The 288,358-nt window shown below is 38.1% G+C and overlaps 1 protein-coding gene, 2 long non-coding RNA genes and 1 other non-coding gene across 4 annotated transcripts; 1 reads left to right on the top strand and 3 right to left on the bottom strand.

Annotated features, from left to right (window-relative positions):
• Positions 1 to 6,138: 6,138 nt before the first annotated feature.
• On the bottom strand, positions 6,139 to 12,976 carry LOC128315421 (uncharacterized). The gene is made up of 3 exons (XR_008298166.1): positions 12,614 to 12,976; positions 7,243 to 7,454; positions 6,139 to 6,526 (listed from the first exon to the last, which is right to left on the bottom strand). It is a non-coding gene; the product is annotated as an uncharacterized LOC128315421 (long non-coding RNA).
• A 42,272-nt stretch (positions 12,977 to 55,248) lies between these two features.
• On the bottom strand, positions 55,249 to 178,040 carry LOC128315569 (uncharacterized). Its single transcript, XR_008298444.1, has 7 exons — positions 177,691 to 178,040; positions 104,633 to 104,690; positions 77,196 to 77,346; positions 74,094 to 74,230; positions 71,329 to 71,479; positions 63,939 to 64,392; positions 55,249 to 57,459 (listed from the first exon to the last, which is right to left on the bottom strand). It is a non-coding gene; the product is annotated as an uncharacterized LOC128315569 (long non-coding RNA).
• Positions 178,041 to 182,009: 3,969 nt separating this feature from the next.
• MCHR2 (melanin concentrating hormone receptor 2) lies at positions 182,010 to 230,870 on the top strand. Its single transcript, XM_015072572.3, has 6 exons — positions 182,010 to 182,104; positions 205,208 to 205,415; positions 214,490 to 214,699; positions 222,017 to 222,211; positions 224,597 to 224,716; positions 230,481 to 230,870. The coding sequence occupies exons 2-6, from the start codon at positions 205,234 to 205,236 to the stop codon at positions 230,794 to 230,796; spliced, it is 1,023 nt and encodes a 340-aa protein (XP_014928058.1). The 5' UTR covers positions 182,010 to 182,104; positions 205,208 to 205,233; the 3' UTR covers positions 230,797 to 230,870.
• LOC113599015 (U4 spliceosomal RNA) lies at positions 195,998 to 196,135 on the bottom strand. Its single transcript, XR_003419760.2, has one exon. It is a non-coding gene; the product is annotated as a U4 spliceosomal RNA (small nuclear RNA).
• Positions 230,871 to 288,358: the final 57,488 nt, after the last annotated feature.

Below are 288,358 nucleotides of genomic sequence, written 5' to 3' on the forward strand. Positions count from 1 at the left end.
ACTCAGGGTGCCTGGATGGCTCAGTCGGGTAAGCTTTCAACCTCGGCTCAGGTCATGATTTCACAGTTGGGGAGTTCGAGCCCTGGGTCAGGCTCTGTGCTAACAGCTCAGAGCCTGGAGTCTGCTTCGGATTCTGTGTCTCCCTCTCTCTCTGCCCCGCCCCTGCTCACACTCTGTCTCTGTCGCTCTCTCAAAAATGAACATTAGATTTTTTTCAAATTTCAATACTCAATTTTCACTGAAACTCTCTTAGGAGGTCACCTAATCACTCTCATGTTTGAGTCTATAAGTTCTAAGAAAGTTGTCTGAAGATACCCACACATGGAAAGTGCTGGGGTTTGCTTCCTTGGCCCATGTTTCCTGGTGTGCACCTGCTTCAGCTCTTTACTAGAGAAGTTCGCAAGTAGATAGAAATGTGCCTCATATTCTCTTTTTTCCCCCAAATTTTCGTGGTGTAATTGACAAATAACATTGTAAAATATTTAAAGTCCACATCAGGGTGATTTGATGTACAAATACATCGTGAAAGGATTTGCACCATCTCAATAATACATCCATCATCTCACATATTTATCTTTCTTCCTTTCTTTCTTTTTTCTTTCTTTTTGTTTTTGTCTTTGTTTGGTGAGAACATTAATGTTTTACTCTCAGCAAATTTCAATTATATAATACAGTGTTGTCAATCATGTTTTTTTTTCCTTTGACCTTTTGTCATTTAATACTCAAAACCTTTAAGTAATAGTCCCCCAGTACAGGTATGTAACCCTGTGTAGCTATCATGTTTTCGGTTTTTTTAAAGTAATCTTTACACCCAACATGAGGCTCAAATTCACCACCCTGAGATCCAGAGTCACCTGCTCTCCCGACTGAGCCAGCCAGGTGCCCTTATTGCCATTATGTTTTACATCAGGTCTTCAGAACTTAGTCATCTTACAGCTGGAAGTTTATATACCCTTTTACCAACTTCTCCCTATTTCCTTAACCACCCCCAGCCCTTGGCAACCACTTTTCTGTCTTCTGATTCTATGAGTTTAACTTTTTTTCTTTTAATTCCACATGTAAGTGATACGATGCAGTATACGTCTTTCTCTGTCTGGCTTATTACACTTCACATATTGCTTTTAAGTTCCATCCATGTTGTTGCAAATGGTAGGATTTCCTTCTTTCTCATGGCTGAAAAATATTCCTCTGTGTGTGTTGGGGGGGTGTATGAAAAGTCTTAAAAAATATGTTCGGCAGAGATTCACAAGAATCCCAGAAAAAATTCACAATTATCGCACAAAAATTCATCATAAATTCCAGAAATTGCATTACTACCCATATTTTTATTTCTTTAATATTGATTCAAATAGTTTTCAAATGTCTCTATAATTGCAAACATCCACTAAAACATTTTCATCACAAAACTGATAAAAAAAATTCTTCTGTCACTCTTGGTAAAAGCTCCCAGAGTTTTTCCTCTACAAAAGTCAGAGAAAATGGCTGGCATTGTTTGATCCATTTTCAGAATGAGTGTGCAGGTCTTGGTAAAAATAATTGAAACATTCAAACATGGCCCTTTGATTTCTTCTGATAATGAAATGCTAGCATCTTTTGTCATTTGTCCTGCCACTCTTCTTTAAAATTGGATTCTTTTTTCTATGAAATAGTTAACGGCTTATTTCATAATTTCTGCGGACCAATCAAGGAGTGATTGTAAAGCTTGATGTTTTTATTGTTCATTGTTCAAAGTGAATGTCAGCTCTTTGTAAACATTTCTTTGCATCTGATTAACCTCATTATAACTTTATGACTGAAAAAGATCTCTCAGAAAAGAAAAATTTATATAATCATCGCTATTTATTTCATATTTACTGTTTGGTTAGAGGACTATGTAGCACCCTAGGGGTTGCGGAGACAAATTATGCCCAAAGTGAGGTCAAAGCATTTCAACCTGTTTAGAACTTTTGCATGTAAGTTGAGCTTGCATGTATAACTGAGTCTGTGTATGTTAAAGGATAGCTCAAAAACTGGGAACTCTCTAGGCCAACTTCCACGTAGGAAATAATGCTTATGAAAAGCTAAGTGACAAAAATATGCTCATTTAAAGCTTTCACATAGGGGTGTCTGGTCGGCTCAGTCTTAAGCGTCCAGCTCTTGATTTCAGCTCAGGTCATGGTCTTGCCATTCATGAGTTCAAGCCCCATGTTGGGCTCTGTGCTGACAGCACAGAGCCTGCTTAGTATTCTCTCTCTCCCCCTCTCTCTCTGTCCCTCCCCCCCAATCACACTCTTTCACTCTCTCTCTCAAAATATATAAATAAACTTAAAAAAATAAAGCTTTCACATATATCATTGAAAGTCAATGGCAGCCACACTAATTGTTTGGAACTTAAACAAACAACAGATTTGAGGGAGAAGTGTTTTATCACGGATACTGTTAAGAATTGTCCATTTGAGGTGATAATGAAAAGTGGACTAATTTTTCATCAGTGTTATTATTTTAAAAAAATGCTTTACAATACACCCCCACCACATGCGCCTTTACTGCTGGTGTCCAGGGCTCACCCTTTCTCCTCCCGCCCCCCATACTGAGTATGAGAAAAGAATGAGTGACTCCATCACAGCGCAGGTTTTTCCCACCATACTCTTGACGTGTGAAAGGGCTTAAGGTCTCTTGGCCCAATTGGCAGGAAGATTATGGGGATTTTAATATAGTGAGATGCACATTGTTTCCCAAATTATTGGGACATAATTGGTATCAAGATCTCCACTTTCTCAATTCTTTTTTTTTCTTGTTGGACCTTACACGATTGGGTAGTAAGGCCAGCTACCCCCTTTACCTATGGTTCTCACCATCACGTCTCTTTCCCAGCACAGCACAGATGCTCTTCCTACTTCATTATACTTTGTCACAGGACCTCCTCTCTTCAGTTCTTAACTTTTGCAGTTCGCTCGAATGTATTGTATATTGCTCCATTTGACTGTGGTAGTCTATATTTATCATTTACGTTGGCTTCTTAGTAAATTAAAAAAATCCAAACACATCCAAGTTTTATCAAACAAATTCAAATTTCTCACTCTACTTTTCAGAGAAGCCTGCCCAGAACCCTGGCTAGAATTATCTCCTTCTGGACTGAGATCTGAAACTTTTTTCTGACATCTCTAATGTAGGTCTTACCACAAATATTGTAATGATTTCTTATATATAAATTTTTATTTTCCCCTTAGTATGTGAACTCTAGGGGAAGAAACAATTTTTTTCTCTTTCCAATATCTTGTACAGCTTGAGACATAGCCAGTGATTAATAAATTATTTTGAAAGTAATGAATAAATGAAGATTTTAGTTGGTGTTGTCTAAGAATAACTCACTGCAATCTTCTTGTTCTGTAGATTTTTTCCCCAAATATATTCCCCTTCTTTTCCTCAAAAAATCATACATTGACTTATATATAATTAATGCTGTTATATTTCCCTGGCAATAATTTTTGTCCGATCATGTAAACATTCCACACCTTTCCCTTCACTTGGGTCAGAATCGTCAAGTCCCAGACAATCAGACCTTGGTTGTCAGAGGTGTTGTGTAGAGAACCCAACACAATACTAACTGATACAAGCTATTTCATGCTTTTGAAACCAAATAATAGCAACTGGTGGCTTACGTAAGAATCAGGGAGAGGCTAATGAACCAGAACACAGAAGACCATATTGTTGGTTTACCTAAGAAAACATATTCTTTCTCAACATACATAAGACAAAATGCATTTGAATGCAAAATCGTATTTTTTAATGAATATTCTTTATTAAGAAGCTTTGCTTGTTTCATTAGCAGAGATTTTGGATTTCTCTGGTAATACACTTCAGGAGAAAGTGCCGAGCTAGATAATTCTTCATGATATACTTGAGTGATTATCATCATTGAACAATTTCCTGCAAAAACAACTGTGAACATAATACTCAGTTCAGTGTTAGGAAATAGAAATAATATAAGATGTAGCCTTCCCATGAGGCTAATAATCTTTTGAGGGGAGATGTGGCACATGTAGGAAATGATTTGAAAACAATGCAGGGGGATAGAGTAGTATTAAATCATGTAATACAAGCACTTAGTACTAGCTTGGACTACAGAGTATTGGAAGAAGATTCTCTAAGGATCTGTGAAGTTTCTGCCTGTCTCGCAAGCAGAGGCACTGACTGCCTTAGTTCTAAATTATCTTTTCAAAAATTTTTTTATAGTGAACAGACTTGGAAGATAAAGATAGGGTCTTCCTAGAGGCAAAGAACACACTTGCTTACAGCCATTATTGAAAAGCAAAAAAAGATTTGGGTCCCTAAACACAGGATTTCTCTCATGTAATACAATCCACTGTATGTTTAGGCACCAATTTCTTTCTCCGTGGAACTTGGGAAGAAGAAAATTTAATGCAACTATAATGATACTCAGGATTCTTGGCTTTGTCATGAGTAATACAGTCCTTTATCTCTGAACCCTGAGTCTCATGTCCTCTGCCAGCATCTATGAAATTATAGCAGGCTAATTTGTAAGCTTGCAAGTAGGGTAATGTCTTGGGACTTTAATAGCTCTTGACAGAGAATAGGAATAAAGCTTTATGGAATAAATACGATTAAAGATGTACCTGAAAAATGAGCATGGTTTGGTAGTGAAAGAAAGTTATTCCCAAACAGTGCACTATGTAAAATGGGCTCAGACTTTGGAGGTTCTTAAACTAAGTGAAGTGGTTGGATTTGTTCTTACATACTGTATATTTTTGAAGAGGGTGATAAGATGAAAGAAATATTTTAGTAACATTAGTCTGTGTGTTAGAAAGGAGGAGAGAGAATCTAAAATCATGGAGGTCCATTAGGAATTGTAGCAATCTTCTAAGAATAAGAGTATAGGGAGTGAACATGATAAAATCGATATCGTAAGAGAAAGAATATGAGAGAAGACAAAAAAAAAAAAAGAGTAATGGGAGACTGTAGCTTTTCATTCCAGGTTAAGCCTTTCAGTGACTAATGGTGAGATGAGTTTTAAAATCAGATAATACTAGCAGTGTGATCTTAATCTAATTAGTTAACCTTTCTGAATCTTAGTCATGAACAGAATCTATCCCACACCAGTTATTTGTACGGATTAACAAAAATAATGTAGGTGAAAGTGAAGAGTCTTCATTCTGCAGCAGTCTTAATTACATAATATAATGCAAATAAAGGGTAGGATAGGAAATAGGATATTTTTGTAAAAGTTGCTGATTTTAAACTAGGTGCTTTTATCAAGTCATTCCTAGATAAAGGGTTTGATTATTTCAAGGTAAGGAAAATAAGGAATAAATTGATATTTAAGAAAATTTTACTAACAGTCATATAACCAATTAAAATATAACAGAAGAAAAGTCTTTATTGGAGGGGGGCGGCACAGACAATTGCTTTGGATGACCTTGACTAAGGTTATCAGTTGCAAATCACAAAGATTTTCAGTTGCAAATCACAAAGATTTTTTTTTCTCCAGTTACTCAGGAAGAAAAGGGGAAAGAATGGAAAAACCATTGGACCACTATGTGTCAAGGTGACCCTAAACTGGTGCTTTGCCAAGTTCTCCCAGAGATGGCTATGATGATTTCATGGGATTTCTAGACTGTTCCTTTTATTCTTTACATCTCATTTTTATGCCTATTTCCATTTCTCACCATGTCCACCACATAGCCATTGGAAAAGGAGAGAGCATCAAGTACACATCAAGCTGTTTTGTTACTACTTAGCAACCTTAACAAAAGCTTTGCTTGTTAAGAGTCAGAATGAGATCAGGCAAAAGGCCCCTGGGTTTCAAAATCCTATCCATCCATCAGGCAAAAGGCCCCTGGGTTTCAAAATCCTATCCATAGGATCCATCCATCCTATCCATCCCTAACCACCCAGTTCTTTATACCAAGCACCATGACCAGGTACTGTGCTCTTTGGCATAGGAACTCCCTGTAGCTTCCACTTTAATTTTGCATCTCTGTTTTCACAGACTTAGGTCAGGTCATGTGTTCAATATGCTCATAGTAGATATCACTGAAAAACAGTTGACTAGTGATTACTGAACAGAGATGCAAGAGAATATGAAAAAGTTGAAATATTGCATGTTAAACACTTGCAAAAATTAGTTATTTCTCATTCTGAGAAAAATTGATATTGGCTTTCAAATTCTAGAAAGAATGAATAATGGGATAGATTTATGGAAATTTAACTTATACCCTTGGACTTGTCAAATAACTAGGAGGCAGCCCCCACTAGATCGTGCAGCCTGGGAGTACTGGGGAGTATGTTCCCTAATCCCAGCACATGTTCTCACTCACCTCTGCTGGATTTCTCTTCATAGTACTTACCACTTTCCAAAATATCATTCACTTATTTGTTATATTGTCTGTATCTTTCAGTGGAATCTAAGCTCCACGAGGGTAAGCATGAGCCAGGGCACAAGCTTTTGTTTTTGTCTCCTTTGTTCTTCACTTTACCTCTAGCACTCCCTGGCCCAGAGTATGCCAAGGAAACAGTTGTGGAACAACTGCAAATATGGAGACCAAAACATGGAGAAAACCAAAGGATACAAATTATGGGTGCTATCAGTGTTTCCTCAAGTTAGCAAAATTCTTATGTTTCTTAGGAAGAAAAAGATGCAAAGAAGGATGAAATGGGTAACTGAGTTAGAGTTATAGCAGAGTTGAGAATGTGCTATCAGGACTGGTCTCTAACATCTGTGACTTCTGCTTTCTGGCTTTCCTCTGTTCTAAGAGGAAGGCCCTCTTAGAACAAATTGTGAGAACTCAGTAAGTGTCAGCAAGACAGTTTTGCTGCAGCTCCACTTGGATACATCCCACTGTCCAATCTCCACCACTAGTGCCCCTCCTGCCAGGCTTGAGCACATTCCCAGGCACATTCAGTGCAGAGGATTCTGGAAAGCTAAAAATTCCCTGTGCTTGTTTTTAAAGGGGAGTCTCTCTTGTTCTCTTTCTCTCTTGCTGTTGATGTTACATTTCTTTACCTGTTACTTAGGACCTGTCTCCCTTATTGTTATTTGACCAGTGATTATTTCTTCTTTGGCTCTTATAAGACACAGTTAATCTTCCACTAAAACTTGATTATATCTCCTTAACATATCTTGCACAGGACTCTCCAAGATATGACTCTTTCCTATGGCCTCAGTTCTGACCTCTTACTACTATATCATGTTCTGGATCTAGGACCTCAAACTGCATAATTCAGCCAGAAAATGTATTTTACCTTGTTTTGGAGACTTTTAAGAATCGGGAAGTTTCATAGAAAGCTGTGGCTTTCCAGTGACTTCTGCAAAACCCAAGCTGGCCATACTTTGTCTCCTTTATCACAGACAACAATCAGCTGAAGTTCTGTCATTGCTGTGACACAGAGTGGACATGTTCATTTCACCGGCTTCCCTTCTTTTCTGCCCCAGCTGGTGCTGATTATCCAGTTTACTGTTAAGACCAAAAGACATTGCAAAATGAGAGGGCCAAGGATGTGCCAGGCCACATTCCCAATGATCTTATTACTAATATTTACCCATTTTGAAAGACTTAGATTAAAAAACTTCTACTCTATGACATTGCCCTGCTCTTCTCCATGCAAAAATGTATTCACTCATTTGAAACATTTATTGAGGATCTACTAGATGGCAGTGAGGATTCAGCAGTGAAAAGTTTGGAGAAGTGTACAGACTAGGGATATGAATTTGGCAGTCATCAGCATCAGAGGGTATTTAAGCCACAGGATGGGGTACTGTCACGAAGAGACAGAGTAGGCATTGAGGGAAAACGGGAAAAGGCTTCCCAATGCTTTTCTCATGTAATTTTCATGATATGTGGCAATTATTCATTTTTCTTTTTCCAATAATTACAAAAGTTCTCAAATATGTATTTCAAAATAATTCAAACCTATGGAAAGGTTGCCAACTGATACAATGGATAGCCATATGCCCTTCCCCTACATTTGTGGATGGTTAGTGCTTCATCGTATTTGCTTTCTCTGTCCCTCCACCCCCATCTCTCTCTCTCTCTCTCTCAATCATCTGAGAATTATTTGTGAACAGCACTGTGTTTCACTCCTAGATATTTCAACACATCTCCTAATGAGAAGGACATTTCTTTTACAACCAAGATCACAAAATTTAATATTGACACTATTATCTAATATGCTTGTCCCTATTCAAATACTCTCCCATTGTGTAATAATTTCATTTATAGTTTTGTTGATTGGTTGGTTGGTTGGTTTTAGTATCTGATCAACAATCACTTGTTGTATTTGGTTGTTATATATTTGTATATATATATACATATTGTTATATGTTATATATGTTATAACATATATATATGTTATATATATATATATTTTTTGTCTTTAATTTCAAACAATTTCCTGGAATTTTGGTGAGGGGGGATGAGGATGGATAGAGAGGAATCTTTTGTGTTGACATGTTTTTGATTTTTTTTTTTTTGAATCCTGGACAGTTGTTTTCAGAATGCCTGTCGATTTGATTCTATCTAAACTTAATTTTTTTTATGATTAAATGTTTACTTATTTTTGAGAGAGAAAGAAAGAGCAAAAGTAGGGGAGGGTTAGAAAGAGGGGGACAGAGGATCTGAAACAGGCTCTTTGCTGACAACAGCGAGCCTGATGTGGGGCTCAAACTCACAAACCACGAGATCATGACCTGAGCTGAAGTTGGACACTTAAGTGACTAAGCCTCCCAGGTGCCTCTCTTTATGATTAATTTAGGTTAAACATTTTTGGCAAGAATATTACATAGATGATATTATATGTGCCTTATTGAATCACATGGTGTCAGTTTTTCCTATTATTGTTAAATTTTGTAATCTAGTAAGATAATGTTTCTCAATTCCATTTGCCTGTATACTGCTCCTAACAAGGTTTCATCCACTAATTCTAGCATCTGAGGATGACCCTAACTGAATAAATTATTTTTATAGTGCTAGCAAAATGATGACTTTCTATTTCTATCATTCCTTCTATATTTATTAGCTGACTTGTAATAAAGCAAGCATTTCCTTTTCTCCCTCGTTCTCTCTCTCTCTCTCAAATACAAAAAAAGCTTTTAAAGTATCAGTTGGGATTCATAAACTTTTAAGAAACATTTCATGTCTTTCTCCCATTCCTGTCATTCTTCGCTTTGATTCTCAGAAGTAATTATTTACAAGCTGTCTCCCATTTAACTGTGAGCCTTTTGAATGTGAGTAATAGAATCATGTCTCATGGATCTTTTCCCCTAACACACATGGAAACCTATAGATGTTTATCAAATGAATGAATGAATGTAACTACCAAATCATCTATCAAATTTGTTCATAGTCTTTAGCAATTAAAGCAACGAGATATATATATTATTTATTAATTTGACAAATATTAAAACATGTATCCATATTTTATATTAACATGTGTTAGGGTTTTAAAAGGGTATTCATCATATGCTACTGGAGGATAATTTAGTAACATGTATTATAAGTATTTAATGAATAGTGGATAAGATTACAATGGAAATGATTAGAGTTAAAACACCTTCAAATTTATGAAGAATAGATAAAAAACACATTTCCTTCAACTCAACAATTCTATTTCTAGTGGTTGGTACCAGAGACACATTTTTGAAACATCAAACCAATGTTTTATGTGGCAATCCCCTTTTTAGAGTAGACCTATGCAATGGATCAGTGGAATTCATTGCCTTGTGGAAGTGGGGTGGGAGCTGCCAAGATCAAGGGAATCATTGCTTGACTGTATATTTCACAACAGAGGTTGTTGAATCCATTCTTAATTAAAAGGCTAAAACAAGTACTTTTGATTTTCAAAAGCCAGACTTTAGTGACAAATGGGAAAAGTTTGTATGTTTCAAATGAGTCAGAGCCTGAAAGACTGACCACAGAATAGATAATAAAGCAGGGAAAAATCTGGACTATTATGCAAGCCTTTCCTGGGGCACGAGAGGAGAAGCCAGAGAGAAGGGGATGGAAGTCTTGGAGTCAAATGCCAATGTCCATTTGAACATCACGGAGAGGAGGTGGTTTGAATGGGAAGCCAACGCATGTGCTCTGTTTTTCATTTGCTATCCTTTCAGGAGACTTGCAGAATGCCCTGTGCCAAGAGGAGAGTAGAAATGGCAACACGGCTAGCTTAAAACAGAGAAGGGTTAGGTCTCCATGGGCTGCCCGTAGCTGTCAATAAGCCAGAGGTCGTCGTGGGCCCAAGGAAGAATTCTGGGCACAACTGAGAATTAAAATTGTGCATCTTCCAGGGTATCATGATGGTAGCAGGCAAAGGGAGGACCCAAAAGTGGACTGACTCAGAGGGTGACCACCAGGGTGTGGAGAGTGGGATGTGGACAAGCTCCCAGACCTAGCATTTGTCCTAAAATAATTTTTAAATGATACTTTTAAATGTTTAATGGACTGCAAATACTTTTAACATGTATAGTAAAATTTTTGGCCTTAAAACTTTTTTATATACATTATTTAAAAAATATAGGGACAGTTAGTGTTAGGTCTCACATTTAATCCCTTACCAAAAACATATATGATTATTAGATTCTAAAGGTTGAGTCATGAAACATTGGCAATTATGTTCTTTATATTTAAAAAAGATTCAACTGACTTGTATATTTTATACCCCTGTATTTGTTTCTTTGTCCAGATTCACTTAAGGGCCAAACTATAAGATGTTCCTCCCATTTGTAACTGGTCACAAAAGACCTGTTAGGCCCATCTACTATGAAATCCCATGCTTAGTGAAGTTAATACTTTCTACTTTGTTTCATTTAGTTTAAAGGAAAGAGCAAGTTAATTTTTACTACATAGCTGTTTGGGAAAATTTAATTCTGCTCCGTCAGAAATTTCCTATTCTTATTGCGCCGGTCTGAGATCACAGCCAGGTCTGTAGGGAGTTTTGTGGTTGTTTGGGGGTGGGGAATGGATCAATCATAGCAGCTGTTGGCATTTAACAGGAAGTTTCCATTCCATGCCCTACTCATCAAATTATAAATGAGTGGATGAGATGCGATTGGCTAGAAAGCCACACCTGCATCAAAACTTAGAGAATTGCTGGTGTGCACAGTTCTCAAATGACTATATTTTCTCCTTTGGGAATGCTGTGAACAATTTGAGAAAGTTCAGTTGTGAAATATTTTCATCATGCTAATGAATGGCTTTTGCGTTTGCTGCTTTGTTTTTTCTTTATTTGATTGTTAAAGTAGATGTGCCTTCAAGTTTTGTTTACCCTTACAATAGATATTTTTGCTTTAAAGAAACAAAGTTTATAAAAATCTTACAAGATATTTTGATATCAAATGGCTCTTACAAATGACTAGCTAATTCTCAGCTAATCAGGACATGTGGGTTAAATTTCTCCTCCTTAATACCTATTGGTTTAATATTGTAAGAGACCTCTTAGGATACCTCAGCATATTTGTGTTACTTATTATATTGACTTTCCAAATAGCAATAAAGTCATGGAGGAAATACTAATTCAAGATTTAGGTTCCCTTCCCCAATTATCCCAAACTTTTTGAAGAATAGCTTATATGTAGACATTTATACATAGGCATAAATAGCAGTTAATAGGACAAAATTTTCCTAGTAAAATGATTTATTTAAAAATGCCCTTTCTGGAAAAGATGCTCATCATCATCTTCAGGAAAATGCAAATCAAAACCACAATGAGATCACCTCATACCTCTCAGAATGGCTAAAATAAAAAAGACACAAGGAAAAAAACCAAAAAAACAAGTGTTGGCAAGGATGTGGAGAAAAAAGAGCCCTTGTGTACTGCTGGTGAGAATGCAAACTGGTGCAGGCACTCTGGAAAACAGTATGGAGGTTCCTCAAAAATTTAAAAATAGAACTACTCTGTGATTCAGTAATCATACGACTATGTATTTACCCAAAGAATTGGAAAATGCTAATTTGAAAGGATATATACACCCTTATGTTTGCTGTAGCAGTATTTACAATAGCCAGACTATGGAAGCAGTCCAAGTATCCATCGATAGATGAATGGATAAAGAAGATGTGGTATATATATACTATATATACATACATACATATATATATGTATGTATGTATGTATATATATGTATGTATGTATATATAGTATATATATACTATATACCATATATAGTAGAATATTATTCAGCCATAAAAAGAATGAAATCTTGCTATTTGCAACAGTGTGGATGGACTAGAGAATATTATGCTAAGTGAAATAAGTCAGAGAAAGAAAAATACCAAATGATTTCACTCCTATGTGGAATTTAAGAAACAAAATATAAGCAGTGGGGGGAAAAAAAAAGAGAGAGACACAAACCAGGAAACAGACTCTTAACTCCAGAGAACAAACTGAGGGTTGCCAGAGGGGAAGTGAGTGGGGGATGGGTGAAATAGATGATGGGGATGAAGAGCACACTTGTCTTGATGAGCACTGAGTAATATACAAAATTGTTGAATCACTGTATTGTATACCTGAAAATAATATAACACTGTATGTTAACTATACTGGAATTAAAATAAACACTTACTGAAAAACAAAACAAAAAAATGCCCCTTCTGTTAGAGTAGTTGACATAATGACTTACTCTTCTGAGGAGATAACTTCACCAGGCTTTCTTGGTTAGAGTACCTCCTGGCATTACCTGCTAGCATACTTTTTTCAGTGATATTGATGTGCAGTGCTTGCTTAAGTTGAAATTCTCATCTCACATAACACATTTTGCAGGAATCATGTTTCCATATACCAATCCATAGACTGATGCATATAACCTTGATCCTGAAAAACTAAAGTGTGTTATCTTTGTGTCAGAACAAAGCACTGAGAACCAATACAATTCATTTCTATTTTTCTCTTGTTTTTTTTTTTTAATTCTGTATGAGTATCAGCTGGTTTGTGTCTAGAATTAGTCCCTTATACGTTTTCTAAAAGTTGCTAATGTGTGACCATTCCTCAGTTTGACAGTTGGCTCCACTGTGGCATTAGCACACAATGGTACATGAGTCACACTAGCAAACTCTAGTTTCAAATCAATTCATGATATAAACACACAGATTTTGATGAATGTGTTTTCTTTTACACTAGTGTGAAGTAAGAGCTGAAAACCAAACCACCTGCCATGACCTGCTGGGCCCTGCATAATCTTGCCTGGACCCATGCTCTGACCTCATTCTGCACCCCTCTCTGCCTCACTATTCTCCAGCTACACCAATTTACCTTCAGTTTTCCACACACAGCAAGTGCATTGCCACCTGCCTTCCCCAGGCTGCAGCACTAGGGCTCAGAGATGCCTTCCCTGTGTACCTACCCTGTCCACCTTCCTTTCCCTGCCCAATGCCTTCCCTATGGAAAGATGACAGGTCTCTTCTCTCACTGATCTCCATCCACACTTAGATTTGTTTCCTACACTGCACATAGCACTATTGAAATTAATTTAATGTAAGTGTTTCTGATCTGCCTCTCTTTGTTAGAAAATCAGCTTTAGAGGAGAGGTCATGTTCATTCATCCTATTCAATGGCATGAGCAAGGGCTTGGCACATAGTAGATTCTACATAAATAATGTATAAACAATGAGTGAATGAATGAATGAATGAATAATACTCTGATATAACCCTTGCAGAAAACTGTATAAATTTCTTAGGCAAATTATTTGATATAAAAAAATAGAATAAAAAAAGTTTTAATGCTGGGGACTCTATGAAACTGAAGGCTCTCAGCTTCTGCATGTTCTCTGGTCAAGAAAATTTCACTGCTGGGTAGGGAAAGGCCCTGTCCCCACCTCAGCATAATGCCCAACAGAAAGGAAAGGTCTCTAGGACCATTCCTAGAGAGATGGATTAAAATTATCAATGACCAAAGGGCAATGTCACAAGATGAACAGGATGTTGATGAAGAGGTGATGGCCAGGAAAGCCACACCATAAGTCCCCGAAGCATCTAAGGGACAGAGTTACTCACAAGAAAGGCAGGCATGGGAGGTCTAAAGCCTTAGTGATTTCACTTGTGGGACTGACAAGCATGGAAATTATTACAAGTTTTGAAAATCATTATTGTGCCATTTCTTAATTTTATTCCCCATCTTGGTATATTCTGGCAAACTCCACTGCATATTTTCAGAAGACAACTGCCCCACCCCCGCCCCCGCGACACAGCTTCAAAGCACAAATATCTCCAGGGTTGCTACAATTACACTCCTCTCTGTTTGAATTCAGTACTCCACTTTTAAATATATATTCTCCTCTCATCATTTAAAAACATTTCAAAAATAAACTGACCATTTTTATGGGTGTGATTGGTCCTCCCTTTGTGTCTCTGAAAGAATTAAATTTGGGCAGCAAAAGTAACACTGTTTCACAAAGTTTTTCTTTGCACTTACAATTAGAAAGTTTTCAGAGTCTGTGGATTATGAAGATTTTTTGCCACTACTAATTTCTATTTGAGGGGTTAAATGTATTTGTATTGGGGAATAATAAAGCTAATAATAAACAAAGTTCTTGCCCCCCCCCCAAATAATGGGCAAAAGAATGAAGAATGTTTTCTCTGTTTGTCTTTCTCTTTGTTATAGACAAAATGACTTACAGATGGTAACACAAAGTGAAAGACACTTGCATTTCCTCGTTCAATTTAACTTAAAACAAATCAAGAATCATTAATTAAAAAGATACAATTTAGCAAGATTAAGATTTAAACACTTAGCAGTCTGTGAAAACAAGTGTGCTAATTTCCATGACCATATAACATAATTTGGTGATTGAAACTGACCTTATTTGGTGGGCAGTCCAACATCAGACAACAGATCAGGGAAGAATCCAATTACAGAACAAAGACAAATGAGAAAAATCTAGATGCTGTTGGAATAATCCAAATTATCACTTTTCTTTGGTTTAGAGGATACTAATGGGTAGCATTGCATGAAATGAAAAGTTTGATGAAAGTGGCGATTATGCACTGTTCTAAATGTTTTATTTCTTGAATTAGTGGGTCATGTAAAAGAGAATGAAAGAGAAGGGTTGATGGTGGCAGTGGAGGACCAGTCATCATGGAAATGAATGATTCCAACAAAGGGGCTAGGGAAGATCCCTCACCTGTGTTGATGAAGGTAAGAGCTGTTATTTGAGCCAAGCATTCCTTCCTCAGACTCCATTTCCATTTTATTTCCAAAATGCTAGAGGAAACAGCACAGGCGGCCGTGGCTCCAGTAGGGCACAAATCCGGCTTGCCAGAACCCAGGATAGTTGAAGCAGCAAATCCTTCTGAAGCTCTGATATTTGTATCATTAATTAATCACTCTTCTAAGGTCAGTGGAGCAGCCGACCAACTGCATGATCAGTTCCAAGTTTAAGGGACTCTCCTGTAGGCTACCATCTTAGATCTACAAGCTATATTACGTATTTTTAAACAATAGCATAATCATAGTGTATCACAGCTGGATAATTCTGAGATGTGTGATATGTTAAATGTATTCAATTATGACTTTAAACCTATTAAGGTATCAAATTGTTTTACATCAAAATCTATTGTTTTAAAATACATTTTTGAAATCCAGATAATGGCATGCTTGTTTCAAATAATGTTTCCTATCATATTTCTACAAAAGGTCTTTGGACAGTAGCTTAGAGCTTTTTGCAGTGAGGTTTGAATTACCCATAAAAATCCTATGCAGTTGACATGAAGCTACTGGTGAGGAAAAGTTGCTATGGAGTGGGTAGCAAAAATAATGTTTTAACTTTCTATTTTTATACAAATAATTCTTTGAACTTACAATTAGAAGAAGGTCTAATAATCAGACTAGTAGTAAAATTTTTATGTGAACTGTCCAAGTAAGTCCATTCCTAATATGCATACATTTCAGTGTTGGCATTTACACAGAAAGAATAGATGTAAACAATGAGGAACATTCTTCATGTACTCAGTTTTAGACCTGTTTTGCCACATTAACTCTGGCTTTCTTCTCTTTTTAAGGAAAATAAAAGGAACCTGAAGGCATAGAAACAAATATAGAAGGGGAGAAAACCTTTCTTTAACTAAAAGGAATAAATAACTTTCTAGATGACAATGATGACATTGTTTTGCTTTTTTTTTTATTTTGTTTTTGTTTCTGTCTGAAAAGATAACTTAATATCTGTCTTCAAGTCACATTTCTGTAAAGGTTTGCATTGAAAGAGGCATTATATGCAAGGAAAGTTTGGTCAAGGAACACAGAGGACCATTGAGGCCTCTCTACTCTGTCAGTACAATGGAAGACTGACTCAGAGCCCAATGTCCTCATAAAGGTGCTTGTCAACTCGAGTAGGGCTCACTCACACAGGGTCACCTTTGGTGCTTAGTCCTGCCTCCACTGCATTCTTTTTTTTTATGTTTACTTATTTTTGAGAGAGAGAGAGAGAGAGAGAGAGAGAGAGCAAGCATGACTGGGGGTGGGACAGAGAGAGAGGGGGACACAGGACTTGAAGTGGATTCTAGGCTCTGCGCTGTCAACACAGAGCCCAACGCGGGTCTTGAATTCACAAACCACTCAGGACGAACCTTGAGATCATGACCTGAGATCATGAGTCTGACTGAGCCACCCAGGTGCCTCCTACCTCCACTGCATTCTCATTGATCCACCACGTGCTGTTTTTCTATACTTTCCACCCTGGTGTTACATTGGCCCAAACACAGAATGCAGTTCGTTTCCTTGTTTCCACACACGTGCACGTGCACACACCGCATATACCATCTACTGACAAAAGACCCTTTTGGAATTAGCAGACTTTATTGAAGATTTGGGGCAGAAAGAGAGTGGCTTATATAACAGAAACTCAAACAACTTCACCTTAACATTTAGATGTCATAAACCCTTTGCCGTGCCCTGCGTATTTGCTCGCTTTTCTCTTATTTATACTCTCCCCTCTTCTCCTATTTTTCTGTCTTTCCATTGCTCCAAATTTCAAATGCAGAGCAGTTTAATCCTTTTGTTGTTTGTCTTCTGCCAGCTCTTGCTGACATGGTTATACTTTTCAATTCAATCAGTTTATAAAATAGTGTTTTCCAAAGCACTCACGTCCTTCAAAGGAATTCTAACACTATTTTAAGGGATTGTTTTCCCAGTCTGCTATAGTTAGAAATAAGATGAATATATTCACATGTTAAGATAATTAAGTGTAAAACAGACTGCCAAATGAGAAAATATATAGAAGATCCTTGAAATAGAAATTCACTAATTTGTTCATTCACCCAAGAAAATTTATGTGCTGGGTTATTCTAAAAATTGAAGAGATAGCAGGGAAAAGGAAAGCAAAGAAAGACCTTGCTGTCATGGAGAGAAGACAAGCAATAAATCTACAAATAAACTAATACAGAGAATATGTCAGATAGCAACACATGTTATGAAACAAATGAAGGTGTGTACCAGAGAGTAATGGGGATATGTGGGTGGATATATGTGTGATATTTTATATGGGGTTCAGCAAAGCTCTGAAGGAAGTGAAGATGTAAGCCATGCCAACATCTGGCAGAAGATTCTGGGAAATGGAAATCGCAAATGCAAAGATCTAGAAGCAGGAGCATAATGGTTTTGTGTTCAAAGAATAGCAAGAAATTCAGAGTGACCAAAGCAGAGTAAGTGACAGATAAAATCAAAGTGTCCAATAGCCCCTTGTCACATAGAGCCTTGTAGAGAAAGATTTTAGATTTTATTCCACATGAGATAGAAGCCATTGAAAGATTTTGAGCAGAGAAATGTCATGATATTAATTTTGTTTTGGTGTGGCTGCTGTGTGGGGACTAGATTGAAGGGGGTGGATAGGTGCAAGAGTGCAGAAACAGGGAGACAAGTTAAAAGATCACTGCAATAATGTGGCAAGAGATAAGACCAGCTTGGGCCAAGTCAACTGTGAGGAAAGCATGAGAAGTGATCAAAACATAAGGCTGGGATTTTTCACTACATCGACTAGAAGGATCGAGTTGTTATACTGCAAGAAAAGCAGGTTTGGGGAAGAAGATGAAGAGTTCAGTTTGGGACACGTTAAATTTCAGAAGTCTGGAACACCAGTCAAAAGCTGTCAAGTGGGCAACTGTATACACACTTCCAGAACTAAACAGGGAGGCTGGAACTGGATATATAGACTTGGGAATCATCACCATTTAAATGTTATTTAAAGGCACAGAAGACTAGATGAGATCACCCAAAGTGTGGTTCTAAGGATTGAGCCCACAAGAGACTCAAAAGATGTGGCCAGTATTGAACACAATCACCCATCATTCCACCAAATGAGACAGAGAAAAATATTCTTTAAGAACATTTTCCAGCAGTAATTCTTTAATTTACCCTATTTTACAAGTGAAGAAATTTATGGTTGGGAATCTGGGAATATTTTTCTAAAAAAGATGCCGAGAAAAGGACCTATCTGAAAAAAAAAAAGGTTGAATTTATGAGAGAGGGTATAATTGGTAATGTAAATTTCTGAGGGGTTAGAAAAGATCAAATCCAAAGTGCAAGTACAGGGACTGGCTTTAGGATCAGAAGAGCTCCTCTACTGTTAGATTTAAATGCTAGAATAATAGTCCATTGGATAGATACACCATCCTTCCCCTATTGTTAAATGAACCTTCCTTCCCCACTTCTTATGTTGTGATAAGTGCTACAGTAGAGCTGGGCATAAAATCAATTAAAATTAATTAGAATGTATCCATTAGGATATTGCTGTAACAAATTCGAGAACAACAGCAACTTAAGCCAACTGGTTTATTGTCTCTTACTTAATAGTCTGAGCATCGACAGCCTGGGGCTGCTATGGCAGCTCCACAGGGTTTAAGACTGGAGCTCTTTCCATCCCACTGCTTGCCAGTCTCACATGTTGCTTCTCTTTTTGTGGTTTGAGATGGCCATTTCATCTCTATAATGACTAAAGTCCAGAGAGCAAGAGGTGAGGGGCTGGGGGAGGGGAGGACATGAGCCACCTTTAAACAACCAGAAAGTGGCTCCAAGCATTGGGATCACGTATCATTGGTCAGAACTTTGTTCCACAGGCACAGTATGGAGGCCAGAGATGTAACCTCCAGCTGAGTGGCTTATGAGCACAGCTCCATTCGGCATGGTGCTACTGAAGAAGGAAGGATCCATGCCAGCCTGGGTGAAAGAAAAGGTCCAAGAAGTTATTGGCAAGACTGAGGTCTGAGCTGAAAACTTACTTTGAGAAAACAGCCTTGGATTTAAATAGTATTTTATTAATGACAAGTGATTTAATGGCAAGTGATTATTCAATACTATACCCATAGCAGCCCTGTTAGGTAAGCAGGGCAAATGCAATGATTCCTGTATTACAAATCAGGAAACAGAGACGGGTTAAATGATTTGATGAAGGTCATATGTTTAATACATGATCCTAAAATAAACCTATGTTTTCTGACTTCTCAAATCCAATGTTATTGCAGAGAACACAGCAAAATCTGACTAGTATCCAAATGGAATGGTGCTTAAGCAGAATTATGTCTTATTTCCAGATATTTTCTGCTTGGGAATTTTAGTTGCTTCAGCAATGTGGCATCCAAAATAAGTCTCTTAAGCATAAGTGGACTGAATGATAGAAATAAAAATAAATTTCTATCTTTTGAGTTTAATTCATACTGAGAAAACATCCAGTCTTTTCCAAATGGTTTGCCTTGGGAGGGGAAGAAGGAGATCGGGGCAGCTGAGAGGTCCCGGTGATGAGTCATGGCTCCCTGCCCTGGCTGACTGCTTCTGTTCAGTGTGAGTCACTTTGCACAGATGACTCTTGCTGCCAACCGCTGTCCTCTAGGGAGGCTGTGGCTGTGGGTACCAATGTGTGAGCATCGCTTTCACACCTTCCATAAGCAGAGACTCAGTGGCAGCTGCTATGTGCAATATAACATTGGCTCTGACTGCTTTCGTAAACTCTTTATTTCAGTAGTGTCTTGGGTCCTGAAAACCTTGCAGGCAAAAGTTTTTTTTAAGGAGCTATCATTTATCCTCTTTTTTGAGGTGGGGTTTCAGTGTGCAGAGTTTCTACCTTCTTGTGGGGTCCTCACTTCATATGACACATCAGTGCATGGGTGGCCTTCTGTAGCCCACACTTAGCATTTTTTATGAGTATTATTGCTTCCAAAATAAAAGACAAACTTTTACCCAGTTTCACAATTTTTTTTGGCAATAATCAAAAAGAATGAAACCCAAATCTATCCTGGGATGTGTATGCTTCAGCTTCCTTTAGAAGAATATACAATAATAGCCTTACTCCTGGACCCCAAATTCTCCATGTGCTTTTTTTCATCTTCTGCTTAAGATTTTACAATTTAGAAAGTCCTTTCTTTGTGATATGATATATATCAGAGAATATTTATTCAAATGGATAGAGAGATCCATGAAAATGGATTCAAAACACGGTAAAATGTGGCCAATGCTATGATTAATTCATGATTGAGAAGTGATGGAGAAGATAAGGAAAAACAGAATGTAAGTCTGAGTTAACAGTCAGAATATCTTTTCGTCTGACACCTTATGGAGTTGAGAGAGAGCGTACCTCAAGAGTGGACTTTCCTTTTACTCAGTATAATTTTTGCATTATGGTAACATCTGCCAAACTCTCTTCTCCCCTATGCTTTTCTTTTCTTAATATAGGGATATGGTATATTTTCACAGAGGGAAGGACAGAGCTACCAGTGTATGGGTGCCCCCTCCCCATCGTCTCCAATACAAAGAATCTTAAAGAAAATCCCATGCGCATCCCCTAACTTTTGTTCTAACCAAGGGATATGATGGGAAGGGACACAGTTGTAATCTAGGAGAGGCATGGGTTTCCTGTCAAAAGAACTTGAAATCAAATGAAGGCTTTCCATCTGCTGCAAAATGCTCCTCATTTCCTTGTGGGTATGTTTTTCTTCCCCTTCACTTTGGTGTCACACTCTAGGGACTGCTGTGGTCATTATTACCGTCATCATCATTGCGGGACATGCAAGACTTCACAGATCCCTTGATCTTTATACCTTGTCCCCAAGGGAGGATATGGTTTTCCTCCTTTCTGTCATTGGCCAGCTCTCCTCCTCAGGTAATAAATAAGGTCACAAAGCTGGTCAGCAGCTGCTCTCTCTCTATTTGTCACAACTAGTTGGGTTCTTTCTTCTGTCCCATTTGGCTGGAGACCTTCGCTCACCCCTCACTTCCTTTCTTATCAGACTTCACTGCTTCAAAATTCTCTTGGCCAATACAGAAATTCTCCCAGATTCTACAGTGTTTTATTATTTTTGACTCAAAGCTCAGAAAAAGTAGGTGATTTTTAGATTAAATTTGCTAAAGATAATGATAATGAAAGTATTTTTCAGAAAAATGAAAAACATTTTCAGAAACTTCATTCATTTTTCATCATCTGTTTCCTAGTGATTTTTAATAAATCATAAGGCCTAAATTTTCAAAGCAATCAACCACTTACGTCTTACATCCAGAAATAGTAGTATTTAGTTTGATTACCAAATCCAACATGTAGGTCTGCTGAGTTAGCACTTATTGGAATTTTAAAAATTACCAATTCATGATTTTGTGTTATTATCCAAAGACAGTTTTCAAGAGTTCTCCTTAGAAAGAAAATACCATATGATTTCACTTATATGTGGAATCTAAAAAAACAAAACAAATGAACAAACAACCGAAGAAACAGACGCATAAATACAGAGAACAAACCAGAGGTTGCCAGAGGGGAAGGACATGGGGTGGGGGATGGGTGAAATAGGTGAAGGGGATTAGAAGGTACAAAGTAAATAAGTCACAGAGATGAAAAGTGCAGCATGGGAAATATACTCAAAAAAAATAATTTTCTTTAGTTACTAGATCGATAGCTTGTAACTTTCTACGGATTTATGTATATGTCCCTAATACTTATAAATGGAAATATTTTTTTCTTCATTTAATATAGGAACAGAGTGTTAATCACATAAGGCTATTTTAACTCTGTTGCAATCTCATATTTTATTCACCCCTATATTTTCCTTCAATTCAACTCACCATCTTAAATGTTGGCCTCTCAGAAGTATTTTTCAATGATTTATATATTTGACATATATATTTACATATATAGCTGGTCTGAAGAAGGCAGGTAATTGATGTTCTTTGCAGCCTGTGTCTGATGCTATCTCAGGTACATACAGTCTTCTCATGGCTGTTGTTTCTTGTCACCTAGGACTCAGCTCAGACATTACCTGCTCGGGGAGGCCTTCCCTCTGCATCCAATCCAGCTAAAGGAGTCTCTGGTCCCCTGCCTCCTTGTGCTCTTTGTTATTCTGATTTATTTTCTTCATGATCCTAATTTCTTTCTGATAGTATCTTGCTTCTTGTTATTTATGGGAAGCTCTCAGCTACAGTGAGCTATATTATCCATTTAATTATCTGTTTTGTCATCATTATGTCCTCAGTGCCTATAATGGTGCCTGACACCAAGAGGGTGTGCAATAAAGAAGTATTGAAAGAATATGTATTCTAAGTTGCTGTTAGGACCAAGGTCACAGAAAAAAATATATAGAACTGTCACAAAATTAGAAGAGAGGGAACCTCTCCCAGGCTAATGATATTGGATAATTCTTTACAAGCCACACTATTGTGCACCACAAGGGCAAAATCATTTCCTGTCCTATCTGTAGTCACCACTTTTACAGGAAAATGGGACACTAATTAAAATTGTTATGCCTGAAAAGAAGTGGAGAAAAATCACTTTTAAAATAACAATTTTTTAGTTTATTTATTTTTTATTTTTGAGAAAGAGCACAAGCAGGAGAGCAGTAGTGAGAAGGAGAGACAGAATCCCCAGCAGGCTCCATGCTATCAGTGCAGAGCCTGATGTGAGGCTTGAACTCATGAACTGTGAGATCGTGACCTGAGCTGAGATCAAGAGTCCGATGCTTAACCGACTGAGCCACCCAGGCGTTCCCAAATAACAATTTCTACAAAGAGGAGAGGGGCATCTGTATGACTCAGTCAGTTGAGTGTCCACCTCTTGATTTCAGCTCAGGTTATGATCCCAGGGTCATGAGATCAAGCCCCTCATCAGGCTCTGCACTGAGTGCGAGCCTATTTGGGATTCTCTGTCTCTCCCTCTGGCCCTCTCCCACACTCACACGCTATCTCTCTCTCAAATCAATCAATCAATAGAGAAGAAAATGAGGAGGAGATGGTATTGCTGAAGTGGTTAAAGAGTTGACATAAGTATTTTAAGAAGACTATAAATGATTTTTTTAAGTAAAGATTATTTTTATCCTTTTAACTTTCACTGGGGGAAATTTCATTTTGAAGCAGATTCTCACAAATCATAATTTAAATTCTACACACACAAGGACCTTTCTGTTTCCTTTGTCAGGTCCCATTAACCCTTTGGAGGGCTGGGGAGACCTTCACACTTGGTCGTGGCTCTCCTTTCTCCTTTCCCAATGGCACTGCCCTCTTCCTGGGACAGAGATGGCCATGCTGAGCAGGCAAGTACCACCTGGAAAGAGAACACACACTGAGTAGCGCTAGGTCCAAGTATAAAGGAAGTTGGAGAAGACTAGGACCCAGTCTGAAGGAGGGCTAGAAGACAGAGAAAGCCAGCAGGAGACTATACCTCATTTTTGTTCTTAACCTTTTACTCAAGGGTAATATTGTCAGAGAAAGTCCTAAGTCAGGTGTATAAGAAGATGAACTTTTACAGACAGAGCACCCCTATACCATGCCTGGAAACAGAGCATGCATGACCAGTGTCCCGGAAGTTCTCCTTATGGCCCCTTCCTGTCACTAACCTTCCTCACCAAGGGTAACCACTCTCCTGTTTTGCTTAGTTTTATACTTTAAATAAATGGAATTATGCAGGATGTATTATGTGGTGTCTGGCTTCTTTCATTCTCTATCACGTTTATGAGATTCATTCACATTTGTCATGTATTATGTTTGTTCCTTCTTGCTGCTGTGCAGTGTTCCGTTGATGAACACAGCACATCTCATTCATTCTGCTGCTGACAGGCAATTGAATAGTTTCCTTCCTTGGAGAAGGGGGTGGGGGGCTACTCTGAATAGTCTGTTATAAACATTCTAGTACATCTCTTTTGATGAAAGTATGCACATACACACATACATTCCTGCTGGAGATAGAGCTAAGAGCAGGATTTCTGGGTCATAGGGTGTGCATATGTTCAGATTTAGCAGATGAGCCAGTTTCCAGAGTGGTTATAAGTATTTACACTCACACCAGTAATACACGAGCATTTTAGTTCCTCTACCTCCTCCCAATATTTGGCATTTTCTGTTTGTTTTCATTTTTAACCATTGTGGTGGATATTCAATGAATGTGTTTTAATTTCTATTTCCTTGAGGTTACCTTGTTTTTAATTGCTCCAGTCACAAAGGTTTGGTATTATGTCCTATACTGAACCCAAAAGTGAGCTACCCAGGAGATTATACACAGGATGAGACAGGCCAAATTCATTCCAAGACAGAAAGGTTAAAGGTTCTTGGACTCAGAACCAAAAAGAAAAAATAAAAGAGGGCAGCAAGGTTACTTCTGAATCAACTTCACTTTTCCCCAGCAGTTCATCAGACAAGGTAGAACCCATCTTTTCAGATAAAGTAACTCTCTATTCTATCTAAGAAAAAGAAGAGTCGACTAAAAAAATCTTCAGTCTTCACTAGAGAAATGGCTACATAAATACTAGACTATAAAATTCAGAAGAATAGTTTCATGATGGACAGATAGGCGACAGACTTTGTCCTCATGCTTATGACCATTCTAAAGTACCCAGAAATTTACAAATTAATGTCCTTGATAAGCCTCAGAAATCACACGTCTCATTAACATCTCTCCAGGAGTAAAGCGAAGAGATATTTAATCACCACTTCTTGTTTGTTCCTGCCTTTCTCTTTGGCTAATGTGTCAAATTATGAGCGGAACTCATTTGAGGAAGCCAGATGGAAATACAGAACATTGTAGCCGAAATTCTGAGGCTACCCAAAGAATCACAACATTTGGTTTCTGCTTCTTAGAGACAAGCAGTGGGGCTGGATTTTGTGTCTTTGTAAGGGTCCTGCCTCAGAAGTCACGGGCTGGTCAAAAGTCTTTTCACTTTAAAAATCCATTAAAGTGCTGCAATTATACAAGTTTTTTCTATGGGAGAAGCTGGGTAAAGCATACACAGGGCCTCTCTATTTTGGCAACTTCTTGTGAGCAACAGATATTTCAAAATGAAATTTAAACATCCTAAACGTCCGTCTTCTAAGACAGAGAATCCATAAAAATGAATCTCTTTAGATTTCCAACAGATATAAAAGTGTTCTGCAATTTTAACAGCAATCACGTGCATTCCTTTAGTGTAGACATAGCAGAGAAACTCCCATCCAAAATGCCTCTTAAAAGATTTTTACACAAGTTGGAAGCATTGGTGCACTAAGCTGTGATATACTGGAGCACGATGTCGCAAGTGCTCTGTTTTAATGATGGATATATGATAGTGATTTTCACCGCTTTATTTCTCCAACATGAAATTGCCACTTAGCTTTCATAAAAATTTTAATGAAAAAAATAAGAACATAATCAAATAGTCTGCAAACAAATCAGCAAACTAGTTGGATATAATGGCTTGCGGTAGGTCAACTATGTTAGCCTCACATAAGAAAGATAAATAGAATTATTTCTAAACTCCCATGAGATGCTGATTGAACAGGAAAATACAACCAAATTATTCATCCACCTCCTTTAGCTTCTAAATTATTGCCAATTTTAGTCCTTCTGACTTAACTTTAAAAATAAATGACCAGATTTTTAAGTGTGAAATAGGAAGCAATTAAACACTTAACAACTTTAATTGCTTCAATTAAAACTGAGAATAAAATAATGAAGATTATGCATTTAGATTTCCCTGTGACCATAATATGAGAGTTTTCTTTTTATAAGCTGTAAAGGAAAACAGAAAACTTTTGAGAAATTAATTATGCTTTACTGATTTTTAACACATGAATTTTTCTTCAGGAATAATCTGCTATGTCTCTTTGTAGAGCTTGCTTTCCTGGAGACTCCCACACATCTTTTTTTTTTTTTTTTCCCCAACAGATACTTGTTTTCAGTGAGGAAAGGCAAAAAGCAAATAAACAAAGAACGAATGATTAAGTAAATGCCTCAGTGTAGATAAGCACCTCATAAAAAGTGATAAATATACCAGACATCAGGATGATTTAGTGGAAATGTTATGCATATTGTAAAACATATGTGAATTTATCCATAGGATAAAATAGAGTGAATGAAAGCTAAATATTCCCACCAGGTAAATAATACATGTGAAGTTGGATAATGCAAACAAATTCTAAATATGCATAAAACATAACCAACTAAACACATATTTACTTAAGAGGTCCCATAGAAATGTATGCTATTCACTAATATTCATATAATATTAGTATGGAACATATTAAAGGGCATTTGGTCACACATACCAAACATGCAAAGACTATGATGAGTGTTATATATCAGCTAATGTTAGCTTTTCACAAAGGAATGTGAGACCCCAAGAGAGGTAATTAGACATCATGGTAGAAGGAGGTGACTGGAGCATTATCTTACAAAGGAAGTAATACTTGTGGCAATATGATAAAGTTATGAACACACTTGCTCTCAGAGTCAAACAGTAGAAGCCTCAATCAATACAGTGACCTTGAAGCACTGATGGAAGCAAATTATTTTTAGGTAAGACTGAAAGAACCACGATGTGCATTAAATGTCACTTTCGTTAGAGGAAACTTGCATTTCTTTCCTTTGAATGCTGCATATGTAACTAAATTTAAGGCTCACTTACTCTTTTATTCATTCATTCACACATTTGCTCATTCACTCAACAGTAGTGAACAAAATGACAGAAATCCCTGTACTGTGAGGACAGTAAACAAGTGGATAGTAAGTCCTACAACATAGTATGTCAGATGGGGAAAATAAAGCAGGAGGGAAAGTGGAAAGGGGATGGTTTGCAATTAAAATAAGGTCAAGGAAGTTGCAATTTGTGAGGCAAATGGAAGAAGAGAGAGGGAGCCTGGCAGCTATCTCAGGGAGTAATGTTCTAGGTAGAGGGAACAGCAAGTGCCAAGAGCTTGTGATGGGAGAAACCTGATGTGTGTGAGGAACGGCACTGGGGGTGGGGGGCAGTGGGGCTGGAGTAGACTGAGAAGCAGAGATACGGAGGACAGAAGAGTAATGCTTATGTGGTATAGTGCATTTGAAAGGCTTCAGCTTTCACCCTAAGATGGAAGAATATGTTCTCTCATAGAAAGCAGCATGTGGGCTGGTGGCGAGGGACAACTTAGCTGGAGAGAAAAATTAGGGGGGGGGGGCAGTGGAGACCATGGCTGGTTAATCTGGTTTTATTCTGTTTGAAAGCTTATCAGTTATCCCTAAATCTACCTTCATGGGGATGAGTGAAATCATAAACCAGGGGTCCAATTAGGAGATGCAAGTTCCATTCCCAACCAGGACACTGATACCTCTCTGCCACTTCCCTATAGCCACAGGATTCTTTGGTTCCTCCTTCATTTTTGTACAGTAGAATATTGTGGGCAGGTGGACTTTCTTTCCCCCACGGATTTTTAGTGGCCTCCCACGTAGAAACATTAACAGACAGCAAGCAAATATATCACGCTTGCCATATTTCTTCACCCAGACACACGGGCAGATTTTATGTTGATGAAATAGAACTTAAAGATATTATTTCATTAAAGTTGAATTGCTGTGCACTTTCGCTCCCTCTGCTGGTCGTGAGGAATGTGAATAACCACAACTCTTAAATTGCTCTGCTAGAACAGTTCAAGAGCCACCTGCCAGATGTGGTGTTGCCATGGTTTAAGCTAGAGGAGAAAGAAAATCGAGCAAGTAGTGCGTATTTAGGCAAACAAGCCCACGAAGGAAATATTCATTCTCTGACCTGCTCATGATAGAGCTGTGGAATCATGTGGAGCCTCAGGGCCCCAGGAACTTAGGGGCAGAGTCAGGGCTTGGAGAAATGCATTCAGTGCTCCTCATAAGTAAGAAAACCTCATGGGTAGTGCAACTGTGCTGTTAACAAAGAGTTAATGTAGCTTTATTTGGAGGGCCCCTTTCTTGTGAGCTGATCATAATTTCAAGGTAATAACTGGTGGGAAGGAGTTTCTCTTGATGTTCAGTTTTTAATATGTTAGTAGGGCAATAAAATTCTAGGTTAAGGTCATCTCAATTATTCTCTTAACTCATTTAATGACCACTTGGATTGGACCTTAAAAATATAGTTCCATAAAAATAAGCAGAGTCCTAGAGTTTTTCTTGGGTTTTAATGCGTTTGCTCTGTGAGACCAGAAGGAAGTCATCACCACCAGCAAAGCATTTATTGTCAAGTCTTGTGTGTGCCTGGTGTGACCTGAGGACATGTGCCAAGTTAAATAAAAGAAGCTTTGACATCATTTGGGAAGAAATTAACTTGTATCCTTATTTTTTTAATAGGTCAAACATTCCCTACTCCCTCCCATCCAATGACTTACACCAACAATAAAAGCAGATCCATTGAACACACATCACGCTTCCTGGGAAAGCAACAAAGACAAGACTTGCATCAGTCAGGGTCTTTGCGCAGTGTTTGTGGCTCTTTTTATCTCTACAGGAGGCAGAGGACTGGAGGAGCTCCCGCTTCCATCCTCCATCCTGCAGGTGACCTGCGGGTCGTGTTGATGCAAGTGGTGAAGGAGAAGAAAATGCCTGACCCTCATTTCTTGGTAGCACTGCTGGCTTCAGGAGTGATGGCATTGTTCTCATCAGTCACATGGTATGTTTTGCCTTCTTCCTTGTATGACAGATATATATATATATATATATATATATATATATATATACATATATATATATATGCTTTTCTTATCCAATTTCTTGGTTATAAACTCACCATCTGAGTGACGGTTATAAACTCACTTAGGTCTGATACAATGTCTTATTCCATACAGCCCCTAGTATGCACTAGTTTCCCAGAAGAGAGGTTGAATAGCTAAAAAGTTATTTACTCAGGTGTAAATAAATGTCTGTTGAATGAGAGAATTAATAAAGTTATTCATGTGAGACTTTTCCAAAGTATACCAGAAGTTATGGATTGCCTTTAATCAATAATAATGATACTATTATTAATAGCTACATGCGTTAAGCATTTGTAATATGTCATGGACTGTGCTCAACTTTACAAATACTCTCGCACTTATCCATATAGTTGGATGAAGTAGGTCACAGTTATTTATCTCCATTTCACAGGTGGGAAAAATGAGGCTTAAAGAGATTAAATTACTTGCTCAGGGCTAGTCAGCTAAGGACTGTGCCACAACCCATTTACATCTTCCTTGATTATTGTCTTATGAAATGACTTGGCCCTATGGGGCAGTGCTATCAGGAAAATGGGGTCTCGTTCTACTAACCTGAAACTGCTTTAAACCCCATTCCAAAACAGAACAATCAAGGATCATAGTAGCAACTAGAGTATGAATATCTTTGGATTTATAGGGATCCAAATATCTGGAATGCCTTCTAAGGGACTTTTATCACATGTTCACTCATTTAATAAAAATATCTTGCTGTAAAGTGCTGCAGATACAGAGATGGTAGCGACACCTCAACTCTAATGATTCAATAATTAGAATTAAAATCCAGTGTGCTAAGGGCTTAATTCGATGTGTGTAAGAGGCACCACGACAGCTTAGAGCAGGCAGCACAAAACTCTCCCTGAGGCTGGTCTAGACAGCCTTCTCAGGGAAGAGGACATTGGAGAGGTGTTTCAAAGGGCAGCTGAGAAGGAAGGAGGGGAGGAGAGGGAGGCACACTGACAGAGGGCCAGCGTGGGGAAAGGCAAACATGTGTCCATAAAATAGAAGTTGTCTCCCCTAAACTCCCCATTCAGTTCACACTTTTAGCCATCCTTGGTGAATGCAGTGCAGTATGTATTTTGTAAGGATACTCAAGAACCCCAGGTGCAGAGTGCTTTCACGGATAAGAAGGCTTTTTTCCTTTTTTTCATTGAAAAACCCATAAAACTACATATAAAATGTCTTGCTAAAGGCAAAATAAGGAATTGTTGAATGTTGGTGGATTGATTGAGACTGGTTACCAAAGTTGGCTAGAATACTTTGTAGACGGGTCAGTATGAGAGCCCTTCCTGTCCCAGTGGTCTCAAAAGAACCAGGTGAGAACAGGTAAATGGCACTGAACGAATGCATCCTCCCATGCCAATCTCAATACAAGAACAACCACCACATATATGTCTTTGAAAGAGTTATCAGGATGTTATGAAATAGCAAATGCTAACATTTATTTTTTGGCTACTGTGAAGCAGTAAATGCAAACTAAAATCCCTATGGCCTCTCTCTCAGTTTCTTGAGAACAGCCTCTATACTGATTTAAACCTTTGGAGTTGGCAGAATAGGAAAAGTACAGTTTTTAAAGATAATTAGCTATGATTTTAATGTTTCCTTTCTCTGTCACCTGTAATTAAAAATGCATATTTATTATTCTTTTGTATTTAAAGGTATGCTAAAAGCTGACATAGATTAGATAGATAGATAGATGATAGATAGATAGATAGATATCTCCTTGGACTAATGTTTGAAGTTTCTTTGTAAAGCCTGTGAAATCTGACTGCCCTATTTCCACATTATTTAAATACCCTTTCCCGCCCATAACTTTAATTGCCCATTAATATTATTTTTAAACATACCTTTTTTCATATTAGAGATGAATACTGCCTTAAATGGAAATGCATGCATAACCTGTTATGATCTCTACATGAGATCATATCCATGTGAGCCAGACCTTAGTTCAGCATGTGTTAGGGTGATGTATATCAATTTCACCATGCTCTGGTCAAAACATTTCCTGGACATCGTTCTCACTTCAGATGATAATTAGCAAAGCATCAGATTGTTTATTCCCTTATAAATTATTAAACATCAGTGAATCAGGAAACTATTTCTCAAATTGTATTTATAGGTATTTATTTTCTGAAAGGCTCTAACCATAAGATTTTCTATGTGATAATTATTAGTATAATTTCTTTGCGGAAAGACTATTTGCTGCACATTTAACACTAAGTAGTGTAAATAATGTGTAGATTGTAGGCTGTATGGATTTTTAGTAAACGTTAAGTCTAATTTCCCTTAACAAGTCTAGTTGAAAAAAGCACGTTTCAATTGATAAAAGAATATGCCACTTTCATTCTTCTCTGGCAAGTCAAAGGGCTTGTCCATTTTCTTGACATTGTATTTACTTAAAAGAGTTTATCTAAAGGGAAAGAGCAAGGTTGCAGGCAGCTTAGAACAATGTTGTAATTGTCACTAATTAAGTGCCCTCAGCTGTGTCTATACTGGGCCACTGTTTACTTGCCTTACACATGCTCAGCTGTAGGTAGCCACACTAAAAATTCCTCCACTTATTACTTTCCTTTCCGTTTTCATCTCTATGTGGTGAAATATTGACAAATATGTCACATTTGACTTTCACACTTTGTTTTCTGAGTAGGTAAATTGATGATGCAACTAGTCTCCCTTACTTTGAATTATCTGTATAAAATATGGGTTGCAGTTGGAGGACACTGGCAGTTGCTCATGGACTTGACTGATGAAATGTTTCTGAGGAGCAGAAATGTAGCAAAATTGTCCTTACAGTATGCGGACATGTTCTCAAAAATCCTCTTTATAGCCATGGCAAGCAATTCCCAAAGCCGGCTGGAAATTGAGCCAGCATCCAACCACCAACAAAGTTAACTGTGACTTACAGACCTAATCCCTTACTGGGATCTATTTAGCATCATATTTTAACCACTGAAGCTTTCAGCCTTAGAGACCTGTAGGAGTTAATTTTTGCCACCTTGAACAATTCTTAAGCTTTTTTTTTTTTTTTTTTGGCCTTAGCTGCCATGTCTGTACAAAAAAATAAGGAGAGACTAGACCACTATCCTCAAATTTTAATGCACAGGTGAATCTTCTGGGTACCATATTAATTCACATTTGGATTTGGGAAGCCTACAGTGAAGGTGGAGAGTCCACACTGTTCCCAGATGCTGATCCATGAATGCCAAGGAGCTAGCTGATTTCTAGTGAGTTCCTCAACTCTGACATTCTCTCATAGGATCTTTGCTTGTGAGATATGCTTTATCCCAGATTAAGTGATAAATGCACATTTCACTGATTCTTTGGGGGGGGGGATATCATGTTATACATCATCTTATATTGTCAGTGAACAAGATCATGAAAGAGCAACTAAATTTAACTTTGGACTGTTTTCTGAAGTCTTTAAATTCATAAATGTACAATAATTGTAACTGTAGAAATGGAATACCAAAACTGTGTGCTCATGATTGTATCACTAAATACTAAATGGCAGAAAAGTAGACAGCATCTTCATTATCATTACCATTTCAGAACTTCCCAGGGCCGTATGAGGTACCTATCAGTGTTAGCTATTTCACTTCCTTCATTGTCGATACAAACGCATTTTGAGAATAGAATGAGCTTTTGAATATTTATTTCTGAAATGTTTCATGGATTTCATTTTGATGCATTGATTTTCTTCAAGATACCCAGAACTCTGGACATCTTAAATTTTTCTGCAGTTTTGCCTCTGGCCACATTTCTCCCATACACCACAATACCACTCCACTCAAGCTCCCCAAAATCAAATTAGGTGGAATTTTATTGAAGAGAACTCTCCTTCTGGAGTCTTTTTATCGGATTCAATTGAACAGGTAGGTTTCTAAGAAGAGCAGAAATACACTCACAAAATTTAAAAGCCTCTATACTTCTTGTTTCTTGGGATGTTATTTTAGCATCTGCACTCAATTTCAAAATCAGCTTGCCTATTTCATATTCGTAACAATTTTATAAACCTTGAACAACATTTATCCGTCTTGCTCTCTTGGTTTTATTGTACCAATTGCTAAGTGATGGTATGGAGAATTTTAATAGAAATATTCATTTCATATTTTTCTTTAAGAGATTAAATGCAGCAGGGGCAAATATTTTTTAAAAAGTGTTTCCACTGTTGTTCAAAGCATAATATGAAAGGCTAGAATAAGGGTTTATGCAGATAATGCATTCATGACTGAACTATTTGTATATTAAATATGGTCATGGGATATAAATTAACTTAAGCTCTTGAAATTTATAGATGAATTCAAAAATGTAAATCTTCTCAGAAAAAAGCTATTTATCTCATCCGTTTGTATGGTAATTGATGGTTCATAATGAAATAATCTGATGCACAGAGTCCAGCTAAATTAGTCTGCCCATAATGCACTATCTTGAAGTGACTTCACATTCTCATTAGAGCCTTTCTAATTTCTAAAGCAAAATTAATGCAATTAGTGATCAAATCAATACATATTGATCATGAGTTTCTTCAATATGGCATGAAAATATCAGGTCAAAAATAAAGAGCTTTTTTAAATCGTGGAATTAATATAAGAAATTTAACTTATGAAAAAAAAACCAGCTTTGTGCTATTTTCCACAGTAGCTATTGTTTATGAGAAAGTAGCAATATTACTTTTACCATTGTTTGGGTGGAATTCAACATAATGTGCTATGCCCCCAACCCTTCCCCCCAACACATCAATACTGTATTCATTGTCCATATGGATTTTTCTCCCCATAAATATCCAAAAGCAAATTTTTTCCTCATGGTGCAGAATTTCAGATGACTAATTACTCAAAAGCATTTCTTTCTTTTCACATGCAAATGTAAGCAAGATTCCAAGGAGAAGTACACCCCCCACAACCCCTCGACCCAGTAAATGTACCCAGTGTTGGAGTGGGCTGCAGTTAAATGTATGCAGGAAGGAACTTGAGGCCCAGAATAAAAAATCAAAACACATTTGTGGAAATCAAAAGACTGTTGCTTTTCTACATACTAATCAGCTTATTTCAGTGTGAAATAAAATACTTCCAAGGAAAGAAAAAAAAAATCCTCAGTCCCTGGAGTCCCTTCCATGCCCACCCAAATGGATTCTGAGATGAGTTCAACTGGTGTCTACGGAGCTTGTGAGGGCAAATTAGGGGTGGACTATCTCAGCTGTTCAACTTCTGGTTCTAAAAGTCACCAGATTGTGTAGATTGTGGAGGAAATTTCTGAGTAAACTCAGAGAAAAGGATCATCGTGTTGGGTCACGTCTACCTTTGAGATTTTCCAAAGGCTAAGCTGGAGAGACCTGATCCAAGGCTGTAAGACTATGGACAATAGCCATGGCCACAAGCCACTTTTCCTAGGTCTTATTTCATGACGGTATTTTGAGAAGTTTTGTGACTTGTGAATAAATTCCCTTTTTTGTCTGTGATAAAATTAAATTGCTTTGTTTTAAGACAGGTAATTAATTTGAAGTTTCTCCTGCAAGTTTCACACCATATGAACATGAATAAAGCTTTTCATGGCATGTAAATTTATAAACTGTGATTATGGAAATGAATGGCAGTGACAGGTGTACATTTTATTTTGTTTGCAGACTAGTCCCATTTACTTGAAAGTGATTTCACAGATTTTGGGTAAAGTTCAGACACGTTTTCACTGGTATGAAACTCTGGTGCTTCTGATGAAGCAACCTGGCAGAATTGATTTAATATCCTCACCAATGTCACAGTTCTTGAAATTAGAGAGTGTTTTGGTGAAAATAACGGATTTGTATTTGCCAAATCATTTTTTAATTATCCTGAGGGTAACAGTATATATGTTTATAGTGTTTCTAGAATAGTATTTTAGAACAATATTTCCCTAAATGCGTTCTATGGTCACTAGCCCTGTGTGATGCTTTGGTGAAAAAAAAAATGATTCTATGGATAAATATGAAATTTGGAAATGCTTCATGACTTCAACAGTTTTCAGGAATTTACAGTGCACATTAGCATAACAAAAGCTCTGAGAAGCCCTGCAGTAAAGAAACCTATTTAATGTTTATTTAGCTCAGCCTTTCCAAATTAACTTGGCACTCAGGTTTTTAGTATTTCTTCTTCTAAAATCTACCAATGTCCCTTTGGATCTACTTTGGGATACTTTGATTTTGATTTGGTAAGTGGCAGGGACGTTATAAAATCTGAATTCTGGGAATATGCTGAATGACAATAGCCACTTCACATTTGATTTTGGCCATCAGGAGACAGCTGGCAAATCCAGTTCATGAAAATACTTCTCTCCCCAATATTAATGTCTTGTTCCTCAACCCGAGATAGTTCAATCAAATCAGCACTTTAAAAATCCACTAAGACTGGGGCGCCTGGGTGGCTCAGTCGGTTAAGCGGTTAAGCGTCCGACTTCAACTCAGGTCTTTTCCTCCTGGGGGCGAATCCCTCCCTCGGTAGAGGGAGATCAAAGACCAAGCAGAAGCTGAGCACACTGTCGGAGTCGCCCCCCCCCCCCTTCTCCCTAGCTCATCTTCCCAAACACCTACCCTGGCATGGCTCTCCTTGTAAGTGCATCTTCCTCACAGGTCGGAGGTGACATTCACCTTAGAGATGGTCTCTGCAGTGCAGAGCAAGCACCGCCCTCCCCTCACAGTCCTTCAGTGCAGGATAGTCAGTGTCTCTGCCTATTATGACGTCTGGGATGATCAGAGCACCAGCCAAACCCACCAGCCAGCTGAAGCTGCTCTGGAGATGCCTGGTGGCTACTCTATACCAGAAGCCCCCATGAATTCCCCAGGATTGGACCTTGGTTTCTGGTCAAGCTCTGGAAACCTGTGTCCTGTTGCTGTGGGCTCTGATCTTGCAATGGCCTTGGCAGGAGCTAAGGGTGGTACTAATTTGATTTGATTTGATATTTAAAATTACTCCTTGTGGACACGCCATGCACACTTATGCCCAAGGTTACAAGAATGCTTGCAGTAAGACAGGGGGATATATAACAGTTAAACGGGGGGACATATAACGAGATTTTCAGAGGAAATGGAAACCAAAACTCATTATCTTTTTGAAAAAGATTTCTCTAAAGACTCCAGTCTGAATTAAATGCTCCCTTATTTACATTTCCCAACTATTTTGCACATTCCTATGATTCCTGCCACCCTATAGTGTTTGCCTATCCGTCATTGTCCAGGCATGCGAACAACTGAAGAAGATACCACCCTGTCTTATTTGCTTATTTTTAAATTTGTATAATCCAGCGGAGACCCTAGACGCTAGCTGTGGAGTAGGGAGCTTGGGCTCTTATTCCAGCTTAGCGAAGTGGTTAAAAGCACAGACCCTAGAGTTCTGGTCTCAATCTCTCTCTGCTTGGGTTTCCCCATCTTAAAAATGTAGATGATGATAGTACCTGCTATTCTGAGTACTATTCCGAGTAATAATGGTTATTGTGAGTAATAATGAGTTTGTATTTATAAGGCACTGCAAATAATGTCATATGGCTATCAATTTAATTGTAGTCATACCAAATTGCTACTGAAGCCTCTGGTTCTTTACAGGTACAAGTGAGATATATTGGAAGTGACCAGCACAGAACCTGAAACATGCTACAAGCCCGGTGGATACTTTCCGGGCCACACTTAACAACCATTGTGTCTGCTCATGAAAGTTTTAGATGGGGCAAGAATGACAGTACCTACACTAAAGATGTGCCCTTCAGCAACTTCTTGGGCCTCTTGCTTCCCAGCCCTCTTTCCTGCACATCTGTAGTTGGTCATGCAGTTGGCTACGTCAGTTAAGTTAAACCACCAGGTTGTTGTGGTCATTTCTCGTGAAAGGAGAGATCAGAAAATGTATGTGTGTTGGGTGGGAGTACTCATGTTAAAAGAGTAGGAAATGCTCAACCATGTCTTCCCTGAACCCTTTCTCTCATAAGCCGTGACACTCTGTAACGTAGGTAAGACAAGAAATTACAGTGGGGTCTTCAGAAGGGAGATGCGAAGGAGGCCCATTTTTAATGGCATTGAAATAAGAGGTGAGCCTAAACCCATCATTGCTTATTTATGGCTGTAGTTATTTCTCTCTGGTACATCCCAGAGGGTTACTTTCTGTTGTTAATTGGAACTTCTAAGCCGTTTTTATTTACAAAGTGTTTTACAGTCATTGGTATTGATGACTTATAATTCCCCCATGAGTTAGGTGTCAGGATGAGGCATTGACACAGGCTCCACTCTCAGGAAGCTGAGACGTGAGGGTGGATAAATCTGCCGGCCCCCTCCCACACGGCAGCCATGGGGTCCTGGTTTGCTTTGTTGTGGCTTGTCGGAGGCGTATTACCTTCTCCATGTGCTCTGATAGCAGCTACGATCGGATTCCCGGATAAAGGGTCTTTACAGGAGGGTCGGAGAGAAATAGCAACATGGCACGCTTATTTTGATTTTTAAAGAAGTAAGACAAATAACTGCCCGTTTATTGTTAAATTTGTAGTGCCAGTCATGACAAGCATAAGGATAGTAACACTTTTGCCAGCAGGGTGCTTATCTGTTTTACTAGTTCAGAAGGACTTGATTGATGTGAAAGGCCAAGGTCTCAGTGAAGATAATTTAGCCATTTCCATACAGTTTATGCTTGTGTTAGTTGTATCCTGCAGGGGAGTCCCAGGGGGTGGTTTCCCTGACCTCCCCTCTAAAAGGTAACACATAGGAGATTCCTGAAGGAACCATCGTCTAACAAGACTAATGATGGCTTCCATGCCTATTATCATTCAGAGACATAGAAAGAGGCTTTAGAAATGCAGTTTCACATTCCTCCCTTGATGTTCCACATGATCTATTAAGGCGTTATGTGGCAGATAAATTAATCATTAAAAACTTACTGTTAAGTCTTTACAAATAATAACCAGGTGTACCTTGATTATCTTTGATCTCAATATATATTTTTTCTGTCACTAAACAGATGATACATGGCAGTTGGTTTTACTGACAACTTTTCTGAGCGACTCAAAGAAAGAAGGCTATTTTCCTCCAGCGCTTTTTTTTTGCCCCCCTCCCCCCCTTTTAAGTTAGAAGGGCTAAAAAGAAGTTTTTCACTCAGTAATAGCTCATGACAGCCAGGATCACTTTTTCATATTGCTTTTCTGGGATGTTAGTATGAAGCCTCTCCCCTGTTTATTATTCCAGCCACCCTCCCATTTGATTTATTTCTCCCACTCACTGCTACTTAGTATTTAAAAGTTCTGACCAAGGGACATGCTCCACATCTTGTGCGCATTAGGTATTCCGTGATACACTGGATTCCACTTAATGCCATCACTTTGGATTGACGTGGATTTTTTTAATATAATGTGTTTTTCGTCACATTAACCACTTCCAGAGCTAGCATTTTCTACATTCCAAAAAAGAAAAAAAAATGATAATATGAAATAATACAAATGCAATAATCAAGGTGTATATATATATATATATTTATATGACTTAATGATTGAATCATTCTTAAATGATTTAATATGCTTCTGGGGAAGCTCATGTTAATAGAAATTGTTTGAGTAACTGATAAATTCAGGAATAGCACCGGGAATGTGGTGACAGAGATGAGTGGTAACAGGAGAGGAAAAGGTGTCCTTCTGTAGGCAGTAGGTTTTGTAAAGCTTAAGGCAGGAAGTTTGTTGAAATTCTTGTTCACACCACAGATTGCTACAATCTACTCCATTAAATAACGCATGCTTTTTATTTACAAAGTATTTTTATTGCCTCAGTTTAAATATCTTAAAAAGGTATTTTTATTACCTCAATTTAGAGACATAAAAATTTTAATTTGGCATTTCAAAAATTCCTTCAAAAATCTCTTCTTTGGAGATGTGTGATCTCCTTTTGTATTTTTTTCAAAACCTTCTGTAAGGACTGCTTTATGGTTACATATCAAAAGATGGGGACTACTTGGGAGGGGGAACTAAAATTCTTTTTCTGATCTGTTAAATACAATATATGTGAAAAGGGTATCTTCATTTCCTCTGAATTCTGGGAAATTGATAATGATATGCATTTTTACTTTTTAAAAGTTTATGTAGAACATGATTAATAGGAAGCAAAAATAACCAGATCTTCATAAAGATGTTGATTACAACAAGAACTTACTAGGGATATTGATATAGTTTAATGTTTTCTTTAAAATAAAAATGCTTTTGAAGGGACTAATGGCTATTATTAACTATGATAATAGCTAAAATTTATCAAATATCTATGTGTCAAGACTGTTCTAAGTGCTTCACATTTGCTACATCATTTTATTATCATGACATCATAATCTAGTAATTATTGTTTTTCCCTGTTTACGAAGCAAAGAGAGATGAAATAAATTTCTTAAAAACATGTGACTCTTAAAGAGTAGGGCAATGATAGATGAGAAAATATATGTTCTCTTCTGAACACGATATAAGGCCTTGATGATGTAAGTTTTTCTTTTTCTTTTCTTGGTAAGACTGACAATCTATCCAGTACCATTTTGGCATCTTGTATTGATAAAACCGAGGTCCAGAGAAGTTAATTGATTTGCCTAAGGTCACACAGCAAATTCGTGGTAAACAGGGAAAGCTCTTCAGCACCCTACCATGCTATCTGAATTGGGTTTGTTTGGCAGCCTGCACTAAGACCAAAATGGTACCAGTGGTGAATGGATCCCACTCTCCAAGATAAGGGAGGAAGGGTATTTGGTTAAATAATATCAATCCCCTCTTCAATGAAAAACAAGACACCTTGGGAGTAGAGTAGAGCATAAGTCAGGATGGATCCAAGGTTCATTTATGGGCAAATGATATTTTTCTTGGATATGATCCTAACTTCCTACAACTAACTATATCCCCATTTTGTTTTGCACTATCCAGTGACTTGAATTCAGATTCATAATGCTTATGCTGACTGAAATCCAGTCTCAACATAAGAATATCTACACTAAAGTCTTAGTGATTTAATAATCCCTTTCTGGGGAATTAAAGAGACCAGCTAAAAAGATCACTGCATGTGGATCTTTTACTAATTTAACAGAAAAGAGTTTTTTTTCAAGTATTCTTAAGTTCAGATAATATAAACAATGAGCTTTTCCATTTGTGAATATGTCTGACCCTAAAATAGTAATGAAAATTAGGGGGGGAACATTTACAATATGTATACTGTAATATGTATTTACTTTAAGACTATCTATCTTTGAGATGCTCAATCATGGTCAGATTTTAAAAATAAAATCACCCCTTAGATTATTATCCAATATGGTAGCATTAAAATCCCGGAAGATAAAATAGAAGCATGGGGAAGTTGTTTTCTATAGAAAAAACCAAGGTAAAGGTGGAAATTTCCTGATTCTCATTTGCATGAACCTTTATGCCGATTCCTTTAGTTATAGTTGCATGGATGCGAATAGGCACCAGGGATACATACTCTTGGACTTCAAACTAAAATAATTACTTTGAGTTCTTAGATTTCTGGACTGCTCTGACTAAACACTAATTTTCTAGGTTCTTTTTCCTGTAAATGAGTGAACATTCATATGGAGAATACAGACTCACAAGCAAAAATCTTATATGACTTCCTTTCTTCCCTAACCCAGTGAAGAAGAAAAACCCTAAGAAGGAAGCATTTTCTCCTTACTACAGACATAAAGTTGTCAGATTTAGTAAAGAAAAGTACAGGACACTCAGTTATATTTGAGTTTAAGATAAAGAATGTATAATTTTTTAGAATTTATTTATTTATTTATTTATTTTAGTGTGAGTGCATCCCATTGAAGTATTTGGATGTACAGTATTTTATCCAGCAGCTCTAAGGAGGAACTCTCAGCCCACTCCTGGTTGAACATGGGTGTGGACATTGACCAGCAACCTGTGGGTCCCTGTGGAAATGGTTGCCTCATCGGGGCTATGGAAGAAAAGCACTTTGGTCAACAGATCTTGGTCCCTGCAATTGCAGAGGCACTGTCCCAGTGTTTGTCCTGTTATCTTAGGCTGCACCTGGAGAGATGGTCATTTTATCGTCTCCATGTATTTAGACAAATTCATGTGGGGGAAGTGGCCAAGCATGCAGGAACTGGGCCACGAGGCAAAATTAATCAATTCTTTTACACTATTCTGATGGAGGCCATTTTAAGCACGGCATTGATGTCTATATTCAAACGGCTGCATGGTAATCCGGTTGCATTCGTTGGATTATATTCAAGGTCTACAGGCTTCATCTAATTTAGGGCATAATCTGCTGACCAAAGAAATAAATTTTATGACAAAGAAGTATTTGTTGTGGGCCTCCTGCACAGTCTTCCAAAGGGGATTTTTCCAGGTACCCTTCCCAACCAAGCCAAAATCGTTTGTCCTTCTCAGTCTTGGCTTTCTTACTGCACTTATATGCAGTATAGGAAGTGAAGTGGTTTGAGATATAAGACTTAGCCGAATATTATAACCAGAGCTGAGAAGTGATGACTTATCCAGCAAGTACTCAAATGAAAATCGATGTGGATTTTTTAAAAGAGGTAAAGCCGTTGTCCCAGCAATGATTTTATTCCCACCACTGGCTATTTATGATTTTTTTTAAAAAAGTAAATTAGAAGATGCAAAACATTTATAAGGAATTTAAACGTGTAGTGTAAAAAAAAAAAAAACCCTCAAACCATCATCCTATTAAAAAAAAAATCTGATGAGTTATTTTAGCCAAGGACAGTAAATTAACACAAATTGACCAGTGGTTTGAACAATAAGAATGATAACATTTTGACAAATCAATACAATAAAAGGCATGCCAGGAGCATTAAACAAAAGAGAAAAGCCAAAGAACTCTACGGAAAGGCATGTTTTCCAGCATAGCTGTTTCAATTGCTCAATGTTCTTTTCCTGCAGCATATGAAGGACGCCTAGTGCCCCCTAGCTGAAGAATCTATGTAGTTCCCCGCCCTTCCCCCACTTAAGGGACAGCTGACATTCTGGGTGCCTCTGCCCCTGCACTCCTTTAGCCCTTGGAAGAGAGCGGCTCTCCCTGCAGGAAAGCACAGAGCTGATGTAGGCTCTCTCTGCCTTGCCTTTTATAAGTTGTAGCAAGCAAAACTAACATCTTGTCTCTCTCTTTTTTAATGATTTCTCTCCAACACTTAATCCAAAAAGAACATGTTCAGAGTGTTAAAGTGGTCCAGAGCCTCTAATGTTGCAGTAATGAGGTATGAGGAGCATGCATTGCCCCCTGGAAATCAAGTGCATTGTGAGTCAGGGCTTCCAAAAGCAGCCCAGTGTGTACCTGCAGGTTTCTATATCAGTGGCTGCTATTAATTTGTTAGAAATTAAGACAAGCGTGTCTATGGGAAAAGCTTTTTAAAAAAATCTTGCAAGAAAATAGACCAAGATGGATGTTTTTGGCTGAGAGACTACAGTTGGTTTTTTGGACTGGTATTTGCTATAATTTAAAAGTATTCTAAAATGAACACTTATAACTTTATAGGTTAAAAAAATAGAGTAAACTTAAACAAAATGAGAGTAATTGGGGGTTGTGTATTCAAGTTTGTCTTTCATTAGGTTTCAGGAGTTCTATATAAGCCTGATACCTTTGTGAGCTTTCATGGTAGAATCAACTCAGTGTATCAACCATGCAGGAGCAGTTTCTATACTTCAAAGACCTAAAGCAGGAGAATATTACAGAGACCTCTTGTACCCCTACAGCCCTAGATACAGAATGTAATGGATGTGCCTCTTGAATTAAGAGAGTAGTTTTTAGCTCTAAACCACCTGGGCTGAGCTAGCTTTGTAGCAAATCATGTGGCAGCTGGAGAACCAATGTGGAAGTCGCTTTTGAACATACAGAGATGGATCCCTTAAATGAAATGCAAAATTACGGGTAGTAATGCGTTGTCCAAATACACTCCATTCTCCTTTCCTTCTTGAGTGTTGCAGAATCTCTGTATTGAAGTCAGGGACTCTATGTATCATGACTATTTTCCCCCAGAAGTGCCTGGCACATAGTAGACATTCAGTGAACTTCTCTTGAATGAATGAACTGTGAATCAAAACTGAATCAAAATTACATCGTCAGATCTGATCAGAATCCAATTAGGAACAAGCACAGGTTAAGACATCTAGCACAAATCCAGAACAAGTGTAGGCACTCAGTAAGTGCTAGATAAATGTCCTCCCTCTAGACCTCAGGTTTGTCTTGCTGTCTACAAATTTGTGCTCTTTCTGCAAGATGGTAGTTACCAAATGGCAACATTGTGACTTTGAAGATGTTAACAAGTGGTTAAAGAAATAAATACAAAAGCTCTGGGGCCAAATAAGTTTGGAAAATGCTGCTTACCTTATTTTGCCCTTAGAAAAGTACATCAGTTAAGCAACTTGTTTAACAATTTTAAAAAATACTTTTATCTTTATGAGTTATATATGCATATAGTTCCACAGTGTTTGTTATAGAAAATAGAAACCTCTCATCCCAGCTTTACATTTCCCACTTTCCAGAGGCACTTTTGATTCTGTTGATATTACTTTCAATATCTCTAAATAGCCCTACACAACTATTTATACTCCTCTATGTTTTGATATATTGGTTTTAGGTATTATCTATTGACTGTGACAATGAAAATGTTAAGAAAAGGGCTCAGGCAGTGCTATAGCATCGAACAGTGCAGGCTGAAATTCAAGGGTGGAAGGACTAACAGGATACATACCCACCCCAGTCTCTTGGCATCATGTGGAGAGGGGTGCTTGGGCAAGCATGGCCTGACAAAAGGATGCGCTCTGAAGAGGGACACTTCTATTGCTCCGGCTGCTTTCTTTGTATGGGGGGTTTGGGTGAGGGAGTGTGACAGTGACATTTTATACAGATGAGGGTGGTGTTGCCAGTAGATATCAATACCTTGCAGCTTTATGCCCGTTGCCTACGGCAGTCACATTGGTCCCAGTTGACTCACTGCCAGGTAACCAGAGAAAACTTCTGGGTTCAACAGCAGACAATCCAGTATTGTCTTTTACTCCACCCTCCTGGTAGTTATTTCACACTTCGGTTAGATCAGTATTTGGTGTGTTCATTATTATGGCCATTTGAAATGCTATTCATGGTTGAGCTATATAGTCCCCTTCGATAAATTTCTCCTCCTGTACAACTTCTAGTTTTCTCTGGAGTTATTTTACTGTTTTATGTTGCAAAGTTTTCTATGTACCTATGACTAATTTACCCCCAAACTCTAAGTTGTATAACCTTCTTCTCAATATGTTCAAACACAATCAACATTCCCTTGGGTTTGTCTTCTTGAAGACATCTCTCCCAGAGCCTTCAGATCTTCTCTAGTCTGGATGGCTTGCCCTCAGTGCCTGTCTCACACTTGTGGCTGGCTTAGTTCCTCACCCTCATAGTGGTCACTGTTGGTGTCCTTGCTCAGACCCCCTTAAAGGGCTGGGGTGCCCATCCTGCAGTTGCTGTGTATGCTAATGCTTCACAGATGACTTTTCTCCAGCAAATTACCCGAAGTCAAATGGGAGCCACTTCAATCGATAGGTTATACCTTTCCCATAGTCAATGCTGGATTGACGCAGGAGTACAGATGTCTGGCCTCCTTGCCTTTAGGTGCAATTTATGCAGCTGAGCTCCCCATGGGATTGGGCTGAGCTGTACTTCAGCTGAGTCCACATCCTTGTTTGCCTCCTTCCCCTGCCCTATCCTGCTTCCCTCTCCCTTTATCCTGAGAGCTCTTTCTCAATAGATCTCCCTCGATAAAGAACATGGATTCCTGTTTCAGGCTCCACCCTAGGAAACCTGACCTAAGACAACTATCATCCTGAGGAGCCCTTTCACATTTCTCTTGACTTGAATTTCTCACAGTTCTCCCTCATCTTCTGAAATTGTGTCTTCCTCCCTCTTAGTTTATTTCCTTGGCTTAAGGCATCCTTTTGTAATTTTCTGAGAAAGGTTGCATGAGAGTTAAGTTTTAGCTCTTGAATGACTTAAAATATTGTAGGCTACTCTTACACATGATCAATAGTTTAGCTTGGTATAGAATTTTATATTGGAAATCATTTTCTGGCAGAATTTTAGAGGCGGGGTTCCATCCCTTCTAGTTTCCAGTGTTGTTAAGAAGTCTGGTGACTTTTTGATTCCTGAACCTTCTTTCTGTTACCTTTTTTCCCCCCTCACTGGATTCTCTAAAGATCTGTTCCTTTCCCTAGTGTTCTGCAGTTTCTTAGTGATATGAGTTGATGAAGATCTATTCTTTGTTCATTATTCTGAGAGTGCAATGAAATCTTTCAGTCTGGCAACTCATGTGCTTTGGTTTGGGGAAATTTTCTTGAATTATTTCTCAGAAGGTTTCACACTTAAGTTTTTTCTCTTTTCTTTTTCTGTTTGCAATTTCTATTATTTATATGTTGGAACTCATGAACTGATTCTTTTTTAAAAAAAAATCTTTTTATCTTATTTATCATCTCTTTGCCCTTTGCTCTGTTTTCTGGGAATTTTTTTTTTCAATTTTATCCTCCAGCTCACATTGACTTTTTATTTCTGTAATCATATTTTTTAATCTCAAAAGCCATAATGGTCTCTGTTCCATTTTTAAAACATCCTTTTCTTGCTTTTGAACTCAAGATATTTATCTTATCTATCTGGAGTACATGATAAGTTTTGGATTTTTTTTCTGCATAGTTTCTTTTTTCTCCAAATTTCTTTCGTACTATCATTATTATTGTAGTTGTTGCCTCTGTATTTTATGATAGCTCAAAGATCTCTCAAATTTCTGTGGTGTTGGCTGACCTCTTAACTTTGGATGTAAAGCTGTTTGGTACCTCCATGTGCTTGGGCAGGGCTCTTCAACTGTGTGCTTCCCTGTAGGGTTACTGGGCTGTGCCATGTCATTGGAGAAACATCTTACATTATTATATTGCTTAATATATATGTTCAGCTACATGTAACATAAAATTTTTAAAAAGAGTAGCGCAAACAAGGAAAAAGCTTATTTATATCTAATACAGGTTTGGGATTAGCACAGCACTCCAGAGTGTCCCGGACCCAGACATCCTCTACCTTGTTGATCTACTATTTTGTGGATGTTACACTGATTGATACAAGAAGTCTCAGTACCATGTCTACATTCTAATCAATAAGAAAATGGAAAAAGGAGGGGGCGCCTGGGTGGCGCAGTCGGTTAAGCCAGGCTTCAGCCAGGTCATGATCTCGCGGTCCATGAGTTCGAGCCCCGCGTCAGGCTCTGGGCTGATGGCTCAGAGCCTGGAGCCTGTTTCCGATTCTGTGTCTCCCTCTCTCTCTGCCCCTCCCCCGTTCATGCTCTGTCTCTCTCTGTCCCAAAAATAAATAATAAACGTTGAAAAAAAAATTTTTTAAATAAAAAAAAAAAAGAAAATGGAAAAAGGGAAGAAAGTATATATATCCTATTCCTGTAAGTTATACATATAACATCTGCTTATATCTCAATTGGCCAGAAATATTGGCCCACATCTCATGGCAAAGTAGGTTGGCCTTTTATGATATACACATAGCCATATGACCAATTAAAAATTATACTACTATAGAAGAAGAGAATAATGGATATTAGGATACAACTAGAAGATGATGGCATAGTCAGTATATTTAAGGCATTTCTCTTGGGCAGGTCAAATCTCCCAGGAAAGATTCTTCCAGAATCCTGACTAGATTGCTATAACTCTGGCTGTCAGAGTTCTAGGAATTGAATGAGACAAAAACAAGCAAACAAACAAACAAAACAAAAAACATAGAAGTAGCAATAGTGATAGTAATGGGGTCTGGGTCTCATTATTTAGTGTGTAAACCTGTATTTAACATAGATAATTCTGGTTTTCTAGTCCAAAGACCAGTGCTCCAGAAATAATCTAGCTTTTGGTTGGGGGTGGGGGTGGGTTGGTTGGGTTGTTGAACAGTCAGCCACTTTTCTGCATGGAGTGGTAAGGAGGTCTGAGAATCCAATTTTCAACAAATCTTGGTTTTCAGTCCCATCTTCACTTCCAGTTTCAGAAGTGTTGCCTCCAACTGCTGAGTACAGGAGAAATTAGGTTGCTTCTCAGCTTTCCTCACTCTTGACTTAGAATTCAGTTTTCTCAAGTCTCCCAAGTCATTAACCACTCACTCATCTGCTTTATAGCTTCAAAATTTTGTTCTTTGTTGATTTCTCACCCATTCTCTTTATCTGAGAGGTTTGTGTTTTAAAAAAATCCCTTATATTTAAAACAATCTCTTAACTTCTGAGATTCAACCCATTATCATTAACTTAAAACCTGAATTGTTCTTGAAAACCATTCATTTTGAAACCTCACTTCTTTTATTCTTGGAGCATCTATTAACATTTCCTAAGGAAGGTACAATTTGGTGTGATGATGATGGTGATGATGATGATTATAGCCAACACATACTGAGTTCTTACTGGTATATAGGTAATGTACTAAGTACTTCACCTTTTATTTCCGGGACTGACATGAAAAGCAATTATACAGGTAGTACTACCCTTAGACCTAGGCATGCAGGCTCCTGCACCAGACCCCAAGATCAAGGGGTTCTGTGCTTTGGGAGTGACTTCTTTGACAATTTTTAAGACTTTATCTGGGCCTTAGGACCAACCAGGGCTGGCACTGCCACCCAAGCAAGGTATAGCAAACTCTACTTAAGACCCGTGTGAGTTCTGGCTCCAGTTTCTCCCATTTAAGGCATTCTCTGGCCCTCTATCCCTTGTGTTAGGTTGACCAGATGCCCTAAGGTACTCTATAACTCACACCCGTAGAATCATCCCAGGGCATGGTGGCCAGCCTGGTTCCAGTAGGCTGTCCTGGTGAGCTGATCCAGCTGACTGGAGCAGCATTCTTTCACAGACTCATGTAAGATTAGATCAGGAGAATGTGGCTGACATGCTAATCTGTGGGAATTCTCACTCAGCCACAGAATAAAGAATCTGGATGTGCAGTGCTTACACAGTAAACAAATAATGCATGTTCCTTTTCTTTACCATTATTAAATCTTCACTGATACATCACGATACCTCACATGAGCCTGTGAAGATTCTTCATCCTGTGTCCAACTGTGTAACAGTTACCCCAAACCAGTACTTCAAATCCAACTCTTACCAAGTATATGAGGAAATGTAAATGATAGTTCATTTTATGGCTATTTTAAACTTACTATGGCTATTTCAAACTTAAAATATGGCTATTTTAAACTTCATAGTGTAAAAGTAGAATGATACATCTTCCAACCAGGTTTCCTCTTGAATTCTTTAGACTGTAATCATTGCACTCCTAAATTGTTATGTCTCTCAACTTTGCACCTCTGCCTTTCCATGCTGCCACCAATGGAGAAGATAAGGCAAGAAATCTATGGGCAAAGTGAGAAAAATGGTCTCTATACATACCTATAAGCTCGACTGGTGATTTCTGCTGGTTCTGATCGTTGGGTGCCCTGTGCCACCAATCAGTATATATTCTGAACATCAATCCTTGTTACTTCATGTAACTTTGTTTTATTGTTCTTATTGCACTAACATAACTGAAGGAACAATGGAAGAAATATTTTGCTTAAATTCTCAAGCTAAGAAGTTAATGGCAGAACAGGGATGTTAGCCTAGAGCTGTCTGACTCTAGAACTTGGTTTCCAGGCTACACTCTATGATCAAAAAACATAGATGCAGGGTTTACACATATTTTCCCCCAGAAGAATCCATTGCACTTTTTTATATTCTCCACTCCAATTAAAGTCATTATAATAAAGTATAATACTTTAAAATGATAACTCCATTTATCTGAAATCTCTGAAAGAGCGAATAAGATAGCTTTAAAATAAAATGGTAAAAGGCTCAGAATGTGGTGCAGTGAAAATTCTTGGGCTTTTGATTCACACCAAAGTGAATCCCAATTCCAGAAAATTCCTTCGACTTTCCAAGAGTCATTTTTCTCATCTTTGAAAGATGAATATTAAATAACTGTCTCAGTAATTAATATTGGGGATTAATAAGATTGCATGGATAAACCATAGCAACTGTGCATGTAGGCATTCAGTGAATGTATTTTGTCTTCCCCAACTCCCAAACACACACAGTCAAGGATATGGGTGATTCTGGTTTACAGACCTATCTAAAAAAACCAACCTCTGACTGTCAACATATCCCCTTGAGTCCTATCAAGGATATATAAAATGAAAGTGTCAGGGAAATAATACACCTCTGTCATAGTTTCATATCTTTTACTTAATTTTGCCAAATGCTTTGATCCAATGACACACCTGAGTTTCTAGAAAATTTGTTGAGTATAACCTATGGCTGAGTCACTGTTTTTCAATGTTTAGATCTTGGAACAAGGAAGAAAAAAAATTTCACAGAACACTTGTTAAAGACAGCTTTGAAACTGTAAGAAAAGGAAAAGCAGAAAAGAATGGAATTTTAGAGTATATATAATTTTGGAGGTTTATTTTGGAGACATTTGGAGCATGGAAGACACAATGAGGGCAAACGTTATTTTTATGGTAAAATTGCTTTCGGTGAGTTTGCAAAAGCAAAGTTGGAGAGTGTTTTGAGATCCAAGTGCCCAGATTTATAGACAGCAGCTGGCTAGTATTATCCTCATATTTCCAAGCACAATAGACATATAGAAACAAACTAGTTTATGAATTTAACCTTGAGAGAAAACCAATCAGAAATTCTGCTGCTACCCACTGGCATGTGATTTACCCTTTGCCCTTTCCTGCCACCCCTGCCCACTCGTAGAACATACTATCCTGGTCACCAGGCCTATGAGAAAGGTTTTTCACATTGATGCTCCACTGGCTTAACCCATCACATGTGAAGGTCAATTCCTCATGGAGCTCTCTGCTCTCCACAGGCCTGGCCATGTGTGCAGAGAAAGAGTGATCACTCTGCAGATCCTATGTGGGGAAGTACTTTTGCTGAATATTTACTATATGAAAAATAATATTTTATTGTTTGATGGTAAGAAGACTCTCTTGGGGCTTCTAGCAGAGCTATGTTACGTGAATTTGTAGCCTTTTTGCAGGGGAAAGTAGCATCTTTATTTTTAAAATAATATTCCCAATTTATTTTACTTCTTAAAATCTAAGTCTTCATACCCAGTCATGGCCACCCTGCTTTACCCACAGAAGTAAAAACATTCATACTCATGGTGATTATGTTCCAACTATAATTTAGTGAATAAGAAAATATTCTGGGAGAGAGAAATGTATCACTCTATAAGCACTGTAGAAATAGAAATTTTCTTTTAGTTTGTGGTTCTAACAAACACATTCTGAATAGGAAATAACTTCTACAAAGGCAACTCAAGAGGCCTAAAATTAGGACCATCCTTTGAGTTAAGTAGAATATAGTATCCAAAGGTTAGAATATAATGAGACTACACATTTTCCTATCTGTCCTTTCATAAGGGAAACAGAGAATTGAAAATTAAACTCTTACTAATAGGATTCTGGATATTGTCTTTGTATATTTTGAAAATATAAGAGAAATGAAATTACAACTCAAAGCAGCTTTTAAAGTTGTGATGGAATCATGCTTACTTGAAATGTCCATGCGCAGGCTCAATAGACTGCCCATAACATTATCTAGCAAAAATAAGAGTCGGAGAGAAAACTGTTTATTGTGTGGAGTTGCTAAATACATATATACTTCAAAACAGGGCAACAGATGTGGAACAGCTGCTCATTACCCATAAGGAAGGGGGAGTCTGTCTTCTTTGAAATTATTTATAAGCTGCTTCATGTTCAGGTCTAACATTTTTTTCTTTGGGGTAAATAGAATTAAGCATTCATGATCAGAATTTTAAAGTATATGTTGATTTGCAACAACAACACTCACATATATCACATAATCAAAATGCTTCACACTTTAATTATAGCAATATTCATGAGGGTCCTGTTACATCTAGTAATTATAGTAAACACCTATCAAATGCTTACTATGTGCCAGGCACCACTCTAAGTAATTCAACTCATTTGATCCTCACAACTACCTTCAGAGGCAGGTGCTATTCTCATCTTCATTTTACAAAGCTCAGAGAGGTTATTAACTTGCCTAAGATCACATAGCTAGTAAACGGTGTTTGCTGCCTGGATTCAAACACTAGCATTCTGATTCCAGAATCTATACTTGGCTCAACCATCACATTATATATTGCTGTTCATAAAACAAAATATAGACTATTTCAGGCATGTATGCTATGTAGTGTGTGACAGTCATCACCTTAAAAGAGAAACTTTCTGACCAAGAGGATTATCAGTCAGAATAGGCTTGGCTAAGATGCAGAAACAAAAGTGACACAATAACATGACATGCCCAAGGTCGGTCAGCAAGAAGCCCTGCTTCCCCAGTTACCTAGGGACCTAGACCTCAGTTTTCTCTGGCAGGGGAAGACAGGACATGGCAGTGGCACCACAGTTCCTAAATGTCTCCGCTCAGAAGTCTCATATTTCAGAAGTAGAAGGAGGAGGAGGAGAAGGAGGAGGAAGAGGAGAAGAAGGAGAAGAAGAAGTCGTCTCACATTTCACTTTCACTTACATTTCATTGGATGAAACTAGTTGCTTGGCTGCACCTACCTGCAAAGCTGTTGGGAAATGTAATTAGCCAGCAGAAAAATATTAGAAAACAGCCACTGACCAAAGAAGAATAAGAAGATTGTAAGAAGCATGTAGCTACTCTGACTGTTCAGCTATTGTAAATGTTACAGAAATTTAGGAGACACGGTATGTCCATATTTCCACAAAGCATTTGACAATAGTGTCAAGAGGACAAGACAAAGAAATGATGACCGGAAGGTCTTGTGGTTAAAGGACAAGGATGGCCCCTAAGGACACAAGACACAGGGCAGCCCCTTGCAGAGGCCTCAGCCTGATCACTGGTTCTAAGTCCAGAAGCAACAGATGGCTGGAACACCTGAATGTTCAGGTGTCTCTCTGACAACCGTGATATTTAAATCAGATTGCTAAATTAATTGATTTATAGTAACAGTAAAGGTGGAGAAATCTTCTTATTTTGGCAGATACATTTGGTATTCTGGCTGATTTGTAAATTCTGAATGATATATAAATTCTGTATATGCATCGTATAAAATCAGAGAATATATGAAAAGAGCAAGTAGAGAGAATAGATTGTTTTCATTACCATTGGCTTAAAACTAGGAGAGCCCTGAGCTATGCCCGACTACCAAGGCAGGTCCACATATAAGAACTGGTGAGAATGGCATCTTGGATACAGCCAAGCCTACTTTGGGTCAGTCTGCCATTGCTTCAGCTGTCAAGTGGAGGGAAGGGCACACCAGATCAGGGATTCATGAAGGAACAAGAGGATGTGGCTCCCGGTCCTTCTCTGGTCCTCTCAGAGACACACCCTGCTGTCTGAGCAGATTATGAGAAGTAAGTGTGGATTCTGCCAGCTTGGAGGATCCCAGAACTTGAAGTTCACTGCCTTCGCGCAGTCCAGGGCTCGGGAAAGGGAGTAGCGGCGGGGACATAGCCGTGCCACGAGGACCTCACATCTGAATTCCAGACTCATCGTTTCTTTTCTTTTTAATTTTGGTAAAATATACTAACATAAAGTCTATCACCTTAATCACTTTTAAATGTGCAGTTTGGTGACATTAAGTACATTCACATTATTAAGCAACCATCACCACTATCCATCTCCAGGACTTTTTCATCATCCCAAACTGGAACTCCGCACCCATGAAACCATAATTTCTTAATTTATTTTTATGAAAGTATAATTGACATGCAATTATGACCCTATTCATTTCAGATGTACATCATAGCAATTTACTATTTTTATACATTACAAAATGAGCCCCATGAGAAGTCTAGTTACCGTCTGTCACGATGCAAAGTTATTACAGTATTATTGACTGTATTCCCTATGCTCTACTTTATATTCCCGTGACTTATTTTCACCAAAGTTACAAAAACCTAGGTACCCCTGTGTTTTATTTCTTGTCTGTCTGCCGTCTGCTACAAGGCTGTACTTATTTACACGTGGCTATACCTACCTGGAGGACTGAACACTCGTCTCCTGGTTAGGGTTGTAGGCACACAGAACAAATTTCTCTGCTCCCTGACTCTGTTCCCCAGAACATGAACATCTGCTCCCTGCATGACCACATTCTTTCTTCCAAGTTAGTATTTATTTATAACAAATTTGGACAGTAAATACATTCATTTTTAGTCCATTTCTGCTATAACAAAATACCAGAGACTTGGTAGCTTATAAACAATAGAAATCTGTTTTTCACCTTTCGAGAGATTGGCAGGTCCAAGGTCAAGATATCAGCAGATTTGGTGACTTGCAAGGGCCTGTTTTCTGGCTTATAAACAGCACCTATTGCTGTGTCCTCACAGGGTAGAAAGGGGGGCAAGGAAGCCTTCTTGGGCCTCTTTCATATGGTCACTAATCTCTTCATAAGGGCTCTGTCCTTATGACCTAATCACTGCCCAAGGGGCCTAAGTTCCTAAGACCACATCACATGGGGTATTAGTTTTCAACATATGAATTTAGCCAGGGAGGAATACAAACATTTAAACTATAGCACGTTCTTCATAGAGGCGTATGCCTTATTTATCACAGTAAGGGTTTCTCAAGCTATCTCGGGTATTTATTCATAGATTACTACTACAGAAGAACAATCTTATTCTTATATGTATTTGTTTTCTAATTTAATTTTGAAAAATATCTTAACTGGATGATAGGAAAATACTCTGTTCCTCCTTCCATTTATTATCTACAGATCCTAGGTCAATTAGACAATCCAGATCTGGTCAAACAGCACTACAGATGCTGATGGAGAGGGGGAAACCAGCCTGGACAACACCCTCTGGAGGCATGTTTTAGGTAAGACTCAGTTCTTGGCCCTGTTCAACTAAGAAGTTTATCCCTTAACTGGATAAAACTATAAGATCAATATGGATCAAATTGTTGAATAACTTCAAGCAAGGAAAGAAATGTAAGATTTCAGAATCAGAATCTAAAAAGGGCTAGTGAGATGAAATGATGACCTCTAACACTGAGACTGGATGGTGGTGGTAAATTCAAGGCTCTGAACCTGGATCCCAAGCTTCAACTACTCAAGGGCAGGGCAGGGGTCATGGGGTTTGTAAATGCTCACTCATCTGACTTTGCTCTTTTATACTTCCCCGGCTTCCTTGTACTTAGGTTTGCTAGTGACTGATTCTGACAGTGGAATGTGAGTGGAAGTGACATATGTCACTTCTAAAATAAAGAAGCTAACGATCAGGTGTGCCTTTCCCCACATTCCCTTCCTCCCTTCTGCAGCAGGATGATGCCAGGAGACCAAGAAATGACAAGTTGGAGGAGCCACTAGATGAAAGCAGCATATTTCCTTAGTCACCTCTTTGAAGTGAACAGCTCAAGTCTCCCTGGAATAGGATGTGAGGAAGAATATACCTTGATTCTGTTAAGCTATTGAGATCTTGGGGTGGTTTGTTTACATGTGAAACACAGTTAAGGATTTTAGTTGGCAGTAACTTTATATGAATCAACTAGAAGGATGCTTCCTATTCTTAACTTCTCAGTAGCACTTGACCACCAGCCCCTCCCTCTTAATGGAGATACTGATTTCCTCTGGAAATTTCAGCACTTTCTAGGTTTTGTTCCTACCTTGCTAGCTGCTCCTTTCTCTTTCTTTGCCTTTTCTTCTCAAAGGCTATTAATTATGGTGAGTTTCTCTAGGTTCAGTGTTCTGTCCTTCCCTCTTTTTTTATTTGATGTTCTTCCATATGGATTCAATTACCATCTATATGCAGAGGACTCACAAATTCATTTCACCATCTGAGGACACTCTTCTGAACTCCGGACACACATAATCAAACTTTGTCCTTGATATTTCTTCATGGACTGTTCAATGACTCTTCTTACAAAACTGTACTCATAATCTTTCCTCCCAAGTCTGGCCCTCTTCCAGTGTTTCCCACCTCAGTGAATAGCACACCACTTCTCCAATCACACCAGACAAAAGCTGTACATCCATGAATCCCTCACCTTTATCTAACCCTTCCCTTCCCCATTTTATACGATCCATTATCAAGTTCTACCAATTTTCCTTCTAAATACGTCTCAATTATCCTCTTGCTAGCTACACCAAGCCACCTTGCCACTATCTGTTACCCAAGTTCCTGCAACAGACTTTTCACTGACCCACGTGCATATACTCTGGTGTCTTCTCAATCCACTCTTCATGGTAATCTTTTAAAAATTAAAATTTCATCTCCCTCCTGTTTAAAACTCCTCACGGTTTCCCATTTGTTGTATTAGGCTGAAGGCAGAACAGGGCCTGGCACCCCCTACTTTCTGGCTGACCTCACTTCCTACAGCCTTCCTCTTTCTTTGCTCCATTTGTGTTGGACTTCTTTCCATACCTCATACCTTCACAAGGGTTTTTCCTACCCATTCCCACTGCATATGCTTGTCTCCAAGACAATCTTCTGTCTTCTCATCACCCTCTTAGCTCTATCCTTCTTTCAGCATCCTGCTCAAGAGAAGTCTCTTTGAGCTCCCTGATTATCTCAAATCCTCTAACTACAGGTTTTCATAAGACTGTATACCTTTTCTTAGGACTTATTACAGAGGCAATATTACATTTATTTGTCAGATCATTTGTTCTTCTCTGTATCCTTCACTAGATTATAAGCTCTATGAAAGTAGTGGCCATGGTTTTTTTTGCTCATTTTTATCTCCAGCACCTAATACAGTGCCAAATATAGATTATACTCTCAGTATTTGCCAAAGGAAGAATGGAAGGAAAGAAGGTAGAAAGGAAAGATGCAAAAAAAAGAATAAATGAAAGAAAAAAGAAAGAAGACAGTTGCTTTCTTCTCTGTAGTTGCCAATTTGCACCTGGAGAATTGGGTTAGGTTGTGAGTACCATAGCTTGAGACAAAAACAAACTAGAATATATTCAGAAGAGAGAAACCAAAAAAGTAAGGGAAGGCCAAGTTGGGAATCAGCACCAGATAGGTAATTGGAGGTGTTTGTTTTTTTTTTTACAATTTCTTATAATCAAGGGATTCTATTTTAAAGAAAAATATGATGTACTATTTTATGATGTGAAACAATTTACATCATTTCTCTTTTGCAAATAAAGGAATTTAAAAGAAAAACACCTTCAGGTTTATAAATAACCTTCAAAATCTATTACTGGGCAAAAATACATGCAAAAATTCTGCAATGTCTCCATGCACACATATTGATTGACACTTTTGTCCCCTTTTCCAGCTTCCTATTTCTATACTAATATAATGGAATTATCTGCTTCAATAAATCTCGTGAGTATTCTCCTGTGAACATCTACAGTTTAATTCAGGAGGGATAGTTTATAATAATTATCAAAACCATTGTTTTATGTTAGGTAGAATTATTGCCTGATTGCTTCTGAGTTTGATTTTTTGACTTTTAATAATATTGCATATTAATATGAAAGTTATAGTCATGTAGTCCTGAATTTTTTTAAAAAATATATAAATACACATGCACACGGTAGCAAAGTTAAAATTCATAACCAGGTTAGCTACCAACTTGGACACTGATAAAAGTGACCAACCAGATTATAGAACCATCTGTGATAGTCATTTATTGGGAATTTCCAAGTTCCTAAAAGTTGTTGATATTTATCACAAAATATATTATATGCAAAACATATTTTGCAGTTTTTTCACTTGTATTTCTTTTTTTATAATTCAGAATTCCACAACGCCAAATATATCCTTTTCACCACTTCAAAGCCTTTGAACTGCATACCAGAGGACCTTTTTTTATTTGTTTGTTTCACCACCAGTGAAAATAGAGGAAGAATCAAATGACTTGATTCTGGATTAAGGAAGGATCTTATCTGAATCAAAGGAAGGATATATACTCTGCAGCACTTAGCTCACAGCAGAATATCAAACTGGATCACCTCAGTCAGTCACCAAGGGCTTCATCAGTGACTATGTTAAGGGAGCAGGAACAAGACTGCATTCCACATGGCCAATCACATTGGCAGGAGAGCGGGGCACCCACCGTATGTGGGGAAGAGGTCTGGATTCAAGCATTGCTCACAAGAACATGGTTGAGGAACCACTCAAAAATCACATGGGACTGGCCTCCAGCTTCAGATCTCCAAATAGGTAAAGGTCAAGGATAAGGCAAGTGGAAGAACTGGATTTCAGCCACTGGCAAAATCTTATGGGATTGTTTTAGAACAGAGTCCAGATCAGCTGCACTCCTGAATGGATCAGAGTCAGAAGGAGCCAGCACCATAGAGTCAAGAGCAAAATTGCTTAAAATAAGCCTTAAGTAAATGGAAGGAATTTAGAATCTCCCCAGGTAGTGGGCAGAGAAGAATGTGAAAATAAAATGATCGCATTGAGCTATGAAAGTCATATGTGAATCAGAAAGTTAATGATTAAAAAAAAAACACTTTTGTGTCAGTTACATTCATGTATCTTATGAAAGTATTCTAAAGAAATGAACCTTGACAATAAAAAATTGTATGGCTAACAGACTCAGATCCTCTCTTCATCATTCTTGCACAAATCTGGCCATTGGCAGCATCTATGGAATGAAGAACAAGGAATGAAGATTTAAGGTTGCAAAAAAAAAAATTCTGAAATCCCTTTTAAGAAATATTTTTTAAATGTACTTGGCCATCTTATCAGAATAAATACATTTATAAACATTGTTACCAGGTAGCAAGAGGTGATCCTGTCCAATGTTTGCAGAGATTTTAGGGTTGGCAAATATAGTGTAAAATTTGCAAAGATACTGGGCTAGGAGTATGTTTACATTGGATAAGTGAAAAAGCCCAGCTAATGCAGTGAGTTCATTAATGTCGACAGTCAATTTGAAAAATATAGGCCCCAAAGTTCACTCTGCTTATCAAAACTTTTGGGTCAAAATTATTAGGAAAAAATATTTCAACTCACACCTCTCTTGGGTTTTAAGGGAAGGGGTGTTAAGTTTATGAAATATCAAATATTTGTTACTTGAAAAGATTAAAAGAAATTCCACTTAAAAATACTCGCTGGCAACATATTCTATGATTGTTTTAAAAAATCCATTAATGAGGTGTGTGTGTTGGTTAGGGGGTGTTTAACAGCCTTAGACCTTGTAAGCTTGAAGTAGTCACATATTACTTGCAGTAATTCTTGGAAGTAACACATGTAATTCAACCCTGAATCTAAACCTCTAATCATTTAGTTTTGACAACTTCTGTTTAGCGTGTTCTGCCAACAGCATATTAATTAGATGTGACCCAATGGTTCCAGGTCATTGCAGGAAAGCAAACAAAGCTTCAGAGATTACATGCTAAAACCCAAGCATCTTCTTGGCTGCTTTGTGAAATGAAGGGAGTGAAAATCTAAAGTAATTCTCATAAAGACCAGCAACATGAGGACAAAGAAGAGACCAGGGACGCATGGATTACTACGATTATATGTCTCTATGAATTGTTTACGTTGCCTGCATAAACCTATTCAGAGTGGTCTTCACACACTCCCCACACAATCTGCTGAGTTTCTAAGGAAAACATAGAAGACTAAATAAACAACTTTGATTCTGCAAAACAGTTGGTATAGAAAGAACACTTACTGTGGCGGTCATTGAGTAATGTATAAAATTGTCAAATCAACATGTTATACACCTGAAATTAATATGATGTTGTATGTTAATGATATCTCAATTTTAGAAAATCCAACCATTTATCTGGGCATATCTAAGTGTTCTAAATATGAAACAGTATTAGTTTGCTAGGCTGTCGTAACAAAGCACCACAGATTGGGTTGCTCAACCAACAGCGATTTATTATTTTTTTTAAGTTCACTGCTAAGTAATGGAAGCGAGTGTGGAAAACATGTGTGCACCACAACAAGGAATGTAACTTAGTCACTCAGAGGAAAATTATTATATCGTCTGTCCCAGTCATATTGGTATTTCATTGGTATTTCATTGGTATTTCAAAGTAGTTATTCCCCTAAAAGATTAATATCAAAATGATACTTCTCATCTTTATTATTATTATTATGGCAATAAGGGTCACTGGTGAAAATCAGTATTGATCAACAACATTGATTTGAATTAAACTTCTTGCAGCAAAAATCTTGGCAGTAGAAAAAAAGGGAAGTGATAGCAACAGGATTTCTATGATTGTAACGTTAATGATTAAAAATAAAAACACTAATGGAAAATAAATATCTATAGTATATTTTGGTTTTTTGTTCCTAGATCGTTACAGCAAGAGGTATCCTGACCTTTTAAGCAATTTTCCTGTCAGAAACACTAATTTCTTTCTATATTCAGTGCTGGGCAAGGATATAGATGCTTTTGCTTTTCCCAGCATGTGGTATTGACTTTGGAGCAAAACTTAAATGGAACCCAGATGTTTCTGCCTTTAGCCCCAACTCTTGCCTCCAGGCCTGCGGTCTCCGGGTTTCCTTAGGCCAACCCTGATTCATAACTCAGCACCTTTTGGAATTCCTGGAAAAGAATCTACCCACTCAAAAGTATTATTGAGATATATACACTTTATTGAAACCTCTGAGGGAATGGTTTGCTTTTCAAACTCCGTAACAAGCAACTTAAAAATTAATACAAAATCTTCTTCTAAGCTCTTAGACACCCTCCCCCGCTTCTACCCATCCTGGCTGAATTTTCTGCCCTCCTTCTGGAAACTCTGACAATTTCAGATTACTCCCCCATCTCCTGTGCAGTGCCATTCAACTCTCCCCACATCTTCCACGCCAAACATGGTACACTTAAACGCAGCATGGCATTTAGGCAAAGGGCCCTCCAGGTAACAAGACACACTTGCTTTATACGGCAATTTATTGACCCATTAGGATCTCATCTTTCATACTAAGAAGTTCATCCAAGTGGTTTTTTTTCCCCTATAAATATGAAATGTTCTCCCTAAGAAAAATTCTGTAGAATAAAAATTTCTCCATTTTTCTTAATAAAAGTCACTTTCCCTGATTCAGAAATTCCAATAGCCTATAACTACACCGTAAGAAATAACAAGGAATGTGACAATCCACAAACATATCTATCAACTCCCTAGAGATCTGTCTCCTAGAATAAATTCTAAAAAATTCTAATTTCAAAGTATAAATTTCCACATATGTTTTGGTCTATCTAGAAGATCTGGTGTTAAACAGATATCCTTGTTTTGAAAATGACCTTTGATCACCCAACATTATTTCCCCATTCTACTCCCCAAGATTACATATATTTTTTAGAAGAAAAGCCTCAGAAAATTGCATATCTCATAAGTTCATATCCATAGGATCCAAAATTTTTAAAGAAGCAGATTCATCTAGTAAAATAACTTACTCAAAGATCTTCTTTTCTTGTAATAAACCATAGCAAAGAGAATTTGGACTTGCAAATGTGTGTGTTATGGCATAACTAAGATATAATTAACAAAATGAAATAAGCATTAGAATATGCATCTAAGATGGGCCTTGGTGGAGTGATGAGGAGTGAGGGTAAGGGTAGCATGGAGTGGGTGGAAATTACACCTGTTTGATTTTCCACTTGCGTGCTGTGACACCATGTGAACTTAGTGTCAGAGCTTCAGGTCTGACTCTGGCTCCCTCTATAACATTAGTGAATTATGTCATCTTTTGAGTTCCAATTTTCTCATCTGTCAAAGAGGGCTAACAAATCCTACCTCATAGCATTATTGTGGACATTAATTATATGAGTATTTTACACATGGGAAGACATTAAGGCAATGCAATTGGAATTTCATAGATGCAGAAAATGAGCCTCTTCTTCCTATGCTCAACTCGGGGTGCCTCTTTGTGAGCCCCCCAGATCATCTGTGCTTAACACTCAACAAGCTTCCAAGGAGATTGTTTTGATCCAATATTTTGTCTAAAATTTGCTAGGTTAGCTCTGGGGCCACATTCTGACTTTCACGGGCCCAGGCACTTTTGCCCTTGTGGGCTCCTTCCTCCATAAAAGCATATTCAAAATTATGTTTTCTGAATGTGTTGGCATAAAGATGAACACAACCTGGGCTTCATCTATTTTTATATACTTATTATTATAATACTCGTTTTTCTTCTGGTTTTTTTTAAAGGAGTGAAAACATTTTTGTGGGCCTCTAAAAGTATCTTGGGCCCTGGGCACTCTACCTACTGAGCCTACTGGATAAGTCAGCCCCAGTTAGCTTCTTGCTCCTCTTGGAGGCTCCAACTTTTCATTTGTGGTACTTTTTCTCAAGTTTTTAAGGAAAAGTCTCAATCCCCTCTCTTCTCTTACTCTTTGTTGTACACATTAATTTTCTCTAATCTCTCTTCATAGACTCAAACCTCTTATCCTTTTATCATCTGGTTGATTTCCTTGGGTGCCTTTGAATTCTAGCCAAGGTATTGATGCTTCTCTTTGGTTAAGTGTAAAACTGTATATGATATCCTATGCCACCTGATGTAGGCCATATTGAACAAAATGATTTATTTCCTCTTCAGACATGTGAAACTCTACTTTTTGAACTTTTCTAAGTGCATTTGGGCTTTTTAATTTTTATTTGTTTTTAGTAGCTGTCAAGGCATATTTAATTTCTTCTGACCTCTTACCCTCAGATTTTACTGCTTCCCAAATGTCATTGTTTCATTTGTTCCTTTTTATACTTCATACACAGAATATTCTCAAATCAAAACTAATAATAAATCAAACACTTAGCCATGGAGATTCGGCATACCATCACCTGTCTCCAAAGTGTAGCCATTAAAAGAAAGGGGCAACCCCAGCGACCCAGATTTTAAGAGTGTTTACAACAGAATGGCACATGAAATATGACACAATTCACCTTTCTTTGCTACATGGTGATCACTTAAAACATTCACTTTACACTTATCTAAAAGTCATTTATACTAGTTTTTGCTTTACATTAACTTAAGTAGTTTAAATTTTTATTTTATTTCTGGTTTCAAAATTCTAGATGCTCAAAAAAATGGTTTCTCTGTTTTCTCTGCAGTTTTACTAATGAGTATTGAATTAACATAATTCATTTTTAATTATACTGTGCTGTATTCTAAGAAAAGAGTTAAGGTCTATAAAGATGCTTGCAATATGGTATCACAAAATAAATTTGAAATAAATTAAGAAACAATCAAAGAAAATAAAAGTAAGGAAATACGTTAGAAAAAGAAATAAGGAAAATAGAAAAGGAAATAAGTCAGAAATGTATGAAAATATATGCTTTGAGTGCACACACTCTTGCTGGAAACTGGCCACAGATTTGACTTGAAGCACAGCTTTTGAATACTAGGGTAAGGCAAACAATGTATGCCTCATTTCTTCCACCCAAAAACTGATAAAAAATATTTACTAGATACTTACTTGGGATGAATAAAAATAGTATCAAATAATTTTTATTTGATCACATGGCTATGAATCCTTTAAAGGGAAGACAAAATGTTATATCATAAAGTTTACCTCTGTTCCATCCCCCTTAAGCTTCCCATCTGCCGCTTCTGATTTCTCAGTAACACAAGGAAAATTGTCAATTATCTACAGCCAGAAATTCTCATCTGCTTTTTAAAAATCATCAGGGCTGTCAAGCTGTGCACTGCCAAACTAAGGGATGCTCTTCACAGGCTATATGTTAGAAATTAGAAAACAAAAGTATAAAGAATATACAAAAGAGTATAAGATGCATCTTAATTACACAGAGACAATATCTGTTAACACTTTGTTCATCTTTTATTTTTTTAAGGACAGCTTCCTACAAGGGGAATTCTTGCATCAAAAGATACACTTATTTATGGGGCACCTGGGTATGGGTAGCTCAGTCAGTTAAGCATCTGACTGTTGATTTTGGCTCAGGTCATGATCACATGATGGTAAGACCCAGCCCCACATCAGGCTCTGTGCTGAGTGTGGAGCCTGCTTGGGCTTCTCTCCCTCTCACTCTCTCTCTGCCCCTTCCCTGCTCCCCTGATCGTGCGTGTTTTCTCTCTCCTTCTCTGTCTCTCTCTCTCTCTCTCTCTCTCAAAATAAATAAATAAACATTTTAAAAAAAGATGTGCTTGTTTTTAAAACAAAATTTGTCAAATTAGCCCTCAATCTGTAGTATATGAGGAAGGTCATTTCAGTATATCCTTGCTAAATTTGTGGTTCAAGTGTTTCCTTTATAACATGAAGATAATATTATCTAAAAATAACCCTATTAGCTCATAGGGTTACTGTAAATAATAAATGAGTTAGCAATACATAAAATACTTAGAACAATATTATGCACATTTTTTCCATTATTCACAAATTTCATATAAAATTGGTTTCTCATTTTTTTCATAGTTATTAGGGATATATGGAATACATTTTCATATATTTATTGGACATTTTTTCTTTAATTAATTGTCTATTCAGATCTTTAGCACCACTTTCTAATGGTTGCTTGATTATTTTATGCTTTCTTTGTATATTGAGGATATTAACTGTGTACCTGACATAAATGTTTCAAATATTTCTCTCAGTTCCTGGTTTTTTACCTTCAGTTTTATGTTTCTTTACAAATATGTTCTTTACAAATTTTCCTCTTTTTATATAGAATTTAGGACCTATCTTAATCCAGTATGACCTCATCTTAATTTGACTGTATCTGCCAAGACTTTATTTCCAAATACAGTCACATTCACAGGTTTCTGTCAACATGAATTTTGGCAGAACAGTATTCAACCCATTACATGAAGTAATTTTGTAGCCCAAGATCACAAAAATATTCACCTATATTTTGTATGTATGTATTTTTACATTATTCTTTAATCTATCTGAATTTCCATTGTTTTCTGATGTAATTAATGTTAATCATTTAGGCTGGGTACATTATCTTGAAACTTTTTTCAAGTGGTAATGGAAAGGTAAAATATCAAATGTACCATTTAAATAAAAACTTAGAAGTTTCACACACACACACACACACACACACACACACACACAGCGAGAGAGACAGAGACAGAGACAGAGAAATAAGAAAAAATTAAGAGGACAATTTGATGACCCAGAACAAGCCAAAGAAATACCAGGCTTACCCATTGCAAAATAAATGTTCATCACTCTTGGAAATCTTAGTATTCATCCTAAATCTTAGATTTACATAGTTTTATGAGGATGAACTCACACCATGATTTATCAGGGGGTGCTCAGCTGAACAGAAGACATTTGTAGTACAAGATGCCCTTCAGTATTTTTTGTCTTCTATGACGTCACATGTTTGCTTTCATGTCACACTTTCCCTCAGATCTGGCTTTCAGATGCATGAATGTTCCACCTAGTGCACTGGCTTCATTCATTTCCATGTTGTCCCTCCTCATCCTGGAGCGGATGTCCTGGCAGAACTCTGCTTGTTCCCCATATACTTTCCTGTAAGTCACATTGGATTCTTCAGTGATCTTCAATTATACCAGCGTTTAATGGGATCCTCCTTGGATTGTCTTGCTGTCTGTGTTATGTTACAGTTTGCAATGCTTTGTGCTTTGGTTCTCCCTAACAGTAAAGAATATATATATTTTAGTCTCTGAGACTAAAATCCTCTCTATCCTGCCTGAAATGTCTGTGAGTAGACTGGTATGCTAATTTATCACACACCGGTTATTTTTTTCTGGAAAACTGTATACTTCTACTGAAGATTTTAGGTGGTTGTATATCCTATTAAAAAGATTGTATTCAAGGGGTGCCTAAGTGGCTCAGTCGGTTAACCGTCCGACCTAGGCTCAGGTCATGATCATGGGTTGGAGCCCCCCATCAGGCTCTGTGATGACAGCTCAGACACTGGAACTTGCTTTGGATTCTGTGTCTCCCTCTCTCTCTGCCCCTCCCCTGCTCACACTTTGTCTCCCTCTCTCTCTCTCTCTCTCTCTCTCTCTCTCTGTCTCTCTCAACCGCTCTCAAAAATACATAAACATTTAAAAAAAAAAGATTGTATTGAAGAAATTGCATCCACTGCAGTAATTTCTGGGTTGTATAGCTTCCAATTAACATAAGATTTAAGCTGTTCTTCAAATTGATGCATACATTGAATATTAATCTACCTAACAGCAAAATTGGAAGAAATTATTTTTCAGTCAGTTACTAAATACACCCTAGTGAAAATACTCCTTTTGGATCTAGACTTCTGGGTTCTGGGAAGAAATAGAAGCTAAATCAATAGGCTAATATTAAGTTACATAAATATTAAAACAATACAAGAAAAACCATTTTGGGCAGAATGAATCACCTTATCAATAACTTTTATCTTATAAAGCTTAGTTTAGAAAGTAAATGGCTAAGTACTATTAGGACACATGGACATTATTAGAACTCTTTGGGTATTCATTATTTCATATATGAATATATCTAAACATTGTTATATTTAGACACAAAATTTGCAGATGTATGCCAGGCCCCATTCTCAACTGCTTCTGCAAGACCACCAGCAAAATTGTTTCTACATATAGATATCACCATAAGCTCTCTGGGCTCCCCTGGGTTTTTCTACATCATTGTCATCATCAATACCCAGTCATTGGAGATCAACTAGGTGCTTTCCTTGGAAACAAGCTTTTACTCTACCACAGTTATGGATGCTGACAGAGGACTTTGGTTCTGGGAGAGACAATCTATCCTAAATAGAATATTTAGTCTAGAGATTTTAACAAATTTCTAAAGGTTTTGTTCTGTAACCAGATTGCTGTGAAGGCCTGGTTATCATTATGACCCATCCATTCTATTTATCCAACAAATAATTATTTAATGTCTACAATGTGCCAGGCCCTGTTCCAAGTACTAATGCACTAAACAGAAAATAATTCCCTGCTCCTATAGAATGTACTATATGGTAGATCCTCTTTAACCAAAACTGCAAGTTTCATAATCTCTTAAGACGAATGTTCCAAAAAGGATGTTGGAACACCAGAAATAAACAGACTTTTTATTGAGATCTGATAAGAATAACATTTTTTGATACAAGAATAGATAGAAGATCTTAATCGTGTAGGTATGAGTTGTGAGAAGGAAGAGGGCCCATATCAGTATTTTAATAACAGTGGAAAAAACTATATGAGGTCAGGTGTTACTGTCACCGGGGTGAAATGGCTGTATAGAATATATGTTGGGTCAAAGAAGGGTGTTGGCCAGTTGGGCCCCCTCTATAGTCATTGGAGGAGTATGTTCATTAATGGGGCGGGGGAGGTTCCAAGCAGCAATGCATTGGAACTAATCCAATTAGCTGGTTGGGGTTACACATTTTTGGAATTCTAGGTTATGGGTGAGAACAGCACCAACCCAAATGCTGTGCTCATTTGGTCCTTCATTGAATCTTTTTGTCCAACAGTGGAATGCTCAATGACAGGAGAAAGCCTCTTCATAAACAATAATGATTTGTGTCTGATGTCAGCTGCGAAGCCATCTAGAAACAATCCCTTACCATCGCCCTGCTCCACTGAACAGCTGCCATTTCCCTGGCCTAGCTTGTACCCTTGTAGATCTGGGCAACACGAACAATGGTCCTGCACCTGCTGCCAGGCCTGCCAGAATGACGGTGGTGCCATCGTTCAAGCCAGGAGGAACATGACCATAAAACACAGACACGCGCCCTTGCTAGCTCAGCTGTTCTCCTCCCTGGTGCTCTCTCCTGCCAGACCAACAACGGGTCCAGTTTGCCTCACAACTGTGGCATGGACACAGAGGCATCACGGGAAGCAGACCTTCTGGAGAGACAAAAAATAAATCCGGTCAAGTCCAATTTAGCTTCATTAACTTCCCATGGGAGAAAAAATGTAACTTGAGTGTTAGGGTCACACGTGAGACTCCCTATTCCAACTGCCGGTTCTCTTTGTTTTCTTCTTATACTTTCATCTGTCGTTTCCCTTTGTCAGCAGGATTGGGCTGAGATATAGTCTTATTTACTGGATCCAGGGAAGGGAGATAGGGCTTTCACGATTGCTATCTCCTCCTTGACTTTCTCTTCCCTGGTGATTTTCTTGACATCCAGGCTGCAATCACCACTCCTCCTGTGATGACTCCACCAAACTATAACTTCAGTTTAGATCCTGGACATTTGGTGCTGGAAGCAACCATTGAAATTATCCTAACTCCCAAATTTTATAGATGAGAAAACTGGGGGGCACCTGGGGGGCTCAGTCAGTGAAGCAGCTGACTTTTGATATCAGCTCAGGTCATGATCTCACAGTCCTGAGATTGAGCCCCGTGTCAGGGGCTCCGTGCTGGGCATGGAGCCTGCTTAAGATTCTCTCTCTCTCTCTCTCTCTCTCTCTCTCTCTCTCTCTCTGTCCCTCCCCTGCTCGTGCACAAAAATAAATAAATAAACACTTAAAAATTGTTTTAAACATGAGAAAACTGAAGCTCTGACATGTTAAGTGACCTTCCAAGCTTACAAAAAGAAGGGGCTAGTAAAAACAAGATTACCTCCTGGACCCCTGACTCCCAATTTAGTGCTCTCTCCATCCTACCCTGTTGTCTGTGGTGTCTCTCACAACAGCTCATCCCCTCCCCTTATTTTTATTTCTGTTGCCACTTCTGTGTTCCAAGTGGTCATTAATTTTTACATGCCTCTGTAATAGTTTTCTGGCTGATATCCTACCTGCATTCTCAAATCCGTTCTAAGATAAACAGTGCAGATTACATCTTTAGAATCTTTAAAAGAGCTGGGTTTTTTTGTGATTATTCTAACTCAAAAACCTTTAATGGTTTCTTATTGCCTCAAATTAGGTCTAAAGTGGATTCAACCCACTGTATCTGCCTACCTCCAGTTCCCTGTTCTTGCAATGATGCTCATGCTTTTCTATTTACTGCTCCTTCTAGTTGGAAAGACCACCCCACATCTCTGCCTGTCAGTATCTCCCCAGCCTTCAAAACTCAAATCGACTGTCACCAACTCCATCTATTATTCCTCACATTGACTGTGCTTTCCCATGACACTTAATTTTCTCTCTCACATGGCATCCAATTCCACAGTGTAGTTACTGGTGTATGTATTTTATCCCTTCAGGTAGACTTCAGATTTTTCCATGCCTGAGATTCTCTCCTATACAGTTGTATACTTGCCTCCCCCCACCCCTGACAGCACTTAATACACTTAAATATGGTGGATGCTCAATTGAATGTTATACTATTTGAATAAAATCTGACAACAGTATAGTTTCTTAGCTTAGAAAGTTCATTTTGACTTTGTAATCTGCATTCATAGCTGCACTGTATCTTGGAATTAGGAACCAAAGCTTAAGAAAGAGGGATTTTTTTTCCTTTGTGTCTTATTTTTAAAAATTTTTCAGCAGGCAGTATCTTTTTAAAAAATGTTTCATTGGGGTGCTTGGCTGGCTCACTCAGTTGAGTGTCCAACTCCACCTCAAGTCATGATCTCACGGTTCATGAGTTCGGGCCCCACGTCGGGCTTGCTGCTGTCAGTGCAAAGCTTGCTTTGGATCTTCTGTCTCCCCCTCTCTCTGCCCCTCCCCTGCTTGCATTATCTCTCTCAAAAATAAATAAATATTAAAAGATAAAAAATAAATAAGTAAAAATGTTTTAATTGCAGTAAAATACACAATAAAACAAAATAACATAAATGTACTATCTTGACCATTTTTAAGCGTAGTATTAAATACATTTGTATTATTGTGTTACCGTCATCACCATCAATCTCCAGAACCTTCATTTTGCAAAACTGAAACTCTACCCGTTAAACAGTAACTCTCCAGTCCCCTCTTCCTTCAGGCCATGAAAACAACCATCCCACTTGCTGTCTCGGTGACTTTGTCTACTCTAGGTACTTCATGTAAATGAAATCATACATTATTTGTCTTTTTGTGATTGGCTAATTTCACTTAGCATAACGTTTTCAAGTTTCATTCGTCTTGTAGCATGTGTCAGAATTCCTTCCTTTTTAAGGCTGAATAATATTGATTTTTTAATTTTATATTTTTAAGTAGGCTCCATGCCCAGTGTGGAGCCCAATGTAGGGACTGAACTCATGACCCTGAGGATCAAGACCTGAGCTGAGACCAAGAGTCAGACGCTTAACCAACTGAACCACCCAGGGTCCCCGAGGCTGAATAATATTCTATTGTGGGTTTACGTCACATATTATTTATCCATCCATCCATGGATGGACACTTGGATTGCTTCTATCTCTGGGCCATTATGAGTAGTGCTGCTATGAACATAGGTTTACAAATATCTCTTTATGACCCTGCTTGCAATTCTTTTGAATATATACCTGGAAGTGGAAATTCTAGGTCATATGCCGTTTTTTATTCTATTTTTAATTTTTTGAGTGACTGCCATACTATTTTCCACAGCACTTGCACCATTTTACATCTGAAAGTGAGATTCCTTTTTTTTTTTAATCTTCCAAAAGTCTAAGATGTAATAGAACACCTGAAGTAAAAGATAATAGAAACTGCAGCTCTACGATCCAAGCTGCTTCAGTCAGATGAATCACAGCTGGGTGTTCGGAAGCCAATTCCATGTGAAGAATATGACACAGAACCCTGGAGTTCCTGAGCCTGACTGCGCATCAGTATCCTCCCACCAGATATCCTGAGCTAGAACCTCTGGGAACCTGCAAACACATAGAACTCCTCCAGTGGTCATATGGCCTGGGTGTATGTGGAGAGTTTTCTCATGGACTATGAATATGCCCACAAACTTGTTTTGCTGATGGTATTGGGGCTGGCAGAGAGGAATAATGAGTTAGTATTTATTTTAAAATATCTACTTGTTTAAACAGATTCATAGTCATAGTCACACCTGGGAACAGGACCCCTTCATGTGCTTAACTCCAGAGTGATGGGGCAGATGGACTCTGGGGCCACATCCTGCAGGGAAGAATTGAATGGAATAATAGATGGGTGTCCAAGAAATCAGTGACTGTGGAGTTGATTGGTTCTCCGTGTGATGGACAGAGGTTGGTAGAAGAAGGAAGGCAACAGAGAATCCAAGAGTAGGCAGAACTTGGAAACCAGGTAGTTGGGAAACAAGTTGGATCAGGGGAATTCATCAGTAGGGAGCAGGGGTAAGATAAAATAGAGGGTAAAGAAGAAAAATCCTAATTCTAGAGGGAATGAAGTTTTTGGAAGTTCACAAATTAAGAAATCAGGCATAAAATAATAACAAGGCTAACATTAAAGGTGACATCCTTCTTTCCATAACTTTTTCATTTGGTCCCCTTTCATCTATGCAGCGACAATCAATGCAGACCTTCTTGGTGCTTGGCATTATTACTCTGGGCCCAGAGTGCTCTCCCGGAATCCTCCGATTCTTGTTACTCAAGGTAAGGAATGGTTCAGTGGCCTCACCATAGAATATTGTTCCTAACACCCTATAAACTGGCTGATTCACTTACTTTAAGTAGTGTGTTTTCCAAACAGTCCTAGTCTGTAAATAAAAAATGGGCACTCTTTCAGCAGACATTTCAATAGTACCATTAAAAAAGGGCATTTGGGGCACCTGTTGAGGCTCAGTCAGTGAAGCAGCCGACTTCAGCTCAGGTCATGATCTCATGGTATGTGAGTTCGAGCCCCGTGTCGGGCTCTGTGCTGACAGCTCTGTGCTGACAGCTCAGAGCCTGGAGCCTGTTTCGGATTCTGTGTCTCCCTCTCTCTCTCTGCCCCTCCCCCACTCATGCTCTGTCTCTTTCTCTCAAAAAATAAAATAAACATTAAAAATTTTTTAAAAATATAAAAATAAAAAGGGCATTTGGTCTTCAGCATTATTTTGATTTCTAATTTTGCTGACACACCCTTGATTAATTTAGGGAACCATTGCCTAATCAGTAGATATCTTCCCCCGATGTTGTTTTGTCTTAAAAAAAAAAAAAAAAAACCTCTCTCCCCTGTGCCCTGCTTTATGCACTTTCATTGCTTATTAACGTGTGAATAGGAGTAGGAAAAATAACAAAACTAAAATTAGCCGTGTTTCCTACTTTTAGCAGCAGTGATGTGATTTACTAGAGGAGGAAATTGGAACTGTGAACTAAAATTAAACTCTTGAATTATCTGAAGATTTCACTCATTCTTGTTATTCCTAACCCCAGGAAAGAACTCTGTGTTTACCACGAGGCAGGAAGCTTCATGCAAGAACACAGTTCAATTCCAAACACTTCCTGCCAATTCTGAACAAGCATAAATTGTGTTTATATCTCAAACATTTAGGTTAGCAATCTTAATTTAAAATATGCTTCCTATAATTTCATCACTTATGTATTTGTTAATTAAACTGGTAATGTTATAAAAGTCAAATTGAGTTTCGATTTAGTTTTGCAATTATATTTTTCACCACCCAAAACAGTTTTATAGCCAAGTATAAATACAGAGCATTCTTTGAATAGATAATCATCATTACCTAAATTAAGCAAGTGTTTGGGGGTTCCTTCAATCTTCTAATGGCACATTATTTCTGACTTTAACTGACAAGAGGCTGACTTACCTGCCCCATGGTAAGTGAATCACCAATAACTTTAATTGCATCCAATATTCCCTCTGAAACTATGCTCTTTTTTTCTTCTTCTTGATTTGTACTATCTTCGTGACAACTTGGTTGTTAAATAGGTGTTTAGGGTTATCACCTCTGAGAGTTTCTGTGGAAGACATTCAATGCATTGGAAGTAGAGACAGAAATACTTATTCTGCTCTAATCTTTGTTATCTTAAGCAAAAATTTAATATAAAAATTCAACAGAGATGCTTTGTAATGGCAAAATCCAATGTATTATGACTGATCCATCTTTTTATTTCTAGTCCATCATTTGTCAAAGTTGTAAGCATCTCTAACCCACAGGATGCTCCACAAAAAGTGGCTCTGAGGTAGAAGACTCTGGAAAATGTTGAGCTGCATTCTCATCTTTGGAGAGGTCCAGACCAATTAGTGTATTACAGATTGAGTAACCTGTGTAAATTTATTCGAGTCTTTCCTACGGTTATTCAGAAAATCTCTTTCTCCTCCATGGAAATAATAGTCCAAAAAACACTGCTTTTTTTTCATGCTTAAAGCACATTTACTAGTGTCTGTGTCATGACCCTATGGTAAGCCCACAGCACAAAAAGAAACTGCTTTCTGATCAACAAGTCTTGTGTTACCTTTAAAACACAATGGGGATTCCCCATTACATGGCATATCCTTCTGTTCAGAAAGTTGGCTAGATGATGCCTAGCAAATAATGTCAGGTGGTTAAAATTGGGTTGCTGAGGAAAAGTACAGCAATCGAAATATTCCTTGGGTTTATAGCATCTTCAATAAATTATAAATCAATGTATACATGCTTGAAATTACTATTAGCTTCTTGCAGAAAGAACAAGTATTCATAGGGATGTTAGCATTGATATGTCTTCCTTCAGTGAGATGAACCATTAAGTTCTAGTTCTTGTTATAGACCATCATTCTTGCCAACACATTTTTAATTCTTATAACTAAAGAAGTGACAGTTGTCTCCTTCTCTGTTTTGACTTTTCCTTAAACTTATACTACTTTTCAACAAAAATTTGCTGTTTTCCTCTTACACAAATGAGTTCTTACTTTACATGGGACTTACTTTACATGGGATATTTGCAGGAGCCTTTCAGCTGTTTGAGGACATAGCACAGGATGGACATTGGCATCCATGCACTTCTGTCCCAGTTTTGCAAACAAACCCATTTAGCCTCTTGCCAAATTTTCACACTGTGGACGCTGATGCAATGGACCTCAAAGTATCCAGGCTTGGGGAACAGATTAACGTTGAATGTAAAAGACGGAAGTCACCTCAGAAATCATTCAGATCAGGAGCTCTCAGTGCTGGGCAGCTTGAACACAAACAAACCAGCAAACAAACAAACAATGCTTAAGGGCCCAGCACATGAAAGATTTAGATTTAATTGATCTTGGGTGGAGTCTCAAGTCTGGGATTAATTTTTTTTTAATCTCCATTGGGGAGGGGAGATAAAAGTTCAGAGCAATTGAGGGCAATTAATCATCGCAAATTTCATTTTATGAGTGAGGGATTTCTTGAGCAGTTAAGTGATTTGCTTGCTTACTGCTGCAAAATTAATTAGCTCATTTGAATCAGGACACATTCAATCCAGATCTTCTGACTCTTCACCAGTACACTTCTGTCATATGGAGCTACCTCTCCTCACCACTCTCCTTAGCTGTGTGACCTTGGCAAGTCATACAACTCCTCTGTTACCTTGTCAATCGTACCTGACAAGAACCACCGCAGGATCAACTAATCAATGGAAAACATGCCTGTGCAAATTTAGATAGCGTCGCTAATTCATTATAAATGATCCAAACCACATTGTTCATTTGTGCTGATTAGTGCAATGCTTCCCAACAGCTTTCACTTGGAAAAGCGTTTTCCTCAATTCGTATTTGAAATATCTTGGCATGTTATTCACTCCCAGATTCCGTGTCTTTCTGGAATCTACTAAGAGTTTTTCACACTTCTGTGCCACCATCGAACCCACCCTGAGACACAATCCCTTTTTAATAGTTTTTCAAAGGGAAACAAAAAAAGGAATCCTTAAATAAGTGTTCTACCCCCGTGTCCTGGGCTATGACAGTGCTTTGCGATACCACAAAATAAGAAGCAAGAACAAGTGAAGAGAAAATACTTTCTCCACACTTTCCCGTGGGGACCCAGCCAGCAGCCTGGCCCCTGGGAAGTGGCCCCCGTGCTTTCCTCACCTGCGGCATTCCTGCCCCCATGAGCTCAGCATGGCCCGTTCTCCACACTCCCAGCTGCTATCTCCACGCCAGCAGAGCGTCCATTCTCAGTGGGTCAGCTCTACACCCAGAGGAAGACTACAGCAGAGGACAGAGGAAGGCCACACACGGGGTTGTGTGCGGGACCGCCAGTGTGTCTCTGCAGAGCGTATGAACTGGGTTGCCTTGATGCTGGAACTCCACCTAGTTCTTGGAGTACCCTTTAGAGTCTCGACATTGTAGGCCACTGGGGATAGTTGGGTTGTCTGACCGGTGACTACCAGTCTAAGCTCTCAGCTACTACCCTGAGAAAATGCAAAAAGTACCACTGACAAATGCCTAACTGACCCCTGGATACACAGACCCAGAAAGTGCCATTATTTCTAGGCCATCAGGATTTAACTTGATGTTCCACTGGGAATTACAGGGCTTCCTGCGTGATCCTCATTACCGTGAATAACTGAATGTTGGAAGTATGTCAGAGAGTTTCTATGGACAATGTTTTCCACCTACCTTAAAGTGATGGCGGTTTGTAGGAAAATCATTTCATGGAAGGTTCCTGGAACGTGCTGATCTAAGCAGCTAACATCCGTCTCTCTAAATCAAGTCATGCCATGGTTTCAGCTTAATTACCGGAATAGGTGTTCAAGCTAAAATCACTAAATACCAGAAAGTAAGTATTATCGTAAAACAGATTGCAGTTCCAGTAAAGGTGCTGTCTATGAACAGCACCAGTCTATGAAATGTGCTGGTTACAGGTGTTCCATCAGCCCCAATCCCAAATGATATAGATTATAGAACAAAAGGGGAGGGTGCCCACAGTAGCCAGGACAGATGCTCCTAGTAAGGCACCACAAGTCAAAATCAAATCTAAATGTTCACAAATGATATGTTGTGACCAGGCGGAATAACATCAGACAGACTCGGGTTTTATAACTGCTGTAGGTGACAGTCTTCTCCAGGAAAAAAAGGGGGAGCTCCATTTTTAATTCAATGCCTATTTTTAAAATTTGTTTTATGTTTATTTAGTTTTGAGAGAGAGAGAGAGAGAGAGAGAGAGCAGGGGAGGGGCAGAGAGAGAGGGAGACACAGAATCCAAAGCAGGCTCCAGGCTCTGAGCTGTCAGCACAGAGCCTGACACAGGGCTCAAACCCATAAACCCTGAGATCATGATCTGAGCCAAAGTCTGACTGAGCCACCCAGGTGGCCCAATTCAATGCCTGTTTGAAAACCTTCATCTACATCTATATGACTTGCATACAGCAGGCGCCCAGTGATGTGAGCTAAATGAATCTTGTAGATAGGAAGAGGAGAGAACATGTTCCAAAGAGCTTTCCATCAGCCTTGCTGCTCAGCATTGTCTGCCTGCAACTCACAGAGGAGGACCAGCGGAGGGGCGGGTAGGAGGGAAGGCAGGTGGTTGTTTTGCTATGAGAATTTGAATCAAGTTTCCTAAACTTCTCTCCAGTATCTTTATGCAAAACTGGTATCCCTTTCTGGGAGTCTGATCTTTTCACCATTTATTTCCTAATTTCTTTTCCCATATAGGGGGACATAATGATCTCTTTGAACCTAAGGATGTGTTAGGCCTTTTACCCTCAGGCTGTAAACCCCCTGAGAGGGTAGCTGTATTTCTTTCCTAGCATAATAGGTGTTCAACAGATAATTGTGCATTCATGTTAGATGTATGTCTTATGCAACGGCTTCACCAATGAGGCCACTGTCAGCCAAGAGATTTTTCAGTTCATGCCTTTATATTCTGGACACTTTCCCATCGATACAGATGTGCTTCATTTCTCTCTTAATTTATCCTCCTGCCCTCCCTCCCAGTGTCCTCCTCAACCTCACCCCCTTCTATAGCTTAAGGTCTCACTGATTTGGGGAGAATTAACTCCTACTTCATTGATATGACTAGAGCTAGTGATAAAGATGCACACAGCTTACCTTGAAAATTTGTTTCAGCTTCTAAAAAGTATAACGCTCGTGCCTTCCTCCTGAGTTATTTTATTACAATTAAGTTTTTCATAAATGAAAGGAAAATTGGATTGATCCAAATTGGATTGATCCAAATTCTTAGTTCAAGACATGGTCATTATGGGCTCACGCATAGTTTCATCTTAAAACCTTTTGTTTATCTATTTGATAACGTGGTGAACCTTCAAGAACACACTGCCTGACACAAACCCTGGAATGTTGCCAATAACTTAGGTCAGCCAGTGTGTTCCAGTTACCGCCTCCAGTGCACAGGAGCCACTGTCCTGAAGTTTGTCTTTATCTATCATCCCTAGGCTTTTGCAAATGTGGTTTTCATCACATATATGTCTAGATGATATATTGTTTAGTTTAGTTGCTTTTTGAACTTTTTGGAAAGGATATCCTGTTGTCTGAGGTACTCTCGCACTTGCCTTTGTCACTCAACACTACCTTCCAATGATTCATCCATGAATCTCCTTTTACAACAAAATAGATTTATCTTTAAATGCAAAAAAAAAAAACCCACAAAAGCAAAACCCAAAAACCCACAAAAAACAAAACAGCAAAAAAAAAAAAAACCCCAAATCACCACCTAAAATGCTTATATATTCTCTTGCTATAAATAGTAGGTCCCTGAAATTTAGGTTATGTTAAAGCATAAGACCAACTTCTGTAGAATAATATCTAGAGTAAAATGTGAGACTTTGTCTCATTTATTCTCAGTAACTTCAAGTAAGGCTAATACAAGAATAACTGACCCATTAATGTTCATCTATGTGTCATGCTGTTGCTATTTTCTACTACTTTTTTTTAAACATTTATTTATTTTTGAGAGACAGAGCAAGACAGAGCATAAGCAGGGGAGGGGCAGAGAGAGCAGGGGACACAGAATCCCAAGCAGGCTCCAGACTCTGAGTTGTCAGTACAGAGCCCAACACAGGGCTTGAACTCACGGGCTGCAAGATCATGACCAGAGCTGAAGTCAGACGCTTAACCGACTGAGCCACCGAGGGACTCCTCTAATACTTTCTATCAATTTGTTACACGAGGTAGGATACAAAAAATAATTTTACTTTAGGGGTGCTTGGGTGGCTCAGTCATTTAAGTGTCTGACTCTTGATTTCCGCTCAGGTCATGACCTTACCATTGATGGGTTCAAGCCTTGAATCAGGCTCTGCAAGAGACACAGTGCAGAGCCTGCTTAGGATTCTCTTTCTCCCTCTCTGCTCCTCCCCAACTCATGGTGTCTCTCTCTCCTTCAAAATAAATAAACAAAAGTTAAAAATTATATATATATATATTTTTACCTTAATATATACAAAAACTTTCTGTGCATCTTTTTAATATGATGCTCAACAATTTGATTCAAAGGATTTCTCCTGTTAGCCTCATGTCTAGTCTTTCTAGATTATGAAAATACATCTCAGAAAGGTATTTCTGTTGCCATTTCTTGCCCAAACAGTAGCAAACACCCCTCAAACTTTTCTAGATAAGTTTTCTAGGCTCCATACTATTATAACGCAGAATTAAACTCCCTGGACTCTTTTGGGATTGCTCATTGGAACTTAGTCGTTGAATCTTCTGAGACTTGGCCATTAATAATCTAAGCTGATTCTGTCACTCAGTAGTTGCCCAACTCACCACAGAGCGGCAGCAGCAAATCAATCTGGCCCCAGACGTCCACTCTGCAGGCCTGGAGGAAGCTGGACAACTCCTCATTCTCCACTGGAGGACTCAGACCCTCACACACCAGATCTCTCCTGCCAGGCTATCTGCACAGCAGCATGGAATTCTGATTTAAAAACAAAAAGAAAATTAAGCCTCAGGAGCTGGTGTTGAGGTTCTGGCTGCATGAAAGATGAGTCTGAGATATCAGAAATAAAAATACAGGATGAATGGCTGAAAAAAATCCAGAGTCTAGTTCTTGCCTTGGTAATAGTACAGAGGAAATCTCTAAAATGTTAACCAGAGGCTGTGATTCTAACAAAAGAGGAAAGGTTTCTTCATTTCCTGTGGCCTCAAAGAATAGCTGTAGTTAAGGAGCCAATTTTGAAATGAATTACTTTGATTATATGATTGCAGTCTTTTTGTGTGTTTGGCCAAGACCCTGCTGTGTTCAGCATTCTAGTGGGTGCTGGAGAGGACCCAAAAGGAAGAAAAGAAACTAACATTTATTACATGCCCAGCACTGTGTGAGAGACACTTCTCCTTTACAGCTGGGGAAACTGGTGGTCAGACAGGTTACCTAACTGCCATGCTGTATAATAGTTTCAGCACTAGGTCTGAGTGCAAAGCCCATGTTCTTTCCATAATAGCATTTCCTACTCTTAAGTAATTTTAGAATCTAATTGAGGAGAAGGGTGCAGGTGGGCACATGCGCGCGCGCGCACACACACACACACACACACACACACACACACACACCCTATAGTATGTTTATTGATGGCCAGGAGACTGGATTGGACGAGAATTGTCACTGGAATGAAAGAAGAGAGGTAGAATCCATACGGAGAAATGCTGGTCCAGGGTTCAAGCTCAAGCTAATAACCATCAGGCAACAGAAGAGAGGCTTGAGTAGGACGGCTTTGTTAAAGACGGATCTTAGAAAAGCTAATCTGATTATAGCAGTCCAGATTTGATAGCAGTGATCATACGACAGAAGAGAAAGTGTCCCATAGGAGGGTCCCATTTTTTTAGAACATGGTACATGGTAAATAAAGGTTTATTAAATGAAAAATGGAGATGTTGTGAATGAGGATGCGACAAAACTCAATATATATATATATATATATATAGAGAGAGAGAGAGAGAGAGAGAGAGAAAGAGAGAGAGAGAGAGAGTCAAAGACAGTTCAAAGACAGAAATTGTTCCTTTTATTTCTTTCATATCTTCAGTGTCTATGGCCATCTGGGCACAGAGGGGGTACTTAATAAATACTTTTCTAATCCACTAAATGTCTTTGGAGCATAATCTAAAAAGACTTATTTTCGCTTACGCAACATCAACTCACCACATGGAAACTCTTTATCCTTTCTGCTCTCATCCACACCCTGCTGGTTGGAAGACTTACAGTTAGTTAGAGCTCTAAGAGAGTGGGATTTTCTAAAATGGTGGAGGGAACACATTAGAGCCACTATGGTGCTACATTGAAATAGTAAGAGATGCTTTGTAGAAGCCTTAGGGAAGTGTTAATAAAAAACAAAACAAAACAAAACAAAACAACAACAAAACCCCAACCCTCTCTCTCACATGGTCACTACTTCCATTTTTACCTTATGTATTATCTGAAGCCTCACCTCTTCTTCCTTGTAGATATAACTTGTTTGCCCAGAAGCGTCCTTTTCTTTGTGGAACCTAATTTCACCTTTCCGGGTGGTTCTGGTGGGGCTGTCAACAACATCTCCTCATTGCTGAAAGGTGCACTTGACCTGTGAGGGTCAGTCAGACTAGCCACTCTCCCAGCAGAGTAATTTAGCAGCATGAAGCAGGGCCAATTACAGTCTTTCATGAGTCTTGTCTCCAGGCCACCCAGCCACAGAGGATCTCTTCTGGAATCACACATTGTAAGAATAGGCTTATAGATGCCCTCAACTATCTTCCCCACCATATGAAAAGACTGCCTTCAGAATGAAGCCATCAACAGAGAAGGCCAAGTTGAGATACAGGAAGAGAGATAGATCCTGGCATCATCTGAGTTCCTGCCTCATTCTGTGCTCACGGTAGTACCACGCCCGGACTTCCCAGTTACATGGTCCAGAACTTCCCTTTCTGCTTGCTCTATATAGAGCTTGAGTTCTGTTGCACGTAAAATAAATCCCTGATGAAAACCCTTCCTCCTTTCGCCACCCCTTCCTATCTGATTATTATTACCCGTCTCTCCTGGTTTCTTTCGCACCTCTGCTAGAAGCTCTTCTGTCAGAAAAACTTCTCTAAGGGTAGAGTTAAATTTCCTATTTTAGGACGCAGAAGCATGTAGAATAATGCACAGTGTGGTAGGTGCTGCTCAATGCAGATACTCTTCTTCGCCTAGATCTGATATATTCCATTTCGTCTTAGAGTGGATTCTCCATCATGCGCTTCAGGGAAGATCTGCTTTCATACCTGGGGCTGAGCAATCAGGGGCTCCTTTCCTTTATGGAATGCCCAACCTTTAGTTCTGATTTAATTTTATTTTTTTAAGTTACTTTTCTCCATTTCCTTTGCTTCCCCTTTCTAGAACTCATTTTAAAGACTTTGGGATCTCCTCGAGGTTCCCCTAATTCTACTGCATTTTATTCCCTGTCACTAGCTTTTTGTTCCACTTTCTGGGGGGAGATTTGAACTCTATATTTTATGTCTTCTTCTGAGCCTTTCATTTCTGCCATCACAATTTTAATTTCTAAGAATTCTTTTCTGACCTTGAAAGTTGTTTTTATGACATTTGGGGAATCATACATTGCATAAATTATATTTTGCTGAGGATATCAATGATAGATTTTAGGGAAAACTTTTATTTCCTCATGATTGTTTCTTTTGTTCTGTATCATTTATGTTGAAGGCTTTTCCACAGGTTCTGAGGATCTGGGGTATTTGCTCACATTTAAGGAGGAGGCCCATGGTGCTTGGGCAGAGCTTGTCAAGGGTGGACCCCCTGCAGTGAGACAGGCTCTTATGTCCCCCAAGGATGAGTTTCCAAACACCAACAGGAAGGCGTCTGCTGGGCTGAGCCTATGGGAGCTGAGTGCGAAGAAGAGCTAGGGGTGTAAGTGATCAGTTACGGGTTTGGTACCCTAACCTTCCGCTTTACCCTCTTTTCATAATAAACCTCCAATCTCTTGCTTGTGTGGAAAGGGGCTGAAATCCAGGTTATGTGTGGAAGAAGATGAATATGGGGACCTAAATACTTCTTCAGCTGAACTTCACTAGCCTTCTGTTATTAGCTCACAGAAACCTCTCACGCCTGAGCCTTTGCGGGGAGTCTGTGGTGTGAGTCAGGTGGACCGTCCACTTTCCCTACTCCTGGTTTTGGTTCTGACTCTAAAGATTCTGCTAAGTCTTCCATCTGCTTTCCATTTTCTAAGATTTTGTTGTTGTTTCACCTCCTCTATTTTCTTAGGCTTCAGGTTTATGCAGTTTTAAGACATCCCTTTTGCCAAAATCCAGTCAAATATTTTCGAGACCGAGAAGGTAGTTCTATATGCCATTTTTACCTGAAAGTCTTCTTTCGTTATTTTCATGGTATGGAGATCTTGCAAAGAAAATACATCATTTAAGTTACACATATCATAGATTTAACCCAGACTGGACAACATCTCAGAAGGCAGTGTCTCCTCAGGCTTCACACTCATTTTGAAACAGGACCCAGCGCCAACCCACATTCCTGACAAGCCAGCTGGATCCCATGAAGCCTTAGTGATCAAGATCACTGTTTTCCTACTTTCAACTGAAGACGACACATTGTAGCGAGTGATGCGATAAAAAACAAAAAATGAAAGTTTTCATATGCTGTATGAAGAAAAAATAATACTAATTAGAGATAAGATAGAGATTATGGTATGGGACTTAGAGAATAGGCAGATGTGTTTTGACAGTGATTGCACGATGGAGTAAATGAAAGCTCAAAGCCTCAGCCACCACAGGGCTCAGAATGCCTCTGTAGGGACACATAGGGACCCTGGAATATAACAGCTGAGGAGCTGAGCAAGCACGTGGCAAGGCACACTTCATACTACGGCACACTGAAACCCACGGCTGTCACTGCCTCACTTATTCTAGCTTTTTTATACTAATTGTACATTCTAATTATTCATAGTTGATATTTAGGAATATAATTGATTTTGGTGTAAGTTTATATGCAACTACCTTGCTAAATCATGTACTCTATTTGTTTACTTAATTGTAGATAATTTTGAACTTTCTACATATACATGCATGTTATCTGCAAATAATTCATTTCTTCTTTTACTATCTTTATACCTTTTTTTTTTTGTCTTGCCCCATTGCACTACTAAGGACCTCCATTCCAGTGCTAAAGTAGTGATAGCTGATATCGTTTTGTTCCCAACCTCAGGGGAAAAATTTTCAATATTTCAGCATTAAATATGATGTTTGCTACACATTATCATAGATAATCTTTTATCAAATTAAAGAGCTTCTCTACTATTCTTACTTTGGTACATTTTTGCTTTTTGTTTTGTTTTGTTTTGTCTGTTGGTCATAAGTGGTTGTTGGATTTTATCAAATGCTTTTTGTTGCATCTATTAAAATTATAACATAATGTTTCCCTTTTAGTCTGTTAGTATGGTGAATTATTAAGATCAATTTTTTAAATATTAAAGCAAACTTGCATTCCTGGAATAAGCTGAACTTAGTCTTGATATATTATCTCTATCCAGTAGGGATTAAATTTACTAATATAGTGTTGGGATTGCTCATGAATCTCTCACGAAGTCTATAATTTTTCTTTATTTTAATATACTAATTCAATTTTAGTATAAAGGTTACACAGGCCTCATAAACAAGTCGAGAATAAGGAAGTGTTTCCATTATTCTTTCTCTGGATGACTTTGTATAAAATTAGTATTATTTCCTCTTTAATTATCTGCAAGAATTAATTGTTGAAGCTACTGGAATTAAATATTTCTTTGTGGAAAGACTTCTAATTATACAGCCAATTTAGTTAATAACAGATACTCATCTTCTCTAATTTTTAGTGTCAGTCAGTATTGGTAATTTTTTGTGGGGGATTTTGTCTTTTTCATCTAATTGCTTTAATGTATTGACATAACATTTTTCATAATATTTCTATACATATTTTATGTCGGTAGGTTCTGTAGTGTCCCCTCTCTCATTCTTGATATTGGTAAATTGTTGCTTGTCTTTTTTTTCTTGATCAGTTTTACTATATGCCACATAATTGTATTAGTTTTTTCAAATAATCAACTTTTGGCTTTTTTGCTTTCATTAATATACATCTGTTTCCTATTTCAGGACTTTTCATTCTTATCCTGATTTATTTCTTCTTATTGTTTTGCAAACTTTTGCTTAAGTTTGAGTGTCTTATATTTTAATTATTTTGATCAAAATTACTCCTAACTTCTGATGTGATTCCTTTGATCAATGGGCTGTTTTTGAGAAGCATATTGCTTAATTTTAGAAGAGTTGATGAATATTCTAGTCATCTTTTTTATCTTGATTTCTAGTTTAATTCCTGGTTAATAAATTCTGTGGTGAGAGGAACTACTCTAAACTCAAAGCTTTGAAATTTGGTAAGACTTGCTTTATGGCCCAGCAGATCTTCAAATCTTGTCCAAGTTCCTTTTGAGTATTTTGTTGCTTTGTGTAGTGTTCTGTATATGTTAATTAAATGCAGTTATTAATCATGCTGTTAAGATATCATATATTTTAATTTTTTGGCTTTTTTTAATCAGCACTGAGAGATGTATTAAAATATCCCAATATTATAGTGGATTTGGTTACTTATTCTTGTAGTGCTAAGTTTTGATTTACACATTTTGAATTTATGTTATCATATGCTTACAAATTTAAAATTGTTGTATTTTCCTAATGAATGACCATCTATCTTTAAGAAATATCTCTCTTTATTTCTAATAATACTACTTTCTCAATCTACCTTTCGTTATAATTAATTTATAAAGTACTTATAAAGTACTTTATAAAGTACTTTTAAAGTACTTATAAAGTAAGTAATTTATAGTTGGGTTTTGCTTTTTAAAAAACCCAGCCTATCACTATATTTTTTCTTGAAGTTATTTTATAAACCAAGACAGTATAATCACATACTCTCTGTTGTCTCTAAAAATGCATATAGTATGAATCCAACAAAATTACTAAGTTCAACTCTCAAATGGCAATAAAACTCCGTTTATTCTCTTCTTTCTTTTGTGTAATTATTGTAATGTGTTTTGTGTTTAGGTATAGTATATTTATAGCATTAGATTTTTAGGTATTAGAGGTAAAATCTGTTTATTTCTTACTTATTTTTAAAATCTTTTTTATATTTTGTATTTCTCTTCAGCTTTCATCCTTTGTGCTAACTGCTCTGCTGCTATTTCTAGTTTAGTGTTTGCTTTTGGAATTATCTTATCCTTTATTTCAAATTATTTCTTGAATTCTGTCACTTCATTACTAAATTTTTTGTTTTTAAATGTGTTTGTAATATTTAACTTTAATGATTTATCTCTTATTTTAATGTCAATTTAATATTCATGAACTTTTATAAAGAAGCAAACTTCAAGATAGATTTCAGAGTTTCTTTTCATGTTCTTGTGTCATGTTAAAAAAACAACAACAACAACAACAACGAAACCTGGCAGCTCTTTTTTTTGAGGTTTTCTAGCTCGGTTTTCCTCCCCCATTTTAATCTGAACCTTCTCTTTCCTTCTTCTCTATTGTCTCTGTCCTCAGCTTTTATTCAGATCTAATTTTTTTCTCCTCACTGTGGGGTTCTGTCATGAATGGAATCATGACTAGTCCATTTTAGGAGTTCGCAAGGACCGGCCTGCTCTGTCCCTCCAGTCCTTATCACCAGACTGTTTGCACTGCTGTTGAATTGGGCAAAATCTCTCCTGGCTGCACTTGTCATGAATATGAATGAATGTGGTTTATGTGGGGACGCTCTGGTCCTCAGGTCTGACAGATGTTTGGTACTTCCCTATGCTTCTTCCCACATGGAAGCTAGTAGCTGCTAGGTCTTGTGGCTATTAGTAATCTGTTCCTATATTCTTGTATTTTAAAGTTAATAGGGATATTCTGTCACCCTTTGTGTTGTTTGTGGATTTTTTATGTTGCTGTCTAGTTGTCTATCTCTTTTTATGTGGTATTTGGGAAGATCCAAAAATTATGTTGCCACCTCTGCCCCAGTCATCTCAGATTTCCTCCAAATAAGTTAGTAGTTCAAATGTAGTTTTTCTCTCTAAAGTCCTTACGAATTACATAGAAAGTTCCCATGACTTGGAAACTTATAAACATTTTTATAATATCTACATTTATTACAGGAGAAGCTTTATTGCCTTGGGAAAAATTATAAAATGAATCCACAGTAGTTTATACTTGATTCACAACCCACAAATCATAAATTACTACCTAAAATGTGTTTTTAAATAAAATTTTTATTGATCTTTGGGATAAGGGAAATGACATAAAACCCAACAATGTCAGCAACGTTGTTGCTGGCAATTAATATTTTCTCAGAGTTTATATGTCCTACACACGTTCTGATTGGATTTATATGGATTGATTTATTTAATCCTCACACCAATCTTATAGGACAGGACTTATTGTTATTTTCATATTATGGATGATAAAACTGAGGCACAAGGAGGTTAAATAGTTAGCAATAATCACACAGTCACACAGCGGTAAGTAGGTACCTGCCCACTACTCTACTGTCTTCAAACACGTACTATCAGAAAGAAATATCTTCCAAAAATGGTTTAGAGGGCAAATTTTATTCTTCAGGTACTGTCATTGGAGTAAAATATGCATTTAAAAAATCAATATGGGATTTATAGAACAGAGTTGAATGTAATCCTGAGTAATTCTGCATGTATCTTGAGTCAAGCTAGAATGCTCTCCTAGGCACACAACTTCCTCTCTTCTTGGCTTTTTCTACACTTAGAACAACAGAAAATGGCATCAAGAGTAGGTAGGGAGTCATGGCAACCTTAATTCAGTCGCTTGATCCTGAGAAACAACATGTTTTCTGCCCGGTTTTCAGAAATGTATAAAGAGGAGTTAGGCAAGCAGCAGGGAAATCGATGTTCTCACCTCACCTGAAACTCTGGGCTGTGCCTGCATAACAGCAGACCACCAAGATTTCAGGTGAACAAGTTCCTCCTTGACTCATACAAATGGGTCTTGACTTTCAATAACAAGGGGTTAATTTAGACAGACATCAGAAACCAACGCAGGCCCCAGTCACAGAGAGAGCCAGGAAAGACGGGAACCAGCAGCTTCTCCTGCAGAAGGCTGTGGTCTGCATTCCACTCATCTGTTAGCTTTCCTGGTATGTTTTACACATCTTAATTTGTCCCTGTCTCCAAACAACCCATAAAGCAGATAAGAGCATTTTAAATATATATTTCCTTAAGCTTTTTAATAAGAAAGCATACATGACTTCTCTGCCCCTAAAAGACTTTCAAAGTCTGTAGGCTTTGAAGATACAGAGAGACAGCAAGGTAGAGGCAATTAGGAGAGAATGGGAAGACTCTTCCCCACTCTCCTCCACACAACTTCCCTTAGACCTCTCAGCCTTTATCTACAGATATTACGGAAATATGCAAGACAGAGTTCCTGAAAGGGGCCCTGGAGAGGAGTTGGTTCTGAGTGATGGCATCAGAAAAGGAAGGAGGGGGTAGCACTGTGAGTGAAATACCCACCCAGGTTCGTGTATGGTGGAAATGTATGCATTTCATTCATAGATTATGTCTTCTAATGAACTGCCACTCTAGGAATTTTGCTTCTTTTTGTGCATCTTTCTAATACCCTAATTTTTGGAAGGAATGGAGAATACGTTGGCAGAAAGTCAGAAGATGGAGTAAAACAACTTTTTATTTTTCCTCTTAAATTGCCCATCAGTCCATACTAAAGCCATCATAGCTCAATGTCAAGGATTTTCTCCTTTTCTGTCTCCCTCTCCTTTAATCACCTCCCAGACAGTCCAGGCTACATTTTCACCTCTCTACCTCTACCCCAAGGTATTAGATTTCACTAATGTTTTACTGCCTGGATTCTCATGGAGCTAGGGAGTGAAGGTGGGAGGGTTTTAAATTCTTCAGGTACTTCGAAGCAACATTTACAAGGTAAACATACCCCTATCTCTTATAATATGACCACTTCTCTCAGCATAATGCTAAGGCATTATTGTTACATGGTACCTTTATTCCACTGTGTCAAATATCTCTTCTAATGCTCTAGATTGACATGGGCAGCACTCAGAGAGATAGATGAGCCAGCTCTTCCCCCTGCCCCGCTATGAAGAGGGTTCAGGAGGAGGAAAGCCCTTCCTATCTGATGCAGCCTTTGAAATCCAGCACAGGTGTTTTGCTAAGGCTCACCAGCCAGGAAATAATTTCCACAAAAGCTAGAAAACGCAGGTTGCAAAGTTCGTCCAGGTTGCTCATGCAAAGACATGGAATACACTAGTTAAGCAAAACAGGCCATCTAGTCAAATGGCAGAAAAACTGATTCGGGGCGGTGATTGACAGTGCTAATAGCCAATGATGGAAGCCCCCTGGACAATTCCTTTTCCCCCCGGGTTTTCACCTTTTCTGCTAAAGGTTTTCCTGCTTTTCACCGTGGACCATTTTTATGAATCCCTATGCAGTACCAGGTGCTTGGTACATGTTAACATGCTTATCTGTGGAATGTCATCTTTGTAAATTTGAAGGCTGCTTATAATTAAGGGTAGTTACACCAAGGATGGAATATATAAAGAAGCACAAGTAGTAACAGAACACTCTTTAAAAGATTAGCTCCTGAATATCCTATGTTTTTTCTCAGACATATAATTGCATTATCTATGCTTTCTTCAGGAGACCTAAGTGTGTCCTAAAGTAACTACTGTATCTGAGGCTGGAAATAGTAGCCACATCATCCTCTTTCTCCCCTCTCTGCTGGGTCCCAGGAGGCTGAGGCAATACCAGTAATGGAGACACTGGGATATGGGCAAGATACACATTTAACAAGTCCCATGAAGGAAAGCGTGTTTGCTGTGTCACTATGCTCTTCAAAGTCAACTGGGATGATGGCAAAGGGCAACTGTCTTACGACCCTTTACTTTAGTGCAGAAAAACATCCTCCGTGGTCAGAGTTACTCACTTTATACAGGGAAATCATCAAAACACTTCTAAATATCATAATTCACCACTATAGAGACTGTGTTATTAGAGAAAATAAAATTCTTAAGGTAGAATAAGAGGTCAGAGTTAACATGTCATAACAATGCACATATTGCAGTGACCTGAACTTGCTGTTTAAAATGAAAATTGAGTATAAGCTTTTTCTGTTACATTAACAATCATGTAATCCTCTAAAGGTGGCTTTCACACCATGAAAGATTTAACATTTTCTAGTACATATTAGGAATATTCTTAAACTGAATCTTTTCTTTTATGAGTAGAATGACACCTACTCTTTCTTAAAGCTGCTCCTTTGGAGACCATTGAGCATACTGGACATGTATTGGTTGACCACTGGTATAGAAAAACCATTCAATTGGCTAAGCACTTTTCAATAAGCATTTCTTGACCACCTACTTTGTGCTGAGCACAGTGAGTGAGACAAAATGAGTCAAAGATCCAGAATATGCCTTTCCAAAGAATATACACTCATTGGGAAAACAGCAAGTGTTAAAAAAAAAATAGAAAGTCAGACAAGGCAGAATATGGAGTAGACATAATAAATACCATGGGAGAGATTGCAATGAGGAGACCAGGAATGTTAGGGGAGGCCAGGAGTTTGGCAAGAAGGTAGAGAAACCATTCTGAGCAAAATGCCAGAGGGCAAAAGAGCATGGTAGTTGTAGGGCACAGTGAAGAACCTCGATAAATAAGGTTATTCTCATAAGGAAGGGTCAGATGATAAGAAAATTTCAATTCCAGAAAAATGGATTTTTCAGTTGATCCCATAAACAATGGAGTCAGAGTAGTGAAAATGAACCATGCAAGTGGGTGGCAGTGTAGAGAGAAGAGACTCAAAGATTAAGCATGAGCAAACATGAACATTTAGAGCAGGGCTTTTGCAGTAATATACCCATTACGTGAGTAGACGTCATGGTGAAGTCCATGGGGCTAAACAGAAAAAATAAAACTGGGAATATGAGGGAAGGGCTGATGGATGACAGGGTTGAAAGAAAATCAAGTGCTAAAGATCAGTCCATAGGACAGGGCCTGACAGAGTTAAACAAGGGTTTTCCAATGCAAGGTGTTTGAAAATGTGGCTAAGAAGTAAGTCTCAGATTCTGAGCCGGGCGACTGAGACTTTGAGAGAGAATAAATAAGAGACAGTAGTGGCCCAAACACCCTCATGTTGGCTCAGCTGAGACCACACGAAATTGAAATTATGATTACCCAAGGTCAGTTCACTTAATTCAGCAAATCAGGTTTTTAAAAAATCCATCTGACTAGTTTAAGGATACATAGGAGAGACAGCTCGCTTTCCCATACTCGCCTTCTTACCCCCTTGTTTTGGGTATTGTGGAGAACTCGAATCACGAATGAAGAAGGACAAAGCCTTATTGGGGACTGTGGAATATGCTAACCTTTCCTACATTCTCTTCTTTTACAGAAAAGATTGCTGATGGAGCGGACCATATACTTTCAATGAATAAATATTCTCCATAGGATCATTTGCAAAGGCCAATAAGAAAGAGGACTTGTCATGGAACAACGTGTGGCTTTTCCTAAGCACAAGAAGCTGTTCCTGCCAGGGCATTTCTGCTCACCCCTCACTAGCCTTCTGAATAGCTGTCACTCTCTCTCTTTTCCTGCTCCTACTTTTAAACCATTTCTTTACTGTTATTACCTCGGCTCAAAGCTCCCATAATAGCTTTTTCCTTAAGCACAAGGACATGGAAATCAGAGCGACGATCACAACCGAACAGCTCTGCTGGCGTGAAGGATGGGAAATGCTGGCCTGTGATGACAAACGGGCAGACACACAGTATTATGTCAGAATGGGAGACCCAGGCCACAGCCTCATTCTCGCAATCCGATGCTCTTGTTTTATTTTCAAGCCTGTAAGCTCACAATATTTCCTTGAAGGGGACTGTTCTCGTATGAAAGTCAAAACAAGCAATATTTAGTCTGAGGCTATCAATCATTAATAATTGAATACTGCTTGCACAGCTCCAGGTTGCTGGTGCCATAGAGGTGTTATTCCTCGATGCACTATTTGTATGTGGTCACTGGATCTTCTAATTAAAAACTTCAATAGGGGAGGATTTGAAAAGTATGAAGGTGCTGCCACCTTGAGGATTCTTCCTGCCTGGTTGGAGATCTACCTTTAAAGCAAGGGTAGATTCGGGGTGATATCATTTTATTCTATGAAGAAATTGAATGAACTTGGAATTCCCCAGTTGGGGATGTTGCGGAACCTGGGGACAAGCATCCCGAGGGCCGGCTACACTCTTCAGCCGTACGTTTCAGCACTAGGTGCCACAGGCACCCGTCAGAGGCAGTCTTTTGAATTTTCCTTGCTGATGACGGCTCAGACTCACACAAATCTTATCATACAACCTGCTCTTTTTCTCCCACCTCCACCTCCCACTTCTCCCATGAGAAGTATAAAATGGCTAGAGAAAAAAAATGATAGGATTCTATTTCACTGAGGCTGAAAATGACATAAAACGAGCAGATAATTTAAAATACAGATTTAATCACAGAGAAAGAACTACAAACCCCCCACCGATCCAACTCTCCTAAATGCTGTCAACTCTTTCTGCATTAGTGCTTCAACTACAATAATAGTGCCCTAAAAATGCCCTGCTCAGAAAACAGAGGCATTAGAGATGGATGGGATCCCATTCCCTAAATTTATAATAAGGGGCAGGATGGTTGCCAAATTCATTATCATCTACAAATGAAAAGGCAATGAAGTGTATTATCAAAGGTATTCTTTACCAACTAGCCCCCATTTGATGAGATTTAGTTCTATGTACATTAGACTGATGTATTTTTGAAAAATCAACCTAAATAGGAGGCTGTTAATTTGGGGGAAATTTTTTGTATTTCTTGGCTTTCAGAAGCCCTGCTCATTAAACCTTTAGTATGTTCCCCATGAATTCTTCAGAACATGTTTACCAAGATGCCTGCCTTCCGCTTGCTGAGAAAAAGAAGACTTGAACTTCTATTGAACCTGAGGCTTCAGTACAACTATGGGGCAGAAGTGGTTCCATTTCCCCATTAAAAAGCTTTCATTTGCAAGCCACAGATGAAATTTCATCTGCTTTGCATCAGCGTAGTTTTAACTTGAGAGAACTTGGCACCGCAAACCTCACCCCCATTACTGGTGTTCCCCTTCTGATGGGAAATAATACATTTACGGCTTAGTCTTTGTTTATTTTGTTTGTGTGCAAAATAAATAAATTAATTAAACACAGTGGTGCCCTCACAATTTTTCACCCCTCATTCAAAGCTTGGTCTGGGCTGCTCTCAACTGAGCATCTCTAGAGTAACAGCCACATGTGGTTTTTGGTCTTTGCGTACTTTGCCAAGCAACCTGGAACTCTGTTGGCACCTACAAGCGCCCTCCTGGAGGGCTGAAAATCCACTTCCACAGAAAACACTGATTTTTATATATGAAAATAAAATGGCCCATTTTAAGTTTTTTCTTAGAAAATGTAATCACAGGACAAATAAGCTTTCTCTTTCTCCATGTTCTTTTAACAAAGGTGCGACCCAGGGGGTACTTACTAGACCCGAAATGCAGTTTAATTTGAGGGGCCCAGAATCATCTTAATGGGACACTGATAGTCATGTACAGAGCTTCTTGGGGATCACTGCAGGACACATCTATGCAATAAGTTTTTTGAGAACAGGAGCTGGTCTCTCGCATTTGGAGACTATGTATTTATTGAATAAGGATATAGAAGAATGAGAGAGAAAAAAGAGAAAAGAAAGAGCGCTACTTGCTGGAGAGTGGTTGAGTGCTACCACAATTACCATTGCTCAGAGAGCGCCAGGCACCGAGGGGGGGCCGGGCCCTGAATGCCTGTCTTCATCCCTTGCCCAGAGCAACAGATTCAAGAATTAACCATTTCCAGTTCTCTATGTATACAATGCAGAAGTAATGGTAAAAGTGAATGCATAAGCAACTGGAATAAGCCCCCATTTCATTCCTGCCTTCCTCTTTTGGCTAGGTTTCATCTTCCTGAACCAAGTTCTTGTAACTTAGCTATCCTTAACCATTAGCATTTGCAACTTACCTTAGCTATTACCATTAAAATAAGTGTCTGAGTCAACGTTTATTCTTCCAGGACAGAGAAATGGTTTGGCCATAGAGTATTGAGCCGAACTGAATAGATTTTATCATATAACAGAAAGAGAGCAAATCTTTGCAAAGAGTATACTATAGACATTTTCCACTCAAGTGAAATTTAAAAAGCAAAATGTTCAACTTGTTTTGCAAAGCTAAAAATAAAAGAAGGGAAAAACGCCATCATTGAACTCCTTGACAGATTAAGTCACACTACATCACGGATAGTGTGACTCACATTCCAAACTGTTATCATATCCCACTATTAGAAGCACTTCTTAAAATATCTTAACATTTAACTCAGTGATAAAATCAATTACATGTTATTCATTCTATCTCTTTTCTTCATCTGAAAACAGAAACAAAATGTGACTTAGAATGTAACCACCAATGCGGAGAGCCAGAATTATGAGAATTTCAAGATAAGCAATTCACTTAATCCTATGAATCTATGTCACTGTGTTTATATTATAATAATATAATAATGGTAACTGGAACCAGGTCTTGTGTGAGAAGCTTCGGGTCCACCACCTCATTTAGTCCTCAGGAATTCTGAGGAAGTCACTCTTACAATTTCATTTTCTTCTGACACTCAACGAGACCATACAACTTCTCCCAAGTGATACAACAGTAAATGGCCAATCAAAATTCAGACAGCCAGAGTCCAGCACCAGAAACCACCCTGTGAGCCTCCACGCAGTAAAGATCACCCAGTTATAATCACTCACCTACTTTATTTCCATTTCAAGATTCTTATTTACAATGACTATTAACCTTAGCTCACAGGGTCCTTTGAGTGGTGACTTTTGGCATCTACCATGCCTAAATTCGTTTAGGGAAGTTCTAAAAGAATTTGCTCGTTTTTTTTCTTTTTCTAAGTTACTGGGAATGGAGAAACAGAGCAATTTAAACTACCAAATCTATAAAACATCAAAAGAATTTTATTTTAAATGAGCCAAGTCTGCATAATATAGTTTTCTTTAAGTGTTTATTTATTTGGGGGGGGGGGGAGCCAGGGCAGAGAGAGAGGGAGAGAGAGAATCCCAAGCAGGTTCCGAGCTGTCAGTGCAGAGCTGGACTGGGGCTCAAACTCACGAACAGTGAGATCATGACCTGAGCTGAAACCAAGAGTTAGATGCTTAACCGACTGAGCCACCCAGGTGCCCCTGCAGTATAAATTTTTGGGTCTAAAAGAGGAAGACTGAGTGAAAGAACCAGCAGTTGAACAATGAATTCATTCTGCACTCTGTTAAGCTTCCAAAAAAAGGAAAAAAGCTTAAGGATAAAACTAGTAAACTTTGTTGTAGTTTTATAATATTGGCAAGAGGGAACAGCCTTCTGGCTTTAGAACTGATGCTAGTTAGGAAGAGATCCCTAGAACATTGTTATAATGGTAATGGCAGTATGTCTCTTACAACTTTGTCATACGAAGAACAAAGGGAACTACATAAACCCCATGTCCTCAACTTACTCGTGTGGATCATCACAGCCTCAGTCTACCCACGAATTTGTAGCACATGTTGTAATTAATGAGCAGCGTTGTAGTGTGCCTCTTACAGATTTATCATTCATTGTAGATGTTAACTACCACAACAAGTAAAGAAAGAGGGTTGAAAGAGTTCCAAAAAATTGTTCACGGTTCACATAGCGGACAGGCATGTGTAAGGTCAATTTACAACAGAGGGCAGAGGTTGCCATGAGAGCCATTCCCTTCATTTTATTTAAAAAAAAAATAGGCACGGCAGACTTAGGAAGTCATTTTAATGACCTTATTAAAAGCTTTATTTGGTAAGTAGTGGTATACAATATATTTTAGTTTTTCTGTAACTAAAATAAATAAATAAAAATTCTTAGAAGTTTTGTGATGGCATAATAAAAGCAAACATAAGAGGCTTTGTTCACCTCAAAATGATCCATCTAATGCTTTTTACTCACCCCCTCCCCCCAGTATTGAAGTGAATGTTTGCAGGGCGCCCTCAGACACAAACAGATTTTCCACTAGGAAAAAAAGGATCTTGATGCTCTTCAAAAGTAAGATAACATTTAAATTTTTTTTAATGTTTATTTTTGAGAGAGACAGAGACAGAGCTTGAGCGGGGGAGGGGCAGAGAGCGAGGGAGACACAGAATCAGAAGCAGGCTCCAGGCTCTGAGCTGTCAGCACAGAGCCCGATGTGGGGGCTCGAACCCATGGACCATGAGATCATGACCTGAGCCGAAGTCGGACGCCCAGCTGACTGAGCCACCCAGGCACCCCCAAAAGTAAGATAACATTTAAATGCAGATTGCCCACATTGCTTTCTTTTCATATATAGAAAAACAAATGTGTGTGTGTGTGTGTGTGTGTGTGTGTGTGTGTGTTTCCACAAAACACTAACTCCATTCCTATATTTCCTGCAGAACCCTGGAGAAATATCAACCCTTCCTTGCTTTCTCAATATTCCTTGTCTTCAAGTGGCTTCCAGTACTTTTCATATTCCCCTCAAACCCTGGGAGAGTTTGACAACAGTTTCACCGACTAGAATTTTAAATATCAAATTTGTGAAGATCATGATATTATTTATAGACTATGTATAAAATGTATCTGAAACATTTTCCTACCTTTAAAATTAGATGAATGCGGTCTAATTTTAAATTATATTTGGCCAAGGGTGCTTTTGTTGCTTGGGATTTTATTTATGATCTAGGCTGTGGCCATTGTTTGAATAAGATGCCTTGCCTGTGAAGAGCTTGGCCTGATGAAAGGGATAAATCACCTCTTATTCATGATGCTGCATACAACATGACATAAGCCACCTTGCTGCTTATTCTGGGCACTTCATTATTCCCATTGCTGTCAGACTCCTTGGTAATCCTGTTTTAGAAACCTGAACAAACTTGAAGAGTCACAGAGCACTGAGACACTCCTTCCCTGAAAGGTAGTTGAATAAGCCACCTCTTCTCTCAGACAAGTATAAGGAACTTGGCTTATTCATACACTTGGCCATCTTTAACCATTTTTAGACAAGCAAGCCCACCCTCCCTTTGCAGGGTTTTGAGGGTGAATTTTCTTGCGTGTTTGCACTGGCTCCTTCATCGATGTATTTTCCTTTCTAACAAAATACCATCACCTTGTGTCAGCTTCTTTACCCATGGCCTGACTCTTCCGTAAGAAATGATTCCCGGGGTGGTCAAAGGGGTGATCTGTCTCACGCATCATCATGAAGAACTCTTCGATCTGGAACCTATCTTTGAAATCCTTCTTCCAAAATAATTGTTTTTTTTTTTTTTTAGAAAATAGCCAACAGTAACTTTCACTACTATGTTTTACTGAAAGGAAGTCTCCTGGCCTACACAATAAAAACAGAGAAACAACTCCCTCCCTGCCAAAGACACAGTTAAGTAACATCCAGGAGAGGCAGTGGCCTAAGGTGGAAAGAGCTCCTGAGTAGCACACGGGCTGCCTACTAGACTGGGTGACCTTGAGTAAACACTGAACTACTCTGAGCCTCTAGAAAATGAGGATCTATGTGAGGTGATCCCTAAAACTGTCTCCAGTCTTATATATAAATATAATAGCTTTATAAATACGACAGATGGCACAAGCTTTGATGTTTGACTGTCTCCTGTGCACACATACCTGTCCTTATTTCACATATTTATTCCATAACAACTCTTCTATTTTACTTCTTGTCTGATAACTAAACCATGCAGGTAAATCCAATTAGGGACCAGCTTTCTCTCTGGGCACCAGCAGAGCAACCAGCTGCTGATCATTAGTGCCCCTCCACATCTAGGTAGTTCTACTAAAACTAATTAGAGGGATTATATCAGGACTTTTAACAAAAAGATGTTGTCTTTGAATAACTCCAAAGTGGTATGGACAAAATGATAAGCGGCTTTCTTAGACACTGAGTGAAACACTGAACAAATTACAGTCTCCGTAAGTGAGCCAGCTGTTGGCAGCCGCAATTTCTCCCCCCATATCCTTCCCTGCTAATGAGTTAACCCATTTCAACACGCTTCTTCTGTCTTCTTGGGTGCCTTCTTCACGAGGCTCTCATGAGTTGTAGTAGAGGAGGCTGGGTGACACCGTCTGTTCACGGTGGTATGAATGCTGAGGGCACAGACATTTCTCAGTTTGCAAATTGCATGGTTATTGTTTGAGCTATTTGTGGAAAATTCTTATAACTTTGTTCCTCTGCCTCTTCCGTCTGCCCTGTTTACATGCAGCTGTCTTCTGTGTTCTCTCCTCCTCTGGACTCTGGCTTTTTGAGACAGCCTTCCCCGCACTCTGCCCTGTCCTGCCCTGCCCTGCAGCAGACAGTGGCTGCTTCAGCTCTCTTCCTGCCCTTTTCTCCAATATGGGCGGGCAATCATCTATAAAACGAGAAGCTAAACTAGGTAATTAATAAAACCCAACCAGCCTACTTACATAGGTAACCATTTGGGGTTGTCCACACAGATTCAGAAGTTCTTGGAACTTACTGAGGAGTTGAGGTTCCTTACCACTCAAATGATGATTTGGTGGGAAGGACAAACTCTGGGGGCATGCCAACATAGGAAAAAAGATGCCTCTTGGGAGCTGAAAGGAGTTTGTCTGTAATTCATTTTTCTTCATTATAAAGCATTCCCAGACAATATGAAAGTCCATAGAGTCTTCCTTACCAGTTCATGTAGATAATAATTGTAAGTAATGTTTTTTGAGCACTTACTATGTGCCTGACACTATACTGAGTGCTTTATTCATCCTCACAGCCAGCCTTTAAGGAAAGTACCATCATTATACTCATTTCACAGATGGTAAAAATGTGGGTCAGAGAGGTTAAGTCATTTGCCCAAGGTCACATAGTAGTAAACAGCAGAGCTGGGCTTCCAAATTAGGCAACCTGACTCCATGACATACACCCTCAAACTCTTTGCATTCTACTGCTTCTTCATATGAGTTTTGGATGCACAACAATTTGGTTGGAATCATGTGTGCATGTCATGGGGGGCGGGGGTTGAAATGGTATAATTCTATCGAGTAGCAAGTGATTACCTGTATTCTCTTTCCCCCTTTCAAAACAACTGCTTGCCAAAAGCACATCTTATTTGTTTAATTTATTGGTTCCTATAAATCTAAAGTTGGCAGAACTGCTCTTCCAAAATTATCCATCCAGATTTGGGTTGGGAAACAAAGATTTTCATCTGGTTTGGGATGGGTACAGGCACTTTAAGAGGGTGCCATGTGAATCACAAGAAATACAAAAATATAATAGAAAGAGACTTGATCTTTTCTTATAGGAAAGAAAACTGAGGCCCAGGAAAAATTAGGGACCTGTCTGGGTTCAGAAAGTTTGTTAGTGATAGAGCCTAAATGTCCATCAACTGATGAATGGATAAAGATGTGGTTTATCTATACAATGGAATACTACTTGGCAATGAGAAGGAATGAAATCATGCCATTTGCAGCAACGTGGATGGAACTGGAGGGTATTATGCTGAGTGAAATAAGTCAGTCAGAGAAAGATTTCATGTTTTCACTCATATGTGGATCTTGAGAAACTTAACAGAAGACCATGGGGGGAAGGGAAGGGAGAAAAATAGTTACAAACAGAGAGGAAGGGAGGCAAACCATAAGAGACTCTTAAATACAGAGAACAAACTGAGGGTTGGTGGGGGGGTGAGGGAGAGGGGAAAATGGGTGATGGGCACTGAGGAGGGCACTTGTTGGGATGAGCACTGGGTGTTTTATGTAAGCAATGAATCACAGGAATCTACCCCAAAAACCAAGAGCACACTTTACATGCTGTGTGTTAGCCAATTTGACAATTAATTATATTCAAAAAAATAATAAAACACTTTGAACTTAAAGAAAAAGAATAGAATTAGAATCACTGATTTTCTCCTTTAAAATTCTTTCTAGAAATGGATGATGCTTCTTACCTGGTAGAATCTGAAAATATCTAAAACAGCTACAATAAATGCCATAGCCCTGCCACTGTCAAAGGACTTATATTTTTGATAACATGGTATATCCTTTCCTTTCTTTCTAGCATCAGTGTCCAAAGGAAAAGAATATGGGAAACCAGCAACCATAGCTACTGTACCTCTTTTGTCACCGCGACACTGAGAAAGCAGTCCCTCACACTCATTTCTGGACCAGAGAGGCTACGGCAGATACTAGAGTAAGGGAACATGATGAAGAAAGCAGAGCCAGATTCACCACCTGTGAGCTGGCAGTTGTATCACCTAATCCAGTCATATTCATGGCGCATTTCCCTTAGAAGTGCTCTTAAATCTTACCAGGCCTTTTATCAGTCAACCTTGCTGGAGTTGAATCAGGAGAAAAAGGCATATAAAAAAATATACTCCCTCTGTCCCCAAATCCTAAGTCTCAGATATGCAAATAACCTATTATTAGACCTCCCTCCATGCCCTCTTCCCAAAGATAGGCATGAAATCCTTTCCAAACTATTTGTCTATGAAAAAGAATTTATTCAATAAATTTAATAATTTACTCATTTCCTCAGCTTGGGTGCCCCATGCAGCTTGTCTGTGATGTTACTGGCTATGTTACTGGATCTGCTCTGCTTCTCTCTGACCTTTCAGTTCAACCTCTGCCCCCCAATGATTGTAGTGTACCTGTCGCCATAGCCCATTTCTCATGAGGGAGAATCTGGCCAATCAGTGAATTGATAGGTCATGGAGATGTGTCCATCTCTGGTCCAAGAACCATAGTGGCCAGAAAAGCAGCAAGCCTGCTTTAAATTCAGTAAATTTCAACGAAAAGTATTAAGATATCAAACTGAAATGAAGAAAAAGACATGAGTAGTATTATAACGCTCTTAATAATATAGTTCAACCCTGTATGCTGGAATAAGATCAATCCCAATATATATAAAACCAGATAGTCTATTCAAAGTACAGCATCACTTTATGTAAAGAGAAGTATTCTAGAAACTCTCCAATTTTTACCTCATGGGATTTTACTGTGCTTAAATACAAAAAGGAAGGACAAGAAGCATTTACTCAGTCTGGAGTTCAGAGACAGAAAAGGACCATGTGGCTTTCAAGGTATAGAGATGGCAGTTCCATTGCTTCCTGAGGACTGGTGTTCCCCAGCTCCCATCTTGACAGTTATATTCTCTTCCTTTGAGTTCCTTAAGCTATTCCTGTAGTCTTTAAATTATTCCCCTTTTGCTTAAGTCAAGTAGGCTTGTGGAGTTTTGTTTCTTTTTAACCAAATTCTAACTGGCAAGTCTACATGATCACCCCTATTCAAAAGTTTTTTTTAAATTTTTTTTTAATGTTTATTTATTTTTGAGACAGAGAAAGACAGAGCATGAATGGGGGAGGGTCAGAGAGAGAGGGAGACACAGAATCCGAAACAGGCTCCAGGCTCTGAGCTGTCAGCACAGAGCCCGACGCGGGGCTCGAACTCACGGACTGCGAGATCATGACCTGAGCCGAAGTCGGACACTTAACCGACTGAGCCACCCAGGCGCCCCTCAGAAGTTTTATTTGTTTGTTTAATCATTCTTTCACTATAATGGTGAAACATGGGAGTCTCAATTGGAAAGAGACAAAGTTAAATGCGTCCACAATTTGAAAGGTCTTTATTTAGAATGTTTCTACACCAAATCTATGTCCATGTGTGAAATCAGATTAATTAGCAATATGGTTAGTGTGAATTCTGCTACCATCACAGAAGTCATTTGTTGAGCAGGAAATACATGTAATTTCAGGCTTCAGATTAAACTAGTTATCATCTGGCAAAGCTGAATCTCCACAGCCAAACTCAGAGAGCTCAGGTTCAGTAAATAGAAGCCTAGCACCTGATATTTCCAAATCAGAATGTATACTATACTTTTAATATCAGGCATCATAAATATAAAAAGCAAAGACACACACACACACACACACACACACACACACACACACACACACACAATTTAAGAGTAAGCAGCACCACATAGTGGTAAGATAGGGAATAGCCACTGTGGGAGAGATGCACGAGCATTTGTTCCCTTGGAGACAGAGGACTGGTTCTTTGTTATTTTTCCAGAGCCTAGATGTGATCAGTGCAGTGTTATTTTCTGTGAGAAACCATTTTTATGATGTTTTCACTTCTTGACCTCTGGACAAAAACAATTGTTGGCTAAATTTCAAACTCACAGATGAAATGCTAACAATGAAAAAATAGTTGTCATATTTTGCCATGTGTGTTTGTGTTTTATTACAACCAAATGCATTTCAAAAAACAAAGATTGAAAAAATGTTATTGCCCGAGGACTTTCCTTTTATGCTTTGGGACAGAGAACATTTTACTGCTAAATTTAATCTACTGAAAATCAAATTTAATAACTGAAAAATTAACAGAAATGTAACCATGGGCATTATAGTGATCACATTAAATAAATGAAAGTAAAATACACCTCTAATATTGTAAATTTGGCTAAAATTTGGCTTATAATTTATTCTGTGTATGAAGTATAAAACAATGATCTAAAAAACATTCCTACCTCTTTCAGTCTAAAGATATTGCTTCTTCAGTCCTTTGAAGTATAAAGACCATAATTTCTAGAATGTATTCTGTGTCACAATGAGATGTTCATCTTTCCTCAACAATGCTTGATCTCTTAATACCTTCACTGACACCCTCAGTGGACAGCCTTCCTAGGCATTTCTCCATAAGTGAAGAGTTTTCAAGAGAACTTCAGCAGAATCACCGGTGTCTAAAGAGTCATTTTCTCATTATTTAACTTTTAAAGCCTTTTTGCTATTGAAGGAAACATGATTAGCATCAGAGCTGCAAAATAATCTGTAGTTGAGAAGAATGCATGGTCAGGACCAGCAAAGCTCTGATAGCATCTCTGAATGGTTAAGAGAGCATAAAAGTAAAGACAGTCCTTAGCACAGTTGAGTGACATACTGAGTGATGCCAGCCCAGTGTTTTCAATACTTTTACACTCTTCATATCCCAGAACACAGAGAATGAAAGGTCCTGTATTGTCCACATTTCCATATTTTCTCTACATTTTTTGATGCTCTGGAGCCTCACCAGCCATGGGGAGATGGCCCCTGGGGGCAATCACTTGCCTGTAAGAACCCCTTTCATATGCGAACCAACCAATCCAGAACCCTTACTCCCCAATTACCTCTTGAACTGAAATTTCAAATACCAAGCCACCACCCACCCTACTGCCCCCAGTCACCTCAGGACTAGGCAAAAGACAGTTCAGAACAACCCATGCACCCCTGAGCCTGCTGGAATTATTCACACTAGCCAATCCTAAACCTGCTTACCTTGCTTTGTGCATTCTTTCCCACAGAAAATACAATAAAGGCTTTTGCCCATTCTTCCCCTTGCTTTCCCTCTACTTACTGACAGACTCCAGTGCTTCCCATGTGGACCTGCGTGGCATGCCTAGCCTCCTGCTTCTAAAGATCTGTGAGTATAAAATTTCCTTCCTTCACCATAGTCCTTTCCATGTCTATGTGTCCTACCATAAAACAAATTAAAACAGCTTCTGGGTACATTTTAAAGCAGGTTCCTGACAATGTAGTGCTCTTTCATCTCCATCATTTTCATTTCCTGATACCTCTCTAGTCTCCCAAATTATGTGAAAGTATGTTTTGTCCAGGACTGTGTGTGGATTTGCCCAAGAGATGTATAACGAGAGGATGATTACTCTCTTTGTTACTTTGTTTGTGGATCTTATTTATGCCATTGAGAAAGTTCTCCCATAAAACTTAGCCCAAACAGGGATTCTGAAACCATGCTTTCTGGGGCTTTATGACCCAAATTTAATTTCTTACTTTGAAATTTGATTATGGCTCTGGTCTCTGTATTAGTTCCAACCATTTTTTATTGCACTGGCTTTTAACTGATTTTAAAGTGCTAAAACAAATATAAAACTGATTAAATAACCAAGGCATTAATTTGGTGGTAATCAATAGTCGTCACATTTACGTATTTGCCTCACGTGGCTTGATGCATTTGGCATATTGTGACATATTATATTTTGACTAAATAATTAACTTCCAGTCTGCCTGAGACATCGTTTCACTCTCCTCAGACCTCGTGCCCAATTGACTCTGCTGCCCAATTTCCTCTCTTGGATTCGGAGTGCCCTAAGGCTCAGCCTGTTTCATTTGTGTAACTAAACACTGTTCTCCTAGGGTTACATTTAATTAAAACAGCGGTATTTAAGAGAAATATTTCACTTCTTAGGTCTAGACCATCCTTTGCTAGTATAATTACTTCATAAAAATCACACTGTGGCAAGATAGGGAAAAGACAGATGCAATTATGGAATCACTCTCTGAAAGCTGGAGAATAAAACCATCAGGAAGCAGCTGTCATTTTTTTTGCCTTGTTTCTACTTAATAAACTTATACCCCAAATATATCAACAAAATACCATCCACAGTAGGTGCCCAGGTCTTTCTTGCTGAAAGAAAACAGCTTCTGAATCTTATATGTGTGTAGGTGTGTTGTACGTGTGTATGCATGTGTGTGTATGTGTACTCACGTGTGGCTGAATGAATGTGTGTGTGCGTGTGTGTATGTCGAGGGCACTATCATTAATTAAGCTCCTCCTACACACAAGGCACTTTGCTTAACCACCACACATTTTTTCTCTTATTTAATTCTTACAATTCTAATAAATATTATGATTCTTACAATCACAGCCCTGTGCAATGAATTTTCAACTTTAAATGTTCTCAGTAATATAAAGATTAACAAGAATGGATGTTTCTGTTTAAATAGAGAGAACTTAACTGCTGAAGTGAAAAATGTCTTAGAAATTCTACTTACTTTATAAGGAAGTTAACGTTTCTGTGCCAGGCCCTACGTTAAGAATTTTATATATGTTTTCTCATTTGAGCCTTTCAACAATTAATGAGATGGGGTTTATTATTCACTTTTTATTGTTGAGGAAAATCAGGCTTCCGACAGGTAAAATGATTTTTTACGTTTAGTTAATTCTATTCTCCTGCATTGTTTGTCAAGGATGGTGAGGTAGACATCTTCGTCAAGATGGTGAGATATTTTAAGATCTTAACTGAGGTTACCTTTTGTGAATTTTCTTGATTTGCCTGTGGGACTCATGGCTTCAGTGGAGTGAGCAGACACTGCTTTCCAGAGCTCACAGAGAAGCCCTATGCCATGGCCAACATGGCGCCTGAGCAGGAAAAAGCAATCATCCAGGCCAAGACTTCCCAAACTCACTATGGTGAAGGACCAGTTACTTTTTTAATAAAAATAAAATAATATAAATAAAATAATAAAAATGAACTTTCAGGTATATGAGATAGAAAATCCAAAGATATCAAAAATACAAGCCCCAAGTTTTAATTATTAAATTCAGATTTCTACAAAAGTTTCTGAATGTTTACTCTCAATTCCTGTTTGATCTCATTGATAACTAGCAACAGTAATTTAAATAGTGTTATTTACTAGTATCATGTCCCTTTATAGCCCTGGTCCAGGCCATAGGCCTTAGTGTAGCCATTCAGAGTTCTACTCACCTTAGTTTGGGGTGGGGACCAGTCAGGGATTCCTGGTCTGTAGAAGGCAAAGAAGAAGTATGTAAAGAAATGATAGACTAAAGAACCCTGTGATTGGGTCAAGAAGGACACAGAGCATGGATTATACAATTGGAAGCCAAAGTAGGACCAAGCATCCATGGAAGACAAAGTGGAGGCAAAAATCAATCCCTAAGACTTGGTGAGGTGAGTCACACCTCAGGGAAGACTTCTGAGGGCAGGAGATCACCACGGACAAGAAATGCACTCTTCTGGGAAAGCAAGCTGGTGCAGCCACTCTGGAAAACAGTATGGAGTTTCCTCAAAAAACTAAAAATAGAACTACCCTACGACCCAGCAATTGCACTACTAGGCAATTTATCCAAGGGATACAGGTGTGCTGTTTCGAAGGGACACATGCGCCCCATGTTTATAGCAGCACTATCAACAATAGCCAAAGTATGGAAAGAGCCCAAATATCCATCGGTGGATGAATGGATAAAGAAGAAGTGGTATATATATATACAATGGAGTATTACTCGGCAATCAAAAAGAATGAAATCTTGCCATTTGCAACTACGTGGATGGAACTGGAGGGTATTATGCTAAGTGAAATTGGTCAGTCAGAGAAAGACAAAAATCATATGACTTCACTCATATGAGGACTTTATGACACAAAGCAGATGAACATAAGGGAAGGGGAATAAAAATAATATAAAAACAGGGAGGGGGACAAAAACAGAAGAGACTCATAAATATAGAGAACAAAATGAAGGTTACTGGAGGGGTTGTGGGAAGGGGGATAGGCTAAATGGGCAAGGGGCATTAAGGAATCTACTCCTGAAATCATTGTTTCACTATATGCTAACTAATTTGGATATAAATTTTAAAAAATAAAAAATAAACTTAAAAAAATTTAAAAAAAGAAACTCACTCTTCAAATGCACCACCATTCCCCTCAGATAAGCCTCCATAAGCCCAGAGTCTCTCAAAAAGAAAGGAAGATGGGGGTAAAGAATCTTGAATGGCTGAGTAGTAAATTTCCCAAAAGACTGAGTTTAAAACCAGAGGTGACTAAGTTATCGGACATTGGCAAGATTCAGTTTTCTGCTATTGAAGAGAAAGAGGGTATTGTGCAGTAAAACAAATGTAATTCCAGAAATTTTTTAATTATATTTTTGAAACTTGAGTATGTATTTTGTAAAAAATCATATCTCCTACATAGAATTATTTACATTTTTAACAGAAGACACTGTTCTGATCTAGAAAAGTGAATTTTTTTTTAGAATTCATTTATTTATTTTGAGGGAGAGAAACAGCATGAGTGGGGGAGGGGCAGAGAGAGAGGGAGAGAGGGGGAGAGAGCGAATCCCAAGCAGGCTCTGCACTACCAATGTGGAGCCCAATGTGGGGCTCAAACCCATAGGCCAGAGATCATGACCTGAGCCAAGTTGGATACTTAACTAACTGAGCCACCCAGGCTCCCCTAGAAAAGTGAATTTTTAACAGAAGAATGTCTAGTAACAATCATAAGTCACCAGGAGAGACATTTTTTTTTAAACAGGGAATTTTAATCTCTTAAATCACAATGTCACAGAGAGTCACTTACCCATATGTTGAGGCCTTTTGAGAAGTTCTGTTATGCCCCACAGAAATCATTGGCAGATCTGTAATAATAGATGACATTGTAGGGCTTTGCATTTTAGGAATCATTTAGTATTTCATTTGTTTAACTGAGAATTAAGTGTGATACACAGTTAAATATCTGAGTGGTAAATAATCCATCTAGATGAGAATGGGAATTGCTCTCTCAGTCAGGTGTTTTGCTAGTATGCAGACTATGGCATCAACATATTGACCTTCACTGTCTTATCACAGTGTTCGCAGCTATGTCCTCTAGGCATGGCTCCTCACCCATCCTGCATGGCAACAATAGTGAGTATCCAAACTTTTTAGCCACCAGCTTTTCGTTTTTTCATATAAAACTGAATATAGAATTTATAAAACAGAGACAAGAGGAATGAAAACACATCCACCAGTAAACTCCTCCTCATGTCAGTCCCTGAGGCTATGCAGAACTCTGGGTCTCTGAAGAACAAACCAGTTCAGGGGCTCCACCTATACAGATGGCTGCCTCCTCTCCCTAGAACAATAAACTATGGGCTTCACCCAGCTGTGGACTTTCCTCATATTTAAAGTGGTCAACAGTCAGGAGACGCTTTGGTGGGAAAAGCGTTGGCTGTTTAACAACAGCTGATGAAGAGAATGTCTTACCTCTGAAGACATGGCCTGTGTGATGTTGCAGATTGGGGCTCAACATAAAGCCACTGTTATGTGGCCATATCATTGGACTGGAATGAAAGATGCGGTTGGTTTTATTCATTATGGTTTGATAATAAGGCAATGCCTTAAGGCAAAAACCTAGAAAGTCCTGCGTTCCCATCTTTACTTGTTGACACTGACTTAGCTAAATGACATCAACAACATGTTTTTAGTCCCATATTTTCAATGAATATATCCAGATTTACTATTTTGATTTCTTGTGATGACATCTTGTGACAACATCTGAAACAAGTTTTGAAAAGTAATGATATGAATATTTTATGCTGTCTTCCACTTCCTGTACTTTAATCTCCATATTGAGGGTACAGTTTCTTCCATGAATCATCCTCCTAGCTTTCTGTTTGGTTTTATAACGACATATGGTAGCTATTATCACAATCAATAGCAAAAATAACCAAAAATGTTCAATTTTAAACATGACCACTTTCTCAAACCATTGATTTTAAAAGATATTTTTAAGACAACGTATTTCTACTTTGTTTAAAGTCATGAAAATAAGCCATTGTTAAATTCATTCTTTAACTTCACATTATTTTAAATATAGATTACTTGAACACTTACTTTATATGACGCCCTGTTTTGAGATAACCAAAGTGAATGAGCCATGATTGACCTGAGCTATCCACAGTTTAGTAGCACTGTCAGAGATTTAGAAAAGAGTGGGGTGCACATTCTCTTCCTAACAGAACCTTGAGTCTCTCAGGCATGCATTTTGGTTATAATTGACCTCAGCTCTATTCCAAGGACAGTCTCTGATTGGCTTAAACCGTTCAGCATAATCCCATTCTCCTGACCTAGTCCCAGAATGAAAGACACAATCTAATTTGATCCAATCAGAGTGAAGCCCTCCTTGGAGCTTTTTGCAGGGATAGGGAAAGAGAAGCTTTCTCTTCCTGGGTACTACAGTGATGGCAAGTGTGACAGAGTGTATTATCACCATGAGAGAAGTGGCTGGAGGGCACAACCTAAAACAGAGCTGAGAGAACTTAGAGAAACAGAATCAGAACCATGATCAAACCAATTGTATAGGTTTTTATTGCATGGGCAACAGACTATCTGGGTTTTCTGTCACTTTCTACAAAGGCACTCCAACTAAAACAATGTCAGTAAGTGTCAACCTCAGGGAAGGTGAGAAGTTACTAAAACTATAGTCAGAAGTTTCCAAAATAATCTTACTCCTTTAGATGACATCTAAAATGAGCTGATATTTGTCAACAATTCTAAGTGATAAATTTTCCTTTAAAAAAGCAGGAACAAATATTCCAATACATCTCTCCGAAACAATGCCATCTGTAAGGAGTTAACTTTAGGATCAATGATGCTCTTAGATACCATCTTATCTTTAGCTAAATGTTTTATTTAAGTTCTTCCTTAACTTTTGAAATAGTTTAATATAGTTCTGGAGTTTGAAATCATGTGAATCAACTAGAAAACTTGTGAAAAGAAAACAAATCACAGCATATTTACAGTGACCCCTGTTATGACCATCACCCCCATCAACTAGGACATCCCAGCTCTAGCAGTCTATGATTTTAAGTATCTGTTAGGCAGCTACTCTGGACTTGACATTGTGTGAAGCTATGTGAATTCCAAACATTTTGGTGAAATCTGCAGAATACTAAACATCTCAGCCATGACCCACATGCAGTTTACTAAAAATAACTGGTTGTTTTCTTTTGGTAAAATTAAAAGTTGAGTTTAAGATATAATTTTTGTTTAATCCGAATCCATTGGTATGAAAAAATTTTAATTAAAAAAAACAACTGCTTTTCTACTTTAAAATATTCACCCATGAAACACAGACTTTATCACTTTATTTCTTTTCTGTTTTTCCTTGAAATTTTAACTTTATTTACAAATTCTCTCCTATAAACAAAGATGCCATTCTATCCCTTTAAACTAGTGTAACTGATTTTTTCCAGAAAACCATTTACATAGTTTTAATCTTCCTGCACATCACGCTCTTAAAGAGAATGGGCCAGAGACATTGTATAACCACTAGGTGGCACTATAGTTTGAAATAACACTCAAATAAAAGACAAGATATTTATGAGAAATGGTAAAACAGAAGAAAGAAAACCAAAAGAGTATAATAAATCCATATTTAAGAAGAGATTAAACACCGAAGTCCTTTAGTGTTTATTAGAGAAAATGAATTAACCTTATTCAGTTAATAAATTAACTCAATAAATTAACTTATATAATCTGTCTAATCAAAAATCTAAGCTTTTTCCTCCAGTTGAAATAAGGCCACTGGAAGGCAATAACTAATTAAACAAGTCATAATTATTCAAAAATATTTTTGTTTTTCCATATGAAGTCTAAATTTAGGTTCTAGCTTATCTACCAAAATTTACAAATAATTTTTTTCTCAGGAAACAAAAACAAAGTATCTACTGGCATTCCTTGGTGAAAGAATAAGATGTTACTAAGAGGTTAAGTATATGGTTTATTTCTTTCTTCTATTTAGAGCACAGGCACACAGGTAGTTTATATCCAGTAAACACAGTAAATTATAACTTGAATAAATTTAGGATATTGCCAGAAGTATGAAGTTACTTTTATATACTTTATTATATAATATTTATAAATATATAAATATATATGCAGTATTTTATTGATCATGCATAGTCTTTGTTAACCAGCTTGTTGGAGGGGTGGTGGGCTGAATGGATGATGAGTACTAAGGGCACTTGGTGGGAGTAGCACTGGGTGTTATATGTAAGTGATGAATCAATAATTCTACTCCTGAAACCAATATTACACTATATGTTAACTAACTTGAATTTAAATAAAATCTTGGAATAAAAAACCCTGGAAGAGCACACAGGAGTTATTGGCCCCCTGAGTGAGTAGTCCATTGGACTCTACCTTGTCTTGGACCTTGAGCCATCCAGAGATCTTGGATAGTTTTCAAACTCATGTCTTCTGTCCTTCAGACCAGTCTACTTATATGATATCAAGCAGTGGAGAACTCCTTCTCCAAGTCAAAAAGTAAAGCCTAAGAGTGAAACAAAATTGATTTTTAAAAATTTAATCTGAATATTTGATTTCATGGATCAAAGGCAGAGTTAAAATGTAAGCTTGTTTTTGCCCCATTTAAGAGGGAAAAAAAAGTGCTCCCTATTTTAACAGGTCACTTTGTCCTTTCTAAATGTTCTCTGCCAGGCCCCATTCTCTCTTATGGAAAACAGTTCTGTTAAGTCACTAGGAAGAGATATGTTCAAAGTAATTAAGTAGGTTCTGTTAGGGATTTCTCTAATAGTGCTTGTCTTTGCTCACAACATATTTCTATTGTGGCTGGATAAGCTTAGACTACATCCACTATCTAAGGCAGAAATATCATTATCATAGCATAAAGAGGCTAAAATAACTAAGCATGAGATTTTTAAAATTTGGACTAATAACATATTACTTTATTTTATTAATTTAAGAAATGAAAATATTATATCTTTGGAGCCAGAAACTTGAGTTATAAACAATGATAAAGAATACAGGATAGGGGTGCCTGGGTGGCTCAGTCGGTTAAGTGGCTGACCTCGGCTCATGTCATGATCTCACGGTCGTGAGTTCGAGCCCCGCGTCGGGCTCTGTGCTGACAGCTCAGAGCCTGGAGCCTGTTTCAGATTCTGTGTCTCCCTCTCTCTGACCCTCCCCTGTTCATGCTCTGTCTCTCTCTGTCTCAAAAATAAATAAACGTTAAAAAAAAATTTTTTTAAAAAGAATACAGGATATCCAGAGTAGCCAAAAATCACAAATTTATATTGAACTCTCTTATTTTTAAGGAACAATATTAAGGATCATGTAACATACAAATTTATAAAAGAGAGTCCCAGTCTTTTAAGGAGCTTATAATTTTGGAGAGAAAATCTATAAGCACTCATAAAGTTAATTAACAATTAAAAATATAAATAACAGTTTAAGACAGAGATACATAAGAAATTAAAGGTAATACCTAAGACTTCTTACATGAATAGTACAAATACAAAAGTGTAAAAGTAGTTCAGAGATGAATATATTTATTAGTTGGGGTATAGACTAAGCTACTGCAGGAGAGAGAGAGAGAGAGAGGCCTAAAACTTTAGAGGCTCAAACAACACAGGCATTTAGAGGAAAGGTGGATAGGGGAGATATATAACTTGTCTCCACCGGATCACCTGGGAACCCCAAAACCCCTTCTACTTAGTTCTTTCACTGCCTTTCAGGGTATCATATTTGTTAGAGTGATGGTAACATCTAGGGTAGATAAAGCAAGTATCTCAATGCCACCACACGATCATTTCTCACCTCCATAAAGTCTGGAGGGTGGCCAGAGTGGGAGGACACCTGCTTCATGCAGACATTTAAAGACCTAGGTTGACTGAGGCTCTTCCATCTTTGGCCGCATGGACCTGGGCATGGATATCCAGCAGTGATTGCTTCTGAAAACTAGAAGGCTCCAAAGGGTTTTTATTTTGTATTTTTGCCATTTTTTGGTTTCTTTGACAATAGAAACCTCTCAAAACCTTAGTAAGCTTCTAACCTATTTATTCTCTTCAGTTCTAGGCAGAATTCTAAGCTAGACCTCTAACTTCTCATCCTACCATGTACATGCCTTATATACTATATATAGTATATAATGCCACCTTGAGTTTGGGCAGACCTGCGAATATGATAGGACATCACTTCCACGATTAGGTTATCAATCAAATGACTGAGTTAATGAAAGGGGAGAGAGGATCTGGATGGGCCTGACCTAATCAGGTGAGCCTTTAAAAGGAAGTGAGCCATTTCTGAAGTCAGAGATGCACGTGAGGGAGATTCTCTGTTGCTGGCTTTGAAGATAGAGGGGGCTACATTTCAAGAATCTGATAGCATCCCTTGAAGCTGAAAGCAACTCCCAGCTGGCACGCAGTAAGGAAATTGTGACCTTAGTTCTATAATTTGAAGAAATTGAACTCTGCCAACAACCCATAATTTTGGAAATGGACCTTGAACCTCAGATAAGGCCACAGCTCCAGTCAGTACCTTAAATTCAGCCCTGTGAGACTTGAGCAGAAGATTCAACTATACTATGCCCAGACTTCTGACCTACGGAACGATGACATAATGTTTTTTAAGTTGCTCAATTTGTGGTAATTTGTTAGGCAGCACTAGAGAGCTAATATAATTCCAAAGTTGCTTTGTAATTCTCAAGCCCAATTTCTTTCTTTCTTTCTTCCTTACACTCACTCTTTACTCCTCAACTTAAAGTATCTTCCTTGAGGTCACCAGACTTGGGAAAAAGGGCCACAAATGGCCTTTTGTTACTTAAAAACTTACTTCTTCCCTTTGAAGCTGTCTGAGTCAGTTCACAGTACCACAGACTGGGTATCAACAACATACATTGGTTTCTCACAGTCCTGGAAGGTGGAAATCTCAGATCATGGTGCCAGTATGGTCAGATTCTAGTGAAAGCTTGCTTCCTGGTTTGCAGCTCACTGTCTTCCATTGTCTCCTCACATGGCAGAGAACAGAGACAGGAAGGAAGCTCTTTCCTGTCTCTTTAAATACAGGCACTATTCCCATTCCTAAGGGCTCTACCCTCACAACCCAATTACCTCCAAAAGGCCTCACTTCCAAATACTTTCACACTGGGGATTAATTCAGCATACAAACTAGGGGAGGGGGATGGGAGGGATGGGCACAAATATTCAGTCCATAACAGGGGCCTGTAGGCAGTGGGTATTTCCAATCCCTCTAAATCCTAAATTTCTGGACTGACTCTAGTCCCCATCCTTTCTCTTGCAAACCTACTAATTCTTACTTATGTTATTCTCTTTCTTATTAAACCTTGCTAAATGAAACCAGTTACAACCACACACACTACTAACATTCTGTTTTCCAACTATATTTGAAAAACTGAGTAAAAAGGATAATTTTCCAAGAAAAACATATATTATATAAATTTGTCCATAAAAAGGACAACTTGTACAAACAAATAGAACAAAATGACAGGTTTGAAAAAACAACCTTGAAAACATTGGCTCAGATAGGGTTTTTTGGTCCAATTTCAATAAAACCCATAGGAGCAATTACTCTCATCCTATTTATATTCTTCTAGAGCAGAGAGGAAAAGAAAACTTCATTTTTCAAAATAAGCTATTATAATTTTGAATCCCAAACTTGACAAAGATAGAATATAGATAGAATTTGGACCAATCTCATTTTTTAATAGGATGTATAATCCAAAAAACCTGGCAAAATATATATACATTTTAATATATATGTAAAAATCCTAAAATATTAGCAAAGAATCCTGAAATATAACAAAAGAATAAAACTCCATCACCACAGGAAGGATATTAAAGTACTGTGAGCATTGTTGAATATTAGCATTGGTTAGCAAGATGAAAATACATACTATTATACAAATAGACCAAAAAAAGAAAAATCAGATCTTGATAGACTTTTACAAAGACGTTTCGCGAAATTTAACATTTATTTCTGATTAAAGTTCTCAATAAGTTTGGAATATAACATACATCCTTAATATGGGAGAGGTTTATAAACCTATTTCCAACCAACAACCAATGTCATGCTTAGTGTTAAGATAGTAGGAGAGGGGAGCCAGGGTGGCTCAGTCAGTTGAGCATCTGACTTCGGCTCAGGTCATGACCTCACAATTTGTGATTTCAAGCCCCACATAGGGCCCTGTGCTGACAGTGTGGGGCCTGGAGCCTGCTTTGCATTCTGTCTCTCTCTCTCTGCCCTTCCCCTGCTCATGCTCTCTCTTTCTCTCTCTCTCAAAAATAAATAAACATTAAAAAAAATTATTTTTAAAACAGTGAGGAGAGAATCAGGACTATTTATTATCACTATTACTGTCTAACAAAGTCCTATAAGTTCAAAGCAATGTCATTTTAGCCAAAAAACTATAAATATGATTGTAATTTGCAAGTATACCTGAAAATGCCAAGTAATCAATTAAAAAATATTAAACATAAATTTAATTTATAAAAACATTATGGTTAAGGCAACAGATTAAAAAAATAAACATACAAAATATTCTAAATATCAATTATAATCAGTCAAAATATAATAGGTAAAAGGCTTATTCATAATAACAACACAAAAGTAAATACCCAAAATGTACTTAAGAAATGCAGAAAATACATGGGAAAAAAGCCTACAATGATTTTTAAAAAATCAATCAAGAAAAGCTGAAGTGTTATTGACCAAAACAGGACATTTAACACACATTGATAATCACCTGGAAGCATTTGGAAGCTCCTTACCTCATAATTTAAAATGTAATGTCTTTCAAGCTAAACTAAAAATTAACTATAAAACATAAGATTATAAAACTAAAATGAAGGATCAGTGAGTATTTTTAATTTTGGTGTGAATATGAACTTGTAAACTTGAATTCAAAGGCAGATTCCTCAATGGAAAAAAAATTGGTAGTTTTTATCATATAAATTTAAAAACCATCAACCATCATTTTCAAAAGAGAGGAGGTAGTGATCAAAAGGCAAGGCCTCTCCCATAGACAGAAGCATATCAGAATCTTCATGTATATGAATTCTAAAACTACTCTAGCTTTGGTTTTTATTTTTTAACTGTCATTCATTGAGTGTTTAATATGTGCCAGGCAATGACCATACAAGGTAGACATCACTATTCTCCTTTTAAAGATGCAGACTGACATTTAGAGATGTTTTTATCATCGGTATTATTAGTACCAAGGTAACATTATTAACAGCTTGCATATTCTGAAAACAGTGCTGAGTACTTTATAAGGATTCTCACTTAAGTCTCATAATGATTCTATGTGATAGGAATTATTAGTATTCCAATATTCAGATAAGAAATCTCAGTTCAAAGAGGTTAAAGAATTTGACCAGGCTTGTAAGTGGCAGCCTGGAATTGAGCCCACATCTGCCTTCACACACCCCTCCCCCACAAGCCAGAGCTCAGAGCATTAGTTATGCTATTTAAATTGTGTTGAAATTCTCAAGCAGTCTTAAAGATGGTTTTCATGTTTTTCAGAAGCAGATGTTTGTTTGAAGATGTCAAGAAACAGTGACTTAAAACTTCTATGAATTCAATAAGTATCAATGAATAATGTTAAGATATAACAAAAAATTAGGAAAAATTATTTGTAACATGTAATAAGCATTTATTGAATGCCTATTATGGGTTGGACACCATTTTAGGCACTGAATATTTAGAGAAGGAATCAATAGGTCCCTAAATTTCCTTCTCTAAAGGGACTTTAAGGTCCCTTAAAAGTAAGGTTAATGTTCTTACAAATCGTTAAAGAAAAAATGAGCAGCCATCCAATATAAAAAGGAATAAGGATGGAAATAGGCAAGAATGAAATGGATTCTTAGGAAAATACACTCACATTCTTATTAGTAACAAAAGAAATGAAACTTCAACAATAAGTTTCCAGTTTTGATCTATCAGAAGAACAAAGATTAAACAAGAATGATTTCATGTAGTGTTGTGGTTGGTGTGTGGAAGGACATACTCTACCAGTCAGAGCACAAATGGGCCCAGAATTGATGTGAAGCTAGCCGTGGGTACAGGACTGTTACCAACTCCAAAAGTTGGATGTAAACAGCCAACAATAAAGAATAAAATAATGCAATGGAATTTACATATAATGGAACATATCCAGTGATTAGACATGATGATTTGATCACTACTTACCAAAAGGAAAGATTGTTAAGAAATGAAGAATATCATTATGTGAAGAAGTTCTACAGAAAAATATATAAAATGAACTCATTTTTTATGAATCAATGTATCTACATCCTGTGACAACATTAGGATATTTTTTAAATTTTTGCCTACCTAGGATTTAATCATAATAGTATAATTTCTATGCTCTTCAGGCTGTACCTACACCACACTAAAGTTGAATAAGTCTAAGTTGAATAAGTTGAGGAGAAGGTCAGAGACTCACTCAGCTGTTGGGATCTTAGGGACAAAAAGCCTAAAGTTAGAATCTCCCTGCTCCTGTTCTATTCTGCCTTTGCACATTGGCTAACTTTTAGCAAACCTGTTACATACAGAGAGATAAAATATACTAGAATTACAGAGCATATTTCAAAGCACTGTCCTCTAGAAAATAGCACAAACCACCATTATTCAGCATTTGTTAGTCTCTAAAAATAGAGTATTACTATCCATGTCTCAAATAGGCATTAAAGATGCAGAAGCTCTGAGTCATGCTTGGCAGGTTAAATATCTTATTTGCCCCTAGAACTTGGACCACATCTTTATATTTCATCAGGTAAGCCAAATATGGCATCAGGGGAACAGCTAATTCCCTCTGCTGTCCTAGGTCACTGTTGATATTAAATGACCCTTTCATCACTACTCAAGTGCTAAGGAACTGACTGAGGCAACTACAACTTTGTTTATTTTGGGAATGATATAATTTGATAAGCTCAGGACTTGCCGAATTGGGGCTACTGGTCTAAACGTTTCTTCAACTGGCAAACCAGTTGACGGTGCCCCCCACTAAATCAATTTTTTTAATCAAGACAACTGCCAGTGGTATTGGCATCACATAGATATAGTCTCAAATATTTTATTAACAAAGGATCCTTTGAACCTAACAAGAAGGGCATTTCTATTAGAGAAATAATACATCACCTATGTTTAATTTCTAGCTGGAGATTGCCATCTAAGCCAGAGTATTGTGTTTATGAAGAGTAGAAAGCCTTTAATTGCGGGAATGCAGGGTTTCCTCATCAAGAAAAGATACGTTTTTTTTTTTATCATAGTACTCAATTCTGCAAAAAGATGTCGAAAGCTGTAGAAATGAGTGTGCTAAAGCTTCACAAGCTGTTGACTAGCTAGCTAACTTCTCGAAAGCACCAAAATTTAAATTTCATGGCAAGGTTTAACTCCATATGTCAAATTATTATCTAAAGCTTTTACTTAGTGTCTTACAGTTCAGAGGGAACTTAATGTAGTTCTCTTGAGATCATTCACAAAACAACTCTTGCAGCTCAGGAAGGTTAAGTGCCCTGTCCTGAAATATTCAGGTAGTAAGCAGCAAGGTTCAATTCAAACCCAGGTCTTCTGAGTCTATATTTGGTCAGTCATCTTTATATGCCCTACGTTTTCTTTGGGTTAGCTTTGACCCGATCACAGCTTTGAGTAAAATGCCCCATAAATCTTCCATGCCCATCACAACACTAGGCATTAAGGCAAAGAGCATGAATGACAAATAGCTGACATTTATGCTGGCTCTCCCCACTCTGACGCTGCACTCTTTCCTGCTATTCCTGGATGTGGCCTCAGAATCCTTCACAACACAACCCTCCATGCATCCACTATAAATTAATCAGATTTGGAATGCCAGAGGAAACCTATTTTTGTCATCCCTGCAATAATGTTCTGCCATGTTCTATCCTCTTAATTCTTAACAATTATAAATTCATAAAAAATACTTCTGTGCATCTGGAATGAAAAAATTCTCCACAATTTTAATCACAGATGATTATTTCTCAACTTTTGAATTTCCCCCCTCCTCTCATTCCACAAGTCTATTTTCCCGAAGTCCTGTTTTTGTTATAGCACCTCTTTGTTTAAAAATCCTCATTGCTTCTCCAATGTCTACTGGAGTTCAAACTCCTTTCCCCAGCACCCAAGTCTCACTGTCACTATTGCACAACATGAACATCGTTCCCAGACAATTGAGACCACTCATTTTTGAATACACACTCTCCTTAACACCACCTTCTTCTCTTGATGAGCTCTATCATTTCTGATTTCATTATCTTACTCCAACTTTATTCATCAAAATCCCTACTGGTTTTTTAAGTTGACCAACTGCTATATAATTTCTTATTTTGGTTCTTCCACTTATAAGCAGGTTACTTAACTTTTTTGTGCCTCTAATTCACCATCTATAAAGTGGGAACAATAGTAGCTCATGGGGTTGTTATGAGATTATTCCATGCAAAGATCTCAGAACAATGACTGGCACATAGTTATGGGCTATGCCATTCTTGTTATCAGTATCATCGTTATTATTTAAGAGTGATTGTTTCTCATTATACTCTAAGCCCATTAGGTATTATCTTCTGATAAGATATCGCATACTGCCTTGATGCATTAGTATTTGTATATATGCCCTATAGGCATACTAAGTTCCAGTAGAGAAGTAACCATGATGTTAAGACATTTTTATTTCACAAAACCAGTAATACAGGGCCTTAAACACTGTAAGTAATAGAGATCTAATGAATCCCATGTTTTCACAAAAGAATGCTATGCATAGTCATGATTTAATAAGTATCATATTTTCAAATTCTGTTGACTTCTTCCACCATACATACAATAAGAAGTAAATTATTTGCTAGAATCTCAGAGCAGACAATGAACTTGAAAAGGATTACAATTCACTCTCTGACTTCTGGTTTAGGGGAATCTAAGCTATTCAAAACAAATGACTACTTCTCCACAGTTAATTGATCTCAAAGGACAAAAATACTTCAATCACCCCATTTGGCTTATTCCAGTGTTTATTTAGCTAAATGTGTTTCCTCAAGTCTAGCCAAGTTCTCTTGACACAGTGAATATCTCCCCAAGATATTATCTTCTCTGTCTTTAATCCAAGTAAAGCAAGATTATTAGTTTCTTCTCAAAGGATCTATTTTTCTTGTCTTTAAAATCAACTTGAATCCTCTTTCAAGATTCATTCTTATTCCTGCACTGAAAGAAAATACAGAAACCAGTGCCAAAATCAAGGATGAATGACTTTCCGGATACATTAAAATATTATCTTGTATTTTTCACAAAAGCTACATTCTTGCTCTGTGCTCACTGTGATTAATAAGACCCTTGGAACTTGGCTGCATTTGTGTGGATTTTGTCCATCCCAGAGCTGTCTGACTTAGTTTTAGTCCCTAAGTGAACTGTTTTGCAATGGGGTCTATAAACCACTCTCAAATGTATCAAGGAAACTCTAGGAGGTGTTATTTGCCCCAGCTAATTTAGTGTCATGAACAGACGTGATGAAATCTCAATTTCTTCATCCAGGTCAGAGTTATCCAATAAAATCAGCCCTTGAGGGGCTCCCGAGGAGCAATTCCTAATGGGTGATCTTTCAGCCTGTTATTTTATGCACTAGCAGTGGTTTGGTCTAGATTTAATCTTTTTAGCTTGTAGACAAGACTATCAGAAGGCAAGTAAGTGGTAGTGGTGAGGGGAAATCTAAATCCTTATTAAAATCAGTCAGGATATGCCAATTATTCCTCCTTTGTCTGAATGCAGCCCACGTCTAATATAGCACGAACACAATATTTTATAACATGACTCACTGCGCAAAGAACCATGCCTCTAATACTTTGTGTTCATTTACATCATTGGAGCAGACAATTGGATCATTTTTAACAATTCAAGAGATTTTTCTATTATTTTTAAGGTTGTACCAGTCTAGAAAACTATTTTAAGAATGCTCCTATACATTATAGCAAAGACTAAGAAGTTTACAAAATAGTGGATGAATTTGTGGTTGAAAGCCTAAAGTGATAAATGATAACCACAAAAATCCCACATGTGAGGAAATACTCTGTTCTTTTTGGAAAAGGAAAGGCACTAGGGAAGATTAGATCTAAAGTTTTCCCAAAGGCTTATGCCCTGAAAATTGGAAAAAGACCAAACTCTGGAAACTGTTAAGATTTTTTTTAAGGGATTAGGTCTGAAAGCAGACTGAGGCATAACTACTCTAAACTGAGAGATGGATTGTGCCCAATTGATATCAGATGTCCCAAGTTAAACACCAAGTAATCTTTCCATTTACTTTTCATGATAGTGACAGGCAAATCAGAATCTATTTTTGATGCTCTTTCATGGCAGATACTAGAGAATCTGTCCTGCCTTTGTACATTTGGTGTTTATGACAGGTCATATTTTCTTTGAAATCCATAGGGATTGAATATATACTAACCCAGGAAGTGGCATAAATGATCCAATAGAGATGTTACTCATCCCTAAATGGTATCCATAGCTTTGAAAATCTACAAAAGGGAGTAAAATAACAGCAGCAACAACCATAATCATAAAATACTAATCCTTCAATGTAGCGCATTTTCACTTGGAATGAAAATGTGTTGTTTTGCTTATTTTTGTAATAATAAAATTAAATAATAAAAATAAAGCATTACAGATATTCACTGTCTACTAAAAATACTAAGAAAATGAAGAAAATTACAAAAACATAGAGTAAAAATCACTGACAGCCTTTCATTCAGATAACTACTTTTAATTTGTCTGTAAGCATCCTTCCATCTCTATGCATACATTAGCACATGTAAAATTGTATTTCCAAGTTTACATATACAGGATCATATTGTGCAATATATTTTCATTTAACAAGATAGTATGCATATTTTCATGTTGTTAAATACATTTTTACATGGTTGCATAGAATAGTATTGGATGTACGTATGTTTAGGTTATTTGATATTTAAGCTATCTTCAATTTTTTGCTATTAAAATTAAGACTTGAACAAGCAATCTTTAGTGTATATATTGGCAGATTTGTACCACTGTGTCTTCATGAAAAAGGACTGTCTTTACATTTTAATACATATTGCCCTCCAGAAGAGTTTTGTTTATTACTCTCAAAGCAATGTATGATCAAATTCATTTACTTTTCTAACATGAAGCTTACTGTTGCAAGCACTAAGTTCTATTAATTTTTTCATCTTTGCTAAATTGATGGGTGAAAATGATATCTAAATGCTGTTTATATTAATTTCTTGAAGTCATAGTGAAGCTTAAAATAGTAACTTGAATTCTTAATTCTTTTGTCAATTGTCAATTTATTATGGTTTTGGTCATCTATTTTTCTATTATTGATTTCAAAAAGCACATTTTTACAATATGTATTAGGGATTGTCAATTTTGCCTGCCTTGCTTAGTTGTTCAAATACTTTTGTGAATTGTTATTTGCCTTTCAGCTTGGTATACAGTATTTTTTAATTGTATAAAATTTGTAGTCCATATAGTCAAAATTGTATGCAGTCAGTTCCACACTTCTGATTTTCACATCATGGCATGCTTAAAAAAGTACTCAGCCCTAATAATTTTATGTCTTACTTTTCACATTTAAATTTTGTGATCCATCAGGGACTGATTTCCAAATGAGGGGAAAAACAAGATTTTTAAAATTTAAATGGCTAAACAACTGTCCCAATATTCTTCAGTTACAAAAAAATATTCTTTCGCTCATTTATTGAAAACCTTCTCATTATACACAAAATTGACATAGATACATGGTCATCTTTTTGCAGTCTCCCTGCAGCTCAGTTGGCATGTCTCTTCCTATGGAAGCACCACCAGCTTTAATTACTACAGCTCTACGGTATGTTTTGATACCTGATGAAGAAAGAACTCTTCATGATATTTAGAAAACATTTCTAGTTCTTCTTCTTATGTATTCTTCCAGATGAACTATAGAAACATGTAATCAAGTTCCAAAAATTTTCCCGGATTTTTAATTGAGTAAATAGATGAATTTAAGTAGAATTAGGTAGAATTTAAGATGTTAAGTAGTGGTTTGTGATGTGTCAAGTTGGGTAGACCAAACTACCATTACAAGAATTCATTTTCCTGTATGTTTCCCATTTGCGTGTATCCTGAGAGAGATTCTTGGGTGAGATTTGGGCGGTGGAGGTGAAATAGCGGCTATTTTGCAACTCACACTTTATCAGTGATTTGCTGACTCACTTGGTTGGCATAAGGCAGCTCTGGACCTGCAACTGTTCTACCTTCTCTTAGATCCTTCTTCAGCTTCTCTGACTCCTAGGCCAAGACCAAGGTCCCTAGCTTCTGAAGCAGACCACACCAACAAGATCTGAAACGGATAGCACTAGGGTGAGGAAAGCAAGGCAACTAACGAGGGTGCCAGACTCTCAGATTTGTGCAAGTACCACTTTATGACTGCACACACCTGAGCATGCACACTTCCTTAATTCTGCACTCTAGGATCCCCTTACCTCACCCTAGTTCTAACACTATGTGATGCAACAAGAACTGTCCCAGGCTTTTGTTGGTCCCCTTGGGCTCCTGATTTTGTTTGTGGGTTCCAGCTTGTTCTTGCTCTGTCCCCCCTTATATTCACGCTCTGGCATCAGACATAAAGACAACTGCTAGGTGAACTAGTTTCCGTAACTGTACAAAGTCAAATCCCTATAGCAAATCCTACACACACACACACACACACACACACACACACACACACACACACACACCAGGAAAATACTTGAACTAATTATGGCAGGCAAAGTTGAACAACCCTAAAATACAAAAATGTTCTTAAGAGTCAATAATAAAAAAATAGAGAAATAGACCGAGGACATAAGAAAACAACAATTCATGAAAATCCAAATTAATATTTTAAACTTCACTATTCATCAAAGAAATCAATATAAGCACAATTAAACATCATTTTTCACCCATCACATTGGCAATGATGATGTGTAGGTATTCTCCCCAGCTCCATCCCATTGTCCCCTCCTTCAATAATCCAAACCCTATGATAACTTACGTTTTATAAATGAACACTACTCACGATTCCATGTTGCTACAGTCATCTGCAGAACTCCAATGACTGAAGATTTTATCCCCTGGCTCACCATTTTCTCTGCTACTAATGCTGTCATCATTCTTAATGTCTCACAAATTATCTGTCCAACACCCTGGACTCTCAGTTCACAGAAATCTTCCCTCTCAAGGATTTTGCCCTTCATGTCACCCCAGCTACTCTTTCTCACTCTCACACCCTCTCCTAGACTATCCCCATGCACTGCACCACATCAGAAATCTTGATGTCAATCACTTCACTGTCACTAAGCAAGTGGTCAATTCAATGTTTAACAATTATAGAAGCAAGGGTTTAGAAACTTAAGTAATGACCTCACAATACTAGTATTTTGCCTACTACTGGTTTTCATGCATCTTAGCTCCCCAATTATAGTCTCTAAGGCCATTCTCTCTCCAAAGGAACCAGGAAAATGTGCTGATCCCATGACTTTGGTGAGGAATAAATCCAGATAGTTAGGTCTACAATATATTGTTTCCAGAAATCACTTTTTAAAGTGCTTAAACTACAAAGGAGTTGCTCTCGAAGACTGTTACCACAATTTAATACCAAAATAGGGTAAGTATTTGAAGAAATTTAAATCTGTGAAATGTCATTAATCTATAGTGAAATTCATAAAGGGAAAAGTTAATATGATATATTTTTAACCAGTTACAATATAAAGAAAGGTAGCAAGATTAGAATATGGCCACTTTTAAAATTCCATTTTTAAAAATTTGGGCTTTTGTATATATAGATGTTGTTTTTTCTATACTTACATGCTTATCTATGAAATGCATTATTAAATCTGAAATCGATGGTCATTTTGACTCACAAAAATGGCAATTTCTAGGGCACTTAGGTGGCTCAGGTCATAATCCCAGGGTCATGGGATTGAGCCCCACATCGGGCTCCATGCTGAAAGTGGAGCCTTCTTAAGATTCTTCCTCTCCCTCTGCCCCTTCCCTCTCTCTAAAATAATTTTTTTAATGTTTTAAAAACTGGCAGTTTCATGTGTTCAGCCAGTACATACACATTTATATGTATCTGTGTAAGAAACAAAGGATGTAAACAGATAAGTGTAAATGCCACAAATACTAGAGACTAGTCAAAGAATTGTAAAGAATGATTTTCTTTAGGGCTCACTCAAAAATAATGGATTAGCCCAATATCCAGAAAAGAGAGCTCCTAGCACACAATTACCTCCTCATCCTTTGGATGACCCTAATATTTACAATTAAATAACAAGAGTGCCCAAGAAAGTGAAGAGAGGAGACGTATCTGACAAATCCTTGCTGAGAATGAAGAGAGAAGCATCATCAGATGTCAACAGATCTGGTTTCAGTGTTCCATGTAAGTAGTAACTGTAAAAGGCTTTGATCTGAGGTAACAATCAGATCCTCATAGGAGAATGACTTACCATAATGCCTTGGTGATATTGCAACTCCTCATGTAAGTTACCGAGGCAAAGCTTAACTGCAGTTTGACCAATCTTGGCAGAATGTCCCACAATTTTTCACACAGCAAGGGGAAATAAATGTGATGAGGAGCCACCAGGAGACAGTGCCTCATCACTATCACGTGAGAGACTGCCAGTAGGCTGTTTCCCATCCATCTCCACAGCTCCAGCTGAGCGCAGGACTTTGATCTTGACCCTCCCTTAGGGTACAGCTGCAGGCTTCTGTGTAGGACTATAAAACTGCTTGGCTGTGTTTTAAAGTTGGCTCCTCTACAACAGAGCATGCATGTAATCTGGACTCTCATTTGGTGCCATCTTGTGGTTCTAGGGAAACAGGAAGCTGACACTATGCTGCTTGCTTTTGCTGTCTGAATCCATCTGGATTCATTGCTTGCTTTCTTTTTTTTTTAATGTTTATTTATTTTTGAGAGAGAGAGTACAAGTGAGGGAGGGCCAGTGAGAGGGGGACAGAGGATCCAAAGAGCGGTCTGTACTGACAGCAGAGAGCCTGATGCAGGGCTCAAATTCACAAACCATGAGATCATGACCTGAGCTAAAGTTGGACACTTAACCGACTGAGCCACTCAGGCACCCCTCATTGTCTTCTTGCCAGCTGAAGCTATGGGAGGTATATGGCAAGCCAAGCTAACAGGTACAGTAGTAATACTTGTGGCCCATTAGCCACAGTGCTGCTGCTTTGGGAACACCCAACTGCTTGGCAGTCTTCTGGCCCAACTAAGAACCAGTTGTTCAGTAGTTCAGAAACAAACATCTCAGCTGGTCTGAAACATTATCCTTTTTGTTTTGAATCTGACATGATTAATGACACCTTGAGAAGTAAAGAAATAAGTACAAAGAAAGAAAAGAAGCAAACCTATCATTTTACTACTTTGAAATACCATAAATGAAATAACAAATGTTTATCATTGTAATAATTTGTGTTGATGTTTAAGGTAGAAGAAGCACTTAAGAAACTGATATGTTAAATCATGATATTCTTTGTAATGTTTAGAGATTTGTGTGTGTTTGAAATTAACATCTAAATGTTTAAAAGGAATTTATTTATAACTAATACATTTTTGCTTTATTAATAATGTATTAGTTGTACTAGTAGGGTTTAAATTTTTAAAACTTAACAGATTTATAAATTATTACATTGAAAATTGGAATAATCATAATTAGTAGCAAGTGTTCTTTCCTAATACAAAGAAGCCCAGACATTATAGATTCCAGTTACGTCATTCCCCTCTCCATCCAGCCTCCTTACTCTAAGGCACAGTGCAATTCTGTGACTCTGACAGCATTTGGAGTCCATTGACCTCAATAATTTGCACTTCCCATTACCTCCTTGGTGTTCTCATATCTCTCGTTCCTGGATTAGAGTCTGTAGTCCATCACCAGGATTACTCCTTTGCAAACACACTCCATTTTCATATTCTCTTTCTACACATACTCAACTGGCAAAAACATAGGTACAAGGTTCACCCAAGTATTCCCTTACTTCATGCCTTACTACAAGTGGCTGACTGGTCATACTTTAAGTATATGACTAAAACTCTAACATGGGCCTTCAGCATTGCTTAGCAATTCTAGAAAATTCACTCTCAATCCAAGAGGAAAACTTTATACTTCCTCTCTATTTCAAATCTCCAGTTTTTGGAGTTTTTTTTTCCATTTCAACTGATGACCTTGCTTTTCTGTTCACTGGGAAACCAGAAGAAAATTATCTCATCTTCCTGCCAGCAATCTTACTAACATACCCATTTATATTGCCATAAACTCTGCCTTCCTCCTATTGTTGGGGATGGCCACTACCTCCATTTATGAATTTAATTGAACACTCTCTTACCTGTTTGACTTTTTTCCTACAATTACCTGCTATTTTCTCCTCCAATTACCTGATGCTCTTTGCAGCAGTATAAAAATGCACTAATTTTCATAGTTAAAAAAAATCCTTACTGACTATAAATCTTCCTCCAAGCTCCATTTTTCAGCAAAACTCTTCTCAAGAGTTTTCTATATTAGCTATCTTTCTTTCCTAACACTCATTCTCTCCATTTATTTAGTCCAAATCACTTCACTCGAAGGGTTTGTGTCAAGGCCACCAAGGATGATCTTGCTGAATCTAATGGTTAATTTTTACTCTTCATATTCCTCCAGCCTCTTGGCTTATCTCCTTCTTGACTTTTGTTGCTTAGCTCTAAGGCTGCCATACTCTTCCTGTGTTCCTATTGACTATCGCTCCTTCTCAGTTGTCTTTGCAAGCCTCTTGGTTTAGTTCGAAGTCTCCTTCTCTTCTCCATGTCTTGCTCCCTAAAATACCTCCTCTAGCTCCATATTTTTATTTTTTTAATGCTTATTTGTTTATTTTGAGAGAGAGAGAAAGAGCAGGGGAGGGGCAGACAGAGAGGAGGAGAGAATCCCAAGCAGGTTCTGCACTGTCAGCACAGAGCCTGATGTAGGACACTATCTTACAAACCACAAAAAAATGACCCAAGCTTAAATCAAGAGTCAGACACTTAACTGACTGAGTCACTCAGGCATCCCTAGGTCCATATTTTTAAATACCACATAGGTTCTGAGGAGTCTCAAATTTCTGTCTCCATCCTGACTTCTTCCTTGAGTTCCAGACTCCTATATACTGCCTTTCTCAGTTGACTTGGATGCTCCGTAGGTATATTTGTCAGGATTTCCCAGAGGAACACAGTCAATAGGATGTGTATATACACAGAAACACATTTATCTTAAGGAACTAGCCCATGCATTTATGACGTCTAGCAAGTCCAAAATCTACAGAGTGGGACAACATGCTGAATACCCAGGAAGAAGTCCATCTTGTATTTTTAGCTCAAAGGCCATCTGCTTAGAATTCCCTCTTGCTTGGAGGAGGTCAGTCTTTTGTTATATACAGGCCTTCAACTGATTAGCTGAGGCCCACCCACTTTGTAAAGGGCAGTCTCCACCAAGTTCACTAATTTAAATGTTAAATTCATCCAAAAACACTCTCACAGAAACATCCAGAATAATGTTTGGCTGCATATCTGTGTATTGTGGCCCAGCTAAGTTGACACATAAAATTAATGATCACAAAAGACTTCTTCAATTAAACATGCCCTCAAATGTGCTTCTCTCCAAGGCTTCCCCATGTCAGTGAATGGTACCTGCATTCACCCAATTGGTCAGATCAAAACTTTATATTCATCTTTTATTTATCTTTTTTACTTTACTTCCTATCAACTACTTTAACTCATTTGTAGACTCTATGTTCAATTTGTCCTGAATCTGTCCATTCATACCTAGCACCTACACCTAGTATAAGCCACTATCATCTCTTGCATGGAGGACAATAATAACCTCCTATTGTCTCCCTACCCTCATTACTGCTTCTATTTTCTCCACAGAAAAGCCAGAGCAATCTTTTTTTAAAAAATACATCCCATCATGTGCCTCTCCCACTCAAAGCCCTGTAAGAACTCTTCAGTATACTTGGTATAAACCCTAGAGTCCTAACCTGGCTCGAGACTCTGCACTCTTGTTCTCATAGCTCTCTCCCCTTCACCTTCTACCACTAACCTCCTCAATGACTCTTCTCCAATCTTGCTGTCTCTCAAATACTTCAAGCTTCTCTCTCAGGGCCTTACCCTTGCTGTCTCCTCTGCTTGGAATTCTCTTTCCCTACACCACCTTTCCATGGCTGGTTCTGCTTCTGATAGGATCACTTCGGTTGCTATGTTGAGAATAGACTAAAAGGGCAAGGTATAAAACAGACTGACCAATGGGGAAGTTTCTGCAGGAATCCAGTGGAGAGATGATGGGGGCTTTAGAGTTAATGAAAACAGTGGGAGGTAAATAGATCCCCAGTATATTGCAAAGATGTGACCTGCAAGATTTCCTGTAAGATTGGAAATGGAATGTGGCAGAAAGGGAAGATTCAGGGATGACTCCACAGTTTTCAAACTGAGACTGTAGAAGAATGGAGGTGTGATCAACCAAGACAGAGAAGACCGTAGGGGTGCCAGAGACATCCAAATGGAAATGGCGAATAAGAAGTTGGATATGAGACTGGAATTCAGAGGAGAGGTCTGGCCTGGAAATAGAATTGATCTGTTTACATATGACAATCAAAGCTTTGAAACTAGATGTGGCCACACAAGACGAATGTAGATAGAAAGGAGAGAAGGTTCAAGGCCTGTGCTTTGAGTTATGCCAACACCAAAAGATCAGGAAGATGAGAACAAACAAGTAAAAGAGGCTAAGAAGAAGCAGCAAGAAAGAAATTTAAAAATCAGGTGTTCTAGAAGACGCTTGAAGAAAGCATTATAAGAAAAATCAGGACTGGTAGAAGATTTCTTTAAAAAGACAAATAGTAAGACTTGACAATTAGACTCCGCAATATGTTGATCAGTGGGATGTCAACAAGTACATGTTTGGTGGGGTAGAGAGGACAAAATCCTTCAGATGTTCAAGAAATTATGGGAGCAAAGGAATTGGAAACAATGAGTATGGGCAACTATTTTAAGGAATCTTATTATGAAAGAAAGAAGAGATATGAGCTGGTAGCTGGAAGGACCAAGGGTGAGCTGGATTTTTTAAAAGATAACCAAAATAACTGGAATGTCCAACAGGGAGTAGGAAATTAGTTTCTGCAGAAGGAAAAAAAGGAGAACTGTCAGAAGTGGTGAGCAAGGATGGAACTCAGTGCTCAGATAGAAGAACAGTCATTGGGTCCCTAAGGCAGACGGCAGCATATCCATACTGACGCTGGTGAGAGACAAGTGTGCAGGCACAGACACGCCTCACCTGTGGAAGCTCTAGGTAAGTCCCTGTATAATGTGCCCTGAGCTCAGACAAAGGTGTCACTTAATGGCACCCTCAAATGCTGACATCTGATGTGTTGATCAGGAATCTTAAGATAAGGAATAGACCTTGGGGAGCACAGCGTTCACAGTGTTGAAGATTTCTGGTGTATCTGGGGCAGGTGGTTTTAAGCCTCAGCTTCAGCAAGATTTGAAATATGGAATTTTTTACCCACAGGAGCTTGCCGAAGCTCAAAGTGGCTTTTCAACAGGCAAGTGGCCAGTTTCAATCTTTAGCTCATAATTTTCCTATGAATTTGTGTTTAAATTGGGGTAGCATTTATTCATTAAACTTATCCAGACGCCTTCAGTAAGCAGAATCTGCACTGTGCCCTGTTGGCCCTATTAGGAGACCCGACGTTCTGTCTGTGAAGCGGCCTAACAAGGAGCTGCATACCCTGACCAGCTGTTGATCTCCACCAGGTGAATGGATATAGGTCACCCAGGGTCTTTATGGCTAAGTCCAAAGTGTTAAGAGGAATGAATCTGGGAAACATTGTTGGTAGAGGGCACATTTATATTCTCTTTCCCTGACATTTCCTTCCATGTAGAGGGACATAATCCTCTTGACTCCTCTGTTTCCACACCCCCACAGAGGGATGGAATGCTTTATCTGATTGGTGAATGTACAGGGAAAAAGTTGGGCATGCAAAGTCCAGTTGCTTCCCCTTCCATTTCTCATTTAATCCAGGTTGCCCACAGAGCCCATGTAATGGAGGTGGCTCTAGGACATGCGGTAATATTACAGATAGAGGTCCTTCCCTCGGCAGTTTTGTTCTGCCTGTGACTAGGAGCACAAATCTGCTAAATTCTGGGATTCACATTTGGAAAGCCCAGTATCCCACAGATATGAGCAACCTACTCAAATACCAACTTTACCAGTAATAAAGGTGACAGTTTGATCTTCCATAAGCTCTACTCCTTGTCTCTCTTTTAAATAGCTCCAAATTCAGGTGGAGAAGAGGGTACCGTTTACTGGACCCCTTTAAATTCCAGCAATTTCACTCATAAAGGCCCAATACAAAGGCTATGGCTACTCTGATTAGAAAGATTTAGGTTTAAATACACTTAAAAGTATGAGTTGGGTCTATTTTCATTACTTTTACATTTATTCTGAAATATTTGCATATGTAAAAATCTATTTGAGTATTACTGCCAAGTGCTTAAAATTAGTCCACAAAAAAATGGACTACAGACAGAGTAAAATTAACATAGGTTGTAGAAAAACACAAAATGCCTTAGGCTTACCATTTTATTACTAGTACTAAGTGTGAATATATTTCCTTCTGCATATTTTAAATTATTTTGAGTACCACCAATCTCTAGGATCTATTTACATGGATGATTATACATTAAAATTAACCTGCGATATAAACCAGATTGAATTTTTTTAATCTTCTAGGCAAAGAATGACATTGTTTGGCATCTCACACAAGTCAACAGAAAATAGAAAAGCAGCTGTTTAATGAGGTTTTTGCTAATTTTTTAAATAATGAGATGCCAAAGTGGTACCCACACACCAAAAAAGCTCGACTCTAATTAAGGTGATATCAGATATCAGTGTCAATGGCATTTCTTAAATATAGCTTCTTCATATGGGCCCTTCCCAGTCTGTCACAACTTAGTGGCTTTACTAATGAAAAATCATGCATGAGCAAAATGTTATTTACAAATGCAAATGTGCCTCCAAAACTAAGTTTTTAAAAATAAATCTTACAACTTTTCTGAAACAAGTTAGCCATTTGACTCGTGTTCATTAGGTTCTGGTACTTAAAAATATAGCTCCACTTAACATAACTTGTATTCAATTTTAGTAGCTTTTATTTTGTTCGTCACCCACACAAAAATTTCTTATGTCATATATAGAAATTTCCATTACATATTTCACATTCATAATTAGACATTATGTATTTAGGTATTGTGAGCTCTCACATCAAAAAAGACAATGGAATAATATAAATACAGTATCTTTCCCGACTATCCTAGGCAATCACTAAATTGAATATTTTGGGTACTAAATTTAGAGACTTGATAGTTTAATAATATCTGTCATTTGGGGATATCAATTCATCATTTGGGTAGCCTAAAACATCAAAGTAATTAGCCAACCAATCAAAAACATGTATTCTTTTTAATAAAGAAGATCTCTGGCTGAATTCAAATAATAATAATATTCTAATCTTTGAATTAAATATCAAATCACATTCAGCAGTAATAATAGTTACCACTTATTGTGTCAGGCACATATCATATGCTATACATATCTTATCTCATATAACTTAATCCCTAAAACAATACTAGGGTACATAGCAATAGTCTAGTTTAACAAATGTGAAAACCGAATCTCAGAGAGGTTAAGTAACTGTAAGTAAGATCACACAGCTTGTAGGCAGTAGAACTGGGATTTAAACTTAGGGATGTCTACCTGCAATGCTGCCCTTTGTCTTTATAGAATAAAGTATTTCAAGTGAGGATCCATTTGTGCAAAGTCATCATTTGTGAACTGGTTGATCTGGCATGGGGTTGAGTTCATGGCAATGGTTTAGAGCAAGGCAAGCCATTCAGGCTCAGGGTGAATTCTAAAATCTTTTCCTTCATTAATGTTAAAAGCTAAGTAGTTGAACTAACTTATCAAAGTATCCCTAATGACAGGGTGAATTTGATACGGAACTATAATCCCTAGTCAACTCAGGTCTGTACAGATATGCTAAACTTCTGAAGTATTTGTTTAATATTGATACTTACGTCGACAGAGGAAAATTAAGGGCAATAAGATAATTAATACCTCCCAACCAAAGGTCCTTCTCATAGGATTTCTTAAAGTTAAAAAAGATTATGGAATCTTCTGCCAACATATAACTCAATTTTTGTATACATGTATTTCCCAACCCAGCCTCGGCTACAGTTTGAAGCCCCAAATAACTACTGAATAAGAATCACAAATAAATGAAATGTGTTTGTAACAGAAATATATTACTAAAAGTAAAATAATAATGATGATGGTAATAGGCCTGAGTATTATGGCACAAGTATTTAGACATGAATAAAAATTAACAGCTGATTTTCTGAGAAATCTCAGAAAGATACAAGAGTTTGAGTCAGTGAACAGTACTATTTGTCACATTAATGTTCACAACATCACTCTCCATTTGGTTGTCCACCTAGCCTAAGAGTTGAGTGGTTCGGATTACAAGTCCCCGAGTTCTAAAGATACTAAGCATGCTAAACTTTCATCACAGACACATATAATCCACTCCATTAGGGAGAGTAATGCATGCTGATAGCAGCAGTAAATGTCAACAATCTGCACTCAAGAACTCAATCAGGAGATTTCAGTGAATCCAATTTCTCAGAATACTTCAGTCTTAAATATGTTCATATCCTTTGACCCAGGAGCTACACTTCTAGAAAATTATCCCACAATAATAACCACCCATATATACTAAGATATATGTACAGAGATATTCAGTGTCATAGTGAAAAGCAAGGAAGAGGGAAAGTTAAACCTCTATCAATAAAAGAATGATTAAATAAATTATTATTATTATGGAGTCATCAAAAAGAATAAGCTAAAATTTTTTGTACTGACATTAAAAGCTCTTCAAAACACACTGTTAGGTAAAAATAAACAAGGTAAAGGATAACATCTAAAGTATGATATCATTTCTTTAAAAACAAATGTGTTAGTATATGTGCATGTAAATGCATAGGAAAGGAACAGGGAAAAACTATACCAAATATTTGGCATTAGGTACTTCTTGGGAAGGGAGAGAAACTGGGAAGAAAAGTTAGCAAAAGGAAGTATTCTCATTTTTTCTAAATATCCTATGTTGTTTGAATATTTTATAATAAGAATCAATTCCTGTAGTATTCATGTAATAAAAAGATAAAGAATTTGGGGCACCTGTGTGGCTCAGTCATTTAAGCATCTGAATTCAGCTCAGGTCATGATCTCACAGTTTGTGAGTTGGAGCCCCATGTCAGACTGTGTGCTGACATCTCAGAGCCTGGAGCCTGCTTCGGATTCTGTGTCTCCCTCCCTCTCTGCCCCTCCCCCACTTTCTCTCTCTCTCTCTCTCCAAGATAAATAAAAAGACTTAAAATATTTTTTTAAAAAATAAAGAATCCAGTTATAATACTAAAACATTGCTTTTAATATATTAGACTCATTAAAGGATATTATTTGTGGGGTCCCTGGGTGGCTCAGTTGGTTAAGTGTCTGACTTTAGCTCAGGTGATGATCTCACAGTTCCTGAGTTCAAGCCCCATGTCGGGCTCTGTACTGACCACTCAGAGCCTGGAGCCTGCGTCAGATTCTGTGTCCCTGTCTCTCTCTGCTCCTCCCCAGCTCGCACTCTGTCTCTCTCTCTCTCAAAAAAAAAAAAAAAAAAAAATTTAAAAAAAAAATGTTTTTAAGGATATTTATTTCTGTGTGGTGGGTGTATATATGAAATAGTTTTTAACTAATTTGACTCTCTGATCCAAGATACATTTAGGGAAGTTATAAATTGTACCCAAATCTGAGTAATTTGAAAACTTTTTGTTGAAATCATGTGGGGATTTAAAAAGTGCATATAATTCATGTAACAAACCAAGCTAAACCACAACAGGGCTATCAAAGTGCAAATGCACTGCTAAGTTTAGAATTTCAGACCTAAAATATTCTTGGGAACATTTGCTTCCTCATGATTCAATCTTGGTTTTAAATAATAGCATTTACAGTTTTCCCACGTCTAAGTTGTTGAATAGAGGACAGTTACATGGAATGATCAAGACTGGTTAAGTCGGAAGGAAGCCTGAGGCCTTGATTTGTATTTTAAAATTAAACACAAAGACCCCTCTATCAGTATTCATTGTGTTATACTCCATCATACGTGCATGGCATTGCATAGTATGGTGCTTGAACTTATCATTTCAGCACCTGCAGTGTGGAAGGAGCAGATAAGAATTTTCTCCTTTATTAAACTTCTGTTAAAATGTCTAATTCAAATAAGAAACACTTTGCATCTACATGTCATAGTTACTTAATGAAGAAGGCACAGGAATGGAAGGACTGCTGGATCTAAACATATTAAGAAATTAATTAACCTTCAAATGTTGTGATCATGGACATCGATGACTATTAAGTAGCAATAAAAATGCAATCAAAGACTCATAAATCAGGAAGCTTATCACAAAACTCCTGAAGTACTCAGAACTCCCTGTCTTTTTAAACTTCTAAGGGCCGTTGCTATTCATTCACTGATTTTTTTTTTTATTTCTAATCAAAATCTTCCCTACATTAATCCTACTTCCTTTTATTTGGTCTATTGTTAATATGTAGAACTCAATTTCCTTGTCACAAAATCTCCTCAAACGTTTCACTAAGGCATGAATGAAAATGTTTTTTTTTCTTATGATACCTGAGCTTCACTGAGTAAAGCCAGTGCAATCTCATCATGACCTATAATTACTTCGATAATAACAGCAAATATCTGCTTTCACCCTTGTAAGAGATTCTTTAACTGGATGGAAGCCCCAGTTGTGTTGAATATTTCTACCCTTACGCCTCACATGAAGGTTATGAGCTCTATTTGTTTCAATTCTTTTGGCTGGATAAAAAGGAGCGATGAACATATTGAGTACCTACCTCTGCAGGTTAGGCACCGTGCTAGGTGTTTTCACAAGGTTTCCTGTTTAATTTGCCCAACAAACTACTGAAATGGATATTACTTTCTTCACACTCAGTTGTGTGAATTGTTGCATATTACACAGCCAGTAAAAGGCAGAGCCTGGATTTCATGCCTGTGTGACTCCATAATACCAGTAAAATCCAACTCTTGAAATATGAAATTCCAGGTCTAGCTAACACTCATTGCCAAGTTGATATTTCTCAAACACCTGTCCAATCTCCTTTGGACTTTCTGGCATTACACACCTCTCTGCTCTCAGATATCTGTAACCCTTCCCTCAAATGAAAGGAAAATTGATCCCACCAACAGGAACACTGGGAAAAACATCACCTGCAATTGGATTACAAAAACATTCAAAGAAAAACAACATTGAATCACAATATAGAAATGACTCATTCAAATATTTTGCTGCATACCATCTCTACAAGTCATAGGATTCTTTTAGACAATGAACATAGGTTGCAGGAGATTTCACTGGTAGGGCTAACGAATTCAGTGAACTGTAAATGACAGAAGTGACAGACAACACTTTCAGGAAAAGAACACTTACTGTAGAGGGCTCAGTCAGTTAAGTATCTGACTTTGGCTCAGGTCATGATTTCCCAGCTTGTGAGCTCTAGTCCCGCACTGGGCGAGCTCGAGACCTGCTTCGAGTGAAAACAAGAGCCCTGCTTCTCTCTCTCTCTGCCCCTGGTGGGATTCTCTCTCTCTCCTTCTCGCTCCCTCAGTTGCAATCTCTCTCTCTCTCTCTCTCTCTCTCTCTCTCTCTCTCTCAAGAAAAAAAAAAAGATCAGCCATTGTAGAAAGAGTGTTTTATAAGTGCAGATGTTTGATCTTAATTTAAACAGTTCATACCATCAGCAGAAACAACTCTGATTCCAACATTATTGGGCTGCATAAAATAATAACCAGTTCCTCCAACCTGGGTGGTAGGTAACTAAAAGGGTTCCTGAGGGGGCAAAGTATACATTTAGGATAACAGAGGATGGGAAAGATTATGCTGCCATAAGGCATTGGATGGACAAAAGGAAATACTAAGTCTATAGATAAGGATAATAGATAAGGTCAGTGATGCCCTGAATTATTTGAGGAACTGGGCAAAGAATAAATTAAGGACTTAATAACTTACTTTTGAAGCTGGTATATAGTAATATAACATAGCATTTATTAAGGGAAAGTAACATGAGAATCCAGCTTTCAGAGATCTTGATAAAGGAGAGAATGGAGACAAAGGAAAAGTATACTTGGCCAGAAGCCTTTTATAGGCTAGTCTGTGGCTCTGGGAAAAATTAATTTTTATCGGTTTTCTGTTCTGTTCCTGAATAGAGGATGCAATTGCACAAGTATTGCAAGAATTAATAATAGCTACATATTTAAAGAATTAACATTACCAAAATGCTTGTGAATTTCAGATATTTATAAGGTAATACCAAATGTTACTATAAGGGCTTTTTGTTTTAATATAAAAAGTAATGTACATTGATCATTAGAAATTTAAGCAACACAAAAGTATGTAATATAAAAAGTGAGAGATCCCTCTGGGTTCCCTCCCAGGACTCATATGCTTAGTTTCAAGAGGTAACCACTGTTAATTCTTTGATAAGTATCAATACCATGAAATTATAGTTCTGCAACTAGTTTTTTTTTCCTATTTGATTTTTTCCTTCCATGTGAGCACATGCAAATTCTCATTCCTTTTACAGTTATGTAATATTCTGTAATATACACAATAAGTGGATGTTAGTGTATACATACCAATTACATACCATTTTTTTTCATACCAAGTATTTTTTAACTTCTTGAACATTTAGAAAGTCTACAGTTTGGGCATTTTAAATACTACTGTGATGAACAATCATGTATACATGGATCTCTGTTATGTCATTAAAAGAAAAATAAACCATTAAGTCTAATTTTGACCATTTTTCTTTGGTGCTATTATTAGGGCTAAATTCTCTTATTTTGTAGCTCCATTTAATAAATTTAATTGCTTAGGGGTGCCTGGGTGGCTCAGATGGATGAGCGTCCGACTTCAGTTCAGGTCATGATCACAGACTTGTGGGTTCGAGCCCTGTGTTGGGCTCTGCACTGATAGCTCAGAGCCTGGAGCCTGCTTCAGATTCTGTGTCTCCCTCTCTCTCTGCTCACATTCTCTCTCTCTAAGATGAATAAATATTTTTAAAAATTTTTAATAAAATAAATTTAATTGTTCATAAGCTTAATCAACTTTAGGACAACTATTTAGAAAACTGATTAAATGTCAAGCAAGAGAAGCTTTCAGTGTGTGTGCATGTTAAATATGAAAATCAATCAAACAAAACAAACAAACAAAAAACAAACAACAACAACAGTACGAGAAGGCCGGGGTCTGGGTGGCTCTGTCAGTTGAGCTCTGGACTCAGAATGTTGGCTCAGGTCATGATCCCAGGGTTGTGGGACTGAACCCCATGTCGGGCTCCACACTGAGCATGGAACTCGCTTAAGATTGTCTCTCTTTCCCTCTGCCCCTCTACTCTGCTTGCACTCTCTCTCCAAAAAAATTTTTTAAAAAGGAAAGAAAAAAAGAAAATAAATCTTCACATGGGAAATGTTGGAGAATGAACCAAGTAGATCTATGGCAATAGACTAAGGACTGTGTTTGAGAGTCATCATCATATATACCAAAGTCTTCAGCCTCAATTAATTACTGGGGGTAACAGAAGAACTGATTAGTGCTTTTTCACTCATGTCTGGGGTAGAGGGAAATGTAGAGATAGATTTTGGTGATTCTTTCCTAATGCTCCCAAATTTATTTAATTATGTGCTTCTCAAAAACAAAAAAGCACATTAATGTAATATTTTAGGCTCATACTCTGAGATACTCGGTTTTTTAAAGAGTTGGATTAATGCTCTTTTTAAAGTGAAAGACCATGAACAAATTTGCTTGTGTATATCAATGTCTGAAAAATGCCCTTTAAGAGTCCTAGCACATTAGAACTGGGGAAAAAAAAAACTATATAGGTTGCTTAGTCAATTGGTAAGAGAAAATGAAGCCCAGAAAGGCTAAATGAATTCTCCAGGTAACAGCCAGTGAGCAGCAGAGATAACACCAGAATCCAGGCACAGATACCCAAACCAGTGTCTTTTTCATTATACCATTTACATGACAAGCATAATTGATAAATATGAATCAATTAAACTGTTTCTCTGCACCTATACAGTCAGACTTGAAGGGAAAATTGATAAATCTTTGTGTGATTAATGATGACACACTCAAACTCTGCTGTGAGGCCTGAATTATCCTGACTTGTAACTGACTGAAGAGGCTGCCTTACCGGCCCTGCACTCTGCATGGGCTCCCCTGCCCGACTGGAAATGCAGCTGGAACACAGCAATGCTTCATAACCACTGTCTGGGATCAAGCAGAATAACAGCTGTCCAAACAACAATTAACCATTTATTAACAAGCAGGCTATATGGACAAGGATTTGACAAGAAATCAAGCTTGAGCCATTTGTGACCTTCTCACTAACAGAGCAGCTCTGCTCTGTTAGATGTTCTATCCATATAACACAAGATTTGGTAATACCAAGGGAAATCTACCATAACTTTACTTTAAAATAGTGAAAACTGGGGCGCCTGGGTGGCTCAATCAGTTAAGCGTCTAACTTCGGCTCAGGTCTCACACTGCTCATGGGTTCAAGCCCCACGTTGGGCTCTGTGCTGACAGCTCAGAGCCTGGAGCCTGCTTTGTTTTCTGTGTCTCCCTCTCTCTCTGCCCCTCCCCCACTTATACTCTGACTTTATCTGCCTCTCAAAAATAAATAAACTTTATTGTATTTTTATTTTTTAATGTTTATTTATTTTTGAGAGAGAGAGAGAGAGACGGAGCACAAGCAGGAGAGGGGCAGAGAGAGAGGGACACAAAATCTGAAGCAGGCTCCAGGCTCCAAGCTGTCAACACAGAGCCAGAAACAGGCCTCAAACCCAGGAACAGTGAGATCATGAACTGAGCCTAAGTCAGATGCTTAAACTGACTGAGCCACCCAGGCATCCCCAAAATAAATAAACTTAAAAAAAATAAAATATATCAGATAAAATAGTGAAAATAGATTATATAACTAAGCCAATAATACTGTAGACCACCATGATATCTCTGGGAACCCTTGTTTAGTTCCTGGGTCTTCCTCTTCAACCTGAGATCGCAGATCTTCACATTACTGCAGCGTCCACTCTAACACACAAATGATAATCAAAGACGGGGCCCCAGGGTACTCAGTGCTTCTTCCTAACTGCATCAGACTCCATCCTCTAATATTGAACGTATCTACTAGAAGTCCTGGAAATGATAGAGGAGAGAGAAAGGGAGGAACAAAGTACATAAAATCCTCTTTCTGGGAAATGACAGTACAATTTCTGCTTAGCTGGAGAAATCTTGCTCATCCTTCAATGTGGAATTCAAATGTCACCTCCTCAGTGACAATTCTCTGACTCCCCAGGGGTTATCATTCACCTTTAAAACTATGATTGTGATTGTATGTGTATGCCTACTAGGGTCTTATTGCATTTTTATAAAAAGCCATGGGAATCTATATCTCCCATAATTGTGAATTTTTAAAGAGATAAAATTTTATTCATCATTGTTTGCCAAAAGCCTATCACACTGTAGGTAATCAGCCAATGTATGCTAAATTTCTACAATGACCTTTGTGTCATCTGATGTGGTCAGAAAGTACAGTTAACTACTCTGATGAAAAGAAAAATGTATGCACTCTACGTAAATGGTCAATTTGAATAGAAGAATATATAATAAAATGTACTTACCACCTGAATTGCACTAACATTTCATTGTTCTTTGATAATTCACACAGCATTTACTGTGCCTCAGGGTCATCATTAAAAATGTCAGTTGCTGCTGAGTAGAATATGTGCAGACATGCGAGTTAATTCAAATCTCTGGTTGATAGAGTACCAGATACACCACCTGTCTCTTTATTTGTTCTGCCCTCTACAAGGCATCGCTTAAGTATCCACTTTGACACCTGTTAGGGTTACTCACGAGTTGTTTATCTGTGTGCTACTTCAATCCTTATTTCTAAGAATCAGGACTGGATGCCTGCAGCTTCTTATTTCTCTTTCTCACTCTACATGCTCTCCCTCTAGTACACACACGTGCGCGCGCGCACACACACACACACACACACACACACACATCTCATCATATTTTAATATCCATATTTGGCTCTGTAGTCACTCATCACATAAAATGAAAGTGAAATGAGCCAAGCAAGCATCCCCCAATAGTACTCAGCTTATGTAGTTTAAGAAATCTAATGTTTTATTCAAGCACTGTCTCTCTGGTAATTCTCCTCAGAAGATGTTAATGTATATCCAATTACTAAGGCCAACTACACATACAGTAGACCAATAACCTAATTCGGGGCTCAGTAAAGTATAGCAATAGTACAGGATTCAAAATCTCAGATTTTTCTCATTCTCGATTTGACTTCCAAGGAAAGAAGAAAATTTAGTAATTATAATGCACAATTATAATAAAAAATTGGGAAATATAGGTCTTCTGACTTCAAAAAAAAGAGTGCTACTCTGCCAGATAGTAACTACCAAGGATAACATTACATAAACAGCTCTGACTGTTCAAAAAAAGAAATGATCTGCTCTTGGGGCACCTGAATGGTTCAGTCAGTTGAACTTCCAACCCTTGATTTCAGCTTAGGTCATGATCCCAGGGTCATGGGATAGAGCCCCACGTGGGGCTCCTTGCTGAGCATGGGGCCTGCTTAAGATTCTCTCTCTCTCCCTCTGCCCCTCTTCCCTGCTCATGCTCTATCTCTAAAATTTTAAAAAAGAAGAAGATGATCTGCTCTTGACATGCCAAAATTAGAGATTATTTGGGCCCCAAAGCAACAAGAATCCACCTTATAAATTTATAACTGGGTGATAATTATATATTATTATATATTTTTAATATATATAATAATAATATATATTAATTATTGATTTAGCAGAAGTCTACAAATCCAGAAATGTTATTCCTCTTAAAATGCATACATGTAGCAAATGTGAGTATTTTCACAGGATACACAAAAATCAGAACCGCCAAATTTGGCAAATAAAAATAAAGACAGTTAAATTTGAGATAAACAACAAATAATCTTTAGTATAAGTATGTCCCATGCAATATTCTATCTGGAAACACCAATATGAATCTACTAAAAAAGTCAGTTACCCAGTGAGTTTTGTGGCAGAAAAGGAAAAAGGAAAAAGAAAAATCTGGCTTTACTCAAATCCATCACTCATTCCCCAAAACAGGGATGGAGATAAAACAGAAGTAAATCTATTCAGAAGTTTGTACTTTTTAAGGTCTAGAGAGGTTCAATCATTTAGTAATGTATTTCCTTTCCCCAGTCACAGCATTATAAGCCTAAATGTGGCTCCTAAACAGCTATTGTGCAATCATTTGATACCCTGAAGTCCTCCAAAGACTGAATCTCCCAAACTCAGCCCCGTGATCCCTCATGCAAACATGCTGGGCTGCTTGTCACCTCTTCCAAGCATCAGGGGTCCCTGGATACAGGTGATAAATGAATTAAAAAGCATGTGAATTATGTTGTGTATAATAAATTGACACTCCCAGAGTGCCTGGGTGGCTCAGTTGGTTAAGCATTCAACTTTGGCTCAGGTCATGATCCCATGGTTTGTGGGTTCGAGTCCATGCTGACAGCTGGCAGCCTGGAGCCTGCTTCAAAATCTGTGTCTCCCCTCTCTCTCTCTCTCTGCCCCTCCCCCACTAATGTTCTGCCTCTCTCTCTCTCTCTCTCTCTCTCCCTCCCTTCCTCCCTCTCAGAAATGGATAATAAAACATTTAAAAATAAATTTAAAATAAAATAAATTGACAATCCCTTATGGAATAACTTTATAATTAAAAATTAATAGTTTCTTTCAGGCGCTGACTAGCATGGGACATTTTCTTGATATATTTAGACCTCCACAAGATGCATTCAAATGTCCAGACTCTCCCAGGCACGCCTGAGTGGCTCATCCACTAAGAGCTGCTAGTTCACAGACAGGTCATTTTCCCACTTTGTTCTTCTAATGACACAGAACACCAGGGAAGAGTCATTCACCTAAAAAGGATACTTCAGCAGTGACTTGAGCTCACTTATGGGGACTTTGCAGCCATAAGACCACCATGGTCTCCACCTGTGGCATTGCACTGGACATGAACAACTTGAGGCCAGTGATCTACCATATATCATTGAACTAAAGATGCTATCAATTGTAAGACACATCAATACTTATATCCCACTGAGAAAGAAACAAATGTTGATACTAAACTGTGATGCTTTCTTAAGATTGGGGATTTTAGACTTATTGAAAAAACCCTTATGCACTTTTCAAGCATAGATTTTTACAAGCAGCTATGGTTTTCATGCATACATAAGAAGAAAAATAAGTAACATAATTTGATAAAGGTACTCCTAAAATATTTTTATAGTTAGCATTTCAATCATCTGAACAGATTCATCTCTAACATTGTAGGGCCCAGGAAGATGAAGGGCCAAATGCCATATTTCTAAATAGTTTGAAGTTATAAATTAAACTATACCCACAGCCTGGACCCTGTTTCCACCTATGCTCTCGAGGGATTGCTCTCATTACACAGAAGCTGAAGGAGCATTTCCTGTCCCAGATCAGCTTTGCCTATTGCAAACCAGAGGAGCTGCTAAGCAAGGCAGGGCAGAAGTGCAGGGCAGGGTGGTGCCTGGACTTATCAGAACTGGGTCAAGTCCCCAGGAAGTGGAAAGAACAACTACCCCTTACCCATCTCATTTTTCTGACTCAGAATTCCAAGTAGCTCTAGTCCCATGCCACAAACTATGCCACACTGTAAAGGGGAGGAAGCACACGCTGTCCTGGGAGCCTGCTCTACCATGGTGTGGAGGGCCAGCTGGAACCAAAGCAGCTGCTCTTTCCCTGGCTTCCCACAGGAAGTCCAGAAACCTTTTTAACTGCCTCCTCCTCATTTCCTCTACAAAGTTTGGGGGGCACCAACCATAATTCCCAAATGTTTAACTTTCCAAAAACTTACAGAATGTAAAAAAAAAAAAAAATAAAGCATGTCTGTGTTATAATGTGTGCAAACTATAAGTCCTCAAAAGGGCAGGACCTACAGCAGGGCCCCTCTAGCTGGATTGATGAGCAGTACTTCTGAACTGTCTTTTTACCCAGAGTCAGAGGTGTGCTGTTTTCCAGTGAATATTATTCTTTGTGCTATTAAAAGTATTAGTGATGAGAGTTTCTTTAAAAGTCTTATGAGGATTTGGGGGCACCTGTGTGGCTCAGTCGGTTAAGTGCCTGATTCTTGATTTCAGCTCAGGTCATAATCTCATGATTCGTGAGTTCGAGCCTCACATCAGGCTCTGTGCTGACAGCACGGAGCCTGTGTGGGATTCTCTCTCTCCCTCTCTTTCCTCTTTTTGCCCCTCCCCTGCATGCATGTGCGCATGCTGTCTCAAAATAAATAAGCTTTAAAAAAGCTTTACCAAAATTTTTTTCTAAGTCACTAATCACTAAGAAATGTTTTCAGATTATTAAGCAAAAGATAAAATGTTGGCACATGATTTTTAGTATGTTTTCTCCTTTTGAAGTTGGTAGGTAAATACACTGTTATGATTAAATCTTAATATTTCTGTTTGTATTCATCAAATAAATATCTAGAAAGTTCCCACAAGACAAACATACATCTTTTTTTAAGTTTATGTATTTATTTTGAGAGAGATAGAGAGCACACACAAAGGAAGGGGAGAGAGAGAGAGAATCCCAAGCAGGTTCTGCACTGTCAGCACAGAGCTTGATGTGGGACTTGATCTCAAGAACTGTGAGATCATGACCTGAGCTGAAACCAAGAGTTGGAAGGCTTTACCAACTGAGCCACCTAAGCACCCTGAGAAAAACATATTTGTTAATGCTTAAAAAATTATACTTGTGAATCTTTCCTTCTCATATATTTTTCAACTTACAGTCTTGAGAAAAAAAATCAAATAAAATGTGTTCACTGTATAATTTTCCAACCCTCACTTGTACTTTTTATGCTTTAGAATAACAACTGCTAACAGTAAAGAAAGGTTGTTGTTTTAAGGATAATAAATTGTTATCTAACAATATAAGGAGTTAAATTTAAGAACAGCTTACTGTTTGTTGATGGTAAAATTGTCCAGATTCACTTTTCAAAGTCTCCTTTACTTTGAAAGTAAAGTTTTTTACTTCTACCTTCCCTAGGGAAGGTATGTATAGGGTACAGGGAAAAATTGTCCTTTCAAAATAAAAATAGTCTTGCTTAAAGTGTCATTTTGTTGTTGTTGTTTTTAGCTCCAACCTATTGGTAGAGATATAACTATCCATTAAGAGAACTAGATTCAAAGAGTTCTCTTGAGTGCTATACAGTCAGTAAGTCACAATTACTTTCTAGATAAAAATGAACGATAATGAAAGCCACAAAGGATATGATGGACTGAATCCAAGTTATGGTATAATACCCATTCCTATTTAAAAAGAAAATACCAGGAGGGTGCCTGGGTGGCTCAGTCAGTTAATCTTCCAACTCTTGATTTTGGCTCAGGTCATGATCTCACAGTTCATGAGCTCAAGCCACATGAGCTGGGCTCCACACTGACGGCGAAGAGCCTGCCTGGGATTCTCTCTTCTTCTCTCTGACCCTCCCCTGCTATGCAAGTATGTACTCTCTCACTCTCTCTCAAAATAAATAAACTTAAAAAAAAATAAAAGAGAGTTTGGGAAATACAGCCTTTTTTTAGCTGACCACATTCTTCAAAGTTATGTTACAAAGGGAAAGAGGAAAATGGGTAATAGGAAACAATTACTTATCCTTGTGGAGTGGGATCAGTTATTTTACTTCCCAGTGGAGGTAGCCTTCCTATGATAATTAGAAATCTAAGATCGATTAGATATGTCATGTGTCCCCTCAAACTCAGATAGCTCCTGGGCTTTTAAGTCCTAAAATCCCCAATGGGGCAAGATGGTCATTGAATAAATAAATATATTTTGCTTTAAAATATATTTTATTTAAAAATAAAATCCCTTTAGATTTTATTTGGGGAATATGTGAATGTGTTTATATGTGTAATGGAAGATGAGCTTAGCTTACACTAAGTACAGAAGCATTATTTCGCAGTGACAATAGTTAAATATTGAAATAGGATTTCTCAGAGAATCTATAAGAGGTCACTCTTTTTTTTTTTTCAACGTTTATTTATTTTTGGGACAGAGAGAGACAGAGCATGAACGGGGGAGGGGCAGAGAGAGAGGGAGACACAGAATCGGAAACAGGCTCCAGGCTCTGAGCCATCCGCCCAGAGCCTGACGCGGGGCTCGAACTCACGGACCGCGAGATCGTGACCTGGCTGAAGTCGGACGCTTAACCGACTGCGCCACCCAGGCGCCCCCTCTTTTTTTTTTTAAGTTGATTTATTTATTGAGAGAGAGCATGAACAAGAAGGGGAGGGGCACAGGGAGAGAGAGAGAATCCCAAGCAGTCTCCATACTCAGTGGGGCTCGATCTCATGACTATGAGATCATGACCTCAGCTAAAATCAAGAGTCTGAGGCATAATTGACTAAGCCACCCAGATGCCCCATAAGAGGCCAATTTTGAGAGATGGTTAAACATAGTATAGATATTCATCATGCCGAAAGGATTGGGAGGGGAGTAGAGGAGTAACTGGGGTATGGACATGACGTGTCAAAGTTCTTAACTTTATGATTTTATATGTAGATTCCAAGTGAATCACTGACATTTAAACTTTTGGGGCGCCTGGGTGGCGCAGTCGGTTAAGCCTCTGACTTCAGCCAGGTCACGATCTCGCGGTCCGTGGGTTCGAGCCCCGGGTCGGGCTCTGGGCTGATGGCTCAGAGCCTGGAGCCTGTTTCCGATTCTGTGTCTCCCTCTCTCTCTGCCCCTCCCCCGTTCATGCTCTGTCTCTCTCTGTCCCAAAAATAAATAAAAAACGTTGAAAAAAAAATTAAAAAAATAAACTTTTTACAATATTGGATAATCTATGTTGAAGAGCTGATGCAAAGACATTTACTGTAACTAATCATGGTATTTAAAAACCCAGGCTCTTTGATTTAGATCTGCTAAAACTTGGGAGGATTCTGCTCTAACTTAATTGAGATACTAGACTCTCAATATAAATCTATATGTTTAATATGCCTAATATAAAATGTCCTTATTTTAAAGGTTTTAAATAGTTGTATTTCAACCTTGGTTTTAATTTCCTACCAACCGCTCCTTTCTCCAACCATACTCTGATGGTGACTGACATTGCAAAGGTCTAGCCACCTGTGAACAGTTTTAAATATCACTTTCTTGAATTAATTATGCATAAAGCTCAAAATAGGTTTGGAAGGCACCCACTGAAGCAGACTTAAATCAGAAAGGAATGTGGTAAGCACAAAAACCATTTATTTTTTTTGTATGATAGACAATTATCAGCATTTTATAACCAATAATAAATTGAGGCAAGCACAATTAAAATTACATATTTTGCGCCAAATATATTGGCTCATGAAATTTAATGTATAAATGTCATGTCAACTGAAAAAAATGACACATTTTATACTCAGGAAGAGAGTTCGTAGGCAGTATCTTTTTTTTTTCTTACTAACACATTACTCTAGTTGGTCCTAACTCTAGGGCCCTTTGAGAAAATGCAAATTAAACAAAAGGTATGGTCTTAGCCTTCAGATGATCTATTTGCTGATGTAGGAAATATAAATATTAAGGAAATACAAATATATAAACCATAAGTACTTAATTGCATTCATATTTTAAGGAAATGCATTCATATTTTAAGGAAATCTAAAAACAATACAAATTTTGGAAGACTATATCCATTTGGATTTGTATTTTTGTATGTTATTTTTATAATGTTATCATGAACTTACTTGATTTAATTGGATTTCATCTTAGTAAATATACCTTTATTACTTGAAATCATTCCACTCTTAGTTTGTAATTATACTTTTTTACCTCATTAGACAGAATCTTATTTCCTCCCGGTATTCATATTCATTCAATATAATTTTTAACCTTACTGTGTGCAAGGCACTATTCTAAGGACAAACAGTAATTAGGTCTTACTTTCTATCCTGTCCCATATAAAGGTCTATTCAATTGTTGAATCATCAAGCATCTTCAAACCCCAGGTAATTTTTAAGTGATTCATTTTCTCACTCCTTTCCATTCTTCATTCTTTTTTAAGACTTCAAGTTTTGCCTTTAAAAAAATGACCTCCAATTCTTTTCTTCATCCCTGATGTCTTACATGAATTTTATTCTCATGTTATCAAACACATATGGAACACTTCCATTTAGATACTCTCTTCTAAGCTGATCCTCTTCCAGAACATCCTCGACATCCTATGGATCCATCCTTAACTATCACTCTTCCTCTGCCCTCAGGCATAGCCCTTCCACCAGACTTTATGAACTACTCAGTAGGAACCCTCTGGTTTACTAAGAGAGTCTTTTTCTGCACAGCTGATGAGCCATACTCATATTATCTCCTTTGTTCCTTTATTCCTTTTGCTCTTCAAATGTTTATTGGGCACAAGTTGTGCGTCAGGCACTCTTCCAAGTGCTTGGGTAAAAACAAAAACAAAAAGCAACACTGTCTGCATAGAGCCACATTCTAGTGAGGTTCTGATATTCTCCTGGTTGGATTAGTAATAATAATAGCTAACACTTATGGAATGTGTGGTTATGTTCCAGACACTGTGTTTATATAGAATTCAACAAATACTTATCAAATGCTTAGGATATTCCAGAAATATCCTAAGTGCTTTGGATATAACAGTGAACAAAATATATCCTACTGATGGGAGAGAGACACTAAACAATTACCATAATAAATTAGCAAATTATACAGGCACCTGGGTGGCTCAGTCGGTTAGGCTTCCAACTTCAGCTCAGGTCATGATCTCACAGTTCGTGAGTTCAAGCCCCATGTCAGGCTCTGTGCTGACAGCATGGAGCCTAGAGCCCACTTCAAGTTCTGTGTCTTTCCTTCTCTCTCTGCCTCTCCCTGGCTCCTGCTCACACTCTATGTCTCTCCCTCTCTCTCTCTCAAAAATAAATAAACGTTTTTAAAAATTATCAAATTACAGGGACACCTGGGTGGCCCAGCTGGTAAAGCGTCCAACTTCGGCTCAGGTCATGATCTCACAGTTTGTGAATTTGAGCCCTGCATCAAGCTCTGTGCTGACAGCTCAGAGCCTGGAGCCTGCTTCGGATTCTGTGTCTCCCTCTCTCTGCCCCTTCCCCAGCTCACACTCTGTTTCTCTCTCTCTCTCTCTCTCAAAAATAAATAAATATTAAATTTTTTAAAATAATAATAATAAATTAAAAAATTATCGAATTATAGAATATGTTAGAAGATGACCACTATGGAAACAAAAAGAATAGGACAGGATAAGCAAGAACAGGAGCCTTTGCAATTTTAAGTATGGTAATCAAGATAATTTACATTGAAAAAGTAACATTTAAGCAAATGCATCAAGAAAATGAGGAAGTTAACCCTATTGATATCTGGGGGAAGAACATATAAGGAAGAGAGAACAGCCCATAAAACTATTCTAAGAAGATAGCATGCCTGGCATGTTCTAGAACAGCAAAGGGGCTGAAGTGTCTGCTGTAGAATGTGCAAAGTGTAGAAAGAGTAGAGGAGGTCATAGGAATAAGGGGGACCTCTTTAGCCAGTGTAAGGATTTCAACTTGGACTCCAAGTGAAATAGGTAACTTTGGAAGGTTTTTAACAAAACTAGGATATGTTAGGATTTTAAAAGATCATTCCAACTGCAGAGTTGGGAATTGAGCATAAGGGGACAAGGATAAAAGGAGGGAGATCAGTGAGACAAGTATTTTAAAAATCCAGGAAGAGATGATAGCACCATTGTACAGCAGGAGAAGTTTTACTGGAAGAAGAAATAGAACCTTAGAAAGCAGAAGTGACTTGTCCTCCAGGCCACCTCCAGACACTGAGCTCTTTAACTACTATGTCTGCTGCCTTCCACTGAGACCCCCTTGAGCTCAAAAAGGATCTAATGAAGTCAGTAGGAATGGTGCCTTAAAAACAGCAGATCATTTGCTGGGATACTACTTGACGACGAACAAGAATGAAATCTTGCCATTTGCAATAAGGTGAATGGAACCAGAGGGTATTAAGCTAAGCGAAGGAAGTCAGTCAGAGAAAGACAAATATATGATTTCACTCATACGTGGAATTTAAGAAACACAACAGGTGAACATAGGGGAAGGGAAGGAAAAATAATATTGAAAAAAAAAGAGGCAAACCATAAGAGACTCTTAAACAGAGAGAACAAACTGAGGGTTACGGGAGGGGAGGTGGCAGGGGATGGGCTAAAGGGGTGATTGACATTAAGGAGGGCACTTTGGGGGATGAGCACTGAGTGTTGTGTGTAAGAGATGAATCACTAGGTTCTACTCCTAAAACCAAGACTACACTGTAGGCTAACTAACTTGAATTTAAATTTTAAAAAATGGCGGATCATCTCATGAGGTAAGACTTCAAATTGTTAAAGGGAAAACTGCCTTTATAGCCAAACTACAAGTCTTGCCCATCCTTCAAAGCCCATTATCAAGTTCCAAGAGCTACTCTGATTCTTATTTGAAATACTGTTACATTGTGTTTGATACCATATTTTCTCTTTCATATCTCTGTATAAGATTTTATAATTCCTCAATGCTATTATGAATCCTTGAGGGCAGGAAACAGGATCACATCTGTATCCCCAACATTGCCTGTAATAAAATAGGAATATTAATATTTTAAAATATTAATTGATTTTCTTTTCTTAAATTTTGTTAATGTTTATTTGCTTTTGAGAGAGAGAGAGAAAGAGAGAGAGCAGGGCAGAGGCAGAGAGAGAGGGAGACACAGAATCCAAAGCAGACTCCGGGCTCTGAGCTGTTAGCACAGAGCCCAACACGGGGCTCGAATCCATGGACCATGAGATCATGACCTGGGCCGAAGTCGGACACTTAACCGCGGGAGCAACCCAAGTGCCCCGTCAGCATTTCATTTTGAAAGTGTTCTGCAAATAATGCAAATGTAAATTTATTTTAAAATGCTCTTATGGAAGGGAAAGGAGTAGATAAAATGTCTGTACTTTATATATAAACCCTGACAATAATAACACATGATAGTTGAGGAATTTATTATTGCTTAATTATTCTTATTACTGCTTGTTCATATAGCGCACTACTGATTACTTAGTCATTCCACTCAAATTATTTAATTTGATCATTGTATTGCCCATAATTTTATTCTCACATTGATAATTTTTGAAAAGACCAAAATTACCAAATAGTGCTAGATGAAAGATGCATAATGTATCAAGGGAAATATCATTCCAAAGTTAAATTTAAATTCTGTGCACTACATCTTTAGGATTTCTATTTTATAAGAACTACTAAAAAGGTGGGGAAAATGATTAAGAGTATATTCTAGTGATTTGAAAGTATTGTTCATAAATATTTCTAATGTCCTCAAATATGTCCCCACATAGATCCACACAGACTCCTTCCACAGGTAAATTGAGCATATACTGAAATCTGACATCTCCATCCTCTTTCAGCCTTGCCATTTGGTGTGGGTTTTAAATGCCATGTACTTGCATATCCTTTTTTTCTCAACCATACAAAGACCATTAATCATGCTCATCGGTATGCAACATTGTACAGAGTCATATTAACTCCTATGCATGCCTATAGCTCCCATCCCTCTCCGATAGGATTACCACATCTAGGTTCTCAACACTTTAGATTTTCACCATGCATTCCTTCTGTGGAATTATAAATACCTTAACACAGCTTCCTCTTTATTATCTGTGCTAATGGCACACCAGGGTAAGTGAGAGTCACAGAAAACTTGTAACCCCTATTTAGCCTTTGATCCTCCCCTTTACCGCCCTTTACATGAGTTGCTAATGAACAGTGAAGTTGACAGATTGAAATGTCACCTCTTTCTGCCCTCTGATATAAGTGTTAATGAAAATGAATATGACAAGAGGCTGATAGGACATTAGGCAAAGAAAAGTAAGGGCCTGCCTGACCTATATGACAGTCAACTCTTCTTCATAATTGAGTTTATTTTAGTTATTTCTTTTACAAATTATCCTGTGAGTTGGGGCTGCATATTATACTCTTCTTATTTCTGATTTTGTGACCAACTAAGTCACTGAGTCCTTCCAAGTCACGGATTTTCTATCTATTCGGGTTGGTCAACTAAAATATTCATGGCAATTTCATAACTCAAAATGATAGGGCATAGCTTTCCATTTCCAATTTGCTCTCTTTCAATTTCTCATTAATGAACCCATAAAAAGGCAGAAAAGAATCACAAGTCATAACAGAAAATCATGACTCAAAGCCACCTTATTGCCAGGAAATGACAGGATTTTCTACCAACTACATCATCAATGGAGTGGACTTCAGAATCCCATGTGGTATCTCATGCATATTTTGCTGCCACAAATGGAACATATCTACCAAGCTGAAAAAAAGAAAAGGGAAAGTTTATACCCTCATAATTTTCTACTCCCTCACAGAGACCCAGAGGCCAAAGCAGCAGGAAACTCAGCAGCTATCCTTCAGAACAGGATACTGTTGAAAACAACTCCCCCTCCCAGTGCCTATTTTTCTACTTCTCTTTAGAAACTGTAATTTCTAGAAACCAACACACTTAGAAATGAGAGGTAAAGAGAGGTAGCAATGATACATCACCATGTGATAGATCCAGCATTTGACTTGTTAGAGTCATAACAACAGCAAACAGAAACAGGAAGAGACTGGCAACAGCATATACTAAGAAGGAAAACTATAATGCCCTGCTCAGGGAAAAATACCACTAAATTCAAAGAGTCACCCTAAAGAAATGCCCACTAGAGGGCGGGAATTTGAAGACAAGCTTTATAACATCAACCTGTCTTCCAATTGAAGATCTGAGGGTATTTTTACCAATGCCCAAATAGTCACGGAGCCAGGAGAAATGCAATCCGTTCACCTGGCCTATTGGCAAACATCAAGATTAGAGAGACCTCATATTATTCAGAGCGGGTAAATGGAAAGAAAAAAAAACATGGAACCCTGAAAATGCGGAGTAGCATTGGAAGAGAATGGAAGAGAAATGGAAGATCACCCTGAAAGTTTAGAGTAGAAGTATACTTTTCAAAATAAATAAACACAGTAACTAGAAGTTTTTTTTAAATTATTAATTAGGAATTATCAATAAAGTATAAAATGTTATGATTTCTCTGGGGCAGGATAAGAAAGTCATGAAAAAAAAAACATATAGACAAAATAGCAATCCAGTAAGTTAAAAAGAAAATATGGTGAAATTAAAAGAGATCTGAGTGAGATAAAGAAGGATAAAAAGGAAAGGAAAATGCAAATGAGAAAGAAGATGGCACTAAGAAGACCAGACAACAGAGATCCAGTCCCCAAGTGATAGATACTCCTAAGGAAGAATTTAGCATGGCTGAAAACAACATAACAACGAGGACATGATTAAGGAAAGAATCTCTGAAACTGGAAAGCAAATAGCTAAACATGTCAATTGAAATGATCCTCTTTTTCCCTGAAAAGTTACTGAGATTAGATTCATGTTTATGTATGTGTATTACTTTATTTTTAGATAAAGTATTCCAATATACAGAAAAACCAAGCTACTTTCATGTTTTCTTCATTTTCTATTTTTAAAAGATGTTATGAAATGTTTATTTATATCTTTCAAATTTCACCAAAAGCTACTTATGTCTTTAAATGAAAGTTTTCTTTGAAAATTATATATTCTAATAATAAGTCCATCGCCCAGAGGTGTGAACCTATTGTCTTGTCTATACAAAGGTGTGTTCATGGCAATAGCTAAATTGTTTGGCATATTAGATAGTGGGAATTGAGTTTCTGGGGCATACTGAGTGGGAGAAGTGAAGAAACTAATGGCATGGAGACATGAATGATGTAAAGGGAGATAGAATTGAGGGTCCAGGGAAACAGGAAGCCAGAGAGAGTCAGCTAGTGACAGATTCCCAGGATCTTTAAGAATAGGGTGTCAGTTATTGTACTCACCCAAAATAAGTACAGATATTTATCAAAAACATGAATAAGAATATTTATAGTGTTTTATCCATAATAGCCTCAAACTGGAAACCACCCATATGCTCACCAGCAATAGAATAGATAAACGGAATGTGTTTTGTTCACATGAGGGAATACTACAAATACTCAAATGCAAATACAAAGATGATAGTAAACTATAACTTCAAGCAACAACATGGATGAATCTTACAAGTATAATTTTGAGCACAAGAAGTCAATATAAAAGCATGCTTTACTGTGTGATTCCTTTTAGATACAGATTAAAATAAGGAAAACTAATTTTGGTGTTCAAAGTCAGGACAGTGATTGGTCTTGGGGGATTTTGACTAGAAGAGGACATAGTGAGGGAATTTTGGAATGCTGGTAGCATGCTAGGTCCTGATCTGGGTTCCAGTCACAACTGTGTTCAGTGTGTGAAAATTTGTTGAGCTTTACAACTGTGGCTTACGCATTTTTTTCCTGAACATGTGTTATATAATAAAAAAGGAAAAGTAAAAGGGACAGTTGTGTTGTGGGGGATCCTTTTGCTGCCTCAAGAACTCTAGTTTAAGTGTACTACACCTGAACCACACTGAGAGGAAATCAAGGCTCTATGTTCTCCACACATCTATCAGATGGTCTATTCCTGCTTTTTCCCCTTTATGGTATCTATTTCCTCCTACATTCTCTGAAATATGGCTTCTAGCTCAGCTGCTCTACCAAGAAGACTGGTATTGAATTTTATACAAAATCTAATCATCTTCCCTCTATCCTTTTTTTTTCATCCAATAGAGAAATATATGTTGAGAAGCAACCAGGCATAGGCCAGCATTCTAAGGTCAGGGATATGGAAGTGAATAAAAACAGACCCAAATCCCAGGCCCTGTGATGCCTATACTTTCCATCTGGGGATAAATCTGGCAAATGATCATTCTCTCTGAATCAACCATTATCATATATCATATTGGTACCTTACTATTTCTCTCGTTTTCACTGTAGACACTTACTCCCAACTGCTAACTTTAAGGTATTACCAGTCCTTTGCTTTTCTCTGATATTCTCCCTTGGAGAGTTCACTTTTACACAAAGCTCTAACACCAGCCTGTTTATTAGTGTTTCTAGTTCCATCTCTCCAGCCCTGAACATGTACCCGCCTAGAGCCCATTTCTATTTGCATGATAACTCCATTGGAACACCCACTTCTCACTCCCATAGTACATGTGCCCAATTGAACTCCCCTTCTCATTCTCCTCAAATTCCTCAGGTTTCTCAGTAAAAGATACCATTTTCCATGTCATTTAAATGCAAAGTTTGGAGCCAATTTTTACTTTTTCTTCATTTACTACACTTGACTTGTTCTTAAATCCAATTTTTTAAATCAAATATGTCTAAAAAGTTCAGTAATCCAACGCTCTATCTCTACATGACTACAATAAATAGGTTCTGTTTTCCAATTTCTTTCCAGCTCCCAGGGTACTCTGTGTACCATGGTCTGGATAACTTCCCATGACCCTACTTTCATAGTCAGATACCAATGTCCACATAAGTGGGGGTCCAGGACCTGGTCCCAGGTGGAAAGGAGCATCCTGGGTGAAGGACACTGTCAAAGGTTAGGTGGGACAAAAAAATAAAGACGTTGCATAAGAAGATGGAAATGTGGGCATCAGAAGAAAGCAGGTAATTATATTCCTGATTCTTCATTTTAATACATGTCTTATATTTTCTAGCTAAGAGCTAACCAAATTCAATACCTAATGAATTTGTAGAACATGAAAACTTGTATGTACAAAGGGAATAAAGAAACCTGTTTAGTGGAAACACTAATAATATGTTCTTCTATGTTTCTGTTTGAGTTTTGGCTCTTACAAAACAGAAACATAGAAACAATTTTCCAATTCTGAACTTTTACAGAGGATGTCACAAAATTCACCTATAGAAAAGATTCATCACAAGAAAGTGTGGGGAATAAACACTGCTCCTGGACAGGAGCGGCCCACAAAGCAAACGGGCTCTGAAATGAGGCAGCATGCTGGAGAGCAATTACTAAGGAAATGGATGTTCCTGTCATTGCAAGAAAGAAAGGAAATGCTAATGTTTTTCCTCTGAACTAACATTTTCTTTCCAAGATCACAAAGTTGTGCCTAGTTAGCATAGTTGGTTTTATCACATATTTTATATATATATATATATATATATTTTTTTTTTTTTTTTTTTAAATAGGAAGATCATGTGCTTTTTAGAAAGTAAAAGTCAACATAAAGAATTGGGTGAAAAATTCTCCATTCTTTAATAAAATTTGTGGCACATAATTTTTAAATCTGTTTTTAAAACTCAAAGGCATTTCTAGATATGAGATATATAATTGGTGGTGGCCTTTCTTTACCCAGTGAGATCATTGATATTTTTAAAGAAATACTGAAATTCCTGCATTTTGAGGTGGTATAGGCTTATTGGTCTATTTATTAGGCTTCTTTTTCCTAATATTGACAGCTCTCCCCACTTAACTATAGTTTTGTTTTTTATTGTGTAAAATACATATAGCATAAAATATATCATTTTAACCATTTTTAAGTGTCAAGTTCAGTGACATTAAGTGCATTTGCATTGTTCTGCAGCTATCACCACCATCCATCTCCAGAACTTTTTCATTTCCTCCAACCAAAACTCTATCTCCATTAAACACTAACTCCCCATTCCTCCTTCCCCCAGCCCCTGGCAACCACAATTTTGCTTCCTGCCTCTATGAATTTGACTATGCTAGGTACTTCAAAGTGGAATCATACTATATTGCTCTTTTTGTGACTGGGTTATTCACTTAGCATAATGTCTTCAAGGTTCATTGGTGTTGTAGTATATATCAAAATGTCCTTCCTTTTTAAGGCCAAATAATATTCCATTATGTGGATATACCACATTTTGTTTATCCATTCATGCAATAATGTACCCTTGGGTTGTTTCCACCTTTTGGCTACTGTGAATAACGCCGATGGATGTACAATGTGTAATAATGCCAGATGTACAAATAAATATTCACCTTTCTGCTTCCACTTCTTTCCAGAAATGAAATTCCTAGATCATATCATAGTTTATGTTTATTCTTTGATGAATAACTATACAGATTTCCACAGCAGCTGTACTATTTTACATTCCCACCAACGATTCAAAAGCATTCCAATTTCTCTACATCTTTGCCAACACTTGTCATTTTATGGTTTGGTTTTAATAGCCATCATAATTGGCATGAATTGCTTAATCTTATATTTGTTTTGAACAAGAGGAAGAATGCTATGCCAGAGCTAGATTAAGGGGTGGTCTTCAAGGGAAGCTAAAACATTGGGGGAATAAATTAAAAAGGTGACACCACATAACCTAATTTCTTCATGCCCCTACTTAATGTAAAACAGACCAGTTGTAAATTGGCTAGCATCTTGAGTTAAGAGCAGGGGGAAGTGGCACTAAAATTTCTCTGCTGAAATTGGGCAAGACATAGGCTACACACAAAGCTACGACACCAACTTTAGGACTCTCAATACTCAGTGTGACATTGGTTGAAGTCAATAGCTGCAGTTAATTAAAATTATGAAACCAAATAATATATTATATAAAACTATTTACTGGAAATTTATTGTAATTTATTGTATACACTAAATTTTAAAACTTTCACTACCCTTTGGTGGAAGTTTTCTGGTTTTCACACACACACACACACAAACTGCACAGATCCAGAGCTACAGAAATATAGAAAAAAAATTACATACATGAAAGCCAGAGAAAATAAGTTTTAGACACAAATGGGATTTGAAAATGACTTTATAACTGAGACCACAGAAGACATTATGTCAGAGTTCAGAAAGATGGCACACTTAAACTGGTAGAGCTTAATAGATGGGGTGTCTACAAAGTTGTGAGCAGGGTCCAGCAGAGCCAACAAGGGGATGGTGCCTTTCAGTGAGCCCTCAGCATTCCTAGACCTACAAGGGCAATGGAAGAGAGTAGTTTCCAGGGAGAGATGAAGCCCATCCAGCAGCAATCCAGCAGGGAGGGACCTAGGGAAATATACACCCCAAATCTTTCCTCTTGGCCTCCCATCACCAGCTGATATTTCCAATTGTCTGAATCTATTGGGAAGCCAGAGGACAAAGGAGCCCATGAATGCAGGCCAACAGCCTCGTGGAGCAAAGAGCAAGGTGAAGAGTGGTGTGTGGAAATGGAAGAGGAAATGTAGCATATCCAGCAGAGTAGCCTTTATGTTCAGAAACTGTGTGATTAACACCATCCAGTTATGAGTAACTGAAATACTGAGAAGAAATACTACTCAAAATATATATCTTAAAATATACATTTAAGGGACATATTTACATAAAGTGACTATATGTGAAATATGTTTTATATTCACTGACCTACTGAATCTTACATTTTAAACATAAAGAGATACATAACTTTAACTAATTAAAATCAATTTTTCCTTCCTTCAGTAAACCAATGCAAAGCCAACCAACACTAAAAAAAGATATCATTTAGAAGGAGTGCCAATTGTAATTCGGCCTCCAGTTCACATCTGCCAAAATCTAGTTCTGATTGGGACCTAAAATAACTGGATGGCCTTCCCAGTGTGCATTGTTTTGACACCTTTGATGGGGTGAGGTGAAAATTTCTTTTTTTTTTAATTTCTTTTTTTACATTTACTTATTTTTGAGAGACAGCGAGAGACAGAGTACAAGTCGGGGAGGGACAGAGATAGAAGGAGACACAGAATCCAAAGCAGGCTCCAGGCTCTGAGCTGTCAGCACAGAGCCCAATGTGGGGCTCCAACTCATGAACTGTGAGATCATGACCTGAGCTGAAGTCGGACGCTTAACCGACTGAGCCACCCCGGCGCCCCTTGAATATTTCTTATAAATGTTTGTGATCAGTAATTCCATTTTGATTGATAGGCCACAAAGATTTTTAAATTTTTTTTTAATTTTTTTTCAACGTTTATTTATTTTTGGGACAGAGAGAGACAGAGCATGAACGGGGGAGGGGCAGAGAGAGAGGGAGACACAGAATCGGAAACAGGCTCCAGGCTCTGAGCCATCCGCCCAGAGCCTGACGCGGGGCTCGAACTCACGGACCGCGAGATCGTGACCTGGCTGAAGTCGGACGCTTAACCGACTGCGCCACCCAGGCGCCCCAAGATTTTTAAATTATTAATAATTATTAAACTATTTAGTATATTTTCATCTTAGACAAATTTTCATCTCTAGGCATTTAATTTGGGTCTTTTTTTATATCTTGTATGTTGTACTTAACATTTTAAACACATGGAATATAAATACTTAAGTGCTTAATGTGTTTGTTGGCTAATTCTAACATCTGTGTCAAGTCTGGTTTGGTTTATATTGATTATTCACCTCAAACTGTGTTATATATTAAAAAATGTATACCACTACTTCTCTGCATGCTGATAATTTTTAGTTGGATGCCAGCAATTGTGAATTTTACCTTGTTGGGTGCTGAACATTCTTATAGTCCTATAAGTATTCCTGAGTTTTTTCTGGGATGTGACTCATTTACTTGGAAACAGCTCTACCCATTCAGACCTTGCTTTTCCTCTTCGTTAAGGAAGACCAGAACAGCTTTTAATTTAGCTCCAGTTTTGCCCCCTAGTGAGGAAAAAACCTTCCTGAGTACTTTACCCAATATCCTCTGATTTTTGAAGTTTTTTACTCTGGCTGGTGGGAAAAGGAATTATTCGTGGCCCTGTGTAACCTCCAAGGGTTATGTCCTTGATTCCTTTCAGGTGTTTCTTTCCCCAGCCTTGAGTGGTTTCTTCATAGGTGTGTGCTGATCAGTCCTCAGCAGATGGCTAGAAAGGGCCCTCTGCAGCTCTCCAGTACCCTGCAAACACTAGTCACCTTGGCCTCCCCGGAGTCCCAGCTCCATCTCCTTGACTCAGAGATGCTGCCAGGTTCCACTTGGGTCCCCCTGGCCCAGACGGTGGCCTGGAAACTGTCTCCTGGAGGAGACAGGGGAAATCATGCCCCGGTTGTTTCCTGTCTCCTTGTGATTACTGTTCATTATTCGATGTCCATTGTCTTCAAAACTATTGTTTCATACTTTTTCCCAGCTTTTTAGTTGTTTTAGGTGTGACAGTAAATCTAGCCGCTGTTACCTCATCTTGGTCAGAGGTGGAAGTCCTTGCTACTGTTAAACACTCATTTAAAGCAGTTTTATTTTTGGTTTAAAAGTTTGTCAAAAAAATAATTATCAGGGTGACTGGGTGTCTCAACTGGTTAAGCATCTGACTCTTGATTTTGGCTCAGGTCATGATCTCACAGTTTGTGACATTGAGCCCCGTGTCAGGCTCTGTGCTGACAGCATGGAGCCTGCTTGGGATTCTGTCTCCCTCTCTCTCTCCACCCCTCCCCAATGCACCCTCACTCTCTCTCTCTCTCAAAATAAATAAATTAATTTAAAAAAATTATTTAAAAAAACTATCAACAGTCTTTCAAGTTTCATATATTCAAAATATAATACAATTAATGTTCCCACTTGTATTTAAAATACAGAAAACAAGTACCAGTAACCATTATTATTTAATTTCATTTTTATATAAATATCAAATGTGACTTGATAAGTACAAGAAAATTATACTTACCCATTCCCAATATTTTTAAATGTTCCATTAAATTGTATTTCAAACCCAGTGGAAATAATAAGGGCGATGTGTCAGAATTTTGAAACCGGTGTCTCTGGGTCCTGGGAACCCAGTGGAAATTATAAGGGCGATGTGTCAGAATTCTGAAACTGGTGTCTCCGGGTGCTGGTGCTTTGAGCACAACCTTCACCATAGCAATGCCACTTTCATTTATCTCGCAGGTAAGATACCATTGGTTTTGGATGCCTGCTTCCACCACAAGTAAAAATTAGAACTCTCATAGTCTCTTTCAAGACTGTTAGAGCTGCTTGCTACAACTGTAAGCAAAGAACAGCTTCAAAACAATGTCAGTTCACCAGCAATTGAAACATCCCATGTATCTTCTCTTCCCTAAGATTCCAGTGTGTTCTTGGACTTAGAAAATTCATATGTGTTCTGTCCCTGGTAAATTCCACCTGTGTTTAATGATAATATGATATTCAAGAATAAAAGATGTTTATGCAAACACTGGTTCTTACCGGTACTTAACTACCTGTTCTTTTCAGTAAACATAGGATGCGCTGTATGGATATCAGAACTGCATCTATAGGTAGCATCTATAACCAAAATGCTACAAGAGTTTCCTCCTCACTGGAGCAAACCAGGCACTCTGGACACATGACATATGTTCTGCTTCCACACTCCATCTGTCCCCCCTACTCCCAGAGCCTCTCCAAGGACTTCCCAGTCTCCAGAGATCTGAGCTGGCACATCCCCTCTCCCTGCTGAATGGGCTCATGCCTGTTTGTCCCCTTCCTATCCTCCTCTTCCCTCCCTTCAATACTATTGTCGAATAGAGGATTTTCAAAATCCTAGCCCAATACCTCACTCACCAACCTCTCCACAGGGCACTACCCACTACTGGAGTCAATTACTGTCCATGAGCAGTTAATCCCTCCAGAAGGTTTCAGTTTTCCATGATATATGCAGATTTTCCCTTCAGAAAGGAGCTCACCCGAATTCCATCCCACATTGGAAATAAATTCAGAAGCATGCAAGGGAGACCAGAACTCCAGGGTTGGGGAAGCACTGCTTTTTGCAACCCAGTTCATCAAACCAGGTCTCTTAAGGACAGAAGTTAGTCAGTGCTCAGTGATATCTGCTGCACTATGCTTTTTTTTCAAATAACACGGAGAACATTTTTTTAACTAATTTCTTTTAACATTTTTTAACTTAACTCTATGATAACTAATCATATATCCATCCTATTTTTTTACAGTAGGGCATTTTTTTTTGCAGTCATCAGAATTAATATTCTTCTTCTCTAATCTAGTCATGATAACAATTCCAATTTTAAATTGATCCTATCTGGCTTCTATTTGCCATGTTCACTGTTAACGTCTCATTAAACTTTTCACAAAAGATGCAAGAGCCTCCCATGTGTCTTGGTTTCCCACGGACATTTATGGCATGGCACACACCTCACCGCAGCTGGACTCGCCTCCCAGTTGATAAATGGTTCATGAGTGGAGCCAAGATGGTTTCCAGTCAGCCTGGCCTCAGAGTTTCCACGCCCACATCCTACCTGTGTAGTAGATACGCTGCCCTTGCTGTTTCTGTGTATGCAATTGGTATCTGCTAACTAAACTGAAAGGAGATACAGAAGTTTCTGTCATAAAGTAATATGCAGAATTAGACAATATGCAGAAATTTATCAAAGCAATAGGTAGAAATGTGTAACATGTATAACATGCTGGTTTTTTAGGATGCTAGAAAATAATGCTTTAATACTTAAGGAAGGGGAGTGGGTAACTTTGAGAATATTTCTATTTTTTAATGTTTTATTTATTTATTTTGAGAGAGAGAGAGAGAGGGAGTTTGAGTAGGAAAGGGGCAGAGAGAGTGGGAGAGAGATAGAATCCCAAGCAGGCTCCACACTGCCAGCACAGAGCCTGACATGGGGCTGGATGCCATGGACCGTGAGATCACGACCTGAGCCAAGATCAAGATTTGGATGCTTAACCAACTGAGCCACCCAGGTGCTCTGAGAATATTTCTATTATGATGATGTATAAACTCAAGACACTTTCTGGAAAAAATATGACAAGGTACCTTAATGAATATTGAGCTTTTTACTATGTGCTTTTCTGAAACTGTGATTCATCTATAAAGCATTATTCTGTGAATATAAATTTTTATCCTCAGCATATATGAAGACTCTTCAAATGTACCCAACTCTGCTCAAATGGTTTAAATGTAGTTTTTTAATATGCAAGTAGCTCTGCCTAAATGATTTCTATGTGATAAATGTTTCAGATCTCAAAAAGCCATTAGTAAAAATAACTTGTCGACATTGTGATTGATACTAACAGTCTCTTCCATAAATAATTAAATTATATTATTAAAGCTAAAACCACATATCTGATTGTTATGGGTTATATTGGCAAAGCTGCCCATAGTGCCTAGAATACAATAGGTGGCCTGTAACTTCAGCACAGCCCCTCCAGACCACAGACAGATAGTGTGACCACAGAGTGGCTGGGGGCCATGTGGACACTCTCCGACCTCCACAGTTGATATTTGGCTCTGATTCTGATCCATCCCCTTAGCTCCTCCATTCCCACAGCGGCTCTTTCTCTGTCACCAGCCACTGGTATTACCAGGATGCCCTTCTTAAGTCTACAGTATATTGGAGTCAATGCATGTTTCTGATACAAATAGGTTTTAAGAAACAGTAACATAATTAATTCAGATTATCTAGGGCAGCAATGGCCCTTTGGGGCCACTCTTTTCCCATTTCATATTATTTTAGCTCAGCACAGAGGAACCCCACTCCACAGCCCTGTAGGACCAAAGGAGTTCTCCCTCCATCCCTCTCATCCACTCCCTCACTGCCCTCCCCTTTCCTTACCTGCCTCATGTCTTCCCGAAGAAATCACACTATTCGTTGTGCCCCAGACCTGAATTGTAACGTCATCAATGAAGAATTTCCAACAGAAACATTCATTTGCCATCATATAAAATGGTGTGAACATTTCTGGATGTTTTTCCACAGTGCTGACTGCCATCTTGGGTTTCTACTCTTTATTCAAGGGCGCCTTCTAACAGAGTAATAGGTGAGTAGATCAGGAAGACCTTTGAGAACACATTAGGACACAACCAGCCCTTCACAAAAAAGATTCAGGACCTCTTTGCTTGACTGAAAAATAATTATGGATTTTTAAAAATTCTCCTAAGTTTCAGAATCCTCATTATATGGATGCATATTTCACAAATTCTCTTGGTTGGATATTTTTTGGTTATAAAAATAAGTACCCAGGATATTTTAAATCATCTTTTTAATGATATATTAACTTTTTCCCCCCACACCAAAATGAGGTAGGAATCTACTCTTCCTGAAAATTAAAATGTAAAAGAATGATATTGTCATATTAATAAAAATCCCATTGATAAGCCCTCAGACATCCCACAGCATTTTATGGTATCCAGGTCCAATTTAGATGTATTTGTGCAATGTGACCTGAGACAAGATTGAACTGGCACCAGACATTTATGAATGGTTTGAAGTCTCAAAGGTTATTCCTAAGACTTTTTGTTCAAAAAAATACAAGCATCCACTAATCCCACCTGTTGGGCAGAGCTGACACACCTCTGCTCTGGTAGGAAACTTTCTTCATATCTGTGAAATTTCATAAATGGGAAGTTTTAAGTCTAGGAGATTCCTTAATAAAGAGAAAGTATTCTATATTGCCTACTGCCATCATCAAATCTGAGATCATCAGAGAAATCCAATCATCAGTATTCTGTGGACTAACCTGACTTTTAAAACCTCAATATGAATAGAAACAGAGTTTCAGACTGAATGTCCTTTCACATTTGGTCTTTTTTGAAAAGTAACCACTGACACCACCACCTTGTTTCTGAATTTACTCCCAAACAGAGCCCCAAATGAAGTTAGGAGTCACAGAAAGAGTTGAAGGATTTTCAGCTATCTTTTGTTTCACAGATGTGTAAACTGAGGTTCAGGGAAACAAGGCTCTGGTGCCAGTCATCCAGGACGTGGGTTGTGGGACTCTCAGCCCAGGCCTCCTACAGTGGTGAGGTCCTTTTCCAATCATGTTAGAGTAACAGGGAGAGTTGAGAAATTCAAAGTGCTTTTTCTAGCTTGTTACCTACAACTTTGATTAATCTAAATAATAGTACTAAAGTCTGGTACACAAAGGCTTTCACTTCAGTTATTTTAGAAATCAAAATAAATGGTAGGAGTATTAAAAGGAAGATCCAGACTAAGAGGTATTTTTCAGCTCCATTCTAAAGGCAAGATCTGAGCATTTGAGATTCTAGATTCCCAATCTACTTTCTTCTGCGTGGCATTAGGAAATAACATTTCCCAATGACATTTCATCTGACGATTACAAGCCCTCCTCTCCCAGGTTTCTCAACTACAAGTTATGGTATAAATCCTCTGTGGTATAAGAGAGCTGAACTAAAGACTACTGCATTAAACCTGTTCCCATTAATTTCTGGTCTGCCTCAACTCCATGTGTGAGTAACAACAAAAAGAAAGTCCAGGAGGTTGAAAGAGAGATACAGCTAAACAGTCACATTATTTGGCTTTCCTTTATTGTCATGGTTTATGGAAAATGTAGCTGTCTTAAATCTTATATGTGCCTCTTTTTACAACTAAAGTGTTCCTTCACTTAATAGTCCACTTTCCTATGCTTCCTGGTTCTTTATTCTTTGTCTCCTTTTACGACAACATACCCCAGAGGAGAACGGTCAAGAATGTCCTAGAGGAAAATGGTCAAGAATTCCCTAGAGTTGAAGTGAGATCAGCCACAAGCCATTCTGAATCCTCCATCACAGGCTCAAGAAAGAGAAGAGAAACTACCCAAAAAGATGGAAGGAGGAGGGAGTGTAAGAAGCTCTTATGTATATTTGGTGTGATGGGTCCAATGGGTGGCACCTTCTGACTTTCTCAAGGCAGATGACAGAGTCTAAGTGGTGCCCATCTAGTAGGCTGAGCAAAGCATCAAGGCAGTAGCTGTACTGTAAGCTTTCTGAAGCAGTAGCTGTGCTAAGACAAGCTTGTAGCAGTCTCATGGCTCCTAATAGTCGGATGATTTGGCAGTTAGGGTCCAAATTCTAGCCAGTGGCTGGGCAAAGAAGACACTTCCAGTCCAGGAGTGAGAACCAACCAGATATAAGGCAGAATCAGACTTGGGTCTGGGCCTTAGAAAATCCCAGGGACACCATTCAGATTATATTCTATGCATCTGAGCTCACACAAGCCACACTCAACCTAATGAAGAATAAAAGACCAAGAAGCTGGACAAGAAGAGAAGACCATGACATGGTCTGATTTCTGTTTGAAAATATCACTCTGTTTAGAGTATAAAGAATGTAGCTATTAGGAATCTTTGTAAGAGACCCAAAAATAGCTTAGAGAGCATGGGTTAGTTCATGTTGCTGAAAAGTTCAGAAGAAGAAAGGGCTTTAGGCATGGATTTTTCTCCATTTCTCTGAGATTCTGATAGCTCTGCTTCCTACTGTGGTAGCTTCATCCTCGGGCTGACTGTGCAAGCTGGCCACCAGTCTGCATGCTACCTCATGCTATCTCCTCCACATCCGGGAGGAAAGAACAGGATGCCTTTATCAACTATTTGACAAATGCCCTAAGTTTTATACGAATTGGACCATTTTGAACCAGTCTTTTGGCCAGATAGATGTCAGGGGCTGATTGGATTTGTCCTAGACGGTCCAAACATGAAAAGAGGTGGCTAGATTATCTTTTTTTGAACGTTTATTTTTGAGAGAGAGAGACAGCAAGCAGGGGACGGGCAGAGAGAGAGGGACACAGAAGATCTGAAGTGGGGTCTGTGCTGACAGTAGAGAGCCCAACGTGGGGGCTTGAACTCATAAGCTCTGAGATCATAACCTGAGCTGAAGTCTGACACTGAACCCACTGAGCCACCCAGATGCCTGGAAGTGAATAGATTCTGAAGATGGAGTCAAGAGGACTCATAGCTAGATTAGGACTGGGGGGTGGGGGGTCGTGCAGTAAATGTTTAAGTATGAAAAACAGGTTAGAAAGCACTGCTCCAACTTCTGCTCCTAGTTTGTCTCCAGGCAAAGATGATCAGAAGAGTTGGATCCTGAATGAATTCATTACAGTTGCATGTGCCAGGCTTTGTGTTAGGACTTACATATATTGCCTCATTAATTCAAAGATAAGTATTATCCCCATTCTCAAAATGAAGAAATCCAGGTTATGTGGGCTGGAGATTTGGAGTGAAGGACACTACAATTTCTGAAAGGCCACTATGTGCTGCTTCACACCTTCTGTGTTACATAATGGTCATAACAATGCTAAGATTGTCACATGAATAAGAAAAATGAGACTCTGAAGTATTCAGTACTGGGGACATGGTCATATACCAAATTAGGGGAAGAGTCAGGACTCTAGGCCTGGTTTTTGTTGTCTGGATTCCTAGTCTTTGCGCCACACCATGATGTCTTTCTGGGCAGGGATGCCCACCACAGACTCAGGTGGGGAAATGCTAAGCTGAGCTTTGGCGGATGGAGAGAGAGGGAGAAGGTGCCTCTCAGACGCCATCAGCATAATCTTCTTTCCTGACTTTAAAGAAAGGTCCCAAGACTTTCTTGAGAGATCTTCCCATTCCCACAAATATACTATCATCCTTCATCACCCCACCACTCCTTTCTGCTCACCCCGACTCTCCACAGCAGTCTCTGCTTGAATATGGACACTCCTGATTACCATAATCTCCATGCCTGCACAGGGTCATGTACATATGGGAGGGGGGAGTGTAAAAGTATTAATATATGTTGTAGCTTTTCCATATACATTCCTTCTCCCAATGGATCTTTCAGCAATTCTGAGAGATAAACAGAGTGATCTTTTTATTCTTTCTCTGCTTATGAAGAAACTAAATCTCAGAGAGGTGAAGGGACTGATCCAATGCTATTTGGTGCCAAAAATGATACATATTTTCTAAATGCAGGTAAATGTATGCTACTAGGGAGACTTCCATGCAAACAAAGAAATTGGGTTATTTTTATTTTTTCCATCCTCTAACAACAGCGGAATGGGTTAGGTAGTTGTTTCATGAGCAATATTATAGAGAAGGGTGAGCATATAAGTGGCATTATAATTATCATAAAAACCCTCTAAAGACCCCCAGCTTTCCCATCTGCAGATGACACTGGAGAAGGCAGCACTTGGAGGTGGATGGCTCTGAATGCTAATGTAGTTATTGTTTTCTCCCGTGTACATCCCAGGACCCACTGCCCTGTGCGGAGGTGCTGGGGAGGCTGTGTGAGCCACACACTCCCGCTGTCTTTCAAGGGCAGATTTAAGGCCATGTTATTCTCCACAGGGCTGGCACTGCTCTCTTCTCACCCTGCAGGGCCCCACACTGTCATCTGTCAAGAGCATCCTCCAAATTTCAATGCAGATGAAATTCACCCAGACCATGTGTGACAGCAATTTGAAAATAGCAATACGCATGGAACAAATTTGAGTTCATTCGGGGAAAAGGCACTTATGGAGCACCTACCATCTTCTACACAAGATGCTGAAAGATGATTGATTTAAGGCCACAGATAATGATGCACTTAAAATAAAATTTAATATCCCCAAAAGACAGTACGTGTATATGTGTGTGCGTGCGTGCGTGTGTCTATGTGTGTGTGTATATATATATTTATGTGCGTGCGTGTGTCTATGTGTGTGTGTGTATATATATATTTATGTGTGTGTGTGTGTGTATTTCAAAATGTGTTAAATGGAAACATTTCCATCAGTGTGCTTCCCTTATTTACACTATTAGAAAATAATGCCTCCAAAGCAGGATCCACCTTTGCTATATTCTCTTTATTTTTTCTTGGCACCCAGTGCAGTAAAACCAAATAAATGCTATTCACTGATTCAGTACGAGTCAGTCTGTTCAAATGAAAGGAGAATTGATTTGGATGGATGCCTATGCCTCTCTCTTTCCTGCCTTCTTCCCCCCCCCCAAAAAAAATGCAGTGACCAAGAGTGACCAAAAGATGATATCATGCAGGAAAACTGAATGAAATTTAAAATACTTCTTTATCCCCATATTTGACTATTTATTCAGACAAATCATAATTAGCACGTGGTGACGTGCCATTTTATGCCAAATGTGCTCACAGTATAATGTTTGCTGCAAAGTGCTTTATATGTATAACTTGTAAAAAATTTCTTTTCAAATCTATTGTGCTTCAGAAATTACTTACTGGGAATTTTACCTGATATTTTTGAAAAGAATAAATTATCAACAAATTATAAATGATTACTTCTCCAGTGAAATAACTGAGTTTTTTTTTCCTTGACTATATGGGTAGGAGACCTGTCCTGTATGTTAGATGAAATCTCTTCACTTTGTGACTGGCATTTATGCCTAAAAGCCCAGTTCTCTAAAATATCCTCTAATAAAATGGACCTTAGCCACATGTTCTTAATTCACTTTACAACATTTTAAAAACTTAACAGTAGACAAATCCAGAATATAGAACATTCTCTAAGACTCTTAAAAAGTCAATAATGTAAAACATGAACAAAAGAAGGCAGTGGACTGTTCTAGATTAAAAGAGGTAAAAGGGACACAGACAAATGCAATTCATGAAGTATTATTAGATACAAGACTGGGGGGGGGAGGCCATACAATAAGACATTTTGGAAACAATTGGGAAATGTAAGTGTATTTTCCACAATAGGGTATTATTAATTTTCTTAGGTGGAAAAACATGTGTGTTCATTATATTAGACTTTCAACTTTTTTATAGATTTTAAAAACTTCAAAATAAAAAAAAATGAAGACAGAGAGATTCCAGGAGGGAGTATATGTGAAAAAGGAGGTGCTCCACCCAGTTGTCTGGGTCTCTACCAGGAGCACCGGAACAGGGTTTACCCAGGTATTAAATGTCCATATACTGCAAACAGGAAAAGTGTTGATGTCAAGCTTTGCTACCGCTTACCTTTCATTATTGGCAACACCACTGAATATTTCACAGGCCAAAAATGCTCATTCATTCATTTACCCACTCAACAAGCATGTACTATATATCCCCATGTTGCCTGCTCGAGATACAAGAATGAACAAGGAGCCAGTGTCTGCCTGCGGGCTGCTCAGAAAGATCTGTGTGTTGAGTGACCATAGAATTTACTCACAGTTGGGCCGCCTGGGTGGCCCAGTCAGTTAAGCGTCCGACTTCGGCTCAGGTCATGATCTCACAGTTCATGAGTTCAAGCCCTGCGTCAGGCTCTGCGCTGACAGCTCAGAGCCTGGATCCTGCTTCAGCTTCTGTGTGTGTGTCTCTCTCTCTGCCACTCCCTGACTCGTGCTTGCCCCTGTCTCTCAAGGGTGAATAAACATTAAAAAAAAATTTTTTTTTGAAGAATTTACTCAGTGAATTCTGTAAATTCTATAATTAAATAAAAAACTTTGTTACATTTACTATCTGAATGCTTTGAAAATGAAATAAACAGAACAGCTATTTGGAGTATATACTCATGTGTTTCATCATTTGCTTAGGTACCTCTGTCTTAATATGTCCCTAGTATTTCCCTGAAGAATGTATTTTTTATTTATTTTTTTTAAGTTTCTGTATTTTTTGAGAGAGAGAGAGCAAGCAGGGGAGGTACACAGAAAGAGGGACAGAGGAGCTGAAGCAGGCTCCTTAGTGACAGGAGGGTGCCCAATGTGGGGCTCGAACTCATGAACTACGAGATCATGACCTGAGCTGAGGTTGGATACTTCACCAACTGAGCCACCCATGCACCCCAAGAATGTATTTTTATTTATTTATTTTCAATGTTTATTTGTTTTTGAGAAACAGAGAGAGAGACAGAGCATGAGTGGGGGAAGGGCAGAGAGAGAGGGAGACAGAATCTGAAGTAGGCTCCAGGCTCTGAGCTGTCAACACAGAACCTGATGTGGGGCTCAAACTCAAGAACCACAAGATCATGACCTGAGCCAAAGTCGTATGCTTAACTGACTGAGCCACCCAGGCCCCCCTCTTTTACTTATTTTTATTTTTTCAATGTTTATTTAAGAATGTATTTTTAATATGATATTATTCTTAGCTTATTCATCAATTGTAATCTTCAGAAGTTTACTTTGGTTGTTAACACATTTGAAATTGTTGACACCTGAAACTGACACACGTTTATAATTTTCTCTAATAAAATACTCTCTCCATAAGTCCTGAGGTATACCTGGTAAATTCAGAGCTAATCATAGAGAATATTCCCAATTCCTATTTTTCTGCTCAAAATACACAAATAGTTTACTCCAAATATTGTAACAGGTACTGATTTTGCCTCCATTCAGAGTATATCCCAGGGTTCCTGGATGGCTCAGTTGGTTAAGCGTCTAACTCTTGATATCATTTCAGGTCATGATCTCATGGTTCATGAGTTCAAGCCCTACATCAGGCTCCGCACTGACAGCATGGACCCTGCTTGTGATTCTCTCTCTCCCTCTCTCTGCCCCTCCCCCTCTTGCATGTACGCTCTCTCTCTCTCAAGATAATAAACATATTTTTTTTAAACATTTTTTTTCAACGTTTTTTATTTATTTTTGGGACAGAGAGAGACAGAGCATGAACGGGGGAGGGGCAGAGAGAGAGGGAGACACAGAATCGGAAACAGGCTCCAGGCTCCGAGCCATCAGCCCAGAGCCTGACGCGGGGCTCGAACTCACGGACCGCGAGATCGTGACCTGGCTGAAGTCGGACGCTTAACCGACTGCGCCACCCAGGCGCCCCGATAATAAACATATTTTTAAAAAGAGTACATTTCATTGATAATTTCTGCAAGAGAAAAAACTTGTCAAAAAAGCTTCTATTTATTATTCTTTTGAATATTTTGCCAAATATACAAACATTGCAAAATCTAAGCTTTCTCAATATCTTTCAGTTCCATTTGATGATATAAACGTATCCAATTAAAAATAGGAGTTCCATCCATATATTCTTTCCTTAAGTCAAGATATTAAAAGCTGAACTATAAATTTCAAAATTTTGCACCTGTACATACTATTTGAGTTCTCTATAGTTTCTTCAGTTCCTCTGTGGTTTAGTAGAATTGAATTTCAATGCCTTCCATGTTATAGATTTTTTAAATGAACTTTCTCTTTTAGAATAATTTTAGATTTATAGAAAATTGCAAAAGTAGTGAAGTAGCTCCTATATACCCTTCACCCAATTTCCCCTATCACTAACATCTTGCATAACTATAGTGTATATTTTGTCACAACTAAGAAATTACATTGTCCTGTTACTGTCTTAGTTTGGACTGCTGTTAACATATGAACACAGACTGGGTACCTTAACATCAAACATTAATTTCTCATAGTTCTGGAGGCTAGAAGTCTGATTTCAGGGTGCCAGTATAATTGGGTTCTGGTGAGAACTCACTTCCCTTTGTATCCTCACATGGCAGAAAGAGCTGGCTAGTCTTCTGGCCTCTTCTAATAAGGACACTAATCCCATTCATAAGGGCTCCACTTTCATAACCTGATTACTACCCAAAGTCTCACCTCCAAATGCCATCATGTTGCAATTAGGGTTTCAACATATGGACTTTGCGGAAACAAACATTTATTCCATAACAATATGAAATAAACTCCATCTTTTATTCAGATTTCATTAGTTTTTCCCTAATGCCCTTTCTCTGTCCAGGATCTTATGTAGATTACTACATTACATTTAATCATTATGTCTCCTTAGTTGTTGCTGGTCTATAAGTGTCTCAGCCTATCTTTGGTTTTGATGACCTTGACCATTTTGAGTAGTCACAAGATATTTCATAAAATGTTCCTCAGTTTGGGTTCACTGATGTTTTTCTTATGATTACACTGGGATTATGGGTTTTAGGGAAGAATATCAAAGACAATGCCTTTTTCAACACATATATCAGAGGGCATGTGATATCAACATGACTTATCACTACTGGTGTTAATACTGATCACTTGCTTAAGGTGGTGTTTACCAGATTTCTCTGCTATAAAGTTACTAATTTTTTTTTTCCTTTCCATATATTATTCTTTGGATATGAGTCACTAGATGCAGTCCACACTCAAGGAGGACAGAATTGGGGGCACATGTCTGGCTCAGTCAGTAGATTATGCAGCTCTTGATCTCAAGATTGTGAGTTGAAGCCCCATGTTAGGCATAGAGATTACTTAAAAAAAAAAAAAAAAAAGGAAGATGGAATCAAGCTCTATTTCCTAGGAAGGAGCCTGGTACTTACATACATTATTTGGAATTCCTCTGTAAGAAATATTTTGTCTCTTTTTCTTCATTTGTTTATGCTCAAAAAAAAATATGTGTGTATATAAAATCAGCTATAAATCTGTATCATCAAACTACTTGTGAATATAGTATCCAAAAAGTCAGCTCTAGAACCATTTATTGAGCTGCAGTTATTCAAAAGAAAGCCTGCATCCAGTTCACAGATTTTTGCTTCTAAATAAGATTCTCCAAAAAATCAGTATATAGACAAATATATAGAAAATATACACTTTTAGTGTAAATAAGACTTTTAAGAAGCATGACTATAAAAGCAAAAAGACAGGGCATTAGCTTGAGGGGATCAAAGCAAAGTTTTAAGTTGTGGTTTAAAAACAGGAAATGAGGGGTACCTGGGTGGCTCAGTAGGTTAAACGGCTGATTCTTGATTTTGGCTCAAGTCATGATCTCACGATTTGTGAGTGTGAGCCCTGAGTCAGGCTCTACGCTGACAGTGTGGAACCTGATTGGTATTCTGTCTCTCCCTCTCTGTCTGCCCCTCCCCCACTCACATTCTCTCTTTTTTTTTTCCTCTCTCTCTCTCAAAATAAATAAGTAAACTTAAAAAAATAAAAATATGAAATGGGAAATAACATTTAAATTTTGATTAGAAACAGTAAATAGAGGGGTGCCTGAGTAGCTTAGTCGGCTAAGTGTCCAACTCTTGATTTTGGCTCAGGTCATGATCTCACAGTCATGATCAAGCCCCAAATCAGGCTCTGCACTGACAGCATGAAGCCTGCTTGAGATCCTCTCTCTCCCTTTCAATCTGCCCCTCCCTCACATGCACACACTCTCTCTTTTTCTCTTCTTTTTAATCAACATTAAAGAAAAAAAGGATCTTAATCCAGTCCCCATGAAGATAGAAGGACTTGAGGCCCAGGACATGTGGAAGGATGAGGCATAGGGAAGGGAAAGGAAGAGATTACATTATGATAGGAGGTAAAAAAGGTCAGCAGCAAGTAGTTATACTGACTGGAGCAGGAAGTTGAAGGAGTTACTTCCTGATCTTTTTTATTTTCTCTGTAAATCAGGAGATAGTTTTAGGGAACAGTTTAAAAAGCTACCAAGGAGAATAGGAGAGCCAACTAAGGGTGTGAAAAAAGACCACCAGACAGTGTGAGAGCCCAAGTGAAGAGAAAAGCCATTGTTTCTGTGTAATGGTCATAATCAGTGTATTCTGCTTATCTCAGGAAGCTCTCAACCTGTAAACATGGAGGATGTAGAGAATTGGGTTGATCCAGGCATGGGGTTCCTCCAGGTAGGTCCTATATTAGTAAAAGTTAAGCTGGGGCGCCTGGGTGGCTCAGTCGGTTAAGCCTCCGACTTCGGCTCAGGTCATGATCTCGCAGTCCGTGAGTTCGAGCCCCACGTCGGGCTCTGTGCTGACCGCTCAGAGCCTGGAGCCTGTTTCGGATTCTGTGTCTCCCTCTCTCTCTGACCCTCCCCCATTCATGCTCTGTCTCTCTCTGTCTCAAAAATAAATAAACGTTAAAAAAAATTTTTTTTAAGTTAAGCAGCTATGACAAAAAGACCTCAACTCACAGTGGCTTAAATAAAATAGAAGTTTATTTCTCTCTCACTTCATAGTCACAAGATGAAAAGTCCAAGTTGACCAGAAGACTTGGATCCAGGAATTTATTCATGGACCTGATTTTCTACATCACACCCCCATCTGTGTAGTCAAAGTTGGTTAGCTGGTTCATCTGTGTTCTACCTCATGGGGAAGAGAGAAGGGGAAGTCTAGAGCAAGGTATTTTCTTTTTCTTTTTTCTTTTTTTAAATTTTTTTAACATTTATTCATTATTGAGAGACAAAGAGAGAGACAGATCGTGAGCATGGGAGGGGCAGAAAGAGGAGGAGACACAGAATCTGAAGCAGGCTCCAGGCCCTGAGCTGTCAGCACAGAGCCTGATGCAGGGCTGGAACTCACAAACTGTGAGATCATGACCTAAGCCGAAGTCAGATGCTTAACTGACTGAGCCACCCAAGCGCCCCAAGGTATTTTCTTTTTAAAAGAGAGGTAGAATTGAAGAAATCACTTGCAGTCATGTTCATTGGTGACAACTTAGTCCTATAGTCACCCCAAGCTAAGGATGCTGGAAAATATAGAAAGGATAGGAATTGGCACGGGGGTGGTGGTGTGGATCTGCAACCTTCAGGGGTATCAAAAAGGACAATGGCTAATGGAGGGAAGGGTTGCTTGCTGGACCCTGGTGCCTGGATTGGATCAAGGAGTAATGAGAAGAACTCAAGAGACTGTGATCTGGATAGAACACAGCCTTTGTAGTAACAGTGAAAAGGAGACAGTAGGTGTTTGTGATCAGAGAGTAGTTTCACATCTCAGAGGTGGAGAAGTTCAGGGTTACAACTTGTTCTGGGATATGGCCCAGAAAGTGTGTGACTAATGTGGCATGGATGTAAGATGACCCTAGGACACTGCAGATATGTTCATTTTTCACCTTTCCAGGGGGGGTCACCTAACTATAGGCCTATCCTAATAATGTCATAAACTAGAGTAGGAAACTTATTAAGATGTTCACTACAGCCTTGTTTTCAATTAGCAAAGTTTACCCTAACCCATTAGATTGACTGGACACCTCTTATAGGTCCTAAACTTTGAATGGATAAAAAAGAAGTTAGGGGTAGCACATTGGTGTGTACCCTGACCTATTAGGTTGGCACTTAGTTGGCACTGCCACCACGTGCCCAGTTGTGAGAACTACACTTGGTGTTAGAATCATCCGTGAGGTATTTGTCTTTCCAAGACCCAGCTTTCAAGTTGTGGAGGTCTACCAACTCTCTAGGGAAATTCTTGTGTGACAGCTTTCCAGTGAAATGAGAAATATGTCAACCCATCAAGTGAGAATTGCATTAAAGGGGTAGCCTGATACAGGATCTATTCCAGCACGTTTACAATTTTCTGTTTGACGATTTGGGAAAAGGCTATTTTCAGAAAACTTGTACATGTGTGAAAAAACTCTAAAATATTGAAAAACAGAAAAAGTAAGAATGCTGATACCATCTTTATAGACAGAGCTGCATCTTCAGATGCTTGCAGATTTCTCAGTGCGGATGGGCACTGCAAGATGGCAGACGACATGGGTATTCACAAGTGTCATGAACACAGCCTGCTCTTCCACCTTTCACCTTCTCCTGTAGAATGAAGCTATTTGTACTCAATAATAAGGACACTGTGTACCTTTGAAGTGGCCATTTGGAAGACAAAGATGAAGCAAGTCAGAACTGAGAAGCACACAGTAAACCAGTGGACCCTCTCCAATCGCTCCTTGATTTAATTGTGGCTTTTGGAAGAACTAGGGCACAAGTGGAGACAGGAAGCTAAATAACTACCTTCATTTATTCAACAGATTCAACAATTAATTATTGAGGACAGGTAAGTGTTTGCTGAGTTCTGAATGATGGAGATAATCAACAAAAGAGGACCAAGTCCTCGTCCTCGCAGAGTTTATACTCCAGTGGGCTGAGCTAGGTATTATTACCCCTGTGTCACAGATAAAGAAGCTGAGGCTCAGAAATACTGTAGAGCAAGTAACTGACATAATGAGGTTTTAGGCACATGTCTGTTCTACAATAAAACCTGTGCTTGTATCGCTATGCTACAAGCAAATACCTCTGATCCATTTGTAAATCCCACAAATTCTACCATAATGGTCCTTACAGAGGCTTTCTGATACACACAGTATCCTTGATGCCTAAAATATCTCTTTAAACCTTACAAGAGTCAGACTTACCTAAGGGTCTACACATTCCTCTGTGACTGTCTTTTTATTATACTATTCATAGCATTATATTGAAACTAATCTATGTATGTGTCTGTCCCCTCACTGGATTATGAGCTCTTCAGTGCAGGAACTATGTCATATTTATCTTTATGCCCAACAATAAGCTCAGGCACTGGCAAGAGCAGGAACCAGTGGTAGAGAATTTACAAAGACTAGCATCTTTGAAGTGCCCATTGACTAGTACCCTCTGCCCCCCTCACCCCCATTACTAACCCAGACAGATTTCTTTTATTAATTCTTGTTGACCTGAACTTGTTTGATTTAGTCTGCAAAGAGGGAGTGTAGTTGCTAAAGGAAATAGAGCCAGACTAAGAAGCTCAACTTTGCAGGTAGATATATTTGTTATTTCCACAAGTACAATACCTCCAAATAGACTTAAAGACAAACACCTCAACTACCACTTGATAAAGTATGTTCTTATATTTAATCTATCTTAATAATAAGTTATACTTAACATTTGCTTACCTTGTAGAGTGGGTAACACAAGTTTATTCTATTTTATCCATGATGAAGTTGAAACTCAGAAACACTAAATGACTTTCCACACAGCATAAAATTTATAAAATGAGTCCTTAGACTTGATTCCAATTCATACTTAGACTCATACCCTGATCTGTCTTCCTTACCATGTTGTCCCTCTAATTTTTTAAAAATTATATTTAGTAAGACTGGTATGAAATGTTCCTCTAAATTTTAATGTCAATTCTGCTATAAACATGTTTTGTAATCCGGAATTTGTCAAATACCTCATGTCTCTTTTACTGTTTGGTGTAGTTACTTTTGCTCGGTACACAAGGATACCTTATACCTCTGAAACAAAGAGAGATGAAATTTGCCAGAATTGAGAAACAAATAGTAAGCCAGTGAATTCTCCTCAATTTCTGCTTTGGATTTCTGTGACTCTTTACTAAAACTGGGATAAGTTAAATCACTTTCTGAGTATCTGTGTTAGTAAAATGAAGAGTATTTATAAATTATTAAAACAATTCGAAAATATAAATGCAATAAATATAAAAAGGTGAGCTTTTAAACATTTCATAATTTCTCCTAAAAATGAACTCAGTATAGATTACAGCAATGGAATTAAGAATTGGATCTTTCTAGGACACCTGGGTAGTTCAGTCGGTTAAGCATCTGACTTTGGCTCAGGTCATGATTTCACAGTTCATGAGTGTGAGCCCTGCATCAGACTGTACTTTCAGCTCAGAGCCTGGAGCCTGCTTTGGATTCTGTGTCTTCCTCTCTCTCTGCCCCTCCCCTACTTGCAATGTCTCTCTTTCAAAAATAAATGAACATTAAAAAAATGTTTAAAGAATTGGATCTTTTTAAGAATAAAATCATTAACCAAAGACTGCAGAGGTATCACTCAATGGAGCACATGCAAAATAATCACTCCAATTTTCTAACCAAAGCTGGATGAGGTAGGGTTGCTCCTGCTGGTAATGGACTTACTAAGGTAGATCCCTTTGCCAAAGATCCTTTTGTATATCCGGACTCCTAACTTTTCCAATGAGCACATGTCTGCTAGTAGATTTATATATAACCAGTTGTAAATTTGCATGTTTATAACTCATAAGCAGTAACATACAACCAAATGGCCATCTTGCATACATTTGTACTGTGGGATGACATGATTTTTCTACCTGCTTCTCTGCTCATTTTCCAAAACCAAACTCAAACCACCACTGCTGAGTCTTTGAAGAGCGCTCCCACACAGTTAGTCATACTTCTTCTGTACTCTCAGAGAATGTGTGTGTGCGTGTTTGTGTGTGTGCTTTTGTGTGTATGTGTGTTCATGAAGCTCATGTGAAGGGGTTATGAAATGGTAAAACCTTAGAATTCTAAGCTACTGCCCCCAAGGAATATACTAATGATGCTCTACAGGAAGTACCGTGGTATCCACATTTCTTCTCTGTTTCTAGTTTACATACACCTAATCTTGAAGGCTAACACTACCATCCCTTCCCCATAGGATAAGTAGGACACATAGGTAGCTGTCCCAGACACTCACCACACTGCCATTAGACACTATTAATGATCACACTAGAACAAAGGCATTGACTGGAATTGTCCCAAGCAAACTGAAATATATAGGAAGTTGAGTAGTAAGTAGTATGCACTTCTTAGAGCATTTTGGAAGTCAATTATCCCCATAAACTCTGGACTCGAAGTGAAACTTGAACAAGTGAATTAGCTGAGACTGAAAATGAGGTCCTGGCATTTCTATCTCAGCCCAGGAAGGCTGGAGACCTGGCAGAGGGTTATTGAACCTGATGCAACAGGAGAAATATCAACTGGATTAGACCAGGGTCAGTTTGCTTTAAACTTGCTGGTCAGAGTTTTTCACAATTTCTTGAGGATAGAGTTGTATATTAACATCTACCCCCTCTTTCTATATTGTATGTGGTTTGTCTTGTACAGCTATGTTTAGGGTAACTGATTAGTGACAGTATGTGGTTATCATTCCAAAGATTAAAGGCAGTGATTCACAGTGAGTCTTTGTGGTTGTCCTTTTTGAAACTCAAATTAAAGCACCTCTTATGTTTTTTCAAATGACAAAAGTGTGGCTGAGTATTCTCTACCTCACTAACCAGTCAAAATTCTGATCCCTAAAATGAGCAAACTCATTACAGTAGACCTCTTTCAAGAATACCGAATTAACACGTTTTACTTCTGTCTGGAAATGCATATCATACCTCCATCTCACGCTGTTCTGTAATTATTGTTTATTTTTCAATAAGATTACAAATATCTACCTTCATTGGCAGGGATGATATCTTATTCATCTCCATACCCCCAGTGCCTAGAATAATTACTGGTGTGTGGTAGATGGGTTGGCTTGTTAGCTGAATTGCTGTTTGGCTGCTTGGTTGATTTTCTAGTTAGTTGCTTGGCTGGTTGGTTGATTTCCAACTAGTTGGTTAGCTGGTCAGTTGGTTAATTAGCTAATTAGTTGGTTGGTTGACTGGTTGGCTGGTCAGCTACATAGCAGATGAGTGGGTTGGTTGTGTGGGTGAATGGCAGGTTAGCTGATGTGTAGCTACCTAACTGGTTGTTTGATCAACTTTTGCAATTTTCTATTCAAAAATTTCCAAAAGTTTATATTGACGCAACTTTATTATACCACAAAATCCCAAGAAAAGCAAATTAAGGTTAAGTCACTAATTATAATCCCCTTAAGCAGCAAATTATAATCACTTCAAGATGTGAAATCCCCATTTTATCATTAGCCTATCCCCAGAAGTATTTCCCAGGAATTTCCAGCTGCACACAAGATATGATTGAGAGATTATTGAACAGAATATGGTCAAGTTCATCACTTGTCTTTCTACCCTTATAGACTAAGTTCTTCAAGTCTCTGATCATTTTGTCATTGGATATGGGTGTCTTTAAGCATGCCCTTAAAAAGTACCACTTAAATGTCTAAAGAAGAATAATGAAGCTTTACTAACACACTTCAGTTTATATAACACCTTACTATAGACCAACCAGCCATGGGCAAATATAGTAAAGAAAGAAGCTCACCTTAGAGAAGGAAAAGGCATAAAAGGTCAACTGACTTTTCACTTTGTTTTAAAACATTCTAGGTCATAGTGATTTATGGTTTCTAAAATAGCATACTTGAAAATCTATGACCATTCTTCAAAAAGTTGGAATAAAATAAACTATAAATCATTGCATGTACCTCATTGCCAATGATAAGTTTTGAACATAAGCACTCATGAGTGTTTGAAATGAATACTTATGCCAAAGCCTCTTAAAAAATATAAACAGATATTGACAATGGCACATAGTTACTGAAATAAATAAAAAGGGAGTTGTTACTTACATGTTTCCTGAAACCTGTGTTTTCTTTGGTGCTTGGCATTGTGGCTAGGCTTGAAAAAGAGCTCTCCTATACATGCTCCACATGTCTCAAAAATGAGAAGAAACAGGGATTAACCAGTATTTCAGGTAACTCATTCTCATTTTTGACTCAACCATAGCTTTAATAGTAACTTTAATAGTAAATATTAGATATATGGTTTGGGGGGAAAAAAACACAAATGGAAGTAATTAAAATTGATCAATTTAACTCATTGGTCATTTATTTAAAAATAAATGTTCTTATACTGATTATAAAATCATTCTGAAATATGGCTGGCAACAGCAGTGGAAAATAGCTTTTAATCATTTAGAAATTTGGAGCCATACAAGTCATTGATGTGAAATTCAGCAGCCATGACAAGGTAAATGGGAACTTACTAATAAGCAAAATTTTAGAGACTCTAATTGATTGGTAAGGCTTGAAGATCATTAACAATTGTTCTAAGAGTTCATTTCAGGTTTCTTAATAGCAACTTTAGGATTTATATAGATTACCCTTAATAATTTTAAAAAATTTTGAAGTGTATATTCTAAAGGATATTTTTATGATACAAAGGTACAGAAATGAAATGAGTTTGGGGAGTGCTAATTACTGCAGTCCTTCTCAGAGTCTTCAATATGCCAATGTGCATTATGACTCTTAAAAAGGGAGTGAGGAGTTATATAGCACACGTTGTGTCCCAAGCCCTTCTGACCACTACATCAATTACCTATTGCCGCAGTAATTCTGGATGGCAAACCATCCCAAATTCAGTAGGTTAAAACAATCATTTACTCTCACAGATCTACAGTTTGGCCAAAACAGCTCTGCTTCAAGCTACACATCTGCGGATCTGGGTGCTCCACACTTCTCTCACCCTCCTCAGCCTAGCAGGTTAGCCAGAACATGTTCTCAGGCCGTATCTCTTAAGTTCCAGTCTGAGAACTGTTACACTGTCTCTAATCCAAAATCAACTGGACAAAGCAAGTAACATGGCCAGGACAAAAGTAAAGGCATGATGAAATCTGTTCTGTCCATGATGAGGCATTAAGATGAAGTGGATCCAGAGAGGGGTAAAAGACCTGGGACCAATAACTCAATCTATCACAACCATAAAACCCTTTGTTTATAGATCATGTTAACGGCATTAGTCTTGTACGGAACACACTTCCAGAAACATCGCCATATGTCATTGGTGTTTATGCAATGGTCATGTTAGTAGGTACAAAATTACATAAAATGGTAACATCCGGAGGTGCAGCAGTCTGGGAGTTTTAAAACATCAGAATCTACACGAGCATCCACTACTAGATTCTTAGCAAAGGAAGAGTCTTCCTGTTAATGGGACTTTAAGATCCTTCTTACTGTCATAGCTCACTAAGAATTCAACCTCTAGGGTGCCTGGGTGGCTCAATCAGTTGAGCATCCGACTTTGGGTCATGATCTCATGGTTCGTGAGTTTGAGTCTTGCATAGGGCTTGCTGCTGTCAGCACAGAGCCCACTTCATATCCTCTGTCCCCCCCTCTCTCTCTTCCCCTCCCCTGCTCATGCTCTCTCTATCTTTCTCTCAAAAATGAATAAACATTTAAAAAAAAAAAAAAGAGGATTCAACCTCTGGAGTGAAGGTGAGCACAGTGAGTTCAGTCTGGGAAGAGAGCACTTCTCCCTAGCCTCAGCCAGAATACCATTAAGTGTCTTGGAGGGAGGCAGATCCTTCTCTGGGAGTGAATGATGAGAACTCAGCTCTCAGAGCCTGTGCTTTGAATAAGTGTAGAGCCAAAGACCACAGCAAGTGGATTGTGGAGAGAAGTGACATCCCAGGCCCGGCCAGGGATTTCAGAAGAAAGCCATGGCAGGTCGGTACAGAGCCACCCCTGAACATTCCCTTAATGAGGAAGAATAGACACCAGGATGCACTGCATGCCCTTGCCACCCACAGGGCCTGCCCTTGCCACATCTGTGCACGTATGTGGACCACAACGACCTCGTTCACATCAGCAGGTATGGTCAGTCATCTCATTCATTCCTTTTGTTGCTTTTATAAGACCAGAATCAATGAACCCTACCAAAAATTCTTGAACGAGACGAAAGTTTATCTGATAAGCACAGTCAGAAATCTGTGTCCAGTGTGGGACAAAAACCAGGCCAGCACAAGCTTCCCCCCACACACCAGTAACACGGAAGTAGCTTGTCTCACTCTTGCCCTCCCCCCAGTCGTTTATCCCCACTCTGACCTCAGCTTTGTATCAGTGAAATTGGATTAAAATCATCCTATACATCTTCCAAAGTTGTTATAAGCATGTGATGACACTTTTTAAAGTATATATAAAAGTGCCACCACAATAGGAGAGGAGGCAACATATCCTCCCTCAATGTGTATGAAAACTGTCAAACACAGACAAGGATGCAATTCAATCTCATCTGGTGACATTTTCCTGAATAGTGATCTCTAGCACAGGCCTTTCCACTACCTATGCCTAGGTGACACACAATGCAACATGCTGGGGTTAGGAACACAAAAACTGGTTTCTTCGCTTTTACAATATGGCAACAACAAAGAGATTTATTCAGCCCTCCTGTAGCGTGTACACAAGTAGATAGGATTTGACTGTTGTCATCATTCTCAGTCACTGGAACAAAGGATTGAAGTGGCAAAAATTATTACTGCAGAGAGCCCTGCCTTCTTTAAATGGATGCCTCCAAGGTAAGAACGGCAAGACAAGCTCCCCCTTGAGTTTACTTGGAAAAGACTCAAAACCTGGTCTGGGGTAATAATGTTGCACAGGGAAAAAAGCTTCAAGAATTTAATGTGGAGAACACTTAAATACTTAAGTGTATGAACTCAGTAGACTGTGTTGTTATATTAACAGAGAAACAGTAAAGGCTTTGAGACAAGGGCATTGCAGTGGAAGTTTCCATAACAGGTAAGAATCAGACTAAGAGACAGGTGGGGTGGGATTTTTTTTCCCTCTTTCCTCAACGGTGCTGTGATAAAAACGTGTTTGTGTCACGTTTGCTAATAATCACACACCCTTCTAGGATCTTGGCTGCGAAGTCTCCCACTCTGCACTCTAAGTTCTCTTTAAATTTCATTTCCCATACTCATCCTCTCGGCTTTTGTGCAAAAGATTTTAGAGCACATACTCATTTAGAGGCAGTATCTTTTTGCATAAATACTAAGGTAACTTCCAGTTCTAAACTTTATGATCAATGACTCCATACTTGCTTTTAAAAATGCTGGTCTGTTGAATTTTTTAATCTTTCAAGGTTTCTTAATTTTTCTAATATGTAAATACATGACATTCACCACGGCACACTCACCACTCAGGTTATAGAAGGAAGGGGGATTCAGAAAGGTGCTGTAATCACCATTAATTATCATTGGGACTATTTATTCAACACTTACTACCTGCCAGGCATGGTTTAAGTACTTTGCATATGCCATCACAATGAAGCCTCCCAGCATGCCTAGGAGGGAGGTACTTACAACCCTCATTCTACCCAAGGGGCAACTGAGGACTGACGACATTAACAAATCTGCCCAAGGTCATATGCCTAATAGTCAATGATAAGGCTGGGACAGAATCAGGGCTCTCTCTTCATGACCCTGTGTGACTCCCTTGGGGAAGAAGTGATCCAGGTCCAGCTGTATAAATGTCACCTTATTTGCTAAGTAGCAACTGGTCAGATTTGATCAATAGGAAAGCATGATGTTCCTGGTTGCTATCAAGCAGCTTTGTTGGGTTGTTTACAGTTTGGGGGATACCAGAGAGATTTAATCAGGCTAAGCCAAAGTTCCTGAAAAGAAACTAGCTCCTTGGTGATATTGTAGGTTTCTTCTCTCTCCTTCCCTCTGAATCTTTGGGACATCAATAAACATTGTTGAAAAACAAAGAAAGTCAGAATTCTATTCTTTCCCTCCTTAGCTGAAAACACCTACAAATGTTCACAGGAACCTATGTGATTACCGGTCACTAGAAACAACAACAGCTCCGTGAAGAGCAGAGGCGTTTTAACTTTGTTAGGGCCTCCCAAGCTCCTATAAGCTCTCAAGGCACACCAAAGGTGCTCAGTAAAGGTGCTGATTGAATAAAATGGCATTAAGTGGTAAAGTAAACCCCCATTTGGGGCTGCGGCTGTTTTTCCCCTGACACGCCCTTTGGAAGTAGAGGTGGGTTTGGCTCCAGACCTGTCTTAGACCGCGCTCCCTCCCACTCCTCCCCACCTTCCCCGAGCTGGACCGCTGGCTGCTGGCGGCTTTGCATCAAGGACTTGTCTGCGAGGTCTCCAGTCCCGCACAGAAGGGCGCTCGGGCCGCGTGACGCCTTGTCACTCCATGGGGAGGACAGTGAGCACTCAGGTGACGTTTCAGCTGGCCGGAGCTCGAAGGCACAGGTGCCGAAAGTGGGAGCGCCCAGGGTGCAGCCGTCTGCGTTGGGGGTGGGGGGTGTGGGGCGGTCCCTGCCAGCTCCACCCACCCGCTGCTCCTCCCAAGGGGAGGGTTCACCTACAGGTGTCGGATCTCTGTGAGCATCTTCTCTCGGCGGAAGGTACAGAGTGTGCTTCTATGGAGGCATCTGCGGGACAGAGGGGGCGGGCGGCGACTAGTTTCATACTCGGTAAAGAAAATGGAAACAAAAATGGGAAAAGAAATGCAGTATGGCTTTCAGGGAAGCGTCAGACTCAGCTCAGAGGGATGGAGCGCAAGGAACTTGTGCACCTGCCTTTCCGGTAGTAAAAAGGATGGAATAGAGTGGCGACGGTGAGGAATTGATCACTGGGTTGTTTTCCTAACCAGGAGTTCAGGCATGCCTTTTCTGAACTAGAAAAGCCAAGTACAATTCCACACCCTTGGTAGATCTCCCTCTCTGCCTCTGTGTCCGTGTTCACTCGCCCCTTTGGGCAGCCTCTGTGAAGTCCCCGCCCCACTTGGTTAACTTTATATTACTCATTGGTCACATGAGGCATGCAGGGTCATCTGAACTCCTCTGATGGCCTCCCAGTTATCAGGGAACTGGGGTGAGAGGGAAGGAGGTAGCGTGGACTTTTGCACATCAGCCTGGGGCTTCTTAGAGCCGTTGAGAAATTCTTTCTGAAAGTTCTTTCTTTAGCAATTGAGAGAGCTATGTGCTTTCTTATGCTTCTTAATAAGGTTTTGCCCCAAAGTCTGGTATCTACATGTGTAGTGGAATCTTATTAAAATGCCCCTGAAACTACTAGAATCTGACATAAACATGAAATTGTTTTCACTTGAGGTATGCACAGAAATTTCACTGAATTTAGCTCAGCATAGATTTGGGGGTGGGGTGTTTTCTACCTAAATAAGTTTGTTAGTATAATATAGTGGGTAGAGATGTGGGGAGGGGGGCGCTGACTGGCTGGTTATGACTGGGTTGGGTTGTTAAACTGCCCAGAGCAATCTCATTCCAAGAAAAGAGTTTTTCTAGCCTGGGGAATAAAGTACCATCGACACACAGGCCACCTAATGTTTCTGGAATGTTAATGTAGGTTGTTAAACAAAGATCAAGTTGGGAAGGTAAACCACCAGGCAGTTTAAAGAGAAGCCAGGAATAGTCCTGTGGGTCCAAGAGGCTATGACAGAACCGATTTCATTTTTAGTATCAGCTCGGCTTTTCCCAAACACCAGAAATGGATTTGGGGAAAAGGTCTACTGCAGTAGAGTCCTGAGTACAGGCTCAATCAAGAAGTGAGCCTATAGCACTTAACACAAGTGATGAGCTAAATGCATAAGGTGCAGCAATGGTCCTCTCAGACATCCCAAATTCCCCAGCCTACTATGTTAGTCATAGGGTAGGACACAAGGCTTTCCCTAGACAGGACTTTTGGAAGCACATTAGATCTCATGGATGGGGCAGAGGCCCTAGGTGCCTTGGGAAGGATGGCATCCACGGCACCCACTCCACAAAGGACAGAAGATGGAAAATGGTCCTGTGCCCTGAAGACACCCTACCTTTCACCATGACAGCCTCTCCAGCACTGTAACACTCCCTTCTGCAGCCCACAGGGAAGGAACCAGAGGCTGTCACTTATCTTCTGTCTCATACGTACTCACCCCCAACGCTTTGCACACTTATTTTTAACATTCTGATCCTCAGAAGTGAAATGATATACATATAGGTGGGGAAAACTGAGGAAAGCTGGAGATGGTGAAAGATCACGATGGGACAGGGTGGGAAGCCTTCTTAGTACTTCAGGGGAGGAAAAAAGAAAAGAACTTTTGTCAAGAGCCAACTTTGTGTTAAACAATGTCTGGATGCTTCATTTCATTAAATCTTCACAAGAACTGTGTAAGATAGAGAGTATCCCTGTTTACCAATGGGGAAACCATCATTGGGAAAAATGAGGTTTGGAGAGGGTGGTGACTAGTGGGAGTTACACAGGTAGGAAGTGACAGGACTAGACTGGGCCCTAATCTGCCTGATTCCTCCAGAAAGGTGAGCATGTGAGGGCTGGTGAGAAAAACTCAAGTGGCTCTGTTCTCCTGGCCTATCCGTCTCCCAGCTTTCTCCAAGAGGAAGAGTTATGCCCCAGGGACATGTATGGACACAGGGTCTCTCACAGAGGTAGTGGACCCCAGAGGCTGCTCTACTCACCTCCCTTCCCCCATCCTTTATCTCCATCACTGTGCTCATTCCTCTTGCCCCAAACTGTCAAATGCGTTGGCACATACCCTCCCTCTCCCTGTTGTACCACGTTCTCACCCCGTGAGAGGTTTCTTCTTTCTGTCCCACACCAAAATATGGGGATGTCATAAAGATCCCTAATAATAAAGCAGGAGATGTACATTTAAGGGCCCAAACTAGGCACAGCTTCAAGATCTGCAGAATCCAGAGCCTGGCATTTCCAAGCAGCTGGATCCCTGGATGAGGATGGGAAGGGGGAGGGAATGATGAGTGGGAATGCTGAATTGGGGGTCAGAATTGGGGGGACCCTTCACCTTAGGAAAAGGCAGTCGAAAAAGCAAAAGGAGACAGAGAAGAAGGGAGAGAATGATTCTTATCCAGGGAAAATTGTATGATTATAGAGAAGCTTTTAGAAACTAGATTTGACTGTGTAAAATTAGTGCTGACAAAAAAATTCATGCTGGCAAAATGACAGTCATTTTAAAATTTCTTATGACTTGCAGCTAATTACCATGCAGCACAGTAACAATTGTGTATTGCGTTAAGTACACATCAAAGTAATTTTGGTACATTTTATTTCATTAAAATAATAAAATTCTTAACTCTCTCTATACTCAAGTATTTTTTTATGTTTTCATTTAAATTCCAGTTAGTTAACACACAGTGTAATATTAGTGAAGGGTGTAGAGTACAGTGATTCAACAATTGTGCATATTACTCAGTGCTCATCAAGACAAGTGTGCTCTTCATCCCCATCACGTATCTCCCCCATCCCCCACCAACCTCCCCTCTGGGAAGCATCAGTTTGTTTTCTGGAGTTCAGAGTCTGTTCCTTGGTTTGCCCTCTCCTTCCCCCACCCCCACCCTTTGCTCATTTGTTTTGCTTCTTAGATTCCACATGAGCAAAACCATATGGTATTTGTCTTTCTCTGACTGACTTATTTCACTTAGCATAATATGCTGTAGTTCCATCCATGTCATGGCAAATGGCAAGATTTCATTCTTTGCTATGGCTGAGCAATATTCTATTGTATACATATACACCACTTCTTCTTCATTCATTCATCTATTGATGGGCAGTTGGACTGTTTCCATAATTTAGCTATTGTAGATAATGCTTCTATAAACATCAGGCTACTTTTATCCCTTTGAATTAGTATTTTTGTATTCCTTGGGTAAATAGCTAGAAGTGTGACTGCTGGATGGTAGGGTAGTTCTATTTTTAACTTTTGAGGAAACTCCATACTGTTGTCCAGAGTGGCTATGCCAGTCTGCATTCCTAGTAACGGAGGGAGAGTTCACCAATATCTGTTGTCTATTGCGTTTTTGATTTTAGGCATTCTGACAGGTATAAGGTCATATCTCATTGTAGCTTTCATTTGCATTTCCCTGGTGATGAGTGATGTTGAGCATTTTTTATGTGTCTGCCAGCCATCTGTATATCTTACTTGGAAAAACATCTATTCACCTCTTCTGCCCACTTTTTAATTGGATTATTCATTTTTTGAGTGTTGAGTTTTATAAGTTCTTTATATATTTTGCATACTAACCCTTTATCAGATATGCCATTTGCAAATATCATCTCCCATTCATAGGTTGCTTTTTAGTATTATTGATTCTTTATTTTTTATTTTGATAAAGTCCCAATAGTTTATTTTTGCTTTTGTTTCTCTTGCCTCAGAAGACATATCTAGAAAGAAGTTTCTATGGCCAATGTCAAAGAAGTTACTGCCTGTGTGCTCTTCTAGGATTTTTATGGTTTCATGTATCACACTTAGGTCTTTAATCCATTTTGAATTTATTTTTGTGTATGGTGTAATCAAGTGGCCCAGTTTCATTATTTTGCATGTTGCTGTCCAGTTTTCCCAACACAATTTATTGAAGAGACTGTCTTTTTCCCACTGGATATTCCTTCCTGTTTTGTCAAAGGTTAATTGACCATGTAGTTGTGGGTTCATTTCTGGGCTTTCTATTTGGTTCCTTTGATCTGTGTCCATCTTTGTGCCAGTACCATACTGTTTTGATTGTTACAGCTTTGTAATATAACTTGAAGTCTGGTATTGTGATGTTTCCAACTTTGCTTTTCTATTTCAAGTTTGCTTTGGCTATTCAGGGTTTTTTGTGGTTCTAGACAAATTTTAGGATTATTTGTTCTAGTTCTGTGAAAAATGCTGGTGATCTATATATTCAAGTCTAAGAGAATTGCTCACGAATCCAAATATTTGGCATGATCATCCATTACAATAAATTTACACATACGATAGTGTGTTTATTTTGTGACTCTAACATTCTGAGAGACCTAGATGGAAATCATGCTTCCCAAGAAGTTTTATCCTTAGGGATTTATATAAAGCATGTAAAACACTGGCAAAGCTTTTGCCACACTGAACTCTAGTCACATACATTTAGCAGCTCATTGCCACAATTTTAAAGCATGTAATGTGAGTACTATGGGGTTGCAAAGCCATCAAATACAGGAAGTCTCATCAACTAGTTCCCACTTTGTCCTAAATGTACCTGATGTCCCAAGCCTTCTAAAAAAGTTGAGCTACTCATTTTACAATCCTCTGATCACTCAAGTTCATTAAGATGGTAGTTTGGGGTTTTTTAAGCCTATAAACTTGCAAATAAACTGGCATAAAAATGCCTTTTAATATTAAATTTTTTTAATAAATTCATGTATTGAAGCTCTTTTTAAAGTTCAGGTGAATATTTTCCTCCAACAAAATTATTCATAAATTTAAAAGAAAGGCTGCACTCTTTGGTGGAGATTATTTCATAGAACACATATGAAAACAGCATCTTTTCAAATAGAAAATGGCATAAAATTATTTACTACTAAAGCATTTCATTGTATAAATTTTACCTAAAATATTTTATATTTTCAAAATCTAGAAGGGAATTTATACAGTTTGTTCTTTATATAGAGCTTCTATATGAGATATGTGTAATTTTCTCAAAGTGTTTCTTGATTCTTTTCAAGCAGCAATGATCATGATAAGCTATTAACCCAATGTCCCAGAGGCTCTTGGGAGCAGTTTGGGCTCCTAACAAGAAGGGAACATTTCAGGGGAAGTGTGTCTGTTGTTCACCATCTTTTCAGTAGAGGTCAAAGACCAACCACACAGCTTTGGAAGCCAACAGAAATAGGTTTAATTTTTGGCCCTACCACTCATTATCAGGGTGAACTGAGTAATGTCCTTGTCCTCTTAGTGTCAGTAGTCCCATTTGCAAAATGAAGGTAATAGTAGTATCTGCCATGAATGTGACTATAAGAATTAAGTGAGATAATATATATAAGGAGCTAAGTACAATATATGGCACATTATACATATTCTATACATTTGCTTTTTTTTATAATTGACACTTCACTTCTCTGTGTTCATTTTCATGAAAATCTAGGCAGTAATTTTAAATTTGGGGTCTATTTCTGTACATACGATATTGGACCCTCTTCAGCCATTGGAAATGCTTGTTTTTAACATGTACCTTATATTTATTTTTTCTCACTAGAGTCACAGGTGTGTTTGTAAATATGACTACACATGCGTGTATTTGTAAATATCCATTTAAATCATGCAGACACTAAGCTTGGTCTCTTCACTGACTCATAAATACCTTGATAATTTCACATTAGGGGTGCCTGGGTGGCCCAGTTGAGTATCCAACTCTTGATTTCAGCTCAGGTCGTGATCTCACAGTTCATCAGTTTGAGCTCCATGTCAGCTTTTGTGCTGACAGCACAGAGACTGCTTGGGATTCTCTGTCTCCCTCTCTCTCTGCTCCTCCCCCACATTCTCTCTCTCTCTCTCTCTCTGTCTCCCTCCCTCCCTCCCAAGATAAATAAACATTAAAAAAAAGAATTTCACATTAGTCATGGGTAAATATTTATTATGGCCATTCTTGGAGACAAATCAGTATGTTATTCATTATATAAAAAAATTATACAATTATAGACCTAATAATAGGAACTTGTGCCCCAATCAGCTGTTGCAAGCAAAAAAAAACCCCAAAAAAACATGAAGTTGTATGTCTTCACCCAGCCCATCCTGATCCTCACTGGTACTTGAGAGTCAAAAATGAGAGGCAGACAGGTCAAAGGGAAAGGGGAAAGTCTTTCTAGTGTTTCTACCTATGACAAATGCTGTTGGTTGATTATGCTCTTCTTGCATTGGGTTTGCATAGCTGTGTGCTTCTGGTGAGTTTATGTCCATCCCTAGACCCAGGGTGGACAGGGGGAAATCTAGATTATTTTAGACCAATCACTGTAATTGGACTCCTCTTACTATGTGTGAGTTTATCAATGAGCAAATGGCACATTTCCAGCCATTGATACTTGTGGGGAAGTCTGCAGGAGAGGTTGCTTGGAAAGGACTGCACATTCACCAACATGTCCACAAAAAAGACATGGTTTCTTTTCTTGTCTTTGTGGTTATGTGAGGATATGGTGTTTGGAGACGCTGCCTCCTTCTTGTATCCCTGAAGGGACCAGCCTTGGAGAAAAGCTCACCTGATGAGGGGGCTGCAGGAGAGAAAGATGGAAAGGACCTAGAACCTGATGTCAAATGAGATAAAATAGGTTAAATACTTGGCTAGAGTCTATAGCTGCCTTTGTTCAAGGAATGTAGATTACCTCTAATGACTTTTAACCTATTTTAATGCCTTTAAAAGTGTTAACCCTCTCTAGGCTTATTAATCTCTTGTTTGATTTGATTTTACTTTATTATTGGCTTGTGAATATCTTATCTATCTATCTATCTATCTATATATATATAAAATCATGTGTACCCACATATAATTTTTAATAATTTTTATTTTTACATGTTTTATGCCAGTGAAGTGAATTTTAATCTCTTTCATATATCTATTTCTATTTTATCATGTTTCTTTTTTATCTTTTTATATTTTTGCTTACTTTTCCCATGTACTATGTTGATCTCTTTTGCTTTCAGTATAGTTTATCCTTTATTTTTTTATTGTGTGCTTATTTTTGAGAGAGACAGAGTGTGAGCATGGGAGGAGCAGAGAAAGAGGGAGAAACAGAATCTGAAGAAGGCTCCAGGCTCCTAGTTGCCAGCACAGAGCCCGACGCGGGGATTGAACTCGGGAACCACAAGATCATGACCTGAGCTGAAGTTGGACGCTTAACCAATTGAGCCACCCAAACACCCCTGTTTATCTTTTAAATATATATGTGTTTCTCTTTTCAAAAGAAGCGGGATGTAGTAGGAAAAAAAACACAAAAATTTGTGTCAAACTTTGGTTTAAATACTAGCCCTGCCATCTACTTTTTGTAGGGCTCTTGGCAAATACCTCACCTACAGCAAAGGAATGGCAGGAGGCCCAGAACATGTTAAACTGTAGAACCAATGCTAAAGTTGAGTATAAGGATTAAAATGGCACACTGTATGGCCTGAAAATTTTTAATTGCACACCTATCAAAAATTGGAAGAGGAAGGGGGAGAGAAAATGGGAGGTTTCATGTGTGATACATGTGAGTCAAAGGGTAATATACTCAAGTGGGACAAAACAAGAATCCAAAGTATAAAAACACTAAAACGTATAAAGCTAAAAACTAAGAGTATAATATGTGGACCAAAACGGAGTAAAGAGGAGAGGCCAGATACTTAAAGGTAAAGGGAAGGGAGAGTGTGAAGAGACAAAGATGAAGCCATTTGTAGAAGGCTCTGGGAACCGCACAAACACTGTGTGAGGAACAGGTGCACACGCTGAGGCAGAAGAGAGAAGCACATGTGTGTCATGTAGCCACACTGAGGTGTAAGTCTCTGGGCTGCGGTCAGTATGGAGGCACTGAAGGGTATTTAAGCAAAGCATATCATCTGTTTAGTACCGGCTGCAGAGGGAGCAAGACAGGAAGCAGGGAGATCAGTTATGAAGCTATTACAGTGACATAGACGAAAGTAGCATCAATCAAGGTAGTAGCAATGAAGCTAGAAAAACATGGTTGGATCTGGGGAAAGGAAGAGAATGGAGAGAATCTGCTGTCTGATTAAAGAGCAGATGAGAATGAAGGCAAAGAGAAGGCCAGCTGTGCAGCTCGGCCAAATGGGGGAATTGGTGCCATCCTTGACATAGGGGACACAGGAGCAGGAGCAGTACATGCAGGATGGTAAGTTTAGTTCTTAATATATATTACTTATTTGAGGTGCCTGGGTGAAATCCAAGAGTGATATTCTGGAATAAGGACAGAAGCGTAAAACTGAAAGAGGCAGTGCAGGGTACTGAATAACAGTGCATAATCCAAGGCCAGACGGTTTGGTCAGCTCCTAACTCTGCACTTACCTGTAAAACAGGATTAATAATCATTCTACCTCATAGTCTTACTGTGATGATTAAATGACTTCATGCAAATGAAATCCTTAAAGTGCATATAATAAGAACTCATTACATATCATCTTCATCAACACCATGATTATCATTTGGGCAGCAACACAGACACAAACGCACACAGTCACTGACATCAGGAAGAGATAAGACCTTGCAGGGGATGAGGAGGGCTAAGAGGTAGTGGCTTAGGACCCAACATTAGGGAGTGTCAACACTTCAAGGACTGGCAAGCAAAGAGAAACCAGCAAAGGAGACTGAGCAGGACATTCAGCCAGTAAAAAGAGAACTAAGTGATATTAAGAAAGTCAAGAGCAAAAATTGTTTTAAGGAGCAACTATGCAATGATGCTAGCTATTGCCTGGAACTCAACTAAAATAAGAATTCACTGTATTTAGCCAACCATCAGATCATGTAAGCCTGACAAGCATGGTTTCATTGGAGTGATGACGCAAAAGCTAGAACGAGGATCTCAAATTCTCTTTTTGGAACAACTAGGAGAAGGCTTGCTTCTAGAAGTACAGAGTAGCAGACACAGCTGTGTAATAAAAGAGGAGAGGGTCCTAATTACAGGAAGGATGGGTGCCATGCATATTCTGCTGGCTCAGATGGTGCTTTGAGACATAATTCTCTACTCATGACATCCTCTATGAACAACATCTAAGCATGAGGACCCAGGAGCGAGAGAAATCCTTTTACCAAGCAGGGTTGCTAACATCTACATAATGCTACATACACCCTGAGAAGGACCACTGTCACCACAAAGCACCTTTTGAGATGTCACATTTGTAATATGCATTGGTACTGTTACATTTCTAGACAGCCATCCTGAGTACAGTTGAAGAAAGGTGAGTTGGGGTGAGTCAGAAACTAAGACTTAACTTAGGAGGCAGCCTTGACATGGACTATGAAAGACTGAGGAGGGATTCTGCTGAGGTGGCTCAGAGGAAGCTGCCCTAACTGAAGGAAGCAGTGGGGCTATGAGAAAGAGAACCCAAAGAAAGCCCATCTGAATAGAACACAAAGATGGGCGGGGAGCTAGGGGTCTCAGGGGCCATGAAATTAAGAGTCCAGAATATGAAAATAGATGCAAGGTACATGGGAAGTGGTCAGGAGGAATAAGGGTTGGAGAGAGAAACTGTTAATTCAGTAAAGAGTGGATGTTGAACATATGCCATGTGTTTACAGTAACTTACAGTTTGGGGGGAGGGATATGTGAACACAGCACTAAAAATCATGAGCACATACAAAACCTGACAGCATGGAGGCAGGTGAGACTCACAGCACTGGAAAAAAATCAGAGGATAGTTCTCCAAGAAGGTGAGCCGTTCCTAAAAAGAAGAGTCCTCCACATCATCCAGGAGGAAAAGGTACATTCATGCAGAGAGAACATGAGCAAAGGCATAGGTAGAGAATTAATAGTAACAACAGCAAGAACCAGCACTTATTTCATGGTTACTGTCTGCCAGGTGCTTCATCTGTACATCTCATTTTCTCAAAACAATCTGATAAGATGGGCTGTATTATTCTCATTGAACAGGTAGGAATCTAAAATTAAAAGGAGTTAAGTAATTTGCCCATGTTCTCACTCCTGGCAGGGCAGAACCTGGATTCAGTCCCAGCATCCCCAGTCTTATACCCCCAGCCACTGGCCAGGTCCCCATTGAGGACAAGGATTTTTCCAGAGGCCAGACCACAGTTTTGAGGAAAACCACTCCAGTCACAGGCTAACACCCAGCATTAAAACATCTTTTCTTTATGGCCACCCTCTTCTTTGTTCTTGAAACTCTTACCTCTGCAGGGGAGTGTTTAGCAGAAAAATACCAATCAATTTCATCTCAACTCTAGTAAATAAAACGACTATCAAACCTCCTAAATGTCATTCCCCAGCAATTTCCTAGATACACAGAAGAAGGAATTACAGAAGATGGTGATGGGGCAGGAGATGCTTATTTAATTGACTAGTCCCTTTTTGCCCTCTGAAATCTTAAAGCAACGAAGTGTACTTGTGTAGGGGCAAGTGTGACTGAGTAAGAGAGGAGGCAGTGATGGTGACAGCAAAAGGAAGGCAGAACCCCAAAGTTTGGAGAAAAGAGGGGGCCACTATAACAACAGATATCTTCACATCATTGGAAATGCAGCAGATTAAGAACATGTTACGGAAATATATTAAAGAAACAAATAGTTGTCAATTTCATTTTCTGCACAAATACTTTAAAGACTTGGGCATAGAGCAGTGAGAAGAATTAAATTATAGCTAATATTCATGAGCACTTACTCTACATCTGGCATGGGGCTTTAAATGCATTATTTCACTCAATCCTCAAAACAACCCTTATGAGGTAGGTACTATTATTATTCCCCAACTTACAGATGAAAATTCTAAGGCATAGAAAAGTAAAATGACCTGTCCAAGGTCACAGATAGTGTCAGAGTCAGGTTCAGTCTCAGGCATTCAGGCTCCAGAACTTTTAATCATGACACAAGACTCTAAATCCTCTTATCCTTTGTGAAATTATTTTAATAGGTCAGTGGCTTCAGGCTTCAGAAATGTTTCCTAGGCTGTGACTGGGTTCATATCAGGAATTCTTTCCCATAAACACCCCTTATCAGGGGGCACCATTCAACTCACTCTAGAGAGAGAACGGTCCAAGTCTTAAAAAGCGGGGATGAAAATCAAGTGTGTGCTAAACAACAACAACACCACCACCACCAACAACAACCACTGTGTTCATATGAATCTACTTAAATAATGCTAGCAGATTTTTAGCAACAAGCAACTTTTTTTTTTCTTTCCCGGATGAGGGCTCAGGTGCCTGAGATGGGGAGGTTAGGTGCTCATGGTTATTATTTTATTGTTAAATAAAATATCTTTGTTTTCTGCCTTCAATATAGAATAATGAGTGATAGATATATGAACTGCTACCTTTTTATTTGGACCACAGCTTAGGGAAGTCTGTACTTTTGAAATTAAAAATAATAACAATAATAAAAATAAACAAGCAGATGAAGCATTACCTTTGACGACCAAGTAAGGATCAGCAGTTAGGAAGACCCTTGTTTTTACTGTAGTAGATTTCTGATTGTCAGACTAAAATGTCTCTTCTTCTATGAGCACTTGACCTGTTTGAAAGAAGTGTAAATTTTTTTTAATATATGAAGTTTATTGTCAAATTGGTTTCCATACAACACCCAGTGCTCATCCCAAAAGATGCCCTCTTCAATGCCCATCACCTACCCTCCCTTCCCTCCCACCCCCCATCAACCCTCAGTTTGTTCTCAGTTTTTAACAGTCTCTTATGCTTTGGCACTCTCCTACTCTAACCTCTTTTTTTTTCCTTCCCCTCCCCCACGGGTTCCTGTTAAGTTTCTCAGGATCCACATAAGAGTGAAAACATATGGTATCTGTCTTTCTCTGTATGGCTTATTTCACTTAGCATAACACTCTCCAGTTCCATCCAAGTTGCTACAAAGGGCCGTATTTCATTCTTTCTCATTTCCACATAGTACTCCATTGTGTATATAAACCACAATGAAAGAAGTGTAAATTATCTAAGGGTTTCTTTTGTTAAATTCACAACCCCATCTTGACATCTACTCAAATACGTAATAACTTTTTATCCTAAAACCTAAAGCAGAAACGAATACTAAATATTTCATGCATCCCTTCTGGGATTGTACTATCTGAATGAACATATCTTTTCTTTGATGCTTTGGAAATTAGTGTTATGTGAGCAGTACCTATATGTGGAACACTGAATACTGACACAATAAAGAATTCTTCTACATTGTCATTTCTGCTACACACCTCACTCCCAATTTTTAGGACAAGCCAGGGTTTGATTCAACCCTGAAAGTCCCAATATAGATGATGTTTTATTGGTGTTAATAGATAGTCCTTAGAAAGATTATATCAGAAAGTTCTCTTTCTCTCCCTCTCTCCCTCTCCCTCTCTTCTGTTTTCCTCATCCAGTTCCTCTCTCCCTCTCTCTCTCTCTCTCTCTCTCTCTCTCTCTCTCACACACACACACACACACACACACACACACACACACACACACAACTTCCACACAAAAGCAGCTTCAATCTCAGCCTGACCTGGCCTGGCCTGGCAACCAGATACTCCCAGGCAAGGTTATCTCTACTTAGCATGAGACCAGTCCAGATTCAATGGAGTGTATTGATTGACCTTCCTTTGGTCCATCTCACTCATGCCCTTAGGAAAAGCTGTGGTGCTGAGGAAAAGTCACATATCTAGAAGCTACTATTGAACAAAGATCCCTAGTTGGTTGAGTAAAGCTGGCTAGTATGCTTTTACAATGCTTACTTTCTCATCTTATAGATAAACTACAAAACAAACTATTACAAAATAATACAACTGTAAAACCATAATCAGTATATAAATTGAAGCGATCAAATCAAACAAAAATCTTATACCAAACATGAGTCACTATGTTCATATGAGGCTACTTAAATAACGCTAGCAGATTTTCAGGAACAAACAACACTCTTCTCCAAATAAAAGCTTGTAATTATCTGGGCAAAGTGCCAAGCCATAAAAAAATGATTTTTTTTCTTTTCAACTTAACATCTTTGCCACGAAGAAACATATATTTTTCAGAAATGTTCTTCTTTAACCCTATTTAAGATTATGCCTCATGTAACTCTTAAAAATAATATGAAGTGGATCAGAATACTATTAACTAAAGGGTACTAAATTGGAGATAATGTAAATGATTATTGTATAAATTATTACCAAGGATTTTTTTTCTAGTCAGCCTTCTAAGGCAGAGCTCTGTACAGCAAAAATATGAGCCACCAACGCAAGCCACATATGTAACTTAAGTTTCTTGTAGCCACATTTAACAATCTTTTTATTTTTTAGAGAAACAGAGCACACAAGTACACACAGAGGAAGTAAGGGGCGGGGGGAAGAGAGTGAGAGTGAGAGAGCAAGAGGGCGAGAGAGCAAGACAGAGAATCTCAAGCAGTCTCCACGCTTAGCACAGAGCCAACATGGGGCTCAATCCCAGTGCACTGGGTTCACAACCTAAGTGGAAATCAAGAGTCTGATGCTCAACTGACTGAGCCACCCAGGTGCCCCTCTAGTAGGCACATTTAAAAACTAAAAATAAACAGGTGAAATTAATTTTAATATATTTCATTTAACCCATTATATTAAAAATTATCATTCCCATGTATTTTCAATATAAACTTGTCATTGAGGAACTATTTTATATTTTTCACACTTTGTCTTAAAAATCCAGCGTGTTTTACACATACAGTGCATCTCCATCCAAACAAGCCATATTTCAAATGCTCAACAGTCACATTTGGCTGGTGACTACGATGCTTCTTGGGAAAGTTCAATTTCAATTAGCAATAATCACGCCTCGGATAGACCTCATTGGCTACAATACTGCCACTGCACAAAGCTTGGGGAAAGTTCAATTTCGTCAGTAAACTGTGCTCCTATGTTATGTGATAGGAAAAAAATCATGGGGGCGGGGAACAAAACAAAACAGGACTCCTGTCCTCAATGAGAACAAAATGCAGGAATTTTTTCAAGCTAAGGAACTTCCTGAAGGGGTACAAGGATACTAAACAAAATGTGCCTTTCTGCAATTTAGAGACTCTCTTCTTCCCATCTGTCAGAAAATGGACAAAATATGCCAATTTAATTAAAACAAAGTACTCTACTACCATCAGCCAGAAAACTGTTTTAATAAATATACAAACTTATGATGTCTACAAATAAATAAACCGCCCTCCCTTAGATGTGGCACCCTTGAGCTGTGCACAACCTGCACAATTGTACCAGGAGCCCTGCTGGTTCTCTTGGCCTAATTTTAGTCATGGCACCTTCTCATCTCCACAGTCCTATCCCAGTCTACACTCCAACCAACATCAAAAGACCAGGACTCTCTAACACTGCTTTAGAAAGTCCACTGCCCTCTTACTCTGATTATAGTATCAGTTGTGAAGAAGGGTACTTGTCCCCCTTTGTATCTTCCCCATCCCACCCCCACCATGCTATCTTCTTCCTTCAGGGAAGGCCAGTGGATGACCTATGCTTCTAACGAACCATCTTGAGCTCCCATAGCCTCTTCTAGATTCTAAAAGCTAGGCAAAACCAGAACATTTCCCCTCAACACAACCTGCATTCAGAGAAAGTTCAGGTGGCGATCTTTAATTCTGCATCATGCATTTAGTACAATACTTCATTTTCTCAGGAGTTTTCACATTAGAAGCAATATTTTAACTATGGATTTGAAAGTCTGCATTCTCAGTTAAATTAGTTTCAAGCATCATCAAGCAAGTAGGTGGAGGGTCATCTTCCTGAGGCTGCTGAAACGTTGCCTTTGGTTGTGGCTCATCAGACAGGCTGTCCCATTGCTCTTTCTTCCTTCACAAATCTCCATACCTTTGTCACATAACACTGGAATCTGCTGAAGTTGATTCTCAGAGTGTGTTTTTTCCCTGCCCACTCAATTTTTGGCTCTAATTATTGAGTTCACCACATATTAGAAGTGTTTACATTCAGTTTATATTTATTTCCAGAAATAAACCTATGATATGGCCCAAGACTGAATGTTATCGTTATAAATTACACTCATCATCTAGTAAGCTTCGTGGTGGCTCCATGGACTGGTTGTAGCCTTGCTTTTAAGTGAGTCGTCTTCATTCAAAGCTGAGGGAATAGCATGACATTTTGAGTTTCTAAGTCAATACTTTGTTGTATTTTTTTTTAAATATAAAGATAAGTAGAAATGACTCATCCATTAGGCACAGAAGCCACAATGCCCAGGGCCCGCCCACAAAACTTTTACAGGCCAATGAAAATGTTTTTATTTCTTATAAATTCAAAAGGGAAAAATAAATAGAATCCAAACTGGATTATATTTGTATTTATACCAATACAATTATAAGGTATAATTTTAAGTTTTTATGGAGGAAGGGGCTCATGAAAGCAAAACTTGGTCCCATGAAAGTATTGACAGAGCCCTACTCTGGCTGATCCCACACCACAACTGCCAACAATGACATAGATACTCTGTTCTTCCTAAGCAAAGAGTAAATTTCCTTCAAAATGTATTTCCAACAATTGTTTTAAAAAAAAAGAAAAGAAAAGAAAACCTTCTCTGGCAAAATGATAAACTGGAGTTTTCCAAAGAATCTAAAGAGTTTATAAAACGAAGGGCTAGAATGTAAGAGTCTGGACTTTCTAACCTGTTTTGAAATCTGCAAAGAACATTCCCTTCCAGCTAATATAGCTCAAGGTCAAAGGAGATTGTGAACGTGCTAATTAAAATGTTAGATAATGCTTGAGCAGAGGAAGACTAATTTTTATTCACACATTTGGAGAGTGATTCATGAATGAGTGGGATAACATGTCAGAATGCATCCCAGACCTTAATCACTTATCAAAAGTTAAGCATTTACTTACATCAAACCAAGTTCACTGAATGTAACTCCATAATAAAAGTGAAATTAAACTTCAAATCAGTAAGTCAGTAAATGATTAGCATTATGGTCTCTATAAGCCTAAGATCGCTTTTGATATGGAATATGTGAGTAGCTGACAAAGAAATGTGTGTGGCAAGGGGCCAACAAGTGTATGAGGCGAGAACACTAGCAAAGAAAGCAAATCCCTTAAATTAAAGGTAAAACAAATTTGAGCAGCAGGCCTTGGATCCCAGCCAGCACTCCTTACCTTGGCCAGGCTTGAGCAGTCCAGATGCAGAGACTGAAAGGTGCCGGTGCAAAAGAAGCTGCCAGAAAGTGAGCTCAGGTAGGACCCAGGAGCTTGAAGGCAGCTGGAGGTCAGGTAGGGGCATCGGTAAACATGAGGTAGGTGGGGAGTGCTGTCAAAGAGTTACAGGTGATGCTTCATGAAAGATGAAAGCCTTGGCTGGCTTGTAGCAGCCACACCTGGGGTAGTGTTTTGGAACAAAAGCATGAGTAGGTGCTGGTTTGAAGGACTGAGCTGTGGAGCAGCTGGGCTACACGAGCAGCACCTCCAGAAGCCAGCCTCCCACACGCCAGTCACCACCATTAGTGGCTGCATCTCCTAGAGCCCCGAGGCCAACCAGAGATGCCCCAAATCCGTGCACAGTTGGTGCCCACCAGATGATAACTGGTTTTTCCTTAGGCTGAAAAAAAAACATCAGACAGGGGTGCTGGGGTGGCTAAATTGGTTTAGCATCCAACTCTCAATTTCGTTTCAGGTCATGATCTCGTGGTTTTGTGGGTTCGAGCCTTGCATCAGGCGCTGTGCTGACGGTGCAGAGCCTGCTTGGGATTCTCTCTCTCTCCTTCTCTCTCTCTCTCTCTCTCTCTCTCTCTCTGCCCCCCCCCCACTAGGTCTCTCTCTCTCTTTAAGTAAATAAATAAACTTAAAAAAAACTCAGACATAAAAAGTTGAGGCTTATGCAAAATCACATAGTTTCCTAAGGCTATAGATTCTGAACTGTGACACAGATGATATCTCATATGTGTTGTCATTTGAAGAGATAATTAAAGATTATGCAACCAAAACATGTAGGAGAAAAGTACTTGTTAGGCAATTAATAAAATATTATGTTATTTTCCTGGATTTTGTGTTTAGGGTATTTTTAGCTTTTTAACATTTGTAATGTGTCGTGTCTTTTCTCATTCTAAAGAAACATTTGCACTGAAATTTGTATTTGTGGCTTGTTTTTTTCTTAAAGAGCACCCCTCTCCACTGTATAAGCTAATGGACCCACAAATCTGCATCTGCTCCTGACTGTCAGACCACTAGATGTGAGATCCAATTCCTTCATCATTCCAATGAAGAGAAGCTTCTCTCTGGTTACTTAGAAAAAGAATTCAGATGAAAGATGGCATGAATGTTTGAGATAAAAAGTGAAATGCCTTTGTATCATTCAACTTTGAACATAAAGTTCAGTTGTTTAGGCTACGCTGATTACAGTGTTCAGCTCTACTTATTCAAAGTAGATGAGAGGCAGAAATATAGAGGCAGGTATGTTTAAAACACAACCCCAGCCTATCTGACCATACTTTTTCATCATCAACACCAACTCATGGTATATTCATTAGGATAAACTCTGTTAGTCCCTTCTCTCCAGCTTCCTTTGTCACTTAGAGATATATGGGAAGCTGACAAGTGAGAGTAATCCCTAGAAGGTTTTCTTTCTAGCTGTAAATGGTGACGAAGCCTGGTTTGCCATGGTTAGATCAGGTCATTGTAGCTGCTGTCTAGATAGTCAACAGATAGAGACGGGGTCATGGGAGTGATCCCCTTTCTTCTGCTTCTCTTTACGGTCTGAAGTGTTTTGAGCTAAAACTGGTACTATGTTTTGTTCAAGTAATTAAACAAGGAGGCCATTAGACCCAAGTGCCCCTAATGCTTTGGTACCCTATGTAAGCAAATGAAACCCTATGCTGAAGTCTATGCCCTTGAATCGGAGAAAAATAACACTTAAGAACAACCAGGCACAAACAGCCAACTAGGCTTTCCCAAATAGGACAAGTGTAAGCTAAGCCAATCAAATAATTTTCTTGTGTTGCTTCTGCACCTTCTCTATAAAAACTTTTCCCCTTGTCCCTGTCGATGGGGCACTCCCAACCACTTTCAGTTTGGTGTTACTTGATTTCAATCGATGTTCATTCAAACTCTTGAAAAAAATTTTAATGTGCCTCAGTTTACCTTTTAACAGTTTCTAAAGGTGCTCACTGTAGATTAAAGATTAAGTGGAGGGGTGCCTGGGTGGCTTCATCAGTTAAGCGTTCGACTTCGGCTCAGGTCATGATCTCGCAGTCTGTGAGTTCGAGCCCCGCATCAGGCTCTGTGGTGACAGCTCAGAGCCTGAAACCTGTTTCAGATTCTGTGTCTCCCTCCCTTTCTGACCCTCCCCCACTAGCACTCTGTGTGTCTCTCTCTCAAAAATAAATAAACATTAAAAATACATATATAGTGTATTTCTTACTCATCAGTGTGGGGGGTATGGAGCAGGGGTATAGCAGGCAAATTGTGCTTTATGGCTATTGAAACATCCTTACTAATTTTGCTAGGTATTAGCAGGATTTTTCCCCATATAATTTTTTCCTGATATTTAACTTGAAAGTAGTAATGAGACAAGTAGCCATAAAGCTGGCTCATTAGATCCACTTAATCCCATCAACATGATTATGTTCATTGAAAAATAGTTGAGGATTATTATATTAGGATTTTTTTAAAATAATCAAACTTGTGTGAAATATTGCTGCAATGTAAGTGAAGTCATCATCTGTTCTTTTGATTTATTCTCTACATCATGCTCTTCTTTGCCATGTACGTTTTCTTATCACTTTTCAGACTTCTTAACACTCTTTTTCTTTAAAAAAAACATCTAATTTCCTTTATATTCATTCCTCCATTTGCTTGTCCTACCCATCATGAATAAATTGTGTATGTATGAAGATGTCAGTGTATATAGATGAACAATGTGAATCAGAATACATTAAACTGACACTGTCAGTCTTCTCTCAACACCAACCTCACAAGCATAAATTTCCTTTTTTTTTCTTAAGAAGAAAATCTTCCTACAAAAAGATGTCTTCAACTATTTAGGACCAGTTTTCTGGAGTTACATTTCAAATAAGCGTCAAACTTGCAATTTAGTAAATGAAAAAGAGTTTTATGCCTAGAAATTTCAAGGGGGAAGTACTTTCATGTAATACCTGGGTGGATGGGTTCACCCCAGAGGTACCATGAGGGTTGATAGAGATAATGTAGATAGTTTTCTGCAAAGGAGTATTTATTAAGTTAATCTTATTTAACACTGGTTTTCTTTTTTTTAATTTTTATTTAAATTCCAGTTAGTTAACATACAGTGCAATGTTAGTTTCACGTGCACAATTTAGTGATTCAACACTTACATATACAATACCCAGTGCTCATCACGACAAGTGCCCTACTGAATCCCCATTCCTATTTCACCCATCCCCTCACCCACCTCCCCTCTGGTAACCATCAGTTTATTCTCTATAGTTAAGAGTCAGCTTCTTGATTTGCCTCTCTTTTTTCCCCCTATGATTGTTTTGTTTATTAAATTCCATATATGAGTGAAATGCACCCCAATGTTTATAAAAGCATTATCTACAATAGCCAAATTATGGAAAGAGCTCAAATGTCCACCAACTGATGAATGGATAAAGAACATGTATACATGTACAATAGAATATTAGATAAAGAATGAAATCCTGCCATTTGCAACATGGATAGACCTAGAAAGTTTTATGCTAAGTGAAATAAGTCAGAGAAAGCACTGATTCTCATTATAACCATTAGAGGGAGTTGTCCTGGATGAAAATGGCGCTTAGATATAATGAAATGTTACCTAAGAATTGAGAGATTCTTGGGGCCCCTGGGTGGCACAATCGGTGAAGTGTCTAACTCCAGCTTAGGTTATGGTCTCATGGTTTGTGGGTTCGAGCCCCATGTCAGGCTCTGTGTTGACAGCTTGGAGGCTGGAGTCTGCTTCAGATTCTGTGTCTCCCTCTCTCTCTGCCCCTACCCTGTTTGCGCTCTGTCTCTCTCTGCCTTTCAAAAATGAATAAATGTTAAAAAATTTTTTTAAATAAATAAATAAATAAACATTAAAAAAAGAAAAGAATTGAGAGATTCTTTGTATGAAAGATTGTAAAAAAAACTTCCTATGTAAATATTAACAATATTTAAAATATGAACATAATTTAAATAAATAATGCTTAAAATTTCTAACAGCTAATATTTATCAATGATCAGTGAATTAATATTTTGTTTCTGTATATTTAACCAACAAGCAGTGTCTACTAAGGTATCAGAATAAGAAATAAGAATGAGAAAGATAAGATTATGGTATTTTCTAAGCCTTATGAAGCACAAAATATTGTTAACAGTAGCTTTTCATGTTTAGCTTTTTTCATGTTCATATACCTAGAGGGAAGGAAGGCAGCTACCTGCCACAGCTAACAAGACAAGGTAAAGGACAAGAAGGTTATTTTCATTGATAGGAATTTATTATTCAATGGATGAATTTCTCAAATTGGAAATTAGGCAAATTAGTAAAGCAAACTTCTTATAAATATGACCAAAGGATTCATAAAATTTCAATTGTATAGAATTTTTACAAATACACCCATTTGCCTTTACTTTAAATTGCAACATTTACAGGAGATGCTCAATAAAGGTTTTAATCGACCTCGGGAGAAAAACAGTAACTGCCAAGGTCACGGGGTTCTTACCTTGTCTGGTTTATAACGACATGAACAAAGGTTTTAGATTAAAGTTTACAGTTTACTTTCAGGGTTCTTTCCACACATCGTATTCTTTCACAGATAACTCCTTTTCCCACTCTCTGAAGTTCCTATCTTCTTCAGAGAATTCAAGAGCCAGGAGATGAATAAAGGAAAAGGTATAGGGAGATGGAAAGGTGGAGCTGAAGAGATTTGGGTTAAAACTTTAATAGCCTAGGAATTGTCAATCACAGGCGAGCCTTCTGACTTAGCAAAATTTTTTTTTTGTTAAACGTTAAAAAAAAATAATAATATTTAGCCTTATCAATTATACTCCCAATCTTAGACATAAAGCCATTAGCCTTAGAAACATACTTATTAGCATGACTGTTGACTAAAACTTAGGGAGTCATATACCTATAGATTATATTTGGAGAAGAGATATTTAAATACATAAATGATTTGGGAGGTAACAGATATTGCTATACATAATTCATTGAAAAATGTTTACCTATGTCTTAAACTTAATTCATTTCCAAAAATGCATATATGTGCCCAAACCTATTATTCTGAATATGTAATCCATATTTTCCTTATTGACCTTGTGGAAATGCTTAAAAAGCAATTGTCATAAAAGTTCATTTTTACCTATTAAACACTATTTTTGTGTATCCCCCAAAATCTTTATTAAGCATTGGTTTTTCATGATCTAAATAACAGAATGAAAACTGAAATAAATTAGTCATCTTGGCTTTTTCAAATAGCCAACATTTGTTGTTTTTAAAACAACACGAGGTGCCTGACTGTGAATATGTTTCTCTGTATGAGATTATTCAATGGGTTCAGCCAGTCATATATAACTGTTTTGCCTGAAAATGGCTCTTTTGCAAGATTTTTGCATATATTTTGACATCGAATTTCAGCATAACAGAATCACAATCAAATTTAACATTTATATTAGCTGATTTTTAATGTTTGAAATAACTGGATGAAAAATAAAAGAGAACAGAAGCAAAGTAGGAAAATTAAGCATAAGGTAAGAATTACTAAAGAAGAAAGAACAGAGATTTGGATAAGTGTCTTCAAACCATATGATTAGATATTGGACTGCATTTTTAAAATTTTTACTGTTAATATAACTGGCAGAACCATACATAAAAGCCTCCCATCTTCTGACTTTCCACTTATCACTCTTTTGCTTTTCTTTCTATTTTTACCATGATTAAATCTATCCCTAATAATATAGATTAGTTTTGCCTGTGTTTTTAAATTCCGTGTAAATGTAGTCATACTGTATGAAGTGTTGCTTTTGCCTAACCTTAAGTCATTAGATTCATCCACGTTACTCTGTGTACTTGTGATCTGTTCCCTCTAGTATTGTGAAGCATTTCGTTGTATGACTATATCACAATTGATTTATCCATCCCATTGTTAATGGGCATTTTGACTATTTTCAGCTTAAGACATTTAAAATAAACATTTCTGTGAACACTCAGGAGCACTCATCCGGGTACATATAAGCGTGTATCTCTAGGTATATCCCATCTTGGGGGAAGTCTGTGGGTCATGGGATAATATGTATTCTATTCAACTGTAATAAATAATGCCTCCCCGTGTTCCACAGTGGTATATCAATTTACATTCCCACCAGCAGGGGTTTTTTCTGGGCTCCAAATCCTCACCAACACTTGAAACTCTCAGACTTGAGACATCATCCCCTACTAGCTACAGCACTTTCCCTTCCTACATTGTCCCTTATTGAGCTAACTCTTATTCATCCTTTCAGATAGTCCAAGAATCATCTCAGGAAGTCTTATTGCATTCCATTCATAAATAATCAGAGTTGGTGTTCCCCATGCACTTTATTGCAGCGACGATATACTTAACAACTTAAGTATTGCAGGGGTTCTAGCCAATACAAGTAGATACACAGACCAATAAGAACAGATACCAGCTGTAAACAACCAGTACCAGGGAATACTGAGTAAATATCAGCAATGTTCAAAGAATGCACCACAATAAGGCATGATAACATATGCATACTATCACAGTACACTGTTCTGTAATTTCCTATTTATATATCCCCTCTGGTAATCTGTGAGGCCATTATGGACAGGGAGTAGTAATATTCACCTGAAATCTTATGTTGCATCAATTCTTGTTGCAAAGAAGGCCCCAATAAATTTTTTTAAATTAAGTTAAAGAAAAGCTATGTTCACGGAACTGCCTCAACAATTCATTAAATAAATCACATCCTATTCCTTCACAGGTTTAACCACTGGAAATTCATGAACAATGAACTCACTTTACTCATCCTGTTGGAACACCTCTGCTGAACTTTTGAACAAATCCTGCAATAAAGAGATTGCTTATCAAACCCTCAGCATTGTGGATACAATTATCCTCCCTTCTATGATTGGGGTTATCTGTTCACTGGGGCTGGTTGGCAACATTCTCATTGTATTCACTATAATAAGGTAAGATCTTCTTATTCTTTTCTGTAATTTAGGCACATTCTATACTCCCTAAATGAATCTCTTTCCCTCTATAGGATTTTTCTTAATGAAATCGGTTTGGAAATATTTGGTTAAGATAATTAAACAGGATTCTACAGATATTTTCATCATGTATTAAGTAACATCTGAGTTGTAAAACTCAAAATGAAAAGGCCTAAGCCAATGCTTCCTGCTGGGTTAGGGAATTTTCTCAATCTTAGCACCATATCAGATCACCTGAGGAGCTTTTAAAAATCTTAATACAGGGGCGCCTGGGTGCCTCAGTCAGTTAAGCATCTGACTCTTGGTTTCAGCTCAGATCATGATCTCCTAGTTCATGGGTTCAATCCCCATGTCAGGCTCCATGCTGACATCATGGAGCCTGCTTGGGATTCTCTCTCTCTCTGACCCTCCCCTGCTCATTCTCCCTCCCTCTCTCTCTCTCTCTCTCTCTCTCTCTCTCTCTCTCTCTCCCTCCCTCATTCCCTCCCTCTCTCAAAATAAATAAACTTAAAAAAAAAACTTCAATACATAGTTTCATCCTAGACTAACTAATTCAGAATCTCTAGAGGTGGAGCCCAGGCATGGAATAAAACTTCAATGCAACCATTCTATTTTCTGGCAATAAGAGTTATCCTAACAAGTTGCCCTGGTCGGTTGATGAAAGAGACTCTTTTTCACTCATTTGAGCAAGAGAGATACTCTCCCTGATCACCCAAAGATTCAGGCAGTCATAGATGGTAGGCTCTTCCCTTCAGTGTAGACTACCCCCATGTAGGCCAAACTGAGAGACATCTGCTCCCTAGTACCTCCTGCCTTTGCTTCTCATCTCCCACCTCCTTCAGGTAATTTCCTTGTTCCTCTCAAACCCAGGGCATAAGGTTCAGCCTGGAAAATAGGAATAGGTTACTTATTTCCTATGGGTTTTGACACAAGGATTCAGAGTTAGTGTACATGTGCCCCATCACTACTTGATATTTTTGCTATCCTGATTATTTTCACATTTAAGTTTTACTTCTTTTAATCAATATAAGATGTTAAATGTAATTATTCTGGTCTCCAATCATGCTTATAACCATCATAAAAAAAATTGTCCATGTTTCTATATAAGAAAACACTTTTGAGAGTACCACTTAATAATAGTGTTTTCAGCATATTAACACAAATTACACCAATCTTTTGTGTAGCATATTACACTTACAAAGCACAGTTGTAAACCCACTTAATCCAAAATAGCAGTACAATTACTATACCCATTTAGGCAAAGAGACTTAGGAGAGAAAATAACTTGCCCAGCATCACACAGTTAGTGACAGTCCTGGCATTGAACTCAGATCCCAAGATTCAGAATTCCCATGAACTCAGATTCCAAATTCTAGGTTATTTTCTCCACATTAATAAAAACAAACAGAGGAGCCTGGGTGGCTCAGTTAGTTGAGCATCTGACTCTTGATTTTGGCTCAGGCCATGTTCCCAGGGCCATGAATGGAGCGCCGTGTCGGGCTCCATGCTGAGTGTGGACCTGTTTAAGATTCTCTCTCTCTCTCCCTCTGCCCCTCTCCCCAACTCGGGTGCTATAAATATATATAAAAATAAAAACAAAAAGGGGCTGCTGGGTGGCTCAGTCAGTTGAGCATCCAACTTCAGCTCAGGTTATGATCTCGAGGCTTGTGAGTTTGAGCCCCACTGGGCTCTATGCTGACAGCTCAAAGCCTGGAGTCTGCTGTGGATTCTATCTTTCTCTCTCTCTGCCCCTCCCCTGCTCACGCTCTGTCTCTCTTTCAAAAACGAATAAATATTAAAAAATAAATGAAAACAAATAAACAAGTCATCAAAACTAGAAAGATGGTTGGATTTACTATGTACATAGAAGAATTTTCACAGAATCAATTAAGAGCAAAAGCAACCCAGAGGATGGTGATGCAGATGACTTTCACTATTCCGGAGAAAGTTCATAACTGGTCACATTCCCCAGGTGGCTTCCTATCAGCCAGCCCACTTGCAATTTTTTTTTAATGATTGCCTTTTTTTTTAGCTTTATTTACTTATTTTGAGAGAGAGAGAGAGCGAGAGAGAGAGTTCAAGTAGGGAAGGGACAGAGAGAGAGGGAGACAGAGAGAATCCCAAGCAGGTTCGGCACTGTCAGCAGTGTGGAGGCTGACACAGGGCTTGAACTCATGAACTGCAAGATCATGACCTGAGCCGAAATCAAGGGTCAGATGTTTACCAATGGAGCCACCCAGGCACCTCTCAAATTTTTATTGTCATTATCTCTGCAGTTAAGTGTAGCATATCAACGGTATTTACACCATCCATAATTGAAGATTTATTTGGTATATTAGAATTCTACTCTTAATGAATTCAATCATTTCTTATTGTGTCCTGTAAAGCCATTTGTGAACATCAAGCATTTTAAAATAATTTTTTAAGTGCTGTAAGTAGTTCCACTCAATACATATTGCTAATACCTATTGCAAACCCAGCACTAAGTGTTATACAAATACCAAAGAAATAAATGCGGTAGCATCTGACTCTAAAAAGCTCAAAGACTAGTAGAAAAGCTAAGATTTAAACACATAAAATAATTTGAAAAATAATACAAGACATTAAAAACAATCAAGTGAAAAAAGAAAAAAGATGCTTCAAATATTAAGTTCCAGGAAGGAAAACAGAAGTAATCAGATATTCTCCGGAAGCATCAAGGAAGCAATAGTGCCAAGTAGAGAGTTTATAGTCAGAAACGGGAATGTTTCTCGCTCTCCCCTGTTTGCCTGTTGCTCCTGCCCACTTCTCCTTCCATCTTCCCTCATACCCCTCAGGATCTTCACTGTCCTCTCCCGGAGATACATATAGGATGTCTCACACCCATAGAGCCCCACTGGTGAGAAATCAAGTTATCATGTGTTGGCCCTACAGAAATGGTTGCATTTTTTACAGGCAATTTTTATATGCAGAGACTCTTCAGTGTTAGATTTCAGGCCCTGTGACAAGCTGTTGAAGAGATATTTGGGGCTGGAAAAAATTCTTGGTTCCCCTCTAATTACACCAATAGACAATGGCCTGATCTTATCTACTTAGCTGGAGACAAAGCTGGAAAAAAGAATAAATGTGGAATGTGAACTCTTCTAAAAGTCAGTACTTGAGCTATAATTCCTGGAAACAGATTCTCAACATAAAGCAAGTAATCACTTAACTGGAAAAAAAAAAGAAAACCTGAGCCATCATACTGACCAATTTATTTGCAATGGTTGTGAAAAATCTGTCCTTTATTCTTATCATTACCATTTTATAGATAATATGTGAGAAGATACGTTAATGGAGCTTTTAAGATGAATCTTTTAATCTTTCAAAAAAATTTTGGGAGCAACTTAATTTTAATTTTTATTACTAGGACTTTAATATTTTTCTTTGTAAATTCCTGTCCAAAAATGTATTAGTCTTTCAAAAATCATTTGAAAGTAAATTAATTTTAATTTTTTTTTTGGCTTGGAATTTATCTAACACTTTGTTTTTGGAAAATTGCTCTCTAAAAATTTTAAGGCAATTTGTATTAATATTTTCATCATGCCTTGCCATGATCTTTTATTTGTTACCTTCTTAACAGATGGGTGGCTTAATTAAAATATTAAGATTACACTAAAAATAAGGAGAAGTTCCATTTATGATGAATATTTGTATCAGAAGAGGATGAACAGAACTGAAAGTCAGTAAGATCATTAGCAATACTAGGAAACAAGAAATGAACTAACTTCTGACTTTGCCAAAGGAAGACTAAAAACATATAAGAAAAAAAATAAGTTTAAGAAATATGGAGTTTCCAGAATAAGAGGTTCTATGTGGCCATTTTAAAGAGTAAGAAGCAAATTGTGCATTAGGAAGGTGACTATAAAGTAGTGAAGCCAGATCATTATTAGTTGGTCACACTTTAAATTCACAGCAGGTCAAAAGAAAGCCAGATTAGAAAATGTAGGAGGGAAACTGGGCCAATTATAACACAATCATTTCCCCCTTTTATTCTTCAGTGGGAGACTAGTGAACTCAATCCCATTACACAACTCTGCTCCACAGTCATAGTGGGCCCTGGGAAGCTACTTCCATAAAGGGGAGGATGTTCTTCTCCATCAGATCCCTACCCCCACCTCCTGAACACATCTTTCACCTGTCGACTGACAGTCTACTGGCAGAGACTCTCCAAGGGATGCCCTGTTTCCTGATAAATAAAAAGTCCTTGTTCTGTCATTCCCTGACACTGTCAAGTCAATGAATTCATACTAAACCATGAATTCTGAAACACCTTACTTTTAGCCCTCCCAGTGGTATCTACATTTTATACAGAGATCACAAGAGGGTCAGTATATTAACCTGAAGCAATATTAAGAATCTAATACTCTTCTTTTAATGTTTATTTATTTTTGAGAGAGAGCAAGAGCACATGCACATGAGTGGGGAAGGGGCAGAGAGAGAAGGGGGACAGAGGATCCAAAGCAGGCTCTACACTGACAGCAGTGAGCCCACTGTAGGGTTCAAACTCACAAGAGATCATGACCTGAGCCAAAGTCTGACGCTCAACCCACTGAGCCACCCAGGTGCCCCAGGAACACAAATGATCTAATGGTGGAATACCAGTTGCTAAAACAGACAGGAAGATTAAAAAGTTAGAATAAGACCCCTTCATTTTTTCTACCCAGCTTAAATCATAACTACTGGTTCCCTCTGACCCAGCCCTCAGCCATTCTCAGAGTGTCAGCCATATGTAAGTTCTTGTTGGAGTTAACCATACTCTTGCTGCACACATATCCTATATTTCAGATGCTATAGAACCTTCAGCCACATCTGTTCACCCGACGTGGAAAGTTGTTGGAAGAGCCTCATTGCAATGGTCCAATGAGCCAAGAAAACTCTGGAATCTAAAGGGGTTGAATGTCTTTTCCTAGGACATAAGGAGGGCATAGAAATGAAAATGGAATTTCCAGTTAGGTTCTCTTTCAACTGTATCCCACTATGTATCTAGAGCAGCATTGGCAAGTATGTCATTCTAATCTTCCATTCCAAACTCTCCCATCCATACCAGTCATCTCTAATCTGTGCACAGATCTGTCCTGTAAGTAGTGACCTTGCAAAGATTCAGAATTCTTCTCATCATAGTGCTTCACAAAATCACTACTAATCCATTGGGGTTTTTCCACAAGTGGGATTTAATTCAACTAGAGTTAAATGTCAGACATCAACCCGAAGATACACAAAAGCAGGAAGCTTTGGGGATACCTGGGTGGCTCAGTCAGTTGAGCATCCAACTCTTGATTTCGGCTTAGGTCATGATTCCAGGGTCCTGGAATCAAGCCCTGAGTCAGGCTCTGCACTGACAGCATGGAACCTGCTTGGATTCTCTCTCTCTCTCTCTCTCTCTCTCTCTCTCTCTCTCTCTGCCCTTCCCCTGCTAGCTCTAACTCTTTCTCAAAATAAATAAACATTTAAAAATAAAATAAATAAAATTTTTAAAAATCAGGAAGCTTCTACCATGTCCTACCACCATCTCCCACCCTAACACCACCACCCCTCTCCCAGCCCTGAGCTGGATGGAGAAAAGAAAATAGGTAGTTTTATAGACCCCAGGAATCTAGACTGCCTCGTGGGAGCTGTAGCCATAACGGGATCTGGGATAATGGAATTGAGGCTATAGGAGGAAGATGGGGCCATGGAAGATGTGCATCCACTGCCAGAGATGCCAATAGCTTAAAAGGATAAGAAAATGCCTTGACCCCTCCTCTCCTCCCACCCTCCAATTTCCCTCCAACAGTGCTTCCTACTGGCCAAAACCAACCAAAAGCCAGTTGGCAAGGACACCTAGGAACAAAGCTGGAGAAGAGTGGGAAAAGGATTTGAAAGCAAGTTGATCAGCAAAGCAGCCTCCCGCATGTGTGGTCTTATGTGTTTTATTTAATCCATAGCATATGTTGTTATTTATGACCATAAAATGTAAACATGTTATTAACAGTCATACTACTGTTTAAACATAAATAATAGTTATACTATTATCCAGTAGATAATCATTGTAATCACTTGGCATGATTCCAGCATATTTCTAAACAAATGTTGAAATAAATTATTTAAATGTTAAATAAATGTATGCTATATACATAATTGGGACTTTTTTACTTAATCAGTATGTTTCCCTTTTGATTAAATATTCTCACAAACTATGATTTGTAACAACTACATAATTTATTGTAAGGTACTGTGCAATACCATAATTTATTTTATCATTCTCCAAATTAGTGAGCATTAGATACGGCCATGTTAACCATATGGAAAGCATGTTAGCTAAAAGGATCACTAGTCTACATTTTTTATTTTAAATGTTTGAGTCATGACAGAAATTTAATGAAGTCTGGCAACAGAACATCTGGAGATGAATTAGACCTAAAAAAAAAAGAATGCAAGTTGTATACGTAGAAATTTTACAATTTCTCCTTAATTTTTTTAAAATTTCTATGCTGTCACTCTTACCACAGAAAGCAATGATAAATATAATGTGTTATTTTTATTGCCCTATCTATCATCTTTTGCCCAGATCATCATTTGTTTCAGAATTCTCCTTTTCTATACAGAATATCACCTAGAAACACTTTATTTAATTCATTTTAATTGCCACTTAATGGCTTGCGCTGTCCTCCACAATGGTACTAACATAATTCATTATCAGTTGATGATGGGTACCTGTCTAGAGAAGAGCAAGGGCTGTGAATCTAATTGCTGCAATTAGACCCTAAGCAACCACTTAGAGTTTATATCCTAATTCAAGTGGAAATAACATCTGTTTATAGGCTAAAATTTATGGGGGATTTTATGGTGTTTTGCTTTGTTTTTTGTTTTTTTAATGTGGAACTCTTTCTACCTGACCTCTGGGAGCTATTCTCCTCCCCTGTCCCCTCCCCATCTCCCACTGCCAGTGGCCTGGTGAGGACAGAGGATGAGAGACCAAGGACAGTCACTTGGCTGATCTTTTGGTTGACATCATCTTTTCCTCAAATCTCTTCTCATTCTGGATCTTTCTGATATGAGTCACCAACCTGCTTGGGGACAGGGAACCAACATGCTTTATAGTGTCATCAACCATGCCCGAAGTGCGGTTGCTGAGTAAGTATTCGATGGCAGTAACTTCCCACACAGTGTGTGCTTGCCAGGATCTGGAGAAAGCATCCTCTCTGATTTGTTTCACACAAGGATTTTATGGCTTAGAAATAAAGTTCACAGGCTGTAGAATTTTCAGCTCATGGATAATAAAGACACACATTAGCTTCCAAACCACAGAGCAAAGCCGTGTATTCAGAGTGAACTAGCAATTGTGGCATAATCTTAGGGCTAATTTTTATGTGCTCTGTACAGTCTTATTTGTCCTCAGTTCAGATGCCACTTCTGCCAAGAAATCTGCTTTGACTGTCTCCAGGGGAGGGTGCAGGGGCCCCTTTTGTGTGCTCCTTGCGCTTGCTCTAGCTTTCTCTCACCACACTGCAGTGATCTTTATTTATACACATCTAGACTACAAGCTCCTTGATGTTAGAGTTTATAGATTATTTAGCTTTGCAGCCCCAGAGCACAATATGATGCCTGATACATAATTGGTGCTCAATAAAATCTTCGTTGAAGTAATGAATAGCATCTCCCAAATAAAGATGTTACCTTTTTATTACTGAATGTCCTAACGCCTTGAAGATAGGGACCAAGTGAATTTTTTCAATGTTTATTTTATTTATTTTAAGAGCAAGAGAATGCACACACATATGGGAGGGGCAGAGAGAGGGAGAGAGAATCCCAAGCAGGCTCTTGCGCCATCAGCTTGGAGTCTGATATGGGGCTCCATCTCATGAACTGTGAGATCATGACCTGAGCCAAAATCAAGAGTCAGAGCCTTAACTGACTGAGCCACCCAGGTGTCCCATGGAACCAACTAAATTTTAAATTTAAATTTCTGCCCTTAGAAAATTCTTTTGCCTACAGAGAAGAGAGCCACATCTAGACAGCATTGAATGAACTCCCCCCAGCAGGGGTCATGAGATTATTCTCCATGCCCTCTAACAGTTTACTCTTCAGATTTCTTATCCACACTGTCTGGATTTCATGATCTTAATTCATAGTCTTTGCTATTGGGTTAGATATTATTGGAATATTTCTAAGTAATGGTTGAAACTTTTTAACAATGATCTGTTAGTATATGACTTAAGCTTCAGTGGGGAAAAATGCATTGTATAATGCAAACCACTTATTTTCCCTGTTCAGCTGTTTTTGGTGGCAGGGATAAGTAAGGAGTAAGCCTTTTGCCTGATGGAGCTTGGAACTGGTATAATTTGTTTCTATGTAGAAATTACCCCCCAAAACTTAGTGGTTTGAAACAATCAACATTTATTATCCCACACAGTTTCAAGGGTCAAAAATCCAGAAGCAGCTTAGCTGGGTGGCTCTGGCTCAGGGTTTCTCATAAAGTTGCAGTTAGCTGTTCTCCAAGGCAACAGTCATCTTGGTGGGAGCTGAAGCATCTACTTCCAAAGTAGCCTACTCACATACCTGGAAGACTGATGCTGGTTGTAGGCAGGGGGCCTCAGTTCCTCTCCATGTGGATCTCTCCAGAGTTGCTTGAGTATCCTCCCAAGATGGTAGCTGGCTACCCCAGAAAGTGATCCAAGAGAGAGCAAGGAGAAGGCCTATAATGCCTGTATGCTCTTATGTCACACATTGTCATTTCCACCATATTCCATTTGTGAACAGTTGGTTACTAAGTTTAACCACACTCAAAAGGAGATAATTAGGCTCCATCTTTTGAAAGCAGTATCAAAGAATTTGTGGACATATCTTTAAGCCACCACAGAAAGTTATCAGGTATATAGTTCAAAATGTTTAAGTACACACAAGACTAGACATTCATACATGAATTTGTGTAGGTTTTCCTTTAATTTCTTTTAAAATTCATTTAGACAATTAAAAATTTGTAAAAGGTGGCATAAATTGAACAAGGTGCGTAATTTCAATATCAATCCTCAGTTTCCCTGCTTTTCTTTCAGGTCCAGGAAAAAAACTATTCCTGACATTTATATCTGCAACCTGGCTGTGGCTGATCTGGTCCACATCATTGGAATGCCTTTTCTTATTCATCAGTGGGCACGGGGAGGAGAGTGGGTGTTTGGGGGGCCTCTCTGCACCATTATCACATCCCTGGATACTTGCAACCAGTTTGCCTGTACTTCCATCATGACTGTAATGAGTGTGGACAGGTAAGTGATGAAACTCTGAAATGGCTTAACATAATTCAGAAGTGCTTGTGCTTTCCCATGTTTATCCCAGTTTAAGCAACATCTGCTGGTTTGTAACAGCAAAGTTCCTCTTACTTTGCTTATTTCATTGTAGGACTTCAGAATATTTTTTCCAACTTTCATAGAATTATATTTTTAATGGAAATTTTAAAACACTAAAATCTTTTTCCTATTCATTCTTTACTTATTATTTCTAATTCACTGCAAGATAAAGATATCTTGAAATCATGAAATGTTAGAAACAAGAATGAGTGCCCCCCATCATTCTTGCATTAAGGAAACTGAGGCCCCAAGAAGTGAGGGTATGTTCTGAAGGCACACAGGAAGTCAATGGCAGAACTGAGAACTGAAGTATGTCTCCTTACTCTCTGTCCAGGGCTATTTTTGGTATGTTCAATGTCTCACAGACTCTTGTTATCACCTGGCAGTTTGAAGGAATCTGGGAAATAAATTTGGGCTCCTGGATAGCTATGAAGAGACATTGCGGTACCAGGAAGACCATATTTTACATCTTTTACACTCATCATTATATGAGTTAACACAAATGCTGATATTTAATTAACATCATTAGAAATGCATTAGACTGTGACCTGGAATGTACCATAGCCGTATTCACCAACCATTAAGCTAATGCTATTCGAGGAGATGACAGTGATGGTGAGTACTTATGGAGCCAGGGAGTGGTGGAGCCCAGTTCCAAGCTGTCTCTAGAGATGGCAGATGGCTCATAACAACTTTATCATCTGACCTCTTCAGGAAGCAGGCAAGCTAGGATGTCCCTGCATTATCTAGATGCAAGGACCTCCAGACTAGGTCTTAGCAACATTCCCCAAATAGAAACAAGCCCTAAAGATACAGTAACATGCAAAACAGTAATGGTCTTATAGAACAACTCACTTAAAATCTCCATCCATCTTCTTCCCATACCAACCCCAACCCAGCATACTTGACCCCCTCTTGCTCTGATCTACTTTTTCTTTCTCCTTTGTTTCCAATATATTATATAGTATAATTTGCTTTTTGTTTGGATGTGTGTGTGTACTGTTTATTGTTCAGTTTCCCCTACCCCTCAAATGTAAATTCCATGAAGTTAGGGTCTTTGATCACTAATAAATCCCAAGTGTCTATGTGACAGTGCCTGGCATATAGGTGCTCAAAAAATACTGACAAATGAATGACTGTCAGTCTTGAGTGCTATGTTAAATTTCCCTGGGTCCTTCCAGGACCTCTTCCTGAGCTCTGCCTCTTTTTCCACTCCATGTGTGTCTTTGGGGTGAGGACGTGATGATCAGTTTTTCAAATGAAAAAACAAAGGAATAGTGAGGTTCATAGAAATCATTCAGTGGATCATTATTCAGACATGAATAATGATGGTGATGTTTAATGCATTTTTTATATCCTACTGCTTTTCTGCAAAAGAATTCTCAAAATATAGACTGTGCTTCTCAATTTATAATTAACAGCACATTTAAAAATCAATGTAGGTCTGTTTGGTTCATCTGATGCCAGCCATTGCTGACAATGTCTTAGGTAAAGCCTGGTGAGCTTGGCCGGTGTTCCAACGCAGGGTGAGGGCTCAGCAGAGGACAGGCCCACTGAAAGAAAGCAATCTAAAGCACAGGTATTACCAGTCATAAGCACAGGTATTACCAATCATAATCCCATTCTCAGAGATAATAAAAGCTTATTCATACCCTGTACCCTGAAGGCAGGAGAGTTTTTGACTTTTTCTTTAAAGAAAGGAAATTGTACCTCTTCTGTAAACCTCTTACTGCAAATAAAGTGAATGGACGTGGTCTGCACTGGAACAGACCAACTGTATACATTCCCTAATGTTCACCGGATCTTTTCTGTGAGTGTATGTGTACATGTGCATGTGTGTCATATATATGAATGTCACTTTTTAATTTTTTCATTCTTCTTTTAATGTTTACTTAGAGAGTGAGAGAGAGAGAGAGAGCAAGTGGTGAGGGGCAGAGAGAGAGAGAGAAAGACAATCCCAAGCAGGCTCCACGCTCAGCACAGAGCCCAACATGGGGCTCAATTTCACGACCATGAGATCATGACCTAAGCCAAAACCAAGAGTTGACACTAAACTGACCAAGCCACCCAGGCACCCCTTAATGTCACTTTTTTAGTCTAATGGACACAGTGTGCTAAAATTTTATTTTAGAATTAAGGCACTTGAATACTTATCCTTCTCTCTGTCCTCACTCTAGAGATTACATGGCCAGAGAGAAATTAAGAGTCTGTAAAACTGAACCTTTTCCTTCTTGGCATTTCTTACGGTTCCAACTGTACTAAATGCATAAAACTTCAACAAAATCTGAGATTTTGTAAAACAGAAATGGAGTTTTCTTTGCAAGGCCATAACCATGGCATTGGCCATGTCAGTGCCAAGAGTAAGCCTTATCACTTACACATTTAAGTCATTTTAAATGTTTATTTATTTTTTGAGAGAGAGAGAAAGCACATACATATGCACATGCAAGCAGGGAACATTTAAGCCATTCAAGTATTGCCAATTTAACAGATGAGAAATTTCAAATGCATTTGATAATTTCTCTCCTTCTTTCTCTGATTAATAATAACTACAGGTGTGTGGAATATTTCAATAGTAGGTTTCTACCTCCAAACAATACCCATATTTATTCTTCCAATCCATGAGCACAGAATTTTTTTCCATTTCTTTATATCTTCTTCAATTTCCTTCATAAACTTTCTATAGTTTTCAGCATACTGATCTTTTACATCTCTGGTTAGGTTTATTCCTAGGTATTTTATGATTCTTGGTGCAATTGTGAATGGGATCAGTTTCTTTATTTGTCTTTCTGTTGCTTCATTATTAGTATATAAGAATGCAACTGATTTCTGTACATTAATTTTGTATCCTGTGACTGCTGAATTCATGTATCAATTCTAGCAGACTTTTGGTGGACTCTATCCGGTTTTCCATGTATAATATCATGTCATCTTCAAAAAGTGAAAGCTTGACTTCATCTTTGCCAATTTTGATGACTTTGATTTCCTTTTGTTGTCTGATTGCTGATGCTAGAACTTCCAACATTCTGTGAAACAACAGTGGTGAGAGTGGACATCCCTGTCATGTTCCTGATCTCAGGGAAAAAGCTCTGTTTTTCACCATTGAGGATGATATTAGCTGTGGGCTTTTCATAAATGCCTTTTAGGATGTTTAAGTATGTTCCTTCTATCCCAACTTTCTTGAGGGTTTTTATTAAGAAAGAATGCTGAATTTTGTCAAATGCTTTTTCTGCATCGATTGACAGGATCATGTGATTCTTATCTTTTCTTTTATTAATGTGATGTATCACATTGATTGATTTGCGAATATTGAACCAGCCCTGCAGCCCAGGAATGAATCCCACTTGATCATGGTGAATAATTCTTTTTATATGGTGTTGAATTTGATTTGTTAGTATCTTATTGAGAATTTTTGCATCCATATTCATCAGGGATATTGTTAAAATGTCAATACTACCCAAAGCTATCTACACATTCAATGCAATCCCAATCAAAATTGCACCAGCATTCTTCTCAAAGCTATAACAAGCAATCCTAAAATTTTTATGGAACCACAAAAGACCCCGAATAGCCAAAGTAATATTGAAGAAGGAAGACCAAAGTGGGAGGCATCACAATCCCAGACGTTAGCCTCTACTACAAAGCTGTAATCATCAAGACAGCATGGTACTGGCACAAAAACAGACACATAGACCAATGGAATAGAATAGAGACTCCAGAACTGGACCCACAAAAATATGGCCAACTAATCTTTGACAAAGCAGGAAAGAATATCCAATGGAAAAAAGACCGGCTCTTTAACAAATGGTGCTGGGAGAACTGGACAGCAACATGCAGATGAAACTAGACCACTTTCTTACACCATTCACAAAAATAAACTCAAAATGGATAAGGACCTGAATGTGAGACAGGAAACCATCAAAACCCTAGAAGAGAAAGCAGGAAAAACCTCTCTGACCTCAGCCACAGCAATTTCTCACTCGACACATCCCCAAAGGCAAGGGAATTAAAAGCAAAAATAAACTATTGGGACCTCATGAAGATAAAAAAACTTCTGCACGGCAAAGGAAACAATCAACAAAATTAAAAGGCAACCAACGGAATGGGAAAAGATATTTGCAAATGACATATCGGACAAAGGACTAGTACCAAAAATCTGTAAAGAACTCACCAAACTCCACACTCAAAAAACAAATAATCCAGTGAAGAAATGGGCAGAAGACATGAATAGACACTTCTCTAAAGAAGACATCCAGATAGCCAAGAGGAACATGAAAAGATGCACAGCGTCACTCCTCATCGGGGAAATACAAATCAAAACCACACTGAGATACCACCTCACACCAGTCAGAGTGGCTAAAATGAACAAATCAGGAGACTACAGTTGCTGGAGAGGATGTGGAGAAACAGGAACACTCTTGCACTGTTGGTGGGAATGCAAACTGGTGCAGCCACTCTGGAAAACAGTGTGGAGGTTCCTCAAAAAATTAAAAATAGATCTACCCTATGACCCAGCAAAGCCCTGCTAGGAATTTACCCAAGGGTTACAGGAGTGCTGATGCATAGGGGCACCTCTACCCCAATGTTTATAGCAGCACTTTCAACAATAGCCAAATTATGGAAAGAGCCTAAAATGTCTGTCAACTGATGAATGGATAAAGAAATTGTGGTTTATATACACAGTGGAATACTACTTGGCAATGAGAAAGAATGAAATATGGCCTTTTGTAGCAACATGGATGGAAATGGAGAGTGTTATGCTAAGTGAAACAAGTCATACAGAGAAAAAAAGATACCATATGTTTTCACTCTTATGTGGATCCTGAGAAACTTAACAGAAGACCATAGGGGAGGGAAAGGGGGAAAAAAAGTTACAGAGAGGGAGGGAAGCAAACCATAAGAGACTCTTAAAAACTGAGAATAAACTGAGAGTTGATGGAAGTTGGGAGGGAGGGAAAAGTGGGTGATGGGCATTGAAGAGGGCACCTGTTGGGATGAGCACTGGGTGTTTCATGGAAACCAATGTGACAGTAAATTTCATAAAAAAAAAAAAGAGATACATTAAAAAATCAATACCAAAAAAATTTTGTAAACATCCAAAATATTAAATGTATATACCTCCAGATGAAAGCTGCCTAAACTCTCATAGATGGCTACTTTTGTAAATATATTCTCTAGAACATCAAAAGTCAGTAAGTAGGAGCCAAATCCCCCATTCAACAAATATTTATTGAGTATGACCATAGGTCAGGAACTATGCTGGATACAAATGATACAAGAGCATTAAACTAATAGTCAAGGTTCCTGCTTTCCTGGGGCTTCCATTCCCAAGATGTAGACAGACATTAAGTGAAGAGTCACACAGCAAATGTGTATTTCCACACAGTGATACATACTAGGAAAGAAAAGCAGAGTTCACCCACCATCTGCATTTATAGTCATGGGTCCTTGTATAGAGAAAGTAGTCAAGGGAGGCTTCTCTGAGACACACAGAGTATTTTTTTAAATAATATTTTAAGTTTATTTCTTTATTATTGAGAGAGAGAAAGAACACAAGCTGAGGAGAGGCAGAGAGAGAGGGAGACAAAATCTGAAGCAGGCTCCAGGCTCTGAGCTGTCAACACAGAGCCCGATGTGGGCTCAAACCCACAGACCCACAGACCATGAGACCACGACCTGAGCCGAAGTCAGACACTCAACCGACTGAGCCGCCCAGGCGCTCCGAGACACACAGACTATTAAATGGAGACTCAAAGGAAAAGCAAGAGGAAACAGAGGGAGATTCTGCCAGGCAAGTAAGACAGCATGCACCTGGCCTTTAAAGGGGAGAGAGCTTAAACAAAGGCCATAGTGAGACTGGAACAAGCTGCAGCCTGAGTGACAGGCAGGGCCAGGTGAAGAAAGACTTGGCAAATAATGGTAAGAATTCTGAATTTTATCTGAAAGGAGATGGAAAACCAGTGAGGGGTTTTCAGGTGGGAGAAGGAGGGTGTTGGGGTGAAGACACAACCAGAGAAGATTCCCTTATCTATTGGTGCCATGACTCCATTATCCTTTCATCCCAGACAAAATGATGGTTGGGCTGCTGTACAATCACTACCTCGTGGTTGTACACAAGGGAGGGAGGGGTCCTTCTCTCCTCAGCCACAGGTAATGAAGGTGCAATGTGCAGGAGAGGAGCAGCTGGGGTACCCTGGGCCACAAACGTCTCCCTGAATGCCAAGGGGTCCCTTAACTAAGTGTCCCTTAAAACGTTCTGCCTCTCATGCAAAATTGAAAGAACAGGGGACAAGCAATTTTTTTTATTTTTAGAAATCTTAAGTAGCTCTACAAAAATTAAATAACCACCAAAACATGTTTTACATTTATTTGATGTGTATGGATACTGCCTTCCAACACCCCCACCTCCAGCAAAACTGTGCTTTCACAGATAACCTTCCTTCTGGGTCTAGGCTGTTTCTCACCTTTTAGCTTTCAGTTGGCTCTGAAACATTCTTGGACTTGCTTGAGAACCAAATATATTTAATATGTCAGGACTTCAAGCTTCATTAATGATTATGCTTTTTTTCTGAATTAAAAATGGGGGGGAAAAAGAAAAGAAAGAAAAACCCCTTCCCCATGAAATTAGCCCATTTCCCCTCTTTGGCCTGCAGCCTAAATTCCTGGAAATCTGCATTGTCTGCACTAGTCATGTTGGTTTATCCTCACTGTGATTCCTGTGGACTGCTTTCCAAGAGCCTGGGGCCCCCACTGGAAAGTCATCTGGGCAGAATGTCTGTCCCCATGGGCCAGAACCTCATCCTGCCTGGGGACTCTCCTACCAGCCAGTGCACTTGCCTCCTTCCTGCCTCCATGTCAGTAAATCCTACTGGGAAGAAGGCCCCTCTCTCCTGGAGGAAATCCCTGCTCAGAAGCAAAGTTTTCCAGAACCCAGCCTACATGGGAAGCACTTTTGTAAAGACAGAGTTTGCACAGGGCAGAATTTTACCATTATCAGTGTGTTCGGGGAAGTGACAGCTATTTCAGTGAGTGGTTTATTCAGACTTGCAGGGTCAAGAGTTGTTTTCTCTACAGGTACCAGCCAGCTCTTAAAAAATAGAACTTTCTTTTACCCTGATAGAGGTGTGCTTCAGGGAAGATAATAATACTAATAATTTACTCTTGTCATGAACCTTTCATCCTGGCGGCTCAGCGTTTTATTGATTGTTCCCAAACCCTTCTTAACTGGCTTTGCAGGTACTTGGCTCTCGTCCAACCATTTCGACTTACAAGTTGGAGAACGAGGTACAAGACCATCCTCATCAATTTGGGCCTTTGGGCAGCTTCCTTTATTCTGGCATTGCCTGTCTGGGTCTACTCGAAGGTCATCAAATTTAAAGACGGCGTGGAGAGTTGTGCTTTTGATTTAACATCCCCTGACGATGTACTCTGGTAAGTTGTTAAAACTTAAGAAAAATAGAGTTGAATTAAGTTGTGAAGTGCTTCATCCTCCTTGTCAACACGTGGGCAGCTGCACACAGTGTCCTTGGGGATCCTCTAAGGGGCAGTCTCCCCGCTTCGCTTTCTGCTTTCCACAATCAAGTTGGTAGCCTGATTTTAAGGAGAGGGTAACCTTTAGAAAAAGATTTGGAGTTTAATTATGTAGCCTCAGTGGACACAAGTATATTTAAATATGGGTTTTAAAGATCCATGGCAACCAGACACAGCAGGAATGCAAAAATCAAGGGAGGGGCAACATTTCCAAAAGGGTCTAGGCGTTACCAAGATTCCAACCTTAACAGTGTGCCACTGGAGTTTGGTTTAAGTTTGCCCTCCCTCCCAAAAGATATATTCAAGTCCTAATTCTTAGTACCTATGAATGTGACCTTATTTAGAAATAGGGTCTTTGCAGATATCATCAAGTTAAATGAGGTCATACTGGATTCGAGTGTGCCTTAAATCCAGTGATTGGTGTCCTCAGAAGGAGTGAGGTTTGAAGAGACAGAGAGGAGAGAGCCTGTGAAGACAGAGGCAGGGATTGGAGTGATGTGTCTACAAGGGAAATAACACCAAGGATTGCCAGAAACTACCAGAGAGGCATGGCGTAGATTCTTCCTCAGAGCCTCCAAAAAAAAAACCAACCCTGCCAACATCTTAATTTCATACTTTTTTTTTTTTGAGAGAAAGAGAGAGAGAGAGAGTTGGGGAGAGAGGAAAAAAGAGAATCCCAAGCAGGCTCTATGCTCAGCAGACCCCAACTTGAGGTTTGATCTCACAACCGTGAGATCATGCCATGAGCTAAAATGAAGAGTTGGACACTTAATTGACTGAGCCACCCAGGTGCCCCTTAACTTCTACCTCCACAACTGAGACAATAACTTTCTGTTGCTTTAAGCTACCCAGTCATTTGTTACAGCAGCTCTGGGTAACTAACAAGGCAGCCAATACAGCTTATTTCTCACATTTTAATTTGAAAAGAAAAATTAAGTCAAAAATTTTTGTTCGAAATTTTGAATATATCCTTGGAGTCTAGGACTAAAATTTTTTGACCGCCTACTACAGGCTACGTATTGTGCTAGGTGCTTTTCACATACATTATCTCCAGTCAATTTGGAAGATTCCTTTTTCCCATCTACCACTTGTCAAATAGGTGAGTCATTTCTGCGTCATGTACTCACAGCCCAAGAGGGATGGAGGTAGAGGCCCTTGCAAGGCTACAAATCCAGTAACAAAAATCTCCAGAGGACCACAACATCAGTAGGAGTGATTGTTAATTCATTATTTTCTCCCACCAGCACTGGCAGCACTCACAGACAAAAACCATCTGCCAATCTAAAGGTGAAATGATATTTAATCACTGGTGGCTGACAGATTATTAATATGAACCCCAACCTGTCTAACAGAGCAGCACAACCTGAGATGTCTAGAGGACTCAGCCTGTGTCAAAGAAATAATAATGATTATTTTGCACCAGCAGCTGCATCTGCTGGTTTTGGTTGGTTATCATAAGGGCAATCCTGAGGTTCTAGCCTCTGTTGTTACTCCCCAGAATTAAGTTCTTATGGTGAACTGAGACTGGAACCAATGTGTGGCTTTCAGTGTCCCTCTGCTCCCAGGTGCTCTCCCTGCGGCACCCTGTGCACACCCACCCAGTGTGGGCTGCCTTCATTCACCAACACCAAGCTTCTTCCAGGCAGGAGGATAACTGGAATCCATGCAAAAATGGAATTGGCTTACCTGAGAATTTTCCCCAGGGGATCTCAAGGAAAAGACTGTCTCATTTCACAACAGGCCCTTTGAGAGGCCATCGGGGTCTTGATTACAATGGTGGGCTGTGCAACTCAACTCTCTTGTGGATTCAAATCCCACCTCTCCTACTTACTAGCTGGATACCCTCAGGCAAGCCACTTAACCCCTCTGTGCCTTAGTTTGCTCTCCATAAAACAGGAGAATACTAATGGCAATTATAATCAGGCATTGAACAGATTCAATGGATTAAAATATGTCAAGTACTCAGATCAGCATATACTATATAATAAATGCTACTTGCTGTTCCATATTGTAGATAACACTAAACATAATGGTAATAATATGTATTCTCACCTGTTTGTACTCAGTAGTGCTGGGCTTGGCTAGAGAACAGATGAGCACCATTGTTGGCAAATAATGAAGAGCAAGACTTCTCTACATAAAAGCAGCCAAGATCCTTAACTTTTCCCCCAAAGACTTTTATCCTGAGCCCTGAGAAATTAGAAAATCATGCCTCATAAACTGTAAAAACCAGTTCCCGGCAATGTGAATATAACAGCTGTGTCTTCTCTCTCTCTCATTTTACAGGTATACACTTTATTTGACAATAACAACTTTTTTTTTCCCTCTGCCTTTGATTTTGGTATGCTATATTTTAATTTTATGCTATACTTGGGAGATGTACCAACAGAATAAGGATGCCAGATGGTAAGTATTTACCCTATTTTGTTTTATTTGTTGAAAGAACAATTCAGAGATCCTAAGACATCCACAACAGAAATTTAAACCACAATCACTTGAAACATACCACATTTAGACATACGGGCATTAATGTTTATATGAGGCATTTTCTGAAATAAGATATGTTCTGAAGCAGCTATTTGAGGACCTCCCAGTGATAAATCTTGCAATACTAATGTTATAGTTTCATAAAAATCTAAACAGAACTCAATATACTATTAAAAGAATATTTTTATATTTGTTATCAATGTTACTTAAATGTTTCATTTGTACATTTTGAAGAGTTGTGTACATATGTAAATATCCTAGATGCCGTGTATAACTTTCTAATTTTGTGCTTAATTTTTTAATTTGGAGGAAAAGAATCTCATTAATACTTGAATATTTAGGACGAGATTAATTAGGACTGAATAAAACCAAAGATTTACCTTAAGACAATAGACTTGGGAAGAAACTTTAAAAATAGTTGTCAGTAAAACTGTATGAATAAATCTAAATTATTTTCTACTTGAAACTGTCTATAACAAGTTAAGTAAGTCAGTGAACACATAACATGTTGGATTTTAAGACAATATTAAATTTTGTCTTTAGAATAGATTACTGTATTTTGGAAAGACAAGATCACTAGATCTCCCACACATCACCCCCTCTTAATCCTATTTCACCCATCCCCCCACCCACATCCTCTCTGGCAACCAACAGTTTGTTCTCTATATTTAAAAGTCTTGGGGTTTTTTCCCCCTTTAAAAAAAAAACGTTTACTTGTTTGAGAGACAGAGAGAGAAAGAGAAAGTGGGATAGAGACAGAGAGAGAGGGAGAGAATCCCAAGCAGGTTCTTTCACTGTCAGCTTGGGGCCTGATATGGGGCTCACAAACTGTGAGATCACAAACTGTGATCATCACAAACTGTGAGATCATGACCTGGGGCCAAAGCCAAAAGACAGATGCTTAACTGGCTGAGTGCCCTAGTATCCCAAAGATTTGGGACCACTGTGTTATCATTTTTATTTGTGTCATTTTTTTATTTCCTGTTTGATTTCTTGATTGACCCACTCATTATTTAGTAGCATGTTATTTAACCTCCATGTATTTGAGCTCTTTCCAGGTTTTTTCTTATGGTTGATTTCTAGTTTCATAAGTATATGGTTAGAAAAAGATGTATGAAATGACTTTGATCTTTTTGAATTTGTTGAAACTTGTTTTATGGCCTATTCTGGAGAATGTTCCATGTGCACTTGAAAAGAATGTGTTTTCCACTCTTTTAAAATGGAATGTTTTGAATATATCTTAGATCCATCTGGTCCAGTATGTCATTCAAAGCCACTATTTCCTTGTTGATTTTCTATCTGATCTACCCATTGATGTAAGTAGGGTGTTAAAGTCCCCTATCAGTGTATTCCAATCAATTACTTCCTTTATGTCTGTTAATAGTTGCTTTATGTATTTGGGTGCTTCGATGTTGGGTGCATAAATATTAACAATTGTTATATCTTATTGGATTGTTCCCTTTATGATTATGTAATGTCCTTGTTTGTGTCTAGTTACAGTCTTTGTTTTAAAGTCTATTTTGTCTGATATAAATAATGCTACCCCAGCTTTCTTTGTACTTTCATTTGCAAGGTAAATGTTTTTCCATCCCTTCACTTTCAATCTGCATGTGTCTGTAGAAATGAAATGAGTCTCTTCTATGCAACATATAGATGGGTGTTACTTATTTATCCATTCAGTCACCCTATCTTTGATTGGAGCATTTAGTCCACTTACATCCAAAGTAATTATTGATAGGTATGTACTTACTGTCATTTTCTAATTTTATGGTTGTTTTTGTACTTCTTTGTTCCTTTCTTCTCTTGCTCTCTTCTCTCATGGTTTGATGGCTTTCTTTAATGATGTACTTGGATTCCTTTCTTTTTTAAATTTTGCACATCTATTACGGGTCTTTGATTTGTGGTTATCATCAGTTTATATATAACATCTTATGCATATAGCAGTCTATATTAAGTTGATGGTCACTTAAGTTTGAACCCATTCTAAAAGCACTAAATTTTTACTCCCACCTCCCCAGTATTTTACGTATATGGTGTTATAATTTACATTCTTTTATTTTGTGAATCCCTGGGCTGATTTTTATAGATATACTTATTTTTTCTGCCTTTCTGCTTTCTACTTTTCTTATTCCTACTTTCGGTTTTTCCTTTACACTCAAAGAACCCCCTTTAATATTTCTTATGAGGTTGGTTTACAGGTGATGAATTTCTTTAACTTTTGTTGGAGATATTCTTTATCTCTCCTTCTACTCTGAATGATAGCCTCACTGGACAGAACATTCTTGGTTGCAGGGGCTTTTTCTTTCAGCACTTTGGATATATCATGCCACTCCTTTCTTGCCTGCAAGGTTTCTGCTAAAAAATCAACTGATAGCCTTATGGCACTTTCCTTATATGTATGTTTTCTTTTCTCTTGCTGCTTTTAAAATTCTCTCTTTATCACTGTTTTTGCCATTTTAATCATTATGTGTCTTGGTGTGGATCTCCTTGGGTTGATTTTGTTGGGAGCTCTCTGTGCCTCCTATATCTGGATGTCTGTTTCCTTCCTCAGATTAGAGAAATTTTCAGCTATTGTCTCTTAAATAAATTTTCTGCCCCCATTTCTCTCTCTTCTCTTTCTGTGATCCCTGTTAATACAAACGTTATTTGTATGCTTGACTGTGTCGTTGAGTTCCCTCAATCTATTCTCATTTTCTATTATTCTTTTTCTCTCTCTCTCTCCTATTAAGCTTGATTGCTTTCTATTATTCCATCTTCCTGATCACTGATCCATTATTCTGTTTCCTCTATTCTACTATTTTATACTCACTTTGGTAGCACAAATATCTTTATTCTGCTATTAATTCCCTCTACTGTTTTTTTTAATTTCAGTAATTTCTCAAGTCCAGGGAGTATCTTTATAACCATTACTTTAAATTCTCTATCAGGCATATTGCTTATCTCCATTTCATTTGGCTCTCTTGCTGTGATTTTGTCCTGTTCTTTCATTTGAGATCTATTCCTCTGATTCTCATCTTGTCTAGCACTCTATGTCTATTTCTCTGTGTTGGGGAAATCAGCTACATCTCCTGCTTTTGAAAGTGATGTCCTAATGAAGAGGGGGTTCTATAGTGCCCTGCAGTGCAATGTTCTCTGTTCATCAGAATCTGCTGCTTCACGGGTGTCTCCTATGTGTGTTGCATGTGCCCTACTATTATGGCTGAACTGCATTTGACTTCAGTCCAGTCATTTGCAATGGCTCTCTGTCGGTGGTGGGCAGAGTTGGGTCCTGTATTGTTAATGGATCAGTATGAGGCTATTGTGGGCTTGAGTTGGGTCAGACCATGCATCTGCCAGAGATGCAATAACATCAAACTACAGGGGACTCTCCCTGTGTTGTCTCCTGAGAAGCTTTCACTGGTGGTCAGGAACTATAGTCAGACCAGATGTCTGCCCCCAGTCCACTGCTGGAGCCACAGTGAAACTTCTGTGTGTGGTTATCTTCTTCTCTCTCCAGGACAGAGTCACTTTGTTTTTGTTTTTATTTTTTAATGTTTTTTTTTTTGAAGACAGAGAGACAGAGTGTGAGGGGTCAAGGGACAGAGAAAGAAGGAGACACAGAATCTAAAGCTGGCTCCAGGCTTTAAGCTGTCAGCACAGAGCCTGGTACTGGGCTAGAACTCACGAACCACAAGACCATGACCTGAACCGAAGTCAGACACTTAACCGACTGAGCCACTCGGGCACCCCAGACAGGAGTCATTTTGGAGTGACGCTGGCCACTGTCAGGGCTGCTTACACACTGCCAAGCTTGTGGCAGTGCTTTGGATGGGTTCCAGCCAAAGGTATATTGGAGGAGGCAGGTCTGCAGGAGAACGTGGGGGTGGGGTACACTTTTAGCAAGGTAGGTAGAGAGTGTTCATGCTGGTTCCCCAGGTGTCCATGCTGTTTTATTCTTGGATAAGTCTCCTAATGATTTCTGCGCCTCCAGTACATGTTCTGAGATTAATAAATAAATCACAGATATTTTTCAAACTGCTGCTTCTGTGCTGTATCTACAAGGGACTGTGGTTGTGTTGTCTCTTTAGGGGTGGGAACTCAGTTTCCTTCCGCCCTTTAACTCTCCCAGAGATGAGCCTGCTGATTTTTAAAGTTCCAGGTATTAAGCCTCACTGATTGTAAAAACTTGTGAAGTTAAGCCCCTCTGTTTTTAAATCCAAATGTTGTGGAGATTCGTCTTCCCAGTTCAGATCCCCCCTGCCTAGGATGTCTAGTGTAGGCTCTGCTCTTCTGCCTTCTTCATGCTTGCAGCTTCCTGCCCTCCTGTGGACAGCCTTACATGTCAGTTTTGCTCCTGACCACACCTTTGCCCTTCCTACCATTTTTGATGTGGCCTCTTCTCTATGATTAACTATGTAGAGTCTGTTCTGCCAGGTTTTGGGTCATTTTCTGGGTTATTTACAACTGATATGGGTGTTATCTAGTTGAATCTGTGAGATGAGATGAGTTTAGGATTCTCCTAACCCACCATCTTCCCTGGAAGTCAAATAGGCGATCAATTTAACCATGAGTCAAAATCTGTGGCAAACTCTGGTGCCAAAGGTTTAGGTGTTTTATTGACCCATGACATTTTTTCCCACTTAGCTTCCTGAAATTCTCTGGTAATGTTGCATTCCCATTTAGAATGGGAAAGGGAAGCAGCCACAGTTATGGAAAAATAACTTAGCTTCTAAATGTATCACAGGCAGCTGAGCTGGGAAGACAGTTGAAATGGAATCACATGGAGTATTAAGACACTGACAGTTGGAGAGGATGCTTGAGCCCTTTTAAGACCATTCTCCAAAACAGATCACTTTGTTCCCAGCACTTTCCTCAGAAATGCAAAGAGCATCTTATGAAACAAATCTCATACTGTCCAATTACCCCTCAAAATGCAAATAATTAGAGGAATGATGGTGCCTACTCAGATAAGCTGTAGGCTCAGATGGTGCCTACTCAGATAAGATAATCATTATCTTACAAAGATTTTCAGTTGCCGTGCTTTTTTTTTTAATCATTCCCTGGGCTTTTTCATCTGCTTCAACTACATCCCTGGGACATTTCTATTAAATATCTAAATATAACATGATAAAACTTGGGAAGTTTCAAATTTTATCTGGAATAATTTTAAATTAATAGAAAAGTTCCATAAATAGTATAGAGTTCCTATACAGTCCTCACTTCGTTCCTCCATGAATATACTACCCTGCCATGATGCATTTGTCCAAGCAAAGAAAATGGCATTGGTACATTATTACTAACTAAACTCTACCCTTAATTGGATTCCTCCAGTTTTTTCGTTACAGCCTCTTTCTGGACCAGGATTCAATGCAGAATACCACATTGCATTTAGTTGTCATGTCTCCCCAGTCTCCTCTAGTCTATGAGAGTTTCCTGCTCTTTCCTTGTTTTTCATGACCTCGAGGGTATTAAGGAGTACTGGTCAGGTATCCCATAGAATGTTCCCAATCTGGACTTGCCTGATATTGTATCACAATTAGACTGTAGTTATGTGTTTTGGGGAAAGATCAGTTCTTCTCATCACAACACATCAGGGGGCTCATGGTAACTGCATGACATCTCTGTTAATGAAAGCTCTAGGAAATCATTGCCCCATAATTTCTATGGTTGTTTATGTTCTGTCTATCTAATGCTTCCTTTGTAGTTATAATCCCAGTGTTCCAAAGCAACGAGTGATGAAGCTGACAAAGATGGTGCTGGTGCTGGTGGCAGTCTTTATCTTAAGTGCTGCCCCCTATCACGTGATACAACTGGTGAACTTACAGATGGAGCAGCCCACGCTGGCTTTCCATGTGGGTTATTATCTCTCCATCTGTTTCAGCTATGCCAGCAGCAGCATTAATCCTTTTCTCTACATCGTGCTGAGTGGAAATTTCCGGAAACGCCTGCCTCAAGTGCAAAGGAGAGTGACTGAGAAGGAAATCAACAATATAGAAAATACCTTGAAATCCAGCTTTTAGGAGAGCACACGTATCACCAAAAGTCTAGATAGGCTTGTCTATGTTATTGGTATTATTAGAAAGAGCAGGTGAAACAGTGTGCTTATGTCCATCCTTCCTGTGTATTTGTGACTCTCAGTAGCATGGAATGGAAGTGTAACCATTCAAATGCAATGAGTTTAATATGCTAACTTTAGTAAGATGTAAAATATTTGTTCACGTTGGGAGTATAGAAAGGGATAGTCTAAGATCCCTGAGCTCCATGGTTATGGGTGTTACTTCAGCATATTATAAACTAGTCACTGATAAAAGGGCCATGACTATTGACTGAAAATTCACCAAGGAATCTGGCCTTGCCATCCATACTTTGGCTTCACAGCAATAGTGCTCTTGAGATTCCTAGGAGGGGAAAACCTTATCATGAAGTCTTAAATTTGGCCATTTTTTATCTACAAAATTTCATATGATTCAATCTAATGCCTTCAATAATCAGCTCCATCTGTTAGCATAGCAGTTACCATGTATTGAACATATGCAATATGTAAGGTTACATGTAACAAACCCATGAGGTAAGTATCAACCCAATTTACGTAGGCTCAGAAAGGTTAAATGATAGGCTTGATGTTGAGCAGCTTCATAACAGCTGGGCTAAAATCCAGGTCTGCCTGTGTCTGTACTTTTAAAGCACACCTTGGCAACCTGTACTATCATACTGGAGAGTGTCAATTATTTGGGAGGGGGGAGGATTTGCTTTCTCCTACAGTGCCATAAGAAAAGAACTGATTAAGAAATTGGTTGATGGTTTAAGAATATTCTTTTGCATTTAGCTTTGTTCTCATGCTTATGAATTACAGAAAGCAGTACATGCGTTTTAATAATAGTATTCTTCAGGATGTGAGGCATACACTCAGATACATTCTCTTTAGGTTACAGTATATGTTTGCTCAAGAGTACAAAAGTAATTAGCCCTTAAATGTGTAGATGTTCATTATAGCTACCTTTTCTTCTTTGGGTTTGTATAAAACATGCATTTTGTACAGAAAGAAAAGAAAGAAATGATTTTAAAGCCTGTATTCTCAACAAAGGTAAACACTGCTATTTTATTTGTGGATGAAATCTATAAACCCACCCACTTCATCTAAATTCATAGAATCACTTGCTCCATGAATGTCTTAAACTCACTTTTACTCAACCCTTTACATGAAAGAGTCACAGAGACCAACTTTTTTAACAATCTGATTTCCATTTTTATATCTCAATTGTCAAGACATATGACTTTTAACCCAATGTATTTGGTTCTAGATCTTTTAGAGACCATTTTGAAACAAGGGAATATATAAACGCATATCTCGATGAAAGTTCACATAACAACGTGATACATATAGGTCACATTGAGGCATTTTAGTTCTGTAACTGAGCTCTGCAGAGCTACACCCAGAGCCTAGATGCTCCTTTACAACTTCAGAAAAAGCTGTATCATGGCTACAATTCCAGGGGCCTTTATTCTCACTTTCCTATGGTGCAACAGTCAGGGTCCAGTGAATAACCCTGACATCTGAAGACCCAAAACCATGGGTCATCAACAGATGTTGTCATTTGGTAATTGAAAAATAGTTGAAGAGTTTATCTCCATCATCTTTTTTATTACAAAATATATTATGATTTTAAAGATTAAAATTATTTTAAACCAACATACATTTTTCTAATAGCATTTCCAATAGATATCAAATAATTCCAATATGTAAATTGGTCAGTGATTTCTTTTAATTTACATTTATTAAGAGTTGTAAAGAACTTTAGCATTTAATCAAAGTGCAAAATAAAAAGGATGACTATTAAATTCATTTTTGTGCTTTATATACTTTTTCTATGTATAAGTAAACACACACACACACACACACACACACACACGCAAATTTGCTAAGGTTGTTTGACAGAGATTCTCTGTCTTGTATTTTTTGCCCATGATATGTATACATGTTTATTTTCAAGACAACATAATGATCAGTTTCCCATATCTAATTAACAATTGGGTATTTGTTATTACTTACAATCATAACTGCATCCCTCCTCTATGCTTATTCAATTTTAGATACCTCATTTAAATTTTGACCAATTAATATAAATCAGTGAATGCTTGAATATTAATTTACTTCTAGCCTACAGCTTGTATTTTTTTATATGAAATTTATTGTCAAATTGGTTTCCATACAACACCCAGTGCTCATCCCAATAGGTACATATTCCTAAGGATTTCATATTTCCTTAATATAGTTTCTCATGAACAAAGCATAAAGAGCTCAGAATTAGTAAAATGTACCCTAAATATGGCTAATAATTAAAAGGCACCCATCATACCATATTCTCAGAAATCTAGGCACCTGAAGTCTAGATATTACTGTTTTTCATGGGTTATGATGTCACAGGGGTCATGGAATCTGGACTTGAAAGATGCTTTAGAGATTATCAGATGTTACAGATGAGAAAAATAATCCCCACAAAGACCAAGTTATTTTTAACACAGTCCATTGTGTGTCCAGAGACCCAACCCCAATGGGCTGCTAGAAACCAGCCCTGAGTTCTTGCCACCAAACTTCCCTCCCTTGTGGGGACAGTAAAAAACTGCTAGTAAGAAAATTAAAGTTAACACTTAATGGCTATACCAAATTCCTGAGAGTTCAGTGAATAAATCAAGATCATATGTTTTAAAAGTTGTAGTTAGAAAAAAAAAATAGCTGATTCTTCATAATTTGCTTTGACTTCTTTGTTAGGATGGCAGAAATTAATTTTCCATTTATTTAACAGAGTTCTTTTTTTAAAATATTTTTGAGAGAGAGAGAGCGGGAGAGAGAGTGAGGAGGTGAGGGGGGAGGAGCAGAGAGAGAGGTAGACAGAGGATGTAAAGTGGGCTCTATGCTGACAGCAGGGAGCCCGATGTGGGGCTCTCGCACCCTGAGATCAGGATCTGAGCCAAAGTCAGAAACTTAACCAACTGAGGCACCCAGTCATCCCTTTATTCACAGAGTTCTATGGAACAAGCCCAAAGCAAAATATAGAAATTAACAATATTTTTTTTTACTATCCCCAGTTCTTTGTTGACACCTCTCTACACCAAAAATTTAGTTCATTGTACAGATAGCCTCCTCCTTTGCCTAAGGCTAGGAACAATCCTATAGCTATGAATCCTTTATGACTTCACCCCCATAGAGATAGTATGTTTCATTTGCCCTTTCAGTAATTAGCTCAAATACAGCAATGTCCATCCAAAAACCTATGCTAAATTGGTATCTTGATTTTTGATGTTTGTATATTCATTATTTAACATACATTTACATAACAATATCTCCAAGACATTATTCTGGGCTCCACTGAGGGGAAAAAATAAAATTTAATGCCTAAAACATTACCCAGTCTCAAGAATTGAAAATCCATTGTCTCCTGTGTTTCCTATAGATCAATTCTACCTACTTAGGTGAACCAGAAAACAATCTCCAGTGATTTCTCAATTCTAAAGTACAATTGATGGTAAAATGCACAATGAATTTAGAGGCATCTGGATGGCTCAGTTGGTTAAGCATCTGACTTCAGCTCAGGTCATGATCTCATAGTTTGTGGGTTCAAGCCTCACATCAGGCTCTGTGCTGACAGCTCAGAGCCTGGAGCCTGCTTCGGATTCTGTGTCTCTTTCTCTCTCCCCCTCCTCTGGTCATGCTGTCTCTCTCTTTCAAAATTAAACATTTAAAAAATGCACAATTAATGTAATAACTTCCTTTGGGAACCCAAAATACAACATTAAATATTCATATTAATAGTAAGGCACATCCTAGTTATTAGTTTAAAAACTAACATGTGGGTGAAGTGCACATAACTGAATTGATGAAAAAATACACTGACAACTCATCGTTGCATTTTCTTCTAAAATTAAATGCACCCATCTCTATCATTCAATGAAACAAGTCTCTACCAACTGACTTCCTCCCTACTAATAAATGCCTAAATCCAAATACATAAATGAATCATATAGAAGGATCAAAATTAACTAAATACCTCACAAAATGTTTTACTTTTTTTCCACACACAGGATTGAGAAAAAAATATACAAATAATTTTGAAATAAATTGTACTGTTGCAGGATTTTTTTTACCTTAATACCTAGGATTTGTTGTATTCCCACTTCAAAGAATGAAGAGGTGGGCACAAAATAAAATGAGCAGCAGGCAACAGTTTATTAGAGTATACAATCAGAAAGGAAGAACAATATAAGAGCTTTCTAAACTGAATAAAAGAGGAGCTTTTTTTCAGCTATATTAAAGTATAACTGACGAATAGGGATAGTATTTTTTAAGGTGTACAACTTGATGTTTTGATATATGTATGCATTGTGAAATGATTACCACAATCAAGTTAATTAACATACTCATTTTATTTATTTATTTATTTATTTATTTATTTATTTATTTATTTATTTATTGGTGAGAACACTTAAGATCTACCCACTTAGAAAGCTTCAGGTATACAACACAGTATTGTTAATATAATCAGCATACTGTACATTAGATCTCCAGAACTTACTCACCTTGAAACTTTGTACTCTGACCAACATCTTCTCCATTCACCCTTCCTCCTGGCCCCTGGCAATCACCATGTCATTCATTGCTTCTATGCATTTGACTTTTTTAAGTTCTACATAAATGAGACCATGCAGTATGTATCCTTCTGCGTCTGGCTTATTTCAGTTGGCATAACGTCCTCCAAGTTCATCTATGCTATCACAAATGAAAGGATTTTCTTCTTTTTAAAGGCTGAATAGTGCGTGTGTGTGTGTGTGTGTGTGTGTGTGTGTGTGTGTGATCTGTGTGTATCACATTTTCTTTATCCATACATCTGTTGATGGACATTTAGGTTGTTTCTGTATTGACTACTGGGAATAATGCTGCAATAAACATGCAAGTGCATATATCTCTTCAAGATAGTATTTCATTTATTTTGGACATATACTCAGAAGTGAGATCACTGGGGCGCCTAGGTGACTCAGTTGGTTGAGCGTCCGACTTTGGCTCAGGTAATTATCTCACCATTCATGAGTTCAAGCCCCATGCCAGGTTCTGTACTGACAGCTCAGATCCCGGAGCCTGCCTGGGATTCTGTGTTCCTTCTCTCTCTACTCCTCCTCCACTCATGCTCTGTCTCTCTGTCTCTCTCTCTCTCTCTCAGAAATAAATATTAAATAAAATTTTCTTAAAAGACGTGGGATCACTAAATCACATGCTAGCCCTATTTTTAATTTTTTGAAGAACCACCATACCATTTTCCATAATGGCTACACTGATTTACATTCTCACAAAGGTTCTCTTTCTCCACATCCTTGCCAACGCTTATCTTTTGTCTCTGTGATGATAGGTATTCTAACAGATATGAAGTGGTATCTCATTGTGGTTTCAATTTGCATTTCCCTGATGACTGGTGAAGTTGAGCAGCTTTTTCCCCACCTGTTGTCCATTTGTGTATCTTCTTCAGAGAAATGTCTATTCAGATCCTTTGCCCCAATTTTAATTAGGTTATTTGTTTTTGTGCTATTGAGTTGTTTGATTGAGTTCCTTATATATTTTAGATGTTAACCCCTCATAAGATTTATGGTTTGAAAATATTTCCTCCCATCCTATAAGATCTTTATTCACTCCATTTATTGTTTCCCTTGCTGTGCAGGAGCTTTTTACTTTGATGCAATCCCACTTGTCTATTTTTGTTTTGGTTACCTGTGTATTTGGTGTCATATCCATGAAATCAATTCCAAGACCAAAGTCAAGAAGATTTTTCCTTATGTTTTCCTCTTGTAGTTTTACATGTCAGATCTTACATTAAGCCCTTAATCCATACTGAGTTGATTTTGTATCAATTTTCCCACTTTTTACATGGTGTGGGATGAGTCCAATTTCCTTCTGCATGTGGATATTCAGTTTTTCCAACACTATTAAAGAGACTATTGTTTCTTCATTGTGCGTTTGTGGCACCCTTGTCAAAGATCAGTTGGCCAAAAGTGCATGGATTTATTTCTGGACTTTCTATATCCCATTTCATTGGTTTGCATGTCTGTCTTATGCAAGTACTGCACTGTTTCAATTACTGTAGCTTTTTAAATATATTTTGAAATCAGGATGTATGATGCCTCCAGCTTTGTTCTTCTTGCTCAATGTTTCCCTGGCTATTTGGGGTCATTTGTATTTCCAGGTGAATTTTAGAGTTCTTTTTTCTATTTCTGAAAAGAATTCCATTGGGATTTTGATAGAGATTGAACTGAATGTATAGATCACTTTGGGCAGTATGGACATTTTAGCAATATTATTTCCAATCCATGTATGAAGGATATATTTCTATTTATCTGTGTTTTCTTTAATACCACTTATCCATATTTTATATTTTCAGTGCATAAGCCCTTTACCTCTTTGATTAAATGTATTCCTATTTTATTCCTTTAGTTGGTATTGCAAATGAGATCATTTTATTAATTTCCTTTTCAGATGGCTTATTCTTAGTGTATAGAAATGCCACTGATTTTTGTATGTTGATTTTATACCCTGCAACTTTACTGAATTTATTTATTAGTTGTAACAATTTTTTGCTTAGTCAGGGTTTTCTGCATATGTATATATATATATATATATATATATATATATATATATATATATGTGTATATATATATATACATATATATATATATATAATCATGTCATCTGCAAATAGTGATTGATTTTCCTTCTTCCTTTCCAATTTGGTGTTTTTTTATTTCATTTTCTTGTCTAATTACTCTGGCTAGGACTTTAAGTAGTATGTTGAATAGAAGTGACAAGAGTGGGCATCCTTGCCTCTTACTAAATCTCAAAAGAAAAGCTTTTAGTTTTTCACCATTGAGTATGATGTTAGCTGACAGCCTTTCATATATGGGCTTCAGTGTGTTGCAGTAAGTTCCTTATAAACCTATTTTGTTTAGAGTTTTTATTTTGAATGGATGTTGAATATTATCAGATGCTTTTTCTGTATCTATTGAAATGCTCCTGTGGTTTTTATCTTTCATTCTGTTAATTTAGTATATCACATCAATCAATTTATATGTGTTGAGCCATCCTTGAATCCAGGGATAAATCCCATTTGATCATCGTACATGATCCTTTTAATGTGCTGTTAAATTCAGTTTGTTAGAATTTTATTGAGGACTTTTGCATCTAATTTTATTAGAAATATTGGCCTGTACTTTTCTTATTGTATCTTTGGTATCTGAGGATACTGGCCTCATAAAATAAGTTTGGAAATATTCTCTCCTCTTCTGTTTTAAGGATGATTGATATTAATTCTTCTTTGAATGTTTGGTGCAATTCACCAGTAAAGCCATTTGGTTCTGGGCTTTTCCTTGTTAGGAATTTTTTGCTTGTTTGTTTTTTGTTTTGTTTATTGACTCGGTCTCTTTACCCATCAATGGTCTATTTAGGCTTTATATTTCTCTTGATTCAGTCTTGATAGGTTGCATGTTTCTAGCAATTTCTTTTAGGTTACCTAATTTGTTCACATATGATTGTTCATATTCATTGTTCTTATGATTCTTTGTATTTTTGTGATATCATTTGTAACGTCTCCTTGCATTTCTAAATTTTTTTTTCATTTTTTATTTTGGAGAGAGAGAGAGAGAGAGCTTGAGCAGGAGAGGGGGGCAGGGGGAGAGAGAAAGAGAATCCCAAGCAGGCTCAGCATGGAGCCCAATGTGGGGCTTGATCCCACGACCTGAGATCATTACTTGGAATCATGACCTGAGCCGAAATCAAGAGGACACTCAACCAACTGAGCCCCCTAGGCACCTCTCCTCTTTCATTTCTAATTTTATTTGCCTTCTCTCTTTTTTAAAAAATGTGGATTCTGATTTAGCAGTTCTAGGTGCAGTCTGAGATTCAGCATATCTAATAAGTTCCCAGGTTGAGCCAATATTGCTAGTGCACAGACCCCACTTTGAGCTGCAAGGAGTTATGTCCAATGGAAATGCAAAGGAGGAGACAGACAGGAGAAACTTTCCAAAAATAAAGTTGGTTATGCAGACTGAAGAAGAGGAATTGTTTTGATATTTCCAGCCTATGGGAAATTTACCAGCTGAAATGATAACCCAGGAAGAGGACCAGCTGCAATCTGTATTCATTAAATAGAGCTTCTGCCTGTCTGTTCTTAAATCAATTTTAAAAATAAAAAAGGCTGAACCCATTCTTTTAGCAATTATGAAAATCAGGCTACCAGTAGTAGCTAACAGTGCTAACAGTAGTAGCTAACACATCAACTTATTTATTCAACTCTATTGTTTATTAGCAACCCACTGAAAACAATCATCTCTGGTTACTTAAATCAGGATTGATGTTGACATGGAAAGACATAACACAGACAGCAGGGGCTAATTATTTCATTAAGAGTTCAGAGAAAGGGAAAAGGGGGGAAACTATAGGCTATAAAGTTAATCAACCTGTGTTTACATCCCTAAATTTCTGCTTACTAGCTGTAATACTTTGAGCAAGTTCTTTAACTGTTCTAACCCTCATCTATAAACTGAGAATGATCATATCACCTAATTCACAGTTTTTTGTGTGTGAGCCGTAAACAGCACACTTAGAACACTAGTGTAAATATTTAGTACTTTTAGTACCATCATCATCTTCATTGTCATCATCACTTTTAAATACTCTAGAAATTGAAAAACACATGAACAATATTTTACAACCTCTCCTGTTGAGAAGTACAGTCTATTTCTCCATCCCTTTAAGCTAGGTTGATCTTGTGACTGCCTTTGACCAACAGACTAGCAGAAGTGACATTGTGTAAGTTCCAAAGTGTAGGCCCTCACGACCACTTGCAGCATCTACCTGTGCCCTCTCGAACCCTGCCGTAAGACACCATGTTATAAAGCCAGTCTAGCCTACCAGAGGATGAGAAACTATGTGGAAGAGAACTGAGGCACTCAGCTGGTAGCCAACACCAACTCCCAGATGTGGCTGAGACCATCTTGGACCTTACAGTTCAGCTGACTGTCCAGCATTCAGTCACTTGAGTGGCCCAGGTAAAAGCAACAGAGGAACCACCCAACCAACTGGGAATTGGGAAAAATTATAAATTGTTATTTAAGTCATAAGCTTTGGGGCAATTTGTTCCACAGCAATAGGTAACTGAAATAGCATCCATGAAGGTAAAAATTAATAAAATGGCCTTGGATGGGGCACCTGGGTGGCTCAGTCGGTTGAGTGTCCAACTTCAGCTCAGGTCATGATCTCGCGGTTCGTGAGTTCGAGCCCAGCGTTGGGCTCTGTGCTGGCAGCTCAGAGCCTAGAGCCTGCTTCGGATTCTGTGTATCCTTCTCTCTCTGCCCACCCCCACTTGTGTCTGTGTCTCTCTGTCTCAAAAATAAATAAATAAATGTAAAAATTAATTAATTAATTAATTAATTAAATGGCCTTGGTGATTAAAAAAAGTTCTAAGCCTCTAAAGTATTACAATTATCATGAACCTTGATTCCTTCCTTTCTTCCTTTATTCTATAAAGATTTATTGAGCATCTAGCATATTCCATATAGTAAATTAAGTTTCAGTTATGGATTTATGAACAAAACATTTTCCTGCCCTTACAGAGTTTATGGTCTGGTTAGCATCACAAATGTGAACACAGAAATACATATATAATTATAAATTGTGATGAGTGCCTAAAGGAGACAATAACAGAGACAAACCTTAGTTCTACTGGAGAGTTTTTTATCAGTGCTTAGACACAGAGATGCTGTGAAATAAATTCTTCCCCATTGATTTTATTCTAAAGGAAATGGCTGTTGCATCAAACTCAAAATGCTTAGACTATGAGGAAACTGTTGTTCCATCTCTTTTCTATTTAAAATAGTAGATATAAATAAACTATCTCCAGAGATGGAGAAACCAGATGGATTTGAAAATTCAAGCTCACACTGAATATAATTAAGTTGGAAAGGGAGAGAATCTAATGACGCCTGAGATTATAGGTGCCCAGGAGACAGGCAAAGGGCTAACTTATTTTTAACACTACACTAGTCTCAGCAGTAAGGAAAATTCAAACTTGATTAAAGTCTCTGAGGAGGTGAAAAGCAAATGAAGAGAGGAAAAAAATGTGGCTATTGGAGAGTAATTAACATTTTGACCCAGTTGCCAGCCTGAGTAGGTGTTCACTGCTTATTAACAAAGCTGGGTTTCCTGGGTCATTGCAAATGAGAAGGTCTCGTGAAAGCACTGTGGGTGTTGTTTACTATTTGTTTCTGAAGAATGTATACCTGAAAAGATAAGTAAGTTTGGGTAAAGCACTTCCTCAGCAGGAATGGAGGATTGCTTTCTGCACAGAGGAGGCCTTATTTGCATTCCCAAATGGAAGCTTCTGGGATAACTGGATCAGACAGATGACAAAATGACCCTTAACCCTGAAGGGCTTGATAATGGTCATGTCCCAGGTGACTGTGATTGAGACTTAAATATAGCCTGGTCTACAAAGCCCATCACAATTGAACCCTAATGGTCATTCCCCTCTACTTACCTTAAAATTTGGTCATATACGTAGGGTATACATTCACTTATCCAGGCTTTTTTATGTGCCATTCCTGCTACCTAGAATACCCTTTTGCTCTCCACCTAAGAAACTCTTGTTCTTCAGTCCCAATGTAAATGTCATTTCTTTACACTCCTACTCCCAAAGTAAGCCAAATTAATCATTTCTTTGTTGGTACTTACATACTACTCTGTGGTGTCCTCTATTATATATAGCATAACCAGTAATAGCATTTATGTACTTGTCTTACCCACTACACTTGTAAGCTCCTCCAACCAGAAAAAATCTAACTCATCTTAGTACTGGTGAAACTTCAGTAGCTATCACATAACAGGTGTCCAGGTAACAACTGAGTGAATAAATAAATCAGAAAGGAAAGAAGATAAAGAATACTTTGAAGGGATGTTGGGGTTTCTGTGTGTATGTGTTGTGTATATATATATATATATATTTTTTTGAAGTTGCCATGCCCATATATGACTATGGGTATAAATATATGCATACACACATATATACACATATATTTATACCCATAGTCATATATGGGCATGGAAAGATATATATCTAAATGTTAACATATAGGAAGATTTCTCATATAAATCACGAAAAGACTTGTGATTGAGATACCTTACAAATCTCTTTAAACTTCTCCTTTTCATTTTTTTTTTACTTTGAATGTAGCAATAAAGCACTGGCATATCACTTGTGTATTAAAATGCTTGCAGACATTTTGCCTTTACTTAGGTTTTAGCTAGGGTTTTCTAAAAGGCATCTGATTTGCACTTCTTAAGATTTAATGTGAATAAAAAAGATTTTATATATGACTATATATATATATGACTATATATATATATATGACTATATATATATATATATAAACTGAGGGTTGCTGACGGGGTGTTGGGTGGCAGAGATGGGCTAAATGGCCAATGGGCATTAAGGAGGGCATGTGTTGGGATGAGCACTGGGAGTTATATGTAAGTGGTGAATTACTAAATTCTATTCCTGAAAAAAAAATAAAGATTTAATGTGAAAAAATATAAATAAATGAGACAAAAAGATTTAATGTGGTTTCAAATGTCTTACTATGAATCTATGAGAACAATATTTGATAAATGTTGCAAGTGCTTACTGTAAAACTTGGACCTCTGTAAACTAATTTCTAAACTTCAAAAAATTGTAGTACATTTTAAGAATATTTGAAAGTTCAAAGAATAATACTCAATTCTATCTTCTTTTCAAATGAATCAAAATCCCATAAATGTTATCAAGCAAATAACTACAGGTTCTAAAGACATCTGGTTGTATCCAGTGTCTTTTCTACCTGAATAAGTTCATCCTTGCTTCCATAGAATTATTATAATTTCATGGGCATTTGAATATATTCTTGCTTTCAAGATATGTTTTTAAATAATGCTTATTTCTTCTCTGAATTTATAAAGAATATAAAAATGCTTAGTATAGAGAATTTGGGAAGCAAATATGTAATTTTTTAGAAGAAAATAAAAATCATCCCAAATTCAGTAGCCTGAGATAATTATTGCTAATATTTTATCATAATAATATTTTATTAGAAAAATAATATATGTAGAAAATTTAGAAATAAAAAATAAAATGAAAATCACAGTATTTTATATATTGTTTTTTCCTAAGCATATACATTATTTTAACACATATTGGGCCATGGTATACATTTTTAAATGTTTTAAATGTAGATTACTCCCAGTCTTTTTGAGGTTATAACTAATACTGCAGTGGTGGACTTTGAATATAGGTATTTGTCTGAGTTTTTAACTACTTTTTCAGAACATGTTTATAGAAGAGAAAGAAATAGATCAAAGAGTACCCAGTTTTTAAAACTTTTAATATATGCTGCAAAAATACTTTCCAAAAAGCTACCACCGTGGAACTTCCTACCTGGAATGGATAAGAGCATTTGTTCCCCATCTCCTCAATAACCCTCAGCATTATTACTATTTGTCTCTGATAAATGACAGGCCAAAGTTGTTTCTCAATAATTTTGCATATTTCTTTGATGATGAGGTGAAGTTAGGCATTTTTCAAATCTTAACTGGTTATTTGTATTTCATTTACTGGGAATTAAGCCCCTCGAGGACAGGGGTGTTTTCCTGTACCAAAATCCTCCGTATCTGCCATACTGTAATCACTTAATAACTGCTGTAGAAAGAATGGTATTTTCCCACACTCTTACCATTCGTTACATTGGTTTTTAACCTTTGTTTTAATTTCCAAAAGCTAAAAAGTATACTAGATGCTTATTGCAATTATTTTCCCCCAATTTCTCATTTCCTTTTAATCTTGTTTATAGTGTTCTTTCATGAACAGTCTTTGATTTTTATATAGTCATCCACTGGCTTACTTTGTGATTTCTTCTATTGTTTTTATGGCTTTATGAACTCCTTTTCAATTCTGAGATGATTTTCAGTGTAAACATAGTTCTTGTTGGATGGGAGAGGGTATTTATTACTTCTGTTAAGGTATTTAATTTGCAGACAGAGATTCAGAGCCTTGTGAGAATGACTTGAGGAGTAATTGGTGTGTTCAGGCAATCCCTAAGAAGTGAAAATGTGAGACTTTGGAAAGTATACATATTTCCTTACAAGTATTCTTACTCTGGGGTGAATCACCTGAGCCTATAAAACTCAGTGTGCACTTTTCTGGGTAGGGTCTGAACAGATCCGTGATTCCAAAATGGTTCATAAGAATCATAAGATGGTCTTCAAAGAATTTTCACATTTGACACTATCCCCAACGTTTAAACTTAAACAACTTTTCTTCAAATCCAGAGTTTGACATCCCACAAAAAGAAGAATAGACTGAAGAACAGCAACTGAAGTTTTTAGGTTGAAGAATAAATTTAGCACGAGCTTTTCTGAAGATGCCGTCATGCTGAACCCAAACCTAACTAATGATAATGTAAAACACTGGGTGCCAGCATTACATGGGTACCAGCCCATGTGTATGTCATTGAAAATTCAATGGACCCTATGGTCTAACATGTCAATCTTTTCACATAATTTAAAATCATAAAAATCTCCCAAATTGGATAAGACCATATAAACCTATGAGCCTTACAATCCTACCTCATCATCTCTCCAAAATATCTCCAACAGCAGTCACCAAATTTGATTAACTATTTCTAGGAATGGGAAGCTCTTTGCTTTTTTTAGACAGTTTATTGCAGAATTTCTCCCTCCAGGCCTTATTTCACGAAGATCTAAGTTTTCCATTTATCTTCCTGAAACAATGGAGCACAGGTAACCAGGAACACAAGTTATCTGCAGGAAATCTGCTGAAACAACTTCTCAGCCTTCTTAAATGGATAAGCTGAGACATAATCAAAACAATATGTCACTGCTCTGTACAGATTTCTTGCTGAAACAGTGTAAGATTTTGAATACAGAGTGCTCCTTAAAAATGAAGGCAGAATTTAAGTTATAAAAAGAATATAGTAAAGTATAAGCTATATTGGTGTTTAGACTTCCTAACTTGGGGAAACATATATGGTAGTTAGTTTTCTGTGTAGGCAAACATTGAAGTATAAGGTCGGTCTATTTCCACAAAACTGGCCAGTTATTTTGACAAAGCTAAGCAAATGAGCAGAGATATTATAGATTTTGACTTGGAGAAATTCCCAATGCCAACATGGGCAAATGTCTCTGGGAATTGCCCAACACCAGACTGTGACTTAGAAAAAAATCCTGCCATCTAGATTCCTATAACAATGTAAGGAGCATGTAGAACTGAATGTGCCATTATCTTTTAGTAAAAATGTGCATATGGATGCAAAAACACATATGAAATAACTTCAGCATCTTTAAATACTTATTTTCTAAAAAAAAAATTTATTATTTACCCAAAAAAAAGCACATAGACTAGATACTGGAATTAGCCTGTTAATTTCTACATCACCCAGGGCAATAAAGAAAGTTCAATCCGAAACCTATGGGGAAGGCAGTGCTCAATTAGGATGAACTCAAAGGTAACATGTTATGGACTTTCATCACCACATCTAGATCTCTAAAGAAAAGAATTCTGCTCTAGTTAAAACACTCTTTTGAGTCTTGTGCTCTGCTTTAAGTTATTTTTATGATGGGTTTTGGCATATAGCTTTTTTAATGCTTGTCTATTTATATAAAATACTACTAACAGTGCTTTTCAAGGTGCAGGTCACAACCAAGAGCCATGAAACCAGGTTAGTGGCTCTCGACCAGCTGTTTTTTCTCTTTCCCCCCTTAATTGAGTTGTGTATTCATGTGTATGTTGCATGTCCACATACATGCACTAGTGTGTGATATAAAATGTATTTCTTATTCTAGGTCAAAATAAAATATATTTGAAAGACATTCTTCTATAGATTAGAGAATAGAGATCAATAAATGATAGATTGGTGAAATCTATTTTGGTGAAAATCTAAACATGATAATATTTTTCTTAAAAGTTGTTTCTACCATATGCTATTAAAGAGTTTTTTTTTTTTAATGGCTTCATCTTCACAACTCTCCTGTGTGGAAGAATCAGACTTAATTAAATGGTGCTGTCAACTTTACCTTAAAGGAATGGATTTCTACAGATAGTAGCTGCCAATTTTTATGTGCCAAACCAAAGATCTTTCAAGAACACAGAGTAAGATTTCGGAGTTGTGACTAAGAATGAAATAGCCATGGTAATTTTTTTAGTGTTTATTTATTTTGAGAGAGAGAAAGAGAGTGCACATGCATGCAAGCAGGCTAGGGGCAGAGAAAGTGGAAAGAGAACCCCAAGCAGGCTCCACACTGTCAGCACAGAGCCAGATACGGGGCTAGATCTCACGAACCATGAGACCATGACCTGAGCAGAAATCAACAGTCAGATGTTTAACTGGACTAAGCCACCCAGGTGCCCCAATTATAATTTATTTCTGATGACAACAATTTAGATCAGGTCAAAGCACAGACACAGGAAGCATAAAATACCATGTATACAGCACGCTTAACTTGCTTCTCTCAACAGCCAAGTCCCAATTATCTATAAATTGACTATCTACAGTGTGAATTGTTCATGTAAAATTCTCACAGATAAAACCAGGGCATGCATATATATTCTCCATTGCCATGCTCCTCTTGCTTCTTTGGCTTAGACACAAGATGCCAAATGCTTGCCTAAACCACAGCTGGGAATCCAAGCTCCTAGATCACCATCCCAGATTTGCCTGATTGAGTCTCTGATATTAGCCAAACCCATTTCCCACCTTACCTCCGCCTGTCCACCTCCAGTAAAGAGATCTCTGCCAACCCTGCAAGCCCCTCTTCTTGATTATCTTCTTTGTTTATACCACACTGCTTTTCAACAATAAATCCCAATGCATAATGGCCATGCATTTAATTTGGAGTCTCATGGTAAATTACAAACTTCATGGACTGTGAGACTCATCAACTACAATAAACTCCATCTTGTGTACTGGTCCAAATGCAGCTAGAATTTTTCACTAGATTATTCAGGCACTCTGACAATTTTCAAGAGACTTAGTAAGGGGGAAAAAAGTTTCGTGATCATTTGACTGTATGGTGGTATGCTTAAAGAACAGAATTAAACACACTCAGCATGTTTCTATTTTTCCCTCAACTGCAAGAGATCTTCAAGGCTACAACCAACCCCACTAATGGCACACACACACACACACACACACACACACACACACACACAAAAAGCTCTTAATTGGGAGTCATGATAATATGATAGTTCCTATTTTCTATAATGGTAGACCCTAAGTCCTGTTCCTCTACCACTAAAATGATGCAGAATAGAACTAAGTGTTCATAGATAGGCACTGTAGACACCCAATTGAAGCAAAAGTAAAGCCAAGCAAAAGTAGGGGGAAGACAGAAACATTATGAAGGACAAATACTGGAAGAATATTGGACTTAGAATAGTTGATTAGAGATACTGAGCAAGATGGCGGAACAGCATGGAAGTTTTTTGTCTGTCTCACATCCATGATATACAGCCAGACCAACACTAAACCATCCTGCACACCTAGAAAACTGATTTGAGGACTAACACAACAATCTGCACACCTGAACCACAGAATTCATCAGGTAATGGTGCAGAGGTGAACTTGGGGAGCGAGAAGCCCGGCATGGAGGGAGCCACTTTTGCCGGCGGAGACAGACAGAAACGGGGCCAGGTAGGGGGGTGTAAATACGGGAAAAGCACCCCTCCCTGAAAGTAGCTGGAGAGAAAGTGGAATATTGGAAACAGCCACTGGGACTAAACTAAAAAGGGAGAAAGGAGAAAGGAGAGGGTTTAAATTCCATTAAGACTGTAAACAAGGGGAGCACAGAGCCTGCAACTCCACAGCTCTATACCTGGCAGTGCTCTGGTGGGAAGGGCGAATCACCAGGAGCAGAGTGGAGTCGAGGAGGTTCTCGGGCCATACGGGGAGAAGTGGTTCCAGTGCTGGAAGGACATTTGGTAGAGGCTGTGAGGCAACCTGGGCCCAGCAGACCCCAGAGAACAGCCACATTCGCTGGTGCTGGAACAAGGTCATTAAGGGTGAAGGCTGATGCCAGATGTGTGTTGTAACTTTCCATAATCCCTGAAATGCTGCTGCTACACTATCTCGCAAACCTTTTCTGGGGCGGGCTGGGACCTGGCCGCAGCATCGGGGCACCGGCAACAGCAGGGTCCCGCAAGCGTTCCTGAGTGCAGCTGGCATTCAGCCATTGCTCGGTGAGACCCTCCCACAGAGGGTTGGAACGGGTCAAAGCCGCAGTCCTTCAGAAGTAAGGGGCTGGGGAAAACAGTCACATCTGAAACAAAACTTGGGAGAGAGGTACTGCCTGGGGCCTGGTCACAGACAGTGAAAAAGCAGGGAGTGGACGAAAGCAGAAGACAGAGGACAGATGCACAATTCCTGAATGGGGAGAACAGAGTTCCGATACTAGACACTGGGTAGCTGGGTGACACCATTTTCACCGCTCCCGCGCATGTGCATATGCACCTACAAGCAACACAACAATCCACCTCAGTAGGCTAGAAGCACCATCTAGTGGAAAACGGAGCTGTAACACTAAGCCCCGCCCAACTGGGCCAACCTCACTCTTCAAGAACACAAGTCTCACCGCCTGCTTAGTTTATGGACTATAAAGCGCTTCATAGTCTGACTTCTAGGGGAAAACAAAGTAATTTCAGTCATATTTCAATCTGTTAGCAAGTCCATCTATTCAATTTTCTTTTTTTCTCTTTTTCAGTTCTTTTCTTTTTCTTGAATACAGAAAAGCTTCATTTTTATTTTCAATTTTTATTAAAAATATTTTCCTTTAATTTTTTACTATATTTTTTACTTTTATGTAAATTTTTTCAAATTCTATTTTACTTCCATAATTTTATTTCAGTCTACTACAGTGTATTCACTTTTTCAAATTTTCAAACTATTTCCTTTTTTTTCTTTTTTCTCTTTTTTGTTTCCTTTTCCATGAATACAGAAAGAGAAAAAATTCATTTTTATTTTTAATTTTTATTAAAAATATTTTTTAGTTTTTTTCTACTACATTCTTTACTTTTGTATAATTATTTTCAAATTCTATTTCTTCCATCATTTCATTTTAGTCTACATCAGTGTATTCATTTTTTCAAATTCTAAAATGATTCCCTTTTTTTCCCCTTTTTTCTCTAATCTATCAAACCACTTTCAACACCCAGACCAAAACACACCTAGGATCTAGCATCATTTATTCGATTTTTTGTGTCTGTGTGTTTTTAATTTTTTAATTTTAATAGTTTTTTTAATTTTGACTTTGTTAATTTTAATTTTTCTACCTCATTAATTCCTTTTCTTCCTTCAAAGTGACAAAACAAAGGAATTCACCCCAAAAGAAAGAGCATGAAGAAGCAACAGCCAGGGATTTAACCAACACAGATACAAGCAGGTGTCTGAACCAGAATTTAGAATCATGATAATAAGAATACTAGCTGGAGTCAAAAATAGCCTAGAATCCCTTTCTGCGGAGTTAAAAGAAGTAAAAACTAGTCAGGATGAAATAAAAAATGCTATAACTGAGCTGCAATCACAGATGGATGCCATGGCGGCAAGGATGGATGAAGCAGAACAGAGAATCTGCGATATAGAGGACAAACTTACGGAGAATAATGAAGCAGAAAAAAAGAGGGAGATTAAGGCAAAAAGCACAATTTAAGAATTAGAGAAATCAGTAACTCATTAAAAAGGAACAACATCAGAATCATAGGGGTCCCAGAAAAGGAAGAGAGAGAAATAGGGGTAGAAGGGTTATGTGAGCAAATCATAGCAGAAAACTTTCCTAACCTGGGGAAAGACACAGACATCAAAATTCAGGAAGCATAGAGGACGCCGTTAGATTCAACAAAAACCGACCATCAACAAGGCATATCATAGTCAAATTCACAAAATACTCAGGCAAGGAGAGAATCATGAAAGCAGCAAGGGAAAAAAAGTCCCTAACCTACAAGGGAAGACAGATCAGTTTATCCACAGAAACTTAGCGGCCAGAAAGGAGTGACAGGACATAGTCAATGTGCTGAATCAGAAAAATATGCAGCCAAGAATTCTTTATCCAGCAAGGCTGCCATTCAAAATAGAAGGGGAGATAAAAAGTTTCCCAGACAAACAAAAATTAAATGAGTTTGTGACCACTAAACCAGCCCTGCAAGAAATTTTAAGGGGGACTCTCTGAGGGGAGAAAAGATGAAAATATAAATAAATAAAAACAAACAAACAAACACCAAAAGCAACAAAGATTAGAAAAGACCAGAGAGCTCCACCAGAAACTCCAACTCTACAAGCATCATAATGGCAATAAATTCATATCTTTCAGTACTCACTCTAAACATTAATGGACTCAATGCTCTAATCAAAAGACATAGGGTAATAGAATGGATAAGAAAACAAGATCCATCAATATGCTGTTTACAAGAGACCCACTTTAGACCTAAAGACACCTTCAGATTGAAAGTAAGGGAATGGAGAACCATCTATCATGCTAATGGTCAACAAAAGAAAGCCAGAGTAGCCATACTTATATCAGACAATCTAGACTTTAAAATAAAGACTGTATCAAGAGATTCAGAAGGGCATTATATCATAATCAAGGGGTCTATCCACAAAGACCTAAAAATTGTAAACATTTATGTGCCAAATGTGGGAGAAGTCAAATATATCAATCAATTAATCACAAACATAAAGAAACTCATCGATAGTAATACTATAATAGTAGGAGACTTCAACACCCCACTCACAGCAATGGAATGACCATCTAATCAAAAAATCAACAAGGAAACAATGGCTTTGAATGACACATTGGACCAGATGGACTTAACAGATATATTCAGAACATTTCATCCTAAAGCAGCAGAATATACATTCTTCTCCAGTGCACATGGAACGTTCTCCAGAACAGACCATATACTGGGACACAAATCAGCCCTAAGTAAGTACAAAAAGATCGAGATCATATCGTGCATATTTTCAGACCACAACGCTATGAAACTTGAAATCAACCACAAGAAAAAATTTGGAAAGGTAACAAATACTTGGAGACTGAAGAACATCCTACTAAAGAATGAATGGGCTAACCAAGCAGTTAAAGAGGAAATTAAAAAGTATATGGAAGTCAAAGAAAATGATAGCACCACAACCCAAAACCTCTGGGATGCAGCAAAGGCGGTCATAAGAGGAAAGTATATAGCAATCCAGGCCTTCATAAAGAAGGAAGAAAGATCTCAGATATACAACCTAACCTTACACCTTAAGGAGCTGGAAAAAGAACAGCAAATAATACCCCAAAACAGCAGAAGACAGGAAATAATAAAGATTAGAGCAGAAATTAATGCTATTGAAACCAAAAAAAAAAAAAAAAACAACAACAACAACAACAAAAAAACAGTAGAACAGATCAATGAAACCAGAAGCTGGTTCATAAGCCACTATCCAGTTTGATCAAAAAGAAAAAGGAAAGGACCCAAATAAATAAAATCAAGAATGAAAGCGGAGAGATCACAACCAACACAACCGAAATAAAAACAATAATAAGAGAATATTATGAGCAATTATATGCCAATAAAATGGGCAATCTGGAAGAAATGGACAAATTCCTACAAACATATACACTACCAAAACTGAAACAGGAAGAAATAGAAAATTTGAACAGTCCCATAACCAGTAAGGAAATAGAATTAGTAATCAAAAATCTGCTAAAAAACAGGAGTCCAGGGCCAGAATGCTTTCCAGGGGAATTCTACAAAACATTGAAGAAAGAGTTAACACCTATTCTCTTGAAACTGTTCCAAAAAATAGAAATGGAAGGAAAACTTCCAAACTTTCTATGCAGCCAGCATAACCTTGATTCCAAAACCAGACAGAGACCCCACTAAAAAGGAGAACTACAGACCAATTTCCCTGATGAACATGGATGCAAAAATCCTCAACAAGATATTAGCCAACCGGATCCAACAATACACTAAAAAAATTATTCACCACGACCAAGTGGGATTTATACCTGGGATGCAGGGCTTGTTCAATATCCGCAAAACAATTAACGTGATTCAGCATATCAATAAAAGAAAGGACAAGAACCATATGATCCTCTCAGTAGATGCAGAGAAAGCATTTGACAAAATACAACATCCTTTCTTGATAAAAACCCTCAAGAAAGTAGGGTTAGAAGGAGCATACCTTGGGATCATAAAAGCCATATATGAACAACCCAATGCTAATATCATCTCAATGAGGAAAAACTGAGAGCTTTCCCCTCCTAAGGTCAGGAACAAGACAGCAATGTCCACTCTTGCCACTGTTATTCAACATAGTATTGGAAGTCTTAGCCTCTGCAATCAGACCACACAAAGAAATAAAAGGCATCCAAATCAGCCAGGAGGAGGTCAAACTTTCACTCTTCACAGATGACATGATACTCTATATGGAAAACCCAAACGATTCCACCAAAAAACTGCTAGAACTGATTCATGAATTCAGCAAAGTTGCAGGATATAAAATCAATGCACAGAAGTCGGTTGCATTCCTCTACACCAACAATGAAGTGACAGAAAGAGAAATCAAGGAATTGATCCCATTTACAGTTGCACAAAAAAACAGAAAATACCTAGGAAGAAATCTAACCAAAGAAGTGAAAAATCTATACACTGAAAACTATAGAAAGCTTATGAAAGAAATTGAAGAAGACACAAAAAAATGGAAAAAGATTCCATGCTCCTGGATAGGAAGAACAAATGTTAAAATGTCCATACTACCCAAAGCAATCTACATATTCAATGCAATGCCTATCAAAATAACACCAGCATTCTTCACAGAGCTAGAGCAAATAATCCTAAAATTGGTATGAAACCAGAAAAGACCACAAATAGCCAAAGCAATCTTGGAAAAGAAAACCAAAGCAGGAGGCATCAAAATCCCGGACTTCAAGCTATACTACAAGACTGTAACCATCAAGACAGTATGGTACTGGGACAAGAACAGACACTCAGATCAATGGAACAGAATAGAGAACCCAGAAATGGACCACAAACATATGGCCAACTAATCTTTGACAATGCAGGAAAGAATATCCAATAGAATAAAGACAGTCTCTTCAGCAAGTGGTGCTGGGAAAACTGGACAGCGACATGCAGAAGAATGAACCTGGACCACTTTCTTACACCATACACAAAAATAAACTCAAAATGGATGAAAGACCTCAATGTAAGACAGGAAGCCATCAAAATCCTTGAGGAGAAAGCAGGCAAAAACCTCTTTGATCTTGGCCGCAGCAACTTCTTACTCAACACGTCTCCAGAGGCAAGGGAAACAAAAGCAAAAATGAATTACTGGGACCTCATCAAAATAAAAAGCTTCTGCACAGCAAAGGAAACAATCAACAAAACTAAAAGGCAACCAACAGAATGGGAGAAGATATTTGCAAATGACATATCAGAAAAAGGTTAGTACCCAAAATCTATAAAGAACTTATCAAACTCAACACCCAAAAAAACAAAGAATCCAGTGAAGAAATGGCCAAAAGACATGAATACACACTTCTCCAAAGAAGACATCCAGATGGCCAGCCGACACATGAAAAAATACTCAACTTCACTCATCATCACGGAAATGCAAATCAAAACCACAATGAGATACCACCCTACATCTATCAGAATGGCTAACATTAACAACTCAGGCAACAACAAATGTTGGCAAGGATGCAGAGAAAGAGGATCTCTTTTGCACTCTTGGTGGGAATGCAAGCTGGTGCAGCCACTCTGGAAAACAGTATGGAGTTTCCTCAAAAAAACTAAAAATAGAACTACCCTACAACCCAGCAATTGCACTACTAGGCATTTATCCATGGGATGCAGGTGTGCTGTTTAGAAGGGACACATGCACCCCCATGTTTATAGCAGCACTATCAACAATAGCCAAAGTATGGAAAGAGTCCACATGTCCACCGATGGATGAATGGATAAAGAAGATGTGGTATATATATACAATGGAGTATTACTCGGCAATCCGAAAGAATGAAACCTTGCCATTTGCAACTACATGGATGGAACTGGAAGGTGTTATGCTAAGTGAAATTAGTCAGACAGAGAAATACGAAAATCATATGACTTCACTCATATAGGACTTTAAGAGATAAAACAGATGAACATAAGGGAAGGGAAACAAAAATAATATAAAAACAGGGAGGGGGACAAAACAAATGAGACTCATAAATATGGAGAACACACTGAGGGTTACTGGAGGGGTTGTGGGAGGGGGGATGGGCTAAATGGGTAAGGGGCACGAAGGAATCTACTCCTGAAATCACTGTTGCACTATATGCTAACTATATGAAATCATATGTTGCAATATATACTAACACTTTGGATATAAATTTTTTTAAAAAATTAAAATTAAATTCTCATTAAAAAAGAAGAGTTGATTAGAAGTGACTGATTAAGTGATGGGTATAAAGAAAATATAAGCGACCTGTACTGCCAGCTAGTCCTTCTACCTTGGATAAATCTTTGGAAAAATACTAAGCTCTGGTGGTGATCTTGTCATACAAAGCAAATTACTTCCAAACCAGGACACAGTAATTCACTGGTGATAATAAAAATACATTTCAAATAACAAACAGGGTAGAATGATGAAGTGCTGAAATAGTCATTTTTAATTTAATTAACCACTCAGTTCTGTTAAACTTCTGGTCAACTTAGCAAAGGGGAACATAGACAAGTAGCTATTTGGCTTAATTAATTAATCAAACCAGTTTAAATGGTTGATTCCTTCATTCTACATAGACACACCTCCCAGCCACCCCCCAAAAATTAGAAAACAAGGATTCAGTTTCATAACATTTGTTTCTGGTGCCAATGTACTAGATTCAATTCTACCATAGTGTGAGCAGGGATGTGTGGTGTCTGCCCATTTTTCAGGACCAATCTATAGGATAAAACAGATAAAGGATAGTCCAGGATGGAAGGATTCCATAGAAAAAGAGTGTTGGATGCAGAAGGGTGCAGGTGACAGAACTGCCCAGTCAGGTTTGTGGACTTCAAGGATGTGTTGGTCCGAGGATGTGTCAGAGTTCCTTCTTTCCTGAACAGCTGCAGCAGATAAATAACAAGGACTAATTCATAAATCAGTAAGTTATGCTTTGAATTATAAAGAGAAACTCCAAGGAAAGTTTAGACTTTTGGCATGTGAGAAGGCTTACATTTTGTGACGAAAGGAAATATAACCACCCCGTGCTGGAGAAAAGGAACATCCTGTTTATAGTATCAAAATAAATTAATTCCCCAAATTCTTGAGGTGGGCTTCAATGTCCTCGATTCAACAATTTTCTGTAAAACTTTATTCTCAGTCATCAGTGAGTCTACCACATTCATCACTTCTCATTTATAAGAAATACAGAGCCATCATTCCCCAGTCCATCTTCAGAGTATTCTTCTTCCCTCTCTGCACACATCTCACCTATGGATCTTTGGCTGCTCAATGAGAACATCTCACCTCTTTGTAACTCCTAATGTAGTAAGTGCCTCTGGAAGCAGCAGCAGCAGGGTTCCAATAGCAGCAGCTGCACTGGCAGTAGCAGGGGATGGCACCTGATGTCTAGGTAACATACTTTTTTCTGATTTGCTCCTCCAGCCTTCCAACAGGTTATCAACCAACTCCCTGCATTGATTACTCTCTGCTTGAAATACCTAGGGCTTTCTATTGTCCTGATGGAACCCCAACTAATACAGACCATATTTACCTTCATTGCTCATGTTTCTCCACTTATTCCTAACATTTTATCAATTTACAAATAAATATTATAAAATTAAATACTGTAAATACTTTATATATTTATAAATACTTTACTTTTTACAAGTAAATAGACTTCAACCAAATAAATTATTCCTTAGTTTTATAACTCTCAGGTGACTATCATATTGCCCAATTATACATAAGAAGATTTAACAGATTGATCTGAAAGGCTGTTTTGATATTCTAACAATAGGATGACCAGGATAACCATTCAAGAAAATATGAACTTTATTTTTACCATCCAGTATCATCTAATGAACTAACAAAGGGACCAGCTGGCAGAGTATTGAAGAGTATTTGAAGATTAATTCTTCTGAATCAATTTAGAACGAAGTATGGCAAAAACAGATCATATAAGTGAACATTAAATGAAATATAGTATTAAATTATCTCTGAGACACAGGTGGGCCATAAAACTATTGAAACCAAGTCTAAATGTGTTTTAAGTTGAGCATGAAATGTTCAGTTTGGTAAATATAATACCAAAAAAGAATTTTTTAAGTTTGATAAAATGGCAATACTACATTATCCAAAGGCATCTTTTTACGTACCTTGGTTTAAAATAACTAGCAACTAACAGTATTGTTGCCTAAGCAATCATATTTTGCTAAGAGTCTTGAGAACCAATTAATGCCTTTCTTTGAACTGTCAGATACATTTGAAAGCAATTAGTTAAGCATGGTGTCAGAATCCTCGTCTGATTCTCTGTAAGTGCCAGTTAGTTCTACTCAGTTTCAAGATATTGGGCTGCTGTCAAACCCCAAACCACCACTCTTCAAATATAGTCTACTGGTCTCCAGAAAATGAAAGCATCTAAGAACTATAGCATTTAGAACTTCATCAGACCTCAAAAACCTTTTCAAGATATTACAAGAGTCATAAAAAGGTTTATCCAAAGATTTATCCACATTGATAAGATGAACAGTTAGGACAACAACCTGAGTCCCTACACAGGACATTTTGCCTTGAGTGCATGGAGAAAGAAAGATCTTGGGAATGTGTAACCATGTGCAGGAAACTCATGTTCTGCTTACAGTCAGTAAACCACACATTCATTCACCCTTCCTAGGTCTTCAGAATCTGTTAGACTCCAACAGCAAATTCTAGGTTGTGGTTAAAAGTCAATCTGTAAGAAACTGTATTTTACTTGTATATTTGCTTTCAAGGAGAATGTATGCCTTCAGCTATTTGCTTATTTTTAAGAAAATTTTTGCAGAGCTCTTATCTGGGCTATCAAAGTTAAACCACAGATAATTCTACAGTAAATCAATAAATACCAAAGTTGGTGGGTAAAACCCAATATAGCTTACAACCTTAAATGAATACAATTTTATATAACAACGTTCTTATAAATGTTGTTTCTTATAACAAACATTCCAGTCCAAAGGTTATATGTCAATAGAACCATTTAAATTTTTTTGTTGTTTCAAGAAAACTGTTTCCCCTGATAGGCAAAGAGTCTTAAAGAGAATTACAAGTTTATACTGATACAAATAAATATCAAATTTAAATTATTTAGTGACAGATATTCAAACACTCACTAATATTGTCCTTACCTAACAGTAAGTAACGGCCAGCTGCATGCCTGTCTTCCTAAAGCACATGTATCCAACCTGTGTCCACAGTGCCCATTTTTCCAAGATTCTTCATTTATAGCTATTAACTAAAGATAGTAATTTCTGCTCTAACATATGTTTTTGACAAGGCTGAGGCAAAGTATGAAAGCTTTATAATTTTATGTTTCCACAACCTTTCTTTTCATTTTCATTCTTCTAGATCATCATTAGCACATGATATGGATATAGGAAGGAGGCTGTGGGAATAAACTCCTTCAGGTATCTCCCCACTCACCTGCTCCAAGAAAAGTCTATTATCTCACTGAAGTCAAGTTAATCCTCAAAACCTACATCACAGTCCCGCTCACCCCTCTTGCCTATTTACTCGACTAAATCCTGTATTTCCCTACAGGATGGATCAATGAAGTCTGTCCTTAACTCCTCAGTGATAAGTCCTTCCACTGACTTCTCCTGTCATGTATTGTCTTTACTGCTTTCATGGCTTTTGTATACCACTTTGAGTTGTTATTCATCATTCATACTCATATTCCTAGGCCCTTATTTTATACTTTGATACCCTGCATAATGCCTTACTCATAGTAGACAATAAGTTACTTGCCGATTTTGGCAGTCAGTTGGTTAAAACTAGGAGTTTTGGGATCAGACTGACTGTTGCAAACCCTAGCTCTGCCCTTAAGATTCACGGTTCTCAAAATGAAGATAACAAGACCTATCCTGATGGTTGCTGTAGAAAAAAGAGAGAGAGAGAGAGAAATACCAAAGTGGTATTTGCTAGAATAATAGCTGACATATATTTAGTGCCCAATAGCAGTAGCTTTTGTAATGAATAAATGCCTGTGTGGCATTATTAATAATCATATTGTTATGAACAGTATTATCAGTCATTAGTAATAATACATCCCTGACTTCACTGCCATCTCTTACGCTCATCCCAAGTCAGCCCATCATTCAGCCTCTACCCTTCCCCAATTTTGTCTATTCCCACTATCCAATAATTACGTTGTTATCAAAACAAAATGTTGAACTTTTCAAGCCTGATTGGCTAGTATCTATATTTATGCACTTTATCTATGGAAGCTATAAAGCAAGTATTTTTAATATTTTTATTTACCATACTACATTTGTTTAATTTTCCCTTCCATTTATCATAAGCTTACTTTATTCTTCTGCAGCAAAGTAACATGTGATTATAGCTTGACAAATGTTCTATCTTTGATATGCCAAGTTGTAGTAGGGACATTTTTAATCTTGCTCTTAACACCTACATGACATTTCAGTAAGGCACAGAGAAAGCCATCGATTTTTCATGATGGAATTTTATTTTGCCTTCAAAAGTTGGCAGATTAAGTGATCTATTTCCAATGACCTTTATAAATGAAAAATAAAAATTAAACAACTTCTAGAGTCTTTTTATCCAGAAAAAAGGCAATGAATGACAACTGAGGCATTCAAAAAATAACTTGGTCTATCACCAGAAGCCTCCATTTCCATGTCCAAAGCATGTATCCTATAGGGACAAAACAAATCTACTCATTGTGTTCCGAATATCTCAAACCAGTCCCTGTGACAGTGGAAACATCAGCAAACCCACTGGCTCACATGCATCATCTCACCATAGCCTTAATCACTCTCCTTGACTGTCTTCAAGGTATTCACAGCATCTACAACCCTGACCTTACCGCCATCTCTTAACACTTATCCCAAGTCAGCCCATCATTCAGCCTCTACCTAATCTGATAACTTTGTACTTGGTTATAAAGCACCAGGCTATGCATTGTATTTCAAAGCATCCCAATATTTCCCAATCAAAAGTATCATCTGGGTAGTAAATGAGATAGTAGATAGAGATAGATGATAGATAGATAGATAGATAGATAGATAGATAGATAGATAGATAAAGATAGATTCCCAGAACCTTTTCCTGAAGATTCTGGCTTAGAAGTTCTGAGGATAGCTCTGGGATTCTAGCTTTTAACCAGACCTCATAATCATATGTCTGATTTGATAACACCATGTTAGTTCCAAAACCCAAAACTCATAGACTATGGGCTATAGCCCACAAGGTGCTTTTCAAAAATTTGAACTGACTGTCTTTAAGTGAAACACACATTCACCAGTTTTCTATGAGTATTATTCCTTAGGGCCTTACCCCTTTAAGTCACTTGTCTGTCATCTGAAGGCATCTGAATTTGTGAATTCTGTTTTAGTGACTATCTATATTCATGTTTCCTCTTTCAAATAAAACTTTAATTCACTAAGAATAAGTAGAATATAACCATCAGAGAAATGCAAATCAAAACCACAGTAAGATATCACCTTACATCTGGGGTGCCTGGGTGGCTCAGTCAGTTAAGCGTCCGACTTTGGCTCAGGTCATGATCTCAGTTTGTGAGTTTGAGCCCCGCGTCGGGCTCTATGCTGACAGCCCAGAGCCTGGAGCCTGCTTCAGATTCTGTGTCTCCCTCTCTCTCTGCCCTTCCTCTCCTCACAGACTGTCTCTCTCTGTCACTCAAAAATAAATAAAAGTTTTTTAAAAATTTTAAAGAAAAGATATCACCTTACATCTGCCAGAATCACTAGTAGCAAAAAGACAAGACATAATACATGTTGGTGAGAAAATGAAGAAAAGGGAATCTTCACGCACTGTTGGTGGGGATGTACACTGGTGCAACCACTATGGAAAACAGTATGAAAGTTCCTCAAAAAAATTAAACATAAAAATAAAATACAATACAATCCTTGGGACACCAGGGTGGCTCAGTCAGTTGAGCATCCGATTTCAGCTCAGGTCATCTCACGGTTCGTAAGTTCAAGCCCCACACTGAGCTCGTATTCTGTCAACACAGAACCCATTTCAGATCTTCTGTCCCTCTCTCTCTGCCCCTCTCCCACTTGCGCTCTCTCAAAAATAAATAAAACATTTTTTTAAATGTTATACATAGGGGCACATGTACCCCAAGGTTTACAGCAGCACTTTCAACAATAGCCAAATTATGGAAAGAGCCTAAATGTCCATCAACTGATGAATGGATAAAGAAGATGTGGTTTATATATACAATGGAATGTTACTTGGCAGTGAGAAAGAATGAAATCTTTCCATTTGCAGCAACACGCATGGAACTGGAGGGTATTATGCTAAATGAAATAAGTCAGAGAAAGACAGATATCATATGTTTGCACTCAGATGTGGAACATGACAAACTTAACAGAAGACCATGGGGGAAGGGAAGGGGAAAAAATAGTTACAAACAGAGAGATAGGGAGGCAAACCATTAAAAAAACCTCTTAAATACAGAGAACAAACTGAGGGTTGATGGGGGGTCGGGGAGAGGGAAAAATGGATGATGGGCATTGAGGAGGGCACTTGTTGGGATGAGCACTGGGTGCCATATGTAAGTGATGAATCATGGGAATCCACCCCCAAAACCAAGAGCACACTGTATACACTGTACATTAGCCAACTTGACAATAAATTATATTTTTAAAAAACTATACAATCCAGTAATGCCACTTGTGAGTATTTAGCCAAAACTCCAAAACCACTAATTCAAAAAGATATATGCTCCCCTATATTTACTGCAGCATTATTTACAATAGTGAAAATATGGAAACACACTAAGTGTCCATCAACAGATGAATGGATTAAGAAGGTGTGACACACACACACACACACACACACACACACACACACACACACAGGAATATTACTCACTCATAAAAAAGAATGAGATCCTATCATTTGGAACAACATGGGCCTAGAGAGTACTATGATAAGTGAAAAGGTTAGACAGAGAAAGACAAATACCATATGATTTCACTTATATATAGAATCTGAAACACAAAGCAAATAAATGGAAACAGACCCATAAATACAGAGAACAAACTGATGGTTGCCAGGGAAAGGGGCGGGAAGATGGACAAAATGGGTGAAATGAAGTGGGAGGTATACGTTTCCAGATATGGAATGAGTAAATCACGGGAATGAAAGGTTCAGCATAGGGAATATAGTCAGTGGTATTGTAATAGCATTGAATGGTGACAGATGGTAGCTACACTTGCAGTAAGCATAGCATAATGTATAAAGTTGTCCAATCGCTATGTTGTACTCCTGAAAATAATGTGACATTGTGTGCCAACTGCACTTCAATTTAAAAAATACATTTTAAAAAAACACTAAGAAGATTTTTTACATGATTTTAAGACCCATTTTTAGGTATTATTATTAATAGAAAGTCTATTATTCTGATCTACTTTCTCATTTAAGGTTTTAAACTCAAAGTTATCCATTCAAGTTTCAAGGGCATTTTGTATATATGGTTATAATAAATTTGTCATCATATGCTCTTAGTATAGGAGCAGTAGGGTTTACATGTGTGTTTTACATTTTATGCTATTTAAAAATTAGGGATAAAAAAGATTAAGTAGAATAGGTAAAATAGAGTTCTCTTTTTGCAATATATTTAGTATTCAAGGAGGGTTTTTTTTTTTTGCTTTGTTTTGATTTATTTTGTTTTTTTTAAAAGAGTGGCCCTCTCTAATGTATTCACTGACATTCTCTTAAACACCGAAGAAGCAAGCTGACAGGCACAGGGTTCTGATTTCACCTTGACTCAGGGTTAGAGCAAGCTGAGTTTATCTCTGCAATATTAAATCCCTCTGGCTTGAACTATGAGACATTGTTCTCTGAAGCAAAGATGACATAGCAGGTATGCTGAAGCAGTTACCATCCTGCTGAGACAACGTCCCCTCTGCACTCATTTGGAGTATTTACTCTGGGAAAAAGTGCCATCTACTATTCTCTATGCTAGTGGAGAGACTGGGTAATCCCTTACCTTACATAAAGCTCAGAGGATTGACCCCAGTGTTACACACAGCCATTTCTCCAACAAGAGAGAGGATCAGGCTCACTTTTTTTTTACTCACCTTAACAATACTATTTTATAGGATTCAGAAAAGAATAACAAAAAGAAAAGAAAAAAAGGAGGAGGAGGGGAAATGTGCTCTACGAAGAATATATTGGGGTTAGAATATATATTCCCTTTCAGCTTGAGAGATTTTAGTTAATTAGGGAAAATTTGCCAGCTGAGAGTAAATGGCTTCTATTGAGAGTCACAATTTCTCCTTTTCCAGAACTCTCCAAGAGAAATACCAAGAGCTGGGTTCTGAATGTTTCAGGCTTGTCTCTACCCAAAATAGCCAAAGAATGGAAAAAAAATGTGTCCTGAGTACATTCAACAAATATGTCTTGAGCACTTATTGTGTGACAAGGACAGTTCTAAGCACTAGGATCCAAAGATAAATAAGTCACTGCCCTCAAAAATAGACCAGTAAAAATTAATCAATCAGTGGCTACCACATTGGAAATAAATGCAAGGTGATTTGGGGCACAGAAGATGAATTCTACCTCTATCTAAGGGTGAGAGCAGAAAAGTCATTAGCAAAAACTGAAAACAACTGGGACCACTTGGGTTCATCTTGGTAGCAAGTAAAAGCTCACATAAAATAGGGCAAGGCATGTCAGGCAGAGGGCAATTCATGCACATGGAATTTTTAGAAAGTATTTTATGTCAAATTTACTACAATATGGACCAGCAGGGGCTTGTGGGCCATGAGGGACAGAGGGAACTCAAGACTGGTGCTGGACTAACAGGAAGATGTTGGGTGATATAAGGCTCATTGAGTAGGCCATCACCCTCAACAAGATAGCCTGTCCCACAAACACATCTGATTGGCAACAGAAATGTACATTCAAGCATTTGTCCAAGACTTGAAAGATTTCATGATGGTCAGTAATAGCCACAAAGATCACCAGAAATATGATATCTAGAGCAAGAAGTCCCATCTGAAACCAAAAATGGTAACCTAAGTATTGAAAATGAAAGCAAACTTCCAGAAAAATGTGGTTAATGCAGCATGCATTTTTATAGTCTCTCTCCTCTGCACTTGCATCAAAAAGTCAGTTAAAGGGGGAGAAAGTAGAATCCACAAGGGCAAAGAGAATCAAAGAGAGAACCTAAGTGCTTACAGAGAGAGATGACTAAAAGAAGCAAACCCAACAAAACACGGGAAAGTCCAAGTACTGAGGATAGTGGGGTGAAGCATGAAACTGAATAAAAGAGGGAATGCACATCTTTCTACTAAATAATTACATATTTCTCTACCCTCTTTGTCACCTTTGCAGCAAGAGAAGATCTCTCACCCATTCCTACTCACTCTTGCAGTCAAATGCTGACAATCAGGCACATTTTTCTTAGGAAATTAGACAATTATTTTCTGGAGATATTGGGTCCATATTAGTCAGGAAAGGGTAGGCCTTGCTGCATTAATGAACGCTTTAAATAGTGTATGTCTTATGGGGCGCCTGGGGTGGCTCAGTCAGAGAAGTGTCTGACTCAGGACAAGTGTTCGGCTCAGGTCTGATATCACCATTTGTGAATTTGAGCCCCGCATCGGGCTCTGTGCTGACAGCTCAGAGCCTGGAGCCTGCTTCAGATTCTGTGTCTCCCTCTGTCTCTGACCCTCCCCCACTCGCACTCTGTGTCTCTCTCTCTCAAAAATAAATAAACATTAAAAATATATATATAGTGTATTTCTTACTCATCAGTCTGAAGCATACCAAGTTGTCTTTCCCTCTATTGTGTCTAAACGTCCAGATCATTGTGGCCAAGGGCCACAATAAAGATTTCTGCCCACACTCTCCTCTCACTCATTATGCCTCCTGGATGACACTAGTGTTTCTTCATGTGGCCTTACATGCCATGGCATGCCCCCTCCTCTTGGAAATTATGAGTGACCAACTATGTTTTCAATGGTAATCATCTCCTGCTCTGTTAGAACTCACCATACCTTAATAAAAACAAAATCATAGGTACACTTTAAAGCAATGTCCAAGAATATCTTCCAACATGGAAAACAAAGACAATGTGAATAAACAGAAAAAAAGGGGTGACCAAAAGGAAATATAGACGATACAAGGAAAAGAAAACAACTTTTTAAATACTTACAAATACTATCCTCAGATAAAAGTGAAAATATTACATCTTTTACACAAGAATAGACCATTAAAATAAAAACATAACAGCAAATAAGAAATATCTCTTAGAAATTAAAATAATGATGTTCCAGCTAAAATTCAAAAGAGTTGCTGAATGAAAAAAGTCAAAAATCTCTAAGAAAGAGATTTTTAATGGAAAATGGAAAAAAATAAGAGTCCAAGGATCAATCTAGGAGATCCAATAAAAAAAAGGGGAAGTAAATATCAAGAGTTACCAAACATTTCTCAAAACTGAAGTACATGAGTTTCCCAACTGAAAGGGCCTGCAAACGCCCAGTACAATACATGAATAAAGACCTACACCAGACACATCATCTTGAATTTTCACTGTGTCAGAGATCAAGAAAAAAATCCCAACAGATTCCAAACTGGAGAGAAAAAAAGATGAGAAATCATTTTGGTATTTTGTATTCCTCATTTCCCAGGAAGATTCTGGAGAATCTACTTTACCAAAATTGACAAGGTAAATCAAGAAAAAATAAGATATAGGAGCCAAAAGGAAGAAACACTCAATGGAGGAGAAAGGCAAAGGAAATCCCCAGACAGTGGTAAAGACAGTACCTGGACAATGATACTGCAGTAGGCTTTAGACTATTTCAGTCTGGATAATGGAAGAGTCCAGGAAGGAGGTCTCTAGAAAAATAAATAAATAAATAATAATGAATGGATTGCCAGATGTACTTGAACACATGGAAAATAATAGTACCAGGCATTCTGTAATTTCTATTTTCAATTATGATGTGTAAAGAGCTTAGAAGTCATCACTCCCACCCTTACAACAAGGAAAAAGCTGAAATCTTAAAAATCAATTACTTTTCTTAGATCAGAGAATCAAAGTCACAAAATAAACCACCACTCCCAAAACTGGACAGAGAAGTGAATACAGATTAGCTTACTGAAGGCAGGAGCCACTGGTGCCAGGAGCCATTTGAACACTTAAATGGTAACTTTAATGAATTTCTGGGAGCTAAAAGAAGACTAGCTTGAGAGTTTTAAATTATTAGGGACCCAATGTTGGAAGGAGTCACACTTCCATAGGTTTTACCTCCACGAGTTTCACCAGGTTTCCATGGTGAAGAGCAAAGAAAAATCCCGTGTTTGGCCAGGAGTGGAAAAGTAAGCATTCTGAAATAAACCCAGAGCATTCTTCACAACAAAGGCCTACCTTGCAGGGAAAAGATTTCATCAGAGCTTTATCAGAGTTGGATAAGGGAAATTACCCAACTCTAGCCCCCTCTAGGCTTTCTGTCTCATCATCTAAGGCAGAGGAAGGTAGAGGAAGGTGAAAAATACCATGTTAGTCATATCCCAGAGGCACAGGCCCACTAAAAACCTGAGACCTAATCATAGAAATACAGAATGCTGGGGCACCTGGGTGGCTCAGTCAGCTGAGCATCCAACTCTTGATTTCAGCTTAGGTAATGATCTCATGGTCATGAGACTGAGCCCCACACTGGGCTCCACACTAAGTGTGGAGCTTGCTTGGTTTTATTTCTCTCTCTGCCCCTCCCCCATGCTCATGTGCTCGCTCTCTCTCTCTCTCTCTCTCTCTCTCAAAAATAAAAATAAAAATAAAAATAAAAATAAACGAAATATAGAATGCTTCCCCTCCTCCTACATCTTACCACCACATCAATCAGTCTTCTTTTTTGTTTTAAACGTTTTATTTATCTTGAGAGAGAGAAAGCACAAGTGGAGCAAGGGAGGGGCAGAGAGAGAGGGAGCAAAGAATCCCAAGCAGGCTCTGCATTGTCAGAGCAGAGCCCCATATTGGGGAGGGAGGCGGGGGGCGTGAGATCATAACTAGGGCAAAATCAAGAGTTGGTTCCTCAACCAACTGAGCCACCCAGGCACACCAAGTTTCTTTATAATAACCATGGGTAATAGCAGAAGGAAATGCAAAGGCTCAGTATTTAAGAAGGATTCTCTAAGGAAAACCAAAGAGAAGAAAGAGACAAAAACTAGGACACTAGAGGAAACGAAAGGTTCTATTACTTACAGCTAAAGCAAACAAGAAACATGGCCTAACTTCTAGCCAGATAGACACTAAAGGCCTTTCACTAAAGGCCTCTCTCAGCTCCTATCATCCAATATATCATGTCCAATTTTCAATGACACACACAAAAAATGCAAGTCATGGTAAAATGCAAAAAAATATTGTAAGGCATGTTTGAAAATACAAGAAAAAAACATAATCTGAAGAGACCAACATCGAAACCAGACTCAGATATGTCAGAGATTTTGGCATTATCAGACCAGCAGTTTAAAACAACTATGATTGGTGTGCCTGAGTGGCTCAGTCAATTGAGCGTCCCACTCTTGATTTCAGCTCAGGTCACGATCTCATGGCAGGGTGTGGGCCCTACTTAAGATTCTCTCTCTGTCTCCCTCTTGCTCACTCTCTCACTCTCAAAATAAAAAAATAAAATGCCAAGAGATATAATGGTATAACACAAGAACACACAGCTATTTTAAGCAGAGAGCTAGAAACTCTAAGAACAAATCAAAGGAAAAGCTAGAAATCCACCATAACAGAAATAAAAGATGCCTTTGCTGGACTCATTGGTACAGACACAGACAAGGAAAGAATCAGTGATCTTGAATCTATGTCAATAGAAACCTCCCAAACTGAAATGCAAAGACAAAAGGGATGGAAAAGGGGGAAACTGAATATCCAAGAATTGTGGGACAACTACAGGAAAGTACAACATATGCATAATGGGAACACCAGAAACAGTAGAAACAGAAGAAGAAGCAGAAGAAATATTGAAGTAACAATGGTTAAGAATTTTCCAAAATTAAAAGCAGATACCAAATCACAGATCCAGGAAGCCCAGAGATTACCATACAGGATAGATATCCATAAAATCGATGCCTAGGCATACAATATTCAAACTGCACATAATCAAAAGCAAAGAGAAAATCTCAAAAGAATCCATAGGAGAAAAACACCTTAACTTTATAGAAACCAGGATAAGAATTACACAGGACTTCTTGTCAAAAAATATGCAAGTAAGAAGAGAGTGAAGTGAAATATTTAAAATGTTTGTTGGGAACTGAGAACAAACTGAGGGTTGACGGGGGGTGGGAGGGAGGGGAGGGGAGGTGATGGGCATTGAAGAGGGCATCTTTTGGGATGAGCACTGGGTGTTGTATGGAAACTAATTTGACAATAAATTTCATATCATATAAAAAAAAGAAAGAAAATACACACAGAAGTATTTAGGAGTAAAAGGGCATCCTGTCTACAACTTCAAAAATTTTTTACAAATGTATAGCTAAGTGGATAGATAGGTATAAAGCAAACGTAATAAATATTAACATTTGGCAGTTTGAGGTAATGAGAATTAGCAGTTCAGATTTCTTTGTATTATTATTACAGCTTTTCTGTAAGTTTGATATATTATCAAAATTTTAAAAAAATTAAAACCCTTAAAATGTTTGTTGGGAAAAAAACCAAAATTCTGCATCAAGAAAAATTATCCTTCAGAAAGGAAGGAGAAATAGACTCCTTTACATAAATAAAACTGAAGGAATTTATTGCCAGTTGACCTGTCTTGAAAAAAGATCTTGAAAGTTCTTCAGAGAAAAGAAAAGTGATATAGTTTAGAAAATCAGATTTACGTAAATAAAAGAAAAGTACCAAAGAAGGAGTAAGAGAAGGAAAAATAAATTTTTATTTTTCTTATTCCTTCCTAAGTTCATAAATACTTGTTCAGAGGCACCTGGGTGGCTCAGTCCATTAAGTGTCCGACTTTAGCTCAGATCATGATCTCACAGTTTATGAGTTCGAGCCCCATGTTGGGCTCTCTCTCTCTTCCTCTCTCTCTGCCCCTCCCCAACTCATGCGTGCATACACACGCACGCATTCTCTCTCTTAAATAAAAATAAAAAATAAACTTTAAAAAAAAGTTGTTCAAAGTAATAACAAGAACTATATTTGAATGATTAGAGTTTATGGATAAACAAGATGAATGAAGCAGTGTTATACATCATGGGATGAAGAAATTGGGAATATTCTGTTATAGAGTACATGCACTACACATGAACAGTCTGGAGTTATTTGAAAGTCAACTTAAAGTTACTGAAAATGTATAATCCAAACTGTAGGGCAACCACTAAAACAGTAGGGTTTTTTTTTTTTTATTTTAGAGAGAGAGTGTGCATGAGCAAGGGAGAAAGGCAAAGGGGGAGAAAGAAAAGATGCTCAACCAACTGAGCCACCCAGGTGCCCCTAAAAGAATACTTTTTAAGGAGTATAATTGATAGGCTAAAAGGGGAGAAAAAAGAATCATATAAAATCATCAGCTAAAAGCAGAGAAGGCAGAGAAATAGAGGAAGGTGTTCCAAAAAAGAAAACAAAGAACACGTATAAAAATTGCAAAACAGTTACATATATACTAGAATACCTGGGGGGAAATCATCAATATAGTCAAATAAAACTTCAAAGACCACCCAAAAAATAAAACATGAGGCAGAGTGACATCAGCAAGATGGTAGAATAGGAAGCCCTGGACTCTTCTTTATCTGATTGGACACACCAGTTCAACAATATATGGATGAATTTCTTTTGTGAAAAATCCAGAAACTGGTTATGAGTTACTACATCCTCTACAAGTATAAAACCAGCCACAATGAAATTGGTAGAAAAACTAGAGATGTCCTCTTGCCATCATAACCACTCCCAGCATAGCACATGATCAGAAGTCCAGCTCCCAGTTTCTCCCTGAGGAGGGAAAAGGTTGGACCATACAGCCAACATCCCAACTTTTCTGGGTACTGCCCAAGGGACTGGCTTCTATTTTGCCTATCTCAGAGCACTGATAGGACCTAGCATATGCTAGACCCAGGTGACTGCACATACCAAAGCACCAGTTTGAACTAGCATGTAAGCACTCACCATAGTTCCTACCCTCCAGCTCAGTGCAGCACAAGTAGGCAGGAGGAAAGAAAAACTGCTTCCTGCTTCTCCATTGGAAAGGAATGAGTTGTATCACACTAACATTCCCAGTTTTCTAAGGATCACCTGTCTCAGAGCACTTATGGGACTAAGCATACTCTAGATTCCAGGAGGCCACTAAGAAAAAGATGGCAGTTTGTACCAAGACAAAGAGATTTTTGAAATGGCCAAAAGAAAAACAACTTCCCATACACAAAGGAATCTACATAAGACTCTCAGAGGACTTTTCAGCAGAAGTCTTTCAGTCCAGAAGGGAGTAGGATGATATTCAAAGTACTGGAAAAAAAAAACAAAAACAAAACTTGCTAACCAAGATTATACCTAGCAAAACTGCCCTTCAAAAAATGAAAGGGAGATAAAGACTTTCTCAGGTAAACAACAGTTAAGGAAATTAATCACCACTACATCCACCTACAAAAAAATGTTAAAGGGAGTTTTTCAACTTGAAGTAAAGGGACATTAAACAGAAAGACAATAGCATTGCAAAATATAAAACTCATTGATAAAGGACATGTAGACAAATACAGAATACCATACTGCAGTAACAGTGGTGGGTAAATAAATTACTTATAACTCTAGTATAAAATTAGAAGGCAAAAGTATTAAAAACATCTGTATTTTAAAATGTGTAAATGAACACATAATGTAAATAGATCTAAATTGTGATGTCAATAACATAAAGTGTAGGAGGGAGAAGTAAAAGTGGAGAGTTATTATATACAAATGAAGTTACATTTTTATCAGATTAAAATAGACTGCTGTATCTATAAGATATTTTATGTAAAGTCTATGGTAACCACAAAGAAAACATTTGTAGAGTTACACAAAAAGAGAGAGAAAGGAATCAAATTATAGCAATACCAAAAATGAGTGAAACACAAAGGAAGGCAGTAAAAAAGGAAAAGAGAGAAAAAAGAACTACAAGACAAATGGAAAACAATTAACAAAATGGCAAGCATAAATCCTTCAATGTCAATAATTATTTTAAATGTAAGTGGATTAAACTCCACAATCAAAACACACAGATTGATGGTTACCAGAGAGGAGGTGGATGGAGGATGGGGGGGAATAGGTGATGGGGATTAAGGAGTGCACTTGTGATGAGCACTAAGTGATATATGAAATTGTTAACTCACTATACTGTGCACTAATAGAACTAATAGAACACTGTATGTTAACTAACTGGAATTAAAATTAAAACTTCAAGAAAAGACATAGAGTGGCTATATAGATATTTTTTTAAAAAACAAGGTCTAACTATATATTTTCTTTTTTTTTTAATTTTTTTTCAATGTTTTTATTTATTTTTGGGACAGAGAGAGACAGAGCATGAACGGGGGAGGGGCAGAGAGAGAGGAAGACACAGAATCCGAAACAGGCTCCAGGCCATCATCCCAGAGCCTGACGCGGGGCTCGAACTCACGGACCGCGAGATCGTGACCTGGCTGAAGTCGGACGCTTAACCGACTGCGCCACCCAGGCGCCCCTGACTATATATTTTCTATAAGAGACTGGCTTTAGATTTAAGGACACATGCAGGTTAAAAGTGAAGGATAGAAAAATATATTCCAGGCAAATGGTAACAAAAAAGACAGCAGGGGTGAATACACTTACATCTGACAAAATAAAGATTTTAAGTCAAAAACTGTTACAAAAGACAAAGAAGAACAATATATAATTATAAAAGAGTCAATTCACCAGGAAGATACAGCAATTATAAATATATATGCGCTCAACTTCAGAGCACCTAAATGTTTGAAGCAAACATTGACAGAACTGAAGGGAGAAATAAACAGCAATATAATAATAGTAGGAGACTTCAATATCTCACTTTCAATAATGTATAGAACAACTGAACAGAAAATCAACAAAGAAACTGCAGACTTGAGCAACACTATAGAACAAATGGACACAACAGACTTTCCACAGAACATTCTACAGAACATCATTATGACCTGAGCCAAAATCAAGAGTTGGACGCTTAACTGACTCAGCCATCTAGGTGTCCGCCAAGAATCTTTTCCAGCAGCAATGGAATGATACTTGAAATCAATAACAGAAAAAAATGAAAAATTCACCAATACATGAGAATTAAGCAACATGCTTTTGGTCAACCCAATAGGTCAAAGAAAAAATCAAAAGGGAAAATGGAAAATATCTTGATGCAGGGGCACCTGGGTGGCTCAGTCAGTTAAGCATCCAATTCTTGATTTCAGCTCAGGTCATAATCTTGCAATTCATGAGTTCCATGCTAACAGCAGAGAGCCTGCTTGGGATTCTCTCTCTCCCTCTCTCTCAGCCCCTCCCCAGCTCACTCTTTTCTCTCTTAAAATAAATAAACATTTTTAAAACCAGAAAATATATTTGGACTCCTGGATGGCTCAATCAGTTGTCTCTGACTCTTGATTTCAGCTCAGGTTATGATCTCATGATTCATGGGTTTGAGCCGCATCAGGCTCTGAGCTGCCAGCACAGAGACCACTTTGGATTCTCTCTCTGTCCCTTCCTCACACTGTCTCTCAAAATAAATAAACTTTTTTAAAATGTCTTACTTTATACTCAATATTCCACAGCTTTACTTTAAAAAAAAAAGAAGAAAATACCTTGATACAAATGAAAACAAAAACACAGCATACCAAATTAATGAAATGTAGCAAGAGAAGTACTAAGAGGGAAGTTCATTGTGACATATGCCCTAATTTAAAAAAAAGAAAGACCTCAAATAAATGACCTAACTTCATACCTTAAGGAACTAGAAAAAAGATATAATTTCAAAGATAGCAGAAGAAAGAAGTTAATAAAATTACAACAGAAACAAATTAAATAAAGAATAGAAAATAGAAAAAATCAATGAATCCAAGAGTTGTTTTTGTGCAAATATCAACAAAATTGACTAAGAAAAAAATAGAGAAGACTCAAATAAAATAAAAAATGACAGGGGAGACATTACAACTGATATCACAAGAGAAAAAAGGATGATGAGACTACTATGAACAATTATATACCAACCAAATAACCTAGAAGAAAAGCATAAATTCCTAGAAACATAAAATCTCCCAAGACTGAGTCATGAAGAAATAGAAAGTCTGAACAGACCAATTACTAGTAAGGAGATTGAATCAATCAAAAAAAAAAAGAAAAGAGAAAGAAAGAAAGAAAGAAAGAAAGAAAGAAAGAAAGAAAGAAAGAAAGAAAGAAAGAAAGAAGGAAGGAAGGAAGGAAGGAAGGAAGGAAGGAAGGAAGGAAGGAAGGAAGGAAGGAAGGAAGGAAGGAAAGAAGAAAGAAAGAAAGAAAGAAAGAAAGAAAGAAAGAAAGAAAGAAAGAAAGAAAAAGAAAAAAAGAAACCCAACAAAGTAAATCCCAGAATCAGTTGGCTTCACTGGTAAATTCTACAAAGCACTTACAGAATTAATACCAATCCCTCTCAAACTCTTCCAAAAAATTGAAGAGGAGAAAATACTTCCAAACTCATTTCATGAGGTCAGCATTAACCTGATACCAAAGCCACATAGACACAATACAAAAACTACAGGTCAGTAACCATGATGAGGATAGATGCAAAAGTCCTCAACAAGTACTAACGAGACAAACTCAAAAGCACATTAAAAGGATCATACACAACGACCAAGTGGGATTTATCCCTGGGATGCAAAGATTAATCAACTATGAAAATCAACTGACATAAAATTCCACATTAACAGAATAAAGGTAAAATCACATGATCATCTCCATGGATTCAGAAAAAGCAATTGATAAATTTAACACTCTTTCATGATTAAAAACTCTCAACAAACTAGGAACACAAGCAAATTATCTCAACATAATAAAGGCCATATTTGACAAGCCTGCAACTAACATCTTACTCAATGGTGAAAATGTGAGAGCTTTTCATTTTTCTCAGATCAGGAACAAGGCAAAGATGACCACTCTCCCCGCTCTTTTATTTATTTTTTAATTCCAGTATAATTAAAATACAGTGTTAGTTTTCGTTTTAGGTGTACAAATAGTGATTCACCTAAATATGTGTGTGTGTGTGTGTATGTGTGTGTGTAATAACTCACCAATTCTATACATTACTCAGTGCTCAACATGGTAAGTGTATTCTCTTTTGTTTTTTCTTTCTAGAGAGAGAGACAGCGAGTGGGGGTTGGGGCAGAGAGAGAGGGAGAGAGAATCCCAAGCTGGCTCCACATTATCAACACTGAGCCCAATGGCAGGGCTCGATCTCACTAACCATGAGATCATGACCGGAGCCAAAATCAAGAGTTGGAGGTTTAATCAACTGACTTACCCAGGACCCCATGGTAAACCTCTTCACCTATTTCAGCCACACACCCCGACCCACCTCCCTTCTGGTAACCATCTCTTAGTTCTCTATAGTTAAGAGTCTATTTTTTTGTCTCTTTTTTCATTGTTTATTTTGCTTCCTAAATTCCACATATGAGTGAAACCATATGGTATTTGTCTTTCTCCTACTTATTTCACTTAGCATTATACCCTCTAGATCCATCCATGTTGCTGCAAATGGCAAGATTTCATTCTTTCTTATGACTGCGTAATATCCCACTATGTGGAATCTTCTTTATCCATTCATCTATTCATGGACATTTGGGTTATTTCCATATTTTGGTTATTGTAAATAATGCTGCAATAAACATAGGGATGCATATATCTTTTCAAATTAGTATTTTTTGCATTCTTTGGGTAAATACCCAGCAGTGGAATTACTGGGTCATATAGTAACTCTATTTTTAATTTTGTGAGGAACATCCATACTGTTTTCCTCAGTGGCTGCACAAGCTTGCACTCCTACCAAGAGTGCATAAGGGTTTTTTCCTCCACATCCTCACCAACACTTGCTTCTGTTTTTGGTTTTAGCCATTCTGACAGGTGTGAGGTGATAGCTCATTGTGGTTTTGATTTGCATTTCTGTGCTAATGATGATGTTGAGCATCTTTTCATGTGTCTGTTGACCATCTGCATGTCTTCTTTGGAAAAATGTCTGTTCATGTGTTCTGCCCATTTTTAAATTGAATTATTTTTTGGTGTCCAGCTCTATAAATTCTTTATATATTTTGGATACTACCCTTTATCAGATATGTCACTTGCAAATATCTTCTCCCATTGAGGAGGTTGTCTTTTTGTTTTGTTGAATTTCCTTTGCTATGCAGAAGCTTCTTATTTTGATTTTGTCCCAATAGTGTATTTTTGCTTTTGTTTCCCTTACCTTAGAAGATATGTCTAGGAAAATGTTGCTATAGCCAGTGTCAGAGAAATTACTTCCTGTGTTCTCTTATAGGATTTTCATGGTTTGGGGTCTCACATTTAGGTCCTTAATCCATTTTGAGTTTATTTTTGTGCATGGTGTGAGAAAGTGGTTCCATTTCATTCTTTTACATATAGCTTTCCAGTTTGTTGAAGAGAATGCATTTTTCCCATTGCATATTCTTGCCTCTATTGTCAAAGATTAATTGACCATATTTATAATCATGGGTTTATTTCTGGGCCCTCTATTCTGTTCCATTGATCTATGCATCTACTTTTGTGCCAGTACCGTACTGTTTTGATTACTACAGCTCTGTAGTATATCTTGAAATCTGGGATTGTGATACATCCAGTGTTCTTCTTTTTCTAAGATTGCTTTGGCTATTCAGGGTCTCTTGTGGTTCCATAGAAATTTTAGGGTTGTTTGTTCTAGTTCTGTGAAAAATGGTGTTGGTATTTTGATAGGGATTGCATTAAATCTGTAGATTGCTTTGGGTAGTATAGACATTTTAACAATATTTGTTCTCCCAATCCATGAGTATGAAATATCTTTCCATTTGTTTGTGTTATCTTCACTTTCTTTCATCAGTGTTTTATAGTTTTCAGAGTACAGATCTTTCACCTCCTTGGTTAAGTTTATTGCTAGACATTTGATTACTTTTGGTGCAGTTGTAAATGTGATTGTCACCTGAATTTCTCTTTCTAGCTACTTCATTATTAATTTCTAGAAATGCATATTGATTTTTTTATCCTGAAAACTTACTGAATTCATTTATCAGTTCTAGTAATTTTTTGAATGGAGTCTTCAGGGTTTTCTAAATAGATCACGTCATCTGCTAGTGAAATGAAAAATAGTGAACATTCTGCTTCTTTTCAGTTTGTATGTCTTTTATTTCTTCTTCTTGTCTGATTGCTGTGACTAGGACTTCCAGTACTGTGTTGAATAAAAGTGGTGAGAGTGGACATCCTTGCCTTGTTTCTGATCTTAGGGGAAAAGTTCTCAGTTTTTCATGATTGGGTATATTAGCTGTGGATTTTTTTTATGTGACCTTTATTATGTTGAAGGATGCTCCCTCTGAACCTACTTTATTGAGGTTTTTATCATTAATTGATGCTGTACTTTGCCAAATGCTTTTCTTTCTTGCATCTATTGAAATGATTTAACATTACTCTTGTTGTGATGTATCATGTTGATTGATTTGCAAATATTGAACCACCCTGCATCCCAGGAATAATCCCACTTGGTCATGGTAAATGGTTTTTTCAATATATTGTTGGATTCAGTTTGCTAATATTTTGTTGACTATTTTTGCATCTATGTTCCTCAGAGATATTGGTCTATAGTTCTGGGGTTTTTGTTTGGTTGGTTGGTTGGCTTGGTTTGTTTTTTTGTAGTGTTTTAACCTGGTTTTGGTATCAGGGTAATGCTTGCCTCATAGAATGAATTTGGAAGCTTTATTTCCTCTTTTATTTTTTTGAATAGTTGGAAAGAATCGGTATTAACACTTTCTAAATGTTTACTAGAATCCACCTGTGAAGTCTTCTGTTCCTGGACTTTTGTTTGTTGGGAGTTTTTTTACTACTGATTCAGTTTCACTGCTGGTAATCATTATGTTCAAATTTTTTATTCCTTCCTGATTAAGTTTTGGAAGGTTATATGTTTTTAGGAATTTATTCATTTCATCTAGTTTGTCCAATTTGTTAGTATATAGTTTTCTATAATCTCTTATAATCCTTTGTATTTCTATAGTACTGGTTGTTATTTCTCCTCTTTTGTTTCTGATTTTGTTTATCTGAGTTTTCTTCCTCTCTCTCTCTCTCTCTGTCTCTCTCTCTCTCTCTCCCCCCTCTCTCTCTCTCTCTTTCTCTCTTTTTCTCTTTCTTATGGTTCTGGCTAGAGGCTTATCAATTTTTCTGATCTTTTCAAATAACCAGCTCCTGGTTTCATTGATCTCTTTTATTGTTTTTTTCTATTTCATTTATTCTACTGGTTTGGGGTTTTGCTTGCTCTTCTTTTTCTTGCTTTATTAGATACAAAGTTAGGTTGTTTGAGATTTTTCTTGCTGTATAATTCCTTCATAGAACAGCTTTTGCTTCATCCCAAAGATTTTGGACCATTGTGTTATCATTTTTGTCTTTGTGTATTTTTTGATTGCCTCTTGATTTCTTGGTTGACCCATTCAATGTTTAGTAATATGTTATTTAACCTCCACATATTTGTTTTCTTTCCAGATTTTTTCTTGTGAATCATATCTTGTTTCATATAGTTGTTGTCAGAAAAAAACTGCATGATATGATATCAATCTTTATGAATGTGTTGAGACTTGATTTGTGGGCCAATATGTGATATATTCTGGAGAATGTTTCATGTGCACTTGAAAAAGAAATGTGTATTCCACTGCTTTTGGATGGAATGTTCTGAATATATCTGTTAGATTCATCTGATCCAATATGTCACTCAAAGCCACTGTTTCCGTGTTGATTCTCTTTATGGACAATCTATCCGTTGGTGTAAATGGGGTATTAGAGTCCCCTACAATTATTGTATTACCATAAATTTTTTCTTTATGTCTGTTAATAGTTGCTTTATGTAATTTAGGTGCTCTCACGTTGGGTGTGTAAATATTTATAATTGTTATATCTCCTTGTTGGATTGTTCCTTTTATGATTATATAGTGTCCTTGTTTGTCTTCTTTCAGTCTTGACTTTTTTGTCTGCTATGAGTATCATTTTCCCAGATTTCTTTTCATTCCATTTGCATAAGTGCTTTTCCATCCTTTCACTTTCAATTTGCATGTGTCTTTAGGTCGAAAATGAGTCTCTTATAGGCAGCATATAGATGGTAATAACCCAGTTTCTTAAATGGACTAAGAAGTTGAACAGACATGTCTCTAGAGAAAACATACAGATGACCAACATATGTAAGAAAAGATGTTTATTGTCACTAATGATCAGGTAAAATGCAAATCAACATTTCGGATCCCTTCCTTGACTTATAAGCAGAGCTCAACTGTTATCTTTCTTGTTTTCATTCCATATAAGACTGTATTTGAATAAAGGGCTTGATTGCTGCTGGAAGGGCTAATGTTGAAATCCTGTATCTGCCAGTTTCTGAATGAGTGAACTTGAGCTATTCCCTTCACTTTCCTTTAACTGCCTCTCCTGGATGCAATGAGACATGTCAAGCACCTAACACAATGCCCAGTCCACAGTCGGTGCCCTATGAATGTTGATTCCCCACTTTTCTTATCTCCCTAGAAAATCCTAAAGGCATCTTAAAGGGGGTCCTTGATGATATGACACCATAATGCCAAAGGAAAAGACTTTTGCTTTTCTTGCTAAAAGGGACAGCAGTCATCTGGCACCATTCCTCACTTCTTTTTGCCCTCACACACAGACAGGTGGAGTGGCATCCACATTGCAAACATGAAAGAAAGGCCAAAAAAATTACAAAAATGGTGCCAACCCCATATCTCCATTCTGCTGAATCAGTGGCACTGGATGCTGTATCAATTAGAGTGCCAGTAGGAAACAGGTGGCACACTCAGAAAGTAGCTAAGCAGAGTTTAATAAAGGAGCTTCTTAAAATGGTGTGGACAGGACTAAGAGATCCAAAAGGAATAATGAGAGCCCAGGACCCAGCAACACTGAAAAGTAATCACAATCCAAGGCTTGAAGGGGAAACAGAAAAAGGTGTTATCAAAGCAGGCCTGAACCAGAAGAGAGAGGAGAGGCGCTGGCCCACAGGAGCTGTGTTATTACATAAAAGATCCAAGCTTCAATCCAACTTGGCTCAGCAGGGAGGAAAAGAAATATCCCAACTTCTCTGTCCTGCTTGCTTGATATTTCCAACTGTTGCCATCCATCAGCCAAACTCAACTTGAAGTCCAAGGGCAAAAGAACGCAGATGTCTTGAGAAGTCAGATCTGGTGTATTAATTAAGAATATGCAAATTATGACCTGCGGAATGAGTGGGCACAAGCCACTCACACAGGGTTGGCAGGTAGCTTCCTCGGCATCCAAATACACTCACACAAAGGAGGTAAAGTCACAAGATTTATTACTTGCAAGTTCCGGAAACAGGGCAGGGGAGGGTGGGGGCATAACAAGCATGGGGAGAGCAGTTCTCCATCCTAGCAGGAAACAGAGAGCAGGGTGGCAGGTACTTATTACTTACAGGAGGTTGGGACAAAGGTCACTAAATTTTGAGGGGGCTCAACTCTAAGTGGTTATTTTAAAAGGCATCCCAGGTAAAGCAAAGCAGGAACTTGGGATTGGAAGGATAAGCTCAGGTCCTTATCTAAACGTCCAAACTCTGGGTGTAAGCACAGTTGTAATGCTGTAAAATGCCTAGGCAGCAACTCACTATAGCTGTTTTCTCATCACACTAGGTGACACAGTCCTCAGAGATCAGCCTTACCAAGGTACAAAGAAGGGCAGAGAAAGGTACAAAATTGGCAGAGCCAACTATCTCCAAACATTTTATCATACAACACAAATCAATTCTTATTTCTTAAAACCAACATTAGGTTTCCAAACACACCCTAATTAATAAATCCATCAGAGACAGGCCAATTAAGGGTCTTTGCTTGGTAGAGGGTAGCCTGAATTGAGGCTGGTATGGAGTTCTGCTAGGGTATGGTAGATAGGAATGGAATTGGAGAGGAAAAGTCTCAAAGACAAAAATCTTTATTGTCAGATGGAATATTAGAAATAGGGGCAGACTTTAGCATAGTCTCACAAGGATACTCACATTTAGGGTACTCTGGTTTTTTCTGCTGAAATTAAGGTGGCAAGCAAAGATCAGGTGCATTTATAAGTAGAGATTTGGAAGAGAGATCTCCAGAAACTGACCCCATGACCTCTGGACTCAAATATTACCTCATCCGGGAGGCCATAAAAGTCTGAAGATTTCACAGAGAAATGGAGCTGCTAAGTCAGCTGTGGTCCCCTGGACCAGGTCCCCTAAAAACAGCTTTAGGTCTTCAGGTTAAAGGTGTCAATATTAATTTATACTGATCTAGGTCACATAGTAGCTCAGCTGCAGAAATCAGACCCAGGACCCCCATAGGATCATTAAAGGTAAGGATATATGTTCAGAAGCTTTTAAATAAGGTTTCTAGGATGTGGATGACATGGAAATTGAACCATATGAATAACAATGGTTTCTGCACCTGTCACTAGCTAAATTGCTTGGGAGTATATGTTGGGATTTATTTTTTTTTTTTGAAATGATAAACAAAATTTTTATTTATTTTTTTTCAATATATGAAATTTATTGTCAAATTGGTTTCCATACAACACCCAGTGCTCATCCCAAAAGATGCCCTCCTCAATACCCATCACCCACCCTTCCCTCCCTCCCACCCCCCATCAACCCTCAGTTTGTTCTCAGTTTTTAACAGTCTCTTATGCTTTGGCTCTCTCCCACTCTAACCTCTTTTTTTTTCCTTCCCCTCCCCCATGGGTTTCTATTAAGTTTCTCAGGATCCACATAAGAGTGAAAACATATGGTATCTGTCTTTCTCTGTATGGCTTATTTCACTTAGCATCACGCTCTCCAGTTCCATCCACGTTGTTACAAAGGGCCATATTTCGTTCTTTCTCATTGCCATGTAGTACTCCATTGTGTATATAAACCACAATTTCTTTATCCATTCATCAGTTGATGGACACTTACGCTCTTTCCATAATTTGGCTATTGTTGAGAGTGCTGCTATAAACATTGGTGTACAAGTGCCCCTATGCATCAGTACTCCTGTATCCCTTGGGTAAATTCCTAGCAGTGCTATTGCTGGGTCATAGGGTAGGTCTATTTTTAATTTTCTGAGGAACCTCCACACTGTTTTCCAGAGCGGCTGCACCAGTTTGCATTCCCACCAACAGTGCAAGAAGGTTCCCGTTTCTCCACATCCTCTCCAGCATCTATAGTCTCCTGATGTGTTCACTTTGGCCACTCTGACTGGCGTGAGGTGATACCTGAGTGTGGTTTTGATTTGTATTTCCCTGATAAGGAGCGACGCTGAACATCTTTTCATGTGCCTGTTGGCCATCCGGATGTCTTCTTTAGAGAAGTGTCTATTCATGTTTTCTGCCCATTTCTTCACTGGGTTATTTGTTTTTCAGGTGTGGAGTTTGGTGAGCTCTTTATAGATTTTGGATACTAGCCCTTTGTCTGATATGTCATTTGCAAATATCTTTTCCCATTCCGTTGGTTGCCTTTCAGTTTTGTTGGTTGTTTCCTTTGCTGTGCAGAAGCTTTTTATCTTCATAAGGTCCCAGTAATTCTATGTTGGGATTTAAAGGCCAAGTAAAATAACACTTCTTTGTCAAGTCTGGAACTGACTGAGAAATAAGAGCCAAGAGACAGATATATGGAGATTAACACATCAGTTTTACTTTTGGTAAAGCTGATTGCAGAATAGGGCTTTAAGTCAGTGGTCTTCATGGGCATCCTGAATCAACTTCAGAAATATTCTTCCTGCTCCACCATTAGCTGGTTTCCAACCATAGACCATCCCTTTAAAAGCAAAACCTGCCTAGTAAACTTTCCACATTCCTAGGAAAAGCCCAAATATACCCTCTATGCAGGTCAGTAGTTTTGAGAGAGCTCAGGAGGTTTGAAGGAAGTGATTTCCATTTCTTGCCTTAGGCTCACCAATCAGATAAGTCACTCACTCTGCCTCAGATAGGTGAGGAAGCAGTAGTGGAAGCTCCTTTTGGCAATGGAGTGTAAGTGGCTACCCTTCTGTTGACTGTTATGGCAGGGATGGGTGTGGTGGGGGAAGGCATTTTCCCTACAATATGGAAAAGTTCAAAGTCAGATCCTCACAGGGCTTCATGGCCGAATTTTGTTCTCAACACAATCAGCTGGAGTTCACTTTACCAAGAATTAACACAAGCAAATGGGTGTCCAACTTCTTAAGACAGGAAGGAAACTATGCTTATATCAATGCATTAGTCTGTATCATAAATGGGTAACTGACTTAGAGAACACTAGAAGTGGAGGCAAAGGGAAATGTACTTATGATATAAAAGGCTTCCTAGACAACCATAGTCCCCTGGGACAGGGGGAACATGTATCCACAGGGGGAACATTTGAGAAGTGAATGGAGGAACCACAAGTAACACCAAATATATTCATGTCCCCTGCCATCCCCACCCCAGAATGACACCAACCAGAAGTTAACTGGTGGGCTTTTTCTCAGGGGTTGCCTGCCCTTTGACTTCTCCTCACTACTGTTGTCAGGGGACAGTGGGCTTGTGTGAGTGCCTGATAAGGGTGAAAGCCTTGGCACGTGCTTGGAAAGATGTCTGTTCCTTCTGTGGGCGTAAGCTTTGTGCTAAGAGTTAGCCAAAAATCTAGACAAAGCAAGAAAATTAATAAGTGAACAACGCTAACAAAGTCCTTATCAGAAAGCAAATTTTAAAAGCTTGGATGATTTCATCTTTCCCCAGTAAGGGATCCTGTGTTGCACATATAAGCCCATTTTTCTGCTTCCCTAGCACCAGATAATTTTGAGCATGTTTCCAGCTGGATCTGGGCTTTCCATCAGCCCAGGTCAGGACTTAGGTCTTAAGGGTCTAATTCTCAGTCTTTGCAGAGATTTCTGGAACATAGGAAGAACTGAGTTGTCACCAGCTCTTTCAGCTTGTCCAAGGTTAATATTCTTGGTTGAAACATTTCTTTCAAAAAATAATCAATTTTTACATTGCAACTGTTAATATGGAAATCAGAAATAGTCTTTGCCACTTTTATTACAGTGATTTCCATGGGTTCTCATGGCCTAGAACACAAACAAAATCACACCTTCCATAGGGTTTCCAACTTTTTATTTTGTTAAATAAGAATAACTTTTAAAATGACTGCCATTTGCTTGTCACTCTATTTTGTGAAAGAAAGGATACTCAATCAGAATCAAATAATGAGGGATATTCCTTTAAACTGACTAAATTTAGCCTTATGGGGAAGAAGCAATATTATCTATCATTGTTAAATTTTACTGAAAGCCAATGAAAACTTTGTTATAGTCTGGTTTTTGTGAACCACTGCTCTTCGACATTAGGTTAAAAGTACACAGGTAGTATAGAATACAAATGACTACTTACACATAGGAGGAAGCAGAACTAATAATATACATTTTTATTCAGACAAGTTATTTACAAAACCTAGACTCACATCAAAATACTTACAATGCACTAGTGGGAGGAAAGCTGCTTCGTAAGGAAGACAAAATTATAATTTTTTTTACAAAGAGAAATTATACAACAGTACAAACTCAAATAAAAGCTAAAAACCAATTCTAATGCTACACATCAAAATGAACAGCATGCATAAAATTCAAAGGGCACAGTTAGCAATAAATTTTCTTCATTATAAAGCCAATGTTTTTCCAGCTGGTAGAAGCAGATTTTGGCTAACAAAATTTTCAATAAATTAAAGTAAAGAAGCTGAAAATGAATGGAGAAACAATGCTAGCAAGGTCCTTTTCAGAAAGCATGTTTTGAGAACCTATACAACTTGATGTTTATTTATCTTAATAAATATATTCCGCTCTGACACCCCTCCCAATTCTTCCCCTCTCTCTGACAGCAAACACCCATCCATCATCTCCTAAAAGAAATTTATCCATAGTGGAGGATAAGTCATAGTTGTATCATTAAGACTATGGCCTCATCCCTAGAATATTAGCACTGCAAAACAATACAACAGTGACTGGTTCAAAATGGTTCTGGAAGTCCCTTTTAGGTACTGAAAGATGGAGATTTTTACTTTAAACTCAGAAGCAAATTATTCAGAATTAATGTTTCTGTGCACATACATTTAGTTAATAAGTATTGATAGGTATCGTGGGGCATTCAAAAATGAACAAGACATAGTCTCAGCCCTCCAAGAACTCAAATGTAGCAGTTAAATGATACACAGTCCTCCTTGGAAGCCATGAGAGTAGGCCCAGCACTGGGCTACCACACAGGCAGATCAGACCTGTACGTAGGACAACAAAGAAGGGCCACTAACAAAATAATTTCTTTAAATTTCATCTTTCATTGTATCTAGTTTTACTTTCAGAAAATCTAGAAAGAGTTTATTTTAATTTCAATTCTTTTCCAGCAGGATGATAAACAATGGAAGGCAGTAACTGTACCTTGCACAGGACATCTGTATTATAAATCAGTCCTTCATGTGTAATTTCTCACTGATGTTACTTGCTGTCATGCCACATTCAGTTATGAACCATCATATTCACAATCATTGATAAGTCAAAAAGACACTTTGGTTTCGACTTTGGAATATCACCATGTGATTCTTATATAATTATCTTTTAAAAAGAGACACTTTATTTCTTTACTATCCCAAGACAGGACAGAGAGAAGGGAAAACCTTTAAATGTTCCATAAACAGCAGCTTCTCTCCTTCTTTCAGCAGTTAGCCTCCTGGTTGTGGATGTGAAGTTGATGGAGCTGTATGCAGATCCTGCTGTTGGGGCCCATGCCAGGACCAACTAAGACAAGATGTCTAGAAGTGAGCCAAGCAAGGCATCACTATTTTCAAAGCTCCCCCAGGTGATTCTAAAGTGCAACCACTGTTAAGAACCAGTGATATTAATGGTTCCTCTACCCCACACATCCCTTCTGTCAAGTTCACTCTGATTTGACAATAGGTTGTTTTGACTTTGCCTAGTATATTCTCTCAAATCCATAAAGTTCAGTGCCAACATTTTTAAGGTTAAGAATTATCACACAAATATTTTGTTGTTCTATTATTCATGTAATATATTTATAGTGGATGTAATGTTCATGGGGCAATAATAATGAGAAAGTATCCAGACTTTTTACAGTTCACGTGCAATGTAATTTGTCTTAGAACTTTTCACTTTAAGTGGCACTTCCCTAAAATGAAACCTCAGCCAACCGCACTTTTATTTCATTCCTCCCATCAACTGCTGTGTGTAGCCCAGTGCTAAGACTACAACTGATAAGTTGGTATTGAATGGATGATACTCTTAAATCATTTTTCAAGTTAAAAAATTAAAATTAGGGTATGAAACTCATTGTACCCAAAGTGATTCTCTTATTTTCCCACAACTGCTTAAAACTAGATTCTTCAACTTCCTTTATTTTTTATTTCTTACCCTTTATTCATTCACTCACTCAGCAAGCTAAGAGGAATGTTCTAGATGCCTGTGAGCTAGCTAACAAAATGGAAAGATAGAGAAACAGCTATCCCCACTCTCCCTGTCTTATCCACATGGCCTGATTAAACTGAACATGGCACCAACCTTTAAAAAAGAGAAGGATAGAGACCTTCATATTTGCAGTGAATAAAGAATGAGATCACACTAACATGTGTGCCTCCCTTTTTTTACCCCACCCAGGAAATGGACAGCTGGTCAAGGATATGGTATTAGTCACTCCTCTAAAACCTTGCTTCCTTTCTCCCCTCACCCAACCCAGGATCCAAGGGAGCATCAAAGGTATGGAAGACCCATTTAGGTCTTCTAGCATCACTCAAGCAAAAAGGGTATACCCAACACCACAGTGCTACCTTATGGCTTAGGGGTCTATCCTTGTGAGACACCTCTCCCCTGGTATTTCTCAGAAGCACAATCTCTCCCCATTAGTCTACCTCTTCTAGACTGTTACAGCAAAGAAGAGAGATTATTTTTTCATTGTATTTTTTTCCCTAATATCTGCTTATTGAAAGCAGAAGGGGCGCCTGGGTGGCTCAGTCAGTTGAGCATCCGACTCTTGATTTTGGCTCAGGTCATGATCCCAGAGTCATGGGATCTGCACTGAGTGGGGAGTCTGCTTAAGACTCTGTCCCTCTCCCTCTGTCCCCCACTCTCTCTCTAAAATAAAATAAATTAAAAAAATCATTTTAAAAGCAGAAGACTATTGTCTCAACTGTCTTACATTGTTAGCAAACAAAAATTACTAATATTAAAATTTAAAACATTTAATTGTAACATAAATACTAAAAATTAAAACTAAAAGACAAAGCTTAGTGACACTAAAAAAAAATACAACAGCTTAGTAATACTGAAAACTAAAACATTCTTGTTGCCAGGTCTTGGGATTAATTGCTTCATTTCTGTAGCACAAAACAGTTTGGCACTTATTTTATTTTCTTGCCCCTCAAGCTAAGATAATTGCAGTCGGAAACTGAGAAATCTTTTATCCAGGTAGATGCTAGACATACATAGACATCAGAGAACAGGACAGACAAAGCTCTTTCCTCATGGAGTCTGGAAACCAAGAGTTCCTAATCTTTCCTCCTTTCTTATTCCTCATATCACTCAGGGTTGATCTTCCTGAGCCTGCCACCCAGATCCACTCCCCTTCATCCTCTCCCATTGCCTGCATTGGCTGCACTGTGCACAGTGCATTGGCTGCACTGTGGTAGTGACATTTGCTAAATGCTAACTGTTCTAATCATGAGCCTGAATGATCATCATCTGACTACCTTTTTCCTTATAAAAGACATACATCGAGGATTTTGTTTGGGTACAGGGAGTACCATAGGACTAAAAAGTGAAGAAGGATAATAAATGAGTTAATGTACTTTAGTAGAAAAATGGCTTATTAAATGATTCCTTTATTGTTGAAGCCTTTGCTCTATAGCCAATCTGCAAATCTGGAATACAGAGTGAAAGACATAGAGAAACAGTATGTTCCAATGGGAAATACAAATAATTCAAAGTTCAGAATCTAGTCAAATGCCATGCACACATTGGTGTTTAAGCGTACAATACTACCTTGCTCAAGAAAATTCAAACTAGACACTTCTGATTTTTTAATAAATTTTGTATGATTTTGAATTAAAAACTGTTAGAAGTATTAGTTCAAAACAGAAAAATATAACCAAAATATTTTACCCTACTTTTCAAGAAATAAATTTGTCCTCATATCCCAAAGCCCACATTTATCAATAGGGATGAAATTCTCCAAAGGAAGGATAATTCAACAGTACTTGAAGTTCTAGCTAATGCATTAAGACAGGAAAAGAAAATAAAAGGTACACAGATTGGGAAAGAAAAACTAAAATTACCTTTGTACACAGATGACATGATGGTCTATGTAGGATAGCCCATAAACTCAAAAAGAAAGTCTCCTAGAACTAGTGAGCCATTATAGCAAGTTTGCAGGATACAAGGTTAATATACAAAAGTCAACTGCTTTCCTATACACCAGCACTGAACAATTCTAACTTAAAATTGAAAACAGAACACCATTTACATTAGCACCAAAAAAAGAAATGAAAAACTTAAATATAAATCTAACAAAAATATGCGTGGGATCTGTATGAGGAAAGCTAAAACATTCTGATGAAATAAATAAAAGATGAGGAGAGATATTCCATGTTTGCTGATTGGAAGTCTCCGTGAATATTAAGATGCCGGTTCTTCCCAATTTGATCCATAGATTCATGTAATCCCAATCAAAATCCCAGCAAGTTATGTTGTGGATGTGAACAAACTGATTCTAAAGTTTATATGGAAAGTAAAAGACTCAAAAGCACCAACACATACTTAAGAAAAAGAACTATGTTGGAGGTACTACCCAGCTTCAAAACTTACTATCCAGCTGCCATAATCAAGCCAACATGGGACTGGCAAAACAACAGACAAACAGACTAATGGAACAAAATAGAGAATCAAGAAATAGACACATACAGTCAACTAGTATCTGACAAAGGAGGAAATTCAGTTCAAAAAAGAAAGAACAGTCTTTCAACAAATGATGCTGCAACAATTATACTCCCATATGTAGAAAGACAAATCTAGACACAGATGTTACACCTTTCACAAAAAAAATAACTCAAAAGTGATCACAGGTCTAAATGTAAAATGATGTAAAATGCAAATTATAAAACTTCTTGAAGATAACATAGGAGACAATCTAGGTTGGGTTTGGGTTGATGTTGGGTTTGGCAGTGAGCTTTTGGGCACAGCACCAAAAGCATGATTTATTTAAAAAAATGGTAATAAATTGAACTTGATTAAAATTAAAAACTTCTGCTCTGTGAAAGACACTATTAAAAGAGTAAAATTCAAGCCATAACTGAAAGACAATATTTACAAAACATACCTCATAAAGAACCTGTGCCAAAAAAATTATAAATAAATGCCTTGTATCTAAAATACACAAAAAACTCATAAAAACTCAGTAATAAGAAGACAAACGACCTGAATTTTAAAACAGACAAAACCTGAAGAGACATGTCCCAAAGAAATAAATAGATAGCAAATAAGTATATTGAAAGGTGCTCAACCTCACATGTTATTAGGGAATTGCAAATTAAAAGAACCATACGCTACTACATGATATACTATAATAATATACTACACCTATTAGAATAGCTAAAATCCAAAAATGTCACAAATATCAAATTCTGGTGAGGCTGTAGGACAAGGGGAAATTCTTAATCATTGCTGGTGGGAATGTGAAGTGGTACAGCCATTTTGAAAGACAGTTGGCAATTTTTTACAAAGCTAAACATAATTTTATTATACAATTCAGCACTACTCCTAAGTGTTTACTCAACTGAGCTGAAAACTTACGTCCAAATAAAAACCTGCACACACAAATCTTTATAGTAGCATTATTCATAATCACCACAGATTGGAAGGCACCAAGCATGTCTTTCAATAGGTGCATGTATAAACAAACTGTGGTACAACAATACATTAAACACGATTCAACAATAAGAAAAAAATCTTTTGATGTTTATTTATTTTTGAGAGAGAGGGGGAGACACAGAATCCAAAGCAGGCTCCAGGCTCTGAGCTGTCAGCACAGAGCCCCACGTGGCTCGAACTCAC

This window comes from Acinonyx jubatus, chromosome B2 (assembly GCF_027475565.1).
Source record: "Acinonyx jubatus isolate Ajub_Pintada_27869175 chromosome B2, VMU_Ajub_asm_v1.0, whole genome shotgun sequence".
In the NCBI taxonomy this organism is placed as follows: Eukaryota; Metazoa; Chordata; class Mammalia; order Carnivora; family Felidae; genus Acinonyx; species Acinonyx jubatus.

Excerpts from the sequence above, each read along its gene's own strand:
- MCHR2 (XM_015072572.3), top strand. The coding sequence starts at position 205,234 with ATGAACTCACTTTACTCATCCTGTTGGAACACCTCTGCTGAACTTTTG. Across the intron at positions 205,416-214,489 it reads ATTGTATTCACTATAATAAG|GTCCAGGAAAAAAACTATTC; the intron begins GTAAGATCTTCT and ends CTTTTCTTTCAG. Across the intron at positions 214,700-222,016 it reads ACTGTAATGAGTGTGGACAG|GTACTTGGCTCTCGTCCAAC; the intron begins GTAAGTGATGAA and ends CTGGCTTTGCAG.